General features: G+C 40.7%; 4 protein-coding genes and 1 pseudogene across 10 annotated transcripts; 3 read left to right on the forward strand and 2 right to left on the reverse strand.

Annotated features, from left to right (window-relative positions):
* Window positions 1-22,980: 22,980 nt before the first annotated feature.
* Window positions 22,981-49,772, forward strand: foxn2.S (forkhead box N2 S homeolog). 3 transcript variants are annotated; one of them, XM_041564039.1, is made up of 7 exons: window positions 22,981-23,919; window positions 35,476-35,785; window positions 42,110-42,648; window positions 44,063-44,187; window positions 44,502-44,566; window positions 46,018-46,086; window positions 47,537-49,130. In XM_041564039.1, the coding sequence occupies exons 3-7, from the start codon at window positions 42,124-42,126 to the stop codon at window positions 48,043-48,045; spliced, it is 1,293 nt and encodes a 430-aa protein (XP_041419973.1). In that variant the 5' UTR covers window positions 22,981-23,919; window positions 35,476-35,785; window positions 42,110-42,123; the 3' UTR covers window positions 48,046-49,130.
* An 11,277-nt stretch (window positions 49,773-61,049) lies between these two features.
* Window positions 61,050-99,096, forward strand: LOC108717743 (protein phosphatase 1 regulatory subunit 21-like). Of its 5 annotated transcripts, none has more exons than XM_018265048.2 (22): window positions 61,050-61,140; window positions 62,100-62,168; window positions 64,111-64,257; window positions 65,399-65,497; window positions 67,517-67,681; window positions 69,456-69,514; window positions 70,398-70,498; window positions 75,222-75,274; window positions 75,802-75,951; window positions 76,985-77,086; window positions 77,174-77,262; window positions 78,489-78,625; window positions 79,149-79,241; window positions 81,074-81,201; window positions 83,289-83,441; window positions 85,623-85,715; window positions 87,180-87,410; window positions 89,819-89,854; window positions 91,860-91,976; window positions 93,119-93,217; window positions 96,558-96,686; window positions 98,438-99,096. In XM_018265048.2, exons 3-22 carry the CDS (start codon window positions 64,123-64,125, stop codon window positions 98,465-98,467), a joined length of 2,199 nt encoding a protein of 732 aa, XP_018120537.1. In that variant the 5' UTR covers window positions 61,050-61,140; window positions 62,100-62,168; window positions 64,111-64,122; the 3' UTR covers window positions 98,468-99,096. The 5 variants fall into 5 exon arrangements, with proteins under 5 accessions (XP_018120537.1, XP_041420222.1, XP_041420223.1 ...); XM_041564288.1 differs by lacking the exon at window positions 61,050-61,140 and adding an exon at window positions 61,364-61,542; XM_041564289.1 differs by lacking the exon at window positions 61,050-61,140 and adding an exon at window positions 61,369-61,523.
* LOC121394382 lies at window positions 73,578-73,733 on the reverse strand (annotated as a pseudogene).
* A 9,467-nt stretch (window positions 99,097-108,563) lies between the features above and the next one.
* On the forward strand, window positions 108,564-138,120 carry ston1.S (stonin 1 S homeolog). Its single transcript, XM_018265050.2, has 4 exons — window positions 108,564-109,011; window positions 126,859-128,747; window positions 133,383-133,585; window positions 137,916-138,120. Exons 2-4 carry the CDS (start codon window positions 126,893-126,895, stop codon window positions 137,988-137,990), a joined length of 2,133 nt encoding a protein of 710 aa, XP_018120539.1. The 5' UTR covers window positions 108,564-109,011; window positions 126,859-126,892; the 3' UTR covers window positions 137,991-138,120.
* A 26,851-nt stretch (window positions 138,121-164,971) lies between these two features.
* lhcgr.S (luteinizing hormone/choriogonadotropin receptor S homeolog) lies at window positions 164,972-234,089 on the reverse strand. The gene is made up of 11 exons (XM_018265051.2): window positions 233,429-234,089; window positions 220,694-220,768; window positions 195,901-195,975; window positions 193,925-193,999; window positions 186,594-186,668; window positions 186,260-186,337; window positions 183,837-183,905; window positions 182,492-182,566; window positions 180,460-180,645; window positions 167,744-167,815; window positions 164,972-166,204 (listed from the first exon to the last, which is right to left on the reverse strand). The coding sequence occupies exons 1-11, from the start codon at window positions 233,584-233,586 to the stop codon at window positions 165,004-165,006; spliced, it is 2,139 nt and encodes a 712-aa protein (XP_018120540.1). The 5' UTR covers window positions 233,587-234,089; the 3' UTR covers window positions 164,972-165,003.
* Window positions 234,090-288,358: the final 54,269 nt, after the last annotated feature.

Below are 288,358 nucleotides of genomic sequence, written 5' to 3' on the forward strand. Positions count from 1 at the left end.
TGAAGAAGGGTTCATTAGCAGCTGTAAAAGAGAGAAGATAATTAGTGTTTGGGCTACACACACAACACAAAGGAAACTACTGATGTGAATGCTTCTTCTATTCCAAAGAAAAAGTCACAAACTGAAATCAGTAAGGTCACCGTAGCACCCAGTCACTCTCTTTATATCATTTAAGTATTTCCTTGTACGTATTCGTTAAATTTGGAAAGTTCTATTTGTAATATTTAAATCTGGAAAGTTTGTTATATTAGAAAACATATAGTGTAACAATATCAGTTGCGGTAAAGTCAAGATTCTGATATATTAAAATGAAATATATATAATATAATATATATATATATCACATGAGTTAGTTACATTAAAATAAGGTTCAAGTGATCAAGTGAAGGTTTCAGTTACGGATCTTTCCCCCAACGTGATTCTGAGTAGGACAGACCTACATAGGCTCCTAGTGATAATCACCCCCCGCATGTTACTAGTAACGCTGGTGAAAGCTGTATTTAAAGCTGATGATTAGTGCACACTTTGAAGGATTTAAGATCAACATAAGCTGGTTAAATGCTTTTAAGCTCTTCTTATAAATTAATGGGAATATTCACTGAAATTACCGACTCACAGCCGACAGCATCAAAAGAGCTTGAGGTCTGACCTACACCTCATTATTATGTTTCTTCTTTTGGTTCAAGCCCCCCAGGTATGGGATCTGTTATCCAGAAAGCTCAGAATTATGGAATGGCCATTTCCCATAGACTTCATTATAATGAAATAATAACATTATTAAAAATGATTTCCTAACCTGATTTAATAAAACAGTAGCTTGTACTTGATCCCAACTAAGATATAATTAATCCTTATTGGAAGCAAAACCAGTTTATTTAACGATTTTCTAGTAGACTTAAAGTATGAAGAGCCAAATTACAGAAAGATCCATTATATGTAAAACCCTAGGTCCTGAGCATTCTGGATAACAGGTCCCATAGCTGTATCTCATAAAAAGGTAACAGATATAGGAAAACATCATGGTGTACACACATTTCAAGAATATCTAGTACATCACAGTTTAAACCCAAATCTTGCCCAAAATTATCTACTGTGTATCCTGTGCTTGAATGGCTGCCCCCATGGCTACAAAGCAGCTTGTTTATATAAACTATAGTAGTACTTATCTGTTATCTACTGTGTATCCTGTGCTTGAATGGCTGCCCCATGGCTACACATCAGCTTGTTTATATAAACTATAGTAGTACTTATCTGTAATCTACTGTGTATCCTGTGCTTGAATGGCTGCCCCATGGCTACACATCAGCTTGTTTATATAAACTATAGTAGTACTTATCTGTTATCTACTGTGTATCCTGTGCTTGAATGGCTGCCCCCATGGCTACACAGCAGCTTGTTTATATAAACTATAGTAGTACTTATCTGTTATCTACTGTGTATTGTGTGCTTGAATGGCTGCCCCCATGGCTACACAGCAGCTTGTTTATATAAACTATAGTAGTACTTATCTGTTATCTACTGTGTATCATGTGCTTTGAATGGCTGATCCCATGGCTACACAGCAGCTTTTTTATATAAACTATAGTAGTACTTATCTGTTATCTGCTGTGTATCCTGTGTTTGAATGGCTGCCCCCATGGCTACACAGCAGCTTTTTTATATAAACTATAGTAGTACTTATCTGTTATCTGCTGTGTATCCTGTGTTTGAATGGCTGCCCCCATGGCTACACAGCAGCTTGTTTATATAAACTATAGTAGTACTTATCTGTTATGTACTGTGTATCCTGTGCTTGAATGGCTGCCTCCGTGGCTACACAGCAGCTTGTTTATATAAACTATAGTAGTACATATCTGTTATCTACTGTGTATCCTGTGCTTGAATGGCTGCCCCCATGGCTACACAGCTTGTTTATATAAACTATAGTAGTACTTATCTGTTATCTACTGTATATCCTGTGCTTGAATGGCTGCCCCCATGGCTACACAGCAGCTTGTTTATATAAACTATAGTAGTACTTATCTGTTATCTACTGTGTATCCTGTGCTTGAATGACTGTCCCCATAGCTACACAGCAGCTTATTTATATAAACTATAGTAGAGTTTCTGAAGCAAACACACCAGTTGTACCAGTGCAGGGCAACACTAAATTATACTGTTATTCCTTTAACCCACTTTACATTTTTTTTGTGTTACTGTTCCTTTAACATCCAATTGTAGGTCAGAAGGCCAGATGATCAGATCAGCCCAATATTGCCCCAACACAAGGTGGGCATATGAAGAGAAGACCAGCTCTTTTGGCGACCTCTCCAGGCAAAAGGATATTTAGACTCCTCCCCCCCAACTTGAACTACAGGTAGGGTGTGGGACAGCCTCACAATTTAGGAAGCACTGTACTTAGCCAAAGGGGATACCCCAAGCTTCACATATTAAATCGTGGTGGTACCTGTGTAGTAGACAATTCAACATGAAGCCATAGGTGGTGGTAGAGCTGAGTCAGGTTGGAGAGACACACAGATAAATAGAAAGATATAAACATTACAGAAAAGAACGATTCAAATCTCCAAGCCGGTTAATTGGCTTCTCATGATATTAATGCGTGGGAGTGTGAATCCCTGCCTGCATTGTGTAATACTCTTACATAAAGTCTAATAATACATAAATAATAATTATCCTTGCTACACACAGTTTCCAGCTAAACCATGGCTGATACATGTGACCCGTCCTCCGACTCAGCACCAGTTAAATAACTTCATTATCCACAGATTTTGCCCCTAAATTTGTTGTCAAGAGAATGAGAACCATGTGGAATAATCAGGCAGGTTGCCGCTTGTCCACCATTTGCACGTTTGCTTAAAATATACATAATAGTCGGCTTTGGAAACACCTCGTATCCCCCATGGAACCGGCGCCTCCCCTGCGGCCAGAATGAGATTTAAGCAGATGTAACAGACGTTTCTCTTATGAGGATATTAAATAAGTGCATTGGGCTGTAATAGAAAAGCCTGGCTGATATGTCGCAGGTATAGCGCCATCTTTATGGGGGGTGGATTTGGGCTACTTTTTGGGCCTTTGGCTGGTTTGTACTTTGGAAACCAGCCAAAGTTTTTTCTTGCCCTAATGTACTGAGCCTGCACGTTGGGTAATGTAGTTTTTATTTAACAGTTTACCAACTGCCAAGATTAATGTAAGACTACAATACCCAGCATGCAATGGGACTGACTTGTGTAGAAGTCGGGAGTTACCAGATTTTGGGCTCTGTACCCCAGTCTCCCGTCCCTCTTAAGCGTTCTCACATTTTCTGGTGATTTTCCTCATTTTTAAGACAATTTTGGGACAAACATCCGCTGGCCCCCAAAATGTCTAGAGTTTGACCTGTTTTTTTTTTTACCAATATTTATTGAAATGGTATAAGTATTAGGGACCTTCTGGGCCACCTCTGTAGATATGCCCCTGCTTCATGAAGAAAGATTTGCGAAACAGTGAAAATTTGCATATTTTCGTATACAGTATATTCATATATTTTTTAGACTTTTTTTTACTGCACACATTGTGCTGATTTGGGGCTACTTTTGTATTTCCTTTTGGCTAGTCTTGGGCTGGTTCTGTAGCCTTCTTTGGCTGGTTTTGTACATTAAACCTGGCTACCTTGGCACTTACACAAACAGTTCAGCAAGAAGGTAGAGATGTCATTGAGAAAATGGCGGTAAAGCCCAGCGCCATATGTTTTCCACATTTCAACTGCCTCTTCTAAACGCTGAATGCAAGTGGCAGTTAGGAGCTGCAGAAGGATCAATAGCAATGCTTTGCCCCCTCGTCCCTAACTGTCAGTCTTGGCAGCAGGTGCACTTGAGAGACCCCCAGGGAATTTGCTTTGGAAAAGACGTAACCAAGTAGGAAACTGGTTTATTAAACACTTCACAGCTCTTCGCCAAACACATCTCAACATGGAGTCTGCTCCCCTTGAGCTGCTGCTGGACTTCAGCAATTTATATTTCTGTTATATATACAGGTATGGGATCCAATATCTGAAAACCCATTGTCCAGAAAGCTCCAAATTACAGAAAGGCCATATCCCATATTTTATTCAAATAATCCAAATCTTTAAAAATGATTTCCTTTTCCTCTGTAGTAATAAAACATTAGTTTGTACTTGATCCCAACTAAGTTATAATTAATCCTTAACTGCGATGTTTTTTTGCCATATACGGTTTCACTGTGTCGCAGAATGGTGCCAAAGATTTGCCACACGGTAAGTTTAGTGTGCAACAAAAATGTTGCAATAGACGCTGATATCTTTTCCTACAACAAGTCGCTGTGACTTTTTCTCGTTTTTTCACATTTTCTCATGAATAGTTTCATGAATTTTTCAGCAAAACGGGACAGATTCGCTCATCACTAATATTGAATCCTTACTGGAAACAGACAGGCATTGAATTGGCCCCTGATTAAACTGGGGGAGGGGGGAGATGCGAATGATGTACCAGCGTTTTTTTTGGCGGAGACTCTACTGTATCTATAGAGCGTTCAGACCATAGTGGTCAAGAATCCAATCAATGATCAGAGTGTCCGAGATAAGAAAGCTTAGCAAGTCAATGAGTAAATGACTCCAAGTCAGCTTTTAATGACTTGATAGGACAGTAGCAGCAATAACTCGATTCAATAGGCTCATGGCTTTGTTTTGGGTTTTTTTTTGGTTTTTTTAAGGAGCCCCGGCATTTACTCACTGAGCAGACAGTAAGTACAGGGCTAGGCTATCGGCATCACTATGACTGCATTTTGTAGATAGATAAACTCTAGTGGCACACTGAATTTTGAAAAAGTGCAAGGTTTATTCTCCCCAAAAACATACAGAAAAAGGCAACGTTTTGGGCCACCTGGGCCCGAAAGCTGTATTTTGAGCTTGTAAAATTGCTCACAGTTGTAGGGCTTGTCATTAAAAAAAAAGGGGGGGGGGTATATTTTGGCAATGTAGCATCCCTTGCTAGTGATATCATTTTTCAATAAATATAAATGGTGCAAAGTGTGCCCTGTACAAACTCGGGCAAGTGTTCAGGTTGCTAAGCTATCACTGCTCTCATTGTATAGAGCCAAAGGGGTCGCATTCTAAGGGCAAGTGTGGAAAGGCTTTTGCTTGTCTTCAGGCCACACATTGTGATAGGCGGCAGTTAGACAATTAACCGTACACCTTCCCTGGTTGGCACGTGGGGCCGGCGTGGCTTGGCTGTGCTTCTGTAACGGCAAGCGGCAGATGGCTAATTACCATTAACAGGATCGAGGCTTCTGAATATGACTTGGTCTCCCTAAGAAGAGTGCAGCTGTGTCTTGAATAGGCCATTGCTCTAACAGTACAACACAAACTGTCAGCCCAGACAGATGGCCCAGAGTGATGCCGACACTGGATGTCAGGAGATTAAATCCCATCAAATGCCTTGGCAACAACCGACAGAGCCGCCAGGGGAATGTAGGACCTTGTATCCCAAGAATTACAATTTCTTTTTATTTCTGCTGTATTCTAGAACGAAGCAGGGGCAATGGTTCACTTGATAAGGGGCCCCTTGAGACCAAACAAACTTCTCCCCCAGTTGGTGCTTAACTACAGTTCCCAGCAGCCTCTAGCAAGCAACAGCCTCTCTGTTTGTGGCAATACAGCGTGGTAGCGTTGCACCCCTTACCTTGTTGATATGGACACTACTAATCACATGAATGCAGCTTAAAGGAAAACTATACCCCCAATGTAGGTCGCTATAAAAAGATAGACATGTAAAACCCTGCTTCATGTAAATAAACCATTTTCATAGTAATATAATTTTTTTGTAGTATGTGCCATTGGGTGATCATAAATAGAAAACTGCCATTTTAAAAAGTAAGGGCCGCCCCCTGGGATCGTACGATTTACTGTGCTCAAAAAATATAACAAACAAACCATACATGTTAGGTCACATGAGCCAATTAACAGAGAGAGTTCTGTCTTCTGCTTCCACACTTCTTCTTGTTACAGTTAGAGCTGCAGTATTTCTGGTCAGGTGATCTCTGAGGCAGCACACAGACCATCACAAAATGGTGGTTCAAGGCAAGAGATGTAAAAGGGCAAGATTTACTTAAATATATATTCCAGTTTGGTAAGATTCTTTAATATGCCAATTAATATGATATAAACTATCTGTTACTTAAGTAATAATTTTGGGGTACAATTTTAAGCTGGCCATTGATATGCAGATTTACCTTCCTATCGGACAAACAATCATCCGTTGCCATCTCCCGACCTGCCACTAGCCATTCAGATGAAATAAAGTAGTAAAAAAACAAATCAGACGATGTTCTGCCCTTGACAGCAATCGTATGAAAGTTATATCTGACAAATAGAAGTGACAGTCTCCCACTGATATCGTCAGATCCGCAATACATGCAGAGATGTTATTGGTAGCCGACAGAAATTTTCGAACCTGTCCGATCGAACACAAAGCTAAGTCGTTAAAACAAGGCAAAAATAGAAAATGAAGACCAACTGCAAAATGTCTCAGAATTTACATCCTGTGGGAAGTATTGGGGAGTACCGAGGCTTAAACGGGCACCCAAATACTGATTTGTTTTCTATAAATAAGTGTCTTGTTCAATAATGTTCCATTTGGACAGTGTTAGGCTTGAGCAGGTGTGGCATTTACGCTGTGTATGTCTCTAGATAAAGGGCACAATAATAAATCACTTTCAGGATAAAGCAAGAGGCAACATCTGTGTGGGTCACCCTTCTACAAACAATCATCCGCTTGTGAACTGATGAATTCTCACTGCTGATTTTATTTTTATACATGTACAGAGGGTAGAGGCCATACATCTATCAGCCCTCAGGTCATTAGCGCGGGTAATTTTGACCTGGGCAGTATCCCATAGCAACCTTTTCCTTTAAATGAATATGTTTAAAAAACGAATCTGAATTTAGGGTAGATCCCATTAAATTTACCTTTTAGAATGGCTAAATATAAGTTTCAGTTAGCATTCATTTTTTTCTTTTTTTATAGTTTTTGAATTATTTGCCTTCTTCTTCTTTCTAGCTTTCAAATGGGGGTCAGTGACCCAATTAAAAAACAAATTCTCTGTAAGTCTACAACTTTCATTATGTTATAGAAAGACTGATACTTAGCAACTTTTCATTTGTCTTCATTATTTATTTATTTTTTTAATTATTAGCCTTCTTCTGCCTCTTTCCAGCTTTCAGTTGGGGTCACTGACCCCCATCTACAAAACAAATGCTCTGTAAGGCTACACATTTATTTCTAATCCTACGTTTTATTCCTCCTTTTTCTATTTAGGCCTCTCCTATTCATATTGCAGTCTCTTATTCAAATCAATGCATGGTTGCTAGGGTAATTTGTACCCTAGCAACCAGACTGCAGAAAGTGAAACTTGTGTGCTGCTGAATTAATAAACCAAAAGCCACAAATGAAAAAAAAAATTGAAAACCAATTGAAAATTGTCTCAGAATACAACCCCTTTAAAAATCTTGGTTTCAAATGGGATCAATCAGGCTTTATGACTGTAGCAAGTTATGCAGCTTTGCATTTATTTATAATAAAATACAGGGGTCTTACAGAAATGTAACAAACAAGGATTAAAATGAGATCAAAAGGCCCTGCCCATGAGAGCTTACAATCTACAAAAGTTGAATGAACACATGAAACATAAGGAAGATGAAATTAAATTAATGATTCAAGCCCCGAATATACTGTACTTCTCATATGGTGGGTCTTTAGGGAATGTTTAGATGGAAGGGAAGAGTCCCATATGTTGTGGTAGGAAGTTCCAGAAAGGAGAAGTTGGGAATGGGATGAAGAGGATGAGCAGAGAAGAGCGGAGAATGGAGAAGCAAAGCATAGGATGGGTGAAGGAATTTATTTTGAGATTAAAGCTGATATATAAGCAGGGCTTTAAAGGAAAATTCAACCCAAACCTTAAAAACCCCCTCAACCCTACCGCTCTATCTCTACCCTTCCCTCCTCCCCCCAGCCTACCTGGTACCCGGGGCAAATGCCCCTAACTTTTTACTTACGCCTCTGTGCAGATTCTGTCCTCGGGAGTTTGCGGCAGCCATCTTCTTTTCTTCGTTAAACTTCGGAAGCAGATCGGAGTTTTGACGCATGCACAGTTGGAGTAATCTTCCGGTCCCGAACAACTGCGCATTCGCCGAAAGTCATGAAAATTTACAAAAATATTTCCTAAATGAGTGTTAAGGTGGCCATAGACGTCAAGATTGTTCTCTTCCTAATGACCGATTTTAGTGTGTCCATCAAATTTTCGTGAGGTTAGTGGGCCCTGAGTAATGGTGCATCAAATGTTCTCTTTGCTTTGTAGAAAGCGTCTACATTTGAGCTTATTGGGTGGAATTGTACATTTTTTTGCTATCTGTATATGTTGCATCATTACAGTGTAAGTAAGGTATAACACACAGTCAGAACACCAGATTGATATGGCATTGGAGGAAGTGACCAAGCGCATAACTATAGAGGAAACGGACCCTTCATCTGCCCTCTAGGGTCCTAGAATGATTTTGCTGAAGGAGTGTCTTGTAGTGACACAACTGGAAATTACGTAAAATGACATGAAATGATGTAAATATGAATGGATTTACCTTTCTTGTCTCCTGGGCCCTAGCAAAGGTGCACCCAGAGGTAGTCACAGTATTGGGGAGGTCTTGGTCCCCAGCAACTTACAGACCTTTTTGCCCTTTCCACACATCCAGGCCTGTAGGTAAGACCAGTCATCAGGTGTTTAATGCAAATCCAACCACTGAATTGAGTATCGACAGAAACAAGGCCAAGAAACAGACACACAAGGCCTCCGACACCAATTTACTACCATATACCTACTACCCTGTGCCAGTACCACCCTCAACCTAGATCAGTGGATGGGAAATGTGCAAAATATTGTGGAATTGCTCCCCCCCCCATATAGTTTGGCCCAAAGCTCCTGTGTACCCCTAGTTCCGGCTCCCAGTCTTATGCTTGGAAAGCAGAGGAGCAGGTCCGGACTGAGAATTAAAATAGGCCCTGGCATTTCAGGTACACAGAGGCCCAATCAGCCCACATAGAGGCCCAATCAGCCCCCACCAGCCCACTAAATAGTGACTTTCATTGGCACCTTATAGCAGCCCCTCTGGCATTTGCCAGAACCCACAGATTGCCAGTCCGGGCCTGCAGAGGAGTCTGTGCATCTCACATTAGAACAGAGATACTATACAAGACTGAATAGAGGGTTTATCAAGCTCACATGGGCTGTGCAAACCTGTAGCTGAGTGAGCTTTTATATATTACAAGCACCGGCAATTTGCACTTGACGACTGAAAAGCTGGTAGAGGCTCAATGAATGGATGGGACTTTAAACCAGGACTTAACCCATTTTCATTATGTCTAAATTTCCTCTTTAGCTGATCAGTGCACTCAATTAAGTACACGATTAGAATATATTAAAGGGCAATTTGAAGTATTTACTCCTTATATATCTATAGCGACGGCATTTCAGTTGTTCTTGAGCTATACTAGTGCCTCGTGGATGGGAAGACATGGCTATGGCAATATCTGAGGCACTTGAGCAAATGGATTTGATATTTCAATGAAAGTTCTGAATTCTCATGTGCGTTTGCAGCAGCAGCAGCCGTTTCTATGTTCCAGGGGCCCATTTGTCTGGATAGAAACCAGGTGTCCAGGCTAATCACCATGAATAAATTAATTACCCCTTCTGAGACTGAGCTGTCAAGGATGACTAATTATCAATCTCTCGTGTATACTCACTGCTGAGTTTCAGGCCCTGAGTAAGGAACTTCCTAAATTGGTTTGAGGTGCAGATGTTATAAAATATGGTTGAGAAATGACAAGGAGCATTGTAGTTGATGGGGAACACCTGCAAAAATTAATATTTTTATCAATAGGATGCAATAAACGACTCCGGACAGCTGCCTCGGTTTGTTTATCCCTTTCTGTTCTGAAGGGCTTGCAAGAATGTAGCAGAAGTCAGTCCTCCTCCAGGGCTAGTTATCAGCCTGTCTCTTTTTTTTTTGGAGTCAGAACCAGCAGTGTAGAGAATATAAACAGCTTTTCAATACCAAATAACTCTAAAAGTAATAATCGTTCATGGAAAACAAAAGGTGGATTCACTGGGTGTGGCAATATGTAAATTCAGTCTTGAATTATTTTCCATGCATGGTAGAGTATCATTTCTAAAGGTATACGCTAATGCGCTTGCCAAGCACAGAGTATCTGAGCCCAATTTCCCCACCCATGTTGGACCAATCCAATCGTTGACCCTGGGGCCTGCAGAAAACTATCAGACAAAGACCACATCAATGTGCCAGTGTGCTCCTCTTCCAACAATTTTCTCAGACCAGTCCGATTGATCCGCAAGCCAGATATCAGTGTATGAGCCCACACATGGGCAGACAAGCTAGTGCCTTGGTCTGACAGGCGACCTTAAGTCTGCATTAGAAGATAGCACTGTGACACTAAGCCACTTTTCTTTCCCAAGCTGGTGCATTTTATTCTTAAAAAGAGCAGCAAACCATAGCAATTGAATTCACTGGGCAGTGGCTAAAATATTGACACCCCCATTGAATTCACCTTTTTTGTTCCTCTAATTATGCAAAACTCAGTTTTTTGGGTGGAGATGCCCCTTTAAAGCCTACCTGATTAGTTTTTTTCTTGAAGGGTTCACACACATAGGATTATGTAAACTCATTATCACCAGTAACCTAGAGTGGGGGAGATGGATGTCCTTACTATATGAGACAGAGAGGTTACAACACAGCAAAAAGTGGAATCAGCAATGGAAGCCATGGTTGCACAGGGAGGTACATTTCACTTCTCCCATATATAAATCTCTTGTCTGGCAATCAGATGTCCCTATCATGATAAAGCTCACTGAAATTCCGATGCAACTGCTGGGGCGTCTTGGAAAATTTACATTCAGAATAGTCTTTAAAGTGCTGAGCTCTGCAGAAATGCCTTTGGGCTGTCTCCTCCCATATAGTCTCTGCTGGAGATACTGGTTTGAGCACTAAGGTTTGGACTCTGTGTGATACTAAAAAGCAGGGTATTTGCACATGTGGCTCATCACTGAGATTCCATAAACTCTTTCTGTGAGCCTAATTCTGTAACTGGAAAGTTTGGTTTTATGGCTTTTACACACAGCAGTTAAGTGTGCTTTAAAAACTGACATGTCACACAGCTGGTTTGGATGATGGTGGGTACTATAATCATCTGCAAATCTCCAAACCTGCATCTCAAACGCATCAAATGCGTGAAAACTCTCATGTGTTAGAGCCCTTAGTAAGGCCCCAGAATTCAAACAAAGTTCCATAGTGTGCATAGAGCTTCACACGCTCATGTTTATATCTTCCTGTGTCACTTTTTCATTGGAGAGGAACGTTACACCCACGTCATGGTAAGCAACGGTAGTCAGAAATATTACACTGTATAGGACACCTGCCTGCCATGCATCTCATTCCAAAACCGAGAGTATTAAAGGGAAATTGGAAGCAAACACTGGAGCTACCATCACCTCGAGTATCTTCGCCCTTATTCAGAAGGGCCATGTGACGTCATGGCGCATTGGTGTGAAGTTTAAATGGCTCTTAGCCTAATGTGTTTTACCCATCATAAAGGATCCTTTCATAGTTCCTGGGTTATTGCTATTCTGATATTTGGTTTTTTGATCCTTGCCTGTCCCTGACCTTGCCAATCTGCTGCCTGGACTGTGTTGACTATTCTTTGGATTCAGACTTGGTACTTCACTTCTGATCTGTTTATGACCTTGGCCTGTGACCTCGACCTCGTCTCGGCTCCCTGTTTTGATACCACTTTGCCCGACTGGTTTGACCCGGCCTATTCTTGTCTACTATGCCTGCTTCCCCGTCCCTTTCGTACACGTTCGGTTCCCATGCTCGCCCAGAACTTTCTCCCTGGTTCTGCCACAATAAGACCTGGCAGCATCTGAGTAGCGGAGGGCTCCACCCGAAGCCAAAGGTGGCTGCTATAGGCAGAAGAGTGGGCCAGAACCTTGGAGTCTGTTCTGGGGTTGGGATACCCTACGTTACAGATTTGCTTCCATTAATACGTAAGAGCTTGGGAGCTGGTGTTGGGGATAAGTCCTGGCTCGGAGTCAGTGTTCCAAATAACCACAGGGGTTCAGTTGGATTGAGAGGGCTCAGTGCAGGCTAGTCAAGTTCTTCCTCTTCTTTCTCTGCAAACCCATTGTGCATGGACCTTACTTGGTGCTTGGCATTATTATTTTGCTGAAACAGGAAAGGACCTTCCCAAAACTTCAATACAGTAGGAAGTACAGAACCGCCATTGAATGTTGTGGTGGCGCCTGTGTCTGTAATGATGGGCGTTGCTTAAAAAGCCAGTTGTAGGAATTAGAAACGGAGTCCACATACTTTTGACCATATAGTGTACCCAAAAAACATCCTATAGTAATTAGATGTCACCGGGCCCGCTCCATAGTCAAGAACTACCATGAAGACATCCGTTCAGGATTCTTCCTTTCTGCAGTCAGTTGCTTATTTCGATAAATGAAATGTCAGATAATGTGCTGGAACTAACCACAAATCATTTCAGCTGCTCTTTTATTACAGCACATAGTCATGACTTTATTGCTGGGAGAATATAGCCTGGAAACAAACAGAAAGTGTCATTAATAGAGTGCTTGATGGCATAGCATAGAGTTTAATAGAGGCTGCTGTTGTGCTCAGGCTCTTATCTGAGGCCAGGCAGTGTGCACACGCTGTAAAATTAGCCCTTTCATTTTCTGCCTGAAAAGATCATTGTAAAAAAAATGTGTCATGGGGCGGAGGTCATGCTGATTTATTGGCAATTAAAGCTACAGGTTTCTGTGCTCACTACAAAATGGCAGAATGAGAGATATTCTACTTGATATATTGCACAGCGGCCTATCTGAAATGCAGGTATCTTTGTGTTGTTTAAAAGACTATGGACTTCCCTGCACTTCGTGGTTTTCTGTATGGATCTGAGTGTACACTGTGCCCAACTGTGCCTGACGTTCCTTATTTTTGTTTGTTTTAATCAGTATTTAATATACTATAACAAAAATAGTCAGTGGTGTATCAACCAGAGAGCAGGCCAGTAACAGAACTATGATCACTTGGGCCCAGGTAGAGCAACTGGGTGGCCCCAAAGGGGTTCGGGCCTGGGTGCGATCGCATCCCCCGCAGTTCCGCCACTGAAGCAGACCTCACAACCACAGTGAGACCCATTGCAAGAGGGTGGTTGTGGGTAAGGTGGTGGATTCCACAGGGTGGGTTGCAAGTTGTGTTCCCAAGCGCATGCCTCTGGGGGCGGGAGTCCCAGATTGTGTATTTGCTGTGGGACCTTGGACCATGAAGTTGCATTAGAATGTTTATATTTTAAATGTACATTTAACCACCAAATTATGGATTATGAAATATTTAACTGTTATAGAGCTTTCCACTAGCAATATGCAATTTGACAAAAATATGACCTGCGCGCCACCCAAACCCAGCAGCATTTCCATTTATAGACCTGCGCCTGACCCACCCATTTCTTATGTTACAAAAGGGGACAGGGCAGGAGTGCTGGCTAATGGGTAACATTAGAAATATTTGGATTCGATCAATTACCAGCGTTGGGACATCACAAAGCCTGTGGAGCAATGGAGACATTTACTAATGCTTGCTGGAGCCTGGAGGGAATGAATCACAAGATGCAAGTGTTGCAGACCATCCTCTTGTGGTCTCATTTCCACTGAAGAAGGCAATAATCTATGTTATGGCATTCACTGAAATCAGCAATAAACTATATAGATCTGCATTCAACATTAATATTAACTGTGTCTAAAAGCCCAGACATCCTACCACTCACTACAAGAGTCTGTGCTGCTTAGGCTCTCAGGCATGAGAGGAATCTCCATTATACCAAAGGCAACTCACTATAGATTCTTATTACTATAAGAAGTTCACGTAATAAAAAGAAGACCCGTTTACATTTACAACGATGCAATGAACCTGCTGTATACAGACTAGGATTAGAGCATTGCTGACCTGCTTTTAGTAGCAATATATTATAATCATCTTACCAGGCCTGGACTGGGAGTCAAAATAGGCGATGCCATTCCGAGTACAAAGAGGCCCAAACAGCCCCCTACCAGCCCACTATATGGTAACTTTCTATGGAACATACAGCAGTCCCTCTGGCATTTGCCAGAACTCACAGATTGCCAGTCCGGGCCTGCATCTTACCCATAAAAAGATTATTAATCAGACGCACCCATTTGATTGACTCAACCTATTTTCTCTGTTCTGTATATCTATGTCTATCAGCTTTCTAAATGTAACACTCTTCCTTTTTCTCTTTGAGTCACCGTGACTGTTGATATTCGTCAGGCCGGAGCGGTGGATAGAGATGGTGATTAAGGAAGGGAGGAGGTCCCTGTCTATAGCTGGACATGTCTAGTTGTGGTCAGGCACTAGACAGCTACTAGGGACCAACTTGGAAAAAGGAACAGCTTTTCCCTAAAACTGGGGTCCCCATCTTTCTATACCCGTGATCCAAGCTCCAATGTAATATGTGTTGAGGAGCCACACAAGCATAAAAAAACATTCCTGGGGTTTGGCCAATAAGGGCTATTATTGGCTATGTGGGAGAGCTGTGTAGTATGCCAGCCTGCAGGAGATGTTTTAGAGTAAACCTGGGTCATATGCCTCCAAAACCTCCATTCAAACCAGAAATTTAACAATGTGAACCTTCTTTGAGGCCACTGGGGGCAACATTAAAGAAGAGAAATATGTTGCTTGTGAGCCTTTGGTTTGGGGACAGTGTCGGACTGGCCCACCGGGATACCAAGTAAAACTCACAGTGGGACCAGGTGTCAGTGGCCCTTCGTGCTGCTAAACATTTGGCCTGTTTCATGGCCATTCCCTATTTCTATGAGAACAAAGAGGCTAAATAGATGGAATAATAGGTTTAATCAGATGAATGGGGAGAGTACCTGCTACAATGACAATGATATTGTAGCAGGTACTCTGCTGTTTGGATTGCTCTCCTCATTCATCTGATTGAACCATTTATGTTGAAGACTTGTGGTGAAGTCTTTTGAGGAATAAGCACAAGTCTATCTCAAAGTTTGGCAGTGCGCTGCAGTAATTTCACGAATAGTTAGATGGAATAATAGATTATAGTATGTAAAGAAAGGAGACTAGGAGAATAGAGGTTGAGTGAGGAGAGGAAGAATAATAGTATTGAGATTGGGCCCCTGGTCTAAGGTTTTTAGGTGGGCCTCCAGTATCCGAGTCTGACACTGTTTGGGGATCATTGCTCTAGAGCAAGGGTCCCCAACCTTTTTTTTACTTGTGAGCTACATTCAAATGTAAAGAGTTGGGGAGCAACACAAACATGAAAAAAGTTCCTGGGGTTGCCAAATAAGGGTATTTGATAGCCCTATGTGGACTAGCAGCATATAGGAGGATTTGTTTGGCAGAATGCCTTGATTTTATGCAACCAAAACTTGCCTCCATGCCAGGAATTAAAAAATAAGCACCTGCTTCGAGGCAACTGGGAGCAACATCTAAGGGGTTGGTGAGTAACATGTTGCTTTTGAGACATTGGTTGGGGATCACTGCTCTAGAGGAATAGCCTATCAGCTGCTGTCACATGACCAGGGGCAGCTGGGAAATTGACAAAATGTCTAGCCCCATGTCAGATTTCAAAATTGAATATAAAAAAATCTGTTTGCTCTTTTTAGAAATGGATTTCAGTGCAGAATTCTGCTGGAGTAGCACTATTAACTGATGCGTTTTGAAAAAAACATGTTTTCCGATGACAGTATCCCTTTAAGGTGGTCAGGGCTCTCCCTCATAAAAGTAAAAAAATCCATTGGTGGCCAGGATCAACCATTAAAGTAATAAAAAAAACATTGGTGGCCAGGGCTCTCCCCTCATAAAAGAAAAAAAATGGTGGTCAGTGCTTTCACCCTATAAAAGTTTAAAAAAACAGGTTTTCAGTAATTTGTTCTTCCTCCTAGTTGACAGCAACGTCAGCAGCTTCCGCTTTTGCCCCCATTCGGCTTCTGTTCCCGTTCAACTTTGGCTCCTCTTCAACTCCACTTCTCCGGGACATAAATGGAGCGGCCCACCGGGCATTTGCCTGAACAGCCTGATGGCTAGTCCAGGACCTGTATGAGAATATACGCCAAAAACGTTGGAACAGCTTGATAAAAGGCCGCACGGCCTGAAACGTTGCTGTAATGCCCTAAGCACAAATAAGTGCAAATAATTTATGGTGCTGTTCCAATGTTCCTGCTTGTGGTATCAGTGGAAAGTGGCCATTGAAGAATGTGCATCAACTTAAGAAGAAGTGATAAATGTCGTGCTTGTTTTCAACAATGACAATATACGCCAAACACTGATATCAAACTGTAAAGTGAACAGACACCTCATCAAAAGAAAATGCACAGGAAAATTTTTCTAACCACGTTTCCTTTTTATACAATTAAACATGTGCTGCACCTTAAACTCTGTACGTAAAGTGACGTGTCCAAAAACGTATACAATAGCAGTTATCTGCCGACTTGTTTGGCAGTTTCTTATGTTTTTCTTAAATTTTTTTCCATTTTCATGGAAATTATATGAATTTGTGGAAAGCTAAAAAGCTGCCACCAAGCACTTAGCAGGGAAACACACTGTACAGTCAATGAGAAAGTAAAAGATATGTCTCTTTTTAATAAGATACTAATTACATACGATCTGGCTTTTTGGAGCAAAAATCGATTTTTTTTAAACTCAAATTTTTCCAATGCTGCAAAAAGTGCAAATCTGCAAATCTGGAATTTCAGACCTGCTGAGGTTGTATATAAGTCAATGAGAGAGGTCCCTATCCAATTTGGAAGTTTCTGTGGTGGAGTTAGTCTGAAAATCGGGCTATTTCAGGCAAAAATTCGGGTTTTTCGCGGAAAAGATTGAAAAAACAACCAATTTGGGAAAAACCTCCAAAAAAGTCCCCCAGTCAGATTAAATTGTGCTTTTTTTATTGACTATTTCCGCAAAAATCTGAAAAATTCGGGTTTTAAGGGAAAAAAGCCAGAAAAAAAACTAGCAATTTGGTAAAAATCTCCGAAAAAAACGTTCGAGTTTTCTCCCAGTCCGATTAAATTGTGCTTTTTTTTTTTTTATAACAGATAAGGTCAAATCGTGAATTCTAGTTTGGTCAGACTCTTTTTATTTAAATAATCAGAAAAATTCGGATTTTAGTAAATAACCCTCTTGATATGTTTCATCATTATTTGATGGAAGAAAAAAAAGGTTTCAGATCATGCTGTGAATTTTCTACAAAATTCTGAGATGTTACCTAAAACGGGGATAAAATGGCACCAGTGCAGTTGCCCCTATCAAACAATTGTTTTTCTCTTTCAATTTACTGGATTTCATGTTTTTTTTGGCCACGGACATGGCGGATCTGCACCAACCTCTGCCCATCGGCTTACGGTTGAAGGCACTGGTGTCAATGGGAATCACCAGCAGCAAAACATATGAATTGGACATAACCTGTCGGCACTAAATAAATAAGAGATAATAATAATAGAGTTCAATCACAGTCAGTTTATGGCAGGCCTGGACTGGCAATCTGTGGGTTCTGGCAAATGCCAGAGGGGCTGCTGTATGGTTCCATAGAAAGTTACTATATAGTGGGCTGGTAGGGGGCTTTTTGGGCCTCTGTGTACTTGAAATGGCAGGGCCTATTTTGACTCCCAGTCCAGGCCTGGTTTATGGTTGTCGTGCAAATGAAAAATTATGAATGAGGGCAGTTGTGAAGCTGCTGGGTAATGTGGTGAATGTAATGGTAATGTGGTGAATTATGGCACGGCCATGCACAATACACAGATAACTGTATGTTTGCTTAAATTCTAATTTTCCATGCAGGTTAAAACAATTTTCATAATGAGCTGAACATTTGACTAGTGAAATAAAAGTGTTTGTATTGCCCCACTGTCTGCCCTCTTTGTTCCTCTGCTGTCATTTAATTCCACCCCACTAATTACCAGTGTCTAACCATGCTCAGCATTCAGCTCCTCTCAGGGTGGACATGGCATGTTGTGGGACCCTTCAACTTCACATCTTTACCCCGTTCAATTGTGTTCACTCTGTTGCGTTACGGCAGTGATCCCCAACCAGTAGATCGTGAGCAACGTGTTGCTCTCCAACCCCTTGGATGTTGCTCTTAGTGTACTCAAAGCAGGTGCTTATTTTTGAATTCCAGGCTTGGAATCGAGTTTTAATTGCATAAAAGTACTAAGTGTACTAAGTATAGTGCCAAGTAGAGCCTCTTGTAGGCTGCCAGTCCACATACGAGCCAATCACAGCCCTTATTTGGCACCCAAAGGACTTTCTCATCCCAACTCTTTTTACATTTGAATGTGGCTCACGGGTAAAAAAAGGGTCGGGGACCCCTGCGTTATGGCTTGGGAACCTTCAACTACAGAACTGACTTGATCCTTTTATGTAACACTTGCAGAACGGGAAGTGCCGACTTGTTTGGCAGTTTCTTATGTTTTTCTTACATTTTTTTCCATTTTCATGGAAATGATATGAATTTGTGGAAAGCTATATGGGTAGGACTCCACGAGCGATTTTGTTGTGATCCAAAGCTATCCGACTGTCGGATGCAGAAGCTGCAACACCATGCGACAATTCTATCTCTTGCCTTAATTTTGTCGCAGCGCGTCGTATTGCGACAAAATCGCTCGTGGAGTCCTACCCTAAAGTTGCCACCGAGCACAGCCTTAGCAGGGAAACACACTGTACAGTCAATGAGAAAGTAAAAGATATGTCTCTTTTTAATTAGATACTAATTACATACAATCTGGCTTTTTGGAGCAAAACTCGAATTTTTTTTTTTTTTTTTAAACTCAAAAAATTGGACTCAAAGTCCAATGCTGCTAAAAGCGCAAATCTGAAAATCTGGCATTTCAGACCTGCTGAGGTTGTATATAAGTCAATGGGAGAGGTCCCTATCCTATTTGGAAGTTTCTGTGGTGGAATTAGTCTGAAAATCCGACTATTTCTGGGAAAAAAGCCTGAAAAAATTGTGCTAGTTTTTTCCCCCAATCCGATTAAATTGTGTTTTTTTTTTAAAAATATAAATAAGGTCAAATCATGGATTCTAGTTTGGACTGACTCAGAAAAATTTGGATTTTAGTAAATAACCCTCTTGATATGTTTCATTATTATTTGATGGAAGAAAAAAAAGTTTCAGGTGCATTATAAACATGAAATAAACCCAATAGGCTGGTTTTGCCTCCAATAAGGATTAATTATATCTTAGTTGGGATCAAGTACAAGCTACTGTTTTATTATTACACAGAAAAAGGAAATCATTTTTTAAAATTTGGATTATTTGGATAAAATTGAGTTTATGGGAGAAGGCCTTTCCATAATTCGAGCTTTCTGGATAACGGGTTTCCAGATAATGGATCCCATACCTGTACTATATGCACCTTGTGCATTGATCACTGACAACTACTACTTCCATCAGCGCATCAGCATCGTTAACTCAAAAGTCAGTGTCTTATATTTTGTTTAAAATGACAAACAGAAAAACTTTCAGGGGCAGATTTATCAAGGGTCGAAATCAAATTTGAAAAACTTTGAAAATCGAATTCAAACAGACCCATCAAATTTTTTTTGGCCGAATAGGTCCGTTTTCGATGAAATAGGTCCATTTTACATCAAATACGAATCATACGAATCGAAGTAACAGTGCATTCGATCAAATTCGATTCAAGGTTTTTCCAAAAAAAAAAAAAACTAACATTTTTCAAAGTCCACCAATTGACTCCAAATGGGTCCTAGGAGGTCCCCCATAGGCTAAAACAGCAATTCGGCAGGTTTTAGATGGTGAATGGTCAAAGTTGAGTTTTTAAAGAGACAGTACGTGATAAATTTCGAAATTCGAATTGTCTTCAAATTCGAATCGAATTTGGAATATTCCCTAGTCACTTCAACCTTTGATAAACCTGCCCCTAACTGTAGCTTTAATTAATAAATGCATCACATGGAGTAAATTAGGATCCATAAATCTCCCATTTTACATCCCCTGATTTATAGTTTTCCCTCATTGTTGTTTTGTGGTCCCAAGTATATATCATGCATAATACATTTCCCTGATTTTACATTTTCCTGGATATTACAACATCTTTTTCTGGTCCCCTGAAAAACATAAAATAGGGGTTCTACTGTAATACAGGTATGGAATCTGTTATACGGAAACCAGTTATCCAGAAAGCTCTGTATTATGGAAAGGCTGTCTCCCATGGACTCCATTATAAGCAAATAAGCTAAGTTTTTAAAAATCATTTCCCTTTTTCTCTATAATAATAAAACCGTAGCTTGTACATGATCCCAACTAAGATATAATTAATCCTTATTGGAAGCAAAACCAGCTTATTGGGTTTATTTAGGGGCATATTTATCAAGGGTCGAATTGAAAAATCTTCGAAATTTGAATTCAAAAAGACCAATTGATATTAAGTCGAAGTTTTTTTTTCGGTCAAATAGGTCAGTTTTCGATCAAACAGGTCTGAATTCAAATCGTACGAATTGAAGGAATATCGCATTCGATCGAATTCGATCTTTGATTTTTCAAAGTCCATCAATTGACTCCATAGGCTAAGACAGCAATTCGGCAGGTTTTAGATGGCGAACGGTCGAAGTCGAATTTTTAAAGAGACAGTGCATGATAAATTTCGATATTCAAATTTTTTTCAAATTCGAATCGAATTTACAGAAAAACAAGCTTGAAATTCTAATTCTTTTCATTCGAAAATTCACCTCGACCTTTGATAAATCTGCCCCATAATATTTACATGATTTTCTAGTAGATCCAAATGAAGATCCAAATTACGGAAAGGTCTGGAATGCGGAAAACCCCCAGGTCCCGAGCATTCATTCTGGATAACAGGATCAATACCTGAACATTTAAACAGTGGGTATTTCCAAGCCACCAATTAGCAGAGGGTAAACTGCGCTAACAGGATCACATGCTTCAGTTTATGAATCATTGTACCTTTACTGTAGCTCTTTAGAATTACTCATGCTAGACAATCACAAGGATTCGCATATACTGGTGACTTTGTTTTTGGGAGCGCACTAGTGATGTGCGGGTTGAGAAAAACTCGACCCACACCTGACCTAAACCTGCCTGACTTGCACCCTCCCGTGACTTCCATCTATAGACCCCGAACCCGCACCTGCCCAACCCGCTCCCGACTTCCACCTTCTTCCATTTACAGACCTGCGCCCGCCGATGACATCACAAAAGGGGCGGGGCAGGCCTGCGCCTATAAAACCGGAAATCAGAAGCCGTCAGTGTAAGGTCATGGGCGGAAGCGCAGGCACATGTGTAACCTGTGTATATACGGATTAAACCTATTACTGTTAGAGGCACAGTTATCAACGGTCGAATTTAAAATTTGTCTGAGTTTTTTTTCAACTCGAATGAATTCGAAATTCGACTTAGGGAAATGTATTAAAAAAAAATCGAATTTTTAAAACTCGGATGAATAGATACAACCTGAAAACTCAAATCGAATTTGATTTGAGTTTTTTTCTCCGAAAAAGACGGCTGCAAACATCTGCAAATTGATCCCTGGATCTCTCCCATTGACTAAAACAGTAATTCGGCAGGTTTTAGGTGGCGAATAGTCAAATTTGAATTCTTAAAGGGCCAGCGTATGTTAAATCTCAAAAATCAGCAGCTAGTAGGACCTGATAGGGAACTGAAGCCTGTCTGTGCTTGTGTGACTGCAGGGCTGTGATTGGCTGTCCCCCTTCTACTGTGCTTCTGGCAGGGACTGTTAGGACACACCCACTCCTCATTTGAAACACAGACAGGGACCAGAGAACATCTATAGGGAACTCCAATAGAGGGACTAATTTTAAAGATAATATTAATTTTTAGCATCATGTAAAAGTTACACCATCTATTACTTATAATTGTCTACAAAATTAGGTTTTATTTTCATTTATCCTATACGTCTCCATTAATTAGCTTTTGACAGAGAGCCCAGAATACGTGGCAGGTGCACTTATAGATACTTTTGTAACAATTTAAGATAAACAAAGAAACAATTGTAACAATTTAAGATAAGCAGGTCTCTCGGGGTAACTGTGACTGGCATCTTAAAGGGTAATTCGCCTTCATTAGCAAAACTGTAACAACACATAAAAACCGCAGAAATGGGTTTAAACTTTCCTAACCTGCCAAATTTTATAAAATGGACATGATAATTAGGGGTGTGTGGTCACAAAATGGGCGTGGCCAAAATAATTTCACAAATCTTTTTGTCCCTCTATTTCCAAAACGTTGGGAGGTAGGGACAGTCTGTACAAAGTGGGATGTGCAATGCCCTGTGTATATGCGTCAGCTCTAGAGAAATAATAGTGAATACACGAATGAAACACTATGGGGCAGATTTACATAGGGTTGAATATCGAGGGTTAATTAACCCTCGATATTCGACTGCCGAATGTAAATCCTTCGACTTCGAATATCGAAGGGTTTACCGCAAATAGTTCGATCGAACGATTAAATCCTTCTAATCGTTCGATTCGAAGGATTTTAATCCATCAATCGAAGGATTTTTCTTCAACCAAAAAAACATTAGAAAGCCTATGGGGACCTTCCCCATAGGCTAACATTGCACCTCGGTAGGCTTTAGGTGTGAAGTAGGGGGTCAAAGTTTTTTTTAAAGAGACAGTACTTAGATTATCGGATGGTCGAATATTCGAACGATTTTTAGTTCGAATCATTTGATTCGAAGTCATAGTCGAAGTAGTCAATTCGATGGTCAAAGTAGCCAAAAAAACAATTCGAAATTCTAAGTATTTTATTATTCTATTCCTTCACTTGAGCTAAGTAAATGGGCCCCTATGACTGATTCTCAGTATGAAATGGAAGTTGAGCAACATTTTGGCCAGTCCGGTCTCCTCAGAGATGACACGTGAGGCCTTGCGGGAAGCAAAGCCCTGACTAGAGTACAGCAGAGTAGTTTGCTGTGAGGGAAGAGAAAGTGCTTTCAGACAGGGATTCCATTTATTAATCATTCGTGTAAAATGACGTATTTGTGAGGCCATGGAATTTTCTACACGTAGGAGACTTGAAACACCCGCACAACAACACTCATGAGCGAAATCTCGTCAGAACTCAGCGTAGGAAAACCTTCCAACCCGCTGTCACTTGACAAAATCTGGCGCCAACAGCGCCACGTGACCAGCTCTCCTTTCTCCGGCGAGAGGGCCTCGTTGACAGATCGATCAGCGGCGGCGCGCTCACGCTGTCGTCTCCATGGAAACCCATCCACATGCGCCTTTCCCGCTTCACATGGGCTTCTCCTTTCACCCCCTTCAACATTTGCTATTATTACCACTGCGAGCGTCGCGGACCCCTCCCTCCCGGCGGCGAACGAGTTAACAGTCACATGGTTAGAAATGGCTCCTGCAGCAAATTATATCCTCTGCGTCATAGCTACAGCTCCGCCCCCAGTCTCGCTCCTCTTCCGCACAAAGGGAAGCCACACAAACCGGGATTCTCATTGTGGAGTTTTTTGTTTTTTTGTTGGACTATACGCTGTAAAGCTGTATTTGCTTTGAGGAAAAAAAGGGAATCGCGTTGGGGCGGGGCTATTGTCTGAGTGGGCGTGGAGGTGCGCGCGTGTCTCAAGCAGAGAGCTGGAGGCGGTTCCATTTGGCGCCGCGTTCCCATGGCAACTTGGCGGAGGGGGCGGAACTGGTGGCGTTGCTCGTACGCGGATGGAGGGAGCTGCAACAGCTGCTGATCTCTGACATCTTCTTGCCCGTTGTTACAGCCGCCGCTGCCATATTGTACCGGGACGCGGTTCATGCCGGTGAGTAGGCCTCGTGTTTCTCTGGGGGAGGGGCACGCGTTTCGAGGTGCATGCTGGGAGTGGTAGTATTGTCCTGTCTGTTCCCTGTGCGCAACGTGCTCTCTCTCTCTATTCCCCAGTAACTGAGCGCTGCTCGGACACGGCAGCTTTGTCCTTCCCTTAACCCTCGGGCTGCCGGCTCGCACTTACATAGCGCCCGAAGGGCTGCGGCTCCAGAAACAAATACTCTCGTTTGTCGAGGGAGGGGTTTCCCTTCTAGGAACTTTTTGTGTCCCCCAATACCTTCCCTACTTGCATATTGAGAAGTGGGGAGCTGCCATGTAGTTTGCCTCCCACACACCGTCTCATTAGAACTGTGCAGTCAGTAAGTATGGCTTCTCCCCGTCTCTCTCGCACATGGGAATGGGAGCTGCCATGTTGGTTCTCTGCAGGGGCCCCAGGGGGATTATAGACTTGGGCTTTGCAGTGAAGCCAGTCAGTAAGATGCCATAGACACTAAGTATTGAGCTGCTGGGGGACAGTTTGGGTTTCTGTGTAATGGAAATGCCAGGGCCTGTTTAGACTCTCAGACCTGGCAGCAGCAGTCACTGATAAGACATTCAGATGTTCTGGGCGCTCTCTCACTTCCTGCTTAGTTGGAATGCTCTGGGTCACGAGGGGTGGGGACAGGTAGATTTTTGCTCAGGGATTTCCCTATCACTGCACCTTGTACAGCAGCCATGGTTGGAAACGTTGAACCGTCATTTTAGGCACTTCACACCCTTTAGTGTGGTCTTCTTCCAAAAATGCATTGACCCGAGTACTTTGCTTATTAGGGCCACACTGCCATACTCTCCCAGTGCCCCAGCACCCTCTACTCCTGAAATCCTTCCCCCATTCCTATACTGTGCATGCTCAAGCCTGGAGGGTGCTGTTTGGCAGCGAATAAGAAAAGTCCCCCTGGACGGTGCTATTTTGGAAGGATAGCGTCGGCCTGGGGGTCTGAGTAAGTGACTAGAATCACTGGGATTCCATTCCATTACCCCCCAGTGATCCTGCCTTTGCTTGTCCTTTAATAATATTAGCAGCAGAGACACGAGGACAGTGGCAGTTTGTCTGCTGCTGCTTGGAAAGCCATGATCAGGGGCAATGAAATTGGGCTATTAGCCTACAAGCTGGCACATGGGCCAGAGATATAGAAGTGACTTTTTATCTCAAGGTCACATGGACCCAAACATGTTTCCTCAATCAGAGCCCATGTCCTGATAACTGAGCAGTTCATGCACACCAGCAGTTCCATGATTTTAAGTTGTGGACAAGAAACGAATAGTGACCAGGTTCCCTTTAAGCCACATGGGGCCAGTGATGGGCCTGGGTCCTTTGGAAACATTTGTAATTTACCCCCACCAAAATATCAGCCTAACATATTCATTTCAGCTCTCTGGTTGAGCCCTTTCAACTGTGCTGTTAACATAAGCAGACTTAGAGGAGGACTGATGTTAACATCAGGAGTCAGAACCAGCAGTGCAGAGTATATAAGCGGCTGAGAGGGCAGTTAGTTACATTACTTTACTATCACTGAAAGTGTTTAGTGAATGTATAATGGAAATCTACTTAGAATTATGTTTTCTTTTGTTATGTAAAACAGGATTTGGGTGGAGTTCCCCTTTAAAGACTTCCTCTTTCAGTACGTAAAGTTTATGTCCCCGGATGGGTTTCATCTGTCTGGTGCTTAGGGAAAAGTAGAGACTGCCCTGCTGTTCATTGGTCAGTTCTGTTTATGTGAAGGCCCAGAATGCACTGTTTTTGCTAATGTTCTGCAGCAGGTTTAATCAATTTTGTTCACCTAGCCATTAACTTTATGTATGGTTTTCTTCTTTAATTCTTAGCTTGGGAATTGTAGCTGCTGCCTGGTTGCTAGGGCTTCATTGTCATAGAAACGAGGCAGAATGGCTGTAAATAGGAAGAATAGACTTTTCTTTCCATTGCTGTATTGTGCCTATTGCTATGGACTAAACATATATTTTAATAAATGTTGGGTGGGGGGGAGGGGCTTAGAGCTTAACCATTAAGTCGCTGTGCCCTTTTGTTCTTGCAGTTCCCGTGCATTGCAAGCAAGCCAACCAAGACGTACAGGCAAATCAGGCAATAGATGTTGGCATGCTGTATTGGTATTTTTTTAATTCCAGTGTTTCCTATGGCAGTAGGGATCAGATGGCAATTCATGTCACAGTCCAAACTGCATTATGCGCCCACTCATTGCCTTCAGCAAACTGATCTCTCCTGCTCCATCACGGCTGGAAATATTGCATTTTATATAGTGAACTAACTGTACCTGCCCGGAGGTTCAGCAGCCCTATGGCTATAATATCCAGGCCTTAAATTTGCCCAAAGGATCTCGCCATCTTGTGCCTTCTGTGTGTCAGTGGCACTTCACATGCTCAATGTGATGTACGCAACCGTTGAGACGCTAAACTTGAGGTGGCCATACACGGGCAGATTAAAGCCGACGGTATTGGCCCTTTACACCGATTTGGCATATTATCTGCCTGTGTGTGGGGTGGTCCAACGGCAAAAATTGGGCTTATATTCATAGGCATTTTTGATTTTTCCTGTGATCAAGGACCACGCCGTCTAGTTGATTAGATCCTACATCCCATTCGCACCCCATTTCCGTCATAATCCGATCATTTGGCTTGACTGATTGTTCTGTAACTGATTGTTCGGATTAACCCAATATCATCATCCTGCCGTTGCTGGGCATATCGGGGAAAGATCTGCTAGTTTGTAAAGGTTGTCGCAGATGATCAAACAGAAAACAAGGTTTGGCTGCCACTGAAGCCGATGCTACAGGGCTCCTGCAGACTGCATTGGTTTCTGAGCTGCCATGTCATGTGAATTTGAATAATAACTAGTTACACATTATGACTATTGTATATACTCTGTATATTGTGAGTGACTCCCTAGGCTCAGGCTTAGAATGTTATTGGAAGACGCATTAATAAGCACACATGAAGTAAGTGGCCTCAGCTGGGGTGGTGCATGGGGTTGTGCTCCCAACCCAATCTCTCAGCTTTGCCTCTATGCTATCTGAGCCATCAGCTTGAATAAAGCTACAAGGGGCCATACACAGTGTGAAAGCCTTTCCATGTGTTTGAGGTGACCGTTGGAAATTAATGCCATTTCTATTTCTGCTGCTGGTGGCGCTGTTATATTATATATATCATGATTTTTGGGAGTGCATCACGGTGCAATGACTGCAGGTTCTCTGGCAGCACCGGACACTTCCAGCTCCACTCCGACCATCTGCTCTGTGCCACACTAATGTCTCGGGAAGTGCAATTTCTCCTGCTTTTTTTCTTTTCTTGAACTGAAGGTCAAAAATGAGAATTGAATATGTCCTTGGAGCATAGGCTTCTATGTTACCCGGGAATGGGACATGTGACAGGGAGAAAGCTGAGCCAGCAGTGATGTGCCTCCTGCCCGGCTATTGTCTTTCCTTTTATTGCCTGTGTCAACATTCCCAAGTCTCCACCAACTTGTGTGTCTTCTCTGTTTGCTTTTATATTTCCTTTCATCCAATCCCACAATCTGCGCTACTGCACATGTTGGACTACTGATTCTCTGTTAATGGTGGCCTTAATAGAGGCCTTGCCAAATGACCAGATCTTTTCCCGTTATGTCCACCTAAGGTGTCAGATATTGAGCTTTAAAGGGCTTGTTCACCATTGAGTTAACTGTTAGTAAGATGTAAAGAGTGAAATTCTGAGCATAAGTGAAATTAGTCTTAATTTTTTATTATCCCCTTGGTATTTGAGTTATTTAGCTTTTTATTCAGCACCTCTCCAGTTTGCAATAAAGCCATCTGGTTGCTAGGGGCCAAATTACTAGGGCATGCACAGATTTCACTATTTTGAGATTTGACTAATTCTTAATGAAAGATTAGGACAAATGCCGAATATGAACCCTAATTTGCCATCAACAAGGGCTCATGAGAAGCATGCATGATTTTAAAGGGGACCTGTCACCCTAAGAAATAATTTCAAATTCTTTTCTATCATGTTAGTTGAGCAAAATAAACTTTACTTACACTGTATTTATTATTTAAATTTTGTTTCCTTCTGTCTTGGAATTATACAATCACAGCAAGCAGGCAGCTGCCATTTTGTGGACACGGTTATTAAGGGAAATTGTGTATCGCCCCAAAATCTTGTGTATGAACCAGAATGGGGGACCTAATGTCCATGTGTAGTGCCCTACACAATTATAGAGCCTGAGGAGGGAAGGGGGAATGTGGGGAGAGCAGTGACATGTAGGAAGTGCTGAATGGAAAGTGAAAGTAATTGACTGCCCCTCCTCTATGCCACGGGCATAGAGGCGGGGCAGGTAATATTTGATTGACAGTTTAGATATTTAAACACCTTTATAACAGGTACGGATGTTTTAATGAAAAAAAATTTTGGGGTTCCATATTTAATTTGGAAAGGACTTTCATTATGCAGTTTTTTATGTGTAGGTGACAGGTCCACTTTAAGGGTTTGGTAAGGCAATTGAATTTAACTGAATCCTGCTGAAAAAGGCAGAATCCTGGATTTGGTGCATACCTACAAATTACCCTAGCAACCATGCACCGATCTGAATAAGAGACTGGAATATGAATAGGAGAGACCTGAATAGAAAGATGAGTAATAAAAAGTGCCAATAACAATACATTTGATTTTTAGATTGAGTCAGCGACCCCTATTTGAAAGCTGGAAAGGGTCAGAAGAAAAAGTATATATAAAAAAATATAAATTATAAAATAATGATCAACTGAGAAGTTGCTTCTGTAACTTTCTAAAAGCTAACTTAAAAATTACTGCCTACTGCCATTCTAAACTAGAAGAAACAAGAAAATGTTCGTTCTGTTAACTGACTGTGATATATGTCTATAGTCTTATATGTAATGTTAGGGATTCTCCCCTAGTCTTATAACATCTAGGTAAGGTTCATATAGGTTGTATATTTGTAAATCCTCAAAATTCCCAAATTGCCCAAGTTTTCAAATGTTGCTATCCTATATTCAAACTCCCTATTATAATTAGTTTGTTGAAGCACTTCTATAATAGTTGGAGAGATAGAAGATTTCCAATTCTTAGCGATTGACAACTTGGCTGAAGTGAGTACATAGTTCACTAATTTTTGGGACTGTTTGGTTAAGTTTGGAATAGGTTGTCCTAGCAAAAAAGTTTTAATATCCTTTTGAACTGGAGCTGGATGAGTTTGTTTATTCGCTCATATTTATTTTTTAATCAGAAGCAATAAACTGTGCTCTTAAAACAACACGGCATGCATGGGAGACATTTACTGTATATCAGTAGAGAAATTAGGTCTATATGTGTTTAACAATCTGCAGAGTATCCTCACTCTGATGTCAAAAAACTTTGTCCACTTTGGGGTGCACAGTTACACCTTACATTTACACAAATCTTCATACCGGCACAACCTTAAAATATTTGCGTTTTTATTTCTAGTGCATCGTGTAAAATTCCCAACGTTTTGGTGCTGTCTCTAGGATGAGAGAAAGTCCTAACCCAGGCGTGCCCAAACTTTATGCAACGAGGGCCAGATTTGGTGAGGTGAAAATGTGTGGGGGCCGACCATTCAGCCTGACATTTTTTGAACCATTAACATTAAATTACAGGAATCGAGTAGCCGTAGTAGTAATATTTGGGCACATTAGTGAAATGATCTGCCACTTGGTCTATACTGCTGCCTGTGTGCTGAAGGTGTTACTAATAGACACGTACTGGAACGTAGTGACGCCATACTTCTTTAGTTTACTGCACTGGCACGTCAGTACGTCTATTGACACCTTCAGCCCTAAAGAAGTATGCGAAAACAGCACGTCACTACCTGCCAGTACGTGTCTATTACTAACACCTTCAGCACACAGGCAGCAGTATAGACCAAGTGGCAGATCATTTCACTGATGTGCCTTAATATTACCGCTATGGGATTCCTGTTCGCACTGGGCTGGGGGGCCTCATTATTATTAATTTCATGACGGACGGAGTCTGAGGGCCAGTGTAAATTTGAAAACGGGCCGCACTTTGGACATGCCTGTCTTAACCGAAATGTGTGTGTTTGTGTGTGTGTATAAAATTCCCAATCCGGTGCACTCCCAACCCAATGGCATCAGCCTGGGTGCTGGTCAAAAAACATGTAATAGGTTCAAAAAGCCACACTTCTAGGTCTTATTTAGTGAAAAAAATCAAATAAAGTTTTATTCAATAATATATATATTTAATATATATATAATTTGCGATCGATTACTCTCTTCTCTCCCCTGCTGAATATTTCATGTTTTCCACATTTTCCAGGTTTACATTGCTATAAGTCAAGTAGGGTGGGAGAATAGGAAACGATCCTTCTGGGCTTGTAAAAATATTCCTTTGTCAAGCCATTTGGTGTGGCGGCTGAATTCGGTAGCTATTCAGATTCAGATGAGAGGATTTGCATAAGTGTTGCCGGCACTCGAGGAGGATAAAGAAGCTCTGCCTCTGATTCAATTCACAATTCCTGTCTAGTGTTGGATACTTTGTAGCAGGGGCACAAGCCACACAGTCGATACAGTTACATTGTAACATCTTTTCCTACTTGACTATTTATTTTCTGATTGTGTCTATATGAGACCTGCTGCCCCTTCTGACCCCACGCATTGCTGTATAATTAAAATGTTTTCAATTTGCATGTTCGTTTGATCGCTTAATCGGGGGCTTATTGTATATTAATGCTGGTGTTGTGTTTGATGCCATGGAACCTGCTTTCCTATAGCCTCAGATCCCCATGCATTCCACTGATTTATATTTGTAAGCCTGTAATCTCTTCTCTGTATTGAACTACAACTCCCACTAGGCAGGATAGTGTCCTGCTACCAGAGGGTGTGGAGGATCTCACCTCATCCCTATAATATAATGTTATTCTGAGCAGCTTTATGTCTCATGTCAGAGATTTCCGTACGAGTAAACTTCGGGTGACTTCAGAAATCGAAGCGTAGCAAGTGCATTGGCGCAGGCGTTTTTTCATTTAAGCAGGCGGAAGACACGGGGAAGCAGATTAGTCGCCCCACAGAACAGGCGATTAGTTGCTGGGCGACTAAATCTCCCAGAATCTCCAGGTGTGCCCTTACCCTAAGTGTTTATTTATGAAGTGGTGCAAGTGCAGTAATCCCACGCAAACCAAATTTTTTTTTTTTAAATTCCAATGACAATGCAGTTTCCCCATAATTCCAGCATAATTGAACATGGTCTCACAAGTAGCAGTGCTTATAGTGGATGTCCGTAATTCCCCTTCAGTTCCCTTGGCACAAGCCAGTCAGTAGTAATCTACTAGGGTAACTATGGAATTGGTGCCAGGCCCATGCATTGTGAACCCTACAGACAATACTGTTGTATTAAAGGGATGGTTCACCTTTAAGTTAACTTTTAGTATGTTCTAAAATGACTAATTATAAGCTACTTTTCAATTGGCCTTTATTTTTTTAAAGTAGTTTTTAAATGTTTTGCTTTATTCTGACTCTTTCCAGCTTTCAAAGTGGCCCCATCTGAAAACAAATGCTCTGGAAGGCTACAAATGTATTGCTATTGCTACTTTTTATTACTCATCTGTATATTCAGGCCTCTCCTATTCATATTACAGTTTCTTATTCAAATCAGGGCATTGTTGCTAGGTTAATTAGACCCTAACAACTAGATTGCTAAAATTTCCAATTGGAGAGCTGCTAAATACTGTAACAAAAACCTTAAATATTAATAAATGAAAAAAATGGAGACTGGCTTAACAGCCTTTTTTTTCCCCCCTCAAGCACAATAATAATCACAAGACTAACCCCATTATAAAACCCAAACTTCTATGGCTGACTCCCCAACATGCGGTGGGAGCCTGATTTCTGGCAAATTGTGATGTGCATATGGGCTCCTATCCAAGGTAATGCAGCAGTCAGCTCTCTCTTAAAGTGGCAATACACTATAAGATCTGCTTGTTTGGTCATAGATGCAAAGATCCGATCGTGCGAATCAACATACAATCGGACTTTCCCATCTCCCGACCCTCCACTAACCATTCAGATCAAAATCTTACCATTCTGATCAAATAAGAACAGATCAGCCGATGTTCTGCCCCTGACAGCAATCGTACGATAGTTATGTCCGACAAAGCTGGTGACAGTCTCCCTCTGAAAATCGTACGATCGGCAATACATGCAGAGATATTATCGGCAGCCGACAGAAATTTTCTAACCTGTCCGATCGACCAAACGACCGATCTCCGGCGGACGAAAAATGTCGGTACTCTCCACACACGGTCCGAAAATCATACGAATCCACGATTCGTACAATCGGATCATTGCGTCTATGGCCAGCTTTAGTGGCAGGTCAGAAGATTGCAACATCCTATCGTTTGTCAGATATAAGCGTAAAATCTGCTTGTCTATGGTGTGCTTTAGTCTGTCCCGTGCTACATAAGCAGAAATCGTTCATTCAGTGCCTCCCTAATTAATGAGGGGAAGATCAAACGTCATTTCCCTGAAGTTTCCTGGTATTCTGTTCCATTACTGAATCTTTTATAGCTTTTCCCTCTGCTCCACCTATAGACCCAAAGGATTATATTAAAATTATGTTGTCATATAAAGAAGTCTATGGGCAGGGTAAAGGCCATAAGTGTCTCAATGAGATCTGCATTTGGCCCTTATTATATTAGCCCGCTGGGCAACTGGAGGCCCTGTGTGCCCTGACAGTTGGAAACTGCCACAGAGTGCAGTAACTTAAACTCTCTCCTTTCCCTTCTGAACATAATGAGTAAACCATGTGGCAGCCGCCAGTCATCTGGAAATACGCAAAAAGCTTTGATCCGTGCACACGGTTAGCCACACGTTTGTATTGTCACAGTCTGTTTCATGGAAAATATACCAGGAAATCTAAAAAAAAAAATTCTGCTTCAAGCTGAAGTGATTTGGGTGCAGTCCCCATAGATATGTGCATTGAAGATGAGAGATTTAGTGATTAAAGTGCATGCTCTTGGGCACAGCACAGTTTCTTTTCCATTGATCTGAGCCCACAGGTCAACTCTTTCCAGGTGCTGAGAATTTTTACTAATGTTCATTTGCACTGGTGCAGTAACCATAGCAATGGGCTGGGCTGCCCTGTTATGTCTGTATTCCTGTTACAATTGTACCACATTTTTAGGGTTTGTCAAGAGTTTCTTTTATATCGGTAATCCTTTTCTTCTCTATTTCCTTTGGCATTGAATAAATGCCACTAATGGGAACGTCAAAGGGCTTTGTCCAGGATCAATACCCAGGGACATTTAGGGAATAGAAGAGAAGAGCATATGAGAGTATATTTAATACTGCAGCCCTGGGGTGAAACCGTAACAGTTGTAATTGGGGGGGGGGGGGCCTGCAGATTTCGGATCTCCTGGACAGTTTGTTATAACTGTTATAAGTGCTGTGTCCCTTTGGCTTGGGATGTCCATCCAAGTGAAGGGTGTGGCAGGATGTATCCAGTGCGTTGTTATGGGAAGTGGTGAGGGGCATTATAGCCATAGCCCTAAGCCTAGTGGATCTTAACCTTATCCCAAGGGAGCTCAATTAATTCTGGAAATGAACTTTGTGACCCAGGAATGGATCAAGAATGAAGTATGTGACTCCTTTCTATTTCTTCTGGCAGCTGTAAGAAGAAGCGGCTTAAACACTCTCCCCAATAACCCATTTTTGGGTCTCAACCCCAATGCTGATGATCTGTGCCTTTACCCTGCAACTTTTCACTAGTGAGTGCAGCTCCAAATAAGGGGGCACACTTCTACATTAGCTTACTATAACTGACTGTCCAGGGGCCAGAAACATATACTCTCACTATTTGCATTTCAACTGGCACAATGCAGTGCTGGGTCACATTGGCGGTCAAAAGCACCTATAGTCTAAAGGTGGCCATACACGGGCCGATAAAAGCTACCGACAGGCCAAGTCGGCAGCTTATTGTCCCGTGTATGGGGCCTCCCGAAAGTCGGCCAGATCTCGATCGGATGGGACAAAAAATCCCGTCGGATCCCGCATCTGTTCGTTGAAGTGGTCCCGCGATCCGACCTGGCGTTCCCACCTCAAGGTGGGCATATCGGAGAGAAATCCACTCGTTTGGTGACATCACCAAACGAGCTGATCTCTCTGTGTATGGCCACCTTAAGGGTAAGGGCACACCTGGAGATTCGGGGAGATTTAGTCGCCCGGCTACTTATGGCCTCTTCTTTGGGTCGACTAATCTCCCCGAACTGCTTCCCTATGTCTTTCGTCTGCTTCAATAAAAAAACGCACCAATGCACTTGCGTCGCTTCGATTTCCGAAGTCGCCCCCAGCAGTTCAGGTGCTTTTATCTAGGCGAGTCTTTGTAAACAAACAGAATGACGTGTCTCCCTCGAGTATCTGTTTTTTTAAGTAGAAGAAATTGCATGCGGCTTGTAGCCTTAATGGAAGTATGTCAAGTCCTTATTGGAGAATGCTGAGCACTTGAATCTAATCATCTCCGCAATGTCTGACTCGGCTAATTCCAGCAATATTGTGTCAGGGATTTGCACACAACCCAGCACCTCTTGCTTCCCCCATGCCCGCACTTAGTGGTGATCTTGCGTAGGCTCCTGACTGTGCAGTGTCACCCCCTCCATATTGGGACATTCCACCCACTGAAATGCGCTATTCATGGATATCTTTACCTATCCAGATAAATGGATCTAGTCTTGATCTCTCTAAAGATTTTATCAACCCACCACCAACATGGTTATTTGCTGATTTTAAGGTTTTTAAATGGACACATTGGGGATAATCATGCTATTTGGAATGACTGGCACAAATCCTGCATGTAGAGAGACAAGATCTCAAATTTTAGATTAGCCTGATTATTTCAGAAATGAGAAAATTTTGTATGTTTAGTTACTAGGCTGCTGTTTGTGAATTTGAGAGTTTAAACTGCTGATCAGGACCCCCTGTTAGTAAAATATTGTGAAACTATAGCGTTCGGTCTATGGCACTTCTAGAAAAAAGTAGTTGCTTCTTGTAGCCGGCTAGAACCAGGGTCATTGTTTCTTTGTGGGCATAATAGGCTACTTGCAATGTAGCAAACAATCTAGTCCAGTATTTGTGGCTAGCTGCAGATACCTGTTATTCGTTTTCCTGTGGGAGAGGAAGGCATTCAGTCATGTTAACTCCAGAAAAAAAATGTTTTTAAAAGCTTAATTAAATTGAAACACCTTGAAGTCTATGAGGCTGGTCACACTCGTATAGAATTGCAGCTTACTTCACATTTGGCTTGATAACTGTTGCAAATAAAATGGGAACCTTGCTTGAAATTTGTGGAAGTGGGTTTCATATATTTAACTGGATCAGTTGGTTACTCTGTGGGATGAATCTAGTTCTAAAGTAGAACTATTTGCACATCAATAACCTCTCTCTTTATGCTTATATGCCCAATTTCGACCCTTTCTTTCTTCCTCGCTGGATGCCGAGTGCATGTTCTCCTTTGTTTTCCCTCAATCTCCTTTTGTCTGCAGGCGGCAGCTTTTCTGTGGTGCAGCCCCAAGTCCTAAGTGCAACGGCCTGATCACGCAAGAGCATTAATGCTTCAGTTGTCTTGGATACAGACATCAGCACTGCATTGTAATCAAATCCAGCCTTGTGCCGTGTGTTTTGGGATTCAAATCTGAGCACCAATCCCGGCAGCTGCTCACTGGAGATGGACAATGGCTCCGCCAAAGACAAAGGAAGAGACAGTTCTGCGTGCGACAAAGGGAGATGAATTATCTGTTTCCTCTTCACTAACTGCCAGTGCATCTGTCTTTCAGAGTAAAACTGCCATTTGCGGTCAGTGTATGTTTGTAGTAAGGTTTATTTCTTTGGACTCGGATATTTGTTCATCATCATGTGTCCACCTTTAGGCTGATGGCCTATTTATTATTTATTTCCCTTGGCCTCCAAAGCCTCCCCGTAGACTTGAATGAGAAATGCCCAAAAACCTGGAAAACCGAGAGAACACTATAAATGATTGTATTTATATAGTGTTAAGGTATTCTGCCCCATCTAAGCTTGCAATCCAATTTTCCCTCGACAGCTGCCTAAGTGCATATGTACATACTAGTGGGTTTTGGGAAACCTGGAAATTCCAGCCAATAATCTCATTAGACCATTTCTGGCTCCCCGTGATCATTCCGAAAGGGCATATATATCCGTTTAGCAATCAATAGGTTACCCACAGCACCCACTCTGCTTTTATTTTCTAAAACAAATGGCAAGGGTCTGTTTTAAAGGGGAACTATCGGGAAAAGGAAAATGAAATATGAGTTTCATCATACTGAAATAAGAAACTTTTTAAATACAATCAATTAAATATTCTGCATTGTTTCTGAAATAATCAAGTTTATGTTCACTATTCCTCTCTCCGCATCTGTTTCTCTTCATTCTGTCTTCATGCAGGAGTTGGGTGTCCGATGTCATTAACTGTCATTGACAGTTTGATCCAATATATCTTATAGGAAGGCTCCCTTTCCTGGCAGATGTATTAGAGCTCACTCAAATAACTGATTACAGTACAAACAAAATCTAACAAAATAACTGCCTTCTGCTTAAATTCTGCATGTAGAGAGACATGGGGGGGAATTCACAAAAGTGTCGGTAAAAAAAGTAACCCAGAAGTGGCGGTCGACAAATTTGTAAAATGTCGTATGAACGGCAAATTCACAAAGGCAGATGTTACCATCTCAGAATGTCTCGTAAGTCTGACAATTTTCTAAAATGTCGTATATCTTTTCATTGTACAAACGACATTTACCAAGACTTTTTAAACGACAATTTGTCTGACATTTTCATTTTGGAGAGCCTAAAGTGTCTGAAAAATTGTCGGTAAAAAAATTGAGTTTACGAGTAATTCATAAAAATGGCGGGAAAAGTGGCGCCGAAAAAACCACGCCCACTTTTAACGACACTAATTCAAAAGTGTCGCACATGTCGGAAAATTGGCGGAGAAATGCTCTGTGAATTTGTCGGCTGTTGCTACGACACTTTCTACGACATTTTAAAGACATTTTTTCGTTCCCGACACTTTTGTGAATTCCCCCCATGATGTCTGGTGATTTTAATAGCGTGAGCTCTAATACATCTTCTAGGCAAAAGGAGCCCCCCTATAATATATATTGGATCTGACACCCGACTGCTGCATGAAGAGAGAATGAAGAGAAACCAATGCTGAGGAATAGTGAATATAAACTTGATTATTTCAGAAACCGTACAGAATTTTTAATTGATTGAATTTAGAAAGTTTCTTTTTCCAGTATGATGAAGCTTATATTTCATTTTCACAATAGTTCCCCTTCCTTTAAAGTGGTGGGTCACCTTCAAACAACTAGTTGTTTTTAGATAGATCACCAGAAATAAGGACTTTTTCCAATGATTTTCTATATGTGACCGTTTTTCTAATATTGAAGTGTCAACAGTCTTTTTTCACCTTCTGTAGCAGCCCTGGGATGGGTGGTCGCCGACCCTGTAAACTGTTCTCAATGGATACATTTAGTTGATACATTTCTTATTTTTGTCCCTCCTGAGCAGAACCTCTGGGTTTTATTACAGGCAGCTGTTAGAACTGGTACAATAGCTGCTAATACTCCAGAGATGCTCCTGGGAAATGTATCCACTAAATGTTGCAAAATTGTAACAGCTCAGAGTCTGCACCTGAATTACTGATCTGCCAGATTCAAACACCAGAGACAGGAACATTCAACTTTAAACTTAGATTTTGGAAAAACAGTAAAAAATAAGTAATTGGAAAAAGTCGTTATTTCTGGCAAACAATCTAAAAACAACTGAATTGAAAAAAGTGTTTGCCCCTTTAAGGAGGCTGTGTAGCTGTTTCTCGCTACAGTATCAAACACTGGAAACTCCTTTTTTTTTTTTTTTTTTTTTTTTTTTTACTAAGGTGGAATGCGGTCGAATGGATTTGTGTCCAGGGGACTCGGCCTTCGCTGCTTTTCTTTTCTATCTAACGAGGACAGTCCGACTCATCTAATGTAAAGAATAGGAGATCCCCCCCCCCTCCAGTGCTTGGGGGGTAATCCCAAAGGATTAAATCATCATCTGCTTCTACTACTGCCCTAATGAGTGTCTCATCTGAAAGCTTGACCTTTACCCCTTTACCATAAGGAAGCTTGTGCTCTGCAGAGGAGCAAGACTATGGGAACAGAGGGGGCTGTAGCAATGGCATTAGGTTTCCTGGGTCCTCTCATTGGTAAAAGCAGACAGGCCTGAGAATATGCAACATAAGTGAATGTGTTGCCTTAAGGGATTAACCCTTTCCTCTGCCCTCCCTCTAAAGCATTGTTACAAAACAGGAAGTGCCGTGAGTGCAACAATTACAGTAAAAGTTTCCACCCGTTGACTAATCTCTCCTGAAAACATCTTGTTTGTTGTCCTTTCCTGAGTCAGATCCCGTCCGTATTTGCACATCTAACAACGAGTGTGTTACACTTCTGACATGTCTTCACTCCACTCTTTTATAATCGCTTGCTAAGCTCTCTGAGAATAACGTTTTGTTCTCGATCAAGGGATTTCTGTAAAATATCATGACTTTCTGCAATTTGACGCATGCCTGCAACTTTAGCAGCAGTGAATATATTCCTCTGTAGCAAAACATGTATGGGATCCATTATCCGGAAACCCGTTATCCTTAAAGATCGAAATTATGTATGGCAAGGCCATAGACTCCGGTTTAATCAGATGATTCTAATTTTTATAAATGATTTCCTTTTCTCTGTAATAATAAAACAGTAGCTTATACTTGATCCCAACTAAGATATTATTAATCCTTATTGGAAGCAAAACAAGCCTATAGGGGGTTATTTACTAAAATCCAAATTCATCTTGTATTTTATGTAAAAAATAAAAAAAAACGCCCATGCCAGATTTTAGCCTATTATTAATTATTATTAATAAAATATAATTATAATATATATATAATTTATAAATATAAGTATAATATTAATAAAATATAATCAGATCTCAGAAAAACTAGGTAAAATTGAGTGAAAAACATGAATTGTTCAAATTTTTGGGCTTTGTTCCGAATTGTTCAATTTTTTGGGGCTTTTTCCCGAATTGCTTGAATTTTTTTTTTCAAGTTTTTGCCCGAAAACAACGAAAAAGTTGGATTTTCTAAGGAAAACTCCCAAAGGTCCCAATAACTTCAATTTGAGATAAGTGCCTCTCCCATTGACTTAAGGTGCCCATACACTGAGAGATCCGCTCGTTTGGCAATGTCGCCAAACGAGCGGATCTCCCTCCGATATGCCCACCTTGAGGTGGGGAATATAGGGCCCAACGATCAGATCCTAACGATGCATAAACGGGCGGTCGGATTGCGGGACCGCATCAACGAATAGATGCGGCCGCGATCCGACGGGATTTTTTGTCCCATCTGATCGAGATCTGGCCGAAAGTCGGCCAGATCTCGATCGGTGAAGCCCGTCGGGGGGCCCCATACACGGGCCAATAAGCTGCCGACACGGTCTGTCTGCAGCTTTTATCGGCCCGTTTATGGCCACCTTCATACAGGGCCTGGACAGGTCTGAGATGGCAGATCTTCGGATTCAAGCTTTTTGTAGCATCGGGGGAGAATACATCTACAAAATAGATCTACTGAAAAAACTAAAATCTTTTTGAGTTTTTACCATTTACCATACCATTACCATAAATAACCCCTCAAGGTATTGAATTCCAAATTATTAAAAGATCCCTTATCCACAAAACCCCAGATCCCAAGCATTCTGGATAACAGCTCCCACTCAGGGCTGGACTGGGATTCAAAATAGGCCCTGGCATTCCTAATACACAGAGGCCCAAACAGCCACCACCAGCCCACTTAATAGTCACTTTCTATGGCATCCTACAGCAGCCCCTCTGGCATGTGCCAGAACCCACAGATTGCCAGTCTGGGCCTGGTCCCACTGAAGAAACGTAAACTTAATGCAATTGGACCAGAGTCATTGGTAATTTGCACCGGTGCAATGAGAACCTTTATGTTATTGCTGTCCTAGTGCACAGGAGTGTGTGGAATAAAGGATTATACAATGGGCCTATTGAGTGCAGCACACCAGTAGCTAGGTTATCATATTTCCCCTGTGGGACTGATGGCGTCTGTGCATCAATCTGTGCCAATCAAGCCCAGCAGCTCATACTCACACATTGAGGCTTTCAGTGGGTCATTTTGTCATCATGAAAACAATTCCCACATACTAAAAGCAATTGCACTAAGGTTAAATACCAATTCTGTAGATAAAGGGACCTCCACCAAAAACATTTATTTATTTTTTGCCTAATAAAAGAGAGTGTCAGTCTAAGCAACGTTACATTCACCTAGAAATTGACGTTTGTAAATGTAATTTTTATTTAAAGTTGAATTTGTTTCTCCCTTTTCGTTCTCCAGATTCAACTGTTGAAACAATCAGTTTGAAGAATTTTGTTTTCCAGGTCTGTTAATGAACTGGCTACATTGTTTCAGGAGTCAGGAGCATTGATACTATAAACAGGCAGACACGGCTTTGATTAGGAAATATACAGGGGTGTTTTGGGGGTCCTTGTTGTCCTGAGGTGGACATTCTCATGCCACCTTGCATCCCGCGTGTACAATTTTGAACTCTGAATCAGGTGTGTGTGGGGTTGGGTGAATAGCTAGTGCTTTTTTTGTGCCCCAGGTAATTTACAGGCTGCTGCCGCCTGGAAATAGAGTTCCAAATCACATCCCTGTTAATCCCCCTGCCCACTCTTCAGCAACATTCTTTTACTAAGCAAACTGTTGCTGACTGGAAGAAGTAACCATATAAAACTGAGCATGGCCTACTAAACTCCGTTTCATGTACAGGTTTACTATCCTGTGAGCTTAAATTCCAGCCATAAAGCAAGGCAGCACTGCTGTGTTTTAACTGGAAGGCCTTGGTTCCAGTCGCAACACTTCCCAAAAAATATACCGTTCAATATCTCTATTTTTATGCAAGGGCCTTTTGAGACCATTTGCAGTTGGACTTTTATATTGTATTTCTTTTATTTCTTTTTTTTTTTTTTTTACATTTAGTTTTTGTTCAGGAGCGGTCTGGTTGCTGGCATCTGCATTAACCTAGCAACCAGGCAGTGGTTTGAATGAGAGACTGGGATACAAATCAGATTAATCATAAAAAGTAACAATTGAATTGCAGCCTTGCATAGAATAAGTCTTATTTGTTGGCTGCCATTATTTATGACCCCCTTTTTTGTAGGAATGCACTGAATCCAGGGTTCGGGATTCGGCTTTTTCAGCAGGATCCGGATTCTGCTTTCTGCCTGGCCGAACCGAATCTGCAAATTAGGAGTGGGAAGGGAAATCTTGTGACTTTTTGTCACAAAATGAAGTAAAAAATGTTTTCCCACTCCTAATTTGTTGCATCCCTACTTATTTGTGACTCCCATTTGGAACTGGAAAACTCTAAAAATATGCTAAAAATGTATTTAAAGCTGAACTGCCTTTTACCTTAGAGCTAACTGTTAGAATATACCTCACTGCATCATACTGAGACAATTTACAATTGGTTTTCATTATTTGTGGTTTTTGAGTTATTTAGCTATTTATTCAGCAGCTCTCCAGTTTGCAATTTCAGCCATCTGGTTGCTAGGATCCAAATTCCCCCAACAACCATGCAATGGTTTAAATAAGAGACTGGAATATCAATAGGAGAGGCCTGAATAGAAAGACGAGAAATAAAAAGTATCAATAAAAATAAATGTGTAGCCTTACAATGCATTTGTTTTTAGATGGGGTCAGTGACCCCCATTTGAAAGCTGAAAAGAGTCAGAAGAAGGCAAATCATTCAAAAACTATAAAAAAGAAATAGTGAAGACCAATTGAATTAGCCATTCTATAACATACTAAAAGTTAACGTAACGTAAAGGATACTAAATAACCTGTCACAGAACAATTTTCATATGATGACAACCAATCAAATTGCTGCATTCATTGTTTTACTTGCAGCGGGCTTTAAAAAGCTAATCAAAAAAATCAAAAATGAGCCCCAAAGTCTTATTGATGTAAATTACTCTAATGCTTGAGAAACTTTGTTATTACACTCATCTTTTGCCTGTTTATGTTTTAACTGAAAATGTATTTTCTTGCAGAGTATTAGAATTATATGGGTCCAGTAACTGGAATGACTCCAGACAAGAATATAGAAAGCCCAACAGCGGAGAAAGTCCCGGGATTAAGTCAAACAGAGAACATGGGCAGCTTGCCGGAGGAGGTGGGCGCAGCCAGGCCCAAGGCCTCCATGGTGGATAATGGTGCTACGGATGAAGAGTTGACCAACTTGAACTGGCTGCACGAGAGCACAAACTTGCTGAATAACTTCAGTCTGGGGAGTGAGGGGGTCTCGGCGGGGAGCCCACTGTATGACATTGAAGGTGATCTTTCCCCATCGGGCTGCCAGACTCCAGAAAAACTGTCTGCCTCTTCCAAGCCTCCGTACTCATTCAGCCTCCTCATTTACATGGCCATCGAGCACTCCCCTAACAAATGCCTGCCCGTTAAAGACATATACAGCTGGATACTGGACAGATTCCCCTATTTCTCCACTGCGCCCACTGGATGGAAGAATTCCGTCAGGCACAACCTCTCTCTCAATAAATATTTTCAGAAGGTTGAGAGAAGTCACGGAAAGGTAGGTGCCTGAATCCGCTGGCAGTGTATTGAGCCCCATTGAAGTGCATATTATGGTCTGTTTACACAGTGAGAAATGCATGCCATTATATTGCACCCGTGTGCTGTCAGACTCAGAATAGCAAGGAACACTCAAAGAAAAGGCATTCCTTGTGTATTTGCCATTCAGATTTTCTGCTGCTCTGACTCATACGGCTCAATGATAATGGGCATCTCGTCTCTCATTGTCTGCAGTCGCTGTTTTGGGGTCATTCCATTAGGAAAAGGCATTCGGTCTGACCAAGGCAGCCTGCACACAAGTAGAACATTTGCTCCTGGCTTTTTTTCCACGCTGCATTCTGTTGCTACAATAGAGCTGGCATTGAGCTTCGGGGGATAAAGATGAGATGGATTCAGCGCCATCCATTCTTGAGCAAGCTGCGACTCCCACAGCATCTAAATAGTTACTGTAGACTTGCAAGTCTAGCCATGGTCTCCGATAGCAGTCGGGTTTGGGTTGCCATGGCAGCACTTCCTGCTGGAGCTTTTAGTAACGTGAGAGCAGCTTGTGTTCTATATCTCCACCGTAGGAGTGTGTCCACCCCCCCCCCCCGTGCCCTAAATCAAAGAGCTGCTGATCTGTACGTTCCAAATGATAATGTAACTCTTATTTAGTGATCATGCTCAATACAAGAAGGGCTGCTTGTACAGTCACAGCTTTCTGGTTTCTTAGTAGGTCTGTCTGTATTTATGTATTTCTGTGTTAAAAGCCCCCCTAAATAGCAGGTTTGTCTCTATAACCGGTCAGGCTTTCCTTAAATACCAGCACCCCTTATCTGTTTATAGAACACCCCTAAACAGTAGGTTTGTCACTATATACCTGTCCAACAACAACAGCTCCATTCAGTTCAAATTTAAAAAGAGTTGGGGAGCAACACCAGCAGAAAACAGTCTCTGGCGTTGTTAAATAAGGTCTATGATTGGCTATTTGTAGGACTGGCAGCTACAGGAGGCTCTTTGGCAGTTTTTATGCACCCAAACTTGCCTCCAAACCAGGAATTCAAAAATGAGCAACTGCTTTGAGGCTTGCAAAGGACTGACCTACATTGCCACGTTCAAGGCAACGCCTGCCTGATTATTTTATTAACCTGCCGGTAGTATTTGGAGGGGTGGGAGAAAACTAGAAGAAATATTTGGGAAAAACAAGCCAAGCCAAAGGTTTGCAGAATCATATATGGTCCAATAAAAGATGCTGCATGAGCTGCTGGTTGTAGTGGGTTTCTCCCCACGGCCTGCATTGGCCAAACATTGAGATCCCCCTGATATCATCAGTTGATGGTGGTCATATCGCTCATTTGGTGAACTTGCCGAATCATTTGCTGTATTCCCGTTTCTATAAATTCAGATTGCTAACTATATACTACAATTTATTACAGGTGAATGGAAAAGGTTCCCTGTGGTGTGTTGATCCAGAGTATAAACCAAGTCTTATTCAAGCGTTGAAGAAACAGCCATTTTCTTCAGCACTTGCCTTATACACCCCTCCCACTTCCCCGACAAGGTAGGTTTATTTCCGTTACTGCTTGGGTTAACATGTCACTATCACATTCATTTTACTAGTATAGGGGTTAGTGATGTCTGGCTCAATAGCAAAGTTAACCCCTGCTCCCAACCCACAAATTTGCCCTGAGCCCCAGTAGTGGGTGAGGTTGTGAGCAGCTCTGCTCATAATAATAATAATAATAATAATAATAATATTAATAATAATAATAGTCCTTTATTCATTTATTTGCATAAGGATAGAGTGACTGAATAAAGACTTTCACATGAGCTCTCCATTCCTTTATACAAAACTGATCTTGTGTTTTCTTTCAGTGTATCATCCCGCCCGTATGTTTTAACTTCTGCATCGAGACGGAAGCAGATCCATTATGTAAAAGGTATATTTACAAATAATTCAGTTTGTTGACATTGAAAAAAAAACCTTTATCTTATGATAGGTTACTGACTGCTAAAATGTCATGCATTCGGATCTTCAAGCCCATTATCAAATGACTCTGTTTATTATTTGGCCGCACGTAGATGGCCAGAGTTACTAAGAATTGCTTGATAATCATTGCCCCTTCTTTCTGCAGATCTGTTGATTATCCCATAGACACAGATGGGCATTATGAGCCAATTGGAGAAAAAAAAAGGGGGGGCTTGCCCTCCTGCTAGGAGTGGGGTGGAAGGTCCTATTACCTGTGCTCAGTCTGGACAGGGATAGCTGAAAGGTGCTGTTGATAGGTCCCCCCCAACAGTCGATGTTTGGACTTCTCTTGCCCACTGGAATATGTGCAGGACAATTCTCTTTGCCCACTGGACAATTCCCACCGCAGTCAATGGACTAGTGATGTGTAGGTCAAGAAAAACTCAACCTGTGCCCTCCCTCCCTTGTGCTCACCCGCATCTGGCTTCCCTCATCCGTTTATAGACCCGTGCCGACCCGCACCGGGGTGGGGCAGGCACGCATCTATAAAACTGGAAGTCGGAAGCTGGCAGTGTAAGGTGGTGGGCCTAGGTCGCCCGACCCCACAGGTATCAGGCTGGCCCACACGTCACTATTATTATTATTAACATTTATTTATATAGCGCCAGCATATTTTGCAACACTGTAAAGTAGGGATGCACCGAATCCAGGATTCGGTTCTGGATTCGATGAATCCTTCTGCCTGGCCGAACCGAATCCTAATTTGCATATGCAAGGTAGGGATATCTTGTGACTTTTTGTTCCAAAACAAGGAAGTAAAAAATGTTTACTCCTTTCCTCCCCTAATTTGCAATGGATTGTGGGGTTCGGCCGAATCCAAAGTAGTGGATTCGGTGCATCCCTACTGTAAAGTAAATGTGTTCTATACAACTAAATCACATTAATTACATGCATAGAACATATGGAGTTACATACATCACAACCAATACTGGTACAAAAGGTGAGGAAGGCCCTGTGCAAAGGAGTTTACAATCTAAAGGGAAGAGAATAAGACACAGGGTGTGGGCAGGATCAGAATTAAGTGAGTGAGAGATGTAGTACTATAAGGGACCCTTTTGGATGACTGCTTCTTATGGTCCTAATCAACAATATATGTTCTATTTCTGCATAATGTAAATGGCATTTAAAGTGGAACTGAAACCGTAATATAAGCTTCATCTCGTGTAAATAAGAAACTTATCTCCTCCATGCAGGAGTAGTCAGAATTGTCAGACACCGCTTGCTGAGAGGAGGATACTGAACATTAACTTGATTATTATAGAACTGAACGTTTAATTGAAAGTTTAATTTTTGTGACCGTTTTAAGGACTGTCCTGATCATCCACCTTAAATCTTGCTAAACAAAATCTTTCTTTCTTTTAGACTCTGACATTGATGCTGCTACAGCAATGATGTTATTGAACAGCTCTATCAAGGAAGAAGCTTTAGATCGTAAGTGTAGTTTGTCGTAATTGTGAACCATGAACAGGGTTATTTGCTTAACCATAATGCCCTGTCTGTAGGCACAAATGTTGTCTGTTGGTGCTACTGTGCATGTGGCTCCCCTACCTGAGGAGGGAGCAATTTTGAGGTCAATTACAGAGGTGTAACGTTGTTGTTGTAAAAAGTTATATCAATAACAAGTAGACCTTTTTACTTATAGCGCCATTTATATAGTGAACTATTCCTTGTGTGTTTCTTTTGATCATGGGAGACCATTTAGGTGTCAGCTCTGGGGTCAAGTTCTACACTATTTTATTATACAGATGCCAGGAGTTGGGATCGTTTGTAAAAACTAAAATCCGTTGACCAGGTAGAAACCAGTTATCCAGATAGCTCTGAATTATTGGAAGGATATCTCACATAGACTCAATTTAAAAAAACGTAATTCACATTTTAAAAATATCCTTTTTCTGTGTAATAATAAAACAGTAGCTCGTAATTGATCCCAACTAAGATATAATTAATCCTTATTGGAGGCAAAACCAGCCTATTGGGTTTATTTAATGTTTACATGATTTTCTAGTAGATTTGAGGTATGAAGATCCAAATTACAGAAAGAGCTCTTATCCAAAAAACCCCAGGTCCCACAGCATTCTGGTTAACGGGTCCCATACCTGTATATAATTTCCCCCTTTAAAAGAGCAATAAAAGGCTGAGTACGTTTTAAGGTACATGAGGGTTTCTATATTATACCTAAAGGGTTATATAAAATACAATATGTTTAGACGGGAAGTCTGGCCATTTCACGTAAAGATTCATAGATTTTGTCAGATTGGCTAATTTCAGTCACGAATCATTCCTTTCTGCCAAGCGTTAACTTGATTTGTGGCTGAAATTCGTTCTATAGATAAAGGGGTGGTTCACCATCAAGTTAACTTTTAGTGTGTTATAGAGTGGCTCATTTTAAGCAGCTTTTCAATTGGCCTTCATTGTTTATTTTTTATAGTTTTTAAATTATTTGCCTTCTTCTTCTGATTCTTTCCAGCTTTCAAATGGGGTCACTGACCCCATCTAAAAACAAATGCTCTGTAAGGCTACAAATGTATTTTTATTGCTACTTTCTATTTAGGCCTCTCCTATTCATATTCCAGTCTCTCATTCAAATCAATGCATGGCTGCTAGGAAAACGTAGACCCTAGCAACTGGATAGCGGAAAGTGCAAACTGGAGAGCTGCTGAATAAAAAGCCACAAATAATAAAAAAATTATAACCAATTGCAATAATTGTCGCAGAATATCACTCTACATCATACTAAAAGATCATGAAAAGGTGAACAACCCCTTTAATGTTCATTCTAATGATCTTTCTCTTTTGTTATCATGATGATGGATGTTTTTGGTAAATCTCATTTAAGTACTTGGCCTGTACTGAATTGACCCTGTGTTTTCCCTTTTTCCAGGCCAGAAACCTCAGCCTCTGAAGGTGGTGTTACCCAAGAAACGCAGCTATGCCAGTGCTTTCAAGCATTGCCCTCCTCTCAGCCTACAGGAAAATGATGGTGAAGTGATTAACATTGACCCCAAGGAGGATCACAACTACAGCGCCAGCGGCGGCGACTCTCAGCGATGTGAATCCCGCTCCAGCGTGTCTTCCTTGTCATCCGTTGAAGAAGTGTACGAGTTCATCCCGAAGAACAGCCGGACGGGAAGTGACGGCAGCGAGGGCTTTCACAGCGAGGACGATACGGATATTGACTATGAAGAGGACACGCTCGGGGATAATGGCTACGTACCCCAGCCCTCCGGCAATGATTTGCATGGCAGCAAGCTGCGCAAAGAAGCAAGCCAAGATATCGATGAGGAGCTGAAAGAAGCCGCTGGCTCCCTGCTCCATCTGGCCGGAATACGCACCTGTCTAGATTCCCTTTTAAAAACTGCAAAGGCACAATCTCACAAGCACAGAAAATAGTGCAATGGCCAGCATTTTTGTTTTCTTCTCCTATCCATCCCCTCCTTTTCCAGAAGCGTGGCAATACTCTACAACTGTTTATCCCCACTTAGGAGATCAGAGCCATAAAGGACTAAAGGCTTGTTACTTTCTGCTCGCTTGCTCTGCTTTTATTTTTCTATTCTAAGATCGCTGCCTTAGAATAATCCAGTTTTCAGTACAGCCCCAATGCATGACAGGATAATGCCCCAACTTAAGCTACTAAGGATCTTCAAACGTGATAAGGGAAGACCCAACGTTTGCTGACATCTGCTTCCCTCTATTATTATTGGATACTGCCGTGATGCAACATGGACTGTTGTGTTTGTGTGTATATCGGGGTGCCACTGTCCAGTGGAATGAGAAAATAGCAGTATTACCCATACATTTGCCAACTGTTTCTTGACAAATTAAGTGAGAAAAATTGCAAACTGCACCTGAAAATTTCATGAAACGTCGCCCTTCATGTGTAGAATTGAAAGGATGGTCGTTCAGACTGCCATGTAATGTCTCCAGTTGATTCCACTTAGAATAATGGACATTCAGGGTTTCCTATTGCCAGAGTTCCCCTGCTACAGAATAAGGGGAAATATTGGTCAGATGTTGCCTTCCATTGGGGTCGAGGCTTGTCTTTCCTTTGACCCCTATTTCTAATCCTCAATCAGCCAGAGATTCGGATTCTGTGATTTCATTTTGGGTTACGTTCGCTCATGTGATTATGTTGAATGTCTTGCGTTTTTGCCTCAACGTGAGGCATGTTTTCCTGCGCTGCCTCCGGTTTGGTGTCATTGCCGTGAATTCCGGTAATGTATCACAAGAACAAATGTGTGTCTGTGTCATATTCATCTTGATATTGTTTGTGGATTTTTTAAAGCACCGTTATTTTCCTTATCACTGCCAGAGATTTACATTTGCCTGGAAATAATCCCCCCATGTTTTTAGACAATATTGTTAGACAAATCTACACATCAGATCCACTGCGACCACAACAGCGCTTTCCTGTACCTGCTGTGAATGTGTAGCTGCACGAGAACCAGTTTCCTTATGTCGTATAGTGTGTATGATTTGTAAAGCACTTTTCAGTTTAGTGATATGTAGTTTGACCCAAGTAAGAGGAACACATTGTACCTGTATCTAAAAGGGGAAATCCCTTCACTTGGGGCATTTTTGCAACAGGAATTTAATACAAAATATAGGTGGCCATACGATCTTTCCCTGATATGCCCACCAACGGCAGGGTGATATCCGGGTAAATCCGAACGTTGGGCCCTAGGGCCAAATGATCGGATTATACTAAGGAAATGGGCGCCGACTGATCGTAGGACCGCTTCAACTATCTGCAGCAGTCCTTGATCGCAGGAAAAGATCAAACCTGCCCAATCAATATCTGGTCAATTATTGCCCAGATATCGATCGTGGAGACCCGTTGGATTCCCCCGTGCATGGGCAGATAAGCTGCCGAATCAGTCTAAAGGACCAATATTGGCAGCTTTAATTTGCCCAAGTATGGGCACCTTTAATCAACTGTAGCCAACCTTTAAAGGAAAACTATACCCCATGTAGGTCTCTATAAACGGATATTGCATAAAACAGCTAATATGTGAAACCCTGCTTCATGTAAATAAACCATTTTCATAATTATATATATTTTTTTAGTAGTATGTGCCATTGGGTAATCATAAATAGAAAATTGAAAATTTAAAAAAAAATAAAAATAAATAAGGGCCGCCCCCTGGGATCGTATGATTCACACACAAACATACCAAACAAACTATACTTGTTAGGTCACATGAGCCAATTAACAGACAGAGATCTGTCTTTTGCTTCCACATTTCTTCCTGTTACAGTTAGAGTTGTAGTATTTCTGGTCAGGTGATCTCTGAGGCAGCACACAGACCATCACAAAATGGGGGTTCAAGGCAAGAGATGTAAAAGGACAATATTTACTTAAGTATATATACCAGTTTGGTAAGATTCTTTAATATGTCGCTTAATATAATATAAACGATCTGTTGCTCAAGTGTTCATTTTGGGGGTATAGTTTTCCTTTAATCACCCATTTCAAGGCAAAGTCATTCAGTAACCAGAACTGCAACAAATAATGTGTCAATGGTGGTTCATTTCTCCACTTCAAGCACTTAAGAAATAAATACAAGACTGAGGCTTCTGGGTCCTACACCAAAACTAACCAGATCGCTCTCCTATAGGTCTCTGACGTTCTTCTGCCATACATATAAATGAAAAGCATCTGCCACCGCTCAAGACAGGAGGCTTTATTTTTTTTTTTTTGGTATGTTTTTGCCGAAACCTGCTTGTCACCGGCGGCAACAAGGACTTTTCATTCGTATACATGAGAAGGGAGAAGGTGGGGGGCACATATTAAGCATATTTCAGCTGTTGTGGAAGTACTGTGTGTGCCATTACTTTACACTTCATGTCATTGTACAACTCTTCTACAGGTTCATTGTAACCAGTCTTGTATAATATAGGACACGGATAAAAAAAAAACAAGCTAGAGGCAGCATTTTGCCCTATAGGAAACCATGGAAACCTTTTTGTAGCAGCTACAAATTGCCATGTGTTAATCATAGTGGTGGACTATATTTAAAGGGCAGTGTATCCTTCACTAACAAACGTTTTGCTTGTTGTTTTCATTAGGAAATATCAGGGTTTTTTTGCTTGTTCATGTAAAGAGTAAAAACTGAAAGTACTTCTATTATCCAAGTTCCTGGTTCATCAGAGCAGTTTAAATCCACTTTGAGAAGCTCGATATGCAGATTTCATTATCTTTATGTCCATTCTTCTAATTGCAGGTGATGGGGGTGGTACTAAAACAAAAAAAATCAAAGTTTTGCAGCAGTTCATGTTATGACGGACATTTTTGTTAATTTTTGAACGTCTTCTTTAAAGGACACCTGTTGGCCAAAAACATTTTTTTTCTCCTGATAGAGCCCACACCCTGGTTGGCGGTAGCAGTAGTTTTATATTTTAAATCGCATGGATTATGCTTATGTCATTAGATGCTCATTATGCACATTCCCTCTGCATGGCCACTCACAACCTACTGTAACCCCCAACCGGTATTCAGGATCTATAAGGATATTTTGGGCCAACAGGTGCCCTTTAATACACTTGTGCCTATTACAATCCCTTGTGCTTCCTCCATGTGACCGATTTCATTGCTTTTCCCCTGCACCCTAAAAAGAGTCAGCTGTTTGTATAGTGCAAGCGATAATTAAAGGGGTTATTTATTAGTCTGAATGCTAAAAACTTAAAAATATTTGTTTTTTTTTAACTATAAGATCCAAATTTTTAGGGGGGGGGGCTCGAATTTTTTGAGATTTATTATACCCCGAGGCTGCAAAAAGTCTGAATCGGAAAATCCTCCCATCTTCAACCTGTCGAGGTTCTGTAGAATTCAATGGCAGAGGTCCTATTTGCTATTTGAAGATATTATGGTCTGTGCTGGGTTTAATATGATAATCCAAACATTTCGGAGTTCTCCGCAGATTTCATGACAAAAATTCTGACTTTTCAGGTGTCAGGTTTTGTCCTGACGATCTGAAAAAGTCAAGGTTTTCGTGCGACAATCTGCGGTTTTTGTAAATTTTTTTCCTTTTTTTTTTTTTGATCGTAGATTCTAGTTTGGTCGGACTTTTTTTTTTTTTTTAAATTAGAATAATTTTAATTTTGATAAATAACCCCCTAAATGAAAGGATTCTCTTTTGGCGGCACTGTTCTCATGCAGAGCACTTTGTCACATGCCCCGCACACACCTGATCCACTATTGGCCACTATGTACATGTTTCGTTATTCATGTGATGCCAATGGAGTATTATTTATTGACCACAGAATTTCTCATCATTTCCTCAACATTTATTCCTTTATTTTTATTCATAGTATTGTCAAATTCCTGCCAGAATTCCCATTTGGAAATCCATAGTACTTCCCTCCAACCCCGCCTACTTTCCCACAGTACTACCCCCACATTGCTTGTGTCCTAATGGGAAGTGCAAATAACAGCACTGCCGCTGTCTCTTTCTGGGCAATGTCAAAATCGGGGGGCAGTATGATTATTATATATGTTTGGGGGTAACGCCTTCCTCTGTTGCTCTCCCCCCTATGAGAAATGGATGCACCCTGAAACGGGGACCCCAAGAGATTGTAGTCATTATAAAAGGCTGATCTATAATTGTTGGTGCTCAATTGCACAAGAGCAGCTCCAGACTTTTCTTTCAATTTCCAACTTGAAGTAAACCAGTGGGTTTTAGATTTTTAGGCAGTTTTTTTGGGATGCAGGCCCCCCCCCCCTTTAGCTTTTAATGACCCATGTAAACATCGATGTATCCACCCCACGTTCTGATAACATCGGTGACCGCAAATAGGGTATTTAAAGGTGGTTCACTTTTTAAGTTGGCTTCTAAGATGTGCTAGATTGGCCAACTCTAAGCAACTTGGTCTTCATTATTTTTTATAGTTGTTTTTTGTTTTGTTTTTTTGTTTTTTTATAATTATTTGTTTTTTTTTCTTCTGACTCTTTCCAGCTTTCTAATGGGGTTCACTGACCCCATCTAAAAAAACAAATGCTCTGTAAGGCTACAAATGTATTGTTGTTGCTACTTTTCTTACTCCTCTTTCTATTCAGGCCTCTTTTATTCATATTCCAGTCTCTTATTCAAATCAGCGAATGGTTGCTAGGGGAATTGAGACCCTAGCAACCAGATGGCTGAAACCGGAGAGCGGCTGAATAAAAAGCTACAGTAAATAACTCAGAAACCAGAAATAATGAAAACCAATTGGAAATTGTCTCAGAATACCCTCTCGACATCATACTCACAAATAATTTAAAGGTGAACAACCCCTTTAACTACTTCAAAACACACCTCTGCTTGATGTAAGGGGCAAACTTTAGACTTTTATTACCCCAATACTGTCCTGAGTATTCCTGGAACTGGAGGACTAATGTTTTATATATGTGTATGATTGTTGTGAGATATGGGGTTGCTGGTTCTTTATTGCGTTATTCAATAAACAGAACAGATCCTGCTTTATGGCTGTACAGTGGGTTCAGAAGTAGATTCAGGAGTTACCGTATCCCTTTAAGCACAGGGCTGAGTGTCGGGAGCATTAATATGTTTGTGCAACGGGGAACAATCCAAATGGATCATGTGAAAGGGGCCAGCAATCCATAATGAATAACTAATATGGGGGAGGAGTCATGAGATTTCTCCCCAGCTTTGGCGTTTCTCTGGGTGTTATACAAACAGGTGCAGGTGTCTTGGCCACATCGGGGCAACGTAACAAATCTTTCAGTGATAAATATAATCGACTGACTCATGACATTTATCCCGTGATTATTTCAGGAAGTCCTTTACGTATCTTTTGTTCAGCTTTAATTTACATGAAAGACAGCGAGGAAGCAAACAGGGAAAAAAGACTAGATACTAAATATTTATTTCAATTCTGTGTTTGATTCTTTTTTTTTTTTTTATTGGAATCTAAAGGTACAGGTATGGGATCGGTAATCCGGAAACTCGTTATCCAAAAAGCTCTGAATTTACAGCCTCCCAAAGACGCCATTATAATCGAATAATGCAAATTTTTAAAAATGATTTTGTTTTTCTCTGTAATAATAAAACCGTAGCTTGTGCCCTTTAAACCCCAGGTCCTGAGCATTCTGGATCACAGGTCCCATACCTGTAATAATAAAACAGTAGCTTGTACTTGATCTCAACTAAGATATAATTAATCCTTATTGGAGGCAAAACCAGCCTATTGGGTTTCTTTCATGTTTGCATGGGTTTTTTTTTTTAGTAGACGATGAAGATCCAAATTACAGAAATATCCATTATCCGGAAAACCCCAGGTCCACAGTGGGTGTTGCTGTGCCGTTGCCGGGTAATTGTGTCATCAGTGGGACAATTACATGGCAATTACTCGGTCAGTATAGGGGAATCCATACCAGGCAGTTGAGACATGAGCAGCCCTCCTGCCAACCAGACGGGTGGCAACCCGAGCTTCCCCCTGATTGGCCCCATAAATCCTTATTATTTACTGCCAGTGCCATTATTTCTTTTATTTTATCTATTTCTTTTTCTATCTATTTCTTTTTCTTTATGTAAAGTATTAAGTTGCCATCCTATAGTGATATAAATCCATTTGTGATTTGCCAATTCCTTCTACCGACTTATTTATTTTAAAAGTGTAAAAAAACAAATTGTGATCCATGTGAAACTGTTAATATTCCTTTTATTTAGTGTCAGGGTTATTATTTAGCTGAACTGCCAGGAGGTTAAACAAGGACAAACCCCACAAATTTAGTTTTCTGCCCCTTTTGTTGAACCGGTCCCCCCCCTCCCCCAAACATAAATCTAGTTTACAGATGTTTAGTTTTTGTATGCTAACCTCTGCTAATGGAAATGTTTATAAAGTTTATTTTTACCAAAGATATGCAATTCCTTCTGATAAAAGTATTGCAAAATAAACTTTTGTTTTATAACATTCTGGAGTTGGTGCTTTCTGTGTGTCTCTATTACTTGTATGAGATGGACTCATTCTCATTGGCTTCCCAACAGCAGCCCAGGGCTTACTGAGCATGTGCAGTGCCGCTGACTCAAATGGCTCAAGATCCAAGATGGAGACAACAATAAAGGGGATGTTCGGCTTCATGTTAACTTTTAATATGTTATATAGTATGGTCAATTCTAAGAAACTTTTCTATTGGTCTTTCGGTTTATTTTATAGTTTTAAAATATTTGCTTTCTTCCTTTCCGGTTTTCAAATGGGGGTCACCGACCCCATTTAAAGGGGACTCGTCACCCCAAAAGAATATTCAAAATCCTATTTATCACATTAGTCAAGCAGAATGAACTTTAATTACACAATATAAATTATTTGAATCTTGTTTCCTTCAGTCTGGGAACTCATAATTAAAGCAAGCAGGCAGGAGCCATTTTGTGGACACTTATCAAGACAAGCCTTGTATCATCTCAAAATCTTGTTTGTGCACCAGAATGGAGGACCTGATGTCCACAATGGTAAAGAGAACGGGGGAATGTGTGGAGAGCAGTGACATGTAGGAAGTGCTGAATGAAAAGTGAAAGTAATTGCTTGCCCCGCCTCTATGCCCACGGTACAGAGGAGGGGCAGACAATATTTGATTGACAGCTGAGATGTTTAAATGAGTTTACAACAGCTATGAATGCTTTAATAAAAAATAGAAATTGGAGATTTTTATGTCTGGGTGACAGGTCCACTTTCAGCTGCTGAATAAAAAACAAAATAAGTGAAAAACCACAAATAATAAAAAATGAAAACCAATTGCAAATTGTCTCAGTATGATTTATAGAGTGATATTCTAACAGTTAATTTAAAGGAGAACATTCCCTTACTATATAAAATACAGCATTACAGTGAAACCTCAATTTCGCCTCCCCCTGTGTTTTTTTTCTTCTCTCTCATTGTAGACTAATATTGAAAATATATTGCATTTCCCAGATTTTACATTTTTTTTCTGCCCCCTGGACAATGTAAATTGGGGGTTCCACTAATATTTTTTTGAAGGTTTGTTAACAGAGATTTCTGACGATGTGACTTCTTATGGCCTTAAAGGGAATCTGCACCTAAAAAAACTTGAATTGATGCAAACTTGCTCACGCTGCTCCTCTGAGTTAACATTTTGTAATAAATTGTCAGTGACGCTACAATTTTTTTTTTTTTTCCATTCAATCCCTCTTCTATTCATATTCTAATCGCTAACTCAAACCACTGCCTGGTTGCTAGCGTAAATAATACCCTAGCAACCAAATAGCTGCTGAAATACTAGACTAAAGTGCTGCTGAAGAAAAATCGAAATAACCGCAGAACCACAAAACCATAAAGACCAACTGTAAACGGTCTCAAAATATCTACATCATGCTAAAAGCCAATTTGAAGGTGAACTACCTCTTTAAATCTCTTTTCAATTTTAAAACAGGAGCACTCTGTATAAGTTTACGCCAGCATATTTGGGGGAGGTTGGATCCCCTTTAAAGCTTCTAAGGGTAAGGCAACTTCGGGCGAATATAGAAAACGCATTGCCGCGTGTGCATTAGCGCAGGCGACTTTGCCTATGGGGAAAAACGCTGAGGCAGTTCGGGGAGATAGTCGCGCAAAAGACGTGGCGATTAGTCGCCAGGCGACAAAATCTCTCCGAATCTCCTCGTGTGGCCTTACCTAAAAGGGCTCCAGATTGCTTCTCTTACTCCTGATTGACAAGTGGAGCCGCTACAAAGGAAGACTAAGACCTAATAGTGGAGCCGACGATCCCCCCGCTGAAACAATTTCTTACCCTTCTATATTGCAACTTGCTCAGGTTTTATTGATGATAAAATTGTACAGTTTGGGGGGGACATGACACTGGGGAAGATATGAAATGGGGAGCATTAATGCACATCAATCACTAAAGCCCCAACTGCTTCTGCATTTTTGCCTAGCGCACTGCCTGTTCTTTTCCCACACACAGAAGCCATTTATAAGGCAGAAGTGGGGGGCAGTTAAGGAAATGAGTAATGGCAGCATCCCCCCCCCGCATGATACGGTCGCTAGGCAACGGAAAGGCAGCTCTCGCCATCTGACTTGGTACCATTCATGCTGGAGCCATAGAGATGCTATTTTTACCAGTGACACATCAGCAGTCTAAATTTAGACTCTCCGTTATGTAGGAAAACCTGTTAGCAACTAATTCATCCAATTAAAATTGACTTTTATACCTTTTGTGCTGTATCTGGTGCCACACTGAGTCTTATTTGTCTTTCCTCCTATGCACCCGGGCCCTCCACCTGTTCCTTGGCTCAGCATTCCTGTGCTCTCACCTACCTGCTATGGCCAGGCTATTCGCCTGTATGGAAATATATATATATATATATATATATATATATATATATATATATATATATATATATATATATATATATATATATATATATATATATAAATATATATATATATATATATATATATATATATATATATATATATATATATATATATAGGGCTCCAGTAGCACAATGAACTGGAGTGACCTTTCCATAAGAGATGGAGGAGATAACTAGATAACCCAGCTAGTAGAAGAAGGGGGCCCGGTGGGGCCCATGCTAAGTTATACAGGGAAATATGAGTATCATAAGGGATAATGTACCCCCTACTGTAAATACTAAGGATATTATGAGGGGTTCTGTGACCATATAAAGGCACAAGGCTGCAGACTGAGTTATACAGGGAACTCTGAGTATCACTCATGTATTATAAGGGATAATGTACCCCCTACTGTAAATAATAAAGATATTAGAAGTCACTGAGGGGTTGTTCTGTGATCATATAAAGGCACAAGACTGCAGGCTGAGTTATACAGGGAACTCTGAGTATCACTCATGTATTATAAGGGATAATGTACCCCCTACTGTAAATAATAAAGATATTAGAAGTCACTGAGGGGTTGTTCTGTGACCATATAAAGGCACAAGGCTGCAGCCTGAGTTATACAGGGCACTCTGAGTATCACTCATGTATTATAAGGGATAATGTACCCCCTACTGTAAATAATAAAGATATTAGAAGTCACTGAGGGGTTGTTCTGTGATCATATAAAGGCACAAGACTGCAGGCTGAGTTATACAGGGAACTCTGAGTATCACTCATGTATTATAAGGGATAATGTACCCCCTACTGTAAATAATAAAGATATTAGAAGTCACTGAGGGGTTGTTCTGTGACCATATAAAGGCACAAGGCTGCAGGCTGAGTTATACAGGGAACTCTGAGTATCACTCATGTATTATAAGGGATAATGTACCCCCTACTGTAAATGATACGGATATTAGAAGTCACTGAGGGGTTATTCTGTGACCATATAAAGGCACAAGGCTGCAGACTGAGTTATACAGGGAACTCTGAGTATCACTCATGTATTATAAGGGATAATGTACCCCCTACTGTAAAATATAAGAATATTAGAAGTCACTGAGGAGTTCTGTGACCATATAAAGGCACAAGACTGCAGGCTGAGTTATACAGGGAGCTCTGAGTATCGCTCAGGATTAAAGAGACATTTAGGAATGATTGTGTTAGACATTTAGGAATGAAGATCATATAGATGGGCATTGGGGCTGTGATCATTGTGGCAGCTGCATCTAACGTTTTCACTGTATTTCCTTATGAGATTGTGCAGGGTTAAACCTCAATGATACAATGCTGACACCTAATGGACATTTCATAAACTGCAACGAGCCACAGGGAAGCCTTTATTTCACTGTTTATTTTACAATAATTACTACAAATATCATTGGGCAAGGGATGAAGTACTTACTGTACTATATTATCCTACTGACAGGTCCACTGGTGGCACTAGCAACATACAGCCTGTGCTTCTCAGTATATTTTATTTATTTTGCAAATATTATATCATTGGAAGGACTTCACTTAAGGTTCACTTTCCCTTGAAACACCTTCCTACACTTTGTTAAACACCACAAGTTCAGGCAGACAATGATGGCACTGTGGAATAAGGGGTTAAATGTGCCAAGACTGTCAGGAGTATATAAAATGAGGGGATCATTGGGGCGCCAGTGTATCAGCTTCAGTGCATTCAATGACAGCATCACATGCAGAGAATAGCCCGATACATATAGGAAGGTAGGTGCATATTAATGGAGTGGTTCACCTTTAACTTAACATTTAGTATATTGGCCAATTCTAAGCATCTTTTCAATTGGACCTCATTATTTATTTTTTATCACAGCCCTTAGAGAGGTAAATGCTGCTGAGGAAATAATTCTATCCGCACATCCTCTCTACCTGAATGCAAACAAGGGGGGAGAACAATGCAGGCTAAAAAATCTCCATGAAGAGAACAACTAACCAAGATTTTAGCGCGCAAGTGAATGTCGCCACATTGTCCTTTCTGAAACACAGTAGTGGCATTTTTATTGCATTATCTATTTGTTAACTTTGTCCAGGATAGAAGTGTTATTTGAGAGGGGGTTTTCCCTTATACATTTTTAGTGTTACTGTCCCTTTAACCTGTTGAATATCATTTCTAAGAATAATAGATGGAGAGCCTCTTTCTATCAGCTTAGATTCCATTTTACCTAGATCTTGAGATTAAAAAAAAAGTAGGGTCATTGGTGATCCGACATGCCCTTGGAAACTGGCTTATTGGTATTGATTGTTTCACTGCTGAGCAGAGATGGGCCAAGCCGGTTGGGAGCCCTAAGGAACCCTGGCCGCCCGCTCTCTGCTCCTGCCCTGTGCAAACAACATGCAGCGCAACACAGCGGAACCAGAGAACAGGAGATAGGCCAGTGTGTTTGCTGCCTGCACCCTCACATCCATCTTTTAATGCCACCCCTGTATCCCCAATGTGGTTTTCTGTCTTTAGTGGGAAAGTGGCTTCATGCACACTAGACTCCAGTGTCGGACTGGAACACTAAGGGCCCACCCAAAAACCTTAGACCAGGGGCCCACCAAGAAAATATAGACCAGGGGCCACTCTCAGTAATATTATTCTCCCTCTCCTCACTCAACCCCTATTTTCCTAGTCTCTTTTCTTGACATACTATAAACTATTAATCCATCTATTTAGCCTCTTTGTTCTCATAGAAATAGGGAATGGCCATGAAATAGGCTAAATGTTTAGCAGCATGAGGGGCCACTGACACCTGGGCCCACCGGGAGTTTTCCTGGTATCCCAGTGGGCCAGTCCGACACTGAGACTCTCATTTTGACTTGCATTGCTCAGAGATCCCTGAGATTACAGCCTTATTTTGGTCGGATCAATGGAACTGCCTTGTCCAGTCTGTTGGAAGCAGCAGTGTCATGTCTGTATGAGGTGTGAGAGGCAACGTTGGAAGAACAAAATGGGGCAACTCTATAGAAGCAGCGCTGATTCGTATAAACTGAAATGGAACTGTAACGTGGGCTATACAGGGGTCCAGCTAGTGATAGGAGCATGGGGTTACATTGTGACTCAACACTTCCGGTTAGGGCCTTGGGTAAGCGGAAGATTCCAATAAGGGTGTCCCTAATTTGTGTTTATTTTGTTAAATCTTTGTTGGCCTTTATGACTTGCCTTGTACCTGCAGCCCAGACATGGCCGCTCCTAACGAAACAAATTATAGGCAGTTCACTACTAACAAGTGGAATCTTCTCCAGCTGTTGGGCTAATTATCCTTTAAGATGAACTTTTAGTTTGTTATAGAATGTTCATTTATATTTGCCTTCCTCTACTGCTTCCTTTCAGCTTTCAAACGGGGGTCACTGAGACTAATTGTAATGTTTTCTTTTTATTGCTTCTTGTCTTCTTTCTCACACCCTCTGCTGTTCACCTTGCAGTCACCAATCAAACCACTGCCTGGTTGCTAGGGTAAACTGGACCTCAGCAACCAGTTAACTGTTGAAAGAGTAGCTAAATAATTTAAAAAAAATGTAAAAATAAAAAGGAGGACCCCATGCAAATTATCTCAGAATAACACTGTCTGCATCATGCTACAAATTAAATGGATAATGAAAGGGAATATGACATCTGTACCATTTTTTCTGCGCTCCAGTCCCTCCTTCTCTCCACTTGCACAGACTTCAGGCTGAATTCCTTAATCCCGGCTGACCAGCCAGTGGCCGCTTTACTTTAAAACAATCTCTCCTGCTGCGAGTTCCAAAGTGCAACCCAAAGGTCCTTTCTGGCAGTCACCGGGGGCCCCCTCCTGACTTTTAAAGGAGAACTAAACCCACTTTCTAATAAAAACCCCTACCCTCCATAGTCGCTGCTCCCCCCGCACAGGTGTTCACACAAGCAAATGGCCCTAAACTGGTAATTCCCCTCATTGCAGAGTCAGCGCAGCGGAGTTTATGGGGGCCATATTCAACGCTTTGGGAAACTTAAGGAAGTAAGCGCCGTATCAGCGCATGTGCAGTTGTAGCAATATTCCAGTCCTGAACAAATGCGCATGCGCCGAAAGCCACGGAAATTGCTGAAGAGTCGCAATTCGCGAAGCGACGCAAGATGGCGCCTTGAGCTCTGCTGCCCTAACTCTGCAATGAGGGGTAATTATCAGCTTAGGGGCATTTACTTGTGTGAACACCTGTGCGGGGGGGACTATGGAGGGTAGGGGTTTTTATTAGAAAGGTTTAGTTCTCCTTTAAACTAAGCCCTGAGCACATGCGCGAACATCAGCATCACACCGCACACATGTGCAAACAGTGCAGCACTGATCAGGGGAGCGTGTCTGGGCCGGCGGGGGTCCATGAGGGTCGGTACCCACTGGGTTTTTTCCCAGCCCAGTCCAACCCTTGCAGTGTCTGGTGTTGTATGTCACAGACTTTAGCTTTAGTCCGTAATGAACAATATAATTAACCCGATATCCCGCTGTGCTGATCTTTCATTTTGAAGTAAAGCGGCCGCCGGCCGGGTCGAGGCGGGAGTCCGTGTGAGTGGAGAGAAAGGGGGTGAAGATGACTTTTTTTTTTTTTAATCAAAACTATACAGATTTTTTTTAATGCATATTGAAGATAGGTTTATTTTTTAGGCAGCGTACCAGTTACGTGTTTTACTTTTTTTTTGACTTTACATAACCTTTAAATTTAAATGTGAACTGCCACTTTAAGAAAACGGCCTCCTTACTTTTTCCAGACTTTGACCATCCCAAGACACTGCAGGTTAATGTTTCTCTCTTAAGGCATCTCTGGCTGAGTGCAGCTCATGAGTTAGTCATTTGCACGGTCGCTCTGATTGTCCAGTCTGTAGCTTGGTCTTTAGTCAGCTCCAAAGCCCAGACTGGCACATATCGCCTCCTTTTAGTTACCTGAGTTGAGATTTTTTTTTTTTTGCCAACACCTAATTGCAGTGCCTGTGGAAGAAACAATGAATGCATTGGTATGTACCTCTCCTAATGATGTACCTTTAGCAAATGATTTAGCTGTAGGTAGGACATGAATGTGATTATTGTATAAACTGATACAGTCCCTGTTGTTGAAGTGTAATAAGCGCCTTTGCTTTATTTTAGCTGCGAGCCCAGAATCAGGCGCTGAAGAGGGCAGTTGTGGATGAGCAGGCCAACGGCACAGCACTAAAGGTATTCCTGGAGCTTTCAGCATTCCATTGAACGGGGCCCCTGAGTTGTATCTGATGCTATAGTTACAGTATCTCTATACACCCCATTTCTTTTGTTGACTGGCCAGTATCTAGAAATGGGTAACCCTCCACCCTGGTGCAATAAAAGCCTTTGAATTCAGCGCTCAGTGATCACAGTGTTCTTTTATCTGCCAGGGAGCTGTTATCTGGTTACCTTCCCATTGTTCTGCTGCTGGGGGGGGGGGGTGATATCACTCCAGCTTGCAGTAAAGAGTGACTGAAGTTTATCAGAGCACAGTCACATGACTGGGGACACCTGGGAAACTGACAATATGTCTAGCCCCATGTCAGATTTTAAAAATATAAATATAAAAGAATCAGTTTGCTCTTTTGAAAACCAGATTTCAGTGGAGAATTCTGCTGGAGCAGCCCTATTAACTCGTGCATTTTGAAATTTTTGAAAAAACATGTTTTCCCATGACAGTATCCCTTTAAAAAATCTCCTCCAAAACCTTGCTACCACCAACTTTCCATTACCCAAGCTGTACACTACTCAACAGTGCAAATTAACCAAGTCTTGTTTAGAAGCTAGGCAGACCTGACAGGGAACTGCAGAGCTGTGATTAGCTGCCGCGTCCTATTGTGCTACTTGGGATTGAGTCTTTGCACATGGTCACCACTCATTTTTAACCCGGACACAGGTCTATGAGGAGCTCAGGTTTCAGCCATGTTTTATTTATCAGTTATCACCACCCCATGTCACTGCTCCTATCAGCAGAAAGCTGCACCTCCCCGGGGTATTTCTTTAAAAGCTCATTGTCTTCTCTTCTTTCCTACAAGGGCAGGTGCTTGCAAAATATAGTGAAAAGACAAATTTTGATGCTAAAAGCCCACGTTTTCACTACTTCTCAAGCACCTGCCCTGTCTGAAATGAGCTGCCGAAAATCACAGCAAATGAGCAGTTTTAAGAGAACAGGAGCATCAGTCCAGGGTATTAGGTAGGCAGTTATAATCACTACCTAACATTTTGGCACCCCCTGTGATTATACCTTTAGTTCTCCTTTAAATAACATAATATTCATTTATTTTTTAATTACATTCTCTAATCAGGAAGGCAAAAGATAAATACAACATAGTTCTTTTTTGAAAGTGTGATTACTCCTGTCCTTCATCTTTAAACTGAGATGTTCTTGAGGGCCATCAACTTTACTTTACATTTATAGTGGAAAGCCAACAAAATATTAAAGGGATCCTGTCATCAGAAAACATGTTTTTTTCAAAACGCATTTAATAGTGCTACTCCAGCAGAATTCTGCACTGAAATCCATTTCTCAAAAGAGCAAACAGATTTTTTTTATATTCAATTTTGAAATCTGACATGGGGCTAGACATTTTGTCAATTTCCCAGCTGCCCCTGGTCATGTGACTTGTGCCTGCACTTTAGGAGAGAAATGCTTTCTGGCAGGCTGCTGTTTTTCCTTCTCAATGTAACTGAATGTGTCTCAGTGAGACATGGGTTTTTACTATTGAGTGTTGTTCTTAGATCTACCAGGCAGCTGTTATCTTGTGTTAGGGAGCTGTTATCTGGTTACCTTCTCATTGTTCTTTTGTTTGGCTGCTGGGGGGAAAAAGGGAGGGGGGTGATATAACTCCAACTTGCAGTACAGCAGTAAAGAGTGATTAAAGTTTATCAGAGCACAAGTCACATGACTCGGGGCAGCTGGGAAATTGACAATATGTCTAGCCCCATGTCAGATTTCAAAATTGAATATAAAAAAATCTGTTTGCTCTTTTGAGAAATGGATTTCAATGCAGAATTCTGCTGGAGCAGCACTATTAACTAATTCATTTTGAAAACATTTTTTTTTCCCCATGACAGTATCCCTTTAAACATTTTACATTTTTCTTGGTCGTCTCACTTCTTTTCTTTCTTCCAACTTCAGGAGCAGCTGAAAATGAAGGATCAGTCCCTGAGGAAACAGCAGCAAGAGATGAACAGTCTGACGTTTAGAAACCAACAACTGGCCAAGAGGGTGGAGTTGCTGCAGGAGGAGCTCTCGCTAATGGATGTTAAGGGCAAGAAAACCAAGGCAAGGCATCATTAATCTGTCTGTGGAAGAATGCAAGTGCTTCCATTATGCCGCAATAGTTAGACGTGTGCCTCTTTAGCTGTTGGAACCATCACTTTTGTTCCAACAGTTTGTTCCAGGTCTTGGTTGTCTCAAGCCGTAGAACATTGATCTTTTTTTTTTTGCAATTGATTAAGTTACTTTTGCATGTTTGAGGGCATGGTGCCCTTTTATTAATCCCCACCACCGGGCACCAGCTCTATGTTACTGTTTATAGCTGTACCACCACTAATTACCTCTTGGGTACTAACACTCCTGCTCATCTAATTGGTGATTTTATGCAAATACTTGAATTGGTGTGTGTGTGTGTCTACCATATTCTGTGGCATGTGTGTAATCCAAGGTCAAGGTCTGGAGCGTGTGTGTACAGGTATGGGATCCATTATCTGGAAACCCGTTTTCCAGAAAGCTACAAATTATGGGATGGCTCCCATAGACTCCATTATTGTGAAATAATCTTCCTTGATTTAAGACTTGATTAAGATATAATTATTGGAAGCAAAACCAGCTTACTGGGGGTTTATTTAGTGTGTACATGATTTTCTAGTAGACTTAAGATATGAAGATCCAAATTACATAAAGGTCAGTTATCCGGGAAACCCCAGGTCCCGAGCATTCCGGATAAAACCTCTATCTGCATCTGCATTTAGCTGCATAAAGTCGCTGTCTATGTCTCCATAATAATATATAGATTTATATGGGAAATAATGTACCCCCTACTTTAAAATATAATAGAGGTCATAGGGGAGTTCTGTGACCATATAGTGCTTTTATACAGGTCATGGATTTCAAAGATCACTTCTAATATCTTCCTTGTACATTCTTTTTTATAATACACAAGTTTCAGTGGGTCAGGTAACACAAATGACATCACTAAGAACTGATCATAACTAATGACATCATTAAAGACCGTTTATATAAAGAAATCAGTTTTACTGCATCCTAGTCACACCTTAAAACACAAAGGGGAATGTGCATTGATGCCATCAAGCCTGTGTTTGGTATCAGCCCGACAACTGGTGTGTATGTAGGAGTCCCACTGAGCTCACTGTCTCAGCCTTTGTGAGAAACATGAGTTTATTGCGGATTTTTTGCTTTACAGAAGAACATGGATGCCTCGCAGCAGAGCCAGGAACAGAAAAGTGGGTTTGATGAAGACCTTCAGAAGAAGATAGAGGAGAACGAGCGCTTGCACATACAAGTAAGTGCAATCCCTTTAATGGATAAGTAAACCTGTAAAATATTGGAATGTAAAATTGATGAGAGTGTTATTCTAAGATATTAAGGGAAATATGTACTGTTAATATGAATGAATTTTGTTACAACACCGCCACCTGCTGGTCATTTTCCCACCAGTCTGACCACCAAGTAGTCAAGGAAGTTGTCAGGAGAAAGAAAGAGGCTGCTCTGAAGAACATTAGAGCAGCCTCTTTCTTTCTCCAGACAACTTCCTTGACTACTTGGTGGTCAGACTGGTGGGAAAATGACCAGCAGGTGGTGCTGTTGTAACTAAATTCATTCATATTAACAGTACATATTTCCCTTAATATCTTGGGGGGAAAAAAGTAAATAAATAATGAATGTAAATTGCAAAATTTCTTAGAATGGCACTCTCATCAATTTTACATTCACTTGTTTTAAAGGTTTACTTTAAACAAGACTTTGATCCTAATGTTTGAAACCACCTGGGATTTTTAACACAGATGAAGGCCTGGAGGTTGGCCAAGATGTAAACCAGGTGGTTTTGGGCTGACGTCCACAAGAGTTTTCCAGGTTCGTGGGAGGATTCATGTTAAGCTCTTTCCTCTGCTCTCCCCACCCCTGACCTTAAGCTGCTGGCTTCTGCCTCCGGCATGCTCTACCTTTAGGACTTGCACCTTCCTCACCCCTTTTTTGATGTCAGAGCTGGGCGTGTCAGGTCTATAAATAGAGGGAACTTGCAATGACTGGTTTGGTTTAGGTTGTGAGTGGGTGGTTAGGGTCAGGTGCAGTTGATGTTGTGTCACTATTTACAATGCCTTTAAATCTGCACACAGGAGCTTACCAATTTTTTTTTATCTTGACTGGTCTGTCAGTAACATTGCACATGCTCTGGGTGGCTGTTGAGAAGCTAAGCTTAAGGTGGCCATACACGGGATGATAAAAGCTGCCGACAGACCGTGTCGACAGCTTATTGGCCCGTGTATGGGGCCCCCCGACGGGCTTCCCCGATCGAGATCTGGCCAAAAGTCGGCCAGATCTCTATCGGATGGGACTAAAAATCCCGTCGGATCGTGGCCGCATCTGTTCGTTGATGTGGTCCCGCGATCCGACCGCCCGTTCCCATTCGTTAGGATCCGATCGTTGGGCCCTAGGGCCCACGATCGGATCAGCCCGATATTGCCCACCTCAAGGTGGGCATATCGGAGAGAGATCCGCTCGTTTGGCGACATCGCCAAACGAGCGGATCTCTCCATGTATGGCCACCTTTAGGGATCTCTGGAAATCATCAAAACATCAGCAGCCAGTAGGGCTACATGTCATAGTAGCTGGTGCCACAGGGCTAATTACAAATTCAATCTGGTGCAGGATACACTGGTTTCTATGCCGCCATGTTATAAGAATCTTTATTGTATGTATATCGTACAAAAGCACTGGTAAGTGATAGCAGCCCAGAGAATTAGCTGTGATTCAGAAAAAAAAGTTGTGGCCTTGGGCTGGTACAAAAAGACATGTGGGGGCAAATGTATCAAGGGTCGAATATCAAGGGTTAATTAACCCTCGATATTCGACTGGGGAATTAAAATCCTTCAACTTCGAATATCGAAGTCGAAGGATTTTGCGCAAATAGTTCGATTGAAGGAATAATCGTTCGATGGAACGATTAAATCCTTCGGTAGCTTTTAGGTGGCAAACTAGGGGGTTGAAGTTTTTTCTTAAAGAGACAGTACTTCGACTATCGAATGGTCGAATAGTTGAACGATTTTTAGTTTGAATCATTCGATTCGAAGTCGTAGTCGAAGGTCGAAGTAGCCCATTCGATGGTCGAAGTAGCTAAAAAAACACTTCGAAATTCGAAGTATTTTTTCTTCTATTCCTTCACTCGAACTTAATGAATGGGCCCCGTGGTGTAGCATGTGTGATGTGTATACATTTATATCAGTCTTTTCTTGTGTTTTGTTAAAAAGATGACATTTAAGTAAACTGATTACATGTATTCCTTTTGTATTTCACTATATAGTTTTATGAGGCCAGCGAGAAGCACAGGCTGGTGGAGTCTGAGCTGAGAAGCAGGTTGCGAGAGCTGGAGATGAACACAGAACAACATCAGGCCGTGGTGGATGGGCTGACCCAGAAATACATGGAAACAATTGAAAAACTGCAGGGTGACAAAGCAAAGATGGAGGTAAGCAAAAACCAAGCTTGTCTCTCTTCATCGCTGCTCTGCCAGAAACCCATTCAATAGATATGACAACACTTCCTTCCTGAAACGTGTGGACTTGATACAAAATGTTGCTGAGTTTGTGTTACACAGAGTCAATTGTGCCGACACATCTCGTTGCTACACAGCACCCTCTACTGGTAACTACAGAAATGATTGTGATGTTTGTGTTCATACACACATTGACAATACTAATATAATGCTTCATTGTTGATAAACATTTTAGAAATAATAGTGAGTAGTGAGAAGACCCCTTGGTCTCAGTATTCAATCTTATTTACTTATTCTATATAAGTTTCTTTTTACCTTCACATTAACCACTCCTGAGCCCTTCGCAATGCCCCTCATTAGAAGGCTGGATATCTCTCAGGGCTGTAGGAATCTCATATTGTATAAAAACCCAGCTTCATATCAATAAACCATTTTCATAATAACACACTTTTTAGTAGTATGTGTCCATACAGTACATGCCTGGATATGGTTGACTATATGGACTGTATGTCCAGACTGTGTGGACATGTATGTGCAGTTTTGGGCCCTGTTTCAAACTGTCATCTGCAGGTTTCTGTAGGTATGTTGGCAGATGAAGAGGTGGGTTTGCTTTTCCTTTCTTCCTGCAGTTTCAAATTGTTTGGGGTGTTGACTCCAGTGAGCAGAAATATGGAAGGTAGCCATACATTCTTGGCTGCTCGAAGGGTGTCCATCCATTTGACCCATAGGCTGACTTGTAGGATACTGTGCATAATAGGACAGTATATGGCCACTTTAAAGAAGAAGGAAAGTTAGAAAGTTAAAAATGTTAGGTCCTAGGTCCTTGCTTATTTCATCCTTCCTAATCTGAAACACAATGACAGTACTCTTGATTCTGAAAGAGATTCTCATGTCAGCAGATCCCCACCATATATACACGTCCAGATATAAGTAAAAAAAATTAATACATATATATATATATATATATATATATATATATATATATATATATATATATATACACACAGCCGCCATCAAGGGGGGACAGGGGGTACGAGTGTATGAAGGGGCGCCCAGCAGTGCTGCACTTTTGAAAGAGCCGGGCCCCCATTGAGAGAGCCGAAGCTTTGTAGCCATTTTTTAAGTCCCGAACAGCCGAAATGCAGAAGTGCCGAAAAGCCGAAGTCCCGAAGCGACGAAAAACCCCGAAGTCACGAAAGGAGGCGAAGTTGAAGTCCTGAAGCCATGAGTTCAATTCTACTGAACACCAATTTGTGTGTGTGTGTTTTTTTTTAATCACCTGGCCACCAATGTATTATTTTAATATTCCCCTGCCACCAATGTTTTTTTTTTTTTAAATATTTTTCAGGGCCCCAATTTTTTTTAACTTGTAAGGAGGGCCCTGGCACCAATGTTTTTTTAAAAAATATTTTTTGGGGCCCCAATTTTTTTTACTTGTATGGGGGGCCCTGGCACCAATGCTTTTTTTAAAAAAAAACTTATATGGGGGGCCCTGGCGCCAATTTTTTTTCTTTTAACTTATAAAGGGGCCCTGACCATTGTGGTCTTTTAACTGTGACATGGAGTAGGCGGAATTTGGGGTGGGGCTTGGGCGCCAGGGTGGGGAAAATTTTGTTGTATGGGGCACCGTGATTTCTAATGTCGGCCCTGTATATATATATATATATATATATATATATACATACACAGTTCAGAAAAATGGATATTGGGATATTTGTACTAATTTGTTTACTTGTATATTATCCAGGTGAAGTGTCAGGCTCTTGAGAGGGAAAGCAAGGAGTGCAAGCAGAGGACAGAAGACTGGTGAGAGCACAATTCTATATCTGACGGAGCAGGGAAAGAAATGCTTTCTGCTTTTTCAGGTTGTTGACATTTCAAATGTCACCGGCATTTCACAAACAGAACAGAAGGACTGAATGACTGAATGTTTGTGTGATTTGCCTGAGATATTCAAGTGCTCTTAAGCTGCTTTCATGGCCATAGTGACTTTTAATGATCGCTCGGTGGCCCTTTATTAACATTCTGTTTGGAACAAGCTGTTCACATCCGCAGTCTCTTCACTGAAATGTAAAATGTTATTAAGAGGGTGTCTCACGAGGCCGAGATATGATTCTGAATCAGTCCAGGATCCCACTGTAATGGATAAGAAGCACTTCTCCCCCCAGAATTCTGGATAAGAAGGGATGATTTTCCCTCCATCACTTCCTTTTGATGCATCTCAAGGCATCTACCTCATTGGCCATTTATTGTAATGGATCCATAGAGCGCCACTCCCCCACCCCTGGCACGTCTCTAATAGAAAGCTCTTTGTCCTTTCTTATGTGACTTGATCCTTCCCAAATGTAGATTTCAAACTGAGCTGAGCTTGTTACTCCTGTAGCTCAACCACCCGATTTATTTTTAAATGTATTTGTAGAAATGCACTGAATCATTGTTTATTATTAGAATTATTATTACTTATAACATTTATTTAAAGTCCCAGCTTATTCCTCAGAGCTGTACAATAAATGGCTGTATACACTGATGATAAAGAATTCATACTGAAATATGACCTATAACCGATAGATAAAGGCGTCCTTGCTCAAAAGAACTTACACTCTTAAACTTGGATTTGCACAGAATTGTTGCACAGTTTTCTGTCTCTTTGGATGATAGAAGAGTTCATTTCCAATGTTTTCTTTCTCAGCCAGAACCAGCTGAAGACACTTCATATAGATCTGAGCAGCCGATTGGACGTCTCCTTAGGCAATGGCATCATCAATGAAAAAGTGCCCTTTAATGATACAAGTAAGTATATTGAGTGAATACTTATGTGACGGTACTTTATTGTGGCTGGAACCCGCTGGAGGCACAGAATTTGTATTTTCAGTAGACTGACTGACTCCTTGGGCATCATCACTATGAAAATGTATGATCTGCTTTTGAATTGCCCATCAAGTTCAGTAGTTTCTTTAGAAACCGTAATTCTTTTATGTAGTATTTTTGCATTACATTTGTTACTGAAAGGAAAACTATACCCCCCGAACAATGTAGGTCTCTATAAAAATATAATGCATCAAACAGCTCATATGTAAAACCCAGCTTCATGTAAATAAACCATTTTTATAATAATTTACTTTTCTAGTAGTATGTGCCATTGGATAATACTAAATAGAAATTTGGCATTTTAAAAAATAAGGGCCGCCCCCCTGGGATTGTACGATTCACTGTGCACACAAACAAACCATACATGTTAGGTCACATGAGCCAATTAACAGACAGAGTTGTGTCTTTTGCTTCCACACTTCTTCCTGTTACAGTTAGAGTTGCAGTATTTCTGGTCAGGTGATCTCTGAGGCAGCACACAGACCATCACAAAATGGGGGTTCAAGGCAAGAGATGTAAAAGGTCAATATTTACTTAATTATATATACTAGTTGTTTGGTAAGATTCTTTAATATGCCACTTAATTTGAATTTAAACTATCTGTTGCTTAAGAATTCATTTTTTGGGCTATAGTTTTCCTTTAAAATCCCTGTCTGAAGACACAACAGAGCTTCCCCTGAGAGCATTCTGTTAAAATATATTTTCAGTACAACGTTGTACATATGTCACATTCGGCATATTTACTAATAAACAGACATACCTACAATTATGAAATGGAGAGAAAGTTATTTTTTAATAACAAAGCAAATCAAGGGGTACAAGGAAACCATTAACCCAACATGCAAATAAAGCAAGAATTTGTTAGGCTCACTGCGAGTCATTCTAATTGGCGTGAGTGGTACGTAAAGCATTTGTGTAGCATTTGGCACCTGATGTAGCATGGCCCTTGTGTTCATGAAAGGATGGCCACTGTTTATGTGCTACATTAGTAGGTAGGTAATCAGGATTAGACAATGCTTAGTGTTATGCTAGTGTTCCTTGTAAGGTAAGACAAGACAAGTTTTTTTGCAAAGAGACCTGGCACCATGTAGTTACACCACCGAGGCCAAGCATTCACCCCCATCAGCTTGAGCGAGGGAGTAGCAAGCGACTGCATGTCCCTCATATTTCCATGCATTTAGGTTCTTCAGTTGACTGCATGTTTTCTGGACAACGTCGTCCCCGTGATCCAAAAAGCAAACAAGCCTTCTCCCCAAATCCTAACCTAACTGGCCTTCAGGCTGAGCCCCCACTGCCGTTGATTTTTGGTCAAACCGCTGTATCCATTGTGCAGTGGTCTCACCATTGTAACTCGATTTATATTTAAGCTGGCCAACTACGTCAAAGTCATCGCTGGTATGGTCAGTCCTACACTCAGCTTGCATCCGATTCATTAAGAATTCTATTGCTTCATTATACATTTTACACAGGGACTAAGTTTTACCTGCAACTCACTTGCTGCTTTCAAGATTAAAACTCCCAAACATGGCTGTCCTTGTATTAGACACCAGTGGGATCACCTGACTATAGCTGGGAAGGGTGGGAGCTACAACATGGAGCTGGTCACAGTGATCCCAGTGGTGGCCAATAAAATGTTTAGGAGTTTTAACCTTGAAAGCAGCAAATAATTTGCAGGTAAAATGTACTCCCTGTTTAAAATGTATAATGAAGCAATAGAATTCTTAATGAATCAGAATCTCAGCAGTGTGTTATTTTAGTGTATGTTCCCCTTTAAGCTTCCCTTTCTCCAGAGATACTTTTCAAGAATTCCCATCTGGGTGGTGACTCCATCTGTTTCATATAAGCAATGCAAGTGCGATCAGCCTCCTGCCATCCATAATGTTGTTAACCTCATGGCATCAGACGGGCATTCAGCCATGATAAAATATATTTACTCTCTTAAAGCTGAGAAAATCGAAGAATCTGTACTGGCAGAAATTGAATGTCAATTATTCAGTAGGTGAAAGAACAAGCGTTTCTCGGGTACTTCGCTCTCGCTCTTTATTAATTTATATACATTTTTGTACTCGCAGCGAACGTACGAAAGACTGAGCTGCGCAATAAAAAGAAAATGATAGCAAGGATAAAACTGTTCTTTATTAGCACTCAATATATTTGATATATATATAGGTAAAGAATCCAAATTAAGAGTGCTTGGAAGACACAAAATAGACAAGTTGCAAGTGGTTTGTAACTATGGCAACGATGGAAAACTGTCAGACCTTCAAATGTATCTGCTGGAGATTCTTCGAGATAACAAGCACCTCTTGTATACGGGTATAATTGACCTTGTAATCCTAGAATCCTTTCCCAGAGCAACAAACTATTGTCTCATCGCATTTTATGGCTTGTTTCTGATACAGCTGGACGTCAGTAGGCTTTAGTGTTGCGCTTGCTGTAGTTTTTTTAGTTTAAGTCCCCCTTAATTGAAAGTCCGGGATTGCGCTTTCATTACACCCAAAGTGCACAGTGCAAAGAGCAGGTGTCCTCAGTGACTACCGAAGAGCCCCAGGCCAAAGGCACTGATGGCATCTTAAGTCTATGGGCTCACCTTCACCAAAGCTAAGGTAAGCCCCACCGTTCCTGGCCACCCCCCCCCAGCACAAACGCCACGGACAGGGGCAAGGGTCTTCGGACTCTCCTTTGCTTCATGGTTAGGGAAAGTCCCGTTTCCCGGGTTCCACCGAAACTTTCCTCAGGACACCAAATCCTTGGCCAGGAGGCAGAGCCCAAAAGGACTTGAGTGCACACCAAGACCCGTGAGAAACAAGCAAAACACATAAAAAACATATAAGAATGAGTGGTCAAATAAATAAGTGCTAAAATTGCTTTAAGGTGACATAAGGCTCCGGCCTGTGGCCGAATAAAAAAAAAGTTCTCGCTGGCCAAAAGGCCAAATCGAAGAAATAAAAGCCTTAAAGTGCAATGTGCGTATGTGCTAGACCCAGCGTGATTCGGGCACCCACCATAGGGGGCACAATGCCCCAGGCTTTCATAATGCTTAGGCCCCCTGGCCAGAGGATCAAATGTTTCTCTGCCTCACCAGAAGGAGCTTTGACACCTCTCCTGATAAGAACAGATACTACACTTGATCTTAGCCAAAAGGCTGAGACCTGACCCATACCCACAACCTGCAATTTTGACCCGCTACCCGACCTGCAATAGGCCAACTAACCAGAAGTGACATCACATCTGACCGGAATTGATGTCATTCTGCTGCTAAATGTTCGCAAAAATAATTAAAAACCTGGAAGAAGAGGGGATCAAGCCCACACATTTTATGGGTACCCAGCTGGGTTACCCGCTGACTGTCCGCACGGCCAAGCAATCAGGGACTTTTTGTCCAAAACCCCTTTGCGGGTATTCCACAGGTACCCAACCCGATGCAGGACTCTGGTTCAGGAAACCCTTCAGTCAGTAACAATTAGGGATGCACCAAATCCAGGATTCAGTTAGGGATTCGGCCAGGATTCGGCCTTTTTCAGTAGGATTCGGATTCGGCCAAATACTTCTGCCTGGCCGAACCGAATCCGCATATGCAAATTAGGGGCGGGAGGGAAATCACATGACTTTTTGCCACAAAACAAGGAAGTATATGCAAATTAGGATTCGGATTCGGTTCGGTATTCAGCCAAATCTTTTGCGAAGGATTTGGGGGTTCAGCTGAATCCAAAATAGTGGATTCGCTGCATCCCTAGTAACAATGTTATAGATATTGGGGAACATGGTCACCTAAAGTGTTCATCCTAAATCTCACCTTCAAGCTGGGCTTTCTAGGAAAGAAAATAGGTCTTCTCCCCAAACCAGCCTCCTCATCAGGGCATCCCCACAGTTTTGGAACTTCTGACTTTAGTCTTCGGCTTATCTTTCAAGGGCTGTGACACGTGACGTTTGCACCACCATTCATGGGAGAAGTGCAGCAGTCAAAACTCCTTCCCACTGCTGCTCCCAATGATGAGAATGAGAAAAGTTCTGCCTGGAGACAGATGACAGTGGTGATATTAATGCGCAGTGGTAGTGCCAAAGCTAGTGGACCCAAGCCTGGCTGTAATCATCGGCACATGCCATAGACTATGTTGTCCACTCTTTTGACCATTCCAAGAAGGAAGCAGTTTGAAGCTGGTGGTCAAAACACCAAAGGGATCATTTAGAAAAGACCAAAGGAAGAGATGCAGGATTCTAAGAAGCGCAAGAGACCTGTGGCAATTCTGCAAGGCAGGTGGCAGTGTGAAAAAGGGGCACATTATCTACAAAGTCAGGGATGACCCCTCAAGTCTTCCATAGCGCTAATATATTTCATTCAGGTGCCAGATTTTTATTTAGAATTTTTAAGATCTTCATACTTCAGGTAACCGCTGACCATCTGTTATACATGGGAGCAACCCAAGCAAAGGGCTTGAATATTTGGCCCCTGGGCCAACAGCCAAATGACAGAGAAAACGTTTGGTGTGACGTACCCTTTAGTCACTGGTGGGACCCTGTCTGGTTGAGCTTGAATATTTATCTCCATAGTTTTAGCTCTTGTCAGTCCCTCTAGCAAGGAGAAAATGCATCATTGCGTAATATTTTTGTTCTTAATAACATATAATTGACTTTTTTTTTTTAGGAACAAGCCAGTTGAATGCCCTGAATGTACCCTTGCATAACAAAAGACATCAGGTATGTGTTAAATCTGGCTGAGGGTTTCTTGAGAAAGGTCCGCGAGAGGACCAAAATGTCACATTGGCTGCACTCATAAGTACAACGTTTTGCTTTTTTCACTGAAATCCTGGTGTTGCTGGTATTTTTGAATGCTGCATGTTATTTCACCATGCACCTGGGTACTAAACAGATAAGCGGTGTGCCACCCCCTGGACTATATATATATATATATATATATATATATATATATATATATATATATATATATATATATATATATATATATATATATATATATATATATATATATATATATATAAAAAATATATAAATTCAATTACATATAAAGTACAATCTTTCTTATAGTTGCTTATATGGTTACTGCAGAGAGCTTATATATATATATATATATACAAGCTCTCTGCAGTAACCATATAAGCAATTATAAGAGAGAGTATATGTGTAAGTGAATTCATTTGTGCATGAAACCTACAAACGATTAACCTGTTGCAGTGCTTTTGTGTGTCCATCGATTTCTTTTACAGCTGAAAGCACGGGAATTCGCAAATCAGGGTCTGTCTTTTGTCCGAGATCTGGTTACTTCTCTACTGAACTTTCACACATTCACAGAACAGAGGGTCCAGATCTTTCCTGTAGACTCTGCCATTGATGTCATCTCCTCATTGAATAAGAAGGTATTGCGTGCTTTCTCTAAAAGTCTGCTGCTTGATTTTTGGAATTGGGTTTTAACCAGTCAGGCTGATATTGGACTGATTTGGGCCAAATGATTGTATGAGAACGACTATAAATGCAGGCCACCAGGGGGAGAACCACATCAGTGATCTGATGCAGTTCTTGTCCCAACGGGATTTTTAAACCTGCCCAATTTCAGATAAATATCAGTCGGGCACAGGGCCGGAAACGGGTAAGCAGAAGAGGCACCTGCCTAGGGCGCAACAATGTGGGGGCGCTGGGCAGGTACCTGTTCAAAGGTTTTCTGCCTACCCCTAGTCCATGTTCGCTCCCCTGCTGCTCTCATTTCTCTCCTCTCCTCCCCTCTATCACTCTCCCCTGCCTAACTCTGTCACCTCTGAAAACTTCTCTGCTATTATGGCACATTCGCACACACACAGACGCATCCACGGGACGGGGATAGCTGACTTTGGTGCCTAGGGCGCCTTGTCGGCTTGGCCCGGCCCTGGTCGGGCAGGTTCATTAATTAGAAAAGATCCGGAACTGTCATTTAACATCTAATTAACTTCTTATAAGTATTTACAAGTCATTTATTTATATTTAAGCACATGCATTAGAATAATAAATTCATCGATTAATTGATTGGTTCATGGTATATTATATAAACTTTACACAATGAATTCATATTTTTAATTGATTTCATTAGAGAGTGTGGGGGTTTAGTATCTTTCTCTCTTTTTCTCTCTTTTTCTCCAATAAGTGTACTGGAGCTGCTTTCTGTTCAGTTGTAACAGTAACAGACTGTAGAGGGAGCCAAATCCTTACAGAACATTTAGCTCTTTGTCAAATGAATTGTGTTGGTTTAGGCACAGAGCATCAGTGTATATCTCTGCATTGCTGCTGTAATTCTACACAGGGGGCTTATCCACTCTTTACCTAAAGGGAACACAGAATTCTTATATATGTCAAGCAAGGCGACATTGTAATAAACTGACATGTTAGACTGGCTGAAATGTTTCTCTTTCTATTGGTTAGTTTTCCGAATACCTTCACGAAAATGCCTCTTATGTGCGTCCTCTTGAGGAAGGAATGTTGCAGTTGTTTGAGAGCATCACTGAGGATACGGTTACAGTGCTGGTAGTCATAATCATCATTTTATTGCCTCTCTTTCCATCCTGACTGGGAAGACATTTCTCTAATTTACATTTTTTTTTTTTTTAAAAGGAAACTGCAGTTAAACTGAAAATATTGTCAGAGCATTTTGCAGCTTATGTCTGTTTCCTGCAAAAGATTCTCCCCTATCAGTTAAAAAGGTACATTTTTATTTTGTTGTATCTTGAAAGCATCCGACAACTTATGTTATCTTGTCCCTGGTTCATTCCCATATGTTGCATTTTTAACTAAAACTGGCTTTTCTAGTGAATGTCAGCATTGTGGATAATCTGCACTTTGGCATGGACTAGTGATGTGGGGTCGACATAAATTTGACCCGCTCCCAAATTGCACCTGACCCAAACCTCACCCAGCCAGCACCTCCATTTATAGACCTGTGCCCATCTCTGATGTCATAAAAGGGGTCAGGGCTGGGGTGCGCCAATAAATGGAGACTGCTGGAGTCACAAGCCAGCAGAGTAGGGGTCGCAGGCGGGTTTGGGTTGAGCTTTTCTACCGCTCTACACACCTGTGACCCCATTAAATTTGCGTGGAATTCAGCCTGAATCCACCCGTGGGTGGCACAGTGTCTGACTGGGGGGTCTTGGCCCACCAGAGCTGCCACTTCAGGGCCTCTGCCCCCACCCTGGACCCCCACCCCAGCCAAAAATCACCTGCCCCAGACATAAAGCTTCCACGTTCCCCTTCCCACCCCCCGCCAATGGGAACTTACGCGGGACGTCAGGAAGCACAAAAGCTACTGGCTGTGGGTATCGGGTCTGGCCCAGCGGGTTTTTTCCCGGTGTCCCGTTGGCTCAGTCTGACCCTGGGGTGGCACATTGCTAGAATTGACTCCCAGCTTCTGAACTTTGTCTTCTGAATGCTGCTTATCTTGGGACAGTCAGGGTGCTCATGCATATTAAACATGGCACATCAGTAATCAGAAAATGGTAGGGTTGGAATAGTAGGTTATATAGGAATTATACAAGGTATTATATGATAATGATTTAGGTATTATTGCCTATATAGCCTACTATTATTGGGGCAGTGATGTGGATCAATAGTTAGCTTTGCTGCCTTGTAGTGCTGGGTCCTGAGTTGATTCTGATCTTTTTGAATATATACATGCAAGGCATTTTTTGTTTGTTCTCCGTTTGAGGGTTTCCTCTGGGTGCTCTGGTTTCCTCCCAACCTCCAAACACATATAGGCAGGATAATGTCCTGGCTGGGACTGAACCTGGCACCCCAGCGTTGTAAGGCAACCGTGCTATCCATTGCATCACCATTCTGCTTTATTTAGCCCCAATATAAAGAGCATATTGTTTGTTCTTGGCTTTTTAGAGTACAACCCTGCCAACTGTATGATAATGTGCTTTTACATTTGAAGTTTGGAAGAGGAATCCGAGTTTTCCAGTGGCACGACGGCTTTGTGGGCAAGAAATCAAGAAGTGCACAAGGACATGCAGAGAATAACAGCAGTGTTTGGGAAGCTGAAGACCTATATTACTCTGCTTGCCTTACCAAGTACGTTGCCCTCTCTTGTAAATAATATAATTGCCTGTGAATTTTTCTTCTTTATGTGTTATATGCACACAACTTGCAAGGAAAGTGACCTTTCATGAGGCTTACATTACAGGCCTGTTTTGCCAAGGTAAGGAAAGTGCATAAGTGGAGCAGGGGGTGCTGCTTCCCATTCCTTTCCAGGTGCAGCTGCTTTTTACTGTCAGAATTACCTTCCCAACATAAAAGCCCACTTTTACTTTCCCTCCCAAGTGAGACACAACAAGCTGTTGAACATTAAATCTCAGTAATTTCCCAGTCATGCTCATCTCTTCACAGGACTATTAAGCGCGGCTCCAGAGCGGAGTATTTACGGCAGAGCACAGGGAAGGCTGCATTTTTAAATGCACAGTTGTCACTGTTCAGCTGGTGCCCTGCTTTACACTAGAACAATCTTGGCTTTGCCTGTGTTAAATCTCTTCTGGGGTCTGCCTGCAATATTAATGACCTGAATCTCATTTTAATAACGATGTTCCTAATTACTTAGGCACCAAACCAGGAGGGCTGCTGAGAACCAACTACGGGACCATACTGACACAGATATCCGAGGCTCTCCATAGACTTCATGATATTACAAAAGGTGATGTATAAAAGTATTTTCTGCAAACTGCTAAGCACAACTGTTGTTAATTCCACTATATGGTACATTTATTCTGAATTGTCTCCATAATTAAAGGGCATGTAAAGGCAAAAAAATTAAATCCCACTTTTACTTTCTTTAATGAAAAAGAAACTTATCTCCAATATACTTCGATTAAAAAATGTGTACCGTTTTTATAAGAAACCTGACTGTATGCAGTGAAATTCTCCCTTCATTTACTGCTGTGGATAAGAATTGTCAGATGGTCCCTAACTGCAGAGCAGGGAAACAATCATACTTATGAACAGCAGGGGAGCCCCCGCCTTACTTCCCAGCCATGCAGAACTCAAGCTTTGTTTATGACGATCCCTAAGCAGCCCAGACCCCACTGAGCATGTGCTCAGTCTTAGACTTGCAAAGATGTTTAACAAGGTTACAAGATGGTGACCCCCTGTAGCCAACTTTGAAAGCATAAATTATTTGTTTGATTAGGCTTGTGGTGCAGTAAGTTCATGTTTATATTTAGTTTACAAAATACAGCATTTCTAGCCTCATTCTGTTTTAGACTCTACATGCCCTTTAAATGACCTTGTTACATAACATAACGCCACTGCCTTTTCAGTTGGGCAACTTCGGGCAACTATTGAAAACTCATCGCCGCGTGTGCATTAGCGCAGGAGACTTTTCATTCTAGCCTATGGGGAAAAACGCTGAGGCAATTTCTCCCCGAATCTCCTCGTGTGGCCTTACCCTAAAGTTGAAAGAAAGAGGCTGCTCTGATGCTCTTCTGCTTAGGAAAGATTTGAAAAAGGTTTCTAATTTTATTCCTACGCAGAAGAACATCAGAGCAGCCTCTTTCTTTCTCCTGACAACTTCCTTGACTACTTGGTGGTCAGACTGGTGGGAAACTGACCAGCAGGTGGCGCTGTTGTAACAAAATCCATTCATATTAACAGTACATATTTCTCTTAATATCTTGGGAAAAAAAGAAAATAAACAATGAATGTAAACTGCATACGTTCTTAGAATAGCACTCTCATCAATTTTACATTCACTTATAATAAAGGTTTACTTATCCTTTAAAGGTGAAGAACCCTTTAAAACCGTTAACCTGTAGTGATGGGCGAATTTGCGCCGTTTCGCTTCACCGAAAAATTATCTGATTTTCTGGGGAAATCGTGAAACAGCCGGCGAATTTTCGCACCCGTTTCATGAATTTAGTCGCCGGCAGCAAATTTCGCTAATTCGCCGTGAATTTGCTCCTGGCGAATAAATTCACCCATCACTACTGACCTGTACAAGTATATATTGTTTCTCGGGACTCCGTAAGAGATCGGTCGGAACTTCCATCAAACAGGAAACATGGGGGTCCAATTCAGGCCTCAGACTTAATAGGAGAGAACCATATAAATACAAGCAGAAAAGAGCAAATAATAATAATAAATACAACTTCCACAGCATTGTCCAACTGTATCGGCTGGGATTTTGCTCTTTGTGGATGTATTTCTTAATTGCAAAGGGACATTGTCAAGTGCAGAGTCTGAATCTGTTACAATTTTCATACCCACAATAAAACCAAGGAGAACACTAATTTCCTACTGAATGTAACGATCGGCGTGCCAACTCGAAGTATAAAAAAAAAAAAATCACCTTCATGCAAAACGATTCTCCCGATGAAGGAGATTTTGCCCTAAAACATCCAAGGCACCCGCCCGGCTCTCATTAAGCCGAATCCATGCATTTTTCATGTTTCCGTATTTTACTCTGAGGACAATTTAGTTTTTATTTCTCAGGAGAAACGGGGCTATTATCATTTGCATATTTAATTTTAGAGCTCTCTAAACACTATAATAATAAAGCTGCTCTGGAACAGGAGTTGCCAGCAGCCACCGATAAGCTGAAAACCACGAATGATTGCATCTTGTCTTCTCTGGCGGCTTTATCCAATGTGACAAACAAGGTAAATGGAAACATTTTTCTTCACGTTTCAGTGTTGTTTTGTGTGGTCAATGAGTAGCAGCTCAGTTGTTTATATCAATGCGGCTAATGGAAATAGATGTAGTGGCTTCTGCCAATACTAGATCCGACTCCACATGAAAATCACAAATATTATTCCTAGTAAGTTAGGTTGAAAAAATACACAGGTTCATTAAATTCAACATTTTAAGTCTATATATAACCTGTCTAACTGGCAGTTGATCCAGAGGAAGGCAAAAAAACCCCATTTGAAGCCTCTCCAATTTGCCTCAGAGGGGGAAAAATTCCTTCCTGACTCCAAAATGGAAATCGGACTAGTCCCTGGATCAACTTGAACTATCTCCCATAACCCTGTATTAAATCTATCTAATGTATCAGCCTGTACCACTGATTCAGGGAGAGAATTCCACATCTTCACATCTTTCACTAAAAAACCCCTTCCGAATATTTAGGTGAAACCTTTCTTCTAATCGGAATGGGTGACCTCGTGTCAGCTGGAAAGACCTACTGGTAAATAAATCATTAGAGAGATTATTATATGATCCCCTTATATATTTATACATAGTTATCATATTGCCCCTTAAAGGAGAAGGAAACCCCCTGGGCGCAAAACCCCTCCCCCTCCCCTGTGTTGCCCCCCTTCCCTCCTCCCCCCTGGCCTACCTGTCCCCCTGGGCAAATGTCCCTAACTTGTTACTCACCCCTCTGCGAAGGTCCTGTCCACGGAGTTCACAGTCGCCATCTTCTCCCACACGCATCTTCTTCCTGCTTTGAACGGCGTTTTGGCGCATGCGCAGTAGGAGCATTTACCGGTATGGATCTACTGCGCATGTGCCAAAAGTCACAAAGTTTTCCGATTTCACTTTGTGACTTTTGGCGCATGCGCAGTAGATCCATACCGGTAAATGCTCCTAGCAGGAAAAGCAGGAAGAAGACGCGCGTGGGAGAAGATGGCGACTGTGAACTCCGTGGACAGGACCTGCGCAGAGGGGTGAGTAACAAGTTAGGGACATTTGCCCAGGGGGACAGGTAGGCCGGGGGGAGGAGGGAAGGGGGGCAACACAGGGGAGGGGGGAGGGGTTTTGAGCCCAGGGGGTTTCCTTCTCCTTTAAACGCATCTTCTCCAGCGTGAACATCCCCAATTTGGCCAGTCTTTCCTCATAGCTAAGATTTCCCATACCTTTTACCAGCTTAGTTGCCCTTCTCTGTACCCTCTCTAATACAATAATGTCCTGTTTGAGTGATGGAGACCAAAACTGTACGGCATATTCTAGATGGGCCTTACAAGTGCTCTATACAGTAGAAGAATGACCCCCTCCTCCCGTAAATTAATTCCCCTTTTAATACAGCTCAAGACCTTATTTGCCCTTGATGCTGCTGACTGGCATTGCTTGCTACAGCCAAGTTTATTATCTACAAGGACTTCAAGCATTGTTGCATTAAAGAAAGACTGAGTGTGCCTGTCTTTCTGATTCCCCTTCACCCTCCTGGTCCTGATCATTCGTTCCCCATTTCTGTGACCCCTGGCACACGCAGTGATAGGCGTTTAAATTCAGCGGGCGCAAATTTCTGTGTTTCGCCGTCGGCGAATAAATTTGCGAAGCTACCGTGAAAATTCGCCTGCGTCATAAAAGTCGCTCGCGTCAAAACAGACGCACGTAAACACTATTCGGACACCCATTGACTTTAACGCCAACTAATAGTGCCCAACCGGATGCATGCACAAGGGTGCCAGTAAAACCCGCAAATGAAAATGCCGTAAACTCAATGACATATATAATGTTCACTCGCAGATGGAGCACTGGCTACCCCAAAGGATCTCCTGATGTATAACAAATAGATCTAAGCAGGATTCCCAGAAGTCAATTTGATTAAAAAGCTTGACCTATGATTAAACTTTTAAGGGCTACGTATCTTAGAAGAGTTCATATGATCCAGAACCTTTGGAATCCAGCTTTGAAAATCTAGAATATTTGGGATATCCCTTGAAACATCTGGAATAGTCAACACTATCTGTTGTCTTTCAAAATACCGGTTGTATTTCTTATGCGTCTGGCATATATCTTTCAGATTGCAACCTTCTTCAGCAACAACCTGGACTTCTTCATTTCCTCACTGAGTTATGGACCAAAAGGGGGCCTGGGGTTCACAAACCCTCTATCAGCTGAAATGATGCTTGCATATAAAAAGAAAGCGTCCCAGTACATAAACAGTTTAAAGAAGGTTTGTATATGTATTAGAATTGTGTTGCACCTCTTCACCATAGTTCTTTCTAATTGCTAGGAACTTACAAGCTCCACTGGGACACAAACCATCGCCACTCTAACCAGTCTCAGTTGCTGTGCAATATGGCCGCTCTCCATAAATAAATAAAGCTCTCAAAGGAACATGCATGAAATTAATCATGGCTTTGGGCTCCTTGTTATTTGTGGCCATGGATATAAAGAACAAAGACTAATAATGTGTATAAAAAATCTGTTAGCTAGGAATTGACCATTTATGCATGGCAAAAAAAAAAGAATGCTCTGATGTTCTTTTGCTTAGGAAAAATTCGAGAAAGGTTTCTAATTATTTTCCTAGGCAGAAGAACATCAGAGCAGCCTCTTCCTTTCTCCAGACAACTTCCTTGACTACTTGGTGGTCAGACTGGTGGGAAACTGACCAGCAGGTGGTGCTGTTGTAACAAAATTCATTAATATTAACCGTACATATTTCCCTTAATATCTCGGGGGGAAAAGAAAATAAATAATGAATGTAAATTGGAAAAGTTCTTAGAATAGCACTCTCATCAATTTTACATTCACTTATTTTAAAGTTTTACATATCCTTTAAAAGTAATATAGTAGTTGAGGGTGAGTTAAAAAAAATAAAAAAAGGAATGTGTTCATCAGGTTCAGCTCTTTGGTCAGTTAGCTGCTGCCTCCATTCTAGTTCACTTGGCCAGTGAGCGTTCCTACTGTCCCCACCCAGAATTTATTTGCCCCCAACATGCCGTCCTCTGTGAGTTCCAAACATTGGTAGACACAAACAGAGCCGGTAGCAGCTGCAGTACCGAGCCATTTCGGTGTCCTTTTCCCCGTCTCTTCCCTGTGTGTTTCACCTTTATTGTCTGTTTTTGGAATGGTTTTCCCTACTGCATACTGGGAGTTATTGTCTTGATTCGGAGGTACCACGAGGGTGCAAGGTGGGCGCTATTTAATGACATTTCCAATTAAAGAGACAACAAAAAAATGCAACGACCTCCCCACTTTCTGGCTCATCAGCCATTTTAATAAATTTATTTTAATAAATTAGCTGATATAGCGCTGATTTTAAATTCAGGTTTATTAAGGGGCCGATTCATCAATAGTCGAATATCGAGGGTTAATTAACCCTCGATATTCGACTGGGAACTAAAATCGTTCGACTTCGAATATCGAAGTCGAACGATTTTGCGCAAATCCTGCGATCGATCGATCGAAGGATTTTTCGTTCGATCGAACGATTAAATCCTTCGAATCGAACGATTCGAAGGATTTTAATCCAACGATCGAAGGAAAATCCTTCGATCAAAAAATCACAGGCAAGCCTATGGGGACCTTCCCCATAGGCTAACATTGACTTCAGTAGGTTTTATCTACCGAAGTAGGTGGTCGAAGTATTTTTTAAAGAGACAGTACTTCGATTATCGAATGGTCGAATAGTCGAACGATTTTTACTTCGAATCGTTCGAATTCGAACGAATTTAACCAATTCGATGGTCGAAGTACCCAAAAAATACTTCGAAATTCGAAGTCTTTTACATTCGAATTCTTCACTCGAATTTTGTAAATCTGCCCCTAGATGTCTGAGCTATTTTCATTTTAGACATGTACAGTAAGCAACATACCACCTGCACTGAAAATTAGGGATGCACACTATTTTGGATTCGGTCAAACCCCCGAATCCTTTGCTAAAGATTCGGCCAAATACCGAACCGAATCCGAACCCTAATTTGCATATGCAAATTAGGGGTGGGAAGGGGAAAACAGTTATATGCAAATTACGATTTGGATTCGGTTCGGCTGGGCAGAAGGATTCGGCCGAATCCGAATCCTGCTGAAAAAGGCCGAATCCTGGCCCAATCCCGATCCGAATCCTGGATTCGGTGCATCCCTACTGAAAATGATTGAAAAATCCCGGATAACAGATTCTATACCCGCTCTACATTTTTGATGAAAGTCAAAGATAGATATTTGCAATCTGAACTTGTGATGACCAGAAGAACCCCTTTACAATAATTTGAACTTGGGGGCTTGAGTTCAAATGGATGAAGACAAATCTTTTCCTTTTCTTTCTGTACCCACTTGCTCATTGGTGTCCTGGTTAATAATAGGTATAGGTTTGCCTTCCCAATGATCTCCCAAACACCATTGTCTATTACAGCCCTGCCCAGCTTCAGTGCCTTATGGAGAGGCTCTAGTGAATCGCAGCGTCCTTCTGAGTTCTACAGAAAGCAGGGAAGGTCTAGCACAACAGGTAAGGCTTTTTATACTAAGTTAACATTGTAAAGTCAATTTGTTTCAGGACTCTAAGGGAGTTATTTACTAAACTCCGAATGCAAAAATCCCGAAAAATTTGTGATTTTTTTTAATAAAATCGGACTTTTGAAAAATCACAAATTTTTCGGAATTTATTAAACCCCAAGGATGGAAAAGTCCGAATCTGAAAATCCAGCATGTCAGACCTGTCGAGGGAGACGTCCCAATGATTTTTTGATGTGCGCTGGGTTACGTGCAATACCCCGAAGTTTCCGGGCAAAAAAGCATAAGAAATCTGAGGTTTCGGACGAAAAATCCCAAAAAATCTTGAAAAACTATTTTTTTCCCCCGCAAAGCTAATTTTTGGGAAAATGTAATAATAAATAAGAATAAAAACCTGAGTGGATTTGATCAGAGTTTGTAGCAGAAAAAGTTGAGATAAATCGGACTTTGATAAATAACCCCCTAACACATTGCAGCCAATGGGTTAGTGTCTTGGGGACACTAACACGTTGTGGTTACTGAAGGTAAATAACTAATTGCAATAGGGTTGATTGGCCGGGGAGATTTGCAACATTCTGCTACCCAAACATAGTGAATAAAAAGTTTTTCCTTTGTGTATAAAATCAGAAGATAATCTTTTGCACCAGTTTTGCAGAGCATGATGGGGCTTTGCATTGAGTAAACTTTGGTGACTGTACCATAACCCCAGCTTGCTGCCCCATTCGTGTATTCATTCATTCATGCACCCACTCTAACCTTGAGTCCTATATTCCACTAGCTTCACCACACATGGCAGATGGACTAGAGAAGCAAGGAAAGACTTTTTGGATTCAGGCATCCCCTTTGGTGTCAAAAACCCTTTTGCTCCTGACAATGTTACAGATAGATGAAAACTTTCAATACATACAGTTATATAAAAAATAAAATAAAGATTAACTCTTTCCATGAGTAGTAGGCTTCAGGAGGCCACTGTGACCTTTAGCTGCTTCTATAGAGGGTAAAACAGGGAATACATTGTGTTGAAGAATAAAGGCACCTTTGCAGCAGTATTCCCTGCGCCTCATGGTATCATTACCCACTTTCAGATTGATTATATGATTGCTTTGGATGGAGCAAGGGTTCCTGATACCTGATTAAAGAATTAAGGGTAAATATACAAGTTCTACTTGATTGTACTGCCTCTATAGAGGCCAGCTCCATGATTTGAGAGCCATTAAGCTATAAATAAGAACTCAAAGGCAGGGCCCGGCACAATAGAATGTGCAGACAAACTTGTAACATTAACCTTAGACAGTACATCTAAAAAAAAGTTATTTAAAAAAGGTTTTGTGGTCCTTTAATTATCAACAATTGCAAGTGCAGAAAGTCATTTATTTCGTGGGCCCTTTCCCCAGGTTTTGTTAGTTCATCCTTTGTTTTAGGCTTTTGTAGTCACGGCTGCTTTGTGATGTGTTGGCAGGTGCAGCAAAGCCTGGAGAAGATGGGCGAGCTGGAGCAGGAGAAAGAGCACTGGATGCTGGAGGCGCAACTGTCCAAGGTTAAACTGGAGAAAGAGACTCGCAGAATCGCTGCTCTCATAAAGAATACAGAGAATGGGCAGCTGCCGGAGGTGCCACATGATGATGCCTTCTTATTAAATGCAGGGGAGCTTGGGAAGGGAAACTCAACAGAGACCACAAGCAACAGCTTGGTAAGGAACTCTTTTCCATTTATCTTGCTTATAAACACAAGCCAACTCCGTATGTTCCAAATCTAGCAAAGGGCAGTGAGGGATTTTAATTAACATGGTTCTCTCAGAGCCTGGTACAGGTATGGGATCCGGAAACCCGTTATCCAGAAAGCTCCAAATTATGGAATGGCCACCTTCCATAGACTCCATTTTATTCAAATAATCCAAATTTTTAAAAAATTTCCATTTTCTCTGTAATAATAAAACAGTAGCTTGTACGTGATCCCAACTAAGATATAATTGATCCTTAGTGGAAGCAAAACCAGCCTATTGGGTTTAGTTAATGTTTACATGATTTTCTAGTAGACTTAAGGTATGAAGATCCAAATAATGGAAAGATCCGTTATCCGGAAAACCCCAGGTCCCGAGCATTCTGGATAACAGGTCCCATACTTGTAGTACTCGCATTGAATGGGGATGTAGGGGGCCACTAACCCTGCCACTTAGGGTTGCCACCTTTTTTGAAAAAATATACAGGTATCGGACCTGTTATCCAGAATTCTCGGGACCTGGGCTTTTCCGGATAACGGATCTTTCTGTAATTTGGCTCTTCATGCCTTAAGTCTACTAAAATTCATTCAAACATTAAATAAACCCAATAGGCTGGTTTTGCTTCCAATAAGGATTAATTATATCTTAGCTGGGATCAAGTACAAGCTACTGTTTTATTATTACAGAGAAAAAAGAAATATTTTTTAAAAATTTGGATTATTTGGATAAAATGGAGTCTATGGGAGACAGTCATTCCATAATTTGGAGCTTTCTGGATATCGGGTTTCCGGATAAAGGATCCTATACCTGTACCAGCCTTCCTGTATATTTAGATTTATTCCCTACTAATTACATTGGGGTTAAGCATTATTTTAACTGGTCAGGCCGGTATAATACTGGTCAGGTGGCAACCCTACTGCCACTTGGCTGGACTTTGTAAAAGGTGAGGATCCCCTTTAATAATTAACTGCAGTGTAATGAGCCACTTTACAGTGTAGCTTGCCTTTCTAAACGTCTGAACTAATGGTTCCCTTGGCATGGCCACACATATCTTAAAGGGGTGTTTCACCTTTAAGTTAACATTTACCCCCATATGTAATAAAAGGCACTAAGTTTGCCCAGGAGCAGTAACCCATAGCAACCAATAAGACGTTTCCTTTTAAACGGGTGACCAGCAAATGCTACCTGCTGATTGGTTGCTATGGGTTACTGCTCCTGGGCAAATTTAGCGCATTTTATTATAATACCCTCTTAGTATGCTATAAAGTGACCAATTATAAGCAACTTTTCAATTATTCTTAATTATTATTTTTTTTATAGTTTTGGATCCATTTGCCTTCTTCTTCTGACTCTTTCCGGCTTTCAAATAACATCTTAAATAAGGCGACACATTTATTATTACTGCTATTTTTTATTCTTCGTCTTTCTATTCAGGCTCCAGTCTCTTATTCAAATCAATGCATGGTTGCTGGGGTATTTTGCACCCTAGCAACCAGATGGCTGAAATTGCCATCTAGAGAGCTGCAGAATAAAAAGCTAAATAACTCAAAAACCACATAAATAATAAAAAATGAAAACCAATTGCAAATTGTCTCAAAATATCCCTCTCTACATCATACTAACAATTAATTTAAGCAGAAGCCAAGCTATTTAGGCAGGCCCTAGGGCTCTACTATGAGTGGGCCTGCCATGTACATGAAGAATAGAGCATTAGAGCGAGGCAGTAGTTAGAGGGTTTCTGCTGGAACATCACTGACACTGAACTCCTTGTTGGTCTGCAGCCATGTAGCAGCTTTGCACATTGATGCCTTGGTAATAAACAAGACCACTGGAGATTAGAGAGAATTTCAGCAGCCTGAGCTTTAAGTATTCTCCTTGGCCTGTTGTGCATATTCCAGCTCCACTTCTACATTTAATGACAGTTTGAGGCCTGATAACTGAACCCCAGAGAGACGCTCTTGCCCTTCAATGGAAACGCTTCCAGCCATCCATTCACTTTGTCTTCCATTAGTCTATTATCACTAAATGACAGTGTCTGGGTCCGTGCTCTCCATCAAATGATCCTCCTGGCGGAGGCCTGGACGTGTTTGGCAGCGAGCGCAAGATGATTGCAATAAATTAAATATGATAAGCTGCATAAAATGATTTTGTCGGTTGAAAAACATAGCAGTGCGTTTGAAGATTCGAACAGGAGTGGAGCTTTGAAACTGCCATCTGTTGCTGACCTAATTTGTTAGATGTGCTCCAGTCGATAACCGCAGCGCACTTCCCCAGACTTAACCCCTTTGTCTCCTTTGCCTTGAAGGGAAGTGGAAGAAATTGGGCGAAAAGCCGCTGAATTCTATTTTCTAAGTTTATGTTCTCTGTTTCCTTTTTAGATTGGAATGCTAACTGTCACTACAGAAGATCTACAGGTATGTGTGTATACAGTAGAACCTTCATTTTACATCCCCTGATTTAAAGTTTTCCCTTATTTTACATTGTTGTTTTGTGGTCCCACCTATATATTATGCACAATGCATTTACCTAATTTTACACCATTTTTTTCTGTTCCCCTGAAAAACGTAAAATAGGGGTTCTATTGTATATGTATATAATGTGTAAAGTGATGTCACTCACTGGACAAAAAATGTCAAAAAAGATTTCCTTGATAAAGGTTCCTGTGTGCGACTGAAACGTCGGATTAATAAACCTTTTTTTCTTTTTTGACATTTTTTGTCTGTTGTTTAAATCCTGTGAGTGCCATCACTTTACACATTGCATCTACTATTTGCATGAGCACCCAGGTCTCGACTATCTATAGGATGTGCGGCTCATACACACTGCCTTATATATATATATATATATATATATATATATATATATATATATATATATATATATATATAAATTGTAGAAAGGACCAGCACTCCGTTTTCCAAAAAATTCTGTAATTTATTGTAATGTCACAGTGTCTGAATTTTTTGGAAAACGGAGTGCTGGTCCTTTCTACAATTTTTTATATACCATTTTGACCAAGCACCCGGTAAAACGACATGTTGTGAAGGAGTGTGGGTATCATCTGCATTTTCGTTATATATATATATATATATATATATATATATATATATATATATATATATATATATATATATATATATATATATATATATATAAAATAAGCCAAAAAACGCACTCACAGGTCTTTCTTAATGGTGAAAAAAGAAAGGTGTATTCAATGTTTCGGTCCCTACTTTCGGCCTTCTTCAGGAATCAACAACTGCTGTACAAACAGAGTGCTCTATTTGAATGTGAAATGGCGCCACACCTCACCCACTATAATCAGCCTGGGGTCTTGTGTCTTCGCAGCCTATCTGGTCCTCAACTCACCCACTGTAGTCCCTGCTCTAGTGGTTTAAATACCACGGGGTCCTGACCTCACTACTTCTCCTTGTTGGAGCGGAAACTGCTCACTATATACCCTGAGCCTCTCTATTGCTCCTACAGCAACTATGACACAATCTGTCTATCGCTAAATATCTCTATCTATCCTTAACACTGGCAGCCCTGGACCTGTAATACCTCTCAAAGAGGCAAGGTCCCATGAAAGACCCTGAACACATGGTGCTAAACCACTTTATACTGCTGCCACCTAGTGGACAAACACTCTAATTGCTGTTGACCCAGGAAAAGGGACATAGCTGCCTGAATTAAACTAAAGGACCATTAGGTGTCCTTTTACCAAGGGGAGACTGCCTGAGTTAAAAGTACCCAAACCTCAGGGTCCCTACAAAAACATTCCAGCATCAGGACAAGTAACCTTTAGGATGCAGAGGTGTTGCCTCCCGCATGCTAGAATGCCATTAAAAAAAAAAAAAGAAGCCACAGGACAACATTCTGCCACACATCCAGCACTTTGTTGGCAGAATGAAGAAAGCAAATCTCTGGTTGGTTGCTTTAGGTTAATTAAAAGATGCCCTCTTTTTTCTGCATTGCACCAATCCAAATGTAGCTTGCATTTTAGCAGTTACATGTAACTAAATAATCTTTATAATACTCTGTGGTGAACATAGTTAATTATGTCTCCTTAGATAACAAGGAAACCTTACACAAGGCAGATACTATTTGCTTTAATCTTGAAGTTAAACATAAGCCTAATGGGATGAGGTTTATATTCTGGGGAATGCGCACATCTTCCATAACGGAACAAACGGCACCCTGATGCCACTGCACCTGCACACAATGCAGCCATCATTATCCTGCCTAGACCTAGTATTGATAATTATTTAATCTCGTTGCCATATTAAAGCAGTTGTTCATCAGTCTTTAAAATTGTTACATGCGCATCTCTTCTTGAACCAAGTTCTCGAGGGAAGAATTCCGGGAGCTGCAATGCTTTTTGCCTGCTTGTTCTGACTGCAGTCTGTTCTGTATTCACAGGCTCCAGATCAGGACTCCAGAGAAGAACTGATCAAAAATCATTACATGACCAGAATAGCAGAGCTCACAACACGCTTACAACAGGCAGACAGCAAAGCAGTTCATTTGTATGCGGAGGTATGTTCCCATGAGCAGGTACATACGTGTGATTGTGACACTATACATAGCTTATGCCTTTAAAACAGAGATACAGCACTGCTGGGTCTGCAAGAGAAATCTTCTACACTAGGGGTCCCCAACCTTTTTTGGCCCGGGGACCAAAAAATAGCCAATTTTTTTTCCAAGGACCGGGGAGGGGGTCGAAGGGGGCCGTGAGGGGGTCGGGGAAGGGGGTCAGAAGAGTTTGGGGAGGTTGTCGGAGGAGTCAGCGTCCAATTTGGGCATGCTGGCGTCCTATTATTGAGCACCGGCGTCAAATTTGGCGCACCGCGTTCAATTTTCGGCGGCCCAGGACTATACATGGCCCGGTGATTGGGGACCCCTGTTCTACACAACTAACTTGCTTATATGTGAATTATTATTTATTTGTAACTGTTTATGATTTATAAGATCAGTGGAGTAATTAGATACCACAGTGCCCCACAGCAAATAAATTTTTAGACCCCCAAAATGTTTGAAGGTTGATTTGTTTTATTAGGAATGCACTGAATCCAGAATTCGGTTCGGGAATCGGCCAGGATTCGCCCTTTTTCATTTTCGGCTGAATCCTACTGCCCTGCCGAACTGAATCCTAATTTGTTTATGCAAATTAGGGGCGGGGAGGGAAATCGTGTAACTTTTTATCACAGAACAAGGAAGTAAAAAATGTTTCCCCCTTCCCCCCCTAATTTGCATATGCAATTTAGGATTCGCTTGGTATTGGCCAAATCTTTCGCAAAGGATTCGGGGGTTCGGCCAAATCTAAAATAGTCGATTAGGTGCATCCCTAATATTATTGACACTGTATATGAATTAGGGCCTCATGGGGCCCCTATACTTCCTGGGCTGCCCTGCAGCTGCAGGGTCTGTAGGTACGACCCTGTATTAGATCTTGTTTGCAGACTTGAAAATGGCTTTGTCTTACCAGAAAGGGGGTTGGAGTCCAAGTGGGTCACACAGGTTTGTGGTGCATAGAGCAATGCTTCTCGGACACACATGCTGGGTAAAGAACAATCTCAATATGATATTGTAAATTGCTTTTCCAAGTATCAGAAGGAATTATATATTAATTTCAACTTGCACCTCTGTAATAACATCCCTCTATATATTTAAATATACAGTGTCGGGCGCTTGCTAAGCGGTTAGCATTGGCAGACAAATCCAATAGGAGCCTAACGGAAGAGACCATATCTTCAGTTCAGAGCATCAGCAAGTTACAGGTATTTTTCTCCTTCAACCCATCCTTCCAAGCCAATAATATATATTTCAGTTACTTATCCAAATACCAGTGGTTTAGAGAAGACCCAGCCATTAAAGGCCCTTGAGCGCATACATTACCGTACCCTAAATAAATAAGGCTCTGATTTAGGTTCTACTGGCTTTTTGTGATTCCTGTAGGAGTTATTCAAAAAATACAGAAATTAAATTCCACCCAACTATTCACGTGCAAGCTGTATGAACATGTGACTTCATAAATCTACATGACTGCATCGGATCAGCCAGGTCACATGATTTGCACAAAGTCTCGATACAGAGGAAAGGAATATGTTTGGAAAGCGATGAAGGCTGAGAAGCAAGAGGAAGGAAGACACTTAGAAGGGATTAAAGGATACGTAAAACTTTAAAATAAGTGAATATAAAATTGATGAGAGTGCTATTCTAAGAACTTTGCAATTTACATTCATTATTTATTTTCTTCCCCCCCCCCAAGATATTAAGGGAAATATGTACTGTTAATGTGAATGAATTTTGTTCCAACAGCGCCACCTGCTGGTCAGTTTCCCACCGGTCTGACCACCAAGTAGTCAAAGAAGTTGTCGGGAGAAAGAATGAGGCTGCTCTGATGTTCTTCTGCTTAGGAAAAAGATTAGAAACCTTTCTCACATCTTTTCTAAGCAGAAGAACATCAGAGCAGCCTCTTTCTTTCTCCTGACAACTTCCTTGACTATTTGGAGGTCAGAATGGTTGGAAACTGTATAGCAGGTGGCGCTTTTGTAACAACATTCATTCATATTAACATATTTCCCTTGAAGGAGATGGAAAGGTTAAAATTAAGTAAACTTTATCAGAAAGGTCTAAATAAATACACTAGTAAAACCTCAATGTAATGCTGCTCTGAGTCCTCAGTCCTGTCAAAAGAAACACTGCATTTCTTCCCTACTATTGTGTACACATGGGCTTCTGTATCAGACTTCCTGGTTTCAGCTTAAACCTCCAGGGCTAGGGCTTGAGCATGCTCAGTTTGCTCCTCTCTCCATCTCCCTTCCCCCCTCCCTCCTCCCCTCCCTGCTGTAATCTGAGCCCAGAGCTATGAGTGAGCAGGGAGAGACTCAGGCAGGAAGTGATGTTACACCAAGCTAATATGGCAGCTGCTATCCTAAACAAACAGAGAGAGTTGTTTACTCAGGTATGGTAAAGCATTTTGCAGAATAAATGTAGTGTTATAGCTTGCACTAATCTATTGGCAATAAATTGCTTTGTTAGCTTTCCTTCTCCTTTAATATCTAGGGGGGAAAAAGAAAATAAATAATGAATGTACATTGCAAAAGTTCTTAGAATAGCACTCATCAATTTTTCATTCACTTATTTTGAAGGTTTACTTATACTTTAAAGCTGAAGCTCAGTCCGCTGAGTTTGTAGACAGAACAAGAGAGCAGGGCGTTTGCCACATTGTTGCTGTAACTTGTGTTCGTTCTTATTAACATCAATGTGACTTCCCTCGGCTTTCATCTCCCACCCTTAATATCTACTTATCTGTAATTCCCACTCTGGGGACACAGCTGTGCAAAGACAACTTTCTCTTAGATTCGCACTTCTGTCCCGTGACCCTGCTGCTCCCGCCAAATGGTCGGACAGCTGGGCAGGACTGATGCAAATCGCCAAGCAGGACCTGAAACAAAACCGTGAGATCCAACACTTCCAGTCGCTTTTGGGGATCATTTAACAAGGTTCTCTTTCTTCTTTTAACAAGGTTCTCTTTTCTTGCTCAGCCACATATCATGCTAATTTTGACACCATTCTAAAAAGAATCCAATTCTCTTGCTCGGTTACATCAGACTCTGTGACTTGGAAATGTTTTCTAAATAGCATTTAATTTATCCTCTGTGTATTAATGCACATTCTCTCCTCTCCTTTTATCTCTTCTCCTTCCCTGGGCTTTGGATTCCTTGATGACCTTTATGTTGAAGAATACTGATTGCCGTCAGCATTGCTTTCTTTTTTTTCAGCTTTGGACATGAATAATGTAGTGTCTTATTCGTGTGCACTGTCAGAAAGATACATGGGCATTTTAATAAGAGCAGAGCCTGCTGCCTCTTTCTTTCCCCCTCCCCTCCTGTTATGCTTAAAGGAAAACTTTCATCAGTAGACTGGATATATTCTTCATTATACTGAAAGGGCTTCAAAATTGATACAGGTGTTTCAGCCATATAGCTGGGTGGGTGTTCATTTATTATAAATATACTGCTAAGCACCCCTGCCAGCAAAGTTTGGTTCTAACCCACCACCCACACACCTCCCTCAAGGGTCGCCTACTTCCACATCCATTGGTGCTGTCCAGTGGAGGGAAGTCACTTGAACCTCACTAAAAGCCCTGTCAGCTATGGAGTCTGCCCTCCTGTAATTACTGGAACCCTTTCATCTATGGAGTCTGTCCTCCTGTAGTAAATTTAACCCCTGTCAGCTATGGAGTGTGTCCTCCTGTAGTTACTGGAATCCCTGTCAGCTATGGAATCTGTCCTCCTGTAGCCACTGGAACCTCTTTCATCGAAGGAGTCTTTCCTCCTGTAGTTACTGGAACTCTTGTCCGCTATGGAGTCTGTCTACCTGTAGCCCCTGGAACCCCTTTCACCGAAGGAGTCTTTCCTCCTGTAGTTCCTGGAAGCCCTGTCAGCTATGGAGTCTGTCCTCCCGTAGTTGCTGGAACCCCTTTCCTCAAAGGAGTCTTTCCTCCTGTAGTTACTGGAACACCTTTCATCTGTGGAGTCTGTCCTCCTGTAGTTACTGCAATGCCTTTCATCTATGGAGTCTGTCCTCCTGTAGTTACTGGAACTCTTGTCCGCTATGGAATCTGTCCTCCTATAGGTGCTAGAACCCCTTCCAGCTGTGGATTCTATCCTCTTGTAGTTGCTGGAACCCATGTCAGATATGGAGTCTGTCCTTCTGTAGTTACTGGAACCCCTTTCAGCTATGGAGTCTGTCCTCCTGTTGTCATGCCACTAGTTTCTCATGGTGCAGAAAGATCTGGCCTTTCATGCACCAGTTACCCCAGCTTTGTAGAACAATATAATACTATGGTACTAATACTTGGTTTCCACCAAGGTGCCTAGGCACTGAGCTGTTGCCTATTTTGCTTCATAATACTTGTAGTGTCCAGACTGGACTTTCACCTTATCAAGGCCTAGTAGAAATATTGAATAGGTGCAATTAGCTTTGAATTCACAGAGTACAAAGCTAACAATCCATATCTGTAATGTCCAGTTGACCTTGAGGAAATGGAACGAGCCTAGCATTTTAAACTTAAAAATAAAACTTTCAGTGCAATGTGTTACTGTTCTTCAGGATGAATTAATTACAACTAAGAGGAGCTACGGAGATCAGCTGAGCATGATGAGTGACCACCTCTGTATTATGAATGAAACATTGTCAAAGCAACGAGAAGAGATCGACACTTTAAAGATGGCTAACAAGGTGGGTATTTGGAATCAACTCTCATAGTTAAAATTACTTGCTGAAGGGCATTCTGGTAACACTTGAAATAATAGCTCATTGAGGACGTTTGGGGCTGTAATATCTCTGGTAAAACTATGGTGTATTTTTGTTTTTTTTACCACTAATCTTTGATTGTTTTAAGTATTGATTGTTTCAACACTTATTTCTTTATTTGGAGACTCCCCAGCCTTCTGGTCTGAACCTAGTTAGAGTTTGGGTTACGGCAGGGCCGCCATCAGGGGGGGACAGAGGGGACAAGTGTCACGGGACCGGGCATGAAGTGGGGCCCGGCAGTGCTGCACTTTTGAAAGAGCCAGGCCCCCCTTCCGAGCGCCGAAGATTTGCAGCCATTTTTGATTCCGCACAGCTGAAAATGTCCTGAAAAGCCAAAGTCCCAAAGTGGCGAAAAGACCCGAAGTTACGAAAATAGCCGAAGCCAAAGTCCCGAAGTGGTGAAAAGACCCGAAGTCATGAAAACAGTTGAAATTGAAGTCCTGACGTGGCGAAAAGACCTAAAGTCGCGAAAGATGAAAGTTGAAGTCCTGAAGCCATGAGTTCAATTCTAAAATTAAAATAATTCTACACCAATTTGAGTTTTTTTTTTTAATCCCCTGGCCACAAATGTATTATTTCAATATTCTATAGGCCCCTGCAACCAATGTTTTTTAAAAATATTTTTTTGGGGCCCCAATTTTTTTTAACTTGTAAGGGGGGTCCTAGCACCAATGTTTTTTTTTTTTTATAAAAAAATTGTTGGGGCCCCAATTTTTTTTAACATGTAAGAGGGGTCCTGGCACCAATATTTTTTTAAAAAAAATTTTTTGGGGCCCAATTTTTTTTACTTGTAAGGGGGGCCTGACCATCAATAGCTTTTTATAACTTGTGTGTGGGGGGTACTTTTTTAGCGCTGATGTGTGGTCTTTTAACTGTGATGTGGCGGGGTCTAGGTGGGGCCTGGTTCCAGGGTGGGCGGGGCCCAGGGACCCCCAAAAATGTTGTATGGGGCCCCTTGATTTCTAATGGCGGCCCTGGGTTACGGTAAAACCATTTTTACACAGGAATGGTCCTCACAGATATTGGTGAAGGAAGGTGTATTATGTTATGCAGTGGCATGCTTTACAGCAATGAAATACATGTATAACTCCAATGGTTATGAATTAATTACAGACAGAACAGGCTTTGTACAGTATATGCACTGTTTCAAGCAATAGCAGGAGGATTTCAATCTGAAGGCCAGTCAGGATGAGATGTATGGAGAATGACTTTTGCACTTGAAATCCCAGCTTTAAGGACATTTTGAGGGATACTTGGGGTGAAATTGTGTTTTCTTTCCAAGATGTTGAACTATGATTGAAGTCCTGTATCCACAAACATATGTGAGCTAAGGGGGGACCCTGACCAAAGGCTGGACCTTCAAAAGGAGCTTGAGCTAAAAATGTCCAACAACCTCTGCACCAAGGGAACAGTCATGTGTGTTTTCCATGGGATATAGACACTCTTGGTTCTCCACTGCTTGCTCAGTAAAGCTTTGTAGCTAGTAACATGTTGGGTCTCTATCAGGTAGTGGAATCTTTTTTATGTAACCCCAACATTTATGAAGGAAGTTGCACTTAGTCTGAGCAGTTACCCAGAAGAGCAGAGGTTATTGACTAATGGATGGAAACACATACAATTGCTATAAATTGTGTATGTATGCATAGTCTAATCTTTTTTGCTATTTGTTCCCATAGGGAAATTCTAAGAAGAACAAGATGCGATAGTTGAGACAAGTGGCTGCGCTTTAGAAGAATTTGCTGCTGTACAGGTTGCAGGGCGGCCTTTGCTAGTCTCTACGAGAATGTTTGGTGTCAGTTTAGCTTTGTGAAAGTGACTACAGAGTATCTGCCTTTCTAGGTAGGGCAAAGGGTATAACTCTTTTTGTTGCTAATTCAAAGCAATCCCTGAAGGCACCTGTCAGTGACGTCCATTTGAAAGTTGGAAAGAGAAGAAAAAGGCAAATATTTATAAAAAAAAATACAAAATAAATAATGAAAACCAATGTAAAGGTTGATTAGAATTGGTCATTCTATTACATATTAAAAGTTTACTTAAAGGTGAGAACTACCCCTTTCATTTTACCGTAATTTGTTTCTACATATATAGCTTTAAAGGAGTGGTTCACCTTGAAGGTAACTTTTAGTATGTTATAGAACGGTCAATTCTAAGCAACTACTTTTTATAGTTTTTTAATTGTTTGCGTTTTTCATATGACTCTTGGCAGCTTTTAAAATGGGCGTCGCTGACCCCTTCTAAAAATCAAATGCTCTCTAAGGCTACAAATTTATTGTTATTGCTAATTTTTATTACTCTTTCCAGTGCATGGTTGCTAGGGTAATTTGGACCCTAGCTACCAGATTGCTTAAAATGCAAACCAGAGAGTTGCTGAATAAAAAGCTATAATAAAATAAACTCAAAAACCTTAAATAATAAAAAATGAAAACAAACTGCAAATTATCTCAAAATATCACTCTCTACATTATACTAAAAGTTATCTCAAAGGTGAACAACCCCTTTAAGGTTTTTGTACACTTCCATGTCATGTATGTTATAGATGTAACCATTGGTTTTCTTGGCAAAACTCATATATTATGTTATAACCAGTGTCTCTATGTCTGAAAGGGAACCACTTCCATGCAATTCACTGTCTGTTTACGCAAAATTTCAAATAATGCCTCCGCCTAAATCATCTTTTTCTTCAAAGTCAAAAAAGAAAAATCACAACTTTGCCAATAAATTCTTATGAAATTATACTTTGTGTGTCTAGTACTTATCTTTTCAGGATTTGGATTTGCCTTGATCAGTATTCGTGAAAGAACGCCCCCTTCCTTCTGATTGGCTCGCTATGAAAAGCAGATATGTACAAAAGAGCGGGGATTAAGCAATTCCTGGTTTCTTTTTTCATTAGTAATTTGGAAACGGTGCCAGTGCATATATTATCAGAAGCAGGAGCTTTTAGTTGCAAGGTTATGATCATACAATTTGCAAGCCATAGCACCATGTCCAGGTAAATGCCATATTCATCTATTTCCCTCTTTTCATATGTTGACACCTCCCAGTTGGTTCCACTTCTTGGGAAAATTCTCCTGCCCAAAGCATCCCTGGATAGCTGTTAATCACTTATTGAAAATATTTTAGCATATTCCTTTTACTGCGGTAGCTCAGTGGACAAATGGTGGGTCAAACATGGACTAAGTCTTCCCTTCTGACTTCTGCTTCCACGTCGTTTTTGTCCGTACAACAACCAAGAAATTTCTGCTAACACAAACATATATCATAAATATGTTGACTGCGTCAGGCAAAACAATTGGTTGAGCTTGCACATTAATACAGTTTTAAATATCTCAATAATAATTTTATATAATATATACACACAGGATCTGGCCAAAAGAATGTAGACACCTGCCTGTTCGACATCACATTCCAATAACCAATGGTATTAATAGAAAGTTTATCCTCTCTTTGCTGCTAAACCAGCCTTTGTCCATTACTCTTCTCTGAAGACTTTCCAGTAGATGTTGAAACACTGTTGTTGGCATTTGCTTCCATTCATACGTGTATGACTGATGTTGGCAGCTGAGGCCTGACTTGCATTTTTGTTCCGGTTCAGTTGGGTTGAGGTCAGGGCTCTGTGCAGGATGGTCAAGTTCTTCCTCTCAGATCTCTACAAACCCATTCTGTATGGACCTGGATTTGCCATTTCTTGCTGCTAAAATAGCCTTTACCTTCTACTTTTCTGGCAAGGCTTCCACTAGATGTTGGAACATTATTGGTGGGCTTTGCTTCCACTGATGCATTAGAGGTTAGACACGGTTGTTGGGGGATCAAATCTAGCTCACCGTTGAAGTTCCAATTCATTGCATAACCGTTCATTTGGGTTGAGATCAGGACTCCTGGCAAAACAGTTAGTCTGTCCTGTTCTGTATGGACCTTTGTGCTTGGGGTTATTATCCTCAGGGTCGGACTGGACCAGTTGGACAACGGGGAATAAAACCCGATGGCCCCTGCCAGCCCAGACCAGCTTCCTGCACTAAGCTGCAGACCTTCTCGCACATGCAGCTGGGGAGGTGGGGGGCTCTAAAGCTGCGGCATGGGGCCCGAAGGCAGGCCCTGAGACAGCAGCCCCGGTGGGCCCCGGGCCCCCCAGTCGGACCCTGATTATCCTGCTCAAACTGGAAAGGACCTTCACCAAATCGTTGCCACAAAGTGGAAACCTGTGTTAGCATTGGTGGGTGTGGCTTAAATAGCCAATTGCCGTAACTTGAAGGGATGTCCGCATACTTTTGCTTTTCTTTTGATACTATTTTTACAATAGTTCTTCAATTTTAGAAAGGATCCCCTGAATCTCCATGTAAAACTCCATAATCTGTTTACCTAAAAATACAATTATTCTCAAGAATATCATGAAACAGATAAAAATGTTCCAGTTGTAAATCTTCTCTCCTAAATGGATCGGCTGCCAGTAAATCTTTTTTTTATTTATTGCTTTGCGTTTCATTATGCCTGAGTCAAATGCCAAACTGTTGTTTTGGGAGCAGGGCGGAAAGAAACACATTACTTACATGTCAGAAATTCCTGAAATTAATTATTGGGGGAATGTTTCCATCTTCAGTCTGCAGCCAATATTTTTGTCCATCAAACTTCTTATAGCTCATCTATTATGTGTATAAAATCATTTCAGTGGATCATACTGTATGGTCACCACTCCAAATTTCTACAGGTCTCTCTATTCATTTGGAATGAATGTAGTTTTGTTACCCATACTTAGGATCTGACAGGTCCACTGGTAGGATAGCGGATAGACCCCACAACATGGTGATGAGGAGAATCCTTGACTATATATATGTACAGTAGAAGAAATATTTCTTACCCTATGAAATAAGCCCTTTTGTTTAGACATTTCGTCTAAACAAAAGAGATTATAGAAAAGATGAACCTTGCTTTACTTTCCCTTTAACGAAATACTACATCAGAGGATGTTTTTGGTTACAAGATGAGTTATAGATTTGCAAAAAGGTTTTGACATGTCCCACATTTCATTTATTCCCCAGAATTATCTCTGACACCGTTCGATTGCTTCATAAAACCTGAAGCCTTTGTTTTAGCGATGGACGGGAATAATCTTGCGGTATCAACTTCCCTATTTGTCTTGCTGACGACTTTTCTCCGCATTCATATTAAGGAGGTTTCATTATTCAGCGAGATTAATCCTAAATTAACAACAAGAATTGTGTTCCTGGCATGTTCAATTTTGCTTTATGGGTCGTATCTCTGTTATTTGCGGTAGCAAAGCCCTGGAATACTGGAGATCTTTAAGGTGATTAGATTAGGAAACTCTATAAATACTATTTCAGCGGAAGGCATTTTGCTGGTTCAGCACAGTTGACGGTTTCAAGGGCATTATTTGTCCAGAGACGCACACACACATACACAAGCTTCAGTAAAAGTACTGTATATTGTGCCATTGGGCTTCAAATTTAACGATTTTGCAAGTTGATTTACAGGCACCAAAAAATTTAAATTTGTTTAGGTTTGTGTGGGTCTATACAGAGGTCACGGGGGGATAATTCCTGGCAGTGAAATGGGCTCTTTATTGTAGCCTTCTGTTTGAAGCAGACCAGGGTTCTTACTATCATTAAAAATAATTTCTCTAGGGGACAGAGTTCTGACTCTCCTTTGAAGTCCAAGTTCAACAGATTCTGGGCTACCAGCTCAGCTTTGCAGAGAAACTTCTTCTTGTTCTCTTCCTGATGAGTCTCTCTGCAGAGTCCATTCCCAGGGTTTTTTTTTCTTCTTGTTGGTGGTTTCCATATTCATGAATTAAAACTGAATTGCTATGGGAAGCCCTACATGACCAAAAAGTAATTTGGCCAAAAAGCCCTGCCTGTTGAACATCTCATTCCCAAACCATGAGTATGAATATGAAGTTGTTCCTCCTTTTGCTGCCATAATGTCCTCTGTTCTTCTAGGAAGGCTGTCTACTAAATGTTGGTGGGATTTGCTTCCATTCATATGGAAGAGGTTGGAAACTGATGTTGGGGATCAGGCCTGGCTCGCATCAACATTCCTGTTCATCACACAGATGGGTTAAGTTCTTCCTCTTCTGTCTCCGCAATCCCATTCTGTATGGACCTCTTGGGGTTATGATCTTGCTGAAACAGGAAAGGGTCTTCCCCAAATTGTTTCTACAGGGTATAAAATACAGAATTTTTAAGTATGTTGTATGATGTAGAGCAGCCTGTGTCGGCAATGTTAATTTAGGCTTCAATAGTCAATTCCGATAATAAAAATGGGTGTATCTGTATCTAAGTGCACATTGCTTGCCGCAGTACGGCTCTTTCATATATTCCCTATTGGCAAATTACTCTGAATTGGAGCCTGAGATCCCCTTAATGCTATGACTGCGTCAAAGTCAGAAGAACGCCATCTCGCAACTTCTCCGCCGTCCTTTGCTTTAATTTCCCTTTCATTTAAATAATGCATGGCCTTCAAATTTATTAAAGCCATTTTTCACCAATCCTACGAATTGTGCAAAGATTAGCGACATAACGGCGAGGATGACAACGACGGAAACGGCTGGCAAATTATGAACATTTCTTCTCTTTAAATCCTCTTCTGAGACGTGTAATGCTTTGCTAACAAAGTTCTTTTTTTCCTAGACAGTAACTCGCCGGGGATGTTTTGTTTCGGCGCTCTGCAGACAAGGGGAGAACATTTTTCATCCCTTGCGAAGTGTAATAAAAAGCCTTTTATTGTCACCAAAAAAAATAAATGAAAAAGGATAACAAAGAGGCGCCCTGAATCATTTCCACTGCAGCAGATAAGAGAGGGGCTCAATGCTTTTGCTCTAATGTTTGGTCACATCATGGAAAGAACTGAACAATCTGCCATTTTGGGTTTGTTAGCCCCAATACGGTTGTCACTCTTTCCCAGATCGATTTACTGGAGCAATGGTCATGTATGAACCTTCTTCCCACAGCAAATCTCTTGTAAAGTTTCTATTCCCAACACCCCCACGTGTTATTTAACAAGGACATTTGTAGAGCTAATATATTACATCCAGTGTCATCGAATTGTCTTCAAATTGTCCTCAAACCTCCAACGACTTCAAGTTCTGTCATCTGTCTTTCCCTGGACAAAACATATGCTCTTTGCTCCTCTACAAAGAACAGTAAAAGGGAAGATGTTTCCATTCATTCTGATGGCACGTGGGCTCCTCTGGGACGTGGGACCCATGTTATATCCGTCTTTTCATGGCACGTGTCATATTCTGGAGCAGCAATCGATCCATTCATGAGATGTTGAAATGTCAGCTTTATATACAGTACTAGACATTAAGCCCGTTAAATTAACGGGCGCTAGAACATATGTAGTCAAACATTTATAAAAACAGACGGACACAGGGACTGGACGAATTCGCCAGAGAGAGTCCGTGGGGCACATGCGCAGTAGCGCAATCCCACGGACACAGGGACTGGACGCAGAGACACTTCAACTTTATTATATAGGATGTTGAACTACATCCTACAAACACCTATATATGATTAAAGCTGTTGACTAATATATATTATATGTGAAAGTCCCCTCAGGCTATAAACTATGGCATTATAAGGTCAGCACTTTGGGCCCATATAGTGTATTCCTGATAATGCTGCTAGTAATTGGCTCCAATGCTGCCTTCAAGCCATACACCCAAGGGGGGGAGAGAGAGACCACTGGAAAATAGACTAAATAAGAGAGGAATGATGGAAGTTATGCAGAAGTCAAGCATCTGCTGTTGGTAACAGTGCGTATATTCAGCTTATTACTGTTTCCAAATAAGCTGCAGCAAAGAAAAGAACACAAGCCAGAGCCACAGTCAGGAGTTCCAAAGCCTCAGCTAGGGGTGCCAGAGCCACAGTCAGAATACCAGAAGCAAAGCCAGGGGTGCCAGAGCTACAGCCAGGGGTGCCAGAGCCATAGTCAGGGGCGCCAGAGGCAACGCCAGGGGTGTCAGAGCCATAGTCAGGGTACCAGAGGCAAAGCCAGGGGTGCCAGAGCTACAGCCAGGGGTGCCAGAGCCACAGTCAGGGGCGCCAGAGGCAACGCCAGGGGTGCCAGAGCCACAGTCGGGGTAACAGAGGCAACGCCAGGGGTGCCAGAGCCACAGTCGGGGTAACAGAGGCAAAGCCAGGGGTGCCAGAGCCACATTCAGGGGTGCCAGAGCCACAGTCGGGGTACCAGAGGCAAAGCCAGGGCTGCCGGTGCCACAGTCGGGGTACCAGAGGCAAAGCCAGGGGTGCCAGAGCCTCAGCTAAGTGTGCCAGAGCCACAGTCAGGGGTACCAGATGCAAAGCCAGGGGTGCCAGTGCATACTTACAGTATGACCCGGGGTTAATGTATGAGGCCTGGAAAAACAAAGCTGAAGTCTGAGCTTTAACCCCCCCCTCCCTGCCTATCGCAAATAAAGGAAGACAAGCAATTTAGCAGATGTCACATTCCGATCATGGAAACCTCACAAGCCTCTGGAATTCAACCTTTTGAGCTACAATAAATTTAAGCCAGTTTGTGCACTGACACAGCCAATGGGAAACATTTCCTAAAGTTTAACCCTTCCTTCATCTGATCCTGATGGAAAGACAAGGGGAGCACAGAGAGGCAATGCATTCATACTGCAATATCATATTGGGCACCTCCCCCCCCCCACCAGATTCCTGTTTTTAAGGACTAGCAGGGGTAATGGCTTGTGGGCTGTGCATGCATGTACCCCCAAAGAGGGCCCAATTTCCTTCTGCTGGGTGAACCATTACCATGAAGTGACTTATCCTCCTCAACATGAGTGGCAACCCCCACTGGGAGTAAGTGGAATTAACACTCCATTATCAGCTGCTGCAAAGGAACCCTTGTTCCACTGCCCAGATCATGCCCAACCCTACGGTGCCATTCTGAAATCCAGTAATTAGGGAATAAACCATCCCATAATTGTGTTTTTTGGCATGTGTGTGTGTGATGCACAAGCACCTCCATGTGCTCTGGGTGGAAAGAATGTTTCTCCAGATCTGTTTTGTGTTAAAGGGACAGAATTGATTGGAGCCCAGACACAGGATCATTAGTCTCAGTGAAGAGACTCCCAGTCACATGGAATCAACTACCAGAAATCTGGGTAAAAAAAACTTTTACTGTTAAAACTCAAACTGACCTTTATATTATCATTATATTATCTCTATAAAAAAAAAAAAAAATATATATATATATATTTATATCTGATAAACAGGCCTCCTATGGCACCAAAACTCCCAGCATCCCCGAACAGCCTTGTAGGCCCCAAAACATCTGCAGGAGTTGCAGTTGCTCATGTTCTGCCTGAAGCCAAATCTGAAAGGATTGGGGGGGTAAAATATATTAAACCAGCTCTGTTTCCTGATACTTAATGCAAAACCATCTCAATGTGAAGAGAAATTTGCAGATATTTTCATTTTTGATAAAAACAGGAGGGTTTGCCTTTTATTTGGATAACTTTGTGCCCAGAACATTTGCAGTTGTGTCAGCGGAACATCACGAGGATTTGTCACTTGTCCAAGAGAAATGTCTGACGCTTCCCTGGCTGCGCTGAGAAGTTCAAGGCACTGCTGGGAATGAGAGGATTTTGGGAAGGGGCCAAGGAGAGGCAAAGGCATCTCCACCAGCTGATTCAACACAAACATTGACATTCTTCTGCAAGGATTTGTTCTAGGGATCTCATTGCTGAACTCATGCCTGAGCCCCATTATAAATGTGCATTCAGCACAACAGAACCAACCACATACTGCTCCTCAAATTTAATCTAAGCAGTAAATTAGGGGGAACCGGACTTAGTAGGCCCTATAACAGTAATGATCCAGGACTTCAAAGCTGTCCATAGCAGCTCCCCAAATTGGATCTTGTCCTCAACTTTTGTCATCCTTTGAGTGTCAGTGGCACTGCACATGCTCAGTGTGCTCTAGGATGGGGATGGGAGTGCGCTGGACCCCCTTTTTTAGTTACACCGCTGCTACCATAACATGGATATTGTTTATATATTGTAAGACGGTCCCTAAGCTCATTTAATTGACAGCAGCCCAGAGCATGTGCTGGAAATCAGCAGGAAAAAAGATGGGGGGCTGGTGGGGGGCATCTTCAGAGTGGGTTGCTGTGGTGGTTTGGGAATCATACAGGAACCCAAAATATAAAGTGTAGCATTTCTAACCCAATTCTTTGTTTAGCCTAAAGAACCCACAGAGTACAGGCAGAGAGGCAGTATGGTAAGTTACACTACACTGCAGTAGGTTTCCGTGCAAGTCACTATTTCCACAGCATTTGTTAAAAACAGAACTGAAATTTCATATGTTTATACTGTGCCAACCCCATGGCCAGCTCAGCTCTGCCTTGTGGTCTCCTCCTTCTCTTTCTGTCCCCACCTGACCTTGCACTGGTTTCCTGTGCAATTCCATGGCAGATATTCATGGGACTTCTGGTGAGACGTTGAATAGAGAAACTCAGCTGCCCCAGCCGACCTCTCCATTAATGGTTGGCAGCACATAGGAGTGCAGTTTGGTTTCTTTGCCTTGATGCAAAAGCACCTTGTACCTTAATTACCCCTGAGCTACAGGTAAAAAAATTCAGTGTCCTTAAAATTGCCAGAGAGCAAGGCCATAGGGCCAAGATGTTGTATCCCAAGTGCCACTTATCTGTTACATGTTCAGCACAACACGGATTATGAATGACACAAGGTCTGTATCACGGTGTAGGTTCAACTGGCAGTATCTGCATTCTGCAGTGATGGGTTCAGTTCAATACTCTTGGGCTTTTACCCCAGTGTGGAACCTGAAACTGACCATAGGGCCAAGTTGCTGCAGTACCTGCCCCTATACCGACACAAAGCACAAGGTGGCGCCCGGCTGGCAGTTGAGCTCAGAGCTGGTTGTGGCCTGAAAAGCAGAGAAGTGACCCCCCGCTGCTGGCTGGCAGTTGAGCTCAGAGCTGGCAGTGACCTGAGAAGCAGAGTGACCCCTGGCTGGCAGTTGAGCTCAGAGCTGGCAGTGGCCTTAGAAGCAGAGTGACCCCCCGGCTGGCAGTTGAGCTCAGAGCTGGCAGTTGTCTTAGAAGCAGAGTGACCACTGGCTGCGGTTGAGCTCAGAGCTGGCAGTGGCCTTAGAAGCAGAGTGACCACTGGCTGGCAGTTGAGCTCAGAGCTGGCAGTGGCCTTAGAAGCAGAGTGACTCCCGGCTGGCAGTTGAGCTTAGAGCTGGCAGTGGCCTTAGAAGCAGAGAAGTGACCCCAGGCTGGCAGTTGAGCTCAGAGCTGGCAGTAGACTTAGACACAGAGAAGTGACCCCGGCTGGCAGTTGAGCTCAGAGCTGGCAGTGGCCTTAGAAGCAGAGAAGTGACCCGGGCTGGCAGTTGAGATCAGAGCTGACAGTGGCCTGAGAAGCAGAGAAGTGACCCCAGGCTGGCAGTTGAGCTCAGAGCTGGCAGTGGCCTGAGAAGCAGAAAAGTGACCCCAGCTGGCAGTTGAGCTCAGAGTTGGCAGTGGCCTGAGAAGCAGAGAAGTGACCCCAGGCTGGCAGTTGAGCTCAGATCTGGCAGTGGCCTAAGAAGCAGAGAAGTGACCCCAGCTGGCAGTTGAACTCAGAGCTGGCAGTGGCCTGAGAAGCAGAGAAGTGACCCCAGGCTGGCAGTTGAGCTCAGAGCTGGCAGTGGCCTGAGAAGCAGAGAAGTGACCCCAGGCTGGCAGTGGCCTGAGAAGCAGAGAAGTGACCCCAGCTGGCAGTTGAGCTCAGAGCTGGCAGTGGCCTGAAAAGCAGAGAAGTGACCCCAGCTGGCAGGCAGCAGTACTGTAGGCTGAAGTGTGAGGAGGAGAGAGACTGAGGTGCAGCGGCCAAACAGAGGATTTGAGCAAATCTACATCATTCTATGAATTTTTAGACCAAAGGAGGCAGAAGTGAGAACCAGACGTTGGGGGGATGTTGAGTCGCTAGTTCCCAGCACACAGGGTCGCCCCCCACCGGGCAGGAAAGAACAGTGGAATGAGCGGCCGGTGCCAGGGGAGCGGACCCAAGTGAAACGCTTTGGAATAAACTGGCAGTCGGCCAGGCCTTGCCCCGGATCAGGCGCTTCGGTTCCGAACTCCCCGGCAGCCGCGCAGCAAAGTTTCCTCCGTCTCCGCCCGCCGAGCAAAGCGACTCTGAGTCTGAGCTCCCAAACTGCCGCCTGAAACTGCCGGGGAACTTGAAACAGCTGCACAGCCGGGACAGCGTCACCCCCCCCAACCAGTAAGTGCGAGAGATTCTAATGGGGCGCCACGGGGGTTCCTCTTAATCATTTAACTCTCTCCCTCAGTTCGGTCGCTGGGAGTTGGACAGGGGTGTCTGTTTCACCGGCTCTTCGTAGGGTCGCTGGGAGTAGTAGGGGGACGGGGCATCCAGAGAGGAAAGTGGGTCGTTTTATGCTTCCCGGCTATATCCTAGGATTTATTTACCTCTTCTTTCCATGAACTTGGATCGATATATATATATATATATATATATATATATATATATATATATATATATATATAATACACACAGATATAATGGTCTATAAGGGCTGCACATGGCTTTACTCATTCCTGTACACACAATGCAGATTAAATACAGTCACAGGGGGCACAAAGTACAAACCATAAAACAAACACCTGTGGATAATTGTGTTGCCTTCAGAAGTCCAGAAATATCCCTGATCTTAGAATTCCTTAAAAACAGCATCAGTTCCCGTCATTCTTTTCATCTTTCTGCTATTCACTGGCGGGTTTCTCTTTAGTATTGCCTGTGCCCATGTGACTACAACTCCCAGCAGCCCCCATGAATGTCAGGGAAAGGCCTAGGACTGTTTGAGTGTCCTGACTCCTGCCCAAGCCACAGACATAGGGAATGTAATGTAAAGGGGTTGTTGTAGGATGACGTATGATGTAGAGACGGGTATTCTCACACAATTTGCAACTGGTTTTCATTGTTATTTGTGTTTTTTGAGTTATTTAGCTTTTTTTTCAGCAGCTCTCCAGTTTGCGATTTCAAGAAGGGCTGGAGTGGGGGGGGGATCCAAATAGGTAAAAACCTTGTATTCGCGCGGGTGCCTTCTAATCAGGGTTTACAAGTGGGTTACAGGCTGGCACCTTTAATATGTCACTGATACCCTGTCTGTCTGTGTGTCTGTCTGTGTGTCTGTCTGTGTGCGTATGTGCCTGTGTGTGTTTCTATGTCTGTGTGTGTGTGTATGTGTGTGTATGTGTGTGTGTGTATGTGCCTGTGTGTCTGTGTCTGTCTGTGTGTGTGCGCCTGTGTGTGTGTCTGTGTGTGTATGTGCCTGTGTGTGTGTCTGTCTGTGTATGTGCCTGTGTGTGTGTCTGTCTGTCTGTCTGGGTGTGCTTGGGGCTGTACTACAGAAGTATATTGCCGTTGTGCTGTCAGTAAGGTGGGTGTTGTGCAGTATGGCAGCAGCCCCAGTGCACTCTGGGTAAGAGGGGTCCCAGCTGCACATGTGCATTTCATTGGGTGCGTGTCAGCGGTGCTGCTCATTGCTGTGTTTCCAGCTCAGTGACTTTTAGAAAGAGACTTTTATGTTTTTCTTTCATTGGCCAATTACATGGAATTGTGATATTGTCAGTCAGCATGTAAAGTCCAGGCACGGGGGAGTCATGGGAGTTTATATGAGGCCCAGTAGTTGGTGTTTTTGTTGTTTGTTTGGAGGGAGAGGGGTTGGATGCTCAGAAGACACAATAATAAAATAATATTGTAATTTTCTAGTGGACACCTTGTATCTCTGTTTATATTGAGCTCTCCCTCTGGGAACTCAAAAAGAGTTTGTAGCATGTGCACCCAGTTCTGTGACTGGACACAAGGGCACCCCGGGAGTGAGAGCACCCATAACACACCAGTAATTTCACGGCTGGGGTTGTTCATCTTCCAACATTTTTTTTAAACGGGACACTGTCCTTTATTTTTATGGTGTAGTTTTTCTAAATGACACTGATTACACTGCAACAAACCACTCTACCATGTAAAATGTCATTCCTAACGCAACAAGTGTATTTTTTAGTTATAATATTGGTATGTAGGGGCATCTCAGGTCATTTTGCCTGGTCATGTGCTTTCAGAAAGAGCCAGTGCTGCACTATGGAACTGCTTTCTGGCAGGCTATTGTTTCTCCTACACAATGTAAACTGAATGTGTCACAGTGGGACCTGGATTGTTACTATTGAGTTCTTATATCTACCAGGGAGCTGTTATCTGGTTACCTTCCCATTTTTCAGCTAATGGGCAGCTGGGGGGGGGTGATTTTACTCCAATTTGCAGTGCAGCAGTAAAAAGTGACTGAAGTTTTTCAGAGCACAAGTCACATGCCTGGGGGCAGCTGTGAAATTGAAAATATGTCTAGCCCCATGTCAGATTTCAAAATGAAATATAAATAAATCTGTTTGCTCTTTTGAAAAATGGATTTCAGTGCAGACGTCTGCTGGAGCAGCACTATTAACTGATGTGTTTTGAAAAAAAACACGTTTTCCCGTGACAGTATCCCTATTACATTCAATTGTTTTCAGATTGTTCAGCAGAAATAAGGACCTTTTTTTTCAGTTACTTCCTGTTTTCTATTTGTGACCGTTTTTCTAATATTGAAGCCTACAGTTTCATTTTCCCCCCCTTCTTAAGAGTTTGTGAATCAGCTTGGGGAGGGGGGTCAGCGACCCTGTAACTAAATAGATCTGTTAGTTGATCCATTTCTTGTGTTTGTCCCTGCTGAGCAGAAACCCTGAGTTTCATTAAAGTAAAAAATAAAAAATATGGAAAGCGATTTATATCTAGTGAACAATCGGAAAAAAAACGGATGGTTTCAGTGAAGAACACAGAGAAGACAGATGGGCAGGTGCAGGCAATAACGTGGGGATATGATCCACGTACAGAGGGGGATCAGCCTTCCTGCTTATTATTAGCACAGCTATAGGCACTGACACTTTGTCCATATGACAGTTGCACTGATTCAAAACAGATCCCGTGTGTAATTCCCGCCCCCCTGTGTCTTTTATAGACCCCCGGGCGATGGCTGCTCTCATTCTGCTTCAGCTTTGCATCAAGCCAGTTGAACCAATAATCAGAGTTATATAATAGCGCTGCACTCTGCACTCTCTCTGTACAAAGCTGCAATTCAGCTCTCTCTCTGCTGTGTGTTGTGTGTGTGTGATGTGCGTTTATATACACACCTGTAAGCTGCTTGTTTGGCAGGAGTCAGTCGTCTAACGCATGGGGCAAGGCTGTGGCATTAAGGCAGTGGTTCCCAAACAGGGGGGGCTGGAGCCATGGCAAGGGTGGGGCTCAGTCTAAATGCTGGTTACTGATAGATCGGGGGTTAGTGCTTCTTTCCTACCCTGAAAGCTCAGCTTGAATGACAGTTAGGGGGAGATTTGGGGTAAAACCTTATTTGTTGTCATAGATATTTATGGATCTGTTGTTGGATCTCTGTTGGATCCTTCTTATGAGCTGGGGGGGGGTCTAAACAAATGTTGCACCTCCTTTTTAAACTGAAAAAGTCTTAAATCAGCATTAGACTGGGGGGGGGGGGGGTACAGCGCCTACTGGAGCTGCCAAACTCTTCACTCCGCTACCTTGTCTCTTCTACTTGTTTCAGGCTGTGATAAAGGGAAGGCCCCCGGGGGCAGGGCACAAGGTGTCAGGTGGGGAGCGGGTCTAGGGAGTTGGGTTTTTTTCCCGGTGTTCCAGCCCGCCCCGTCTGACACCGACAGCTTTCCAGTAGTTCTAACTTCTTCCATAGTTACTTTTCACCTCTTTATAACAAATTCTGCACTTTGCTTTACTCCAAAAGTGACCCAGTTACAGGCTCATAGCAATAGGGAGGGGAAGAGAGGGGATGGCTGAGGAGTGAGGAACGAGGACCCAGGTCGGATGGCTGAGGAGGGAGGAGCAGGACTTGACCGCTGAGAAGGGAGGAGCGAGGTGTGACGTGTGCTTTGAGGAGGGGTGAGTGGAAAAGCAGGCAACGTTGCATTCCTCTAGCATAGGAGATCGCATACAGGAATTGCATTTCCCCTGACAATGTCCTTATATGCGTTCCATACAGGTAATAACTCCGGTTGCCCCCACAGGGGTGTCAGACTCGGGTGCAGTGGTATCACTGGAAGTTACAAGACTAGGGCACACACAGAAGGAGTGCCTCCTGCTCATTCTGCACATGTGACATTGGTGCTTATTAGTGATGTGTGGGCCAGTCCGAAGCCCGTGGGACCCACAGTTTTACCCACTGGTTTGGACTGACTTCAGAAGTACATCCTCGGGCTGGTTTGGTTCTGAACTTTAGCCTCAATTCTCCCCACCTGCAGCCTTCTTTTGCCCCACTGTGCACACCTTCTTATATACTTGTGCAGGCCCCGCCCCTTTCTTGATGTCATACGGGGTGAGGTGGGCACAGCTATATGAAGAGGGGAGCGTGCCGTGTTAGAGTCGGGTGCAGGCTGGGGTTCAGCAGGTTAGGGTCCAGCAGGTTAGGGTCGCGTGTGGGCCGAGTTTTTCTGGACTGCGCATAACTAGTGCTTATCTATTATTTGCTAAACTTTTGGCACAGCTTCCCCTTTAAACCAGCAGAAATGGTCCTGCAGCACAAACACAGGTGCAACGTGTCTGACATTCTCATGGGGGGAACTCGCTGTTACAAACACATTCCCTAAACTTCCGAATGGAGAAAGTGGAAAAAGTTTGGCTGCTGTGTGAGCCGGGGAAACAAATACGTTAACGTAAATCATTGGATTTCTCCCATTTTCACGGGTGATTATCGCTAATGCTGTTCTTGGAAACGGACCCAGAATGGGAGGCCTGGGGGCCACTTGTGCTCTTTCCACTTCATTTGTCTCCCTTCAAACAAACAGAGAGAGAGAGAGAGAGAGAGCGGCGGCTGTTAAACGACTGGGGGATAATGAAAACCGCTGCGTCCGCACGGCATATGGGTTTCACTGTAACAAAGATTCCCAGGATATTCCCCCGGAATAACGAGGGTCAGACGAGTGCAGATTGGAAGTGACGAGGGGGGGGGCAGATGGAAAATGCGTGGCATTTGCACCCCAATATCCCGGCTCAGATCCTGCGCCGATTAATGTCTCAGTTTCGCTTATAAACAACTTTCTGCTGAAAGAGGAAACACGGTTTTATTCATAAACATATTTACCCTTGGGTGGGCATGGTATATATATATATATATATATAAATGGTATATACATTTCTTTTGCTCTGGAACCTGTATAGGCTATAAGGGCTCATGAAACACTCTCGTTACAATACTGACTGCTGAACTGTAACAAGACACCAGCGCTACATTATAGTCACAGGGGACCTTCTGTGTGTTCATTTGAACACAAGGATTTCTCATTAGGATTTGGTTTGGTTGTTGCACCTGGGCTCCCGGGACCAGAGGGGCCACTTAGGGGGAAAAAGGTAAATAAAATGACAAAAGGACATTTATATTAGGGATGTCCAACCTGCGGTATTTGACTTGCAACTCCTAGAATTTCACTACTTCATTTCTCTTTGTTATATACACATACCTCCTCATATCACAAGCATTTCTCCTCGTTACACGGGCACTACTCCATGTTATACAGGTGCTACTCCATGTTACACAGGCGCTACTCCATGTTATACTGTCACTACTCCTTATTATACAGGCACTACTCCATGTTACACAGGCACTACTCCTTGTTATACTGTCACTACTCCTTATTAAACAGGCACTACTCCATGTTACACAGGCACTACTCCTTGTTATACTGTCACTACTCCTTATTATACAGGCACTACTCCATGTTATACTGTCCCTACTCCATGTTACACAGGCGCTACTCCATGTTATACAGTCGCTACTCCATGTTTTACTGTCGCTACTCCTTTTTTATACAGGCGCTACTCCAAGTTACATGGGTGCTACTCTATGTTGCACGGGTGCTACTCCTTTTTTATACAGTCGCTACTCCATGTTACATGGGTGATGCTCCATGTTACACAGGTGCTTCTCCATGTTACACAGGTGCTAATCCATGTTACACAGTCGCTACTCCATGTTACATGGTCGTTAGTGCATGTTACATGGGCGCTAGTCCATGTTCCACGGGCGCTAGTCCATGTTAAACGGGCGCTATTCCATGTTACATGGGTGCTGCTCCATGTTGTATGGAAATTCTTTGTTATACAGATGGTAATCTCAGTTATACAGGTGCTACTCCATGTTATACAAGTGTTACTACTCCTAATTGTACAGGTTGAACTAATCCTTGTTAAACAGGTGCACTTTCTTGTTGTACAGATGTTGCTCCATGTTAGACAGTGCTACTCCATGTGATACAATCATGTGTATATACAGCAGGGAGAATAAGTATTGAACACGTCAGTAAATCTATTTCTAATGGGGCTATTGACATGAAATTTATACCAGATGTCGGTAACAAGCCAAGGAACCCACACATACAAATACCTCACAACTAACAAATCTATAAATGAAGTTCTGTGTAGTAAATTGGAATGACACAGGGAATAAGTATTGAACACGAGAAGGAAAGGAGGAGCAAAAAGGACGGAAAGCCAAGAAACTATACGGGACTCTCAGCCATTATGTGCAGCTGTTGCTAGAGAGGAAATATTCACATTAATGTCACAAAAATAAAACTTTCCATGTCAGCAGTATAAAAGTTTTCCAGAACTCAAGTTCAACATTTCTTGGCCCAAAATGACACTTCCTTAAAAATAGCCTCACATGCTGCTTCCAGGCCAAATTAATCTCTTCAGTCTCCCTTTCATGCACCGCTGACTAGAGATGCTGTAGGGCGATTCTATAATATATAATTATTGCATGCAGTAATAAATGGAGCTAGCACTTGATCTTTTCTCTCTCTGATAACGAACTACATCTCCCAGAGTTCCCTGCGGGACACTAAAATCTTTCGGTCCAAGGGCAAGTTAATTTGCAGTTATGAAGGGGAATTATTTCCAGAGCAGAACACACTTACAGCACTAGGGATGGCGGGATATCGAGTGAATTGTTTCGAGTTGCAGGGAGTTGCCACAGGGATCCAACCCAAGGTCTCCAGTATGTGATATAGCTTCAAAGGCAGAAGTGGAGCCTCCAGGCCAAACTCCTCCTCCCTGTTATTGGGATATTAGTTTTCCTCACACATTATCCATATGGGAATGCGCTGCAGATGTTGCAGATGAAGTTGCAGATAATCTTTTCCATATATTTGGATTATTCAAAGTTAAAAAGGAAAATATTGTAGCAGGACTCCGATGCTTAGGTTGGACTTCATTGGCTAAAGCTGCCCACAGCGACAGCCTATTGGTCCAGGAATGGGACCCTGAGCAATAACTGATTGGGGCTCAGTCAGAGATTATCTGGAAAGTTCAGGGAATCCTATTGGGAAGGACTGTGTTGGGTCAGGAATCTGGAACTCTTCCAGCTGGTCTGCAGGAGATCCCTATGTCATTCAGTTCTTGGGTTGGGGCTGTTTGATTAGACCAGTCTTATTGGGGCCATCATTGGGAACAAACTGGTCACTTACAAAAACACAGGGAAGTATTGGGATTTTATTTCCCAGAAATCTGGGACCTGCATGTTGGGCTTTAGCTCATTGAAAGAGACAATCACCAGTTGCATCCATGGGTTGCCACCAGGGGGCATGCTGATCATACATGGGTTGCCACCGGGGGCATGCTGATGTATCCAAAGACGATCCTTGCCCTGCTTTATAGTTGCGCTCAGCGCAAAGCCTGCCCTTATAGCTAAAAGGAATATATACACACCGCCATGTTGGTTGTGCAAGAGGTACCACTGACTTCTGGGTCTGCTGACACTTGAGACAGCAGATCCAAGTACTAGGGTACCTAGCTGAATTTATGATAAAAACATAAATATCTGGTTCCTAAAGTCAGACTGGTCCTGGGGGTGAGTAGTCTAGCGTGCCCCTGTACCCCAGTAAAAAACTGGCTAAAGTTACGGAAAAAGGCTTTTGCTGCTCTTAGTAAAGTGTCATCATGGCAGAAATGGCGCCTGTTGTTGCCAAAGGGTTGCCTCCACTCACAAAAAGAGAAAAACAAACTTTTACTAATAAATCTGCCCCTTAGTTGAACGGCCGGTGGTTTGGAGAGTTCAGTCTATTCCTTTTGTCTCTCCAGTTTCTCCTTTTGCTGAAGGTTCGTGCCGACGACGTTCCCTGATTCTGCTCTTGGCACTGGGCCCAGTCCCTGCTTGGCATGCAAGATTTTCCTAACTGTAGATTTATTTAGGGATTTTCATTTTTTTCTCACTTTTTATGTTTATACTCAAGAAAAACCTTATGTAAACAGAGGCCATTGTTCTGGGAACAACGTTATTTTCCGAGCAAATTCCTTAACTTCTTTTTTTTTTTAATCCAATTGGTATTTCCTGCCACATTTTTGGGTTAAAAAGCACACGTTTGTGATTAGCTGTTTGAGACGAGCACATACAATCCTTTGCCCAATTATCTGCCAGAGAGTGAGAGCTCAATACCTTAAATTCATTTCCAAATTGTCTGGGAACGTGTGCCCTGCAGATGTTTGTTGAACTGCAAGTCCCACCGTCAACAACTGCTAGGAATCGACAGCAGATCCCTAATGTATGTGAAAACACACTGAAACAATTAATCTTCAAGGAAAAATGTGTATTTTTTAAACGGTGGAGCCCGGGTCAGTTTACATTTGACAGTCAGTTGGAGGAAAATAAATTCAATGTATATCTGAGTTATTCTCGGTTTGTATGTACATGACATGCCTGCCCTTTGGGTGACTCAGGCGGCTGCAACAAATCTTTTCACTTTTTAATTTTGTGTTTTTGGTCTGTGGTTGCAGAAAAAACATTCTCTGGTTAAACTGACGTCAGTGCGTCATTTTAGAAAATAATGAGGGAAGAAAATATGCCTTTTGTGCTTTGTAAACTAACCAGAGATGGGAAATAGCAGGGGGAGATGGATTATACCAGACTGGAAACAAGGAGCAAAAGCCTAAAGTGTGATGGGTCTGCTGGGCCAAAAGCATAAACAGGGGTCCTATCTGGACTGGAAGAAGAGGGTTTCCTCTTGGACCACTGGAATAAATGCAAGAAAACGTCTGATCTTGGATCAGGGCCATATTTATTTATATAGCTTTATATATATAGGCGTCCAAGGGCCTGTGTCTAGAGCGACAGCTTGTGGGGGTGACCCTTGGGCGCCTATATAATTGAACACATTTTTAAAAGAAAAAGTAGTAACTGCCCTCAACCTAATGCAGGATGCTTATTGCATATATCCTCCAACTGAGTGAGGGGCGCAGGGCTTGTATTGAAAGCTGGAAATGACCAGCTGGAAGTGATGTCACACACCCGCCATGCTTGTGATGTCACTTCTGGGGGCACTGTAAGGTCTGGTGCCTGGGGTGGCATTGGCCTTCAATACAGCCTTGTCTTGGACTGCTGGACTAAATACAGAAAGCAGTTTCCAGTTGAACAGTTAGGCTTAATGCAACTACAAGGTTTCCACTTGGACCACTGCACTAAACGCAGGAAGGTTTCTACATGAACTGCTGGACTAAATGCAGGATGAAGGTTTCTACTGGGACTGCTGGACTAAATGCAGGAAAAAAGATTTGCTCTTGGACTGTTGGACTAAACTAAGTAAGAGAGTTTCTTCTCTAATTGTTGGACTAAATGCATTTAGAGGGGCTCTACTTGGACAGTTGGACTAAATGCAGGAAGAAAATGCTCTTGGACTGCTGGAGTGTACAAAAAGGGTGTATTCTCTTGGACTGTTGGAATAAATGCAAAAAGATCATTTCTTCTTACACTGTTGGACTAAATGCAGGTAGAGGGTTTCTACTTGGGCAGTTGGACTAAATGCAGATGGCGGGTTTCCATGTGGACCATTAGACTAATGCTGAATGGCATCTACATGACTGCTGGACTAAACGGAGGAACATATTTGCCAGTTAGTGGGTTTCTACTTCGACCACTGGACTAAATGCAGGGAAAAGATTTGCTTTTGGGCAGCTGGACTAAAACAAAAAGAGAGTTTCCTCTTGGACAGTTGAAGTAAATGCAGGAGGGTTTCCACTTAGACCACTGAACCAAATGCAGAAATGTTTTTACTTGGACCACTGGGCTAAATGCAGAAAAATATATGCTCTTGGATCGCAGGACTAAAGAAGAGCTTCTACCGAGTTGATATATGTTAGATGTGATGCACTCCAGTGGCCTCAAAACAGATGATTGTTTTTGAATTCCAGGCTTGGAGGAAAATTTTGGTTTCATAAATACCAGGTGCACTGGCAAGCAGAGCCTCAATGTAGGTTGACAATCCACATAGGGGCTACCAAATGGCCAATCACAGCACTTATTTGGCACACCAGGAACATTGTTCATGCTAGTGTTTCTCCCCAACTCCTTTTTGCTCAAGGTTTCTAAAGGTTGGGGATCTCTGATGGAGCAATAGATGGAGCTGTTGATTTAATTTCTTTGGAGAATCCTGTAGGCAAGGCAGGAATGGTGATTCTGAGATGGAATATTCTGCACTCTGCTCTCACACTGCACAGATAAATATTTTCCCTCTAAATTGAATTATACGGTGAGTGCTTTTGTAATTTAAATCTTTATGTCTCCCTTAAAATGAAGTGCCGTATGAGAGAGAGACAGAACCACCGTGTGGTGCATGCCGGCTGAGAGAGATGACAATGTTGCAGTTTATGCATCAGGCGCAGTAGAATGCACTTATAGACATTGATTGTTGAACAAATGTAGCAGGTTTATTAAATGAAGATGTTCCAGAGAGGTTGGGATGGAGACGGTTGTATTGCAGCCAAATGGAAGGGCTTTATTGGACAATGAATCTTCACTTTGCAGTTTATACTGTACGTCTTGAGATTTGTCAGGAGGAAATGTTCCATTACTTTATATGAGATCATGTACATTTGGATAATGTTACTCATATGCCTTTTTTTTGCTGGTCTGCTAGAAATAATGGCTCCTTTTTTTCAGTCCGTTACATTCACACAACCTGGAGCTGGCCCGTTTAGTATTGGGACACTTCTGTAGATTTGGGGAAGGCAGTTCGGAGGCAATGAGGCACATAAAGCTGCCAATGATAAAGACCTTCAGTGTCTTCATGGGCTGACATCCCACCAGCATTGAGAACAAAGGACATCCTTAATAACTGTATCTCACTTTCTCCAGGGAGCAGAAAGTAATATTCCCATATACCAGCTCCAAATATTGACTAGATGTTCTATCAATCATTTAATTAGCAAAGAGTGCACCTCGCTTGCCTTTAATAGCTTCTGATACTTGTACTGTGCAAAGTTTTGTCGGAAATAAAATCTTTGCTAGAGGAGGTATGACTCTTGCTAGACTTAGGAGCATGCTCATTGGATTTCAGGAACAGACTGGGTCCCAGTGCTCATACTCCTGGTCAACAGTCACCACCACAGATGGGCAGAAAGAGCAGGGCCAAACATGGCAGCCATCAACGTCAATACACAGCTCTGCCTTTTCTGGTCAGGTAAAGAGTAGCAGAACCAATTGAGGCTTTAATGCAATTGGAGAAGGGGACCCTATACTTAGAAGATGGGTTCAGTTCTCATCTAACTATAAAGTCCAATTGCATAGCTGTTTTTTTAAGATGCTGCTAGCTAAGGCTTAGGTTGAGTCTCCCATTAATTCAATTACTTAATGAAGACACCAATAAATGAAGGAACCAGTAGCAGAATGGTACTGCCCATCCCTGATCTTAGATGATTACAGTGCTACGCAATATGTTGGTGCTATATAAATACATGTTAATAATATTTGTGTGCCGTTCATCAAAGGGAGCAGTTTTTGGCCTTTAATCGAGCAATGAACACACCTTGTGATTCACTTGGCTTTGACTTGGTTGGCTGGCCTTTTGTTCCTTTCCAGAGTGATGCAGGTTATGAGTCTAGATTGTATATTGTACCCTTCCAATAACTGGCTAATGCCCCCCTATACACAGGAAAACAAGCTTAGGTGGATTCATTAATGTTAAGTACCACATATGCCTATGTAAAGCAATAATTAATAACTCACACATGAAAGCTCCTGACAATGCAGGTATAATGCAAGATGCACCATATAAGCCCAGGATGTCTATTGTTTTTGAACTACAACATCCAACGTTCTCAGCCTTTGGCTGAAGTCACAGCCCTAATGTCCTGTACAATTAATTTTTAACATACTGTACCTGTGTTTAAAGCGATGTTCAGGTAACTGGAAAGTAAATAGGGTGCACCAGGGTACTAGTTTGGGGAGCACTGTGCCAACAAATGTCCTTTTATGGGCTTGGCCTGGACTCGTGCAGAATAGTAATTCTCATACGTCTGGCTGGCAGCTTTGAAGCTCAAGGTACGATGAGCCCCAGAACTAATAACCCAGTGGTGCCTGAAATTCATGTGGGGGTGAGGGTCCCAATGTGATAATTATGGCATTGGCACAGTCATTGCAATACAATGCTGCACACGCTCCTTTGCCCTGGTGATCTGGCTAGGCAGGAACAGTCTTATAATCCTGGCCCAAAGGCTGGGGCAGTATCAAGGTACATTTTGACTTTTTAATATCCATTTTTTTTTTTTAATCACCTCTTTGTTTGTCGCCCTGCACTTTAAGGCCTTGTGTTTGGAGGGTGGGGGAGAAAGGGACCCCTTCTTGCCTTTCCAGCCAGGTGTTCAGAGGCTGGTGGGGGGGGGGGTTGTGGATCAGGAACAGAGGGGCCCTTCATGGTCTTTTTGGCACCTTTATACACATTTATTTTGCACATTTCACTGGATGATTAGAAGCACGTACTTTGGGCTTCAAATAATAAAAAAGATCTGATACTATGCATGTGCCCACCCCTAGTCTGTGCAAAGATATCTGGGTGCTAATGAAACATAACAGCACTGTGCCCCCCCCAACCAAGTGCCATGGGCTGATACCTGTGTTGGCCATGACCTGGAGCAAATGTTATTGAGCACTATGTTTATTGAGTCATTATTATTAATAACGTGTATTTTTAGAGCGCCAACATATTTCGCAGCACTGTCGTTAGTTAAGTCAGGACATAGGAGGGGAGGGGGGCCGGCGGCACACAGCACACTGCACTTTAGGATAGGAACCAATCAGCAGCTAGGCTAAACTGATGGGAACTGAAGCCTCTCTTTGCTTGTGTGACTGCAGGGCTGTGATTGGCTGTCCCCCTTCTACTGTGCTACTGGCAGGGACCGTTAGGACACGCCCATCGCTCATTTGTAACACAGACAGGGACCAGAAAGCTTCTAAGGGGAACTCTAATAAAGGGGCTATTTTTAAAGATAATATTACTTTATGCACAATGTGACACCAACACCACATATTATTCATAATTGCCTACAAAATTAAGGTTTTTTCGTTTATCTTATTAATCTCCTTTAAGACTCAGTGTCAAAACCAGCTCTTTGCCGGATGGTTTTTTTTGTGATTTCCGTGCCACTAGCTGGCAGTAGCGAGCTTTACACGGCTGCCTCCAATTGAGCCTTTTTCAAAAGACGAGTCTGCAAAAATCCCAGAGAAGTGAGTAATTGAGACGTAATAGAACATTATGGCAGGTCAGATAGGAGCAACATGCAAAAGCACTGATTTTCCTGACAGTACAAAGAGAACTCTGTCAACTCAGGGAATGAAGTCGGTGTCAATGAGGGGGTTGAAGTCAGTGCAGCGGGAGAGCAGGAGTCAAGTAAAGGCATGGGCTCTCACCTTGAGGGATGTGCAGCGATGCAGCCGTACACTGTGTGCCAATAAGTCTTTTTACTGTTTTGCGGCAAATTTGGTGCTGGAATCAAAAATGAACGTTCTGTAGTTCTCAGTAGACTATGATTGCTGCATAGGAGGCATAAGGCTGCTGTACAGCTTCTCAGATGCAACCCTCCCCGTTAGAATGGAGTGTCCGGGACCCACCCAAGTTGCAAAACTTTCTGACCCTCTTCTTCCTAAGTGCAGCTTACAGCTCTAGTGCTCCCCATCTCTGAGGCTTTTGCGATGTGCACTGCATAGGGGCAGCAGGCAACTGGTCCAGTCGATTCCAACCAGGGCTCTGTACCCAAGTGGCAGGACCGCCATCAGAAATCACAGGGCCCCATACGACAAAATTTCCTGGGCCCCCTGGGCTGCACCCACCGCAAGCCCCACCTACAGGTCCGCCCACCCCACAGGTCTGCCCCCCACCACACAGTAAAAAAACAAAAAAAATATTGGTGGCTAGGGTTCCCACATGTTAATAAAAAAAGATATTGGTGGTCAGGGCCCCCATAAAAAAACAGTTGTGGCCAGCCCCCCCTCATTAAAAAATATTGGTGGCTAGGACCCCACATGAGAAAAAAAAATTGGTGGCCGAAATTGGTGGCCAGGGTCCCCACCCCACATTATAAGAAAATTGGTGGCCAGGGCCCCTCAAACGTCCATACCTTCCCGAAGTCAGCAGCTCTCAGAAACATGGGGGGCCAGCTAATCAAGTAATCAACTGGCCCCTGATAAAAAAACTGACCCTACTGTGTGTGAATATGGTAGGACCCTTAGAGTGTAAGCTCCACTGGGGCAGGGTTGGCATTATATAAATGAAGATTTTGATCCAGTCTCAGTTCTAGCACTCGCTACAGGCCACACAGGCTGCAGATCTTTGCCCATAAATGAGGTAATGACTTGTCCCTAATTCTCGCAGCTTCGTGTTCCGACACTGGGAACCATTAAAGTCCCTCCCGTGCAGGGCCCACGTGTGACTGATGTGGCGCTGGTTAATCATTGGAAAACAACCAAGTGTGTTGTTGTGTTAAAAGCATGTGTGATGTGACATTGGTGATGTAACTGGGCTTGTGCCTAATTACTAGACTGACGCGCGCCGCGGACTCCCACAGCGCAACCCAATCTATTACATACCTGCCAACAGTGACATAGTCAGGAAATTGGGCCACAATTGCTTTTTGTTTAGCAGAATGAAGTCACTGGCTGGGACTGAGTGCTGATATTGTGTAGATGTAAGGGTACAAAACACATTTTAACTGAACCTACAGTGTAAAATCTTATAGGAAAATAAAATATTCTATAAGCAAGTAAACACCTGGGATACAAACATTCTACCTGATATCCCTCTGTGTATCTTCAGATCCTCTTCTTTCCCAATTTACAGAGCTTTCTGGCGCAGGTGCAGTTGGCGCTAATACCAGACTGGATCCAATTGCACATGCTCCAAGCTCAGTGTTGGTGGCCCCTTAAAGGATAAGTAAACCTTGTGAATGTAAAATTGACGAGAGTGCTATTCTAAGAACTTTTGCAATTTACATTTGTTTATTTATTCTCTTTTCCCCCCCAAGATATTAAGGGAAATATGTACTGTTAAAATGAATGAATTTTGTTACAAATGCGACGCCCGCTGGTCAGTTTCCCACCAGTCTGACCACCAAGTAGTCAAGGAAGTTGTCAGGAGAAAGAAAGAGGCTGCTCTGATGTTCTTCTGCTTAGGAAAGATTTGAGAAAGGTTTCTAGGGAATAGGGGTTTTCTATTAAGGGGGGGTTTAGTTCTCCTTTAAAACCATTAGAAAATGACTTGTCTGTGAATCTTTATGCCTGGAGCAAACAAAAATGTATTTCTAAGACAAATTTCCTTTTTAATTGACGACTTGTAATAATTATCCTCTTTATTCCACATACCAGAGTGTGCTCTGCTTTTCCAGTTTACACAATATTCTGTATTTTATACATAACTGTCCGTCTTCACATCAGTTGTGCATAGGGTTAGTGTTTCAGGTCCAGCTTGTCGTCTTGTGGAAGAACAAGTTCAAAGTTCGGCAGCCTGAGGCTCTGGGTAAATAATTGCATTTTGTTCTAGAAGGTTGGAGATGTTTCATTGATCAATGTCGTCCAACGTTTCCCACGTGGTGGCCATATATTTGAAAACAGCACGGTCAGTATTTGTGCGCAGATTATACGAAAGTCCTACAAGGAAGCCTGTGGAGATCCTGGTTAGGCCGGAGACTATAAAGCTCCTATTGAGGGTCATATTCAGCCTCTAAACTTCTAGATGGACAGCCCTATCCCTTTTGCTCTGACTCTGTACAATGATGGTCATTTCTTTTCTGTTCATAAAGCTTTGCCACTCGGATGCTTTGAAGATTACTCAGCAAGTTGAGTTACTTTAAACTTTTCAATGCTCGATACTGTAGAAAAGATCATGGCCTCATAGACATTTCTCTTGGACCCACCAAACACTGATGCTGCTTTTTGTCACGTCAGTCGGACTGTGAATCCAGTGAGGATATAAAGGCTAATAGCACATAAGCTGGAGAAAAGCACCACCCATGCAGTCTACCATAGACTTATTGTCAACTGTTTGACAGTAACAACTGTGTCTCTGCCAGCAGAGGTAACGCCAGCGTGCCATTGGCCTTAGGGGTCTTAGAGTCTTGTTATTGTTTCCAGCATCTCATTGCATTATCCCACCTAATATATTCAGTCTTGGAAATGTTTTGTTTGTAACTGGTTAAATATCCTTTGATGGTAAAATATTCTTTTCACGTCAAAATGTGGCATAGCATCAAATGCAGACAGGGAGAAGGCAGAGGTAAATCCAGGTAGCGCTCATCGGCTCTTGGATCTATATTCCTAGCAATCTTTACTGTCAGTTGGTTTCCACGTCCTATTGACTTGTGTAGGCTTGGAAATATTGGCTAAAGTCATTTAGAGAAAATGTTGAGTCTCTGGCAGCCATGCATGATCCATAGGATGAATAGTCTGTTTGCTAGGAACTCACTGGTTTCAAACCAGGGACCTGTTGCACTACTCCTCCTGCCTGAGCCACAGGAGCCAGTGCGGCAACTGCCTGCAATATAATATAGTCTATGACACTGCCTCCATCTTCCAGGAATCCGTGCCCTCTACCCAGCTGTGAGCAATTGCTCGTTTAGGGGCTATTTAAGCCTGCATGCCAGACTCCTCAGTGCTGGAATATTGGCCTTCAGCTGACTCCAATTTTTAAAATGAAACCAGCCTGTTGGGTTTATTTCATATTATATGGTTTCCTAGTAGACTTCATGTATGAAAATCAAAATTATGGAAAGATCCATTATACAGAAAACACTGGTTCCCGAGCAATCTGTATAACATACCTGCATTAATATCCCTCAGTCATGAAAGACCCCACTCCTGAATTAATGAGACTAGACTGAAGACAAGGTGAGATGACTTGAAAGGGATTATTGTAACTGGACTGTTTTTGTCCATCAACTTTTCTTAAGTGACTTGGCAAAGTTTGCAGATCTAATGGGCTCCTAGACCCTGGCAGAGAACCTGATATCTAGGGCCCCTCTCGCACAAATTAAAGGTAGACATTCTAGGGGGCATTTATTGATATTGCAGAAGAAAAACCCACTATACGCACAATAAAAAAATTACCTTTACCATTTGACACTTTGGTAAGTTTTTTGTCATGAAAAACTTTTCAAAATCACATCAGCTTTGCATTTGTAGCCTTTAAATTTAGATTTAATTATTCTTCTTATTATGACTTCAGACTTATGCGGCACTGATGGCTTACAATTAAAAGCAACAGGCTTGGCATACAAATGATGCTTACAGAGAAGCTCTGACATTTGTTCAGCAAGAACTCAATTTTCTGTCTAAAAATATATCCCACTGTATAAATTTGGGCTTGAGTCACACTTGTGTATGTCTCAGAATACAGAATCTGAATTCTGTTTGATCTGAAAGAGAGTAGGTGGATATCAGGTAGAAGGAATGTTTCTGTGTGTTTATATAATATGTGAGGCCAGGGGACAACTACCCAGGAGGTCAACTCTACCTGGGACCTGAGTGCGTGTTTTGGCCAAAAACATATCTGATCTGCATGAGTTAAGAACATTGCAGTAATAAAGCAGTAATTATTCTATTTCACTGAAATATATAGCTGGAAAAACTTACCAGATGTTAGGAAATCTGCCTCTTACTCTGTAATAGTTTAAGATATCTGTATCTTTGTGTTTCTTAAGATAACCATTAAAAGAACTGATTGGTTTTATTTTGCTTATTATTAGGTACTTCCGGCAATAATTAATCGAGTCAAAGAAAATGTTCTCAGCAAAACCAGAAAACTGGGTGACGTTCGATGATGAAAATCTGTTCCAACCGACCCCAAAGTCTTCGCATTTCCCCCAGGGGAATCATTACATGCCTAAAGCCAGTGGGCTTAAACTGAATCTGTACAATAAGTCCTACGAAAGTGCTTCAGCTTCTAACCCCACCACTCCCAATACATCGCCAGTAATTGATTTCTTTATGAGTCCAAGTCCTCCAGGGAACACACCTCTTTGTACACCTAATAGAGATAATTCAGGCACCCCCTCCACACCAACATCAGGGTCTTTTATACTGTACCCTAATGCTGACGTTTCAAGGATTTCCTCTTATTCGTACATGGACTCACCAATAGTATCAACCAACATTCCACTGTTGACAAATTCTGCTTTACCAATATTACCCAGCCCAATCAAGGCAAGTACTCCCAAATACCCATGTAATAATTATTTAGCAAGTCAGTCTGGACCTGCTCATACCGAATGCCCTCAAATCAGATGTGCCTTTTCAAGCCAATTTTGGAATAACGAGGCCCCCATTGGGGTTTCTACATCTGACAATGAGATAAATAGAAAGGAAACGTGCAACAATCATCAGAAAAGTCTAAATCAGCTTTCTTTTAGTTACGTCTGTGAAAAACTTCAACACTTAAAGACGGAAGATCCACCTGATGATCCGAAACATCCAACTGCTTGTTTAAAGACTGATAGCCCCTCATTTATTCCGAACAGTCTTTTCAGAAATGAAAGAAAAGATGGGTGGCAATTCATGTTAAGAATTCCTGAAAAAAAGAACATGATGTCTTCTAGGCAGTGGGGACCCATATATTTAACGGTTCTACCTGGGGGGATTTTGCAAATGTATTATGAGAAGGGCCTTGACAAACCATTCAAAGAATTCCAGCTTGGGCAGTTTTGCAGGCTGTCGGAGCCAAAGGTGGAGAACTTCAGTGTTTCAGACAAAATCCACACTGTTAAAATAGAGCATGTTACTTACACTGAGAAAAGGAAATATCACCCAAAACTTGAAGTCTTTCATGAAGCAGAAGTTGAGCAGATGCTAAAACTGGGAACAACCGATTACCTGGACCTGAAAGATTTCATTACAGCAGTAGAAGAGGAGCTAATGAACCTCCCACCGACGACAAAGCAGAAGAAGACTTACGAAGAACCAGAAATGATTGTTGAACTGGTGGACAATTTTTGGGGCAGGATCAACAAAGAAGGAAAAACTACAGAAACCTCTGTTATTTGCCGCTTGCACTGCCTTTGCTTCATTAACAACAGTACAGAGTGCTTCTTAACACTGAATGATGCTGAACTTCAGAATGTCTGTAGGGATTATTTTGATAAGGACAGTGATAAAAGGCTAATAGCCATAACGAACTATCATTTCCACAAGTGTGTTAAAGCACATGAATTCCAGACATCGAGGGTCCTTAAATTTATCCCAGTTGACGCCTGCCGTTTTGAGCTCATGCGCTTTAAGACTTCTTTCAGTGGGGAAGAACTTCCATTTTCAGTGAAGACCTCAGCGGTAGTACAGGGAGCCTATGTGGAGCTCCAGGCTTTCCTGAACATGTCTCCAAGTTTTACCGACAGTTCAGTCAAATATTGTGAGAACATTGCAATACACTTTCCAGTTCCTGCAACATGGATGAAAGCACTTTGGACGGTTAGTCTACAGAGGCAGCGGTCCTTAAAAACCAAGATGAACAGAAGGACTTGCCTTGGATCAACCTACGAAATAGAATCCGAGCCAGTAATACAAGTAACTGTTGGAACAGCAAAGTATGAAAAATCCTTCAAGGCTGTTGTGTGGAAGATTGACCGACTTCCAGATAAAAACAGTAAATATACATTTGTTCTATCTAGTTTAACAATCTTTGCTATGTATAGAGTACAGTAAGTCTGTTACTTTTAAAGTGTTAATGACCAGAATAGTCAATTAGAACCTGTCAAGCCTTTTTCTTTCCTTAAAGGAGAACTAAACCCCCCAATAAGAAAAGCCCCATCTATTACCATAGATAGTCCCGGCTCCCGCCCCCACATAGGGCATTATTCCAGAAAGTGTCCCTGAATATCATGCTCACTTATATATGCAAAGCAGCGCAGCAGAGCTAATGGGCGCCATCTTCGGATCCTCTTTCCTTCGGCAATATAAGGAACTTTTGTGCCAAATACCCCCATGTTGGCGATCCCTTACAGAAGAAGACCAAAGATCAGGAATATGGCGCCCATGAGCTCCACTGTGCTACTGCGTAAATAAGTGAGCATAATATTCAGGGATACTTTTTGGAATAAGGGAGAAAGCAGGGACTATGTAAGGTAGTGGATGGGGTTTTTCTTATTGGGGGGTTTAGTTCTTGTTTAACCCAACCCACTTACAGTAGTTACCACTTAATTTCAGGGCAGCAAATTAGGACTGTCTGACCTGTATAAGGGCTCTTACACATGAGCGTTTATTTCTGCCCTCCCCTGCATTGCGCTTTCTTCTGTTCAGCCGCAGGGGAGCGCAGGAGTAGACGCACTCAATTATAGTGAAGGGGGCTGTACTCACACAGACGCATGTAAGCGCCAAACGCAGGTGGGACGCAGCATTTTGCATTTACACCTGCGTTCATCGCATACATGTGTCTGTGTGAGTACAGCCCCCTTCACAATAATTGAGTGCGTCTACTCCTGCGCTCCCCTGCGGCTGTACAGAAGAAAGCGCAATGCAGGGGAGCGCAGACAAAACCGCCCGTTTAAGAGCCCTAAGGACATTAAGAGGGTGTATATTCCCATGCTTAGACTATATATGCCTCTAGACTAGAGGTACAAGTATTTACTCTGGTTATTAAATAGGTATATTTGCACCTGAAAGATAAATGGCAGCATGGGGGTATCCAATTACACAGCCTTCAATTGCACTTCATCCAAGAGCTGCAACATTATGTGCTCAGTAACGGGTGTTAAGCAGAGGCCTCTCTTGTAACTGAGCAGGCTCTGCCTCGCACCTCATAATTAAAGATAATTGACAGATTGGCACATGGCACTCACATACATGTAACTGATGCGTTAAAGGTGCTCCTGTAAAGGTACAGTGAATATATTTGCCCTGTACCTGGTTATATTTATAAAGCTAAATAAGAGTGTGCAATCAGATTTGCAAATTTTTTTCACACTGCGAATGTCTATAAGAGCTTCTTAGATATGGCAAAAAACGCAAATTGTGAATATTTATGCGCACACTCTGCGTTTGAATTACGCCACAACTTAGGTAGAGAAAACATTCCCAAAACAGTTTTGCAAATTGCAAATTTAAGTTGCTGTCAACGCTATTTTCGTGCACAACTTCCTCGCACAATGCGAATTCGCAAAAACCGGAAAGATGGGCACAGCAGTGCAATATTTTAGTGTTCAGGAATACGCTTGGGCAAAACAACCATTTGCGAATAAATATGCACTGCGCAAACTTTATAAATGACCCCATTGTGTTTTGCGTTGCTATTCAACTGTATGTTGTGTTTTAGCACACAATGCTTATTATTTCTTGCCTTGCTGTTTCCAAAATGTTTAATAGTCAGTGCTAGACTTTTTAGAAAACACCAAAGCTCTGTAGCCGCACACATTAGCCACGTGCCGCTGATTTATCCATCCCATTACACAGCAAGACAAGTGTTAATTGATTTCATTCTTCCCTGTGGGAGCGGACGCCTGACCCGAAGGCAGAACAAATGCTCTTGATCAGTCCTTAGTGCATTCAGCTTTGATGTTGGCTCCTGTGGGTAGTGAGCGCAATGCATACACCTTTAAAAAAATGTAAGCCGTGTCTGTTGGCTGGAATCTTTGCTGCTGCCCGCCCCCATCAGATGTTTTGTGTTACTGTAGGCTAAATGGGAATGTTTGTGGGAACACACCTGATGAGGGACTGTAGGGAGTTCCGCACACTCTATGCCCCTAATGGTGGCCATTTTAACTCACCAGCTTTTGTTCAATTACATGTTCCAGCACGGTTGACCCTGCTTGTTAGTGATGGAAGCACACAGGGTCCAGAATTACCTTTAAAGTAGAAACAAAGTGTAAATCAATGGGTTTGCCACATTGTTAGGTGTCCCCATTCATTTTAATAACTTACCTAATACCCCAGCCAGAGTTCCTTTTGCTGAAAACTGCACCAGCCCAGGGTACAACTGTAGGAGCACCATGCCGCCATCTTTTCTTCTTTCTAAAGGTGGCCATACATGGGCAGATTTAAGCTGCTGGTTTTGGGTGTTTTAGACGGAGTGAATGGGGCCTTCCAACCGATATCTGCCCAAAAATCGATGCCAAGGTAGGCGTTAACTAGCCTCGATCACAGGTTCGGCGCCTATTCCAATCATTGTCATCCTGATATTGCCTTGTCTTTGGTGGGCACATCGGGGGAAAGAGCCACTCGTTTGGCGAGATCTTATATGGCCACCTTAACACTTTGCATCATAATTCCTTTTGTTCTACTTTAAATAGGAATGCAAATGAAATTGCAATGTGCAGAGCTGGGAGGCAGGCGTGAACCCCCTTTCGGTTTATTGGAAGCCCTATATGGGCACATACTGTATCATGCACAACATATCTGGCCAGTACCAAAACAAATCTGAACCATAACCAGAATCAAAAAGTGATTTCTTTAAGAATGGATAAAATTTGCACTTCAACCTTTTTATGAAATCTACGTAAATCCTTCAAAACAATAGCTGGATTGGGTGCAACACCTTGGGGCACATCATACCAACATTATCATTTTAAGGGTTTGTGAAACCACGGTTAAACTCTGTTTCTCAAAAAATCACAAATGCCATAAAAATTATTAAAAGATCCAATTATAAAAAGTACGACTAACAACCTAAAAAACACGAAAACCTCTGAAAATGTGAGTTTTTCGGACAATTACTAGTGAAAAAAAATCAGAAAACCTCTAAAAGTCCAATAATAAGATGAGTGCAGCTCCCACTGACTTCTATAGGACCCTGACAGCTTTTACCTGGTGAATTACAGTTTTTTTTAGTTTTTACACTTAATGAGGTCCAAATTTTCGCTTCAGAAAGATTCGCCATACTTTGCGCAACTTCGTCAGATGTTAATTTGCTATAACGACGCATATTCATCAAAACGCAAAAATTCGTATAGGCAAAGGAACGCTGGCGAAAATTCATCAGTGTAAAAGTTTCTTATCAAATTTTCTCTAGCGTTACTTTCTTCCTAGCAAAACTTTGTTGACATACTTACGCTTACATCAGTATAATATGGTGCTACTTAAAGGTCATATGTTTATATTTATTTGTAATTGTTGGTGCAAATGCTTGAAGTCACCACTTATTATTACAAATGTCCAAGGAAGCAAAATAAAGACAAAAGAGATTCTCGAATGCCCTAGACATGAGCCCACCCTAAAACAAGTGTGGCATGCCCCAAAAATGGTTAAAAAAGTGTAAATAACAGATATTTACCAGTTACAAGTTTTAAACATAATCCCACATTAAAAACACCAGCGTTTTTTTCTGACTATTTTTAAATACAGGATATGATGTCACAAAATAATGCTGAGCATTAGTGATGGGCGAATTTGGGGCGTTTCCCAAAACAGCGAAAAATTTGCGAAACGGCTGGCGAAAATGCACCGGCGTGCATTTTTTTTTGACGCGACACTAGAAATGTACCTGACCCAGTTAAAGGAGAACTAAAGCTTAACTAAAGAAGTGGCTAGAAATGTTGTACATGATGTTTGGGGTTTCTGTACCAGCCCAAGGCAACCACTTTAGCAGGGAAGATCTGTGTCTCCAAAGATGCCCCAGTAGTTCCCCATCTTCTTTTCTGCTGATTCACTGCACATGCTCTGTGCTGCTGTCACTTACTGAACTTAGGGATTCACTCACAATATACAGTACATATAGAATAGAAATGTCACAGTATATATATAAGGCTAATTAGTAATTAATACAGATAATTACTACATGGCAGCACAGAAACCAGTGCAATTAGCATCAGAATTTAATTATCAGCCTTGTAGCATCAGCTTATATTACAGACAAACCTCATTTTCTGCTGGATAATTAGTAACGACCCCTAAGCTTAACTTCTCAACAGCTGCTCAGAGCCCACTGAGCATGTGAGTGTCACAGACACTTTCCAAGATGGTGACCCCCCTGTGATAAGTGTTAAGTCCTGGATCATTGCTGCTATTGACACGCTGAAACTTTAGGTTGGTGCAATAAGTTCAGTATTTTAAATATGGCATTTTAACTACAGTCAATTTTAAGGTTTAGTTCTCCTTTAAGAAGCGTTAGTCAGGTGGGACCCTGTAACAGGGAGCTCTGGGGATGGGGGTAAGTTGGGATGTGTCATGCAAACATTGCTGTGATCTCCTGAATGACTCTGTTAAAGTTAATTGTAATATGAACACCCCCTTTAATGTATAGTCAAGGCTTTCTCTATAGCCCTGTGACACTTCAAGTGTTTTCTTAAAGGTCACGATCAGCCGCACAGTCTGTCTTGTAAACTGGAGCTGGGGTCAGACCAGGAGATCCCTCACGACTGGAAACCATACGCAGAGGTGCGTTTTGTCATGCCTGCTGCGACCGCCTCCGGGGCCGAGGTGAAATCCGTGGGAATAGAGAGCGACGTGCAGCCGCACAAACACATCATGCGGAAAGCTTGCTACAACTTGCAGGTAGGAATTTCTTTTGGCATGTTGTGTGCTGTAATATTTGCCAATAACACGGACACTGGTTCACTGGCGGCCACTCCAATGAATTTGCGGCACGTCCATCATACTGGAAACGATATCATTTAACGAAGTCATTTATCACGTTAGAGATTCTTTTTCCATCAATGTTTCAGTAATATGTGAGAAACAGGTATGTCCTTCAAAACTCTTAACACGGTATAGTTCTTTATCATTCAGTTGTCAAGAGAAAGAAAGAGGCTGCTGATGTTCTTCTGCTTAGGAAAGATGTGAGAAAGGTTTCTAATTTTTTTCCTAAGCAGAATAACATCAGCCTCTTTCTTTCTCATGACAACTTCCTTGACTACTTGGTGGTCAGACTGGTCAGAAACTGACCAGCAGGTGGCACTGTTGTAACAAAATTCATTCATATTAACAGTACATATTTCCCTTAATATCTTGGAATAAAAAGAAAATAAATAATGAATGTAAATTGCAAAAGTTCTTAGAATAGCACTCTCATCAATTTTACATTCACTTATTTTAAAGGTTTACTTATCCTTTAAGGGTTGGGTTTCATGAGATACTACGTGACCTGACTGAATCCAGACCCTTGACTATGGCATAAACATATAGACAAGTATAGCCCAGGTACCTTTATCCCAACTTGTTTACAGTTTAAAACAATTAAATGTTTACTTTGTATTATTGAACTGCGTTAGATGAATAAAATGAATTGAAAGTGTTGTGATTAGCTATTTGGTAGCCCCTATGTGGACTTCAAGTCTACAGTCTACTCCCTTTGGCAGTACACCTGGTTTTTATGTCTAAAACTTGTCTTCAAACAAGGTAGTCAAAAATAAGCAACTTCTTTGAGTCCACTGGGAGCAACATCCAAGGGGTCGGAGAGCAGCAACATGTTGCTCATGAGCCACTGGTTGGGGATCACTGACCTAAAGAATTGGTTCCAAAATCATTGGCTGTTCCCCCTGGGAGGTGAATAAAACAGTGATAAGTGAGGCTCAGCCTAAAGGCCAGTTAAAGGGCATGTAAAGTCTTAAATAGAATAAGGCTAGAAATGCTGTATTTTGTATACTAAATATAAACATGAACTTACTGCACCACAAGCCTAATCAAACAAATCATTTATGCTTTCAAAGTCGGCCACAGTGGGTCACCATCTTGTAACTTTGTTAAACATCTTTGCAAGACCAAGACTGTGCACATGCTCAGTGTGGTCTGGGCTGCTTAGGGATCGTCATAAACAAAGCTGCTTGAGTTCTGCATGGCTGGGAAGTAAGGCGAGGGCTCCCCTGCTGTTCATAAGTATGATTGTTTCCCTGCTCTGCAGTTAGGGACCATCTGACAATTCCTATCCACAGCAGTAAATGAAGGGAGAATTCCACTGCATACAGTCAGGTTTCTTATAAAAATGGTACACATTTTTTAATTAAAGTATATTGGAGATAGGTTTCTTTTTCATTAAAAAAAGTATAAATGGGATTTTATTTTTTTGCCTTTACATGCCCTTTAAGGTGCTTACGTCCTCTCCAAGATACACCTGAAAGCTTAGCTAGAAGGACAGTTGTGATTTGGGTTGTAAGGGTATTTGCTGCCCCGGATATTTTTGGAACTATGGCTGATGTATTCCTATATCTATAACCCTGTATTTACTAAAGGGAGCCGTGATTAAAGGAAGAACCTCAAAGTGGAGCTTGAACTGAAAGAAAACCCAACAGCTGCTGATCTAAGGGTAAATAAACATCTGGAAGAAGCAGCTTTTCTAAGAATACATTTATCAATTATTTGATTAATAGTGTAAAGAAAATTGGGGGAGAAATAAAGCTGAGGGAGCTCAGGCAGAAACGCAGGGGATAAAAATACTCTTGCAGGACACAAAAAAATAATGAAGACAACAGCCTGGTAAAATAAAAAGTAACTGTGGGAGAGCAGGAGAAACACTGCTCCGTTTATACTGCGCCAGCAATAAACTTGCTTCAGTCATCGTATTTTTTTTGAACGATGATATTCTACAAAAGTGCTTACGCCTGACTCTCTGCAAACTGTTTATCTGCTTCCTGAAAAGACATTTAACGGTTTAGGTTCATTGAAATTTTCTTCCTCGTTATCTTGGTGGGTCTCTGGGGAACTTGCGGCTTGCTAGCTCTTGTTAAAGGGATTCTGTCATGATTTTATGGTGGCGTTTTTATTTCTAAATGACACTGTTTCCATTGCAAATAATTCACTCGACCATTTAAAATGTTATTCTGCTTGGGTGCTATTCTCATGTTTACCACTAGATGGGGAACCTTAAGCAATGCCAACAATTCCTTCAGCAGAGGTATAGCTGTAGAAATCAAGAAATCAGTTGGATGACTGGTGAAACGCCTTCAAGAAAAACACAGCAAGTCCAGTTGATTTGACTTATTTCTACAGATATACCATGACCTGGGTGAATGTGAATCTTCACAAACCTTCAGCAGAGGGTGTCAGGTTAGCTTCTATCTGGTTAGCTGCCCATTGTTCTGTTGATCGGCTGCAGAGGGGGGTAGTTCAGCAGTAAAGAGTGACTGAAGTTTATCAGAGCACAAGCCATATGACTGGGGGCAGCTTGTGTGTATGCGGATCCGTTTACTCTTATTTGCTCAAATAATACACACCCATTTTCTATCCTTTTAACTTTTCCTTCACATCTGTCTTTTCTCTTGTTGGCACGTGTCTTCTGTATAACTGGCTATCATCATGCATGTCTGTATCTTATGTATATCTTATGTATCTTATGTATACTTCATTTGTGCATGTCCCATAGCTTCTGTACTCCAGCCCCTTTTCCTGCATGCCCATATCTTGTCTTTTCGCCTGAAAGCCTACATCTTCTGTATATCTGTGCCATCCCTTACATGCCCATATCTTCACTATACCAGTCTCTGTTCCTGCCCAAATCTTCTCTATTCCAGTCTCTGATCTACATGCCCATATTTTCTCTATACACGTCTTTGATCCTACATACCATATCTTCTCTACCAGTCTCTGATCCTACATGCTCATATCTTCTCTATATCAGTCTTTGATCCTACATGACCATATCTTCTCTATACCAGCATCTGATCCTACATTCCCATATCATCTGTATTCCAGTCTCTCATCATACATGCCCATATCTTCTCTATACCAGTCTTTTATCCTACATGCCCATATCATTTATATCCCTGTCTCTGATCCTACATGCCCATATCTTCTCTATACCAGTCTTTGATCCTGGATGCCCATATATTCTCTATATCAGTCTTTGATCCTACATGCCCATATCTTCTCTATATCAGTCTTTGATCCTACATGACTATATCTTCTCTACCAGTATCTGATCCAACATGCCCATACTTTCTCTATACCAATCATTGATCCTACATGCCCCATATCTTCTCTATACCAGCATCTGATCCTACATGCCCATATCATCTGTATTCCAGTCTGTCATCATACATGCCCATATCTTCAATATTCCTGTCTCTGATCCTACTTGTCCATATCTTCTCTATACCAGTCTTTGATCCTGGATGCTCATATCTTCAGCTATACACTCATCTCTTCTTTTACACCCGTCTCCACTTCAATTTCTTTCCTGACTGCAGACTGCCAAAGTAAACCATTCATTTCACTATTTGTAATGTTTCTTTGACTGCGTCTTTCACATAGAATCATATGCCTCTACTAGTCATTGTGTTTCCAAACCGACTAGGAACACGCTCGTAGCTTGCCTGCTTGACTACTTTATGATATATATGTAGGGTTTTTACACTTTCTGGAAATACCACCCTTTTCATCTTTACTATCTTTTTTTCAGTATTAATAACAACACCAGGTGTAATTTTCATGGGCTGGACCTGTTAGCAACCCTGCTTTGGTTTGGTGTCACCCCCAAAGAAGGTAACCACACCCCATCAACACTAAGCTAAGCATCCCTAATATGTATCTTTTGGAGCAAATACGGGAAAAGGGGTCAGCTTTCGTTTCCTATAAAAACAGAAACACCTTTCGGAGGATAAAGCAGGGCAAAATAATGGAATTATGCATTCATTTGTCAGTAGTATTTAGTATTAGTATTTACAAAAATAATTAACGCCATGTCAAAGCAAGTGAGACTGTTTTTCCTCACAAAACTTGTGGCATATTGGCCAAAACAGCCAAGTGTGAGATGAAAATTAAACAGCGGCAGTGCAAAAAAGTTCTGAAAGGCCAAACTGCAAGCTAGTTACATATTTCAAATACATTTCACAAGAAATGTTACTGTTTGCTTGAAAGACTTTCTTTTTTCTCCTTTTTTTCCTCACCGCAGGTGGAGATCGAAAGAAAACGGATAAAAACGGAAGGAGAAGATCCGAGCAGGCCTGGAGATTGCATAACGCAATAAAGCAGGGACAATTATGCAAATGAATCCCTTCAACCAACTCACAGGGAATGGAAGTGACTGACTACAATGCAGGTACAAGAGGGGGGTTGTGGGTGCACTCCTAAGGCCATATAAAAAATATTTAAATACAATAATCCCCTGTCTAAAAAGAGAAAAACAGGATTTTTTGTTACAAAGTTATGATCATAAAATTGGTAAGCCGCCATACCACGTCAAGGTAAACCCCATACGGCCTGAAATGTAGCCGGAAGCTGTGGCTGAGCTTCATGTGGTTAGTGCACCCTCATACCCACCCCATTAAATTAACGGTGGCCCTATGTCCTTGTTGTTTTTGATTAATCCTTGGTTTGGGCAATTTTTCTCCCTTAAAAGCCACAAATGCTAGCGGCTGGGGAGGCTTTGGCCTTTTTATTACCAACGCCTGTGAGACTCTCATTATATTTGCTGCACTTATCACTAGGTAACACTTGCACAGACCCACACACATTACACCTATCACACTCCACATTTAGCTTTTCCTTTTTCATCTCCCTCTAAATCTATACTCACACCTGTACTTATACTTCTACTCACACACATACACACACAAGTGTGCACTTATATATACAACTTTACTTTTCCTTCATTATAGTCTCTTCACAATCACATTTTTTTTTTTTTTTAAATGGGCGTTGGTCTGGGCAGTCTCCCCTTCAAAAGCCGCATATGCAGGTGGCGGGGGAGGATCTAGTCCAGATTGAAACCAAGGTTTTAAATTTTGATCACAGGTAAACAGGTTAGGGACCACCGTATGGGGTTTACCTTGACGTGGTATGGCGGCTTACCAATTTTATGATCATAACTTTTTAGACAGGGGATTATTGTATTTAAATATTTTTTATATGGCCTTAGGAGTGCACCCACAACCCCCCTCTTGTGACTGACTACAATGCACTACAGAATCGTTTGATGGGACAGTGTAGTCTGCTCCATCGCATCCCCATTAACCAGACCTGTAAAAAAAGATGTGAATTGAGGAATGGTTGCTGAAGATTGATTTTAAGTCAATATATGTACAGGTATGGGACCTGTTATCTTCAGTCTAGTCTCATTAACTCAGGAGTGGCTTCTTTAATGACTGAGGGATATTAATACAGATATGAGACCTGTTATCCAAAATGCTTGGGACCTGGGGTTGTCCGGATAATGAATCTATCTATAATGTGGATTTCATTTAAGTCTAGTACAAAATCATGTAAACATTAAATAAAACCCATTAGGCTGGTTTTGCTTCCAATAAGGATTAATTATATCTTAGTTTGGATCAAGTACAAGGGACTGTTTTATTATTGCAGAGAAAAAGGAAATTATTTTAAAAAATCTTGATAAAATTGAGTCTATGGGAGACGGCCTTTCGATAAATCGGAGCTTTCTGGATAATGGGTTTCTGGATAACGGGTCCCATACCTGTATATCTTCTTATTTATAATTGCCTCCTTATAGACGTCTTATGGACATATTAATACATGAATTTATAATGGGTTACTCTTTTCATGAAAAGGATCCTGGCTTATCAAAGATCTCATTGTCTAAGGGGCCGATTCACTAAATTCGAGTGAAGGATTCGAAGTAAAAAAACTTCGAATTTCGAAGTATTTGTTGGGCTACTTTGACCATCGAATGGGCTACTTCGACCTTCGACTACGACTTCGAATCGAAGGATTCGAACTAAAAATCGTTCGACTATTCGACCATTCGATAGTCGAAGTACTGTCTCTTTAAAAAAAACTTCGACCCCCTACTTCGGCAGCTAAAAGCTACCGAAGTCAATGTTAGCCTATGGGGAAGGTCCCCATAGGCTTGCCTAACTTTTTTTGATCGAAGGATATTCCTTCGATCGTTGGATTTAAATCCTTCGAATCGTTCGTTTCGAAGGATTTAATCGTTCGATCGAAGGAATAATCCTTCGATTGTACGATCGCAGTATTTGCGCTAAATCCTTCGACTTCGATATTCGAAGTCGAAGGATTTTTATTACTAGTCGATTATCGAGGGTTAATTAACCCTCAATATTCGACCCTTAGTGAATCAGCCCCTAACTGTTCCAACCTTCCTTTTCACCTCTTATTGCCCCCTGTTGCGCTGTAATACTTTAGCAAGAAACCGCAGTTGGCGTAGCTTTGCAGGAGAGGGGTGTGGTCAACCAAACATGGCTGTAATGGCTCTCTCCATAGCAGAGCGTTTGGGTTTCTCACAGCCTGTACAGAGATGTGTAGAGATATTACTCAACACCAAAACAATTCTGTATAAACATTTAAGGGTATTGTGGCTCTTAGAAATGTATTTATTTATTGCCTTTCGCCAAAGCAAAACTTATAATGTCAGCCAATTGATGTGGTTAATAACTTTACCAAGAAGAGTGCAAGTGGATATTGGGGTTAGATTATTATTATTGATTAAACTCTCTTCTGGCTATTAATTATTCCAAACAAAGTTTCTAAGGCAAATTAGGTTCTAGGCCAACTTTCTAAGGGCCCAGTATCTGTAGCAAGTGTACCTCCTGACCACCTTAGATATCACCTTCAGTTACAGGTATGGGACCTGTTATCCAGAATGCTTTGGACCTGGGGTAGTCCGGGTTATCGATCTTGCTGTAATTTGGATCGTCATGCCTTACGTCTACTAGAAAACCATGTAGACATTAACTAAACCCAATAGGCTGGTTTTGCTTCCAATAAGGATTAATTATATCTTAGTTGGGATCAAGTACAAGCTGCTGTTTTATTATTACAGAGAAAAAGGAAATCATTTAAAAAAAATTTGGATTAATTAATTATGATGGCGTCTATGGGAGACAACCTTTTTCTGGATAACAGATCCCATACCTGTAACCCATAACTACCCTGCCTGTGTATTTTGTACAGGATAACATTATAGATATCTGGACACTTCTGTGTTACAATGTTGCATTTTCCTCAAGATTGATGTTATTGAAGTAAAACTCCCAGCATCCTCTGTCAGCCTAAGGCTGTTAGGAAATGTTGGCAGCATTTGAAGAGTTGCAGATTGGGCTCAATGGCTCCAGCCGTGGCTGTATGGATATGTGTCAGGCTATGTAAATGGGCTAGCAGTCACAATATAGTATTCAAATGTATAATGAAAGTGTGTACTTATATAAAACAGAAAATAGTCTTTATTAAAAACCCAAATACGGTGCCAAACAAGTTACCCTGTGCTTGTACATGTGATCCTATATATTTTATAAAGTGCTAAAGCCTTTGTCTGATGACTCTTTTTAACCATTAACGTTAGAAAGGTGAATAATTGATACTTGTGTATTCAGGTCCTTGGAGCAGCACCTTTATTTATAAAACATGAGCTGAGATGGTATCTCCCGGTTGCTGACGCAAGTGAAGTTATTTTGGAGTAGCAGTCAAGGTTTTCCCTAGATATTCCCTAGATATAACAGCTGTCTCATCACAATGGCGCCTGCACTGATGTGCTACAATAACATAGGGGGGAACAAATTAGGCCAAGCAATTCAGGGGAAACCAGCATATGGGGGTGGATTTTGTGGGGTTATCAGAAATGGCACAGACTACTTACACGCTGTGGATCAACATCAACTTATTCTTACCAGGTAGGTTACTGAATGCTGAAGTAGGGTGGCACCTCTACTGCTTGTTCTTTAGGATGTGCTTGATATAAATGAAGCACTAAACATTCAAAGGCTATCAATAATCATATTGGAGATGATGACGGAAAATAAGCAGCTCCACAATAGCTCACCTAGGCAATAGCATATGTAAAAGTGGGTTAGGAAGGAACAAAACCCTAAAACAGAATCGTGATTTACTGTATTTTACTTACTGTACCGGGCAGCCCTCTTAAAGGGTTGTTTACCTTTAAATTAACTTTTAGTATAATGTAGATAAATCTGTAGTCTTACAGCACTTGTTTTTAGATGGGGTCAGTGAAAAAGGCAATTAAAATAATAATGAAGACCAATTGCAAAGTAGCTAGGAATTGGACATTCTATAACATAGTGAAAGTTACCTCAAAGGTGACACCAAAAAAAATGAAAGTGTCCTAAAGTAATGAAAATATAATTTACTGTTACCCTGCACTGGCAAAATGGACATGTTTGCTTCAGAAACTATAGTTTATATAAACAAGCTGCTGTCTAGTCATGGGGGCAGCCATTCAAGCACAGGATACACAGTAGATAACAGATAAGTACTACTATAGTTTATATAAACAAGCTGCTGTGTAGCCACAGGGGCAGCCATTCAAGCACAGGATACACAGTAGATAACAGATAAGTACTACTATAGTTTATATAAACAAGTTGCTGTGTAGCCATGGGGGCAGCCATTCAAGCACAGGATACACAGTAGATAACAGATAAGTACTACTATAGTTTATATAAACAAGCTGCTGTGTAGCCATGGGGGCAGCCATTCAAGCACAGGATACACAGTAGATAACATCTAGGGGTAAATTTATCAAAGAGTGAAGTTCTGCCACTAGGGGATTTTGAATGGCGTATTTATCAATGGGTGAAAGTGAAAGTTCACCCTTTGATAAATATGCTTATAAAAATCCCATAGAAATGAATGGAGAGTGGCGGAATTTCACTCTAGTGGCAGAACTTCACTATTAACTTCACTCTTTGATAAATATACCCCCTAAGCTCTGTAGTATACAACAGGATTCTCCAGAACTTATCTGTTTTCTTCTATGTGTCCTGTGCTTGAATGGCTGCCCCCATGGTTAAACAGCAGCTTGTTTATATAAACTATAGTAGTACTTATCTGTTATCTACTGTGTATCCTGTGCTTGAATGGCTGCCCCCATGATTACACAGCAGCTTGTTTAGAGTAGAATTTCTAAAGCAACCATGTGCAGGGCAACACTACATTATATTTTCTTTCCTTTAACTCACTTTCATTTATTGGTGCTACTGTTCCTTCAACAATAATGAGGCAGCCCTTCCAATTCCCAATCTTGGCTCTTGTTAGGCCATCTTCTGAGTGTCAGTGACTCACATGCTCAATGTGTTCTGGGCTGCTGGGCTTGGAGGTTACATCTGTCACTTACATCTGTCACTTAAACTGATGCAACATGATGCAATTTTCATGCAGAATGCATTGGTTTCTATGCTGCCACAAAATGGCATGTATTAATTCCTAAACTTCTTTATGTATGTTAATATATATAATTTGGGTAGTGAACAACAGCTTGTGCAGTGAATCAACAAAAAGAAGATGGGGAGTTACTTGGGGCATCTTTAGAGGCACAGATCTTCATTAGATAGAAAAAGCTTGTAGCAAGGATAAAATCATCTTCATAATAAGCTCCTTGTTAACTTTGTGTACGGACACATCCGATGGTATTTGTGTCATGAAAAGAAATGGAAAAAATAAATCGCACACGTACCTCTGGGACAGAATGCAAGAGATAGAAATCTGTTATAAAATCCATTCCATCATCTTTATGTCCCATCCTCGATGGGAAAACCTCGCTCATTTCCGACACTGACTGTGCTGGATGCGGCAAAAATATTTCTTCTCCATGTTTGGACTGTTAGGGTGATACAGGACTTTATAAACACAATATACGTTCTGAAGTTGTGCAGTGTCGGACTGGCCCACAGGGAAACTCCCGGGGGGGGGGGGCCCAGGTATCAGTGGCTCTTACTTCTAATCATTTGGCCTATTTCATGGTCATTCCTTATTTCATGGGAAAAATATGCTTAAAAATGGAAGAATATCATAAGTAGATATAAAAGACCAGGAGAATTAAGAGGTTGGGTGAGAAGAAGAGGAATAATATTTTGGAAAGTGGTCCCACAGTCTAAGGTTTTCTATCGGGCCCTGGCATCCAAGTCCGACACTGCAGTTGTGTTGTAGTTCAGGAATGGGCTACAAGGAGGAAGGCAGGTCTGGGACCCACCAACATAAGCAAACTGGCAGTTGCAACTGCTGCCACCATCCCACACAGCTTACACTGCGCTCCCCTATGCACTGAATCTACATAGTTTTAGATGAGAATAGGGTGTCACGTTCTCTGGTGGGCTACGAGACACTCACTTTGACATTATTTTTACATTGAAGCTATCTCCACCTACAGTGACCAAAACTGTCACCCCCTCCGCCACCAATTCACATTCTGGAAACTGGCCAGCATGCTGCCCTAGAACATATTGCTTTTCCATTAAGCAACACTCACTTTTGTTGAGTTGTAGAATAAATGATCGAACTTTTGCTAAAATAACTCTTTTTGGGGTCCTGTATATAGAGGGGCCTCACAGAGCAGCAGCTGGAGGTAGAAAGGGTGAAGAACAGCAGAAAGAAGGGTATAATAGGGTTAGCTGAGGGGCCACAGGATGGTGAATTCTGTACATTTTACATAAAGTGGCCCCACATCAAGTAACAATCTACTGGTTTTAGATATTGGGATTTAAGAAATAAAAAATCTGGTACTGAAGACGCGGACATTTCAACCGATCCATATGAAAATCACAAAGAGATATAGTTTCTCCTGTAGCTTTGCCCTGATGTTTCTTATCTGTATTGTTTCCTAATTTTCACAGTAAGACTGCAGATCCTTGCAGGGAACTTCTGTTTCCATGTCAACAGGCAAAGAAATTCACTTTCCTGCAATACTTTTCAGGGGGGTACGTCCTTATGTACTGTGACGAGGATGTGTAATATTGTATCGTCTGTCTCTTGCTTGCCTTGGGTTCAGGGTATAATACTATTTAATGATTTTTTAAATCTCTACATCAGTATCTCATTTTTGCAGTATCTGCGGCCATGTCTACTAAGCGCCATTTTTATGACAACTTGGAAACTCTAGCTGTTCGTTAAATCATTTTAAAGATTGGAAATACGTGGGGCCTGGTGCCAGTATGCGGTTTCAGTTTGCACAACCATCAGTAATTATGGGGTCTTCCCCTGTGGCCCCAATTATTAACCCTCTGGTCAGCCCCAAGCCTTCAAGTAAGTATGCCAAAACCTTGCCTCTTCATCTTGGAGCACCCCTATATGACATGGCCCCTGATTGCTGTAACTCTAGTACCCCCCTGATTGATGCCCTTCAAGAGAGTACAATTCAATTTGGAGCCAGTATGCAGTTTCAGCTTGAACCACCATCAGTAATTATAGGGCCTTCCTCTGGGGCCCTAATTATTAAACCACTGGTCACCAGAGCCCTTGGGTGGTGGGCCCTTCCAACAAGTAAAATGGGCCCCTCTTATGCACAGTCAGACCCAAGACCCACTCTGGCCTCAAGCATGCCACAACCTTGCCTTTTCATCTTGGAGTGCCCCATCCTTAGGGTTGCCACCTAAGCAGTATTTTACTGGCCTGACCGGTAAAAATGATGGCCGATCCCAATGTTATTAATAGGGAAAAAAGAGAAATATATAGGAAAGCCAGTATTTTTTTTCCAGAAAAGGCGGCAACCCTATCCATACCACAGGACCCCTCACTACTGTATCCCCAGTTCCCCTCTGTTGGTGACCCTTCACATAAGTAAGTTCTATGCCAATTTTCCAAATGTCACAATGTACTGTACTTCAGTTCATTGATGCCAATTAAGACGGCAGGGCAAATGCGGCCATTTTTTTTCCTTTCCAACATGTATCAAAAATTCAGGACAGGTTTGAGGTATTTTTTTTGGCCCACCAGTATCAGAAAAACCCCTTGGGACATATAGTAACAATTATCTTTAGTATATTGGGTAGTACAACAGGAGCTGCTGTTATTTCTGAACCCACCCTAGTCTTTTTTGCACTCCCTGAGCCCCCTGACCTTGGAAGGCTGTAAAAAACCCTACCAATATATTTATAGCCTACGGAATCAGGCATTCATTTGGGCCAATATGGCGAATATACGATGTGTGTAAAGATGGGGCAGTTAAGGACAATGTGATTTTTCAATTCTCATCGTTATGTATCTGTCTTGAGAAATAAATGAAGTTAACGCAGGGAACTGCTACACTGCATTAAGTCTCCATTAACCCAATTAAAAACGATGGACATCGCAGCTCCTCTGTGACGGAATTCGATGCAAGATTTATGATTTCATTAATTAACTGAAAAGGCCGCTTGCAATTACACCGACTGACAAACCCACAGCCTAACCATGGACTGACAAACATATTGTATATGCATCCTACAAAAACAACAAAGAACAAGTGTGGGTAGAGGTATCTGTGCTACAGCATTGCTATTACTAAGGATCTCCTTACACCAGGGGCATTTTAATGAAATAAACCTCTAAAGCAGGGTATAAAGAGTCAATGGTCCAATTACTTTTGAGCCCCTGAAATGAAGTGATTGTGTTAAAAAAAAGGCTTTAGTTTGTCGCATTTTTATGCAATCTTTTTGTTCAACCCATTGAATTAAAGCTGAAAGTCTGCAGTTCAACTGCATCTGAGTTGTTTCATTTAAAATTCATTGTGGTAATGTACCGAACCAAAATTAGAAAAAAGTTGTCTCTGTCCAAAGATTTATGGGCCTAACTATAGGTCTTAATGACCTCCATTATTCCCTTCCGTGTGGGGTAAAGGGGTTGACTGAACATTGAGCCACTTCCTTTAAATTAAATGTGTTGCAGAGGCATACTATACACTACAACAGAGCTGCCTTGTTGCTTAAGGGTAAGGCTAGACGAGGAGATTCGGGGAGGTTTTGTCGCCTAGCGATTAATCGCCACGTCTTTTGCGCGACTATCTCCCCGAACTGCCTCAGACTCAAACTTTGGACTACTATTGAAAATGCATCGCCGCGTGTGCATTAGCGCAGGCGATTTTGCGCTGTAGCCTATGGGGAAAAAATGCTGAGGCAGTTCGGAGAGATAGTCGCGCAAAAGACGTGGCGATTAGTCGCCAGGCGACAAAACCTCCCCGAATCTCCTCGTCTGGCCTTACCCTAAACGTTTCTGCTGAGTGTGCCCCTTTAGTCACCAAGCTGCACCTCCTGCATTCTCCTAAGGGGATTTAAAGGGTTACTGTCCAAAACACATCAGTTAATAGTGCTCCTCTAGCAGACTTCTGCACTGAAATTTGTTTTTCAAAAGAGCAAACTGATTTTTTTATATTTAATTTTGAAATCTTACATGGGTTTCCCAGGTGCCCCAGTCATGTGACTTTGATAAACTTCAGTTACTCTTTACTGCTGTAATGTAAGTTGGAGTGATATCACCCGCCTCCCATCCCCCAGCAGCCCATCAGCAGAACAATGGGAAGGTAACCAGATACAAGATAACAGCTCCCTGGTAGATCTAAGAACATCACTCAATAGTAAAAATCCATTTCCCACTGCGACTCCTTCAGTTACATTGAGTAGGAGAAACAATAGCCTGTCAGAAAGCAGTTCCATAGTGCAGCACTGGCTCTTTCTGAAAGCACATGACCAGGCAAAATGACCTGAGATGCACCTACACACCAATATTACAACTAAAAAATATACTTGTTGGGTTAGGAATGACATTTTACATGGTAGAGTGAATTATGTGCAGTGTAAACAGTGTAATTTAGAAATAAAAATGACACCATAAAAATTGTCCAAATAGCACCAAACGAGGGTTATGGGCGCTAAAGAAGTTTGTAGACAGGTAGCCAGTAGTCAAGGGGGGCCCAGCTGTGCTGCATTTTTCAAATTAGCTGGGTCCCCCTTGACAGCACCAAACTCCCGAAGAGCCAAAGACCCGAAGCGTTAAAGACCCGAATGGCCGAAGACCTGAAGAGCCAAAGACCCAAAGCTGCACTACTCTGCTTTCCAGAACCAGTTTAGGGGGTCTGCAGTCATGCAGTTCAGGAGGGGGTCAATGTCTGCATTTATTCTTTAAAATTACGCTTTAGAGTAACCAACAGAAGGGGTAACAGACAAAACACTCTCCGTTTGGGTACATCTTGTGCAAAGAGATACTGTACCCCAAAACTGTTCCAGCACAGGTAATCCAATGGCTTAGTAGAAATATGGGGCCCTTTAATTATAACTAGAGAATCAATTGGTGGTTGCTACTGACTTGACTACATATTGCTAGGATACATTAGCACTGTTTTTATATGGGGTTTCCTTTTTGTTGTGCTAAAGATGTAAATCATAGTTGGCATCACAAAGAACACTCGGGTTGAATTGCCTACAATTAGCTGGAGCATACCCGGCTCAGTGTCTGGACCAGTAAATAAATACTTTCCCTCCAGCATCCCTTTGCCTAGAGACCAGTGCACTCTGGGAATAGGCTTTATACATTTAGAATAGCCGTGCATTCCTTATCAAGGGGGTGTTCGCTTGTTAGTGAGAAAAGCCATCAACTGTTGAATGGCGGCGGTATAAAGCTGCGCATGAATGATTGGTATTAACATAATAAAGCTTTGTTATAATATAAGATCAGCCTGGTTGTAGCTCCGAAGACAATTAAATAAGTACAATTTAATTTCCTCTCTTTTAGAAAGGGAAGTGCATGTCTGTGCATTGATATTAACGCACTGCTTCCCCCTATTCATTCAAAGGATAAATTAACCGTTAAAATAAGTGAATGTGAAATTAATGAAAGTGCTATTCTAAGAACTTTTGCAATTTGCAATTTACATTCATATTAACAGTACATATTTCCCTTAATATCTTGGGAAAAAAAGAAAATAAACGATGAATGTAAAATGCAAAAGTTCTAAGAATAGCACTCTCAAATTGCATTTTGCTTAATGGCTTCGCTATGGGCAGAAATATCCCTCCTGCAGCAAAATATTCAGGTGAAAGTTATTTCTACATACCACTGTTATTGCTATCAGTATCTGTCTATGGTTCTAACTCCTGCAGCAATATAGCTCATTCACACACTGTTTCAAGAGTCAGAACCAAAAAACAGAAAGAACTTATACTGTTCTCAGCCTAGCCAGTAAAACACCTGCCAGGGCCGGGGCCGCCGGTAGAGTCCTGCGCTGGTCCATTTTTTGGAAACCATACCCACAACCTGCAATCCACAACCCAGACCTGCAACCAGCATTCTTACCCGCTTGGACCCGCTACCCGACCCGCAAGTACCTTATCAGAAACCCTCTGATAACCATCAAGAATCAGGAAGTGCTGTCATTGTAAACTGGAAGTGACATCATTGGAAGAAGGCTTGATCAGAAAAAAAGGAGTAAAACAGGAAGTGCTGTCATTGTAAACCGGAAGTGACATCATCGGACGTAGGCGTGATCAGAAAAAAGGAGTAAAAATCGCTATTGAGAAGACCCGTGGCCCGACCCGCAAACCTGCAGAACCGCCGACCTGCGTCTATACCCGCACCCAGAACCTCTACCCGCAACCGGCAGGTTTTTGCGGGTACCCGACCTGCTGCAGGACTCTAGGGGCCGGCATTACAAATTTACCGGCACTGTAGTTACCGGTAATTTGTAATACCCTTAACAAAAGCCCTTGCCCTTGCATTTCTTCGTCTTCTGGCTTCTGACAAAGTGGCTGGCCCCCTTTTGCGGCACGACCCCCGCAGCTCCACCGCTTTTTGCTTCACGCCCCGCCCCTTTAGTTCCCGTCCCCTCCACTGGACGGTAATTTTTTTTTATAAGATGGCAACCCTTGTTCTCAGGAACAATTAGATCTACAAATAACGTTTAAAACACTGGTGAATTTTTTTAATGTATTTTGGAAAGTTGCTTAAAATCCCAATTTATGGGTCTGTGCAGACAGGCATTTTAACCTGTGTTCCCATGCGTTGGCTTTTCCGGCGTCCTAGTACATGGGAACACAGGAGTTAATTTAATTTTAATCTTCGTCTTACTGAAATGAGAAACTTTCTAAATATTGTCAATTAAAAATTCCGTAGCGTTTCAGGTTTGGCCAAGATTTCAGCAGGATTTGTATTCGGGCGAATACTCGTGCCTGGCCAAATTGAATCGGAATCCTTAAAGTCACATGACTTTTCATCACACAAACAAGGAATAAAAAAATGGTTCTCTTTTCCTGCCCCTGATTTGTAGGGATGTAGCGAACTGTTCTGCTGCGAACTAGTTCGCGCGAACTTCGACCGTTCGCGTCCGCCGAATGTTCGCGAACGTTTGGGAACGTTCGCATTTTGAGTTCGCGTTCGATCGTTCGACCATTCGACCATTCGAATTCCTTCGACCGCTAAAAATCGAACGATTTCCATTCGTTCGAACGATTGTAAGCATTTGATCGAATGAAAAGCATTCGATCGAATGGCTTCGATCGTTCGATTCGAATGAAAATCCTTCGATCGAATGATTAAAATCCTTCGATCGTTCGAATCAAACGATTTTAGCGGGTGTTCGAAGTTCGCGAACTGTCCGCGAACGTTCGCATTTTTTGCCGGTGTTCGCGAACGGCGTTCGCGAACACCAAATCGGCAGTTCGCTACATCCCTACTGATTTGCATAACAAACGAGGATTTGCGTCGGGATACGGTCAAATCTTTCACAAAGGATTCTTCCCGATCCCAAAATAGTGGGTTGGGGGCATCCCTAGAAATCATCTAGTTATTCTTCTCTCTCTCCCTCTCTCAGCATTTGTCTCTTTCATTCTCTCAATGAAGGACTCGGGTGTCATATTTTGATACAAAATATTGATTATATTTTGAAAAATTCTTATTTCAGTATGACCAAGCTTATATGAAATTTTAGTGATGATTCCCCTTTCACTCACCCAAGTCATCTCTATTGTTGGTACAGTCCCCATAGAGATTGAACTGATGCATGTTCATACACCCTTCTGCTACTTGAATTGCCAGCTTTTTGGGCGATTCTCTGCCAGTATGAGTCTTACAGGAAATAACAGAAGGGTGTTTGCCCCCAACTTGTGACCTGGATCCTCCTAGATGAAATGAAATGTACAAATGTCATTGCATATCATATTATCAATACATACATCAGGAATAACCAACCTACAGGCATTCAGTTGTTGTTGAACTGCAACTCTCAGCATAACACTGCCAAGCGAGGGCTTCCTGTATGGTTTTCTTTCACATGCATCTACTTATATATCAGTTTGGAGTTCATTCATCACAGCTGTATATACGGGTTTAGTTTCACTCCGCTAAAGTAGATGTTCAGTTAAGAATCTCATCCATCTGCGGCTTAAGAAATAGAGAGGCAGAATATTTTTCGGCACAAGCTGACCATTTTCTGTTTACTTAAGCAGATTACGGAAAGAGATTTATTCGTCTACGCTACCATTATGGCAAACTGCAAAGTGGGCAATTTCTTCATTCCAAAATGTAAGGTAATGTACTCACCTTATTGCATGTATTTCTACGCAGTTGAAGGGGGATTCATTCCTTCCTTGCGCTCTTGCACAGTGTAACTCATTTTCAGGTTAAAAAATATATATTTTCCGTGTTAAGTGGATTTAACCCGTTTCAAATAAAAATGGCACTAGCTGATACGTCCTATGCAATTACAGTAGGAAGGAAATATAGAACCCAACATAAAAAAGGCAAATGAGGTAGATTGTAATAATTTCTAGAATCCACGGAGTGTGTTCGCACCAGAGTCTATACAGGCTTCCTGGTGAAAAACAAGAAAGAAGATACTGGGGGGGCACGAGGCCCTAATTAATGAGCAATTTCAACGTACACTGGTAAAACAGGACAACCTCTGGATATGTTTGGCGCCCTAAAATCAATTTGCTTTAGGGCCCAGTAACATCTAGTTATGCCACTGATCACGGGGCCCAGTCGATCCAATTCTAGAGTTGTCATTAGTGCTATTGAACCTCTGGGACCATACAGTAAGGGGCAAATTCATCAAGGGTCGAATATCGAGGGTTAATTAACCCTCGATATTCGACTGGGAATGAAAATCCTTCGACTTCGAATATCAAAGTCAAAGGATTTTGCGCAAATACTTCGATCAAACGATCAAAGGAATAATGACGATTAAATCCTTCGAATCGAACGATTCGAAGGATTTTAATCCAACGATCGAAGGATAATCCTTCCACCAAAAAAATTTAGCCAAACATTGGGTTCGGTAGCTTTTAGGTGGCGAACTAGGGGGTCAAAGTTTTTTCTTAAAGAGACAGTAATTCGACTATAGAATGGTCGAATAGTCAAACGATTTTTAGTTCGAATCTTTCTATTCGAAGGTCGAAGTAGCCCATTCGATGGTCGAAGTAGCCAAAAAAACACTTCGAAATTCGAAGTTTTTTTTCTTCTATTCCTTCACTCGAAGTTAATGAATTGGCCCCTAAGTTTAATATAAAAAATAAAAAAGTAAATTTTTAAGCTTTAGTTCTCTGTTAAAAGTGTGTGTAACAAAATCACAACTACACCGATGCTGCTTTTCCCATTTTTGCTTTGTAACTCAAGGCTGCCATATTTATAGAGAACTTATTATACTTCCCTCAACCAGCCGCTCACTATTCTACACTCTCCCTACCGCAGTCCTTTCATGTCCCTATGAGAGGTTTATACATACCATTGGATCAACGTCATATATTAAACCATAATGAAATCTGCTGTCGGCTTAATTTTAAAACTAGGTGCTCTGAAAATGGAGGAGCTTTTTTTTCGTCCCCCCTTCTCCCAATTGCCTATAACTACATTCTGAGTAGCTGCCATTGAATTAAAATGAGCAATTGACTTGTTTTTCTTGATATGTAGATATTATCCCCAGCCATTGGAATAAGTTCAGAAAATGAGGCATTGAAATATCCATTATGACAATAACACTATAGCAGGCCCATTTATCAATTACAATATGCATTCTCACTGACAGCTTGCCATTAACATGAATATTAAAGGAGAGTCAGCGGCGGAGCAGATGCTGAGAGCGTCAATCATTACTATCAGTCAGGGAAATGCTTTCTGCTCACTGGAGACTCTGTATTTTTCATTACTTGTATTCACATTTATTTTAGTGAAAGTCTGACCTTTGCCATTAGTAATAGAAGTTTATTATAGTATGTAAGTGAACATAATCTCTCCATGTATATGTATTATTAATTGAATCACTATACAGCTTTATAAACAAACCATAGGGAATTCCAAGACTGGCATGAATATATGTTATATTGTTATACAGACAATGAGAAAGCCTAGGAAATAGTCCCTGCTATAGAGAGGGCTGAGCAGCGAGGGCGGAAGGAAGAGGACTAAAAGCAAGAGGACTGAGGGCGGAGGATTGAGGGCAGAAGGCTGAAGGCAGAAGTATGAGGGCGGAGTTCGCATGACTGACGGCTGAGAAGGGAGGGTAGAGGACGGAGATTTGGACGACGAGTGACGGCAAAAGCAACCGATGCGCCATTCCGAAGGCATTGGACATCGCATGCAAGACAGGTATTTCGCTGCAGGATGTCCTAAAATGCTTTCCATAAGAGAGACTGCTATTAACCTGCAAGGGGAGAATACTGCAGTGTGCAGCCTGCTTGAAGCTGTGTGCTGCTGTTCCCTGGAGGAAGTTTTGTTGTCAGCACCCATTGGGATCCAGGGGGCAAATTCACTAAGATGCGACGTTGCGCCAGGCGCAACTTCGCCGCACTTTGCCGCACTTCGCCGCACTTCGCCAGGCGTAGTTTCGCCAGGGCTCCGCAAATTCACTAAAATCCGAAGTTGCGCACAGTGGTAGCGTAAGGTTGCGAAGTTGCGCTAGCGTTGATTCGCTATATAAAGCGAAGTTACGCTAGCGAAGGCTAATTTGCATACGGCGCGAAATTCAAATTTCAATGGAGGAACACGTATCTGCACTACAAATGCCTAGAAAACCTTCAAATCTGCAAATAAAATTTTTATTTTGCCCTACACATGTGCCCACTGTCTAGGTAAGTTGCCATGAGTCAGGAAATGTAGGGGGGAGGAAGGGGAGCCCCAAAAAATTTTCGATCTTTTTCAGCCTATCACCCATCATCTAGAAAACACGCCAGCGTTTTTTGGGACTTAGAAAAAAAATTTACTTTTTTAAAAAAAATCCCTATCTACTCTATTGCGCTTCGCCAGGTCTGAGGTGGCGAAGGAAGTCTAGCGTAAAAGGTAGCGTTCAGTACACTGCGCAAGTTAGTGAATTTGTGTAGTTTCGTCACTAGCGAAGATTCGCATGGCGTAAGGGTGCGAAGTAACACTAGCGAAACTACGCCAGCGTTCGTTAGTGAATTTGCGCAGTAACGAAAATGCCAAACGCTAGCGAATTAACGCTAGCGTTCGGCACTTCGTGGCTTAGTGAATTTGCCCCCAGGAGTACAACAGTCAGCCATCTTGATAAGGTGAAAGCTACAGAGTGGAGAGAAGCAAGGTTCCTTGTCAACAGTAAGTTATTAACCCATGTGCTACCAGTTTAAGGAACATTGGGAGTTATAAAACAGACATTAACCTGCTAATCTATTGGAGGGTGAGACCTATTGTGCAAGGAGAGCTGACAGCATTGCTGCACACTCCCAACAGCACCAGAGGGAGCACCATCTATACCATTACCAAGGGACACATCACCAGTTATTTTATTGTGGTTACATCCAGGGAGATAATCCAGTGGCACAGTTCAGCAGCAACCTAAAGTGGAATTTGCCATTCATTTAGACTGCTGTGCTAATTGCAGCCCATCCAGTTCTTTCAACCCAGTAAGGTGGCCCCCCATCAGTACACAACAGATTCGGGACTTAGGTGTGCACACCGGAGTTTGAAGGGTTTTACAGGTGCTGTCATAGTTACTGCAGTGTTAGCAGAATACTAATTGTCATAATATTTTTCAATTTCTAACCAATCCTCTCTTACAGCTGCAGCTGTTTAATAAAGTCAGGTTGTGCCTGTTGCACTGCCATCTTGTGTGCCTGGTTACTGGGGCCTTGGGGTGTCACCTGGTTAAGGAAAGCAGACTCATATAGACTACTGCCAACACCTACGGGTGCACTACAGTACATTACAAGACTACAAATTCCTATAAAATTCATTATTCATTGTGATTTATTTGGAGTCACGTTGGTCGCATACTTCATTATTGCATACCTTCTGTCACACAGACTTGGCTGTCTGCATAACTCGCACAAGGGATAGAAAGCCAAGTTAAACTACAGCCCCCGTTCTATTTCTAAGTTAAGTATGTACATACAACATTCATTTGCTAAGCCTCATTAGTACTGTCCCCTTAGGCACCACTTACACCCCACGCTCCCCTCCATAACACCAGAGGAAATGCAGAACAATCACCGCTACTTACACTGGGCAACCAATTTGCAAATACAGCCAATCTGAAGGCATTTTTATTGCACATGCTGACTATGACATTTAATACAAAAATAGAATTTAAAGGGCATGTAAAGGCAAAAAAATAAAATCCCACTTTTACTTTCTTTAATGAAGAACAAACCTATCTCCAATATACTTTGATTAAAAAAATGTGTACCGTTTTTAAAAGAAACCTGACTGTATGCAGTGAAATTCTCCCTTCATTTACTGCTGTGGATAGGAATTGTCAGATGGTCCCTAACTGCAGAGCAGGGAAACAATCATACTTATGAACAGCAGGGGGAGCCCCCGCCTTACTTCCCAGCCATGCAAAACTCAAGCAGCTTTGTTTATGACGATCCCTAAGCAGCCCAGACCACACTGAGCATGTGCACAGTCTTAGTCTTGCAAAGATGTTTAACAAAGTATTCAGAATCCCCTTGACAAAGGCCTTGGTGCCGAAACGTTGGGGCCATTCTCATTTTTCTGGTAGGTGTATCCGCTCCCTTGCTGATTTCTTGCTTGCTACATGAGACTAATGGGTGATTGATTTTCTATGCTACTTTTTAACATTGTATAAATTGCGCCATGTATTGTATGGCATTATCTATGTAAAATGTTTTCTTGAATAATAGTAAAAATTATTTTTTCAAATCACCCTTATGTCCAATTGTTTTTTTGTTTTGAGTGTGCAAACATTTTGACTTATATTTAGTATACAAAATACAGCATTTCTAGCCTTATTCTATTTTAGACTTTACATGCCCTTTAAGGTGTCAGTTATCACCAAAATTCTCATAAAAACTGAGTAAATCCATTTTTCTTCAACAGTGAGCCATACCCACACCATCCATGGAAGGAATGAAATGACTTTATTGGAGGCGGAAAGAAGGATGGAAATAGAGGAAGGTGGGTAGGGGGAATAGTAAGAAAAGGGACAGGCAGTATAAAGTAGAGAAGGGAGCAGAAAGAAAAAAAAGATAACGGTGAAGAAATAATGGGGAGAAACAAAGAACATGGGTAAATACCAAAAGCGTGAAGAAAGATGACATTATAGGAGAGATGTTTGGGAAAAACATATTGAATTGGGCTAAAAATTATTTCAATTAGAGAAAGAGAACAATAAAGAAAGAATGGGAGTGTAGAAGCAGGCATGTGGTTGTCATGAGCATAGCACCAAGTAACTCTATGCTGGGGTCAGTAGTGACCATCTCTAGCCCAAGGCAGGACAGATACAGAGCAAGAAGTAGGCTTCCAAATGCTTCCCTAACACAGAGAGTAAGCTAGATCTATTACATAAGGGACATAGAGACTTCCAATTTTCAAAGAAACTAGGGTTAGGGACCACAGCAGGGTGTAGCCAAACATCTTTACAGACCAACAAAAGATGCACTGAAAGCATCCTGGAAGGACGCACATAAGCATCGGGATCAGTGTACACGTAAGGACACAGCCCTATGCTGGTGTGGATATTCCTTGTTGCTCGCAGACACATTCGTGCACACAATTATGTGCCAATCAGGGTTGCCAGGTTGGCGGGTTTCCAGCCAAATTGGGCTACTAATTGAAAGCCTAGGTGGGTTTTGAAAGTATGAACTAGCAAAGGTACGGATTTGAGCTACTTTTTGGGAACAAGCATCTCTGGCCAGGTAAGGAGCTGGCCAGGTAAGGAGCTGGCCAGGTAAGGAGTTGGCTAGGAAAATCTAATCAATGATTGGTCGCTTTGTGGGAGTGATTGTCCAATTAAAGAGGTAAATGAGCCTCCATAAACAATAAGATCTCCTCTTCTGCTGATCACATTTTTTGCCAAGGAAACCAGTTGGATATCGTAGGCAACTATCAACTAAAAACTGTGGACATGAGCTCTTATCATGTGATTTCCATAGGTATATGGTTGGAATACATCAGTTACTGTGTTTTTATGATACAAAGATACATAGCCCTGTGTGTGGGCTGTGCAGGAAATATCCTAGAGGCCTTGATAAATGAATTAGCATGCAGACCTGTAGGGCTTTGGTTGGCATTGATGCTTTGCAGTACTGGGTTACTGGGGTCAGGTCTGATCTATCTTCATGGAGTCTGTTGTACTCAATTGCCAGTACAGGTAAGGGGCCTGCTATCCAGAATGCTCGGGACCTGGGGTCTTCCGGATAATGGATCTTTCTGTAATTTGGATCTTCAGACTACTAGCAAATCCTTTAAACGTTAAATAAACCCAAAGGGCTGGTTTTGCTTCCAATAAGGATTAATTATATCTTAGTTGGGATCAAGTACAAGTTACTGTTTTATTATTACACAGAAAAAGGAAATCATTTTTAAAAATTTGGATTATTTGGATAAAATGGAGTCTATGGGAGATGGCTATTCCATAATTCGGCGCTTACCCATACCTGTACCTATGTTTTAAAGAGTTTGAAATTCTGCAAGTTTTTCACACTTTGCATGTTCTTAAATGAGTCCCTTATGTGCTTAGATTCCCTCCCAAAAAATAATTTTCTCTATCTAAACCCCCTTTGTACCCAATTTTAATATTGTACTTTTTTTCTACTGCCCTTTTCATCTCCTATCAGTTACATTCTTTCATTTCTGTACTTCCATTTTTCCCCATCTTGGACTGATCTCCCAATTACCTCTCCCCTCGACTTGTCCTTCATCCGTATGTTTCCTCTTCCCTCTACTTCTCTACTGTGCCAATTATTTCAGATATTCCCATATTGCGTTTTTATCCTCGCACCACCCATGCTTTCTTTCTGTTTTCCTCTTTTCTCAAAATCTCTCCCCTTCCTGGAGGCATCTTTGTGTACTTTTAATCCCTCTGAATATTCAGGCTCCTCTACACCATAACAAGGTCTCCATGGAACATAGGGCCCAAGAATGCAATTCATTAAATCACACTGGGGAAACCCTAACGTCAAATAAATATAGTAGATGAATTAGTTCATGGAGTAAATATATTCATGGCTACACACCCGTTCAAACTTGATGAATTCAAGTAACAGTAAAAATATATCCTCACTAAGCGAGTTAAAGGGACAAGTGTGAGGGAAGCTCCTACTGGGGATTTAGCCACTGAACTGAAATTATTGTGCATCAAATGGATAAGTTACTCTTCATGGAGTGTTTGAATTTTAGATTGAAGGAGAAACTTTTGAAATATCTTTTGTTTTCTCATTCCCATACTTGGATACAGTCACTGGCACCTGACTTTAATGAATATTGTACAATACAATGCAATAGATATACATAGCATATGTAATAAATATGGGTTTATGTATTGTGACAATGCTGTTATAAATTCCATTAAGGGTGGAGTAAATTTCCATGAATTACTGCCTTTTGATCATCATGCATTTCATGAATTTATCTGTTAAGATTGAGAGTCTGAAGTAGTCAAATGTATTCACGCCATCAACCCTTTGTGTTTGCATATCATGAATTTCACATGTAATTCATTCATCTATTTATCATATTTTTTACTTGATGTTAGGGTTTTACTGGTTTGATTTAATAAATTTAAATATTGGATATGGGATAAATTTGTAATCCCTATTGTTCCGCCCCTGGCCCGCCCCTCTCCCCCGCTCTACTACTCACCTATTTCAAGAGCTAAAGTCCCTTCATGGTGAAACTTTGTGACTCCACCCCTGAAATGGCATAATCCCGCCCCTGAAATGTCATGGCTCTGCCTCCATAAACAATAAGATCTCCTCTTCTGCCGATCACATTTTTTGCCAAGGAAACCAGTTGGATATCGTAGGCAACTATCAACTAAAAACTGTGGACACTTATTGCCATCCCAGTTATCCGGAAGCAATTGGTCACTCTCAGAACATACACTGTGTTTTATCTTCCTCTTTCCAGACTTAAGCTCGAGGATTCGTACGATTTTCGAACCATGTGTGGAGAGTCCCGACATTTTTCGTCCGGCGGAGATCGGTCGTTTGGTCGATCGGACAGGTTAGAAAATTTCTGTCGGCTGCTGATAATATCTCTGCATGTATTGCCGATCGTATGATTTTCAGTGGGAGACTGTCACTAGCTTTGGTTGGACATAGATATCGTACGATTTCTGTCAGGGGCAGAACATTGCTGATCTGTTCTTTAACTAATCTGACTGGTAAGACTTTGATCTGAATGGTTAGTGGCGGTTCGGGAGATGGGAAAGTCCGATCGTACGATGATTCGTACGATCGGATCTTTGCATCTATGGCCAGCTTTATCCATCTGCAAGAGAAACAATCAGTATGGGAACAATACCCCACTTACATAACCTGATTGAGGAAGTAGGCTAGCTACAGGCCCATAGCTTAGCAGCCAAACAATGAGACTAGAGACCAGCAGCATGCCTACATGTAAGCAAAGAGGATCTTTAAATACATGCATGTCACCATTCAATTTGCTATTCTCACAGACAGAAGCCTGATGCTGTGCTCCTTCCTGGCCTTGCATCAATCTGTGTTCTCTCCCTGACTGCACCAGAGAGATGCTGGAAAAAAGACAGAAGCAGCACTGCACCCACAACAATTTTCTCCCTGCTGAGCATCTCCTGCAGAGTGTGAGCCACCTTTCCTTTGCTTAGGGTACATTCTTTCCCCCCTGACCAACCACTCTCAAGCGGTTAGCCAACGGCAATCAGACTCTTTAGGGTCTTGCCACACGAGCAGATTCGAGGAGATTAGTCGTCCCAATGACAAATCTCCTCTTCTTCGGGGGGACAATCTCCCCGAACTGCCTTCCCCCTGCCCTCCTCTGGCTAAAATGAAAATCGCCTGCGGCAATGCACATGCGGCGCTATTCGTTTTCCGAAGTCGCCCCGAAGAAGAGGAGAATTGTCGCTGGGGCGACTAATCTCCCCGAATCTGCTCATGTGGCCTAACCCTTAGAGTCTCAATCTTCAGCCATATATAACCACCGTGGCTCCTGGCTACCTTGGGAGGACAAAAAAAAAAACACTGAGGGTTTGGGGGGAATTGAGAAGTATTTGTACATTTTTGACTGGTTATTCTATTCTCCTGTCCTACAAGGGGGAGGGTGAGACTATTAACCCTTCATTTGGTGCTGCCTGTAGGACGAAAAGAAAAAACGAATCCCAACCTGGGTGTGCAAAGGTGTAAAAAACCCCAGAAATTTCCGTCTTCTGCATCATCTCAAGTAATCACCCATGTAAGCTCCTGTAACCCAAATTTAAAAAAATGAAGTACACTGCTAAATGTCACTGTTATAAGTCAGTTGTGGCCAAAAAACTTAAAGTTGACCTCCGTAACCTAACCCCCCATTGGATGGGATCTTTATGGCCTATTGCCTTCTCAAGTGCTCAATAGATTTGTTATATGAGATGATCATTTGAATATAATGCAAACCACTACCACGGATTATGACATATAATCATGGGCCGGACTGGGGGGCCTGGGGCTCATTGGGACTGCTGACCAAGGCCTCTCTCCTGTGACCCGCCGTGCATTAATGTTCCATGCATATGCAAACAGCGCCCCCTCGGCATGCATGCGCACATGGGCTGCGTGTCACCAAAAATACTTTTTTTCCCCTTGATTTTAAAAAATGAGCATCAGGAGAGGGGGTCTGGCCCCGCAGTGGGCCCATGAGGGTCGGGGCCACTGGGTTTTTTCCCGGTGTCCAGTCCAGCCGGACCAGTCCAACACTGCATATAATGGTCCTGAAATATCTAAAAGCCATACAGCCCTGAGTTTGGGGGTCACCCTGTGCAAAAATGGACCTGGAATAATGAAGCCAGATAAATTTGCCATTACATAAACAACAATAAGCGGTATGGCATCACTTTTAACTCTGATTACACTTCTTTCATGTAGGTAAAATTAACTGTGCATGTCACACATTCAAAGGGGCAAATTTACTAGAGGGAGCAGTGGGCATCGCTAGCGAAAATTCACCAGCATTCATTTGCCATACCCAAACTTAGCATTTTGATAAATAAGCGCATTCACTGTGAATTAAAACGTTAGCGAAGTTGCACAAAGTGTGGCAAAGCCTTCCAAGACGAAAATTCGCCCTTTAATAAATTTTTCCCAAAATATTTAACCCAAGATGATTCTACTTTTATAGATCTAAGCCATTTAAAATATATCATTTTTTTTTCTCTACAAAGCAAATTGAGCTTATACAGTAGATGCTGTTTCAGAAGGACCGTTCCAAGTGGAATTATTATAATCTTGAACGCAAGAGGGCACTGTATCCTTAAATTCAATATATTTTCTACAGGTTTCTTCTAAATTATTCTAAGAATTGACCTAAAAATGCCATCATGGGATGTGAAACGTATGATTATCTGTAATTACACCTTTATACTTGTTGTTGTAACAAGAAGTGTATATAATTCCTTTATTTGTGTAATTGTCTATAACACCAGCAATGACATTTTTTCCCCATAAAGGATCACACTTATATTTCACATAACGAACCTTGGCTGTGCTTTGCCTTTGTGTATATTTTAGGACATATATTAATAACAGGAGCGGTGCTCATAAATAACAAGTGCGCATATCCCTCCAGCTGTTGTTTGGCCTTTGGTTGGTAGTGGGATGCTGGGAGCCAGTGTTGGACTGGGACACCAGGAGCCCCACCCAAAAACATTAGACCAGGTGCCGACCATAAAACCTTAGACCAGGGGCCTACACTCAGTACTATTATTCTTCCTCTCCTCACTCAACCTCTATTTTCCTTTATTTTACATACTATAATCTATTATTCCATCTATTTAGCCTCTTTATTCTCATAGAAATAGGGAATGGCCATTAAATATACCAAATGTTTAGCAGCATGAGGGCCCCCTGACACCTGGGCCCACCAGGAGTTTTCCCGGCACATATTAAGAGTCCTGGAGGGCACGAAATGCGTAGGGCCGATGGAGATACTGTTCCTTTTTTAATCCACTCCCTAAACTGAGGGTCTGGTGCACCTGGACCACCAGTTCCACGTGGTGAATGCTCTATTAAGCCCTCTTTAGGTGGCTTAATATCCTGGTGGGCCAGTCTGCAAACTGTTGGTTCACCACGTTGGACATCCCTGCTGTATATAATAAGAATATCTAACATATAATAAGTGTTTTCTGCCATATCGTAAAGCCTATCCTGCTTGGTTAGGTTATACATACCTCCCAACTGTCCTGTTTTTAGAGGGTCAGTCCCTCTTTTGACAGCTCAACCTGCAGTCCCTCATTTGTTCTGGAAAGTCCTGTTTTTCTCTGCACTGAACAGCCAGAGAAAGAAACAAAGTTTCTAACTTAATTGGCTTTTAGCAGAGAGCCCAAGATAAGATAAGGAAATAAGTAATTGTAACAATATAGGGTAACAGGTCCCTTGGGTAATGTTAGACTCACAGCTTAAAGGGCAATTCACCTTCATTAGCAAAACTGTAATAACACAGAAATATGTTCAAACTTTCATAAACTGCCAAAGTTTGTAAAATGATCATTGTAATTAGGGGGTGTGGCCACAAAATCGGGCATGGTCAAAAACTTTTCGCCGCGCTACGCGCACCAACTTTTTGTCAGTCTTTTTATTTCCAAAATGTTGGGAGGTATGGATGGAGTGGGCAGAATCTGCTCAGACAGAATCAGATGCAGCTTTGAAACGTTCATTTACAGCCACATAAGAACCACTAATAGAATGTTTTGTAACTCTTATTTGTATCATTACATTCCAAGGGTTGGAGAAAAGGGCAAATCAGTTCAGTAATTAGCATTGAATGATAACATCTAGTTTTCCCAATGCTGCCTAAGTAGCCCCTGATTTGTAGGACCCCTTCACCCACAAATGCATCAATCTGTCAGATAATAAGAGACTCCTTGACAGTTATCACAGGCAAGAAATGGCTCATCTTTGACTTTTTAACTTTGTGTGAAAGAGTGTAGAGGAAAGTAGGCAATATCACACATAATTGGATGATATGGTCTTCCAACTACTGTCACTTTTGAATCTCCAATCTTGCCTATTTTTATCTGCTAGTGAATAGGCGAATCCAAGTGTAAAACCAATACAGACACGGTTACCTGTGACTAAGAAGATTCATCTAAAAACTGCCTACAAAATATCTTCAAATAATAAAATTATCTCTTCGTCCATAGGCTCTGGGAGTAGGGATGGGCGAATTTATTCGGCAGGCGCAAATTCGCAGAGAATTTCCTCATTTCGCCGCCGGCGAATAAATTTGCGAATTTGCCGCAAACATTCAGCGACGAAAATTCACCAGCGTCAGAGATTAATTTCCGGAAATTCGTGGTGAAGCAAAACGGGACAAATTCGCCCATCACTATCTATGAGCAAAATGGAAGTACAAAGCCCACCCATAAACTGCTTAACAACGGCACCAATTGTTTTATAAATACATTTACATTTGAATTAGAAAATGATATAAAAAATATATATTTTCCACATGATTCACTTGATTTAGCAGCATGTGAACTCTGAATCGATGCAACTTTCACTTACTGTGATATTGCTGAACGCTCAGTACTCAGATCGAAGCCGGTGAAATGAATCTTTCCTTTCTTTTTTATAAATGTAGGTGCTCCCGCAAGAGAAGCAAAGTGTCAAATAAGCTCTTGCCATCCACTGGATGTAATATCATCGGAGTTGAGAACTTCAATTTCAGATGTGCTGAAACACATATCCACTATTTCTATTGTCTGAGGGATTGAAATAAGCACTTTGTGGCTGAACCAGGGAATTCTCGGCAGAGTCAATGCAGAGATGGGAAGTTTAGATCAAATAACGAGGAATATAAATCCAAGATTATTCACAGGGACCAGATCTCTAAATGGCCAAATTGCTTCCCAGGGTGGATGCAACTAAGTGGCACCTTGTGTTTAGCATGGAATACATTTATATTATGTTCTAAATGTTTTGTGTCGCACAGGAGGCAGCTTTAACCTCAGGGTTACGGACTTAAAGGGATCCTGTCATCAGTTAATAGTGCTACTCCAGCAGACTTCTGCACTGAAATCCATTTCTCAAAAGAGCAAACAGATTTTTTTATATTCAATTTTGAAATCTGACATGGGGCTAGACATTTTGTCAATTTCCCAGCTGCCCCTGGTCATGTGACTTGTGCCTGCACTTTAGGAGAGAAATGCTTTCTGGCAGGCTGCTGTTTTTCCTTCTCAATGTAACTGAATGTGTCTCAGTGGGACATGGGTTTTTACTATTGAGTGTTGTTCTTAGATCTACCAGGCAGCTGTTATCTTGTGTTAGGGATCTGGTTACCTTCCGATTGTTCTTTTGTTTGGCTGCTGGGGGGAAAAGGGGAGGGGGGGATATCACATGACTTGGGGCAGCTGGGAAATTAGCAATATGTCTAGCCCCATGTCAGATTTCAAAATTGAATATAAAAAAATCTGTTTGCTCTTTTGAGAAATGGATTTCAATGCAGAATTCTGCTGGAGCAGCACTATTAACTGATTCATTTTGAAAAAATGTTTTTTTCCCATGGCAGTATCCCTTTAAGGCCTGGCCGAGGCAGCTGTTCTCTGCAGCCATTGCATTCTCCTTATTCATTGAACAGATTTTTCATACTGGGCTTTTAAACAACGATATCGCCCTCGTTATTGAGTTGAATCTACAAATGAACACCCGTGCCGTAAGTATTTTACACAAATACAGTCATGCTCAAGCCATCAGTCACAGTTCCACACTTCGCTTCTGTTTCTTCAAAATATTTAATAAAAAAATACTTTACAGGCATCAAAATTTCCAGTCCCTAATACGACGTCTTATATACAACCGCGCATTTACAAATGTACACACAAAGCTGTCGATGAAGCTCAGACTCCCTGGGATGAAAGATGTGCAAAGTAATTTGTAAGGAAAGAAAGGTCATCAACTGCCCGTGCTTGTGGGTTTTTCGTGTACGTTTAGCTGCTGACAGTCCGACGCCGTCAAATGTAACTCGGTGCGGGATGTTTTCTTCGGGCCTGTGTATAAACTGTCCATTTTCATGTTCGAGGTATAGGCGGTGAAGTTGTTCACTCGGTAAAGTTCCGCCTGCCTCTTGCAACACCCTAACCTGCTCATAAGTAAAAAGAAGTCCCTCCTGAAGGCCTTGGTGAAGATGGCGTACAGAAATGGATTTGCACACGAGTTGACAGGATAAAATAAGACCAACAGTATCTTTGAATTCGTCACAGTGATAAGAGGGACTTTAAAGGCAGCCGAGATGGCAAAGAATGATATCGGCGCCATACACGTGAAGTCGGTGAAGATGAGCACTGCCATTTTTTTGGCCAACTTTGTATCTTTGTTTGTAGGTGTAAGCTCTGGATTTTGCACCGCTATGTAAATTTTAATATAACAGGCACAAATGATGATAAAGGCAATGACGTTGAGTACTAGAATGAATATAATGTAGGCTTGCGAGAGGGGGGTCTCTATGTCCATGGGCAAGCATATGCTGACCTTAATGTAATTGCTAACCCCCACAAGAGGCAGCATTGCTATCACAAGGGAAAATATCCAGCCCCCCAGCATGATCAGAATGGCATGACGTAGACGTAGCTTTCGGTCGAGTTGCATTGCGTAGGTTATTGTGTGCCATCTCTCTAGGGTGATAACAGTCAGGGTGTAAACTGAAAGCTCACTGGAGAATACAGTAAAGAAGCCGGCCGCACTGCATCCACTCCCGGTCTGCCAGTCAATGGCATGGTTATAATACTGGCTCTTAGTCTGAGAATCTACGGAGGCGATGAGCAGCAGATAAATCCCCATGCAAAAATCAGCAAAAGACAGATTGCACATCAGAAAACGAGGGACCGTGAGCTTGCAGTGACTTGTGAGCAGAATAAAGAGAACCACCGCATTGCCCGCGATGGCAAGGACGCTAATAAACCATATCAGCACTCGCAGGAAGTCGTATCCCACGATGTCTTCGCAAGGGTTGAACGCATCTGGTTCTGGGCTGCATTTCAGGGTCTTGGGCTGGCACAGGTACTCGTAGTCTGCGATTAGATCTTCGTCGTGGTCAAAAAACATGGCCGTTAGGTTCTTATGCTCGGAAGGCAGATTGGAAGGTATTTCGTTTAAACTGGTGGGGTGGAGAAAAGAAAAATAGTCAAAAAAATGTAGATTTATAAAAGTTTTTTTAATAAAATATTTATTGTATTCCAAGAGACAATGGCCTCACATACTCAGTTGTCTATTGGAAATACCATTTTGCCTCCTTTCCAGTAGCTTGAATTTTTTTATTAATAAAATAAAGTCCATTTATTAACTATTACAAGTCTGGTATTGCTTGACTACAAACCTTGACATATTAGTATAGTTATGTGTTGGGGGGGGTGCTTGTAGTTGTAGTCCTGAAACATCTCCAGGGTTTAAAGGATAAGTAAACCTTTAAAATTAGTGAATGTAAAATTGATGAGAGTGCTATTCTAAGAACTTTTGCAATTTACATTCATTATTTATTTTCTTTTATCCCACCAAGGTATTAAAGTGATACTGACACTGAAAAACTACTTTTCAAAAATATTAGTTACCTATAGGTCATGTTGATCTATTTTCGCTGATAGTTCTGCTTTTGTAAGCAATTGTTAATTGAAGTTCCTAAACCTGACTGTTTGCCAACTTGACTGTCCCTTCTGAGCCTGTCAGTTTTTAATGCTAACGGCCTAATGCTACACAGATATGGCGGCCCCCTAATAGAGGAACAAGGGGGATCGGGTAGGTAATGTAAAAGCATCGTGCCAATGATTTTCGGGCCAAATTAGAAATAGCATGAAAAGACAATGTTATGATAGATGTAAAAAAAAGTTTAATTTCTGGTGTCAGTATCCCTTTAAGGGAAAGAGGCTGCTCTGATGTTCTTCTGCTTAGGAAAGATTTGAGAAAGATTCTAATTTTATTCCTAAGCAGAAGAACATCAGAGCAGCCTCTTTCTTTCTCCTGACAACTTCCTTGACTACTTGGTGGTCAGACTGGTGGGAAACTGACCAGTAGGTGGCGCTGTTGTAACTAAATTCATTCATATTAACAGTACATGTATCCCTTAATATCTTGGGAAAAAAGAAAATAATGAATGTAAATTGCAAAAGTTCTTAGAATAGCACTCTCATCAATTTTACTTTCACTTATTTTAAAGGTTTACTTATCCTTTAAGGCACTGTTTCAAACCTAGGAACTGCATCTCAAACATTCCCCTTTTGAAGGCCTCATCTGCCAAGTACCACACTCCCTCCTATTTTACCGACACATTTTTACAATAGATCCAACCAGTTACTGGCTGAGTGATGGCAGTAGGACATACAGGTATGGGACCTGTTATCCAGAATGCTTGGGACCTGGGGTTTTTCTGGACTTACGGATCTTCATACCATAAGTCTACTAGAAAATCATGTAAACATTAAATAAACACAATAGGCTGGTTTTGTTTCCAATAAGGATTAATTATATCTTAGTTGGGATCAAGTACAAGTTACTGTTCAATATTACAGAAAACAGGAAATATTTGGATTATTTGGATAAAATGGAGTCTATGGGAGACGGCCTTTCCGTAATTCGGAGCTTCTTGGCTACCGGGTTTCCGGATAACAGGTCCCATATCAATAATATGAAGTTCACTACTTACTTTGTGCCATTGAACTGTTTCTGTGTTATGGATTCACATTGTTTTGTTAAGTTTTCAAGTAAAGCATTTTGCCTAAGAGGAAGAAAAACAGGAGAAAAGATACGAGGAATTAGTTTTTACAAGCGCATTGTTCATTCATAGTACTGAGAAATACACATACTGACTGAATGTCCTAAAGCTTTGATGGATAGAGGGTGCTGCTTATACAGGTAGGACTGTGAATAGTGATAGTGAAAAATTCTTGAATTTCCAGCAAAATCCGCGAAACGGCAAAAAATTTGCGAGACAAAAAACGAGACACCAGCGTCCGTTTTTTTGACGCCCAGGATTCTTCCAGCGAGCATTACAGAGTGATTGTCTTCCGGCTTCTTCGTTCTTCAAATTTCCAGGCGCAGACTCTTTCGCAGTAGAATGAAATATCAGCTTTTTCATTAAAGTTCGGCTCTTCGCTTTATTGCACATGTGCAGCCGAAAGAAAAAAGAAGTAACCAGAAGAGGATCGCTCGGTGGTGCTCGCTGGAAGAATCCTGGTCCGTTGCAGCTTTCTCCTGATAGTTGCACCAGCCCGGGGGTTCGGGTAAGTACATGCGATCACTTGGGGGTGCCTAACTTTTGGCACTCCCAAGTTAAAAGACCTTTTCTCCTTTCAAGGACCAGTAACAAAATTTAAAAAAAAAAAAAAATGTGTTTGTACATAACGAAACAACCCCACCAAGACACATTTAACTTTAACTTTGCAAAGTCGTGCGGCGCTTGATTTCTCCTCCCTGCCTTCTATAGGAGATTGCCAGCGAGGAGAAATTGAGCGCTGCACGATGTATCGTCACCCTGTCGCCTTTTCTGAAGAGAAGCGCAAGTGGAGTATCGGTAAGTTATTTCTTAATAAAGACTTTGCGAATTTTAAGTTAAATGTGTCTTGGTGTTCTTTTTCCATTATGTAAAAACTAATTTTTTAATTTTTTTTTAATGTTACTGGTCCTTTAAAGATCTGACAAATCCATCAAATTATCATGAGGTTAGTGGAGACCAAACATCATTCACAGTGAAATTATCCATTGTCCAATTGTTTGCAGGGCCAAGCAGACAGCTACACACAGTTTTCCTGACTTCAACTAGGCAATGTCACTTGAAATGGTCTTTTTTTAGCTGATGGACAAATCGTACATTTAAACGATTGTTTCAAGATAAGCTTGGTCTTTACCATAACGAAAAGATCTTTTAAACATCATAAAATCTATGGCCACCTTTATTTAGAGCATGAAAATGTCTGTGAATCAGACCATGGTTTTACGACCCCAGGGATTTTCTACTAATAGGGGAACATTTGCAATGGTAAATTCGGCTAAATGGTTGACGTTTTAGAATGATCTAGAAACTGATACAGTAAAACCTCAATTTTACTTTCCTGATTTGAAGTTTTCCCTCATTTTCCATGTTTTGTGGTCCCACCTATATATTATGCATAATTAATTTCCCTGATTTTACAGTTTTTCCTGAATTTTACAATTTTTTTCCCCTTAAAAACGTAAAATGGGGGTTCTACTGTATATAGAAGTTGGCGTCTTTTCTCTGCTTTCTTTTCCTAATCATTTGCCTTTAACTCGGCCACTCTGTAACCTGAAATGCTGTGATTCTCAGCAACCACAAAGGACATCCATTCTATATTGGTGTAACTTTGTATTACTTTTATTTCTAGTTAAGGTCCTATTCTACTTATCTTTCATTGTGTCATTCAAGCCACTGCGTGGTTCCTCAGACAAACTGATTACTTTCATACATGAAAGCCACTAGGCTAGAATTTAGTTCAAGGGTTGAAAGTAGGGATGCACCGAATCCAGGATTCGGTTTGGGATTCGGCCTTTTTCAGCAGGATTCGGAATTCGGCTGAATCCTTCTGCCTGGCCGAACCGAATCCTAATTTGCATATCCAAATTAGGGGTGGGGAGGGAAATTGCGTGACTTTTGGACACTAAGGGCTAGTCCACAGAGGAGATTCGGGGAGATTTTGTCGCCTGGCGACTAATCGCCTCGTCTTTTGAGCGACTATCTCCCCGAACTGCCTCAGCGTTTTTCCCCATAGGTTGCTATGAAAAGTCGCCTGCGCTAATGCACACGCGGAGATGCGTTTTCAATAGTCGCCCAAAGTTGCCTCAGTGAGGCAACTTCGGGCGACTATAGAAAACGCATCGGCGCATGTGCATTAGCGCAGGCGACTTTTCATAGCAACCTATGGGGAAAAACACTGAGGCAGTTCGGGGCCTTGCTGAGGGGCGATGCGTTTTCAATAGTCTCCCAAAAGTTGCCTCAGCGAGGCAACTTCGGGCGACTATAGAAAACGCATCGGCGCGTGTGCATTAGCGCAGGCGACTTTTCATAGCAACCTATGGGGAAAAACGCTGAGGCAGTTTGGGGAAATAGTCGCTCAAAAGACGAGGCGATTAGTCGCCAGGCGACAAAATCTCCCCGAATCTCCTCGTGTGGCCTTACCCTAAACAAGGAAGTAAAATGTTTTTCGCCTTCCCACCCCTAATTTGCATATGCAAATTAGGGTTCGGATTTGGTTTGGTATTCGGCTGAATCTTTCACAAAGGATGGGTTCGGCCGAATCCAAAATAGTGGATTCGGTGCATCCCTAGTTGAAAGTACTGTCCTCGAATAGTTTCCTCTTTTATTATAAGGTTAACAACCCCTTTAAATATTTTTGTTGGCAGGTATTGGACCTGTTATCCAGAATGCTTGGAACCTGGGGTTTCTGGATAAGGGATCTTACTATAATTTGGATCATACCTTAAGTCTACTAGAAAATCATGTAAACATGAAATAAACCCAAATAGGCTGGTTTTGCTTCCAATAAGGATTAATTATATCTTAGTTGGGATCAAGTACAATCTACTGTTTTATTATTACACAGAAAAAGGAAATCATTTTTAAAAATGTGAATTAAGTTAACGTGGAATCTATAGGAGACAGCCTTGCTGAGCGAAGCCCGACTTTTTCAGATTTTTGCCCGAAAAGGCTGAATTTTTTGGCTAATTCCAGCACAGACTACAGAAACTTCAAAATAGGATAGGAACATCTGCCACTGACTTATACACAACCTCAGCAGGTCTCAAATGGTGGAATTTCAAATTCGGCTTTTTGTAGCATCGGGCTTTAATAAATCCCAAAATAATTGAGTTCGGAAACCCCCCCAGAGTTTTGCCCCAAAACACCTGACCGTAGTTTATTAAATAACCCCCTTAATCTCATGTGATGATCTGCACTCACATGGCTTATGATATATACAGTGACTTTTGAAGGAGACTAACATTTTTTCTTGCAGTCTGGCCTTTGTCAAAGAGAATATTGTGCACAACAACAGCCCATAAAATCAATGCTCACAATGATATTCTTTCTTTATTCCAAAAACTGGTTTTGGGTGGAAGACCATATACACAGTGGCACCGACTATAAAATACACACAATCTACTATTATATGAAGTTTGTTAGAATTAGATAATAAATAATGGATAAATAACTTGTTTGGCTTCAGGTAGAATGAATCTCTCAGCCCAGTCCTGGGAGGTCCCAGTCGGATATATTATTTGTATGTTTGGAAGGATTGTGCTTAGTCCATGTGTTGCAGTGAGATTGCAGGGCATAGCTATCAAAGAGTGAAAATAAAGTTCAGCACATCAGCTCCTCAGCTCTCTACTCATTTATATGGTATATTTCTCAAAGTTCGAAAACATTTAAGTCCTATACACGTTAATGGTGATGATCTCTATTTCCACCCTGTAATTATGCCCTCACGCAATTAACGTTTTATTCGAGGAAAATTCCATATTGAATTGAACCTTGATGTAGGCGTTGGTCCTTTCCAAATGATTTGCAACTAATCTTTATTTTAATTGTTTTTGAATTAACCTTTCTATTCAGCCTCTGTAATTTGCTAAATGCTAAAATCAAATTCATTCTAAGGATCGGCTTTTGTGATATAAATAGTTCCAGTAATGGAAATGTTACTGCCCTGTTATACAATTCAACTCTGGCCAATAGTGATGGGAGAATTTATTCGCCAGGCGCGAATTCGCGGAACGCCGGCCAAAATTGGTCGGTGTAAAAAAAAAATTGTCGTAGGCGTCGAAAAAAACGGACGCCGGCGTAAAAAACGGACGCCGGCGTAAAAAACGGCCGCCGGCGTCAAAAATGAGACGCCAGTGCCGTTTCGCGAATTTTTCGCCGTTTCGTGAATTTCACGGGAAATTCTGGAATTTTTCGGCGAAACGCTGCAAATTCGCTCATCACTACTGGCCAAGGAATAAAGGTTTGATAAGGAAGAAATGTCACAAGGCAGTAGAGAGACCAATTTCCAAATCAGAACCAAGTAGTGCCACACCCTTCAACTTTTATTTGGACAAAATATTGGAAAGATTTAAAAAGTTAAAAGAATATTATTTTTATTAGCACATATTTATGAAGCACCAACTGTAATTGGCAGGGGCATGTGTTGGGCACCCTTTCCATTTGGCCTGTGTGTGGGGTACACTAAGGGGCTTATTTATGAAAATCCGAGTATTTAAATATAAAAAGTCCGACCAAACTAGAATCCACAATTGGACCTTATTTATTATTAAAAAAGCACAATTTAATATCAGATTTTTGCCCGAAAAGTCCGAAATAGCATGATTTTTGGGCAAATTGCAGCACAGACCACAGAAACTTCCAAATATGATAGGGACCTCTCCCATTGACTTATATACAACCTTGGCAGGTCTGAGATAACAGATTTTCGCATTCGGACTTTTTGCAGCATCCCAAAAAATTTTAGTTTTTTTTCCCACTAAGAAAATCGGATTTTATCATAAAAAAACTAAAATTATTTGAGTTTTCAACATTCGCAATCGTCAGCACAAGTGGCACGGTTTCGTTGAAAGAACAGGACACAAGTCACTCACCAACCAAACACCAGAAATGATACCAGCGAACACCGGAAATTACATCTAATTGCTAAAATATTTGGTGTAACTGCGCCCAATTTGCAACAAAATTCATGTGCTGTTGTGCGAATCGGACACGTTTGCTTCAGGCAAAGTGCAATATCATCAAGAGCACTGCCCCTTTGTGCTGGAATTCTGGGACAGGTGAACGCTGCATTGTGGGAAATAAAATTGTAAGGACTTGCATGTACTTTCTAAGGACTTGCATGTACTTTCTCTAAATCTAAGGACTTGCATGTACTTTCTCATCCGAAACATTTATTTATCATACAAAAATAGTATATAGAATCCTTGGGTACAAAAAAATTCCATTTGGGTTCCCTAATGCTCCTTTTATGAAATTCACGTATGTGCAACCATGCATTATTAAAATAAACTGTAAAACGCACATAAAATGCATCAATAATTTGTGATTTTGCTTCCGGCAAGTTATAGCATTTCACCATAGGAAGTGACTGAAACAAATATGAAAGTTAAACATGACATAGGTTTTTTTTTAAAGTTTGCTTGTACTTAAACCTGGGTGTTGCATTACCTGTAAAATTGAGTTTTCATTGTAATATCATTTAGGGGCATATTTATCCAGAATCAAATTTCTGAGTTGTGTGAGGGTTTTTCTACCTCGGATAAACTTCAATTTCAAATGTTTGCATATTTTTGAAAAAAATCCGAATGTCAAAAACTTCAATGAAAAACGACAGGGGAAAAAAAACTCTAATGATTGTATTGTTCTGCGTTTAATGCGATTTTAATGCATTTGGACAAAATAGGCGCACATATAAAAATTGTCACGGACGTTGAAATTGACGTACGTCAAAATAATTTTGATGCCCATTGACTTCAATGTGTTTAGCTAATTTTTTGCGAATTTCGCAGGAATCACTAATAATACGTTTGGTGAAATTCTTGGAAGATAGTGAAATGTATTAGGCATCTTGACCCAGGTGCAAATGGAAAAAAGTTTTGTTTCTGTTTATAGTTGGTGCAGTTCCATGGAAAGCTTACCCAGAGATAGGATCAGAGTCACTTAGGGGGTTATTTATCAAGTTCCGAATTTATCTCAATGTCGGCTGCTACAAACTCCGATATAACCCGCTCAGGTTTTTAACGCTTATTTATAATTACATTTTCCCGAAAAATGAACTTTGCAGGAAAAGCTCCGATTATCACGATTTTATCGTGAATTTTCACCCGAAAACTCAGAAAACATTGTGAAATTGCCAGAAACCCCCGACACAAACAAAAATCAATGGGACTATTCCCATTGACTTTTATGCAACCTCGACAGGTTTGAGATGCCGTGTTTTGATATTCGAGCTTTTTAGCCCTCGGGGTTTAATAAATTCTGAAAAATTCGTGATTTTTTAAAAAGCCTATTATAACACAAAAAATCATGAATTTTGCAGATTTCGGGTATTTTCGGGTATTCGGAGCTTAGCAAATAACCCCCTAAGTGAATGTGTATATTTGAGCCTTTGTTGAGCCCAAAAGCCATTAAAAACAGAAGTAAGGTAGGTCGGATCAAACTAACAAAAAAAATCAAAAGCAGAGTTCTGAAGGGGCAGATTTAACATCATATTTCTGAAAATGAGTAATGTTTTACAGAAAAAGTGTAATAGTTGAACAAGTATAGTTTTTCCCACAAAGGAAGCCATAATATGAGCAAAAAGGTGAGACATAGAAAAGTATTAAACTATTTGGCTGCTTAAATTTACATTACTTACAGTTTACTGTTGAATATTATATTGTACATGTTAATAGAAAGGGTAGTGCCTATGCCTCATACCTTAAAGAGGAACGCCACACAAACATAACTTAAGCTTTTTGAAAAGTAAACATAATTCCAAGTAACTTTTCAATATACATCAATTAAAAAATATCCAGACTTTTCATGATTTTTAATGGTTTGGAACCGTTCCCTAAGCCTAGCCCCCTGCTCTCTTGCTGATCTGTCTGACTACTTTGCTGAGCTGACTGACTACTGTTACTTTGTATCAGTAGCCATCTGTCCTCAGCCTGCTTCCTCCAAACCCCACAATTCCCTGCATATGTGATTTCAATAAGGAACAGAACATCATAGTGCAATGCATTGTGGGGTTATGTAGTTCCTGCATGCTGTCTGTAAGCTGTTTGTAACATCAGTACTTAGCCCCTCCTTTCCTGCCAGGATTTCAAATGATGCAGAAAGACAAGAACTGTTAAACAGCTGGATTTCAGCATAGAAAATGGCATTTATTCATACTTTTTGAAGAAACTTATAAGTGTGATGGGTATATTAGGGGTTTCTGTGTTATCAAATTTTGGTTTGGAACCCGGAGTTCCCCTTTAAGGGCCTTATTTATCAAAGTAAGAATTTATCTGACTTTTTTAATAAAAAAAAGTCCGACCAAACTAGACTCCATGATTGGAGCTTATTTATTATTAAAAAATCAAGATTTAATTGAATCAATTTTTCCCCAAATCACTCAATTTTTCCTGAAAGGGAATTTTTGCTGAAAAGCCCAAAATAATCAGATTTTCAGGCTAATTCCAGCGCAGAACAATGAAGTATGGATAAATGGATCAAAGGTCCCAAATAAATAATAACTCACCACATTAAGGAAGAGGCCCAGGTGCACCGCCCTGAGACCTCAGCAAAGGGAGCGGATCAAACTGAAAAATTTATGGAGCAGGCACTCAAAATACAGGCATTCTTTCACCAGGCAAATAAAAGCTTAATTTGAATATTAATAGTAAAAGTTTATTACTGTATGTTCAAATATACAGCCTTTTTCTCAGAAAAAAAACGTTGAATGTCAGGAAGGATGCAAACATCTCCAAATTGATCCCTGGACCTCTCCCATCGCTTTAAACAGTAATTTAGGAAGGTTTTAGGTGGTGAATAGTCAAATTTGAATTCTTAAAGGGCCAGAGTATGATAAATTTCGAAAATTTTATTCGAATTTTTATAAAAACTCGAATTGAGTTTGGATAACCCCCTACTCGAATTTGACAGTTTTGACCATAAAAAAAAATAGGATAGGGACCTCTACCATTGCCTTATATACAACCTTGGTAGATCTGAGATGCCGGATTTTTGGATTCTGACATTTTCCATCTTCAAAGTATAATAAATCTTGAAAAATTCGATTTTTTGTTCACTAAACATTAGATTTTTATAGTAAAAAAACAAGAATTTTTTTTAGTTTTTTGGCATTGGGAGTTTAAAAAAAAACCTACATGTCAACATCCAGGCGTGGTTGGAAATAGGACTAGGCCGGATAGACTGCACTTCAAACTTCAAAAGTGAGCTACTGATGTGGATGGCATGAGCAAGTATCAGCTAGGATGATGGGGATAGGATGGACTGGTTGGGGAGTTTTGAGCTATTGCAGGAAGAGTGGGCTGGCCAGGCCAAGTAGTATTGCCAGGCCAAGTAGTATTGCCTTGGGCACCAGTACAACCTGGCCCTGCTCTGCATCTAGGCAGTGGCAGAACTACCGGGGGAGCAGGGGGTGCGAGCGGGCCAGGGCCTGCACCCCCTCAGGGCCCCCCGGCAGCCCGTGCGCCACTGAAAATACGGCCGTACGGAGGGGGCGGGGCCTGGCACACACCAGGGCCCGCCCCCCTCTAGTTACTCTAGCCCCCTCTAGGATCCGCTGCATCTAGGACAAAGGAACCACTGAACTCGTTCTTGGATTTGTGTTTTACAAGTTATTGTCCAGCTAATCCTTCTAGTGTATGAAGCAAACTTGATTATATTTCTTTCAGGCAGAACTTGTTCCACTATTTAGTACTCTGTGTGCCACCAGCCGCTCCATTATAATTTATAATCGAAACATATAATTCCGTCTGGTTCTGCAACTTGTTTTGCCCTTCTCTATCACTTCTAGGTTATTTGCTGCTTTGTTGAATATTCTGACATTCGTAAAAAGAACAGATGTTCTTTTCAACCAATTTTATTACTTAGTATTAAGGTCAAAGCAGTTTTTCTCTAATGACACTCTGGTGCTAGGATTTAAATAATGGACAAAATGTGGCATCATAAAAACAGAGAAACAAGGCAATGTTCTGTATAGGGCTGCACAGCTGCCGGTCATTTGATAAAACTTTTCTATTCCACAGTGACGGTAATGGTTACCTAGATATCATTTTCTCAGAAACTCATTAAGGGCAGATATGATTTTCTAAGAAATTAGGAATACTCTGAATCATTTTTGTATAAAAAAATTGTTTTAATAAAATACATTGTGCAGGACTAGTGATGGGTGAATTTATTCGCCAGGCACAAATTGCAGCGAATTCCCGTGATTCACCGCCGGCGAATAAATTTGCGAAAACATTGCGAAAATCCTCCAGTGAAAATTCACCAGCATCAAAAAAAAAATGGACACCAGCGTCAGTTTTTGGCAAAATTGCGATGGCGTCCAAAAAACAGACGCCGGCGTCCATTTTTTTTGGCGCTGACGAATTTTTGCAAATTTATTCGCCGGCATCAAAAACAATGGAAGCCGGCGTTAAAAACGTCCGCCGGCACAGTTTCGCAAATTTTTCATCGTTTTGCGAATTTCACGGGAAATTCTCAAATTTTACGGCGAAGCGAAACGCCTCAAATTCACCCATCGCTTTGCAGGACCTAAAATCGTAAACCAGTTCATTTTTATAAAAGTATTTTGGCAAGGCAGTAAGTAATAGGGATGCACCAAATCCAGGATTCGGTTCGGGCCTTTTTCAGCAGGATTCGGATTCGGCCAAATCCTTCTTCCCGGCTGAACCAGATCCAAATCCTAATTTGCATATGCAAATTAGGGGCAGGGAGGGAAATCGTGTGACTTTTTGTGACAAAACAAGGAAGTAAAAACGGTTTTCCCTTTCTCACCATGCAAATTAGGATTCGATCGAATCTTACGGAAAGGATTCGGGGGTTCGGCCGAATCCTAAATAGTGGATTCGGTGTATCCCTAGTAAGTACGTTTGATTTATTTTATAAATTGCTTTCATGGGTTCATGCAATTTGCATGCCAGTGCCTACACATGAATAACAAGAAGCTTAATATGCGATGTGAAAAAGCATTTAACAGCTTCATTATATCCTCAGTTGCCTTTTGTTACCCTTTATGCTTTTACAATGCATTTTTTCTGTAAATCACATAATTCCAAAAAACCAGCAGAACACTTCTCTGCCGAGCCTAAGTACTGTCAGGTGCAATTGACAATTGCATTAATCTCTGTCAAAAGCTTTTCAGGCCAGGCAGTTTAAAACAAATGCAAAACCATTTTCCATTCACAGTAGTGTTTAATATACAATATTCATTTCATCTCCCCTCCTTCACTGACCTGTAACCTTCTGTTCATTTCAGTGTTCATTTTGTTCTTAAGTATGGATGTTCAATATTTTGCCCTGTTAAAATAGTTGAAACTAGTGACGGACTGGGATGCCATGGGCCCACTTTCCAAACTATTATTATTACCTCCTCACTCAAGCTATTTGTGCTCCTAGTCTTTTATATCTACTTACTATATACTTCCATTATTAAGCATTTTTCCCCATTAAGAAATATGGGATAACCATGAAAAAGGATAAATGATTAGAAGCAAGAGAACTGACTGTCGCCTGGGCCCACCGGGAGTTTTCCTGGTACCCGGTGGGCCAGTCCGACACTAGTTCAATGTTCAACATTTGGTCTACATCAGGCCAAAGTGCAAAGTGCGGCCCGGGGGCCAATTGCGGCCTGTACACCGGCCCTCAGCCTCCGTCATGAAATTAATAATAATGAGGCCCCCCAGCACAGTGCGATCAGGAATACCATAGCGGTAATATTTGGGCACATTAGTGAAATGATCTGACACTTGTTCTATACTGCTGTTCTATAGAGACGTGCTGTTTTCACATACTTCTTTAGGGCTGAAGGTGTCAATAGACGTACTGACGTGCCAGTGCAGTAAACTAAAGAAGTATGGCATCACTACGTTCCACTACGTGTCTATTACTAACACCTTCAGCACACAGGCAGCAGTATAGACCAAGTGGCAGATCATTCACTAATGTGCCCAAATTTACTGCTACGATTACTCGATTCCTGTAATTTAATGTTAATGGTTCAAAGAATGTCAGATGAATGGTTGGCTCCCACACATTTTCACCTCACCAAATATGGCCCTCGTTTCAAAAAGTTTGGGCACCACTGGAGACCCTTCATAGCTCATAATAATGTTATTAGTGATGTGTGGGTCTGCCCGGTACCCGCGAGTTGGGTGGGTTCAGGTGGCGAGCGGGTCTAGGTTGAGCTCTTCTTCCAGCTCTACCTGCCGCCACCTTGCACTGACGGCTTCCGTCTTCCGGCTTCCTTTTTTATAGATGCGTGCCTGCTCGCCCCGCACCTTTTGGGAGATCATCGGTGTGCGCAGGTTGGGGCGGAAATTGGGTGCAGGTGGGAGCGGGCTGAGGGAGGGCGGGTTAGGGTCAGATGCGGGTTGGATTTTACCCGACCTGCACATCACTACTCTTAATATATAACAAGCAATGGGCATACCTTATATGGTGAGCTTTATGTTGGAGCTTTGACAAAATGCAGGAATAGGAAACCCAAAGGACCCACCTTATAACACCACTGTATAAAGCTTAGGAAGTGGTGAGCACAGCAGTTCTCTTGTTATACAGTATTACGACAACCATCTTTGAACAAGTTGCCAGCTAGAGTTTCACAAGATGAAGAATTCTTTCAGAAGGCTGCCTGTATTTCTATAAACAAGACCATCTAATTTGAGGTCCCTTCGATGGATTTGGTCTTCAAAGATATTTTTGTCTCCTGACTTGCCCAAAGACTCTGTAAACATCCTTTTATTAGAATGTAGCCCACAAATATGTTCTACAGTGGCTAATTGTGACACCAGGCAGCACTGATATAATTTTTTTTTTTGGGCAGAATATACGGGATTTCACATACTTTTACCATCTTGTTGACCCTAAAATTGTCAACATGCAGAACAAAGCATTTTAGCATGGACTTTGGGGATTCTATGCCCAGTCTACCCCTAAATCACTGTCAATATAATGAGCAAAGGAAATGAGTAGGTGAATTTGTCACGTAAAGACTGTTTTTAGCCCCTTCCCTGCATGTGTATAAATAGTTTTAGTTTTAATCTTGTAGTAGGTTTGGTAAGGATAGCTGGCCTCCATCTCAACCACTTAACAACTATTTACTGGGATTTCATTGCCATTTGTATTATCTAAGCTTAGTCTGTGTAAGCAAGACGCATTGTTTCGAATTTACCAATATCAGACACATTCATCAAACTGCCCAATGGTCAAGTACAAGTCCTCATTCACTGAGAATCCATATCTACTGCTCCAGAGTCCCGTCAATGATTTACACCACTCAAGCTAATGTTGCCATTGCAAATCATAAGCTGTGAGCAGCTGTTGGTCCCACAAAAAAACATACTATTTTTGAAGGAGATTCTGGATACTTTTACTAAAAACAAAGGGGACAACCAATGTACCATACACACCACAAATCCACTGACCCCCCAGGGAACAAACACTAGATTAGTAGCAATCAAACAAAAAAAGTTGTGTGATAAAATACCATTATGTCATATGAGCTCAACAGGCATATTGTCACATGTCTTATAAAATCTGGATACTTTTGGCAGTGTAGTTGGGCCAAGTGCTTTTGGCCATATACTGTAGTATAGTTTAGGTAAGTTACATATTTGGCATATTTGCAAATTACATTAAGACAGGCACATACTCACTCTTTCAGCCTCATGTTCCTAAAAGCGCAGCAGTGACTTGGATACGTTAAGCGAGCATCGATTAAACTGTCGAGTTTGTCCAGGGCTGGCAGCTGCTTCAGGTAGTAGGAATGTTCTGCAACTAAGACTTGAATAAACTCCAGTCCGTAGCTAGGTAGATATTCTAATGCCGTTGAAGTTATATCTCTATAAAACAACAATAGTATGTTATCCAAGACAGGGGCCTACACACTGTGGGGGTCATTTATCAACACTGGGCAAATTTGCCCATGGGCAGTGACCCATGGTAACCAATCAAATTGCTGCATTCATTGTTCTACTTCCAGCTGGCTTTAAAAAGCTACTCACTGATTGGTTGCTATAGGTAACTGCCCATGGGCAAATTTGCCCAGTGTTGATAAATGAGCCCCAGTATGTGTTTATAGCTTATATGGAGGAATATATGAGGTTATATGGCAAATATATGGCATTTTATCAAGCTGCTTTACTCTCTCTGTTACTGTAATATATGGAGAGTAACCTTTAATATAGTAGAAATATTTTTTTTTTGAGTAGAGCATAAACAACAGCTGTGTCTGGGAGTAGCTTAGTACAATTTATACTTAGATCTGTAGTCCAGTATATTTCTACTGCATTATATATACCCTATATACCATATACCCTGTGACTGGCACAGTCTATAGCAGTGGTCCACAACCAGTGGCTCATGAGCAACATGTTGCTCTCCGCTCCATTGGATGTTGCTCCCAGTGGCCTCCAAGCAGGTGCTTCTTTTTGAATGCCTGGTTTGAATCAAGCTTTAGTTGCACCATGTGTGCTGCCTCCTTTGGCTGCACGTTCACACAGGGGCTACCTTTTGTCAATTGCAGCCCATATGTTGCACCCCTAGGAACTTTTTTAATGACTATGTTGCTCTCTAACTTTTTTTTACTTTTTCTACTGTGGCTCACAGGTTAAAAAAGTTGAGAACCATGGTCTATATGTTGCTTTCCATGCAGTGGCGTAACTAAGGCCCCTCTGCAAATTTTTTGTTAGGCAACTACTGGATATTGCGGGTCACCCCCAGTGTGATTTCCGGTGCATTGCAGGTCACCCTCTGGCCCCTCTACAGAGGGAGGAGACTCAGGGCCACAGGATGTGCTTCCTCTGTAGTTACAAAATTGATTCCATAATAAACTCCTTTACCCTTCTGACTAGAGCAGTGTATTTGTGAAATTTCATGGCAATCTCCACTACTCCAAACAGAGACCATAATAAAGTCATGAGCACACTCATGACACGGCCTTAAACCTGCATTTTTACCCATTTACACCTGCAAGCAACCCAACCCAATATCCACTGATCATCATTATACTAGAAGTGCTGTATTTTGCAAACCATAAGTGGCATCATCATCAAAGGTGGGTGGGAGTGTACTACACTATGTCACCTTTACAGCCACGTTCTTCAGACTTCCCTTGTAGATATACTGTATGAAAATATAGTAATAACTATCCTCTATTTGTGGGATATCTAAAGTAGTAAACCTACAGCCCCTTTATATTTTACCCTATATTGACTTTGAAGTTTGACTGCCCTCCTTTCCAAGGCTTTGGAATTCGGCAATTTGGGAATCACTGCTCTGAAACATGTAGCGATATAAAATAGTACAGTAACTTTCCAACAGTACCAGCAGCATAGAACTGTGTTATCACCTATAGATAAAATGCAGACATAGCAATTTAATCAACGGGAATGACCCTACAATAAAAAGAAAAGCTAGTAGCTACTTCTCCTTTAATGGGAAGAAAGTATCAAGGGAGTTCCCCAGTATTATAGTCCTTTAATGTTCCTCTGAAATATGAGCAAGAACAAAATAATTTTAACATAAATTGAAACTAAGGGAAATTCACATGTAACTTAAATACATTTCCGATGAAGTTATTCTGAAATGAATTGGATGCTTGTTCCTAAAATGCATGATTAGGCAGAAGAAAGCTTTGCTCTAAGAGAAAGACAAAATAATGAGAATATATGTTATCTCTGTACTTACAAGCGATTTGGTCCACTGGCTCCCTTTAAGGCATCATTATGAATGTGTTGGAGGTTGTTGTTGTTATTAAGAAACCTGCATAAATTAGAATAACAAATGGAATGACTCCAGTTTTACAGATACAGAAGTTTTCAATTCCGTAGGCAATTATTTGTCATTGATACTGTAACCTACTGTAAAATTGCACCTGGGCTCTGCCCTCAGGGCAGTTGGCTTCTCGGTGCTACTGCGCTTCTTCCCATTGTTCCTTGAATATTTTTGATTAGTGTATTTGCATATTAATGGATAAACTCTAAAATATCAATGAAAAAACATTTAAAGATATTATTTATAAAATACCACATATGAATCCATATCTTCTCCTGGGAAAACTTATTTGTAATAAATGATCCTTCTCTGGTGTTACTAAACCTAGATCTCTGCAATTAAGGAATCACTATACCATCATTATTATTTTTTTTTTTTCTTGCTTGTTTCCCCCAGGCTCCTGTGCCGGGGTTACTGACTCCTGGTGCAATAAAGACTGGTGAATTGAGTTGTTTCATAAATGAAACTGTATAGCTGGAATAACTCCTTCAGGACAAAGTGTAATATAGATGATCACTTAAAACAGGTTTCATTACTAGCAAACTAGGCACAAAAGCAGGAGTAAAATTCAGAAGCCACCAAGTATAGTCAATTGTATTTACTTTCAAGCATATTATATTCAGGGTAGGACTGGGCCAGTAGGACGCTGGGAGGCAGGCGGGGAGTTGCAAGTAGATTGGGGGCCTCAGCAATTGGGGTTGTGGGACCTTTGGGAGCTGCTTGTTGGCTTCTGAACTTGCAGCAACTGGCAAAATCAAGAATAGGCATTTGTGGTGGTGGACCCTAGGGGTGAGAGCCCCCGGTTGACCCAACACCAGTTCAATACGAGGATCTTTTTCTAATGTGTTTATGGTTAATGGAGTGAAATCAACCAAGTATAGTCAATTGTGTTTTACTTTTAGGCATAGTATATTATGGGTAGGACTGGGTCTAATGGGACACTGGGAAGAGGCAAGTGCAAAGTTGCAAGTTGAGGGCCTCAGCGGCTGGGGTTGTGGGACCTTTGGGAGGTGCTTGTTAGCTTCTGAACTTTGCAGCAACTGGCAGAATTCAGAATAGGCATTTGTGGTGGTGGACCCTAGGGACGAGAGCCCCTGGTGGACCCAACATCAGTGCTTCCATTGTTCTTCTTGGGACACATTGATCCATTCTTTTGCACTGAACTTCCTTGGCAAAATCATATTGGGTTTGTGCTCACAGCTCAAATCAAGTGTCAACCAACCATCAACTAAATTCATCAATAAATGGCAATTCTTACAGTTGGTCCAACTTTGTTCCGTTAAATGCATAGCTTTGGATATCTTCAAATCCATTCCTGTAAAGTTTCCTAAAACATAAACAAATAGCAATGACTTGTCATCATTCTACTGGCAACAAAGACCTTGCAAGCCTATCATATTTGTGTTTTAAATTCTTTTCATTTCTTAATGTTCTTTCTAATTGCGCTATAAATGTAAAAGTTAAACTGCAGTCCAGGGCAAAGTTATATTTACTGAAAATTACTTGTAAATAAAAAAGCCATAAACATGATATCAGTGTATACACACAATATACAGCACTTGGGGGGGGTTGTTGAAAAAAGAAGAAAAAAATAATGAAGACCCTTTAGACAATTAGATAATATGCTGCCAGGGATTTCTTTGTGTTTTGGGCACTTTAGGATGTGAAGAGAAACATGGCTTGTGTTTAGCAGGAGATATTTGCCGTTCTTTGTGTAAAAACTCATTAAAACTGAGACACAGGGTTCTTTCTAGTAGTTGAGTTTTATTTGGTAATGTGATCATGCAAAGAAGCTTTATGGACAAAGTCCTCCTGCTGAGAAAGGGCAAGAAGCCTCTATTTGTACAGCTGACCAAAATGAATTCTGTCCATGCACGGAAAGATATCATTTGATTTTTTTTTCCATGAAGAAACAATATTGTGCAGTTATACAGTTGTTCCATTGAGCAGTTCCTTGTATTCTGCAAAAAAGACCATTCTCTGGACGAAATTTAGAGGGTATCTCATGTCAGATGTACATGGATAAGATAACTAGAGTTAAATCTGTCCTTAGTCTGTGTTCTCCCATTGTAAAAAGTAGTGAATATTTTACGAGTTGTCTTAAAAAGGCTCATCACAATCCCAGGTTCTGCATAGGAGATGAACTGTACAGTTTGGTCAATGTCTAAAGGCAATGCAGGGAGCATTCACACGTCCACATGGTGTCCTATCTCAATAATTGCTACTTCTTTTTGCTTTAAAGTGGAATGATATCCCCATGTTCAACATGAGCGCAGTGAATAGGGCTTGAACTGAACATACAGTACTTTTTGCCTATCGGCTTGAAGCTACTCCATGTTTGGTCTTTGCACTGTAGATAATTAGTGCATATATAATCCTTCTACGTAATGGACCTCTGCTAACAAAACGGTCATAACAAATGGTGAAACTATAAAATATTTCTCATTGGTCAATAGAGATTGGTTTTCTGTTACTTTTGGGTATAAATGCTACTCCTACTTTTCTGGGGTTTTTTTAAAAGGAAGTTGAAAAACTCCAGTGTAGAACAGAAGCACAGAATATCATAATTCACCCAAAATTTGACACTCATTTGATACGGTAATCATAAATATTCAGTCGCGACAAGTCACATTTATGACATGCTTATTTTCAAATGCAAGTACGATGTGAAAAGTGCAATTTTGTACGATTTTTTTTTTACTCTTTTTCCCTGCACTTTCATTATTATTGCAGTTCAATTGCATCAAGATGTGTCAAAAGAAGCGTAATTGCACGAGTGCATTTGTGAACTGGGTGCAATTGTGTCTCCAATTTTTCTAGTGGATTGCGGCATTAACCTACTGAGCGAACCCTAAAGATCACACCATGTCCAGGTTGGAGGTAGTTTCACGGTTGCCAACTGTCAAGAGGCACAATTGTACGGGGCAGGACAAATAAATGGGCATTTAGCACAACTATTCAGAAGTCCTAGGAGGATGTTTGGTCCAGAAGTGTAACTTTGAAGGTCCTGGCAAACAGTAGAAAAAGGATGGGGCCTCCTGTCCAATCCTAAAACATACACAAAACCTCAGGATTACCTGTGACCCACCCATCACTGGCCCCCTGTTTTCCCCAGGCCTCGCCACAGGATCTGCCCCCATCTATAGTTACACCACTGGCTTGAACACAAGTACCTTAAATAGTAATAGTAAATAGTATCAATGTAGTATCAATCAGTTTTGGTGCACCTACACGTTATACATTTATAAAAGAGCCCCTTACATGTTGCCCCAGTCTATAGGTTGAAAAAAGGGATGCACCGAATCCAGGATTCTGTTCGGGATTTGGCCAGGATTCGGCCTTTTTCAGCAGGATTTGGATTTGGCCGAATCCTTGTGCTTGGACGAACCGAATCTGAATCCTAATTTGCATATGTAAGTTAGGGGCAGGAAGGGAACTCATGTGACTTTTCGCCAGAAAACAAGGAAGTAAAAAAATGTTTCCCCAATTTTTCCTTTACAGGCTCTAATTTGCATATGCAAATAAGGATTTGGATTCGGTTCGGTATTTGGCCAAATCTTTCACAGAGGATTCAGGGATTTGGCCGAATCCCAAATAGAGGATTCGGTGCATCCCTAGTTGAAAATTAAAAAAGCCTATTAATAATGATGTTCTTATTATACATAAAAAGATTTTACTTACAATATTAAAGGCTCATTATTCATTTCCTGAAATGCGTTTGCTGGTATCGTGGTTATGTGCAAGTTGTCGTAAATTTCCCTGGGAAAAGAAATCGGAGTTATCCTGCTGATAAAGCAAACTAGGGATGTCCAAGGACATGAGACTCTTTGCAAGACTTAACATGGAAAAGTCACTGAAGCTCTGTGTCCTATAAAGCACCTCAGAGACATGTTATCAAATATTTAGGAACATATTAGGGAATGTTCAAAGGACAGAACCTGACGCATATAAAATATACAAGCAATAAGCGAAGGCACGAAAAGGAAAATACCTGAGGGGCAACGGTTTTACTTACAGAATAAACTGCAACTGTGACGAGAAGATTTTGGTGACATCTGGAAATTTTCTAATTCCTGTATTGCCGATGCTTCTGTAAGGAGAAACAATTGTTATTTTACAATTATTTTATATAGGAGAGTAATGAGTGCTGCTCAGTCACATCTTCATTAGGTGAAAAACAATTCAACATTCCCTTAGTATTCATTCTCATTTTGTTGCCAGATCATTCTAGACTTCGCTATATATTCTTTATTTAAGGGGAAATACAGAACACAACAAATGGGAGAGAGAAGGAAAAAGGCATTATTACTTCCTAAGCCCCAGAGCCACCTCTGCTAGTATTACTTTTATAAATGCCATGGGATCAGTCAGCTCCTAATGCCAATTGGGCACAGAACTGGAGCATTACATGGCACAACCAACATTCATAGTGACCAGAAATCATTGATGACCTATTCATGAGAGCATGACTTCAACATGTGTTCACAGTTGTGTTGCCTCAGTATCTAGTCATATCTTTGCTCACCTAACCTATCAGCATCAAGGACCCACTGCACAGTGTGCCAATACTGCCGCCTAGAATATCAGGTTTGCCATGCAGATCATGTGACTCTGAACCCACCATATTGATAATAATTTTACAGCTAGATAGAAATATACCCGATTTGGGAAACAAACTAGCCCATCTTAATATACTCTGGCTCTATAAGAAGCAAAGTGTCTATGAATTTGGGTGCTTTTGTACTTTGGAACGTGTGCCATATTGTTTTTTGTTCTTATTTCTATCGGCTTACCTCCTGATGTGGTTTCTTTTCTCACCCAGATTTGGTCCTCCCCGACCCTTTATGTGCTCTGCTTCTTCACTTGATTTTTCTGTTGTGCAAACTGGTGACTTTAGAAAACATCCTTGCCCATCAACTCATCTGCCTAAACACAACTTATTTCTTTCTATTTCCCTTTCTATTTTTTTTAAAGTTAATGTATAATCATGTATTATTGTATCCCCGTGTATCTATAATTTATTTTCTAGATTCTGTCTTGACTGCTGAGATCATAGTGCTTTCACCCTTAAGACATCCTCCTTATAGCCTTCCATATTCCTCCTGTTAGTAGTGGTCTTGTGTGTGCTAGTTTAGAATCAAATAATTTAGAGGAGGGGTCTGTAGGGGGGTGCATATATTGACAGCACTAGGGCACCATAAATAGCATCAGAAGAAAGAGCACAGCATAGAAAAAAAAGACAAATTCACCAAGATTCTCATTACCTGTGCAAACAACATAGCATTGTGTCTAGCACATAGACAATTAAGAGTGCCTTTAACAAAGACAACCCAGACATGAAGGACACCTGATGTTTGTAGAATAGTTTGGAAAGGTTAATGTTACTGTGTTTTAGCAAATGTGCTTAGACATATACTAAATGTCTAACCTAAAACGACTAAGCAGAACATTTCTTATATACTAAGTATAGATTGGCATAGTAAAACCGTATGACACGTTAAGCTCTTCCTAGCAGCAAAGAAAAGCAATAGAACAAACTAAAGATCTGAACAGAAAGCAACCTAGCTTTACTGTACGATGGGAACTAAAAAACCCTGACCTGTCACTGCAAAAAAAACCCTTTCCTCCCGTTATGCCTTTGACTAGTCAATACTGGAAACAGGTGTGTGTGTCAAACTAAACAAAGTCCCTGTCCCTTCTACTATAGACATTCTTACCTCTTGTAGAAGTTACCAGCTTCTGTAAGAAAGGGATCAAGTGAAGTGACCTCAGAGCAAAGGGCAGGGCCAGGAATTCAAACCTGGGTGGAAGAAAAGGGGGAAGCGTTGGAAGACGGAGGATATTTAGTATAGCACAGGATCACGCCTCAAAGAGAATTAACTGGAGTCAAGAGCTCAAAAAAAAACACCTACAGGCCATGAGGTGATTCATCTTAAGGCCTTGTCTATAAGGGTAGTATTTGCAAATACCTTCTCATTGTTACAGGTAGTGGCTCCAATTAGACAACTGGCAAATTGCCATGTCAAAACCTTTCCCCAATATGGGCACACCAACCAGCACACCACCTGATGTCAACCGTCCACCTTCAATGCCAAAAGGCCCCTCCGGATGCCACCACCCTATCAGCAGAAAGTGGCAGCCCCAGTGGCCATACACGTTACAATTATGACATTGGTTGCTGGGAAAATCATTTTTGCTACTGATGGTAAGAGCTGAATTGTCAGATATGCAGGTAGAAACCAAAACTTCTACCTCTAACTGATGATTCAGCATTAAGTTTTGCTGATGTTAAATTTTCCATCCTTTCCGATCAGCAAGATGACCAATATCCAAGGCTTTTGCCGATCTCGTTTTCCCCCATACACACACACCGAATATTTTACAAAACCTCATCTCGTACGATAATTATGGTACGTGTATGGGCACCTTAATGACTTTCCGTAAGGGACTAGAGCAGATAAACGTTGGTATGAAAATGATGTCTACGTTACAACAACCACAACAGTAATGGTGAACGTGCAAACAAGAAATGAATGTGATTTTGTCACTGTACACCGAAACCATCTGCTTCTCCACCGGTCTGTTGCAAGTTCCCTTTTATTTCAAACCACCATTTAGAAAATATTTATTGCTGAAGCTACAGCTTGAATACTCTCACTTGAAGACGGTCTAACAGATCAGGAAACATTGAGCATGTCATAACGATGGCTTTATATATATAGAACCTGCCTTGACCAAGGTCTTACCCTCTGGTCAGCTCTACTGGGACATTACTTATACATTAATATCATGCAATTAAGATGATTCATTTATTAACCATGGGCTTTTTTATTTATTTATTTATTTTTACAGTTCAGCTAAACCAGCGAGCAGATGTCTAATTAAGGCGACCTAATGGCCAAGCTTTTTTTATTTATTTATTTTTGGAAGTCTTGTAAAAATCCAACCGTTAATGTGAAATATCCTAATTAGCCAAGATAAGGTCTCTGGGTTCAATTTCATGCCTGAGTCTCAGTAGGGCAAGACTAGTGCAAAGGTCAGTGAAGACCTTGTACCTCCGCTATATTATCATGAAAGTAATGGAAGAGCAGGGGAATTGATTGCTATTTTATAATGCCATAGGCACAGATGTTTATCCTTTTATAGATCGACATTATTTGCACATTTACCCTTTGCTGTCAAATTACACTATTTGTTGTCTAATAACTTACAAATGTATAATTAGCTTGCGGTTCTGCTCCTATATCCACCTGTTTATCCTTTAACGCGAATCATGCCTTAATTTAATTACGGGGGGAAGAAAAAGGGGTTTTCTGTACAGCAGAACGTTCTAATTTAATTGGGCTTAGAATGTAAATGTAGATTTTTAATGAGTGAATATGAATACTCTAGTATTTTAAATATTTGAATTTGCCAGGATCCTGTGGCTAAAAGAATTCAGTTCAGCATGGACTTATTTATCAACTATAATGAACAGGCAGAGCAAATAATCATCCATTTCAGGGTGCTTCTAATTACATTTAAAACTACTCAACCTCGCTGCTTTAGGGCTCAAACACTTGGACGCAAGATTCATGTGTTTGAGTTGTCAATGCATAAGAACTCTGCAGTATCAAGTAAATTGAACAATTTATCTAAGACTTTTTAATCTGTTGTGCTTTTAAGCTTTTCTCTAAATATAAAAAAAGCTGGCCTTTTTCCTAAAGTCCAAGTTTTAACTCTAATGTGCATGCACGCTCACGCGAAGAAAGAAGAAAGGAAGAGGATCGCCTGTAGCTCTGGCTGGTGCAGTTTTCTAACAGGAGTACCAGCCAGGGGTATCAGGTACTCATTACAATTCTTGGGAGTGTCCTACAATTTGGCAACCCCCATGGATTGGACATTTCCTTCTCCTTTAAATATCTGATATCTAAACTAGTGAAATCCATTGAAATTCATCAAACTCAATAATTTTGTTGATATGCACTTACAGTATACCTGGTGATAGGAGGAGCAGCTGGCCTAGAGGTTACGTGATCAGCCTTTGATGTGGGATCTCATGCTAGCAACCCTGGTTCAATTCCCTGTGGCAGCTCCTTGTGACCCTGGACAAGTCACTTAAACTCCTGGTGTCCCTGCTACCTAGTACACCAAATATGGCTACCTATCTTGCTGTCAAAGCACTTTGAGTCCCATGATTCTATAAAAAGAACTAGGCAGGTATAGGGATAAGTGATGGGCGAATAAATTCGCAGCAAATTTACCCATTTCGCCTCAAGCAAATTAATTCTCTAAACTATTGTGTCAATTTATATATCTATAGACTTGTGCATAACAAAATCAGCTTAGATGTTATTTTGATGATGAATGCTGGAAATTATGCAACACCAACTCAAATTTTAGCCGATTCAGGTCAAAACATAAACAAAAAAAAAAGCCTTTTTACACATTGGGTGAAGTTGCATCAGAGCCCACCATGTCCCTGCACTTACACTGACAATGTTGGGAGAAACCACTATATTCCAGATAAAAAAACATGGCAAATTGCATCTGCTTTGGCCTACTGGGATACCAAGAAAATGCCGGGTTGGGCTCATATGTGAGTGGGCCCTCTTGTTTCTAACCATTTGATCTATTTATTGTACATTCCATATTTCTATATTGGGAACAAAGAGGCTTAAAAAATGGAGGCACAGATTACAGTATGTAAAGAAAAGAGACTGGGAGAATAATGAGGTTAAGAAAAATAGTTTGGAGAGTGGACCCATAGTCTAAGGCAGGGAATCCCCTATTTTACTCGTGGGCCACATTCAAATGTAAAAAGAAGTTGGAGAGCAACACAAGCACGAATAAAGTTCATGGGGATGACAAATTGGGGCTACAGTTGACTATTAGTAGCCCCTTTTTGGACTGGAAACCTGTAGAATCTACCGTGCTGGTACTTTTATGGCTAAATAATTCATTTCCAGCACAAGTCCTGTTTATTGGACTTCTGAGGTATATTGTGCCTGCTACTGGTCCATAATGGGAAAAGATGGGAAAAAGAATGAACATAGTATTACAGGTAGATTCCCTGAAACTTTTCCTTTGTAGCCAGACTATAACAGGAGGGATGGGATATTTAGAAGAGTCTTCTATATGTTGCTATAGATAATCCATACAATTTTTATGTGTTTTCCCATATGTTGTGCTGGCTGTTTTACATCCATAATAAAGGAAGTGTTAGAACTTAGCGAGTAGAAGTTGTACATTCGTTAATTTGCTGGGCACACACTTTGTTATGAAATCTATTAATAACTTGTTTCTACTTTATAATACATTGTTGAAATATTACTTTCTGGTTTGAAAAAACTAAAGATTTCTCCTCTGAAAAATAAAGAAACTTATTAACTCTACTATTAAAATGCATTGTGGATTTGATTTCCCAAAGGCCAAATTACTGCAGCGTGGAAACGGAAAACCCTGTGATTGTTTTCTTGACTTTATGCACAGTAATTCACTTATAGATTTCCTTCTATTTGACTCTTAATTTGAACCAGTTATTGATTAAAGAGCCGGCTTGGGATATTTCATGTCAATTCTTATCCATGATCATCTGTTTTACTCGCTACAAGTTGTGTGTATGGTTGTCGTGCTCTTTAATCTTAGGGGCCCATTCACTTAGCTCCAGTGAAGGAATAGAGGAAAAATACTTCGAATTTCGAAGTGTTTTTTTGGCTACTTCAACCATCGAATGGGCTACTTCGACCTTCGACTTTGACCTTCGAATCGAACGATTCAAACTAAAAATCGTTCGACTATTCGACCATTCGATAGTGGAAGTACTGTTTCTTTAAAAAAAATCCGACCCCCTAGTTTGCCACCTAAAACCTACCGAGGCCAATGTTAGCCTATGGGAAAGGTCCCCATAGGCTTCCTATCAAAAACATGTGTTTTCCAAGTATTGGTTTAATCATTTAAAATACAGAGATTGTTCAGAGCAACACTCATTTTAAAGGTATATACCACCATGAAATGGACAGGTATGAAGAATAACTGCTAAAGTACAGAAATGCACAAGGGGGTGTTGTAGGAACGCTAAGAAAAGTGCAAGTGATTTGGCCAATTGTATGATCAATCCCCTCTCATATCTATGCTTATAGATAATTTGCCAGATCAGTTGAGCTTCCATTGTTCTGTACAGCAGTTCTTTTAAGGCTTTACCTCTCTTCAAAACACACAACAAATGATATTGAGGTGATTTCTGTCCAACAGACATGACAGTCCAAGCACATATAGGGAGACACATTGTGACCCATGTATTTATATAACACATTTGTTTATTTAGTCTATTGAAACTGTTCGAGCAAGGGATGGCTCCAAACACTCGTTGAGGTTCACATGCTAGAATTCATGACAACCTGACCTTGTGTAATTTTAGCTAAATGTAATAGTCGTACAGTACAAATAGTTTTTATGACTAGTTCAATTTTACACAACCAAATAGGCATGCAGTGTTCTGCACTAATTATAGCCTGAAGGGCTTCTAGAAATAACTGAGTGTTAAGGGGGCAGTGGTGGATGTTTATAATGGGTTATTGAAAAATAATCAAGTTTATTTATTAAAGCCAAAACAAGCCACAGGGTGTTTGGACTGCATTCTCATGCAAAATCAGTTCAGAACATTCATTTCTGTTGGCTTCTTTTTAATCTCCATTTAACTTGAATGAAATCTATACCCATTCTGAAATACAATTATGTTGGAGGGCACTACACGCAGACACATCCAGTAGGGTTTCTGAGCTATAGTGTAACTTGCTAACTCTAATTATAATATGAACACATTTAGGGGCAGATTTATTAAGGTTTGAATGGTAAATTCAAATTTGAAAACTCACAAATTCAAATTTAAAAGCTCCAACTCGAATTTGAATTCAAATGTGAGATTTATCACATCTCAACCATGGAAACAGTTCTAATTCGAATATTCGCCACCTAAAACCTAGTCAATGGCCGTTGAAACATTTGAAGATGCTAATAGCTTTTCTGACATTGAAATTTTTTCTTAGAAAACAAATCGAAATCCATTTGAATTCAATTCAAGTTTTCGGGTCAGTAACATTTGTTAAAATTTTAGACATTTCTATTTTTTTCTGAAATAAGATAACATTCGAGTTTTGAGTACGTTGGAATTTTACATTCACATTCGAAATTCGACCTTTGATAAATCTACCCCTTAGAATCCAGAAGATGTGCAACCTTTGCATGGACAGACGTTCATCATCTTTACACACCAGAGTTATTTTCACATAAACATACAGTAAATTAGGATCATTTCATTTAGAAAAGGGACGAAAGAATGGGAAAAAATAGAAATACAAATCTTACAGGTATTTTAAATTTGGTAGGTTTCCAAAAGCCCCTTCTCCAATATGGATCAGATTTTTAGTGTTCTGGATGGTTCTGAAACAGAGATGAAACGAGATGTTCCAAATATTTTTTAAAACATTGAAAATACATGGCAGTCATGGTTTTTTGAAGTGGCGGCTCACATGTTGGTGCTCACTTCTCCAGTACAGAACATTTTAGCAGCACATATATTTAGGATAATGTAAAGATCACATGCTGAATAGTAAATGGTATTTAGTGGCATATTTGCGCTATTGTCAAAGGGGGAAATAAAGCCATTATTAAAGCATGCATCTGGTATAGGGGACAGCTGATCCCAGAAGGCCAGAATGGGATGAAGTAACTTTGGGATGTTCTACAGGACTCTACCTAAATAGATAACTGCTTCATTGTTGCCTGTTTGACCTTTGAATCCAATCCCATGGTTTGTAAATGAGGCCCTTTACACAACCCAGCCTCTGTAGATGTTACCAGTAGCTCCCCATAGGACAGATGTTACCTCTGCTAATGTTTTGCTGATTTCCGACAATCAGTAAGCTTAGAAACTCAACAGCACACTAAGCATTTGCAGTGCTACTGTCTCCCTAATGATAGCCTGACAAGGTCCATGATGGGGAGATGCTGTAGACAACATGGAAGGAATGAACCATTACTGTTGATGGCACTGGATCTTTTAATGGCAGCTTAGCTCTGAGCCAGGTCCAGGAGGACACATTGTCCTCTGCATTTGAGCCACATCTACAAAGCTATTTGTGTATAACTTATTCATTAGTCTTGGTCCATTCTATTGAGCTGTACCCACTTTAAAGGAGATAAAAGGCCCATGTGAATGTACACTTAGGTTAATGTCATTTTTTTTCCTATGGTGGAGAAACAATATATATTATTGTGCCCCCTTTTAACTAAAAAGTTGCCTTAAAGGGATACTGTCATGGGAAAAAATGTTTTTTTCAAAATGAATCAGTTAATAGTGCTGCTCCAGCAGAATTCTGCACTAAAATCCATTTCTCAAAAGAGCAAACAGATTTTTTTATATTCAATTTTGAAATCTGACATGGAGCTAGACATATTGTCAATTTCCCAGCTGCCCCAAGTCATGTGACTTGTGTGCTGATAAACTTCAATCACTCTTTACTGCTGTACTGCAAGTTAGAGTGATATCACCCCCCTCCCTTTCCCCCCCAGCAGCCTAACAACAGAACAATGGGAAGGTAACCAGATAACAGCTCCCTAACACAAGATAACACCTGCCTGTCAGATCTAAGAACAGCTCTCAATAGTTAAAACCCATGTCCACTGAGACACATTCAGTTACATTGAGAACAAAAAACAGCAGCCTGCCAGAAAGCAATTCTCTCCTAAAGTGCAGGCACAAGTCACATGACTGGGGGCAGCTGGGAAATTGAAAATGTCTAGCCCAATGTCAGATTTTAAAATTGAATATAACAAAATCTGTTTGCTCTTTTGAGAAATGGATTTCAGTGCAGAATTCTGCTGGAGCAGCACTATTAACTGATTCATTTTGAAATGTTTTTTTTTCCCATAACAGTATCCCTTTAAAGAACTAACTCAATAACATGTTTAGAGGTAACTTAAAGGTGAATGCTCCCTTTAAGATAGCTAGAATCTATTTTTAAGAACCTTTTTTAACAACTTTTTTTACAATTCAAGTTCATTCATCCCAAAACAACTCAGCTTTGCTGGACACAGTGCACACTTTTAGGCAGATATAAAAATGTTATTTTCCGATAATTGCGGATCTTTAACCCGCATCTTTTGTTGCTGTTACGTCTGTAGTCTGTCAGTAAAAGGTGACTTCATGTTTAACCTTGTTTTAAATCAAGTTAGTACATGCTTTTAGTATGTAGTACACACTTTGCCTTTCCCTACATTTGAATTACATCCAGAAAAGCAGCGGCAATAAAATAAGGAGAGTCAGGGAAATAGTTACGTACAATTCAGTCAGGCTGGAGAGATTGGAAAAGGCGTAACTTTCTATTCTTTCCAGAGAATCACTTTCTGAGATTGTTCTGAAAGATAAAATATGATTGGACAATATTAAGGTGGGAACAGTGGTATCAAACAATAATTATGAATAAAATGTAGAAATTGTAAAATTGTAGAAAAGTTTTAAACAAGCAAAGTTTTCCTTGCTACAGCATCCCATAGCAACCAATCAGCAGATATCTTTTACTGGTTTAGAAATGGTAAAATGATAAAAAAAAAAATATTTGATTGGTTGCTAGGCCCTCTGCCCATATTCATTTTTCAAACCGATTGTCTTTTTGATAGTTTGATAGGGCTCATTTAGGACGTTTTTGCAAGTGTGCTCTTACAAAAAGAGCATAGGGCACTAAAACACATCTTATAGTTAAAAAACTCACCAATACATTGGAGTGGTTCAGGTGCTCCAGCACCAGCTCAAGGGACAAACCATTGAGAAAAAGTAGGTGTTTTGCAAAAACAGGTCATCCAAAGGGTAGTAAAAAATTTACCAATAATTCTTTATTTATACCATCATATTTTTACAGCCTTATGTATTTCATGCCCATGTGGCACCTAATCATAGGCTCAGATGTATTTGCGCTAAACATCATTGCTCTCACCCAGATGCCTGATGAAAAGCATCAAGTGAGCCCAGCACTGTCATCAGGGCATACAGGGGCCTGGTCAAATTTGGACTCGAGGGGAGCCCCTATAATTCCCGAGCCCCCCAGCAGTTGCAGGGTCTTGTTTCCTTTATTGGTACACCCCTGCTTTTCAGTAAAAATTATGCAGCCTTGCACACTGCACTTGTGTACATAAGCTCTATAATTGTGAGCCAAAAAATGATACCGCCTTGAATCAGGTTTCTATGCAAATAACATTTGCATCATACTAATGAACAATTTTTCATTGCCTAATGTGAAATTAAAATGGTTTGGATTCTTGGTTCTGCTCCAAGCCACAGTTAATACCTTGCATGTTTTTATATTATCTTGGCTGAATTATTCTTCAAAATGCCACCTGTTTTGCAAGATCTTTCTCTTGGCGTTGAATCATTCATTGCATCCCGTGTAACAAAGTCGCATAATAGAGGAGGTTGAAAAAAGATATATGTACATCAAGTTCAGCTTTTTTTGCCAAAGTGAACCCTGCCTAACTGCAAGTTGATATAGAGGAAACCATCCTTAATTTTCTTCAGATGGGGGGAAAATCCTTCCAAACGCCAAGATTGCAGTCTTTCTAGTCCCTGGAAAATCTTTGCGTTATCTTTGTAGCCGTGTATTTTCTCACTTTCTAAAAAGGCATCCAACATTTTCCTGAAGCTAATGTATTGGCCTGTATAACATAACCCTGGACAGAGAGAGAATGCCCCAAATTCACAGCTCTCACCACAAAAAATTTTTTGAAGGTGGAACTTCCTTTGTTCACAAAGGCATCTCACTGGATGCCTTTGTGTCCCTTGAGGTATTACTGATGAATAAAGCATCAGCGAGTTTGAAGTATGGTCCCCAAATATATTTATATATATAGCCTCTTCTCCAGTGAAAAAATCCCAGTTTGGCCAGTCTTTTTTCATAACTGAGACTTTTCACTCCGTTTAGATGCACTTCCTCTCAACTAATCTCTAGGGATCTGGAGAGATCTACTGGTGATATCATTAGAGAGATTATCAAATTTATACACATTTGTGAAAAAGTTATTATAGTCTCACCACAAGTGTCTCCATGACCAACAAACTCAACATGTCTAGGCTCTCTTTGTAACTTAGACCTTCTATACACTTTGTCAACTTAGTAGCACTAAATAGAACCTTAGCACCTCAGTGATAAGATCCTAACAATATTCTTCAGAACAAAATCATAATTACCTTTAACAATCCTTCAAATAACTTTCCCTCTACAGACATTAAACTAAAACAATCTGTGATGGGAAATTGTCATGCAGCAAATATCGTATAACCTTTTGTCTACTGAACGTCAAACCAGTTGGCTTTTCTTAACCTCTACAGTTGTGCCTAGGTATAGGAGGTCCATTTTCAAACATACTCTGCTATCCATTTGTATTTATCCGGGCAGCTTATATAGGAAGCAAAACCTTTTTATAGTATTTATACAATGCGTTGCATAAGTATTCACAAGCCTCCCTTGAACTTTTACACATTTTGTTGTGCTACAACTTGGAATTTATATGGATTTAATTGGTGTTTTTCCCATTCGACTTGGTAGAACCATCTGCATGAATAGTAATTTGTACAAAAAAGTGATATGAGCTTCTCCTCCAAGCAGATTTTCTTCATGGTTTCAGGTTTGTTATGTAACACTTATGTGGCTCCAGTCTTGCTGTGGGTTTTTAGATAGATTGGGACTGAGGGCTTTGGCTGGAGATTGCAGGACACTGATCTTTAACTTTCTTTCAAAATCCAGGTTTTTGTAGAAGAACAGGTTCTTAAGGAGTTTTTTTAAATTGTATATTTCACCATCCAGTCTCCCTTTAATTAAAAGATCCAGTCAAAATTCTACAACAACCATGCTTAACCATAGGTTTGGTGTTTTTGAGGTGTGAACATTTACACCACACATATTGCTTTTGTCTTCCACATTGCAATTGAGTTGCTCCCATACTTTCAGGCAAATTCCAGATATGCATTGACATACAGTAGTTCTTTATGAGTAATGGCTTCTTTTGTGCCACCCTACTTTACAGGTCTCTGTTGCAGAGCTCTTGATATAGATGACTCCTACATGCAGAGAAGTAATGTGGTGTTGGCATTACATTCTTTGTTTACTTTTAGACAAGGATCTTAAGAAACTGCTTCCCTATTTAGGAATGTCCACCAGCCCAACTTTTAACACCCATAGTGAGTCGGGCTAGGAATTTCAGGCTGCTATAGCACTGCAGATAGGGTAGGAATTTTTAGTATCCAAAATTTTTAAAGGGAAACCAGTGCTCAAAGCACGAGGTCAGGCTCACAGAGAAGAGAATAAAAAAGAATAAAAAAGAAAAGAGAGATTTTTGCCAATATGGTGCAGTATTTTCCAAATGTGTTTGCACACCTTTTGTGATTATCTTATATAATAAATAAAGTGTCTCTTATATCCACTCCAGCGTATTTTTGTGATTTATTAACCACTATCTCCAGCCTTGTACCGTGAGAATTTGTATAGGGGGGTACTCACAGACGTTTAAGGAATGATGCACATTAAGAAAGCGTGGATATCAGCAGCAGGTTTTGCATGCGGCTCTAAAACTTCATCCCACTATAAGAATTCGTTGACATAGTGTAAAATTGTAAACATTTTTAATAAACAATTAAATATTACACTCACAATATTCCAGTGATAAGTTTGCATATAATACTATGTTTCCCACAGTCACTGCTTTCGCGTTCCCAAGAGTCTCCAAGCTGTTGGTATATGTGCGAAAAGTCTTTTCCCACCGCGTGTAGACTGCAGGCGCTTAGCAATGGCGAAATAGCCTTGACGCGTTTCGCCCTTCGACTTTTTCAAAAGGAAGCCTTTTGAAATAGTGGAAGGACGAAACACGTCAAGGCTCTTTTCTTTTTTATTCCTTTTTATTCTCTTCTCTGTGAGCCTGACCTCATGCTGTAAGCGCTGGTTTCCCTTTAAAATTTTTGGATCCTTATTTTGAGTCTGAAGGAGAACAGACATACGACATACCGGCAGAGGAAGCGGACAGCCAGAAATCCTTGATATCCTTTTACTTTTTACTGTAGGGAATTTTTAGTGCCTATCACTTTTAGGTGGATGCAAAAGGGCTTCTTTTATGTTATTCCATCCCTTGTCCTATGGCTGACAAATACAATTGCAGGCTTGGTGGGCCTTTGTCAAGACTCTGATGAGAAAATCCTGCTGCATCTACCTCTGTGACTATCTTATGAGCTTATGAGGATAATTTCCTGATGCAATGTGACAAGCACTTTTAATTTATTACTGCCTAAAGCAAACAAGCAAGTACAACCTATTCCTTCAGTAGATCAGTATCTGAATTGGACAATGCATACAGTTGAAACAACTAAAGGGGAAGGTTTCTTACATTAAACATGTAGTTTGATGGAGGCAGTGACATTCTTAGAAGATTTTGCCTTAGATCTTAATGTTTATTTATTGAACTTTTTTGTGTTTTGACTTGCTAGCTTGAAATTTATCGCTGACAGCAAATAGTGGCCTCCCATTGACTTGAATGTGAAATGCCTGATGCTCTCTGATGATCTCAGGCACTTCTCAGCCTGCTGAAGAGCACCACATGTGCTAGCAGCTTCGATTAATATCACTTTGCTATGTTCAAAGACCCTAACAACAGGACATGTGTTTATATTGTTATATTATAAATCAATAATAGAATGCATAAAGGGAAATTAAAGTAATACAATAGCAATTAGGGATGTCGCGGACTGTTCGGCGGCGAACTTGTTCGCGCGAACATCGGCTGTTCGCGTCCGCCGCAAGTTCGCGAACGTCGCGCGACGTTCGCCAATAGGCGTTCGCGTCAAAATCGTTCGACCATTCGACCATTCGATCGCTAAAATCGAACGATTTTCGTTCGATTCGAACGAAAATCGTTCGATCGAACGATTAAAATCCTTCGATCGTTCGAATCGAACGATTTTCGGATGTTCGAAGTTCGCGAACTGTTCGCGAACTGTTCGCATTTTTTGCCGGTGTTCGCGAACGGCGTTCGCGAACACATTATCGGCGGTTCGCTACATCCCTAATAGCAATATCATTTTCTGAAATCACTGGCTTTTGCAAACAGAGATCATTTTAAATTCCTGAACATGGAGGAAAATTGTTAGAATGTCCAGTGGCAAGCAGTATCTAGTAGAATTCATTCAAAGGTAACTGGACATTTACACAGCTCATCTGAGTGGCTTCTTTAGTTCAGCTGAAGTGGTAGGGAATTCCCCGGAATATAAAATCTTGAGGGTAGTGATGGGCGAATAAATTTGCCAGGCACGAATTCGCTTAGAATTTCCATGTTTCACCGCCAGCGAATACATTTGCAAAACTGCAGCAAAAATTTGCCAGCCAAAAATCCGCAACATCAAAAAAATATTGGCGTGCGTTAGAATAGTCATGTGCATAAAAATTGTGTTGTGTCAAAATTATTAACGCCCATTGACTTTAATGCATTGGACAAAATAGGCCCACGTATATTGTCAAAATAATTTTGATGCCCATTGACTTTAATGTGTTTCACACAGTTTTGCGACAAATTCGCCCACCACTACTTAAGGGTGGAAAAGTCATCAATATCCAATCACAATGGTTCCATTGAACTTTAGAAAGGTGTTGGCTGAAATTCACAGATGTGTGAAAGTGAGATCCAGTCACAATAGTACCATGATTTACATAATGTACATGACTGAAAATGCGAATTGTTGTGAAGCTGCCGGGGTAAGGATGTCAACAGACATTAAACGTTTTTTTTCATAAACTGTTTTATTTGCACAAACTAGTGATGGGCGAATTTATTCGCCAGGCGCGAATTCTCTGCGAATTTGTGCGATTAGCTGGCAGCGAAAATATTCGCGAAACGCCTGCAAAAATCCGCTGGTGAAAATTCCCCGGCGTCAAAAAAATTTCGGGAAAAACGGACAGCGGCGTTGAAAAAACGCCCGCTTTTGCAAATTCGCCCATTACTAGCACAAACAGTAGCATATTTATTTGTATACAAAAAATGGCAATTCACATATGTAAATTCAACAGGTTATACGTTAGAGCATAATTGTCATGTCTTTAGAGTACAAGTGCCCAGAGCCAGACTCCATCTTCCCCGTCGCTTTGTGTGAAGTTTATAGTTGTGTCCTTTTTAAGCCCGTGCTTTGAAATGATCAAGATAAGTAGTGCCTGTATGTTGATTATACATATAAAGGAGAAGGAAAGCATTTTATTGGCAATAGCTTAGCCGCAATCGTGCAAGCTAGAATGCTATATTTATTCTGTAGAATGTTTTACCATACCTGAGTAAAAAGCTCTAGAAACTCTCTGTTTGTTTAGGATAGGAGCTGCAGTATTAACGTGGTGTGACATCACTTCCTGCCTGAGTCTCTCCCTGCTCTGGGCTCAGATTACAGTAGAGAATGGAGGGAAGGGGGAAGAGGAGCAAACTGAGCATGCTCTTGCCCAGGGCAATGAGATTTAAGCTGAAGGCAGGAAGTCTGATACAGAAGCCCATGTGTACACAATAGAAGGAAAGAAATGCTGTGTTTCTTTTGACAGGGGACTCAGAGCAGCACTATTTTGGGGGTTTACTGGTAAATTTAGATGGACCTTTCTGATAAGGCTTACTTAGTTTTAACCTTTCCTTCTCCTATGAGTTGATCAAACTATGTTGTTAGATGTTGAAAGAGACCATGATTAAGATTGATACTGTCTCTGCAGAGTTTATAGAGCCAGTGTTAGGCCAGGGCAATCTAAGCATACTTGTAGTTTTTCTGGTACTGTTACTGTGTTGGTTAGAGGCAAGTCCATTATTGCATATTGGTAATATTTGGGGCCTATTATCATCTTGTAGCAAGTTGTAATGCATCATTAATGTATTGATCTGTGTGCAATTTTTAAACTAACATAGAACAGGAAGTTAATGTCAAAATACTTTCTTACAGAACTTGGGACTTGTAGTTAATCACTAGCTGGATAAATGTTATGTGGAGAGGGATAATATATGACAAAGGTAAGTGTTTCTTAGAGCTCACAGCTTGCGTAGATATAGCAATGTCCCATTAGTTATTAACAAATAAAACAAATTATACAACAGTTTAACAGCATAGGCACACCTTAGAAACTTTGTATTAATTGAGGCACTTAAAAGATCAGACTTCCGTCATGTATTCTGTAATATTTATGACGAAGCAGTGCAGAGTACAGTTTAGAATTGCAGTGTCAGAATCATTTTTATGTTGGATTGGTTTTCGAAGCAGACCTGGTTAATTAGATATGGGTTTGGGCAGTTCGGAGGGTTTCTTCTATTAGTGTTCCATGCCATTCTACTAGTAGTTCCCCCTTCTCCATCAAAGGGATATCCAGCCTGTTTATTTAGTGGCAGTGATTTGTTTAGAAGTGCTGATATATATGGTAGTTCTGTGGGAGAACCTTGTATTGCAGAAGGGTTGCAGTCCTGTGTTGGAAAAGATAATAATGGTCTATAAGAAATGTAGTCAGTGGGTAGTCATACATCTGTTTTGTTTTCCCAGTTACCCCAGTTCTCCAGCTTGAGCAGGCCAATTTGGGTATTACTTAAAGTCATGTCCCACTTTAAGGGGTGGTAGTCCCATTCAGCATTAAAGTTGTCGGCAGTTGATGCTATCTGTGAAATTGATTTTTGGTTTATTGTTATAGATTAACGCCTTCTCATGTGACGATTGCTGAGATCCCACTTATCTATGAATCTATACAGCATCCAGCTGTAGTTTGTCTGTATTATGTCCCTGCACATTTGGTAATCTATCTGCTCAGACCATATATATGGGCAGGGGTGCTTCGCTAATGAGGCGAGTTGAGGCTGTCGCCTCAGGCGGCAGCGCCCCACTAGGTACCATGGGCAGCAAAAATGCTGCTCCTGGTACTATAAGAGCAAATTTCTGGGGGAGGGGGGGCAGCAGCAACTGCTGCTGCCTCAGGCGGCGGAGGGGCCAGGATCGCCCCTGTATATGGGGCCTCAGTGGCTGCTGCTTGCAGGTCGGTGGTGGCGTTTGAATTGTTGCAATAAAGTCTTGTGGTTGTTTAATTCCAGACAAGGAGGCAGATATTCTCTTTGTGCAATTTGTAAGGTTGAGCCAAAGAGATGTTAAAAAGTCATTCAAATAAGAATCCAGCAGGTTTGCTATTTGCCTTGAAGGGAGGAAAGGGTTAAGAGATGTTCCCTCTGCAGTCATGCCGAAAGCGCTAGGAATGTAGGCCTCTGACGCCATCTCGTGAGGCTGCATTGCGGCCCATTATTTACTTCTATCTGGCATTCTGGGGTGATAAGAAGACTGTGTAGTAGGAGAGTTTACTCTTCTTCCCTTTAGGGTCACAGTCAGACCCCTAACAGGTCGCGATAAGGCGCAGGGTAGTACATTGATCACCAAATCCCCCTGGAGCTCTGTGCAGCACATCTTCCCCTGATGGCTGCTCAAACTGGAATCACAGACATTGTACATTGATGGCAAGAAAAACTGTAACTGTCCAGTTGCCTTTGAATTAATTCTACTAGATACTGTATATCATGACCTGGATAAATGAGAAGATGTCCACTTGCAAACTTTCTCACAATACTTCCACTTGAAATGCAGTAAAACTCTATTTAAAGGTTGCCTTCCCCTTGTCCCCATGGGTAATTATGTGGGTTCCCTCTTTCTGAAGCACAGACTCAAAACTAAAGCTCAGTTCTTATGAAACTACAGGATCTCCAAGACTTTGCTTAAAAGAACAAACATTTTCATATCAACATTTTACTTTCCAGCTCTAGTCAAGCAGAACAGCATTCCATCCTGAGGGATAGTTAACAATAGACGACTTGATTTATTTAGGAAAGATTTGTTTGTCCAGGAGCGTTTGTGTGGGGCTGAACCTTTGACAGCATCATTAATTGTGAGAGAGAGGGTTTTAAGTCAGATCCATAGTGAGAAAACTTTATTTTGGGAGACTGGGATCTGAGAGGGATGTGGGACAGGTGAAAATCCAAGATTGAGATAATAAAGTCAGCCAAAGAGCAAAGTGTAGGAGAGCAAGAACTGGGTTATTCATAATAAGTTGAAAATACAAAGATGTAATTGAAAAGAATTCATTTTTAGCTGTGATAACTAAAAATAGGATTATATATAACCTTCTAACCATCATCGATAATATGGACAAGGTCCAATAGCAACATAGTTGAGATTGTCCATTCAAAACTTTATTTACAGATTGGTACATAAAACATACAGCAAGCAAAAACTGTAGTATGAATTTATGTGTATAACAGGGTGTAAAATTCTAGTGTAAGCAGAAGAAATATTTTGAAAAAAGCTGTGTTGGACAGCAAAGCTTTTCCCACCACTTTTTCCAAAAGAAATCTCCTTCATTTACTGAATTCAATAAGATACGTCAGGTTAGAATTGATGTAGCCCAACCATCAAAGTCTTAACCTGTTTTTATGGTACTGCAAAATACTGTACTATTCCATAAACAGCTTTGCTGGTCTGCTAGGGGCCCCATTGACAGTGGAGCTGATGCTCAAAGCAATGGTCCATCAACCTTTCATCAGGAGGAACTCATTCCAGTTTTGCCAGCAGACAGTTGCAGCCTAAAATTCTGTTTTTATGCCACCACTGACCCAAATGGCATTTGAAAAGTTGCTAACAATAGATCCATCTAAACCATACTAAACTACAATTATTATGCCATGAAGAGAGGAATATACATCTTAATGTTTACATAATACCTTGTTCTTGTATTTAATCAATCTTTTTTGATGTTTGACTAAATGGTCCAAAAAATGTAACAAAAACAATATGCGTATAAAATATGAAGATTTTAGGTCAGTAAAATGCCTGCAAAAAATAGCTTTCAGCCTCAAAAGTCTAATGTGCCAAAACTGATCACAATGCTACCCACCACCACGACGATGATGAAATTTTGGGATAAAGAATGAGCTAAAACAGATGATAACAAGTCTCTCTACCTTAGAACACCACTACAGAGCCTCCAATATTTCCTACAGGAAATACAATCTTGGACAGTAGTGATGGGCAAATTTCCCGCAAAATACGCAAAATGGTGAAAAAATTCCATAACGGCGCCGGATTCTCGTTCTTGATGCCGGCTTCCATTTTTTTGGACGCCGGCGTCCGTTTTTGTCGAAATTGCGCCGGCATCCATTTTTTTACGCTGACGAATTTTCTAGGTGGTTTTGTGAATCGCGGGAATTCACCGTGGATTCGGGCCTGGCGAATAAATTCGCCCATCACTATTGGACAGCTAAAAGCGTGCAAGTGATCTTGGACTTAAATGGAATATGTACATATTTGACATTCTTGGAACTACAAGACAAATACCAACTTAATGAACCAGACAGATACATGCAGATAACAGCATAATGCATTTGCTCAGGGAGCATCTGCCAAATTATAAAACTCACCTTAAGCAATCCAATTTAGAACAGTTAACTGCCTCGGGTTGGTCCATGAGACGGACACTCTCAAGATGCTACAAATTTCTCATTATGGACCCTCCAGAATACAAATATTCGTGTATGATCAAGTGGGACAGAGATTTATGTACAACCTTAAGTCCAGAACAATGGCAAAACATTATCAGGGACAACGAGGTACACAAACCAGATCGAAACTCACAAAAAATTTGCATACAGATGGCACCTCACACATGTAAAATTGCACAAGACATTCACCACTCTTTTGGAGAAATTGTGTACATGTGTTGGGAATGCCCGCCTTCAAAACAAATATGGAGACAGATGTTTCACATAATAAATGTGTAATGCTCTGGCACTTCAGAGAGGTACTTCGGAGGTAATAGGTAAGGTGGGAAGCCTGGGGTATACCCGTAGATTGCAGCACAGAGTCTTGAAGCCATGATAAACACAGTTTAATAAAGATTAATTTACAGAACAGTGCACTAGAATACAGGCAGCAGGAATTGATGTCATAAACAGGTTAGAACCGTCGAATCCGCAGCAGTACAAAATCAAGAGGCGATAGAATAGTTGAGATCACAGGACGAGTTCAAACAGCGAAATGCAGTACAAAAGCAGGATCCAAAGAATAGTCAATACACCCGCAAAGGTCAATACCGGGAAATCCACAAAGGTAGGGATCAGGACACAGGAACACTAGAATCAGGAACAAGGAACTTGGAACACAGGAGCTTAGAATAAGGAACTTAGAACAAGGACGGCAAGTCTTGTAGGGAAATACGCAATGACCAAGGGTCAGGGCTCAGCTTATAAAGGGGACATAAATGGAAATGGTAAACACACAAGGGTAACAAGATGGGAGGAGACCAGGGATGAGAAATACTGGGAACAGGCAGAGTCAGGAACATAGATGAAGAGTTTGGGACCAGCCCCAAGAGCCTCCAGTGCCTCAAAAGGTAAGTGCAAGTGTCCCAGAACAGCACACACAAGAGTCCAGGCTGATCCTAACAAAATGAGAACATCAACTAGATGAACCACAAGTGGCCATGATATAAACAAAAAACTTTTTAACTCAACCACGATCACCAAATATTGGAAACCATTTAAGGGCAAATAATTACATCTATAGATACCAGACCAGCAATGGAGCTAATGGCAGCTCACAATAGAGGTTATATATTATATATGTTATTATTATATCATTACTTTTCTTTTCACTGTTTTAGTTAATGTTTCTATATTTTCTTGTGGTTTTCTTCTTATTTTTTTTTTTACCTAAGCAGACTAATAGAATAATATACATAACTACAATGGTGACCTTGCTTTTGATGTGTCAACGGTACAATGTGTGAACAATATTTTATTCTGTTTAACTGATCAGAATCAATAAAAGAAGGTACAAATAGCCACTTCTGGGGCACATTTATCTGCAATGACTCCTGCTTCATCTGGGCGTTGATGCATTCTGGCTGGTGGTGACAACTCACCATCTTCAAGTACAGCATGTTCAATTTCTCCCAATTTCTTACACAAATGTGCAGAGAAGCAATTTACATGCAAATATCTGACAAAGATATGAGCAATTTCATGCTTCATAATTAACATTAGGATGGAGGGGGACACATGAATTCCTTGGCTGCCGAGCTCAGAGTAATTTTGATGCGATATGTGGCTGAAGACAATGGCTCGAGTGTTGGTGACCATTCATGTAGAAAGTGCTGGCATAACTTCACAGGAGCATTGTATGAGGAAGAGGCCAATATAACAGCAACAGAATAATATTTAGTCATGTCATCTATATTCTTAATGCAAAATTGTTTCCTAATCTTGTTAAAAAATGGTTGTACTGTATATACAAATTCACTTCAGTTTCTTTTCCATGGGACGGCACAGGTCACCCAAAGTAATTTGTAAGCAGGTGTGTGTCTTTGTTTCATGACTTTCCACAAACATGGAGTTTTTTAATTCACACAACATAGCAAAATAAACAAAGCTCATTCTTTCAACACAGAATGGCACACTGATGTCCTAAGTACCTTAGAAACTTCCTTTTTTCTGACTGTGCCTCAACCACTATAAGGGCAACTTAATCCGTAAACTCCAACTCCAAACATTTATTTCAGAGTCTTGTAGATGTGCACTTAAGCTCTCTCTCTTTCTAATTCCTGGACAGAGAAGTGATTCACAGTCCCTTCTTTTTCCCCCTTTTTGACAGGTGATGACTCATCAATCCTAATATCTGCACTGACTTTTCCAGCCTCCGTGAACACTGCCCCTGTTATTCTCCACATTTGTTTGTCTTATAGAACATTATACAGCATGCAATTCACAGGAACCCTCTCAAATAAGTACCCCTATATACACCTTAGCGATCTTTTTGTGCATAACCTGTGTACATTGAGAAGGCCTATTATAGAGTAAATTAGATAAATATAAAATACACCATTTCGAGCCTCGTTCTTTTTTGACTTTAGTCTTCCAGTAAAGCAGTAACGAGGTTCACAAAGATTTTCAGTTCCGGTTTCTTAAAATAGATTATGTTATACTTGTATTCCATTCAACATTTCTGGTTTTTGTTCCAAGTCTGGATGGCGTTTAGTTGTAGACAACACATTTCTCCTTGTCTATATACAGTGTTTTGGTCAATGTGGCGTTCGATAGGTTATGCATTATTTGGACCATTCCCCCACGGTCACAAATACGAGTATAAATATCAGTTATTAAAATGTTGGGGAATTCCGTCTTTTGGAACAGTTTTCCTGTTGTGTTCTGTAAGATTTTATCCTAGTCGTTTAGTTTGTCAGTGCTATTCAACACAGCGAACACAATATTTCAGAAAAGAAGTTCTGGGATTAGGCACTAAATCATAAAAACATACCTGTCACTCTACTTCAGCTTCCTGTTTTTATTCATATTCATAAAAATCATTTTTTGTTATGCTGTCACTGCATAAGATGTGCTTTGTGTTTCATTATGAGTCTTTACAAATTCCTGATGATTTTTCCAACTTGAGAGGATATCATTTTCATGACCAAAAACAATTATCATGTAAAAATTGCTGCAACAAGTTGAGATGTAGCTGCTTCTTATGAACTAGAAAAATTTACTTTTTTACTTGACTTTATAATGACATTTCTATGAATGTTAGACTGAGGACCCTACATAATTATGTCCCTGTATTCTTTCCATGAATCATTCATGCCTTCTTCCTCATGTATCCACACAATTAGTTTTCTCATTGCAGATAGAACAGAAATGTCTGCCAAGAGGTTCTGAATAAAGTGTATTCTCGTGTATGACCCTTAGGGGGGTATTTATTAAAGTCCAAATCGGAAAAAATAGAGAAAAAAAAAAACTTTTCGGGATTTATTGAAGACCGATACTGCAAAAAATCAGAAATCTCAGAGATTTCGAGGTCAATGGGAGTGGTCCCTATCCTATTTGAAAGTTTCTGTGGTCTGCGCTGGAATTTGCCCAAAAATCAGACTATTTTTGACTTTTCAGGGAAAAATCTGAAAAATTCAGTTTTTTTGGGAAAAAGCCAGAAATTATCATACGATTTGGGGAAACACACCAAAAAATTGTACAATTTGAGTTTTTGCTTGATTTTATCAAGTTTGTCCCCGATCTTTGCTTGATTTTATCAAGTTTGTCCCCGATCTTATTAAATCATGCTTTTTTAATAATAATTAAGGTTACGTGGTGGATTCCAGTTTGGTCTGACTTTTTTATTTTAAAAAATCAGAAAAAAACAGATTTTGATAAATAACCCCCTTACTATCTACAGTATGACTAGCAAATTTTGCAGACACAGAAAGCATGATTGACATTTCTTAATCCTGACATGCTTAATCATTTTATTATTTGGCACCGATGCAGTCCCAATCTACATATAATGCAAAATAATTGCAGACTTTCACAATGTAAGAGTGGGGTTAGTAATTACCAAGCTGCTCCTGTCAGATATTTATCTTGAATTTTGAAAGTGTGCACCTTCTGGAGTAGGTGGACATCTCTTTCTGAAGCTTCTTACCAGTCTGTTTAGTTCCCTCTTCATCTGCTCTAATTACGGGTTTCCAAGTTCCAAAAAAGTTGGAAAGCAACATAAGAATGCAAAAAGTTACTGGGGTGCCAAACAACTTAAATAAGGGGTGTGATTTGCTTTTAGTTGCACCAATGTGGACTGTAAGCCTACAGGATGATCTGTTTGGCAGTACACTTGGTTTTTATGCAACCAAACCAGCCTCCAATCATGGAGTTTAAAAATAAGCACCTGCTTTGTGGGCAACATCCAATGGATTGGTGAGCAACATGTTCTTCAGGTGCCACTGGTTGGGGATCTCTGGTTTAGGGTAAACAACTAAGGCAAAACATAATTGGGATCAATAAATACACACTGGGAAAAATACTGGAAGGTGTAATGTATTGTCTTCTCTTTTCAATTCATATTTTTTTTAAACATTATGGTTTTATACTACAGGAAAAACCTAATTTTGGATGTTCACTTGAAATTGTACTTTCATATAATCAATGACTCTGGCAAGCCTATTCTTGACACAAACCAGTCAATGAAAAATTATTGACATCATAACTAATTCAAGTAGTTTAATATCACCATCTCCAAACAAATCTCTGTACGGTAGGGCAAAATAAATACTATGGTAAGTATCCTTAATTAATTATAATAAAGTGCCAAGTGCAACTCACTGTGCTGAGTTAAAGGGATTCTGTCATGATTTTTATGGTATTGTTTATATTACAGGTATAAGATCCCTTATCTGGAAACCCGATATCCAGAAAGCTCCAAATTTGGATCAAAAGACTCCATTTGATCCAAATAATCCAAATTTTTTCTTTTTATTCCTTTTTCTCTGTAATAATAAAACAGTAGCTTGTACTTGATCCCAACTAAGATATAATTAATCCTTATTGGAAGCAAAACCAGCCTATTGTGTTTATTTAATGTTTAAATGAATTTCTAGTAGACTTAAGGCATGAAGACCCAAATTACAGAAAGATCCGTTATCCGGAAAACCCCAGGTCCCAAGCATTCTGGATAACAGGTCTGTACTAAATTACACTGTTTACACTGAAAATCATTTATTCTATCATTTAAATTTTTGTTCTTGAACCAATAAAATGTATTTAATAGAAAAGACCAAAAAGGGACTTTAACTCCACAATACATCCAAAAGATCTAGTAATAATATAAGTGATCAAACATCAAAATAAATAAAAAGCAATTTTTATTCACCACCATGCCATATTATTCAAACTAAAACAATTTAAAAACAAGCAGGTCTGGCTTTACTATGAAAAATAATATTTGAGTTTTTATTATACCCAGGGCATGCCACATTATTGTATTTTATGGAAAAACCACTTATTTGAAACTTAAGTCATCCTACGATGGGGTTAAAAAACAGGGCAATAAATGACAGCCTATGGTGTATTTGCTATTGCGGAATTAGGCATGGAACATATGTTTAACTGTCTTGAAGGATCATGCTGGTTGATAATTAAATGCAATATAGCATCAGAAAAGTAGATTGCTGTCAAAATAGAGATGCTTAATTGTGAAACACACACACCAGACTGCAAATATACAAATTAGATAATTCTGTCTAGGGAGAATGTTGAATGAGGAGTCATATAAACATAATGTATCACAAAGTCAAAGAGCAAAAGCACCAAATGTTCCCAAACGCTACAGCAAAATATTAGGCAACAAGTATATCAAGAAATGAAATCAGTTCCATTTGATCTGACCAACACACATAAATAGCAATCAAAAACAGAAATACTGAAGACAGACATCAGCAAAGCAGGAGAAAGACAGTCCCTTCAAATTCTTCGTTTAAAATGACGACATTCCAACATTCCCCAAGACATCCCAAGATTTTCATTGCAGTTGTACCCATTTGCATCAAAGCACGCATGCAATAAATTATTAGGTTTATGGCTCCCAGGTTTGGAACTTTACTCATGCACATAATGAGGAGTGTCCCAGCTCATTAGGCGTATGCATGTGACATAGGTTTGGTCAGCTCATTCACTGATCTTACGCCACATGCACCTGCATAAGGGCCAGGATTGTGACCACACATGGCTGCTAGGGTCATTGTCTCACTGCACCTCTGTTGGGGATAATAATTTTGCTATGATTTTATGTGTATCTGGCTTCTACTTCAGGGTAAAATTTTGATATGCAAGGGTACCTTAATAGGAGAGATATTACTCCATACCCTGCCCCAAAGAAAGAGTCTCAAAGGCAACAGGTCTCTCGCCAACCCCTTGGATTTTTCTCAGTGTTCTCAAAGCAGGTGCTTATTTTTGAATTCCAGGCTTGGAGGCAAGTTTTGGTTGCATAGAAACCAGGTCTATAACCAGACAGAGCCTCTTGTTGGCTGTCCACCTAAGGGCTACAAAATAACCAATCGCAGACCTTATTTGGCACCCCAGGAACTTGTGGCATGCTTGTGTTGCTCCTCAACTCTTTATATATTTGAATGTGATGGATAAAAAAGGTTGGTTCTACAGGCAAGGTAATCATCTAAAAACCTCAGGCAGCAGCAATAATGCTGGAATTGTGGGTGAAAATGTTGAACTGGGGGTAAAATATGGCCAAATGCATTTCCTTAGTAAAGGTGTCTTATAAAATGTCAATATTAATAGGATGCTTACATTTTTTTACTGCATCATGGGTTTATTGACATAAAAATATCCCTCCTGTTTTTTTGCAGTTAGCATTTCTTAAAACATAATTATAGGGACATGGTCATGGGAAAACATTTCAAACGCATCAGTTAATAATGCTGCTCCAGCAGACTTCTGCACAGAAATCTGTTTTTGAAAAGAGCAAACGGATCTTTTTATATTTAATTTTGAAATCTGACATTGGGGCTAGACATATGGTCAGTTTCCCAGGTGCCCCCAGTCATGTGACTAGTGCCCTGATATACTTCAGTCACTCATTACTGCTGCATTGCAAGTTGGATTGATATCACCCCCCTCCCAGCAGCCCATCAGCAGAACAATGGGAAGGGAACCAGATAACAGCCACCTGGTAGGTATTAGAACAGCCCAATAGTAGAAGTCCATGTCCTACTGCGACTTCTTCAGCTACATTGAGTAGGAGAAACAATAGCCTGACAGAAAGCAGTTCCATAGTGCAGCACTGGCTCTTTCTGAAAGCACATGACCAGGCAAAATGACCTAAGATGTACCTACACACCAATATTACAATTAAAAAAATACACTCAGTTCGGGAATTAAATTTTACATGGAAGAGTGAATTATCTACAGTGTAAACAGCATCATTTAGATATAAAAACTACACCATAAAAATCGGAATCCCTTTAAAGTTCACCATGGGTGTGACACCATCCCATGCACAGTACGCTTTCTGTTGTCACCTGTATAGTGTCCACCGTGACTGTACTACTAAAACTCTTGTTTTTATAGGTTTGTTGTGGTAAACTATAATCCCATTCTTTACTCTGTAACCCTTATTTGTTAAATTATTGTCGTAATAATTTATTGTAAAGCGCTGTGTAACTTGCTGGCGTTATATCAATAAATGATGAACTATTATACATTTTTTATTCTTGTTATTGAAAAATGGTATTTGTCCAGCAGTGCAATACTTATATTAATCCTTGATGGTGCCAAAGCCCTTTATTGGACCAGATCAGCCTATATTTGTAGAGTATTGCTGAACAGGCAATGGTTCACTATCTCTAATATCTTTCTTTTTGCAAGGTAACCAAGCAATAAAAATATTTGTACAATGAGAAGTTATTATGCCTCTGCCATTAAAATATTTTAGAATTGCTCCCACGGAGAGAAAATAGACATTATTTACATTTTCCAGATGGCGTTCCTGAGTGGTTTTAGTGTTCCACTGTGATTCTAATGTGAACAGGTTACAATAGCTTACCTATGCTATGTAATAATATGTCCACCCTATATACTTGACACAGGAATTGTAAGTTCTTTATCCTAATTAAAATAAAATCTAAGGCTCAACTAATGTTCTGAGGTTGTTTGATATATGTAAATCAATAAAAATATTTTGTTAAAAAAAAAAAAAAATCTAAGGCTGGTAAAGAAATAAAATCGAAGGTGATTGGCTGGAAGGTGCTCTGATGCTTAGATATTAGAATATCAGATATTAGCAGAAAAAAGTGAGTTATAATAAAACTACTAGGCTCTGGCGAATTTGACCGGTTTCGCTTCAGCAAAAACTCGCCACTGGCGAAATGTCGCCGACGCCCATTACAGCCTATGGGCGTCAAATTTTTTTGACGCATGGCGAATTTCTTTTGATGTGCAACATTTTTTTTGACGCACAACGCCATACAAGACTATGGGCATCATTTCCGCGGCAAAACAAGGCAAAAAAATCTGCCCATCCCTAAAAACTACAACAGGTATTTAGAATGCAAATTAATTGCCTTGGCTTTGTAGAAAGCCTCTTACGGGATAATTTACAATACAGAGCTGTTTTTAATTTTTAAAAGGAACCTTTCCAAAGAAAACGATTCCAATGCCTGCAGAAACTGGTAGCTTCCCATTATAATTTATGTGACTTGAAAAAGTCCTTAGCTCTGCATTTTTATATCTCTATATTATATATATATCAGTGTATTTTTTTTTACAAAAAAAAACACAAAACAAGTAACAAAGACTATGCTCATTACTAACATCTAATTTATTTAATTTAGTGAAAGGGGTAATAATTCACTGCAAATCACAATACAATGTTTTTATGCATAATAGATCTTGCCAGACTAATCTAATTGCTTTCTTTGAGAAGTATGGCTATGAAGATTTTCATTCATCCAGGTCATGGTATATCTAGTACAAGTAATTCTAAAACAACTGGACTCGCTGAATAATCATTGAAGATGTTTCACTACTCATCCTAGCTGCTCCTTTAGTTTAACTGACTGGTGTGGGAAGTCCTCGGCATATAAACTCTTCCACTAATCCAATCACAACGGCACAGTGTAACTCTTCAGAGAGGCGACATCTGAAACTCACAGAGGTGTGTGGTTCTGTGAGGTTACTGTGATAAGATTACCAAGGTATCATGCAACTCCTAGAAACAGATGTTACTTGTGAGAGTTGCATGAATGGAGTTGTGAAGTGTTCTGAAACATCTAGGTTTGTGGATGTGATCTTCTTTATGTCAAAGAATTTGATACAGTGCCATGCAGAAGGTTATTGGTTGGACCAGTGTTGTTAGTGGAGTACCACAGGGCTCTGTCCCTGGACATTTGCTTTTTAACTTATTTATAGGAATGCACCTAATCCACTATTTGAGATTCAGCCAAATCCCTGAATTCTCTGTGAAAGATTCAGCCAAATACCGATCTGAATCCAAATCCTAATTTGCATATGCAAATTAGAGTAAGGAAATGAAAAAGTGGGAAAATAATGTTTTACTTCCTTGTTTTGAGATGAAAAGCCTTGTGATTTCCCTTCCCACACCTAATTTACATATGCAAATTAGGATTCGTTTCGGCCACACACAAGGATTCAGCAGAATCTGAATCCTGTTGAAACAGTCCGAATCCCGAACCGAATCCTGTATTCGGTGCAGCCCTACTTATTTATCAATGGCCTGGAGGTGGGCATTGAAAGTAACATTTCTGTTTTTGCTGATGATACTAAATTGTGCAGAACGCTAAGTTCCATGCAAGATGATGCCACTTTGCAGAGTGATTTGACTAAACTGGAGAACTGGGCAGCAAACTGACAAATGCGGTTCAATGTTGATAAATCCAAGGTTATGCACTTTGGTAGAAATAATGTAAATGCAAGTTTTACACTAAATGGCAGTAGGTTCTTTAATCTTCAATCAAGCAGCAACTGTGGATTTTTGTGAATAACAGACCATATGCATTAAAATTGTCAGTGTGTGTGTATGTGTGTGTGTGTGTGTGTGTGTGCAGACAAGCATAACGTTTTGATTGTAGAAGGTTTAAGGTTATATGTAATATACATCTTTGTCAAGATCAGTTCATTGAAATGATAAACATTCTCTTTTCTCTCTTTTCTCTTTTACATGGTGAGACTAATCTACAAAGCAATCTTAGCTACAACGCAGGCAATTAACCAAATAAGCATGTTAAGCAAAACGCAGCTGTGGGGGGTTCATTCGAACAATGTGGGGTACTTTGCAAACACTTGTTAAAGTGGAAGTTTATGAACGGAAACAAAGTCAACATACATTAATTTGTTGGGTTGAAATTCTTTCTGCAATTTGTGTCAAAAAAACATTAAACCTGCAAAGGAGAAATTGTTGTTCTCTTCCAACTTGAAGTGTGTTGTAGTCACTGGCAATGTTCACAAAAAAGATATTGCGTATATATATATATATATATATATATATATATATATATATATATATATATATATATATAAATCCTTGGTAGTCCGCACTCCACTAGAATCAGCAAGGCACCCAGGTGCCACTCATATAACAAAAAGCATAACTAATCCAGAAAGCATGAGTGCACACTGGGATTTTGATTAAAAATCTAATATTTATTAAATTACATTAAAACTGGTCAACGTTTCGGTCCACCTCTAGGACCATTATCAGGATAATGGTCCTAGAGGTGGACCGAAATGTTGACCAGTTTTAATGTAATTGAATAAATATTAGATTTTTATATATATATATATATATATATATATATATATACAGTATAAACTAGTCCCAAAAGCTGTACACCGTTTACTGTGGAACTGCCCGGGTGCCCACAATAGAGGAATAGATACTTGTGCGAGAAATAGCGACACTCACAGGACTTTGTATAGGGCAAGATAGTTAAATCCTTTCTTTGAACTCAACATTTCAACCCAATACTTGGATCTTCATCAGGAGAATACAGGACAAACAAGCAGATATCCCATAATACCCCACATTTAAACCCTGCGGGGGTCATTTATAAAGTCCGCGCAGCGCATATTTTTCGCAAATGGTTGTATTGCGCATGTTTTTTCCTGAACGCTAATATATTTCACTGCTCTGCCTGTCTTCCCCGTTTTTGCGAATTCGCAGTGTGAATAAATTTTCACAAATGGAGCGCAAATGAGATGGAAGTTTGCGCGAGCGCACCCAACGAGCGAGGTTCTTGTGCGCGAAAATAGCATTGACAGTAACTTAAATTCTCAGTTTGAGAAACTGTTTTGCGAATATTTTATCCGTTGTGGCGTAATTGAGTCTCAGAATGTGCGCATAAATATTTGCAATTTGCGAATTGTGACATATTTAAAAAGCTGCTATAGACATTCGCATAGTGAAAGAAAATTCACAATTCCGTTTTCCCCCTTTTATTCAGCTTTATAAATATAACCATGCGCAGGGTAAATATATTCACTTTGCGAACCAATCTGCCCTGCGCAAAGTTAATAAATGACCCCCTGTGTGTTTCTTTTGCCACCAAGTGTGTTGCTTAGCAACCAGTGTTTACACTAGTCCTGTGGAGCAGGAAGTGGAAAGATAAAAATAGAATTGAGGGGATAAAGAGCAGACCAAAGAGAGTGAAATTGTTTAGATCCCGGCATAGGAACTGGTTAGAGAAAGATTTGCCATTTATGTGTATCTATATATATATATATATATATATATATATATATACACATTGTATAAGGCAGAGGCAACCCAGCACACGCCCACTGGTGACCGGACCAGACTGATGACCAGTGCAGATAATTACTGGCAAGTAATGAGGGGACAAGGGCCAGAACAGGGTTAGGCAGCAGAAGAGGTATGTGCCTGGAGACCCTCTGCTGCCCTAGGCATGTGCCTCTTCTGCCTACCCCTAGTTCCAGCCCTGATATTCACTATGTACAGTACATCAAAAATTTTGTTTAATCCTGGACCTATGATGTTTGCAGACTGTGTTGAGTTAAGGCAGGGTCCTGGGTCATGATAGCCAATAAAAATAGCCTAGGGTTGTATAAACTTTTAATCAAGCCCAGTTCTCCTGCGTTTCACTAATTTTAACAATAGTGTAGAACCAATCCAATCACATGTAGAGTTTAATGATGGTTTTAGGCTCACTGAGAACAACAGTCTCAAATGCTTTTGGTTAACCCCAGTGATTTGTTTGCTCATGAAAAATGGGGTAAATAGAAAAATAAAACAAGAAAGGACCATTTTTATTGGGGTAAATAGAAAAACAAAATAAGAAGAGGCAATTTTACATCAGAGTGAAGCAGAAAAACAAATCAAAATGTTCTACATATTGTGATTGTATCTCATTACCTTTTGTCTCTACCCATCAAGCAAGGAGTACATATCAATGAAAGGGCTCAAAATCTAGCTAGAGGGACAGTTTGTAGGTTTATCTTACTCTTGAAATGAGAGTTAGGGTTAGAGCAGCTAGTAAGTAGCTAGTAGAGCAGTCTGAGGCTCCACCGAGGATTCTAAAAGGCTATAGACTCAAGGAAAATCTTTTAATTGTTACCACCTGTGAGTTATATCTGTTGTGAGATTAAGTCCCAGTCAGTAACGTAACTAGAGGGGGGCTGGCCCTGGTGCTGGAAACGCAGCCGGGCCCCCCGCCCCCCCCCCCAGCCTGTATTTCAGTAGCGCGCGAGCTGCCGGGGGGCCCTGAGGGGGTGCGGGCCGAAATTGTCGCCAGCATCAGAATTGACAAAATTTGCAATTTGCAATTTTTTCGCTTTTCACAAATTTTGCGGGAAGAAATTCGGGAGAAATTTGCCCATCACTAGCAAGAATCTTTGTACCAAGTCTTGCAGAGAAAGTAAGCACAGACAGCAAGGATTAACAGCAAGAATCTTTATACCAAGTCTTACAGAGAGAAAGAGCACAGACAGCGAGGGTTAACAGCGAGAGTCTTTGTACCAAGTATTGCAGAGAGAATGAGCACAGACAGGGAGGGTTAACAGCAATAGTCTTTGTACCAAGTCTTGCAGGAAAAAGTGATTACAGCCAGCAAAGGTTAATAGTCTTTGCAGGTAAACAACCAGCACTAATAACTTTTATTGCAGAAACAAGCCAGGCAGATAATCTTGAATTCATCTGAAGTAAAGACTAACAGATACACACGAGAAGCCAGGTCTTTGGCGGGAGATCAGGTCAGAAAATTGCCGACAAGGAGCAAGAAGAAATCTTAGTCCAGGAGCTGAGCTGAAATCCAGCCATAATCAATCCACACAAGTGAAGTACAGGAGGCGAAAACCGAGAACCGAAGACCCAGGTGTATTACAACAGTTCAAAGCCGAAATTCAAGCTGAAAACTTCTTCTGGGAATGCCAACAATGACTGTGCACCGCACTGCGCATGCGCGTCCCTTTAAAAAGCCGAAGAGACAAACTGCAAGCTTCATCCTCACAGGAATTAATGGAAGTGACAAGTTGCCCCATTCCTCTGGGGCTGAAGATTGGAGAATCTAATGGTGCCAAGGGGCTGGTGATAATAAAATCCAACACCATCTTGCTAGTTAGATTAGCCAGGAATAAGAATTCTTAGGGATAGACCAGCAGGTTGAGCAGTTGGGCTCCATCAATTTGGGGGTCAGTGCATTGTTGGGTCTCCACCAGTACAGAGAAACAGTTACAGGGTCCAAGATGGCAAGGCCATCTACCTGTGAGTGCCAACTTGGGCCAGACCACTATTCCCACTAGCAGTAGTGGTGACAAAGTCTCAGAGACACGTTTATTCCTAGTGTCAGGGGGCCTAATTATCATGTTGTCTAAAATGATTTACACAGAAAACTGGTATAAGAAACAGTGTTAAATAAACTGGATACTTAAATAGCTGTGCAGTTTCTATTGGGCCTCCAGATAGTTGAATGTAATGCCCTTATTTTACTCCATTATTTTTATAGTGTAACCCAGTAAAGTCAATGAGAAAAAACAGATAGCAAGTCAATTTCAATACACCGGCAATGGATGATTTTTTAAGCAATTTTTTTCAACAGGCATGGATTTGCTGCAAAACTATGGCAAAAATAACCACGAAAACAAAAAAAGCAACAAAAAAGTCACCAACAAAACATTGTTGTCGAGACAAAAAGTCTCCATTAAAAAAATGGCCATTGTCTTTAATGCCTTTGGACAGAAAAGACAAGACAAAAAAGTCACCACAAAAAAATGTCCATTGACTTTAATGCATTTGGAGCGAGAAAAAAAAAATTGTCATGCGCAAAGAAAATTTTGATGCTTCAATGTCAACTTTGACGCCAGCGAATTGTCGCCAGAGTCAAAATCACAGCTTTGCAAATTTTTCGCCAGTTTTGCGAATTTTGCTGGAAATTCGCAATATTCGTGGCGAAGCGAAACGGGACAAAAGCGCCCATCGCTTCACATAACAGGTCTCTACATTGCTCGTACCTTGGTATTTGTGCAAGAGTAATAAATCTGTTTACGACAAACCCAAAACCCAAAACAACACACATCTTCAGTTGTCTAAATGCAGCATTACTGTCTCTACTGATCTCCACTGAATGTGGAATGTGAAATCATCAAATCATCTTTGTGTGTCCCCTGGAACACAATCTTCCAATATGCAATAAGTAAACAAATGTTATAGAAGAGGACAAGCATATACAGTACAATAATGCAGACATGGACAAACAGACTTACATCCTTGTGATGTCTTGCTGGTAATGCTGAAACACATCTGATGGGATCATTTTAAAACAGAAATGACTAAAAAGCCTGAAAGGGAAAAAAAGAAAGAAATCAGAATTCTCCGACATTTGTACAATGGATAAACCTTGTTCAGACCTAAGAGATTAATGGCAGAAAAGCAGACATTGTCCTACACACTGTCCCTGGTTGAATTTTTGTCAATTATATATTTGAGGAAACAGGGTGGGCAGAAAGGAAGTGATAGCTGTAATGGACGCTAAGGGGCAGATTTACTAAGGTTCGAATGGTAAATTAGAATTTTCGAATTAAATTTTTTTTTTGGTCAAAACTCACAAAGTCGAATTTAAAACCACCAACTTTAATTTGAACTTGACCCTGGAGACGAATTCAACTATTTCCACCTAAAACATGCTGAGTTCATGTAGAAGTCAATGGCAGAGGTTCCTTGAACTATTTGAAGATGTTTATAGTTTGTATACTTATATAGTAGTATAGTTATAGTATGTTATAATCATAATTCACTTCGAAAATGACGCCCATTGACTCCAATGAGAGAAAAAAAATGTTGTGCGTCAAAAAAAAATTGAAGAGGGGGTAAACACTTTTCCGAATTCGATACGAGTTTTCGCGTCGGGACTATTTGATCAAATTTTGGACATTCAAATTTTTTCATGAATAACATTTGAATTGTGAATAAAATCGTAATTTATTCACATGACTCTAAAATTCGACCTTTGATAAATAACCCTCTTAGGGGCAGATTTATTAAGGGGCGAATAGTACATTCTAATTCGAATAGAATTTTCACATTGTTTTTGGTGTCAAAATTCACACATTCTATTTTGAATCCCCCAATATGATTGTAAATTTGAATGTAAGATTTATCACAACTCGGAAACAGTTGTAATTCAAATATTCGCCACCTAAAACCTGCCAAGTTAATTTGCAAGTCAAAGGAATCATTTGAATATGTTAATTTCCTTCCTGACATTCGAGTTTTATTTAGAGGGAAAACTCGATTTGAATGAAATTCGAATCTTCAGGTCGGGACTATTCAATCGAATATTAGACTTTCAAAAATTTTCGTAAATAACCTGCCATTCGAGTAGTAAATATATTCCAATTTCACAATTAAAAAAAATCCACATAAATTTGAAATTCGACCTTTGATAAATCTGCCGATTAATGTTTATGTATCTTAGTTACATTTGTACATCTTTCGATTTGACGTAAAAATCTGACATAATAAAAATATTACAAGCATAGAAATGGCAATTAGGTCACTGTTAGGCTCACCACGAGACTGCTTCTCAAGCTTCCAGAACCTCTGCAGCTGACCATGTTCTCCAGGCATTTGTAAATGTTTTAAAAAGCTCATATTTACATTGGAAAAGGGATTGTGTCTATTTTACATCAGTTCTGGAATGTAGTCCTTAGGACAGATTTTTTTTATATTTCATTTTGAAATCTGACATGGGGCTAGACATATTGTTAGTTTCCCATGTGCCCTCAGTCATGTGACTTGTGCTCTGAGACACTTCAATCACTCTTTATTGCAGCGCTGCAAGTTGGAGTGATATCATTCCCCTCCCTTCCCTCCCCAGCAGCCAGTCAACAGAAGAGTGGACAGCTAACCAGATAGCAGCTACTTGACACCTCTGCTGAAGGCTTTGTTTGCATTGCTAAAAGTGCTCCATGCACCTAGTGGTAGACATGAGAATAGCACCCAAACAAAAAACACCTATGACTTGGGTCATTGAGAAATACAATGGGAAGGGGAGAAACAATAGCTGTGTGAGTGAATTATTTGCAATGTAAACAGTGTCATTTAGCAATAAAAAGTAAAAAAGTAAATCATAAAAATCCCTTTAAGGGGGTAGTTCACATTTAAGTTAATTTTAAGCAAATTTTTCCATTTCTCTTCATTCTTAGATAGGTTTTGAATTGTTTGCCTTCCTCCCTTGCCTTTTCCAGTTGTCAAATGGTGTTATCTGCCCCTGAAAGAACCAAAAGCTTTTTGCTCTTACATTAACCATTCAACTAATGCAATCATCTTTGTGCTTTTGCAATGGAATGGAGCTCTGATTACATGGAATGGAGCTCTGATGACATAATTATATTATAGTGGGTAATGTGCAAATGCACAAAGAGTTGTAGGGTTGTAGGGTTGCAGTGCAGGTTGGATGTGGGTGAAAGTTAGGTTTCCTACGAAATGTCCTTTCCAGTAGGCCAGTGGCAGAACTACCAGGAGGTGCGACTGCTCCAAGACACACTAACGGTTCTCGAGCACGGAAACCGCAGCTACAATCGGCTCGGTAGGGAGGTGGGGACCTGGAGGGCACAACCTGCACCCGGGCCCCACATGGTATAGTTATGTTACTGCAGCAGGCTCAATTCGTTAAATACAGGTCTCCCTGGCAGCTTCTGCAGACTGCCAAATAAGTGCTGAGTTTGGCTATTTGGTAGTCCCATGTGCAAACTGAAGGCTCTTTTTGACAGTAAACATGCATTTTTAACTTTTAAAACTTGCCTTCAAGCCAGACATTTAAATATGAGCACCTACTTTGAGGTCACTGGGAGCAACATCAATGGGCAGGGTGAGCAATCTGTTGTTGGTCTCTTCTGGTTGGGGATCATGGATCTAGAGCAGTGATCCCCAACCAGTAGCTCATGAGCAACATGTTGCTCTCCAATCCTTGGATGTTGCTCCCAGTGGCATCAAAGCAGGGGCTTATTATAAAAACTCCAGGTCTGAAGGCAAGTTTTAGTTGTATAAAAACCAGGTGCACTGCCAGCCAAACAGAGCCTCAATGTAGGTTTACAATCCACATAGGGGCTACCAAATGGCCAATCACAGCTCTTATTTAGCACCCCAAGAAGATTTTTTATGCTAGTGTTGCTCCCCAACTCCTTTTATTTCACAATGTTGCTCACTGTTCAAAAGGTTGGGGATCCCTGATCTAGAGCATGCTCAGATTGCTCCCCACGTAGCAACTGTATTTAAATAGATTATTTTCATGATTATTTTTCCTTTCAAAGTTAATAAAGTGACATGCAATTAAGTGGTCCACAATGTAACCTTTGTGATGCCAAAACAAAGTTTGCTCCATCTGTACATTCACATTCACAGCAGTCAAAAAAAGAAAACCCTCCCTGCAAAGTAAAATCCAACAACAGGGTTAATTTGGTTTAATCATTGCTTTTGCTTCTACCTTTGTGTTAAAGAGGTAAACGAGAGGAAACCCATTACAGGCAGCGCTGGCTGGAAGGTACGAAGCATTACGTTCTGTTTAATGACCATTTATCATTAAAAAGATTTCGCTGCAAATGTGACATTGCGTTAGACAAAACATTAGGAACATGATAATACAATTTTCCGAGAACATTAGTTTCTCATGAATTGACTCTGTAGCAGCGGCAGCTCCTCGCCTTGTTTATTTTGTACCCTGCACTGGAGAGTGGAAGGTCAGGGCACGCATGTTTAAATGCGAGAGAGGAGTAATTTGCTTGCTAAGTACAAAGAGGTATCTGGTCACAAAATGACAGCAGCACTTATATAATGAGATGCATTGGCCACCACCTAATACATTTGCCCGGCACTAACTCAACGCTAAAATGGGCAATAAATTGTGTTGTGTTTGCAACCGCATGCAAAGGACTACCTGCCTTTCTTCTTATTTTTGTGCCTCATCAAATCTGAGCTGAGACTTAACTAATTCTTTTTAGTGTTCCTTAACTTTTCAGTGTCATTAGTTTCTGAACCTCCTGCTAATGTAGCACTGAATGGATTATTCTCTAAGAGCCATTAACTTGCTTGATAACTGTCCTCTCCAAAGTTGTGAAGCCAGACACACTGACAATTTAAATATAGCGCAAGGTGCCCAAGTGCCATTATGGCCCATGCATGGGCAGGACATGGGTATATATATATATATATATATATATATATATATATATATATATATATATATATATATATATATATTTGCAATGGCTTCCATTACATATGATTTTGCATGTGTCCTGGACTGGCAAATAGGTTCACTTGTTATTGTTTAGCCCCAAAACTTTGGCCACTGCGAGGCCTCTCAGTTTATGACGGAGTAAGGCTCCTCTTCCTCTGTCAGCTTATGACCTAGAGTTCCCTAGTTTAGCCACAAGGCTGCAGTATGTAAATATGCTGAGGGGATTCAAGAGTGAAACCCCAGATCAGTCAGGATTTAGTGAGTATGAGTTATATCCTTTGATAGGTCCCTCTAGGAGAGACAGTTATGCTCAGGGCTATTTATCTGAGCTGCTTTAGCTCCACCGGAGAGTGTTAGAGAAACTATTTTTCCGGTGGCATTGCTGCTTAGAAAGGGAATCACTGTGTAGGCCTAGAGACTAGATAGTTCTACCCAGGCCTGGACTGGGAGTCAAAATAGGCCCTGCCATTCCAAGTACACAGAGGCCCAAACAGCCCCCTACCAGCCCACTATATGGTAACTTTATATGGAACCATACAGCAGCCCATCTGGCATTTGCCAGAACCCACAGATTGCCAGTCCGGGCCTGGTTCTACCTGGGTTCCAAGAGAAGAGGAGATAACTCTTATTGCATTGGTGGGTTCCTCTGTAGAGGTTCTATAGAGGTGATTGATTATGTTTTGTGCTTCTCTACCAGCCCAATGCAACCACAACCCTTTAACAGTAAACATCTGTGTCTCCAAAGATGCCCCAGTAGCTCTCCATCTTCTTTTATGCTGATTTACTGCACATGCTCTGTGCTGCTGTCACTTTCTGAGCTTAGGGACTGACTCACAATATACAGTACACATAGAATAGAAATGTCACAATATAAGGCTGATTAGTAATTAATACAGATAATTACTTCTGAGGGGCATTTCAGGGGCTGCTGCTGCCCCTCCCACTCCGCTTCTAGTTTTTTAGCATCAGAGTGGGTCGAGGGGGGCTGCATCGCTAGTGCAGTGAGTGCTATTGCGCTCGCTGCACTAGCAGAGCAAATTTTCTTTAAAAAAATGGAAATTCAGTCACCAGAGTCTGATTTTTGGCGCCCTGGTAACTGGCCACTCCATGCCGCCTGAGGCAAGATTCTCACCTTGCCTCATGGCAGGAGCCATGGCAGCACAGAAACCAGGGCAACTAACATGAGAATTTAATAATCAGCCCTGTAGCATCAGCTTATATTACAGACAAACCTCATTTTCTGCTTGATAATTTGCGACCCCTAAGCTCAGTTTCTCAACAGCTGCTCAGAGCCACTGAGCATGTGAGTGTCACAGACACTTTCTAAGATGGTGACCCCTTGTGACAAGTTTGACGTCTTTATTTATTGCTGCTATTTAGAAGCTGAATTTTTAGTCTGGTGCAGTATATAAAATATGGCTTTTTTGGCCATATTTATTTTTAGGGGTTAGTTCTCCTTTAAACACTGGGCACATTTGCACCTGGGCGGTAAACCATGGCTACCTATCCAATTCTTGCATTCATCATTTAACCTGCAGCTGCCTGAAAAAAAAAAAACTCACTCACTGAACGGTTGTTATAGATTACAGTCCATGGGAAATTTGCTCAGGCTTTACAATTGAGCCCCAATGTGTGAAATATGTAGAAGAGGGATTACATCACACTGTTTATTCCCAGTTGACTTCCCTATCTGTAAATTTTGGGGCATATTTATTGACATTGGAGTCTAAGATCAGAGATGATGTTGTCCATAGCAACCAATCAGCATTTAGATTTGAACAGTTACCTACAAGTTGATGTTTGTCTCCAGTGTTAATGAATATGTCCCACTAAGTACCAGTGGTTGTTCTGGAGGAATCACTTTATGAGTAAACACCTAGGAGCCCTGTACAGGTGGTAGCCAGCGATACACCTTATTTGACTGATTTGGGTATCTCATTCACTAGCTTTATGGGTCACAGAATTTCAACTGCTTTGGTAAAACTTCACTTAGCCTTTGGATACACCTCAACAACCTTACTGCATGGGATAATGGAAACCAAATTAAACCAATCCCCTGCTTTTATATCCTGGGAGTGGGCAATCACCTGATTATAGGGCTCATTTATTAACACTGGGCATATCTGCACCTGGGAAGCAACCCATGGCAACCAACAACTTTTTCCTTTCATTGTTCTGCCTGCATCAGAATGAATAAAAATAGTTACTGATTGGTTGCTTTGGAGTATGACCAGGCACATGTGGCCCCATGTTGATTAATGAACCCCATTATCTGTATCATGTAATTTAACCTACTCATGTTGGATCTGAAATCTCTGTAATTGGGAGAACCTTAATTCACTTCACTCAAGGCATGAACTAAATATGCTGTAATTTGCATTTATGGCATTAGCTCACGTGCCCACCAAGTGTCCAGAGAAAGACTATCTTAGCTTGTTATTGTCTCACACATTGCCAAAAATTCTCCAATGGACAGTAATTGTTGATGGCAGTGCAAAAAAAACAACCCAGAACATTCATAATGACTTGGATATGTCCCGTTATAGTTCACTAAGGACACAATAGCACTGAACACAGAGTGGTTCTCTATAATTACCCAATAAAAGAATTCCATGAGTATAACGAATCCCACGATTTGTTGATATTCTAAATAAAATGAAGGCCAAATTTTATGTCTCTCAGAGGATAATGATGTTTTTGGAAATGTTTTCTGTAAGTTAGATACGTATTTAGAACTTTAGGATCAAAAAAAATCTCAATTTTTTTAATTACTGAAAGGAAACATGATATTCTTCTATTATCAAAATAATCCCAAGAGTCAACTAAGCCAATGTTGTCCATTTCCAATAAATCAATCTACACACTGCACAAATGACAAGGAAAACAAATTACAAGGACATTTGCTATGCATCTAACAGCACTCAACAGTCCAACACATCAGTTCCTCGTGATTTCTTCAGGCTGTATGTCCCTTATAATGCTTTGTAAACTTTTGTCAGTACCTTTTTGTGCACGATTGAGAAGGATCTAGGGGTTTTTGTAGATAACAAGTTGTCTAATTCCAGACAGGTTCATTCTGTAGCCACTAAAGCAAATAAAGTTCTGTCTTGTATAAAAAAAAGGGCATTAACTCAAGGGATTAAAACATAATTTTGTCTCTTCATAGGTCCCTGGTGAGGCCTCATCTGGAGTATGCAGTGCAGTTTTGGACTCCAGTCCTTAAGAGGGATATAAATGAGCTGGAGAGAGTGCAGAAACTAAGTGCAACTAAACTGGTTAAGGTGATGGAAAATTTAAATTATGAGGGATGACTGTCAAGGTTGGGGTTGTTTTCTCTGGAGAAAGGACACTTGCGAAGGGGACTTGTTTACTCTTTTTAAGTACAGTAGAGGGCATTATAGACTGCTAGCAGTAGATCTATTTTTCCATAAAATGGATCATCGGACCAGACTTCCCCCTTTTAGACTTCATTGCAGCAATTTGGGTGGTTCTTCACTGTGAGGACAGTGAGGTTGTGGAATGCACTGCTGGATGTAGTTGTGATGGTTGATTCTGTTAATGCCTTTAAGAGGGGCTTGGATGATTTCTTGGACAAGCATAACATCCAAGGCTATTGTGATACTAAAATCTACAATAAATACAGATGTTGATATATATATATATATATATATATATATATATATATATATATATATATATATATATATATATATATAGTTTTAGTGGGTGTGTGTAGATATGTGCATTGGGTTTCATCTGGAGGGGTTGAATTTTATGGATTTTAGTATTTTTTCAACCCAATGTAACTAACTGTGTAAATAATATCAAACTTGATAACTTGAACTTGATAGCAGACAATGGCAACAGATCTTTACAAACTCTGTAACATTTTGGCTGGTGGAAAGATGGAGGATGGACTAGTGGGGGAGGAATACTATGGGAACCATGCTTTGGTGGGTGGTGGAAGATGATTAAAGAAGACAGTAGAGATATAACTAGGGTACACTGAAACACAGCAAGAGAAACACACTACAGTAAGTCTAATGTACCTTACACATTCCTCTTTGTACTGGTGCACTGAAATTTTGGATTCACAGTGTGCAGAGCATTCACAGAGGTTTGGAATCTCCTGGCAACACAGTATTAATGGGTGTAAGACGTAGCCATAATTATACTCATAATTAACCTCATTTTCCAGTTTGCTGCCCAGTTTTCCAGTTTAGACAAATCACTCTGCAAAGTGGCAGCATCCTGCATGGAACCTATAGTTCTGCACAATTTAGTATCATCTGCAAAAATAGAAACAGTACTTTCAATGCCAACCTCCAGGTCATTAATAAACAAGTTGAAAAGCAAGGGACCTAGTACAGAGCCCTGCGGTACTCCACTAACAACACTGGTCCAATTAGAAAATGTTCCATTTACCACCACTCTTTGTAGTCTATCTTTTAGCCAGTTTTCTATCCAGGTACAAATACTATGTTAAAGGCCAATATTCCTTAATTTAACCAGTAACCTTTTGTGTGGCACTGTATCAAATGCTTTAGCAAAGTCTAAGTAAATCACATCCACTGCCATCCCAGAATCGAGGTCCCTGCTTACCTTCTCATATAAAGAAATTAAGTTAGTCTGGCAAGATCTATTACGCATAAAACCATTCTGGCATACACTCATAGTATTATGATTTGCTATGAAGTCCAGTATCTTATCCTTTATTAACCCTTTGAAAAGCTTTCCTACCACTGACGTCAGACTAACTGGCCTATAGTTTAGCACCAAGCATATGGGACAATAAAGTAATAGGTGCTCCCGTCTATTGAACCATAATTACTCTCACAATTTATCATTGGTGCTATTCAAAAACAAATCAGGAGCTCAAAGCTATGGATATCTATTAAAACCAACAGACATTTCAATGGAAATATTTCTATGATTTCACTTGAAGATCCTTGAGTTGCTCCACCTTGAGAAACAATTTGCTGTGAATGGAAAACACAATGAATGTTCAGTGACTTTTCTCATGGAAGAGATCCAAATGAGATTGAGAAGAATTTGAAATTCTGATGAATCTGCCCTTGTGCCTTTTGTGATAAATGCTGTTCTAACAAAGGCAGTAAACTGCTCTTTGACAGTTACTGGACCTGAAAAACCTGCACCTGTTACTTCTCGCTGCCCATAAATTGTAAGCTCTGTAGGGCTAATTGCACAGCAGCACAGCCTGGCCAGGAATAATTCTTAGAATTCTTAGAGTATCAGCCACTTGATGTCAGTTCAGTTTTAGCTCTGCAGTTACCAGTTCTGGTGAGGCAATCATTACTCAGAAATGCCAGATTATATTCAGAGGAATCTCGGGCGGATCCGGCCACCAGTTGGGAAATGGCTTGGCAAGCTACACTGTACTGTAACTGCACCAAATCATCTCTATGAATTCAGCAGAACAACAGCCAATGTGACTCATCATTGCATGGAATTAGATCTACAGGTACAGTATTACCTTTACAGAGCTGCTCATAGACATAATGAATTGCTTTAAGAGTAGTTTCCCTATTTAACACTCAGTACAAGATGGAGTAGGGTTATACACTTTTATTTATGCCCCATACCCAAGTGCAAAAGCCTTAAAGGAATTGTTCAGTGTAAAAATAAAAACTGGGTAAATAGACTGTGCAAAATAAAAAATGTTTCTAATATAGTTAGTTAGCCAAAAATGTAATGAATAAAGGCTGGAGTGATTTGATGTATAACATGTCAGTCAGAACACTACTTCCTGCTTTTCAGCTCTCTTGGTTTACACTGACTGGTTACCCTGGCTACCAGGCAGTAACCAATCAGATACATGAGGGGGGGCCACATGGGTCATATCTGTTGCTTTTGAATCTGAGCTGAATGCTGAGGATCAATTACAAACTCACTGAACAGAAATGTACCAAGTGGCCCCCCTTCAAGTCGCTGACTAACTCAGAGTTATAGAGCTGAAAAGCAGGAAGTAGAGTTCTGCCTGTTTTATTAGACATCTGTTCACTCCAGCCTTTATACATTGAATTTTTGGCTAACTAACTATATTAGAAACATTTTTTTATTTTGCACAGCCTATCTATTATACCCAGTTTTTATTTTCACACTGAACTGTTCCTTTAATAGATTGATGCAAGAGACACAATAAAGATTGATCCATTCAATATCCCTCTAAATGGCTCCAGACTGGCAATATATGCCTATATGGTTGGGCAGAATAATCTAGACGGGAATACTTCCCATATCGGGCACATTTGCCTAGCTTAAGGTATGAAGGAGGCTGCCACTATACTTTTTTATGTCTACAATATATTTTCCCTGAACTGAATTTCTAAAGGCAGATTTATCAAGGGTCGAAGTGAAAACTAGATTTTTTTTAGTAGAATTCAACTAGGGAATAGTTAAAATTTGATTCGAGTTTTTAAAAAAATTCTAATTTGATTTTTGAAATTTATCATGTACTGGCTCTTTATTCGACTTCACCACCTTAAACCTGCCGAATTGCTGTTTTAGCCTATGGGGGACATCCTGGGATCAATTTGGAGTTGTTTGCAGCCTTCCTGAAAATAAAGTTTTTTTCGTAGAAATTTGTGAATTTGATTTGAATACGAATCGAGTTTGCGGGTCGATCCCATTCACCCAAGTTTGAAAAATGTGATAAATTTTGATAAAGCCCTATTGCTCGTATTTTAGTCGAATTTGAGTTCATGGGAGTTTATGGGAGTTTTTACAAACTCCCATGAACTGTAAATTCGACCCTTGATAAATATCCCCCCAAATGTCACATTTCAGATCTGCCAGCAATGCGTTTCTACCTGAAATACACCTTACATAGTTACATGGTTACATAGTCAAGTTGGGTTTAAAAAAGACCATTAAGTATTTCAAGTTCAACCCCTCCAAACAAAACCCTTGTAATAAAAAATGCAAAGTTTGCTACTGGACAGATAACTGGACAGACACAGGTATTTACTACTCATCATTTCCAAACACACTTGATTGGATGCTATGAATTGCTACATTAACAAGCAGAAACTTTATTGGGTTTATGAATAAAAAGATATAGATAAAAAATAAAAACCTATAGCAACCAATAAGGTGTTTGCTTTTCAACTGGTGACCAGTAAATGCTTCCCACTGATTGGTTTCTATGGGTGTCTGCTCCTGGGCAAACATTGTGCCTTTTATTATGTAGGGCAAGGTAGAATTAGTAGAAGCAAAGAAGTTCTACAGTATATACAAGATCCATTGATGGGGGTGTTACAGAGAGGTTAAAAAAAGCAATTCATACATGTAAGAAATACATTCCATTGTCTTTTTTCGGTCAAGCTTTAATAAATACAAAGTTGAAAAAAAAAAAAAAAAAAGCAATTCATATTTAGTGAAGGGCCCCAAGTTCAAAGGAGCTGCCTGCATGTATTTTTTTTATTAATACAGGTATGGGACCTGTTATCCAGAATCAGTGCCCGGCCAAGCCAGCCAGGCGCCTTGGTAACCCGGCCGGTTACGTCTCCCCCTTATCAAGCGTATGCATGCGCGCCCATGCACAAAGGTGCACACGCACACTGAGGATACCATAGTTGCTGCGGGCGAGTCCTAGCACAAGCGCATGTGCGTATGCGCGGAAGAGCGCAGGCACTCACTGAAGAGACAGGAGGAGCTCACAGAGATGAGAGACACAAGGTTCTGAGCTAGGGGAAAGCAGCAGCAGTACCTGCCTGGTGCCCCTCCACTTTTGCGCCACAGACACGTGCCTCTTCTGCCTAGCCCTAGTTCCAGCCCTGTCCAGATTGCTCAGGACCTGGGGCTTTCCGAATAGTGGATCTTTCTGTAATTTGGAGCATCGTAGCTTAAGTCTATTAGAAAATCATGTAAACATTAAATAAACCCAATAGGCTTGTATTTGATCCCAACTAAGATATAATTAATCTTTATTGGAAACAAAACCAGCCTATTGGGTTTATTTATTATTTACATGATTTTATAATAGACTTAGGGGCAGATTTATCAAGGGTCGAATTTCGAAGTAACAGGAGTTTTTTTGAACTCCCATAACTTCGAAATCCAAATTAAAAAAAAAGTATCTGGCTGAATAGGTCCATTTTCGATCAAATTTGAATCATACAAATCGAAGTAATAGCGCATTCGAATTGTATGATTCAAAGCTTTTCAATAAAAGTCCACCAATTGACTCCAAATTTTCACTTCGACCCTTGATAAATCTGGCCCTTAAAGTATGAAGATCCAAATTAAAGAAATACCCCAGGTCCCACATCTGTATTTATATATTTAGGAACATATTTGTGAAGAGTAGAAAGACAATGTTCTCTTTCATTCTCTGGGCAATACTCAAACTCTCCCAATACACTTGCACAGGTTTCTCGAATAATTTAAGGTTGACTTGGAGAATTTCTTTTCACTTTTTTGCCTAGGTCCCCTATCTATGGGTCGTTTGAAAGCTGCTACAATTACCTGTGAACGTCTCAAACAATAGCAGAAAGGTCTGGGGGATGTTTTTTTCTTGCTTGAAATTTAGATCTTGAATCAATTTTGTCATATTATGGAAAAGAGTCTGTTAAAATTCAGATTTATGTGGGATAAATGAAACATTGAAGGAACATCTAGTGGGTGAGATAAATTAGTCATAGATAAACAGGCAATCAAACACACGCATGTGTGTAGATATATATATATATATATATATACAGTAAGTAGTGTACAGTATGGGTTGCTGGTTCGTACTTACAGTTCTAGAGCAGGTGTTCTGATGGCTGTAGTTTGCTGTGGGCACAGGAGCTCAACTCCACTGCAGTCACAGAGCTTGCAGGCATCAGTCTGTAATGAGCTGGCAGGGTCCAGGTAAATGAAATGAAGAAACAGGTAGAAGAGATTTAGAGGCAGCATGATCAGCTTGTTCTGTAAGTCCTGGTGTTAGTTATGTGTCAGTTCCATTTTGCCTCTGTCCTTAACTTTGGTCACAAGTGAATTTCAGCTGGAAGCCGGATCGCTTTGAGATTCATGCAGGCAGCGTGTGTATTTTTAGCCTCCCTTCTGGCTGACTAACCATTCCTGTAAGAGCTCCTCCTGTCTTTAACTTGGCAAAACTCTCTTTTTCAGCCAAAATGAGAAATAATTAAGCATAGACCTTTATTTTGGTGAGTGTGCGTGTTCTCTGTCTGTAGGCTCTTACTGGCTTGCTCTATATTTTCTGTTTTGAGTCGAGAGAGGGAGCATGAATGGACATGTAGAAATATTGTGTCTTTCAAAGCAAAGGAATAATGGGTGCAAATAAAATCTCATTTGGCTTTTGAGAGAGGGTGGCACATCGCACATTGCTGAGAAAGCATAGGGCGGATGTTTAGCATTTCATCACTTATAATGATGAAGGCATCGTTAATCCAAGAAAGCCTATCAATATCATCTACGTAGCTGGATACACTCTGTTCCTTGAGCTCTGGCTATAGCTGCCAAAAGTGACTGTGCTGACGTGACTTGTGCTTCTAGGGCACTGGCCTTCATTCCGCAGCCATCAGCCCGAATTATGTTTCCTATGTTTATGTTTTACATGATCATAAATGCTTCCTTTGGTGAGTGAATACCCCTATTCTCTGGAGTGTTACACAGAATCCAACAGTGGTGGGAAAACACGACACTCACTACTCTTGTCAAATAGAATATACAATAGGTGCAGTGTATGGTTTCCCTCAATTTATTTGTACAATTGGTCACATTTTCTTAAGCTTATTATGAAAAAATGAACTTTTTGGTGTCGGGGAAATGGGTACTATATAGAGTTATTTGCATTCATTTATCCTAAAACTGGAACTTGTAAATATAAATATTTATGAATAGATTCTGCATTTGGCCACTAGATGGAGCCTTCATAGAAAAGGCACACCAGAGACACATTTCAAGTAACATTTTCAAAAATGGCATTGCTGCAAAGACTTCAGACATCACTAAATCCAGCTGTCTTAGCACTGTAGCTGAATTATTTTCTATAAGCTTTAATAGACTTCCGAAGGTCTGAATAAGTGGAACCAATTTATATTAATCAAGCTCATTAAAAAGGCTTCTGTTGGTCTTCTTCTTTAATCAAGCTTTAATCATGGGCAACAGTGAGATAGCATTATGGCACCTGGTGGTCTAGCGGGGCAGTGTGGATGCCCACGAATGTGATGATACGTTTTGGCACTGTGACATCATCAGACAAGGCACACATTTGAATATTTAAAGGTTACATGGCCTAATTGCCATTGCCTAACGTAACTCTATCTTGTATAATTCCAGGGTGCGTTTTCAGTTCGTTCCCTAGTCTGACCTTGAATACCTTTGTATTTCTGCCTGGACTGACCAATTTGCCTGTTTTTGACTACACTCTTGGATTTGATTCTGCACTGCCTGTTAGGTTTTGACTCTGGTCTGTTTTTACTGTTTCCACTTCACCTCAATATTTTTGTATATGTCTTGGTTCCCTTTTTTGCCCATAACACCTGCCCCAATTCTCTTAAAATAAGACCTGGTGGCATCCGAGTTGTGGAGGGCATCTCCCAAAGTGAAAGGTGGCAGTTATAGACAGAAAAGTGAGCCTAAACAGGTAGAGTATATTAGACTGTACCCACAAGTCTTTTTGGCTTGTCCCACTGAGTATACTGTGCCGATATCCAAATTAATTATTCTAGGAATAGCAAAAAGTGTAGGATAACTCCAAGGCAGTAAACTTGACTGATGAGACAGGTATTACCCACCTCCTCAATAAAATATTTTGCAGTCAAGTTTACTGTGGAGGTGTCCTACACTTTTTGCTATTCCTTGAATAAGAAGAGTGAGCCTAGACTGGAATCTCTACATTTGTTCTGGATTTGGGAGTCCGTATGTAACAGTCACAGGTGGTCACTAATGATAATATATCTTCCATTACCTGTCTAAGACCAAACATTACTAATGTGTATGTAGGGACCCATAGGGTTAATTCCCCTACGGTCTGAACCACATGGTGGAAATTCCCTTTCTGTGCAGATACATGGTCTACCTAGAGCTTTGGAAGGGGCTGGAGCCTTGTCCCATTGCAGCGTGTCTGGCAGATACCGGAGGGTATAACACGGTGTCACTGCTGCACAACCTTTCAATATAGAGGAGATGCCATGTGCTCACAGCCATTCCTGCTTTCCCTTTCGCTGAGAGAGGGTGGACAAAGATTTGCTGATTTTACTTCACTGAGGAGAGTGGAATAAGAATCTGGCTGCAAAGATGTAGGGGCAGTAGCCATAGGGGCAGGAGCCCAGGAGGCTGGGGGTCGGCAGCCCCAAGCCTGGGAGCTAGACCAGGAGGGTCTGAAGCTCCTAAATCCAGAAACCTTTACTTTGTATGCTCGCCCTATGGACAGTGCTGGGAGCTATAGTTCAGCTTTGGATCAAGCAAGTGTGTGCTCAGCTAGGAGAGCTTGGAGCCTTTAAGGATGCCATCACATGAATGCCTGTTTCAGCTCTGGTTGAGCCCCCGGGTGAAGAAAAGGAAGGGTGGAGAAAAGGAAAAAAATGTTGTCCCTCTTTTTACTGCCCAAATGTTGGGAGGTAAGGTAATACAATCCTATTTGGTTTATTTCACGTTTAAATTATTTTTAGCAAATTTAAGGCATGGTGATCCAAATTATGGAAAGATGACTTATCTAGAAAAGCCCAGGTCCCAAGCATTCAGGATAATAGTTCCTATATTGGAATTATGTCTTCTTCAGAACTCAACCAAAGTATCTGACATATAACTTTGCTCCATTAAAACAAGAAACACCCAGAAAAACCTATATAGTTGTACAATTATTCTTTGACTATCTCTGTTGAGGGGTAAGAACATATTTCTCCAACTGATATGGGATATAGACAAAGGTTTGGGATCCCTTATACTGAAACACACTATTCAGAGAGGTTCTAGTTATTGGAAGGAAATCTCAGTAGAGTCCAGATTCAGCAAATAATTGTAATTTTGCAGTTTCTTGAAAAAAATTGTATATGGCGAAATGCAGAGTTTTGCCGTGAATCCATGGCAGGCGAAAAAATTCACCCCCATCACTAGTATGAACCAATGTCTTCTTCAACATCTATATCTGAAAACAAAAACAAAAAACCTTAAATGATTTTAGGTAAATGAAGTATCCCAGGCAAAACACAACCTGTTTCAGTGTTGTCAGGGGAACAAAGACATGAAAAGAAATGAAAACATGAAAATGATAAGACGTCTATTGTCTTGGGGAGAATATTTTAGCAAATAAATAAAGTCGCTAAAGCAATAATCTTGATGAATTTATTAGATAAATTGGTTTAAATGTGACAGCGAATGACAATGGCGAATGTGCATTTGAAATGAAAGAAACAACAGAATTATTTTGAAATGTCAACTCAAACGAAGCAGCTCTATGGAAAGTTGACTCTACGGCAGAGGCTAATTAGACAGTCCAGTCTTTTTTCGCTACAAATGCTCCTTGTTATTGGACACGTCTTACTATTAATGGCTCTAAGTGCTTTCCTTCTAATCTCATAACCATCTTGTCTATCTAGATATTTTTAAATTATTTAATTAAAAATTTGTAAAAATTATTTCCTTTTTTTCTGTAATAATAAAAAGTACCTTGTAATTGATCCAAACTAAGATATAATTAATCCTTATTGAAGCCAAAACAATCCTACTGGATTTAATTATGTTTAAATTATTTTTCAATAGACAAATATCCGCAAAATATAATATAAAGATCACATAATATATTTTTAACACTTACTATAAATATTTGCTGTAGCTTGCTTGGGAGGCATTGTGGCACACGTAGACTTGCACCCCTTTAAAGACTCTTTCTATAAATTATGCATAACTAGTGCAGTCATACACAGCGTAAAATTGTCTGAGCTGCTCCCTCAATGGGATGAGCCTTGCCTATAATGAGAATAAAAAAGCATTACACAGGCCTGAAAGATAATTTAGTGGATTTGTAATATACCCAATGCCTACATCAGCAATTCCAGGATTTTAAAGGCCTATTCGGTTTAACTGGGCAATGTATAACATTATACAGTTGACAAAGATTTGTATAAAGTAGACTTTAAAATAGATCTAACACTTCAAATTTTGCTTTGAAATGTGAAGTATATTTTTATAGTTGTCCCTCCACCCTACTTGTTGGTGGATCAGAAGCTTCTCCTGCTAATCTGGTCTAGTTCTGTGCTCTGACTGAAGCTGCTACCCACTGCCTTTACCTTGTTTACTTGGTTCATGCTACCCAAAAACACTTTGGTCTTGGTCACCGTAGGACTCAAAGTTTGATACTGGGGCCTGATGCTCCGATCCTCAGCACATCCAGCACTAGGTGGAGACCAAAGAGGAAGAACCATATGCTCCCTCCCATTATATAACCTAATCAGGAACTGTTCACTAGGCCCCTGGGCCTACTGGAAAACATCCATCCAACAAGTTTCTCCTGCTAAGCTGGCCCGGTTCAGAAGCTGCTATCCACTCCTTTAGCTAGTTCACTGGGTCCACACTTCCCAAATTCACTTGGGCGTTGATCACCATAGGACTCAAAGCTTGATACTGGGGCCTTATGCTCCAATCTGGAGCACATCCAGAACTAGGTAGAGACCAAAGAGGAAGAGCCATGTGCTTCCTCCCATAATATTACCTATGGGCAGGAACTGGTCACTAGACGACTGGGAAACATCCATTCAACATAGGCTACATACCCAAGACTTCATGAGTAAGATATTACGTAACATATGCTTAAGCGTGGATGCAATTAACTAAGTAGAGACACAGAACCAATCCAATATGGCACAAACTGCTACTCTAGTTTGCCATACTGGGAACCACAAGGCTCTTCTCTCTTTTTTGCATCTGCATTAGACTCTATTCTTCTTCTTCATTGTCAAACTTTATGATGTGAAAACACATTTCTGAGTTTCCTCATATGCATCATTACAAATGGAATTCCAAGGCTAATGGTGCTAACTCTTATGGAATGAATTGTAAGAGCTGATGTATGTAATTGTACAGTTTTAATAGCAGAGCAATTCTAAAATAGCATATGAAAATGTAGCCATGACACCTTCAAACAATACGCCTTGTAAAAGAATGCATTAGTGGACTCTCTGGATAATAATACAGAATGAGCTGTGCCCAGCTTGTTATGTACCAGACAGCTAGTGGAATATTAAAGCCCATCATCAAGAAGATAAATGACCTTACAATGTTAATAAGTATATATTTGTGATTTTCTGCTGCTACTCTTAAAAAGGTTAAAATAATGATATACCATATCACAGAGTCATACAAGTATTAATGCAGAGAGGGATGCACACATACACATAAGTGCATCAATACTGATTGGAGATTATCTTTACTCTGGACATGAATACAGGGCCCGGATTTACATAGCGGGCACCCCTAGGCCTGCTGACATTAATTCCCCCCCCTTCCCCTCCCTTTTATTTGGGAAAATAGAGATTGGTGCACTTGAAATTTAATCTTCTGCGCATCCCTAGTGTTTCTGAACCAATGTGGGTGTGGTTGGACAGCATGCCGCCCCCTAAAATTCTGCCACCCTAGGCCCGGGCCTTGGTGGCCTTTTCACAAATCCGGGCCTGCCTTAATATGGACATGTATAATGTTGGGTTTTTCCTGCCATCTCCAATGCTTAAGGCTCATTAAGGTCAACATTCGTCTTGGCCAGATTAGTGTGAACGCATAGGGCCTAATTTTAAATGATATTATGGATCAGTAAAGGATCAGCACACCTATTTTTTTTTATTCTTCAATATCTGGAATTGGTCCACCATGATTCCTATCACTGTCCAGATCACTATTCATAGATCATAAAAGTAGCGCCCACAAGGTATGGTGTCAAGGTTAAAACCGCAATCATAGTTTTTGGGCTATGCCCTTGTCTGGGGCAAACAAAAGCCCTCTTCTTGTACCTTAAGAAGGCTGTAGACCTGAACATTGTGCACTGGCAAAACAAGTGACTCCATGCCTTGCATCTTGCTCATTGTTGTAGTCTAGTGTTCTTTACATTTTCTATGGATTTACACATTACATACTAACTTACTAATTATGAAAACACACTTTTTGTACCTAATTACATGTTGTAATATTCCATCATTAATAGTGGAACATCTTGACATTTGGGGGCAAATTCACCAAGGGTCGAATATCGAGGGTTAATTATCGAAGTAGAAGGATTTTAGCGCAAATAGTTCGATTGAATGATCAAAGGAATAATCCTTCGAACGAACGATTAAATCCTTCGACTCGAAGGATTATCCTTCGACAAAAAAACTTAGGCAAGCCTATGGGGACCATCCCCATAGGCTAACATTGGGTTCGGTAGGTTTTAGATGGCGAACTAGGGGGTCGAAGTTTTTTCTTAAAGAGACAGTACTTCGACTATCGAATGGTCGAATAGTCGAACGATTTTTAGTTTGAATCCTTCAATTCAAAGTCGAAGTCGTAGTCGAAGTAGCCCATTCAATGGTCGAAGTAGCCAAAAAAACACTTCAAAATTCGAAGTTTTTTTACTTCGAATCCTTCACTCGAGCTTGGTGAATTGGCCCCTTGGTGTGGGATGGTAAGCAGTGACCCTGCTGCCTAGTTAGTTCTGCCTGCTGTTCATCGTTTGGCTGATGTATTGTGCAGAAGGCTTTGATATCCCTCTTATGACAAAATGACCATTTGCTGTAAAGCGATTACAGACTTTACATAGGATTACATGGCTTTTAAGTTTTTGCCTAGTAAATCTGTCTGATGGCAGCACGCATCCCATTCTGCTATTTAGCAGAAATAACAGGTGTTCCATCTGCACAAAGGTAAAAAGTTTTCCAAAACGAACTAATTAGACAATGAGTGGCTTAGTACAGTATCTTAGCAGAGATCTGTCCTGGGATTTGCTCAGTCTTTTAAATATGGTACATTTGGCCTGTGTATAAAGCCTGCTGGGGCAGCAAATTTAATTATTCATATGTGGTATAAGGCAGGCTAATGAGAAGCACTTTTAAAAAGTGTGTACATTACATAATGTTTCTGTAATGTGAGTAGCATAAAAAAGCCCCAGTTGCAGTAACAATGAATAGTCAGAAGCTTATAAAGAGATACTGGAGTCATAGCACAAATGTACATTTTCCGTCCTACCTGCTGAAAATGCACCAAAGTCTATGGAGCAGCATTGGGGAAAGTACATAAAAACTAAAAAACACACTAAAACATAAAATATTTTTGCCACTTTTTTAATGTATATTTTTGCCACTTTTATAGTGGTAACCCATACTCTTTTGCAGTTTTTGCCAGAATTATCCAGCTGAAGCCCCTCCCCACCAAGTCTGTGGTTAAATATTGCTCTACGAGCTCTTTAGCCATAGTTCCAAGAAAATAAAATTAGCTCTATGAGCCCTTTAGCCATAGTACCAAGAAAATCTAGGACATCAAAGTGTTTCCACTGTATCTTGCTCTAACTAACCTCCAAGCTTGGCTTCGAGGAGCATCTAGGAAATCAAATATACATTCTCCCTGAATCTGTACCTAATAGGCCTCCAGGCTGGTCCCCATTCCACAACCAAGGTTCTGAGGCACCACAGTGGTGGTATCAAGTGGGCTTTGGATCCATCAGCTAGATATTGATCTGGATGGATGATACTCTTCATTGGCATTCTAATTATTAAATGCTTACTGTCTTTTTCTTCTACTTCTCAATGTTGCTTTAGAATTTTTTGAGTGTCTTACTACTTGGTTTTAGATGAGACCCGATTCTCCAGTTTTAGGATTGGTTTAGAATGTATACTCCAGCAGCTCCACGGTCTCCTGTCTCTTCTGATAGGAATTTGATTTTTTCCATGGTTTTTGGAGCTGAAAATGGCAAAACTCCATCCATTTCTTCCAAATGACTGACTAGGCATTTTGCCCAGTGTTTTTACAAGATCCCCAATATGTTTACTGAACAGAAAAAAGTATAAGGTCTTTTTGAAAGGAAACCCTTCTTTAAAAAGGTATGTAATGATTAAAACATGGGTTGTTGTATATACAAGTCTATTCAGATGGGATCTAGTGAAAGACAAAAGAAAGCAGAGATATACTGCAGGAACAAGTTGAAAGGAAGAGATTTTCTTTAGGGGGCTGACAGTTGTTCTGCATCGAGATAAAGTCAAAGCTATGATTCAACAGCTTTGCTGAACCAGAACGGCAGTGTCCTCCAATAACAGGCAGATGATTGTGGAATGAGGATGCTCTAATTTTGCTCTGGCTGTAGACTCAACAATATTCCATCCCAGGAAATGTCAGGGGAACGTAATTAATGTGGGGTTGCAAAGAATCTGGTTTCATAGGAACCTACAGCTACACACCGCTATTTTCCTCATGCCATACATGATCACAGTATTGTAAGATTTCCAAGATTTCAAGTGACTATGGTAGTTATATTAAACCTAGTGGTAAGTGTTGGTTGAAATGCACCCAAAACCCCACCAGCAAGTTGCCATTTTACCTTTTGCACTCAGCACAGCCCAGTGAGAGGCAACTCCGAGCAATGTGTTAAATGCAACTTTTTGGCTCATGTGAGTCCTCCCCAACTTGTGGGGTAGGAGTGTAGTTGCAAACTGGGACTCTCATATACAGCAACAGTACTTTTACAGAAGATATTGGGCACAAATAGTTACTTCAATGATCACTCAAACTTATAACGAGGTCCTCATTTAAAGTACTTTAGCTACCAATGTTAACATGACATACTCACTCCCATGGAGCTTAATAGGACATCAAAAGATGGTGGAGTCTCACCCACAGGTCATGACGTTGGATGGTAAGAAGCACACTATGAATGGCATCCAAGGTAGAGAGAGTGAACAGGGGTCCCTTTCCATTGTGCTCCCTACACTATGCCAGTATTGTTTGTGGAGTGATGGATGGAGGTTTGATGGGGCTCAGAACTGCCCTTACTCATGGACAGGGTCTAACTATCAATCACTAATCCTTGTTTGCAGGGCACTGGTGCCTCCTATTTTTTTAGTTGCAAAAAAAAGTACTTCCTAAAATATCCCTGGTCCAATAGGAACCACCAACCTCCACAGGGCATATTTTAACTTTAATTATGGCTAAGCTCCTGCTTACAACCTTAGTATCAACAACTTAGCTATCCTACTGTACTGTCATTTATTTTACAATGAGATACCAGGGGCTTTGGCCTAGTGGTCCACTGGCTGTATCTCATGAGGCCACTGGTGGTGTAACCAGATATATAATCATAATAAATCCATGGCAGGAGTCACCCCCTAAATGTATTAATAGTGTCTAAAGAAAGATACCACTAAAATATACCAGAATAGGTATTTCTATACTGAACATAATTTAGAAGTAAACATTCAAGGGATAGTATCCCTGTAGTTCAGTATTATTAGCATCTCACAATGAATTTTAGATATTTTGGTGGTAGGATACTTTTACAAACTGTATATGTTTGTGCATTTCCTCATATATTTTGCATATATTAAAGGAAACATAAACCCTCAAAACAAATTAATGTAAAATTGCTCACTTTTGGAAATTACATTTTATTTGTAGTTTTCAACATATTAGCAGTTTTTAAAGTGAAGAAAAATGAATTCGAAACAAGGGGTGGGTGTTTTTTTTAGTAATTGAGGGAATACATGGTAATGGAAGATAACTTATAGGACAAGTTGATCCAGGGGCTGGTCCCATTGCATCTTGGAATCAGGAAGAAATTTTATCCCCCACTGAGGCAAATTGGAGAGACTTGAAATGGGTTTTTTTGCCTTCCTCTTGATCAGCTAGCAGTTGGGCAGGTCATATACAGACTTAAGGTTGAACTTGATGGACATGTGTCTTTTTTCAACCTAACTTACTATATTACTATATGTTACAGCGCAACCTGCTGATCTTTTCTTCTAAATGGCTACAGTTGGCTGAAAACCAATATCCTAAGAAAAGAAACCCCTTGTGATGTTGATCTGCATAGAATTCACAAGACAACATCAGATGACTCTTCTCTGCTCGCTAAATCGATTTTCTAAATAGAGCAACATCACAAGATTTTATGGTCACAAGGTTTCTTTTCTTGGGAAATTTATTTTCAGGTGATTCTAATGTCCAGCAGGTCATTGTCAAGTCATTATATTAGTGCTTTATAAAGTACTAAGATCTTGAAAAGGAAGAACAATTATTATAAATGGTAAAAGTGCTTAGAAAAACTCTCTGAGCAATTTTACATTATTTATTTGAAGGTTTGCATTTTTAGGTAATTTTAAGCAAAAATCCATATTAATTTTTCTAGTGTGACTAGACACCTAAATATTCATGATATTTTTTTCATGATATAAAACATCATATTAGAAATGACTTAATGAGACAGTTGCTTATTTGATCAAACCTTTTTGTCTCTTGGCACAAAGCGCTGACAGATCTGCTAGAAAACATAAACAATGGTAATTTCATAGCTCATAACCCCAAAACTTGCCTTCTCTTTCTTTTCCATTTTCTTTCTTCAACAGATTGATTTATAGTAATAGGCTGAGATTATGCTGATGGGGAAACAAGATGAATGTCTGCTTCACTACATCTAATGAAAAATATGTTTTATGGTCTCCACCTGCTCCACCCCATTGGCGGTGATGCAATAAAAGTCAGCTTTTTTACCTTTCACCTTCTGCTGGATCCATCTTAATGTGCTGAGTAGCTGCTGACAGAAATCAAAATCCAGAATAGCCCCTTTTATTAATTAACCAAAGTTTGCGGCGCTCTTTTTATGTTCATTTCTTTTTTATCGGACAATCGATCATCGTTTTGTTGAGCAGGTTGTTCTCTTGTTTTTTATTATGATTACTCTGTCTGTCTTTTATTCCTTTTATAATTTAATCAGATGTTTTGGAATGAGTGTGAAACTTTAAGGGACTATGGAAAGAAAGAGTCATAGAAAAACGTCTGTACCAGATCTGAGTTTGCCTTCAAACGTGGGTCCAGTAAATGTTTCCTGGTGCAGGAGGAAGGGTGTTGTAGTAAACTAGTAGTATTGCAGAAAAGATTGGGCTCTAGAGTCAGGGAAATTCAGCTGCCAGAGAACACTTGAGGTCAAAGTGAACATTTACTTTAGTTTATTTAGTTTATTTTAGCTCCATGGATTCTGAACTCACAAAGAGTCAGAACAGCAAACAAAGCGATCACAGGGTTTTTACAATTTTTTAAAAAGGGTATTATCGGGGGAGAGCAGAGAGATATTGCTCCGCACCACAGAAAAACAAACAACTGCTCTTACAGCCAAACAGGTGGCTCTGTCCTCAAGATCAGGGTACTAGTGACCAAGGCTAGCTTCAGAACAGAATCCATCCGAGTCAGGCGGTTTCATGGGGGAATCTGCATACAAAGAATTTTATTCTTTATCACTATGTTATCCTTTAAAGTCATATGCAGCTGATCATGTTATACTTCAGAAATTACATAGCTACGTAGTTAATTTAGGTTGTAAAAAAACCAAAGTCCATCAGGTTTAACCCCTCTAAATGGACCTCAGTGCACATATATACACTCACTTATACCAACTTATCTATACACTCACATATATAAGCTATATATACTATCATATTGATCCTCATTTGTCAGTTTGCTGCCCTTTTCTCCAATATAAAAGTAATATGATCCCTACCATGGTGCTCAGTGAGGTAGAGCACCCAAAGAGGGTCTTACCCACTGTGAACCCTCTGTGAATGGCATCCAGGAAGGAGCGAATTAATTTGAGTCCCTTTCCACTGTGCACCCTACACCAATGTGACTGGGGTGATACTAAACCCACTACTACTGTTAGGCTTCTGCTAGACAACCCTGGGGTACACTGTAATGAGTTTAATTATCAGCAATCACAGCTGACTGCTCCAATTTCGGATTAGACCGAACCCTGAATCCTTCGCAAAAGATTTGGCCGATACCAAAGCGAATCCGAATCTATATGCAAATTAGGGGTGGTAAGGGGAAAATATTTTTTTACTTCCTTGTTTTTTGACAAAAAGCAGCTCGATTTCCCTCCACGCCCCTAATTTGCATATGCAAATTAGGATTTGGATTTGGTTCAGTCCGGGCAGAAGGATTCAACCAAATCTGAATCCTGACGAAAAAGGCAGGATCCGAACCAAATCCTGGATTCGGTGCATCCCTACCGATTTTGTAGCATACTAAAATTGGTAGGGATGCACGAATCCAGGATTTGGTTCGGATCCTGCCTTTTTGTTTGTTTCCCTTAAAATGTGACTTCCACAAACAAGGAAGTAAAAAGATTTTTAGTTGCGCGATGTGCGCATGTTTATCATTTCCCCTTCCTGCATATGCAAAGCAGGATTTGGTTCAGTATTCGGCTGAATCTTTGACAAAGGAAAGCCCTAATATATACTTTTTCACTGAAGTGCTACATTATATATCCCAGATTACCAATAATTAGTGTATGAACCAGTTTCTATTAGATATAATAATAATAATTTTGATTGAAACAATCCATTGTAAATGCTCAAAGAATAAATAAAAAAACCTTATCAAACCACAATCCTATTAGTAATACAAAGAACTAGTTTCCCATCCTTTGTTACGGCTTTGAGTCCAGCCATTCCTGGAAGAAGATTTACTGCCAGTGATACTGTGGTTCCATTGGGGGGATTATTTTTTCGCTCAGTTCTGCAGTACACAAAGTTACACCGACAGCTTGGATTTGATATCCTCTTGGCACACTTGATTTTTTTTGCTGATTTACTTGGCAATTTTCCGTTAAATTTGTTTCTTGTGGAGAACGTAACTGACAGAGTAATGTTCTTCACACGCTGAAGTGTCTGTGCAGAATAATGAGCAATTAAATGTGATAAACCTGGTGCATATGAAATGGAAATGCTGAAGTTTATAAAAGGGGCGAGGGTGAAGTAAAGAATTTGTATCTGGGTCATTTTGTTCTTCCATCTACTGCAAAACATATTTAAGTTCTACTCACAGTGCAAGTGATAAATGAGTCATGGGGTTACTTTTTGGATTTTAAAGTAGGGGAAAAAAATGAAATGAAGTGGAAACGGCATCTGAGATGTGGTGGATTAAAATAGATGGCACATATTGCAGAACAAATTTAGATAAGCGCTGAAGCTTGAATAAAGAGATAGTGGACCGGACACTCTGCAATGTGTGCGCACTTGTGTGTTATTAGGCCATCATTTACTAAATCATTTACTATTTTGCTTGTCATAAAAATAAAAGCCCTGCAGTGCATAAACCTTCAAGCAAAACAGCCCAACCAAAAATAAAATCCTATAAATCACACTAAAAGGAGCAAGAACAGCCAACAAAATGCAAGATTAGTTAAACAATATGGAGTCATAAACAACATCAATTTGTGTGTTCAGCAGCCCGGCTTCACACTGGGTAATGGAAAGGGTAGAAATGTAAAACACGACCCCAGTTCAATTGTGGATATTAAATATTTCCAAATCTCCAGGAAGTACGTTTGGAACGTTGTTTACATTTCTACAAAAAATGTAGGTGCAGGGAGCATGTAATTAAAATGTAATTATTCCGCAGTCTCTGTAATTCTGTGAAATTATTTTAGGTTTTGAAAACGCATATCTGGATTAATCGAATGTCCCTTGTATTTTATGTAAGGATTAATCTCAGGTATTGATTTTGATTATCTAAAAGGTTGCTTTTCCCCCTACTTTTTCTGCAAGGAAACAGTGCCTCCTATAAAGACAGTGGAAGCTTGTAGGGTTGGACTGGGCTGACGGGACATTGGGAAAAAACCTGGTGGGCCCCACTGGCCCAGACCCACTGTTGCTGCTGCTTCTGATCTCTTTCTTGGCCTCTGGTCATGGCCACGAGCAGTTAAAAAAAGCAACATGCGGGGGTGGGGGGCCTGAGGTGTCATTGCTGCTGAGGTGGGGGCAGGCCCGGATTTGTGGCGAGGCCACATAGGCCCGGGCCTAGGGCGGCAAATATTAGGGGCGGAATGCCGCCCAGCCGCATTGTGGGGACGTGTGCGTCCCCATTCAATGACACCAGCTGCGCCAGCGCTTTTTCGCGCTGGGAAGGGGTAGTGTAGGCGGGCGCTAGGACCGCACGGCCGACTGGTCGGACCGCGTGGCCTAGGGGCGGCCAGGAAACAAATCTGGCGCTGGGTGGGGGGTGTGGGGGCCCCTGAAGGAGCAGCTCCAGTGTGGGCTCCCAGTCCAAACCTGGAAACTTCAGTACTGCTTTTCTAGAAAGTTTATTATTGAACTGTGCTTCATAATGAATTTGTGATTAAACCTCCACATTGTATCGAGGTAGGAACTCACTAATTCAATTATATTTAAATTGGTTAAGATCAAATGTCAAGAGCAAAAGAGAAATGCCCAAAAGACCATGAGTGACCTCCACTATCAAAAAGCACGTTTTGAAGTTATTTAGCCAGCAGACCCATCTGTTCTGGGTTCAGAAGAAATAACTTTAACGTTCAACTGGATATGCTGGGGCAGATTTACTAAGCTCGAGTGAAGGATTGGAATGAAAAAAAATTTGAATTTCAAAGTATTTTTTTGGGTACTTCAACCATCGAATGGGTCAAATTCAATCAAATTCGATTGAATTCGATCGAATCGAATGATTCTAACGATTCAAAGTAAAAATCGTTCGACTATTCTACCGTTCAATAGTCGAAGTACTGTCTCTTAAAAAAATACTTTGACTACATACTTCGCCACTTTAAACCTACCGAGGTGTAATATTAGCCTATGGGGACCTTCCCCAGCACTTTTAACATTTTTTTGATCGAATAAAAATCCTTCCTTCGATATTCGAATTCGAAGGATTTAACTTCGAGGGTCGAGATGGTTTATTAACCCTCAAAATTTGACCCTTGATAAATGTGCCCCACTGTGTAAAACTGAATAGTGACCTGGGAAAACCCTGCTGTGAATAAAACACAGACGGGTACCTGTTTGCAGTTCCATTGGGTGTCACTGCCCCTTCCTATGAATAGGTTATCGCTTCCTCTGCGATTTGACGTTCACGGGGGAGACTAGTGATGTTACTGAGACTGCTATTGCATTTAAGCAATGTGTAATCAATTTGTAGGATTACTTAATTTTTTTTCAGAACATGTCACTTGAAACTTTGAACAATTCAAAAATATAGGTTATTTGTGTATGTATACCCAGTAGCAAGCAATACGATCAATAAAAGCTATTTTCTGTGTACTTGGACTAGGGAATAGTCCAAATTCGATTCGAATTTGAAAAAAAATTAAATTAAAATTTATCATGTACTGTCTTTTTAAAAATTTTACTTCAGCCATTCGCCATCTAAAATCTTCCAAATTGTTGTTTTAGCCTATGGGGGACCTCCTAGAATCTTTTTGATGTCAATTGGTGGACTTTGAAAAATCAAAGGTTTTTTTTGGAAAAACTTAGAATCAAATTCGATCAAATGTGCTATTCCGTCGATTCGTATGATTCGAATTCGGCCGAATACAGACCTATTCGAAAACTGACCTATTTGACCTAAAAAAAATTTGACTTAATTTCGGTTGGTATTTTTTAATTCGATATTCGACCCTTGATAAATATGCCCCTAAGTGTTAATTAGTGATGGGCGAATTTGCGAATTTCGCGTGAAATTAGCCTGGGTGAAAAATTCATGAAACGGCGCTGGCGTCTCATTTTTTTTTACGCCGGCGCCCGTTTTTTTTTCCGCAAATTTTTGTGGGCGTTTCGCGAATTTATTCACTGGTGGCAAATTCGCGCCTGGCGAATAAATTCGCCCATCACTAGTGTTAATGTCAGCATAAACAGATGCCTGTAGGTTATTAGTGAGTGATGATACTCACTTGGAAGTGAAAGGAAGCCTTCCATCCATCATTTTAAACAGCATTTTAAAATTACAGAAAGACCAATTTGATGGCAGCTAACTCGTGCTTTTAGTCTGGTTAACTGAATACTATTACGCTAATATGAGCACAGTTGCAATGTCAGGTGATTACTGTCTTAGGGGCAGATTCACTAAAGGGCGAATTGTCTCCAGCGACCGATTCGCACTCATCGCACCACTTTGCCAGGCGCAAATTTTCTACCACAACGCTAATTCACTAATATCCGTAGTTGCGCCCTGGGCGCCGACTGATGCCGACTTTTCATTTGCGTTACTTCAGCAGTAGGAGCATTTCATAGCGAAGATGCGCTAGTGATCTTGCACTTAGGTCAATTTGCATAGGGCGGGTAATTTATAGTTGTGTGACAGTCTTTATTATAAATGTTGGTGCAAATGCTTAAAGATTCCACTTTTTATTAAAAATGTCTACGGAACCTTAATAAAGACAAGAGAGTTAATATAAGGCCCTACACATGAGCCCTAAAATTAAGGTTCCATATGTAATAAAATGTGTGGAGAAAACGGTTACCCAAAAAAGTAAGTTAGGACTTTTGCAGTCAATCCCGCTTAAAAAACAGGAAAAGTAGCCAGCGTTTTTGGAACTTTGATGCAAGTGATGTAAGTGACAGAAGATTGAGGAAGATCTAGCTGCTTTATAGCACTTTGCCTGGTCTGAGGGGGCGAAGTCAACTCTGGTGAAAGCAAATCTGCACTTTGCGGAGTAATGATGGTTCGCCAGACCGAGAATCTGCCTGCAGAAAGAGTGCGAATGAACGCTAGTGACGGTCCCGTTTTGTCGCCTGTGCCTGTTAGTGAATTGGCGATGACCCTGCAGGTGGCAACACTGGCGAAAAGGTGTAATGCGGCTTAGTACTTGATAGCCATATCTGTGATTGAAGTCGAACATATTGCTTGACTCCCGCGTCGTAGTGTTTGGATGGCTGTCGTGTGTTGCGTGTACCACAAGGTGACGTGGTAGGTGCGCAGTCCAGCACTTTATCGCCCATTACTTAGAGCGGCGTGGAGGTAGTTGTATTGGATAGATGATGCGATGGAGTGTCGCGAGGGCATTACCGGATCAGCAATGAGCGTTTTTCAGCGGCAGGATTTGCTGAGCGGAATACGATGGTATCAGTTTAAGCTTTTACACTCTAGTCCTTTAGATCACTTATGGGCCGTTAAGTAAAGTTAGAGGATCATTCGATTTAAGACTCGTGATGGATGAGGTGATACAAGGGAAAGAGAGACATCTTGGAGCGTGTGGGATAATTTGTAGTGACGGAACGAGCACTGCTATACTCATAAGATACACTTGAAAACCTGCTAGACTTGAGTGTGTAGATCTAGTTTAGCGAAAGAATCAATTAACATCATGAAATGTAACTGGTATTGCTAAGCTTTTCCCCACATATATGAACATATGGCGGATCTTTTTAAACCAGAGAGCTTTTACTTGTCCGAATTATGACCTAATTAGAGGAGAGAAAACACTTCGGTGTTCTGAAGAGCATTCTGACCTTGACAAACAGATAAGTGCTCTTATGTATTTCTGCAACTACTGAACATTATTTTCACTTATTTAACGTCTCCGTCTTCCATGGTTCAGAATTCACATGCTTTACTCTTGACTGGGTTACATATTTATTCTACATTATAAAAGTAAAGTGTGTGTGCTTATTATCAGACGTTTACAAGAACACAGTGTGACTAGATATGTGCAGCCTTCCTCGCTACAGTTTCTTCTTGTGTCTAAACCTGTATTTCCCTTATCCAGAAACCTATTATCCAGACAGCTCCGAATTATAGAGAGGTTGTCTCCCATAGACTCCATTGTATCCAAATAATCCAAATTTTTAAAACTGATTTCCTTTTTCTCTGTAATAACAAAACAGCACCTTGTACTTGATCCCAACTTAGCTGAATAAACACATATCGGTGGCAAACAATCCTATTTAATGTTAAAGGAAAGATCCCTTATCTCGAAAACCCCTGGTCCCAAGATTTCCATATAATAGGTCCTATACTTTTATTCTGTTTCACAATGTAATTATTGTAGCTGGAGAAGTCTATCCTTCCTCTCTCACTTCTTCTCTGGCTTTCAGGCAAAAAAAAAAAGTTTTTCTTCATTTTTTATAATGGTGATGAAACATTGGCAAGGGTTCCTTGTTTTCCAAGATCTCCATGTTCTGAAAGGACCACTACGGTCAGTATCTTTTTACTCTGCATAGCGGTCTGCTACTAAGCGGTGGGATGAATATGACCATATAGCAATTGCTATACCACCCAAACACCGTGATCCGGATATCCATTGGATATACTCAGGGGATATATCTCCCTCCAGTGCCCTTATCCTTACCATTCGGACTGAATTACTCTGGGCATCAAAGAATTAACCCCACACCGGCTCCGCCTTCACATGCCGTTTCACATTTTGACATTCTATTAGTCACAATCAGAATTGGAGCAATTACTTTCTTTACCATCAAATTGAGTACCCAATTAGCGACTTATATTACAGCCGTGAGGACTCATCGCTCTCTTCATCCCACGAATACCTAATTACGGATTTATCCAGTTTGACACTCTTGATTAAGAGTTGGTTGCAACTATAACACATTGGAGGTTTCCTTTTGCGTGCACGCAGCCCCCTTTCATTGTACCGTAATATATACTAAATAGGGTTATGGGATCCCCACCCCCCAAGCAGCGCTGCTTATTTTAAATGGTTTTAGTATTTTTGGCATGGTGATAATAAATATTGCTTTTTAACTCAACCTGAATGGCCCTGGCTATCTAGTATTGTTCATTTTGCAATTAGAGGCTAAGTCCCATACTGGTGTGGGTAAATATGTCTATATGAAACAAATGTGGACACCTCTTTTATGCAGGTTACAATTGGTTACCATTAATTGCATGCACCTTGCTTCGCTTATAGGGAAATTAAGTAAGTAAGTTTACTTACAATTTGAGAATGAGCAATTCTTCTGAAGTGGATTTCAAGAGTGCGCCGCCATAACGATTGGTGTGTACAGCGAAAACGTTCCCCTTAGTGACGGACTCAGGGCGGCAGCACCTGAGTCATAGCAAAGTCTGGGTAAGATCCTCTAAGAGATATATATCCTATGTGTTTGTGTAGTTTGAACTGTTTCAGTGTATTAGAGAGAGGTCCGGGGCTGGATGCACCCGGGCCATAGAATTTGAACGGTGAGCGGAAAAATGAAAGTGTATATTAATTGACTATGTATCAGGATTGGTTACTACGGACTTGAGATTGATAAAAGGAACCCCTGGTGTAGCGCTGGATACTTTGGCACAATCTGCTTAGGCCTGACTCTGCTCTCCTCCCCACCACTACTAAAGAAATTGGTCTCCCGACTGTTAGAGAGATCAGGCCCATCTAGAATTGCCAATCCAGAGTTTACACTCGCTTCTTCTTCACACAATCTGGCGAATCTGTTGGGGTGTATAAACCCCGGAGCAGTCTCCATTTTCCTTTTGCTCACATACTGTCACCCAGCTAGCTGCCTCAACATCCTGCTGCTGCTCTTTACCCCCCAAACTATCTGACCCAGCTAGGTCCTGCTCAGTGAGCAAGAGAGTAAATCAGGTTGTGACAAACTTGCTGTAGGCACAATATAACACCAAACTTTGCTGTTTATTTACTGTATGTTTAAATAAAGAAACCTCCGTGACACTTGTGTAACGTACTCATCAATCAGAAACCTTGAAGGCAGCGGGTACACTCAGATGCACAAGGGAAAACTCTGTGGATTCCGGTGTCCACCAACGCCCTTTTGGGGCCCCGAGATTTCTGCTGCGGAACCAACAAGGAATTGGTGTGTTTGGTAGTAACAAGTCTGTAAAGAGGTACCGGCAAGGATTAGGCATAAACATAGTCACAAACAGGCAAAAGGATCAAGGCAGGTGGCAGGAATCAAAGTAAAAAAACAGGCAGAAGTCAAAAAACAGAAATTTCCAATAGAATATAACGCTTCAGCAGGGTCTGTAAACAGAGGCCAGCTTGGGGCACTCGTGTTAGAGAAGTAGATAGTGAGGTTTTAGGCAAGTCAACCGCGCAGAATTATACGATATTATATTCAACTCCGAGAAAAATTCAATAGATCTTCGAGTCGCTGGAGAAAGAGTGTATAGGTGTCGATAGTCCGATAGTGCTCACTGTGGCACGGCGCCGCGTCAAATCACAGCGAGCAGTACTGAGATTGATTCGAGTCACAGAATGTCACGTGCAGCGGTTGGCGCGAAGGCGTATAGCAGATCACCACGTCATTGAGATCATGTTGACACTTGAGTGCTCGTCAGTAGACGGTGGCGCAGAGCAACGCTTCACGGAGAAGGATGTGATTATATGACCTGGATGAAGAATACTCCCACTCTGTTGTGTGCGAGTCTACACAAACCTGAGAATGTATATGTGAAGTGACAGTGTATATTGACATACAGACTTCGCTTTAGATCAGAACAGATACTGACCTTCACTCAATGGCCCTTGGCTTGCCTGATCCGTAATTGGAATGATGTGCTGGTGCACCCGACTCTAACCTGCGTGACCCATACCCGCACGCATTTGGCTTCCCCCCTGTATTTATAGACTCATGTTGCCCTGCCGATGACATCACAAAAAGGGGTGGGGGAGATGCGTGGGGAGGGTAGACAGAAAAGCTCAACCAGAACCTGCATGCGACCCGCAAGTGGTGTGCCAAGGTCAGCCCGAACCTGTCCAGTAAACCTGCACATGACTATTCTGGACACATACATACATACATATATATATAATATATATATATATATATATATATTATATATATATATATATATATATATATATATAAACAAGAAAAGTATTGATAAATAAGGGGGAAAAAATCCTCATAAAATTTTTTGGGATTTTGATAAATAACCCCCCTATACTCTAAACTGGGAAAGTATTTTTATTACAATAAAAAATCATTGGGACTGTGTAATTTACTGGAAGGATTTACATGATGAAACCGTATTTAAGAAACAGTCAAGAATTAGGCAACTCGGTAATTAATCTAGTATTTAAGTCTAATGTTGCACCAAGCTTGTTCCACTGGTTCATGTAACACCCAGGGACTCCTGTCAATGGCATGAATGGGAGTATGTTTGAGTTTTGGGTGAAACTTCATGTTTCCTGTTTGGACTGTGCTATGCATTTCATTATCTTCCTGCTAACCAAACAATACATTCTGTGAAATAATACGTATATACATCCAGATCTGCTAATGGTACGGCATGTGCTTTCAGATAAGAGTGACGTCTTTTCATGTTGGTTTCAGTTACTTAACAGTGGAGGCAACGGTCATGTTAGGTATAACCAAGAATACCAAGTATGTTTCAAAATGCTACTTATGATAAGTAACTCACTGAAATACATTTATTTTTCAGAAGACCTGGTGGGAAATTCCACATGCATTGTGCGTATGTATGTGTTCCCTAGAGAATGGTTAAGAGAAATAGAATTTATCGAGATGACATTGGGCAGCGGCGCGGGCACATAGTCATGTATACTAGTCTAGGTAAGGCAGTGTCCTGAAGATAGTTAATGAGGCACTGAAACTTTGGCGGGAAGAATGTTGCGGAAAAATTAGAGCAGCTGAGGCGTTCTCATATTTTATGATGTCCAGGGGTGTCACCGTTGTTTGTGATGCCGAGCGTCCCATATATGTTGTTATGCAGACGTGAATTTCTGCAGGGGGTTTCGTGATTTTTTTTCGATCGATGGGACTACGAGACGGTCTATATCCTCAACGGTCGGAGAATATATGTCTGATCGTTACGTGGGGTCGTGATGTGAAGTGGTGAGACAGCTATGGCGACGAATAAGATTATGCGCATACCGGATGTACATAAGAGAGCTCGAGATTGCTGAAAAGTATGCATGTTCTTAACCTGCTGTAGACTATTCATATCTGTTCAAGCCATGTCGATTGTTTACATACCGCAAACGCGTTACATCTGCGACTCAGGACAGCGTATACTCGCGGAAAGAATTGGTGTGCTGATCGCTGGTTTGTGCTGTAAGAGGAGAGGACTGTTATGATGCTGGCTAAGGGGAGGTGATGGCGTTTAACATGCGTATTGGAGACTCTTCGATCTAGGACGGTAAGTAGTAGAGGATGTTGCGGAAGCCTTCATCGATGAATATGGACCTGATTGTATATTTCATTATGGAAATGATGGGTAAGTTATATACTAGTGTGATTTGTATGACCGCTAGTGAACAGGCAATATAAGGTAAGTATAGGTCAGCAATGGATAGTAATTATTGGTGTTGTGATAACCTATTAGGTGGTATGGTAGCGTCCACGTAGTGACGAGGAGCGGAGTGTCGATGACGATTGTCACAGGGGTTAACCATAGATTCATTATAAGAGTTTTAGAGAGAGGCGTCATGCCAACGCGTGTTGTCGTGGGCAACATCTTAACGGAAAACTAAACCCTAAAAATTAATATGGTTAAAAATGCCATATTTTATATACTGAACTTTTTGCACCATAACAAACAAGGGAAAGTTGTGTTCACCGGTAATTTTTAAATCATTACGCAGGGGTGCAATGAGGCTGAGACCACAAAATTCATATGACAAATACAAGAGGTCCTCTGCACTCAACCCATTATCAATATATTTAACATTGAGACATTTTGTGTATACAGCTACTAAAAAATGCCTTACCCTTACCCAAAAAAGGGATTGTTTGTCCATATATTGAAATATATTTAAGCTGGCCAACTATGTCAAAGTCATCCCATATCTGGTATGAACTTTTTGCACCAGCCTAAAGTTTCAGGTAATGCCTATGAATAAGTGCCTGTGGGTGCGAAACAAGTAAGGCGGAGCATCAATTGGTCTGTATGCCTACTTTTTAATATTTATGATAAATAAAGAGTGACTTTTTAACTTTGAGAGTATTGACTGGGAATATATATTTTTGAATTTTTGATTTGGGTGCCCTTTGGAGTTGGGGGCTATATTCCAGCACTTTTGGCCCCTTTTTTTGACAGGCCTGTATAGACTGCAGCAGCTGAGTAGCAAGTGTTTTTTTTTAAAGTTTCAGCTTGTCAATAGCAGCAATGATCCAGGACTTCAAACTTGTCACAGGGGGTCACCATCTTGGAAAGTGTCTGTGAGACAGTGGGCAGCTGTTGAGAAGCTAAGCTTAGGGTTTGTCACTAATTATCCAGCAGAAAATGAGGTTAGTCTGTAATATAAGCTGATGCTACAGGGCTGATAATTAAATTCTGATGCTAATTGCACTGGTTTCTGTGCTGCCATGTAGTGATTATCTGTATTAATTACTAATCAGCCTTATATTGTGACATTTCTATTCTATGAGTACTGTATATTGTGAGTGGGTCCCTAAGGTCAGTAAGTGACAGCAGCACAGAGCATGTGCAGTGAATCAGCAGAAAAGAAGATGGGGAGCTACTGGGGCATCTTTGGATATACATATCTTTACTGCTAAAGGGCTGTGGGTGCCTTGGGCTGATACAGAAACCTAAAACATAATGTACAGTGTACAACATTTCTAGCTAATTCTTTAGCTAAGCTTTAGTTCTCCTTTAACAACAGTCCTGGCTGCCAAGGATTCTGGCAGATAAAATAATCATTTATATCATTGGGGGTTTGTGGGGCTTATCTGAAGGACAAATGCAGTTAATGCAAATTCTAAAATCCTTACTAAAACATTGACTGACTGTGGGATTCTGGGAGTTCACCAACAACTGGAGCACCACTGGTTCAAGATTTGTCAGAAAGCCACTAGTAGAAATCATAGGAAACCAATCTGATGGACTTTTGAAGGGCACAGAATGTACTAAAATGGCCCTGTAAATTACCTTTAAATAACTGGATAGCTTCTACTTTGTAACTACTGCCAATATTTCTTCCTCACCCCTCCCCCAAGCCCTCATCATGCCATTCTTTAAATAATTCCATGCTTCTTAGGAATATGGAACAACATGATGTTCATGACCTTGAAGGGAGTGTGACTTTATTGCAATCTGTTGACGGCTCACTAATAAAACTTAATGAAAGGATGACATGTAGCTTTCGTTTTGACTAATATTACACAATTCTGTACTCAGGCTGTTGCACAGTGCCATAAAGAATACAACCTAAGCCCTACGGCACTTACTTCTCCCATTCATACAAACAGATATGCATGAAAGTGTCATTTTTATTTTCCATTGACTTGGAAGTATATGTTGCATTGTCCGGAGCTTCTCCACTACCTGAAAAACACAATTGGAGTCAATTTTTATGTGTGAATGTGATAGGGATCTTGGATAGTGATGGGCGAATTTATTCGCCAGGCGCGAATTCGAGGCGAATTTGCGCAATTTGCCACCAGCGAATAAATTCGCGAAACGCCCTCAAAAATGGCCGCCGTTTCGCAAATTTTTTGCCGTTTCGCAAATTTTGTGCAAATTCTCGCATTTTTGGCGAAGCAAAAAGGCGCAAATTCGCCCATCACTAATCTTGGAGCGTAAATGATGTACGTACTGCAGAATATGCCGGTGCTATATGGAATAATAGTGTCCTGGCCAATTGACTTGACTTAAGGCAAGAAGAAGATGTTGACATGGCTTATGTGAAGGGGGGGGTTCAACTTCCAAAATCCTAATAAAAGTCTGTCTGTGGGATTCTGGGAGATGTGGTACAGCAACAGCTGGGGAACCACAGGTTGAGGATTGCTGCTACTGATAAAAACAGAAAATACAATATTAAAATTAAAGGACATCCATCTGATAGGCTACAAAGACCATGAAAATAATATTTCATGAACTGGATGGTTTTTCCATTGTACCTTCTGCCAATTTCTCTGCCACTTCCCCTGGTCATGCCATTCTTTAAATACTGTAGTTCCCTACATCTTCTTTACAACCTTGTTATATGTTAAATGAAGTTACTCTGTGTTCTTGGAACGAGTTTGAATTTGCTTACACAAAGAGGTCGATTGCAATCTGTTGATAACTAATATAACCTGTAATACATGGGTGGATGACATGTAGCTTTCATCTTTACTAATATTACACACGGGACATTGTTGTCCATTGCTGACATGGCAACTCCCACTCCCACGCAGTTTGGATACATTATGACATAAGCAAATGCTGACTGTGTCATAATATTAGTGGCAAAACAGTCAAGGGGCATCCAGGCATTTCCTTCCCCCAGGGCACTTAATCACAGGTTATGTCTGGATGCCCCTTATCTGTTTTGCCACTGGTTTATCCCTAAAATGAGGGTCTGGGGCTGATGAACCTGGACCTGGGCTATGTGGTGAGTGACTTACATATTGTGTCCTGTGCCCCTATTTTGCTGTTTCATTGCCATGATTCATAATATTACCCATGGAGCTTTGTATCATTATGAAAGGATCAAAATCTAGTGATTATTCCAATGAACCACAATTCTCACTGCTGCATTTATAAGAAAAGAGAGATCATTTATAATGCAAGAGCCGTGGGAAGCAAAATTTTGGATGTTGATCACCAGGGATGTAACTACAGAGGAAGCAGATTCTGCAGCTGCAGAGGGGCCCAGTAGTGTAGACAGCCCAGTAAGACACTAATTAAGGAGCAATTTCAATTTATTTTGGTAAAAACGTCAACTTACCAATGTTTTGTAGCCCTAAATTGAATCTGCTGTGGGGCCATGTTCCCCAGTGTCAGTAGTAGCAGTAGGGCACCATTTATCCCAAGGGACAGGATTGGGTTACACTGGCACCAAGTGTAGGAGCATGTTTGGATGCAAGAATCACCTTTGCTGATTCAAATGAAGGTTGGGTTTCACCTGTTTAGACTTTTTTGCTAAAAACATCCTGAAGAGCTAAATTAAAAGCAAGTCAAATGCAATGCACTAATGAATAACTTTTTTTTTCCAAGACCGATATTCTATTTTTTAACTTCAGTCACATTGATGTGTTTCACCCAGTGTTCACAGTTTGGAATTTACACTAGCAACATGTAGAGACAAATGCCACATGGGCAGTGTTACCCACTGGTTCTTTCTTGCATAAAAAAAAGAGATAAACTCAAGGGATGAAAACATAATTTTGCCTCTTTTATAGGTCCCTGTAAGGCCTCACCTGGAGTATGCAGTGCAGTTTTGGGCTTCAGCCCTTATAAACTGTAGAGAGTGCAGGGATTTGCAACTAAACTGGTTAGAGGGATGAAAGATTTGGTTACATATGTACATAGTTAGCATAGTTAAAAAAAGACCAACGTCCATCAAGTTCAACCCCTCCAAATGAAACCCAGCATCCAACACACATACACTGACAGGACGCAATGGTGCACCCACTCACACGCTTACCTGTCCAGAGTGGGAGGCTGCAACACTAGTGCAGAGAGTGCAATTGTGCTCTGTCGCACTACTACAGCAAAATTTCCAGTTTAAAAAATGAAAATTCGTCTCTTAAACAGTGTCGGACTGGGAAACCAGGGGCCCACCCAAAAAACTTAGACCAGGGGCCCACTCTCAGTTCTATTATTCTTCCTTTCCTCACTCAAACTCTATTGTCCTAGTCTCTTTTCTTTACATACTATAATCTATTATTCCATCTATTTAGCCTCTTTTTCTCATAGAAATAGGGAATGGCCATGAAATAGGCCAAATATTTAGCAGCATGAGGGCCACTGACACCTGGGCCCACCGGGAGTTTTCCTGGTATCCCGGTGGGCCAGTCCGACACTGCTCTTAAAGGTACCAGGAGTGGCTTTTTGCCGCCTCTGGTAACCAATCCGGTGCTGCCACCTGAGGCGAGTTTTTCAAGTCACCTCATTGGCAGAGCATCCCAGTACTGTCCTCATTGGGAAGAACCACCTACTCTGCTTCAAATAAAAGTTATTTTCTAGTCTGAGGGGGAGGGCTCTGGTGAGGTGATCCTCTTTATGGGTAAAAAGGTCCCCTTTGTGTACATTTAAGTCTCTGTCACAAATATATTAATAATGGGTTGAGTGCAGAGGACTCTTGTATTTGACTGTATGTATTTAGTGGCCACAGCCTCATTGCACCCCCGCCTAATGGTTTTAAAAATTAGTGGTGAGCACAACTTTCCCTTGTTTCTTATAGTTATACAGGAGCAGTGACCAGCTCCATGTTGTAGCTCCCACCCTTCCCAGCTATAGTCAGGTGATCCCACTGGTGTCTAATAAAAGGGCAGCCAAGTTTGGGAGTTTTACTTTGAAAGCAGCTAGTAAGTTGCAGGTAAAACTTAGTCCCTTTGTAAAATGTATAATGAAGCAATAGAATTCTTAATGAATCAGATGAAAATTGAGCATAGGACTGGCCAGATATGGGATGACTTTGACGTAGTTGGCCAGCTTAAATATATTGCAATATATGGACAAACAATCCCTGTTTTGTTTAAAGGTTAAGGCATGTCTATGTCTTAAATATATTGATAATGGGTGAGTGCAGTGGACCTCTTGTATTTGTCTATATATATATATATATATATATATATATTTTTTTTTTTTTTTATATATGTCTAAAAATGAAGAAAAGAATGCTCGAGTCACCAGATTCCTGGCACTGCAAAACTTGAAGTTTACACTGGAATATAGATCTGGAGCACTGCAAGGGAATGTGGATGCCAACAGTCTCACATAGAAGTTTTCAATGGGTATTGTACCCCTATACTCTTATACTGCATCCGCTATTTGACACCTTAAGATGTCATGGACATCAACCCTCCCCAAATGTTATTAAAGACTGAGTTTACCTCTCCTTGAGTAATTTCCAAACCCCATTCATAGCCTCAGTCCAGGCCTCATGGGAAGGTGCTTTTTCCGATTTCCAGTTCTACGGGCCTAGAACAAAGATTTTGGTTAGGAAAACTAAGGACAGATCGCCTAGGTCTTTATCCTAGTACATATATCTTTTTATATGTGTGAGTATATTGATAAGTCTGTACAGGTATGAGACCTGTTATCCACAATGCTTGGGACCTGGGGTTTTCTGAATAACGGATCTTTCCATAATTCAGAGCTTACCTTAAGTCTACTAGAAACTCATTTAAACATAAAATGAACCCAATAGGCTGGTTTTGCCTCCAAGAAGGATTAATTATATCTTAGTTGGGATCAAGTACAAGCTACTGTTTTATTATTACACAGAAAAAGGAAATCATTTTAAAAAATTTGGATTATTTTGATAAAATGGAGTCCATGGGAGATGGCCATTCCGGAGCTTTTAGAATAACGGGTTTCTGGATAACGGATTCCATACCTGTATATGTACAATATGTGTATATTTGCAGTGGGATTCATTTGGAAGGGTTGTTTTTACCACCAATAATCTTGGAAAAAACATGTACAATCTACCCCGCGTCTGAATTCACAAATTCTTCTGCATGCAAAGCATGGGTAGGGTTCATGTCATGTTTAACGGGCACCTGCCACCCTTGGAAATGATTCAGTGTCCTCTCCTACCCTGTTTATCAAGCAAAATACGCTTTACTTGTACAGGTGTGGGATCCATTATCGAGAAACCCACTCTACAGAATGAAGGTCATTGACTCCATTTTAATCAAATCATTTACAATTTTAAAACATATTTTCTTTCTCTCTGTAATAAAAAAAACAGTACCTTGTACTTGATCCCAAACTAAGATATAATTAATCCTTATTGGAGGCAAAACCAGCCTGTTGAGTTTATTTCATTTTTAAATGATTTTTTTTTAGCAGGCTTAGGGTATGGAGAGGCAAATTATAGATAAGATCCCTCATCCGAAAAACCTCCCCTCCATATTCTGGATATGGATATTTTATGGATGCTGTCTGTGCTGCCCCAGCAGTTAGTTGTATTATGTTTACAATTAATATGTTTTATTGCATATGTTAATATGCATACACATTGTTATGTTGTCCCCTACTGCCAAGGTCGTATTGCAAGATTGTTATTGTAAAACCATCCTATTCCCATTCCTTATGTGTGATGTCAGTTCTTCCCATCATCCTTTGTGTTCCTGCTTTCCATGTATGTGGAGCTGTTCCAGAGGTCAGGAAGGGAAATATTCCTTTTGACGTCCAACATTTATCCATCCACTCCAAATGAAGAACCTTTGTGGAATCCAAGTGTCTGGTGTAGGGTTGCCACCCTCCTAGTTTTGACCCGGACAGTAGAGTCTTGCAGTGGGTCGGGTACTAGAGTTGCCACCCAGCCGGTATTTTACCGGCCTAGCTGGTAAAACACTTGCCAAGGCCAGGGCCGGTATTACAAATTTACCGGCAATGCAATTGCCGGTAATTTGTGATACCCTTTAAAAAAAGCCCTTGGCCTGCCCCCAATTCGCAAAGAACTTACATTTTTTCCAGCGCTGTGGACTCTGCGATGTTGCTCCACTTAGCTCCGCCCCTTTTAACGTCATGGTCCGCCCCCTTTTGGTGCCCGCCCCCCACTGGCCGGTAACATTTTTTAATAAAGGTGGCAACCCTATCGGGTACCCACGGTTTACTAGCAAAAAAAAAGTGGGTACATTGCAGGATGAGGGGAGGATTTTTGGGTGTGGGTATAGATGCGTGTTTGCGGATCTAGGGTAGGTGGTTTGCGGGTCGGGTTGCGGGTCTCATCTATATTTCTTATCTTATGATATATTGTCTATATTTCACTCCTTTTCAAATTTTACAAAACATCTGTCTCCGCCCACTTCTGATGATGTCACTTCTGGTTCACAGCAGCACTGTTTAATGGTGGTTGGTGGGTTGCGGATAAGGCTGTTGTGAACCAGGTCGGGTAGCAGATCCAAGCTGGGTAAGTGTGTAGGTTGGGGTTCGGGTTGCAGGTTTCCGGGTCTGAAGGATGTATTCTGTGCAGGACTATACTGGACAGCCCAGTTTTCAGAAGGGCTGCTTGGGTCAAAAGTACCTCCCCAGTTTTCCAAATGAGGAAATCTGGACAGGATCCTCCTAGATTGACGTGTCAGACCCCCATGTTATAGCTCTGGCCTGTGACATCACTGGCTTCACTGCTCCACCCAATGTCACTGGCCTTCCTAGATTTTGCTGCCCCGAAAGGTAGCAACCCTAGTCTGGTGAGTTCGGTTATCTGGCAAAAATCTGGAAAAAAATCCTTCCTAACTCCAAAATGGCAATGGGACCAGTCCCTGGATCAACTTGAAATATGAACTATCTTCCATAACCCTGTTTTCCCTCATCTGCTAAACACCATCCAACATACAATGCACTTTTATATTATAACACATGCAGCTGTCCCTGTCTTATTGTTAACTGCCCATAAACAATAACAATACTGTAACTAGTTCTTGAAACTCTTCACTAGTTCTGCCTTTGCGGAGAAAGTGAGATAAAATATTATTTGCGCACAACAAGGAGTCGCCATTCGAAGACCGAGATCCATCAGAGAGGAGAGAAGCCGGCAAACTCTCCATAATCTAAAACTTTGGAATTAACTAGCCTTGAAGCCAGCCTAAAATCAAAATGACATTGAATATAATGAAATAACATTAAGTCTGGGGAAGTTGGATCTCACTGTAAACAGCTCTCCATTTATCTCGGTGGAATGCATCTGTCCTTGTGCGTCTCAACCACATTCAATAGCATCTCTGTCTTTCACTGTTTCATAGGTTGCTTTTATTCCAATCTCTATCTCCCATAATGATCCACTAGAAAATACAACCCCCCCCTTTTTTTCAATCCACAAAATAAATAAAATAAATAATAAATAAAATAAGTCTTTGGAGTTTAACAGGACTGGTAACTGTTTTTCAAGGGCTGTGTGCATCAGAGTCTCTGTCGTTCTGAATCAGTTTCCCCTTTATTTAGTACAGGTATGGGAGCCATTATCCAGAAAGCTCCAAATTATGGAAAGGCCATCTCCTATAGGCTCCTTTTTATCTGTAATAATAAAACAGTAGCTTGCACTTGATCCCAACTAAGATATAATTAATCCTTATTGGAAGCAAAACCAGCCTATTTGGGTTTATTAATGTTTACATGGTTTTCTAGTAGATGTAAGGTGCGAAGATCCAAATTACGGAATTATCTGGTATCCGGAAAACTCAGGGAAAAGGGAAAGAGAGAGGTTTTAGATCAGAGTATACCTTTATTTCTTTATGAATACAGGCCTGGGCTCATATCTACAGCCTAGATATAGGCTAGTCTAGTATACTTATACCAGCCCAGGTTTTTCAGTGTATGACAATTCCAAATATCAAGAAAACAATTTGCATTCCAAGCAACGGAAGAAGCCTTCAATTCCTCAGTAACATGAGTTGGAACCCAAAAACACTTACTATTAAAGGAGGACTAAAGCTTATCTAAAGAAGTAGGCTAGAAATGTTATACATTATAGGGGTTATTTACTAAAACCCACATTTTTCTGGCCGGGGTTTTAAAGGGAAAAACATGGAAGAAGAAATACTTTATTTGTTTATTAAATGCAAAAAGCAAAGGTTGTGGGAGCACTCCATGGCTTAAAAAAAATGTACTGAAATACAATGGAAGTGCTACTGATCTGGCCAAATTAACTACAAACATAGAGAAAAAGAAAAAAAATTGATCAATGCACATTCCCTGGTCCCCTGTCATCTATGCAGATGCATGTATTTACAAAGACAGGGGTTTTTTAGTTACAAAATTATGATCATAAGTTTGATAAGCCACCATACCACGTCAAGGTAAAACCCACATGGCGGCCCCTAACTATTTACCTCTGGTCATTTGTTTATTAAACCCTGATGCTGGCCAATTAAAAAGTGCTCCATCTCATACCTGCCAAGGTCATGTAGAAGTCAATAGCAGGTGTCCCTTTTACAATTGGAAGATATCATGATCTGTGCTGGGTTTTGTACAATAATCCAAATAATTATTGAGTTTTTGGGCATCAAATCTGAAAAATTTGTGCAATATGATTTTTTTCAAAATTTTAGTCTTTTCCCGCACTAAATTCTTAAAGTTATTTTATTGATAAATAAGTTAAAATTATGGGTGGAAGTTTGGTCAAACTTGTTTTAATAAAATAATGAGACAAATTCAAGTTTTAGTAAATATCCCTTTAGCAGGGAAGATCTGTGCCCCCAAAGATGCCCCAGTTGCTCCCCATCTTCTTTTCTGCTGATACACTGCACATGCTCTGTGCTATTGTCACTTATTTTTTTCAAGATGGTGACCCCCCGTGACAATTTTGAATTCCGAAGCTGAAACTTTAGGCTGTTGCGATAAGTTCAGTATCTTAAATATGGAATTTTTAGCCATATTTATTTTAAGGGTTTAGTTCTCCTTTAAATCATAACCCCTACACACTAGGGGGCAAATTCACTAAGCGCCGAAGTGCCGAACGCTAGCGTTAATTCTCTAGCATTTGGCATTTTCGTTACTGCGCAAATTCACTAACGAACGCTGGCGTAGTTTCGCTAGTGTTACTTCGCACCCTTACGCCTGGTGAATTTTCACTAGAGATGTAACTACGCAAATTCACTAACTTGCGCAGTGTACTGAACGCTACCTTTTACGCTAGACTTCCTTCGCCACTTCAGACCTGGCGAAGCGCAATAGAGTAGAGAGGGATTGTTTCAAAAAAAGTCAAAATTTTTTCTAAGTCCCAAAAAACGCTGGCGTGTTTTCTCCATGATGGGTGATAGGCTGAAAAAGATCGAAAATTTTTTTGGGGCTCCCCTCCTTCCCCCCTACATTTCCTGACTCATGGCAACTTTCCTAGACAGTGGGCACATGTGTAGGGCAAAATAAAATTTTTATTTGATGATTTGAAGGTTTTCTTGGCATTTGTAGTGCTGATACGTGTTCCTCCATTGAAATTTGAATTTGGCGCCGTATGCAAATTAGCCTTCGCTAGCGTAACTTCGCTTTACATAGCGAATAAACGCTAGCGCAACTTCGCAACCTTACGCTACCCCTGAGCGCAACTTCGGATTTTAGTGAATTTGCAGAGCGCTGGCGAAACTACACCTGGCGAAGTGCGGCGAAGCGCAACTTCGCATCTTAGTGAATTTGCCCCTAGGAGAGCATTGACCCTTTTAAAATTATATATCCTCAGTATCCTGTCCTAAGTATCCCAAGTCAGTAGTCTTTCCGAAACTTCCCAAACCGAATACAATGTACAACAGTACCTCCAAATATCCAAACAGCATAATCTAACTAGGGTTCCGCTTAAGAGAGCCTTTTTTTCTAATATTATGAGGTTAACTGAATATTATCAGAAAAATGTCCTGTGCCACCCCAATATTATAAGTCCCACTGTTGGCAATAGCCAGATGAATGACTTTGACAAGATAGGTCTCAAACTATTGGCCTGGAAAGTTCTGAAGTTATTTAAAGATCTTCCATCATTAGGTTTATAATGAGAATAAAGCAGAACCTCCAAGGTTGTGGATAATTCACTTATGTCTGTTATGGTCAAAAGCATTCAGACTTGTAATGCATTTAACCATGTACACATGGGGCATCTTTTAAGACACAGTCCAAAGGCAATTTCAAAGAGAATTTTTGTATTAAAAAACACACAATGAATAAAGATTGCCTGTGATACCTTATCTCAATACCCCAAGCACAGACAGGACTAGTTCCTCCTTGTAGTTTTGTGGTTCCCTTAGTTTTTCTTTTTACTTTTTGTTGAACACCACTTTTTGTTTTCTAGTTTGTCCCTCTATATTATGCATTATACTGTATACTGTTGTTTTACTGGAAGGCACTGAACCCAAGGCATTTTGTTTCAATAACAGCATGCCGGTATCAGCACCACCTGGCCTTGTCCATTGGTTTCGTTGTGGGACTTGGATCACTTATCGTCTCATTTTCATCCCAAGGAACCTGAACTCATGAATTCATGGTTGCCTTGGTGGTGTTTCTCAAGGACTTTCCATTCTCCTTTGATTATCTTAAAGTTAAATGAGTTGTGTTTAGTACTTGGGGATATCTATTCTACATAAAGTTTTATGATATCTGTAAGATAATAATAATAATAATAATCCCCCTCTTACCAGGGAGTATGGATCTTTTGAGCAAGCAGACAAAGAATCCACACTATGGTTGCCACCTATCCAGTTTTGACCTGGACAGCCCTTTTGAATTGATTGAATTGAATTGATTGACATGGTGACTGGCTAAACACAGATTGCCTCGTCATAGCCCCGCCCCTTCATGCATCGGCCTGCCCCAACACACAATTGACCCACCCCTCCACATCATCAGTCCACCCTCTTTACGTCACAGCCCCATCCGGAGTTCCCCACAGGAAAAGGTGGTAACCCTACTCCACGTCATTAAGTGTACTGGAAAGTGATTATATATTGAGTAATGAATCAATGGATTGTTACACTAAAACAATTACACCAATACAATATTTACAATATTTACATTTACAGATCGCCTGCTCGCTCAAAAGAAACATAATCTTTGTTAAGAGGGGGAACATTATCATCAATAATATATCATAATCATGCAGATATCATACAACTATGTGTAGATTAGATACTCCCAAGTGTTCATTTCACTTTAAGATAATAAAATTAGGAAAGACCTTGAGCAATACCACCAATTTACCAGACCCTTATTGAATCTCTCCCTTGGTAATCTGCTGGCTCCAGCTCCCATTTTGCTCCCAGACTGCTCCGTCATCTGTTCCAGGCTGTTCTGTCACATCTCTCCCTCTGGTTTCCACCAGTTTTCTTTTTATCCCAGTCCTAAAACCCCCCTACAACTTGCCCACATTCTGTCGAGTGGGTTTCCTCGCATATAGTAAATGATTTATGGTCCCTGTGGCAGACATAGGACTTACTAGTTATAGGAAAAACGTTGTTACTATAATTTGAGTTTCAGTGTAGCTTAAAATGTAAATTTCCTGGACAACTGCTTTCCTGTTAGGTACACATTACTATTTACTCTGGGTAAAAAGCAATTGCCATGACCACATATATATTTATATACAAGAAAATAATATCAAAACCAAAACTGCATTTTCTTTCATATCTCTCAGTAGAGGCTATTTAAAAACATAAGGAGTTGTTGCCAACCCCATTTTCAGCTGATGCTGGCTTGTCATTTCCACCATGTTCCCCCCAAGCCTTACTATAAGACTTTCCCACATGACGGATAGAAGCAAGGGCCTTGGGTGAAGCTGAGGATAATTATGAAAACAAGCAAAGGATAGACAAAACAAGGCAAAATCCATTTTAAAGAAACTTTTATACAAGTTGGAAACATGAGTATCATTGAACTTTCATCTCCTATTATTTTCATGCAGGAAATAAACAGAAATTAATTTTTTCATTTTTTTTTAAATGGGCACAGCAAACCATGTAACTCGTGCAATAGAATTTATAGGAGTTATTTACATTGACCCAGAGCAGAATTGCAAGAGAACTAAGGGGTGCAAGAGTTTGCTCCATAGTGCTCGTGCACAGAGGACTTCTGCCCTGGGCCTGGCTGTGCTTATGAGACTATGATTTATGACCACAAGTAGTGATGGGTGAGTTTATTCGCCAGGCGCAAATTTCCGGCGAATTTGCCGGAAATTAGTGTGAGTTGGCAAGTCAACCTGCAAGTGATTGGTGCTCCTGACATCCTCTTGTACACCTCCTTCCAGACTGGAGAAACTTTGCTATACTTATTTGTTGATATAAAGTGCACAGAGATCCACTTAGTCAACCCACAGCATGAGAAAGCAAATCCCAAGGAACTAGAACTAAACTAGACACCTAAATTTGTTCACCACTAGAAAGGCATAATTTTGGTTCTACTGCGCAGCACTGAAAGGGAATATTTGCATTTTGCTGACAATAGTAATTTTTGTTATTTTATCTTTGTCCTCTGTTTTTTTCAACTGCTTTTTGGTTGTGAGGGCCCTGTGTACCCTAGCAACAAGGCAGGGGCCTGGATTCTAGAGTAAAAAGGGTATGGTTAGAAAGTAACGCTAATCACAATATTGCTAATACAATATCAAGCTAGAAATTTAACAGACCTGTATTCATTGTGATCAGTATTACTTTCTATTATTGTGGCTGACAGTCAAGGAAACTTGATTGATGTCCAAAAGCCTTAATTATTAAAAGAATTCTAATATGGGAAAACATATTGCATCAGTTAATAGTGCTGCTCCAGCAGAATTCTACACCTAAATGTTTTACAAAAGAGCAAATGGATTTTTTATTTTTAAATTTTGGGGGCGGGCCAGGGGCATCAGAAGGGTGGGGCTGATGAGATTGGAGGAGGATCTGATGACATCAGGGGTGGGACTGATTATATCGGCAGATCGCAATTTCATTAATTTCAATGTCCTGTCCGGATTTCCTAATTTGGAAAGTTTTCCAAAAACTGAACATGTGGCAACCCTACTGTGTATAAATAAAAATGGCATATAATCTAGGAATATTTTTTTAAATTAAGGGATGTAAAAAATGTTTAGTATTTTTTTAAAAGGGAACAAATATATATGTACAACTTCTACACACAAATGAAAAGTAAAGTTTGTCCTCAGCCTAGTAATATTCGGAGCAGAAAGAGGTATGGCATTGGTAATACAATTAAAAAAAAAAAAACAACTCTCATACCAAGAAAGGAAATGCATTATCAGGTCATTTTGCCCTTTCTTAAGTGACTGTAGAAAATAAAGTTATCTGTGTTGACTGATGTGTGTGAAGTACTAAAGGGCTGCAGAAGAAGAAGCTCTCCTTCCCCCCCTCCACTAACATGTGCACATTCTGTTTGTCTTGTTCCTTGTGAGCTTACTCAATTCTAACCCCAGCACCAAGGAGAAACCTCACTGAACCATGGGAAGCGTGTTGACAAATAAGGGAATTTGGCAATTTTTAAGATTGTTGTCATTTCGTCTGTGAAGCCCAGCAAACTACCTGCTCAGTCAACAGGGATAGGATTGTGGAGAACAGTGATGCCCGTTCGCTGTAGAATAATTTTAATATATATATATAATATTTAATCATTAATGGTTGTTAGACTTTACAGTGCCAGGAATATCCAGATACCTGCCAGATCAATATCTCATTCCCATAACAAAGTTAATTTGAAATTGGTCCTCTCTTTACTGCTGTAACAGCTTCTACTCTTCAGTGAAAACATTTTTGGCGGGATTTGCTTCCATTTCATTCAGCATTAGCACTGGTTTTGGGGTTCTGGAGTCAGGCCTGGCTCACAGTTGTGTTCCAGTTCATCCAAGGATCAGAGCTCTGTGCAGGTCAAGTTCTTACACTTCCATCTCAACAAACCCATTCTGCTTGAACAAGAATGGGCCTTCTAGACACAAAATGATAAATGTTAACACATTATTATAAAACAGGACAGATTTGTAGCTGTTGATAAGATGCTCTTTAGAATCTCATTAATAATCGGTGACAGTCTGTGATGCCGGAAAAAGTGAGAAGAGTCATATATCAATTTTAAATTTCAAAAATCATATTTGTGAGATTTTTTCTACTTTGAATAAGCTCACAATTTTATAAACTTTGGAGACATGATAGAGCAATAAAAGGGAAATGATAGAGAGATGTGAAAGCAATGGTAAAGAGATGACTGAGAGATGACAGGGAGATGATAGAGAGACGATGTCCAGAAAAAAAATGTTTAGTGGGAGCACTTACCGGACACCAGATTCAAACGTGCTGCACAGCCAGCCGCCATCCCATGCGGTCAAAGGGATCCCAAGGATAAGAAGAAAAAACAGCGGAGCACCGTGAGAGTCCAGTAAAAGTATTAAAAAATGGAAAATTTTATTCAATAAGCATGTAAAAACAGGTTACAGCAGCAGTTCACCCTGCATGCCCGCTTAACGCGTTTCGTGGCGTCCTGCCACTTCATCAGAAGCTTCTGATGAAGTTGCAGGACGCCACGAAACGCGTTAAGCGGGCAGCCAGGGTGAACTGCTGCTGTAACCTGTTTTTACATGCTTATTGAATAAAATTTTCCATATTTAATACTTTTACTGGACTCTCACGGTGCTCCGCTGTTTTTTCTTCTTATCCAGATGATAGAGAGACGCCAGAGCAATGATAAAGAGAAGACAGAGAAATGATGGAGAGATGACAGAGTAATGATAAAGAAATGGCAGAGAGAGATGATGGAGAGATGACAGCAATGATAAAGATATGACAGAAAGATGACAGAAAGATAATAGAGACATGACAGAGCAATGATAAAGATATGACAGAGAGATGACCGATGGAGAGAGAAACCAAAATGAATTGTCAGTGATTCTAAACCTATAAATGGTCCCTATTTTGATTAGGGTAAATCTCTTTGACCCCTCCTTTACTGTAGGTCAGAAAGTTCACTTCCAGTCTAAAGTTGGGTCCTTGAGAAAAAGGTTAAGAAACCCTGGATTAGGTAGACTGATGGTAGACAGACAGATAGATAGACATTAATGGATTAATAATAATATTAATAATAATAATAATAATCATAATTATCATCATTGTCATCATCATCATCCAAAATCAACTATTTGAGGAAATCCTAATAGTGAAATGAATAAAAGCATGCAATATAGATTTCAGCTATCATTATATGATAATAGAGAATTTTAAACTAAATTATTCATTAAGTGCAGAACAATTTAAATTTAGAATCAGACAGGCGCGTTAATAGTAGAGCCTTTCCAGGCATGGTTCATTTTTCACTAATTCCAAAGCATGAATTCCAGAACGCAAATTAATTTGGAAGGCATCCAAAGTTTTGTTGTAAGTCATTCTACTGTGCAGCGAGACTGAAACATGAAAAGCACAAGGCAGGGTTCAATGGAAGCACTTTGCTTTGCTTTTGCTCCGCTTTCAGTTTCTAATGACATGGGAATGCATTCAAGTTAATTTTACAGCTTTATCCTTAATTTCTGGAACCATGGGCTACGTTTCCTACTTTGAAAGTGCTCACTGTGACCCTGTCTCGCTTAAATAGAGAAACTGTGAGTTTCATTACTGACTGACTGATAAAAAACAATTCCGATTTGAAATACTGGAGAGGTGTAGAAATGGTATAGCTTTGGGGCAGGCAGTAGAAGAATGTTTCTGCAAGCGCTTAAAATCAGGCACTGATTGTTTCACAAAATATTTTTACTTTGTTGAGCACATAAAACACAAAGGCAACAACAAATGTAAAATATATCATTAGAAGATAGAGAGATCTCAATTGTACTTACAGTAATTAATTTAAATAATTGTAAAGTAATGCAACTTTGCTGTTGTACAATTGGAGCCTTATTTTTCAAAATATGGCAGCCTCGGCAGGTCTGAGATGCCGAATTTTCCAATTAAGACTTTTTCCATCCTCTGGGTATAATAAATCTCTAAAAATGTGATGGTTTTTTTTTACAAAAAAAATCGGATTTTATAGTATAAAAAAACTTGAGTAGTTTGAGTTTTTGACATCTGACTTTAATAAATAAGCCCCTTGATGTCAAATTGCATCGTGTGGTCTTCTGGATGCTTTTGCAAATTAAACAAATATTTTTTTCTAGTTTTCAAGATATTATCAGTTATTTCAACAAATATAATGAATTTGACCCAACAGTGCCATCTGCTGGTCACTTCTGCCAATTCTCCTGACAGATGGGAGACAATTATAGTAGAAAAAGTCTTATAATTTTACTCTGTATAGAAAAAAAGAGATTAACATCAGTTGACTCCTCTAGACCAATGCTAGCAGGCACTCCTTCACGAAACCTTCGCTCTGCTTCTGATCTTCGCCTCACTTCTCCTCTAATCACTTCTGCCCATTCTTGTCTACAAGACTTCTCTCTCTGCTTTTCTCTGGAACTCTCTGCCACAAGCTGTTAGACTTTCTCCGTCTTTCCAAACTTTCAAGCGCTCCTTAAAGACCCATCTGTTTAAAGAGGCTTATTCGATGTACCTTAATTAATCATTGCTGTACCAAAATGACAAAGTGTTTATATAATCCTAATGTCTCAATTGTACCCTAACCTTTAGTTTGTAAACTCTAGGTCCTTCTAACCCTATTGTATTCTGTAATCCTTGTTTGTTATCCACCATTTATTCCCTGATTGCTATAACTGCAGTAATGCACTGCGTATCTTGACAGCGCTAAATAAATAAATGATGATGATGATGATATACATGGCAAAAGCAAGATGAACGAAAGATTGAACTAAAACCTTAAGAATCATGGATATCAGACAAATGAATACATCTTCTCCTTTGGTAGATACGTAGGTGTAGCTGTAGACAGAATTTCAGGGCAAACAGACCACCAAACCAATCTCATCACCCATGAATAACCCCCAGGTATAACACGTTCTACTTTGCAACAATGCTCTTCTAATAGTTCTGTAAATCTATTGTCATTTAGTAGATGGGCAGGCCTGTGATTTTGGGATAAACTGATCCAAGATGGCAGCTTAGCACTTTTGAAAAACCTAGTTTTTTTTGCCACAGAGTAGAAAAGTAGGTCAGATAGATAGATAGGCATATTGCAGGAGGTACCTGAACTTTGTTGCTTTTCCTTACTCTCAGGTAGATTCGTAATATTGGTTCCTGTATTTCTGATAATTCTCCGGAAATCATTATAAAGACTGGGTTTTACCATTTAAGGTGACCCCTGCCAGTCCGTTGTTGAGCACCTTTACATGGATTTGGGTGCTGACCCATAGGGCTAAACTCGCATTCCATAAAAAGTAAACCCCCTCCTCTTGCCTGTCAACCTCAATATCAGTTTAAGGTGTAAGAAACCTCTGTCAAACAAATTGCAATTGTTGAGTCTTTTTTACAAAAAGAATTTCCCCCAGATGTTTAGAGAAAAAAAAGGATCGCACTTCCTTGTAATTCCACAACTGGAAATCATTACTATTACTATAATCAAAAATCTAGCAAAGAACCACTAAGCATAATATTAAACAGATTGTACGAGGGCAAAGAGGAGCGGCTTTCAAACAAACACTGGATTCAGTTCCAGATGACCTTGCACTTAACAGATTCAAATGCTGGGTATAAAAGGCGCAAGTATATCGTTTCTCTAAGATCCACGCTGTCAACATTTATTGCATCCAAGTCATTCAGATGTTGGTTTTTGCTGTGAATCAGGTTTGATTTTTCTTTCAATAAAGGTGGGAATCATCATCAATATACAGTATGTATATTATGAACTTTCTACATTGTACTAATGATATGGTTATGGTCACTGTCCATTTACTTTCTATTTATCTCATTTACCCATCATGAAAAACTGAGGGGGTCGATAACATGGCAGCCCTCTGCAAAGTGATAATGGTTCAACGTTGACCTTTATAACTGTATTTTTTAACCTGTCTTTTCCCTCTGACACATGGGAAGTGGATGGGTCCTTAGGATCTGCTCATTGTGCATTAAACTCACCCAGTAAAGAGGGTAAGAAGGAGATCTCAAGAGATCTTCTGTTCTGGTTTATTTACTGCCTTTGGCTGTACACATTGTAAAGAAATAATGTAAGGGCATGAACCTTCGCTAATTAGAGATGATGGAGCTAAATGTGATACATTTTCGTATTGCCTTGTTTTAAACTTTGTATTGCCAAAAGCTTTATAAAGATTTGAGTGATCAGACTGGGCAGTAAAATCAATCAGAGTCCAGGAAGGATCCAGAAGGCAATCTAGTATCTAATATCAGACAGACACTTAAAAGAGGTCAAGGTCAAGAACAGGCAAAGATTATATATAAGTATATATATATATATATATATATATATATATATATATATATATATATATATATATATATGGAAATGTTAGAGATTGCACTCACAGGTCTTAAGAGTAATAATATATATATATATATATTGTATATAATATAATATATAATTATATATATAAAGAAACTCTTTATATAATACATAAATAATATATATATTATATATATATATATATATATATATATATATATATATACAGGTATGGGACCGTTTATCCAGAATGCTTGGGACCTGGGATTTTCCGGATAACGGATATTTCTGTAATTTGGGTCTTCATACCTTAAGTCTACTAGAAATTCATTTAAACATTAAATAAACCCAATAGGCTGGTTTTGCTTCTAATAAGGATTAATTATATCTTAGTTGGGATCAAGTACAAGCTACTGTTTTATTATTACAGAGAAAAAGGAAATAATTTTAAAAATTTGGATTATTTGGATAAAATGGAGTCTATTGGAGACAGCCATTCCGTAATTCGGAGCTTTCTGGATATCGGGTTTCCGGATAAGGGATCCTATACCTGTATGTATATATATATATATATATATATATATATATATATATATATATATATATAAAGAAACTCTTTAGATCTCGATAACAGAGACATATAAGCAGGAAAGGAATAAAGAACCTTTTATATCTGTGTGCCACGTTCAAATGTAAAAAGAGTTGAGGAGCAACACAAGTATCCAAAACGTTCCTGGGGGTATAAAATAAAGGATATGATTGATCTGTACTTTGGATCTTCATACCATACCTACTAGAATATCATGTACTCAATAACTAAACCCAATAGGCTGGTTTTGCTTTCAATAAGGATTAATTATATCTTAGATGGGATCAAGTACAAGGTACTGTTTTCTTATTACAGATAAAAACAATTTTTTTTAAAACAAATGTGTGTTTTTTTTGGATGAAATGGAGACAGCCTTTCTGTAATTTGAAGCTTTCTGGATGGGTTTCTGGAAAATGGATCCAATACCTTTATGCCGTAACATACTAAAAAGCATTTAGGGCAAGAAAAAAAAAAAAAATGACGCATTTGAAGAGAGAAAAAAAAGAGGCGAAGAAACACCTGCCGACACCATTGCATTCAAGAACATTTTTGCCATTTTGGAGTTTCTGAAGCCTCTACACATGGAGGCCTAGTTATCAAAACATTGAATTTGTGAGGTATTGGAGGCTTATTTCTACCACAAATTAACTCACATTATAAAGAAGCACGAAAGTCTTCCTCTTTGTTAAAAAATATGAATATAAAAGGCATGTATGCATAAACACGCGAAAAAAATGCAAATGCTACAATGAAAGACAGATATTCGTTTTTACTAATGTAGGGCCCTATAGGGTTAATAGGCCCTATAGAGAGTTAATCTTTTCATTCTTTCTTTGGGTTATTGGGTAAGAGACCCTGTAGTAGAATAACCTTTAGCATTATTGGCTGAGAGGTGTAATGACACTCCCCTCCTACACTGCTATATAGTGTGTGTAGGGAGTGGCCTCTTTCACCTCTGGATGGTGATCCAGCTGGGTGTGCTCAGAGGGACTGGGTACAGTTAGGCCAAGAAGAAGGCATGTGTCCAAGTCGGGGACCAGGCAACCCCGTGGCAGGTGTAGCTCCCAGTACTAGTACACTCTAGGAGTGTAAGATAGTCAGGGTTGAGCTAAAAAGAGCACTTCTGAGCTCCAACATAGGAGTGATAGTTTGGAGGCATCTCTCCCAGGCCATATTGCCTGTAGTATGAGCCTATGAGTAAGTGCCCGAAGGGCACAAAACGCATTAGGTTTTTATGTCCTAATAAATTTTCTAATTTTTTAATTCATTGCTTCTCTATTATTGGAGGTCTTCGCATCTTTTTTGCAATAGTGTTTTGGACTTGCACCCTGGGACTGGGGTGAACTGTGAGTAAATCCTCCATAACTAACTCAACAAATTTCAATTTTGTATTTTTTTGACTTATCGATTATTATTTCTTTGAGTAGAACCGTATATATACTTTTTTTGTGTGGCATTACCGCAAACCTTGTTATTATATACATATGTAGTATAGGGATCCCAGCAGATAGGGAATCAGGAGAGGTGATTGCCCTGAGGTTGATCCAGAGACCACTACCGGAATATGTTGCAGAGGTGAAGTTGGATACCTGCCAAGTCTGTCCTAAGGGAGTGTCAGCACGTGTAAACTGCATAAGATGTGCCTGCACACTTTTCCTCTGATTCACTGTGATGTGAGTAAACATGGGGACATTTTCAATTGACTAATAAACCGTTCCTGTTTGTACCATAAGAACCTCCTGGCGCCCATTCTTTTCCTGTTTGATTGCACAGTAGCCTTTAATCTTCTATATAGCGAAGGCCCTAGCCTGAAGTGTTAGAGTCACGTGTAACCCATGCTCTAGTGCACTAGCTGGTGAATTGACCCCGTATGGTCCAAATAGGTGTTACACTCCCAACATGTGACCTAAAACAGTGCCTTGTGGGAGCTAGGACTCCATTTTACAGTCCATGCTGTGGAAGAAGCACTTTGTTTTGTATTCTCCTTATCGTAACATTGCTGGTAAGCAAAAGGACTTACAACTGCACTAAATCACCACTGTAGATGACAGCACATAAAATACATTGCTATTTTATTCCAGCATTTATGTGTTTCAGTTATTTATCAATGCTGTGTTTTGTGTTATTGTTTATTGTTTTTTACTTGTATTGCAGTTTCACCTCTTTATCGAATCCACCGGCCTATCCGGTAAATAGGGATGTAGCGAACTGCCGATTTGGTGTTCGCGAACGCCGTTCGCGAACACCGGCAAAAAATGCGAATGTTCGTGAACAGTTCGCGAACTTCGAACACCCGCTAAAATCGTTCGATTCGAACGATCGAAGGATTTTAATCGTTCGATCGAACGATTTTCATTCGAATCGAACGATCGAAACATTCGATCGAATGCTTTTCATTCGATCGAATGCTTACAATCGTTCGAACGAATGGAAATCGTTCGATTCTTAGCGGTCGAAGGAATTCGAATGGTCGAATGGTCGAACGATTTGTATTCGAATCGAACGCGAACGCAAAATGCGGACGTCGCGCGACGTTCGCGAACATTCGGCGGACGCGAACGGTCGAAGTTCGCGCGAACAAGTTCGCCGGCGAACAGTTCGCTACATCCCTACCGGTAAAATCTACAGACTCCAAGCTCAGTCTCTTTATTGGATTGTCGGGAGGTTTAGCTGCATGTTGAACTACACACTGCCCCAGGGTAATAGGGTAATACGTAGGGAGGACAGAAAACGTCTCCTTAAAAATAAATCATGTTCTGTTATACTAACTCTCTGACGATCGGAATTTCCTTGTTCTCCAGCAATTCCCAGACAGTGGGTGCTGAATCGGCAATGATTTCCCTGCTCACTGATACACTTGCTGGAGGAGATTAAAAGATTAGCTGAAGCTTTCAATAATTTGTGAAGAAGTGCAAATTCATACACGCTGATCCATTGAAAGGCATGATATTTAATTGATTTGATGAAAGGGAATGCTGCCTCCAGGCACCGCTGTGATTACAAAGCTGCTGATTGAGCAGAAGAGATATAAAATAGAAACAAGAGACCCCATTCACGAAAGTAAGTACAAGTGCAAAGCGGAAAAGCATGTGCAAATGTTATTAAACAAAGTACTCGTAGCTATTAATTTTCCTTGCTATTCCTTATAGCACCAATTCTTGGGTTTGGCTTGCTTTGATATGGCAGAGAGCAAGCAAGTCAATCACCCACTAAATGTTCTTTGCCAGCACAGAGGCAGAAGAGAGGCTGATCAAATCAGGGAATAATAAGTCTAGGGCTGGTCTGGTGGACAATCCAGTAAAATGCAGCACAGAAGGTGCAGATGAGAAGCTAAATCCAAAAACTAGGAACAAGGGTCAAAAACATAGTCAAGGAACCCAGGATACATCAGGTCACGGGAGCTGAGGCCAACTCAGTAATCATTGAGGTACATGGGGGCAAATTCACTAACCTCCGGAAATTCGCCAGCGTCGGCTTTGCTTACATCGTCCCACAATTCGCCAGGCTAAAATTCGCCAGGAGAACGCTAATTCACTAAAATGCGAAGTTGTGTCCAGGGAGCCGAAGTTTCGCTAGCGTTAATTCGGCAAGCAAAGCAAAGTTGCGCTAGCGTTGGCTAATTTGAATATGGCGGAAAGTTAAATTTCAATGGACGTATATGTTGCAGCAAATACATTACACTACACAAGCCCAGGGAACCTTAATAAAAGAAAATAGAGTTGTTATAATGCCCTACACATGTGCCCAGTGTATAGATTATGTGCTAAGGAAATGTAGGGGGGAAGCTGGGTACCCTTAAAAAAAATTTACGATCTTTTTGCAGCCGATCATCCTGAAAAACTAAAAGTCACCAAGCGTTTTTTGGAACTTAGAAAAATTTTCAATTTTTTTTCAAGAACTCCTATCTTCTCTATTGCACTTTGCCTGGTCTGAGGTGGTGAAGGCAAGTCTGGCGCAAGAGGTAGCGTTCATTAAAATCCGCATTTCTAAAAATTTGAAATGGTGAAAAATAATTGGAAGTAACAAAAACATGAAAACCTTTAATAGCAAACTTCACCAAGTAAAAGTTGTTGAGGTGCTATAGAAGTCAGTGGAAACTGCGCTTCTCTTATTGGACAGATTTTAATCAAATCAGACTTTAAGGGGATTTCTGATTTTTTATTCACTAGGAATTGTCAGAAAAACTCAAATTTTTAGAGGTTTTCAAGGTATTTGTATATTTTAGTGCATAGTTCAGTGCTTTTTTTCTTTCTCACTTTTTATGTTCAGATCTTTTAATAAATCCAATCACATTTGTAGTTCTAGAGTTTGAGAGTTTAGTTTTGCTTTAATAAATAAACCTGTAAATTTTGTATTGGAGTTGATGAAGCTTTACTATCACACACTATCACAGTAGAGTTACCTTCTAGTTGCTTTTTAAATGTTTCATGGTGATTGAGTCTACAATTGTTTTTTTAAATGTTTCAGCTTGAATTCTGTGATTTTGTAAAATTGCTTTAAAAGCACAAAGTACAATAGTTTTTATTTATAGCTTGTTTCCTGTATAACATATGTTATCAAGCTAAAGAAAAAGAAATATGCTAATGAAAGTGAAAATGGTTTATGAAGTCAACATTTTTCAAGCGAATCCCCAGTGGACAATTATTTAGGCATTACAAAAAATGTGATCGCACCTTCTAAATTCTCGATTCATCATTATAATTTATTTTAAGCTCTGCTGAAGGCGCTAGCACTGATATACAGCCCGATTGCTGCTTCCATTTATTCCTGCAAAGCTATGTGTTATAGATTGTGCCATTCATGAAGTTGTAGGTGAAAATATACAACATCTATATTTAGAAGAGAACATTAAAACTGCTCATTCATGATATTGAAATTATTATAATGCATTATCAGTAGGATTAAACACGCAGGGGTTCGCCCTGCTACACTTGCCTTTGTGTGTTTGGTAATTCTTCTCTTTGAGTACATTGGAGAGGTGCCGACCTCGTTTTCCAAACACCGGGCATACATCCTGGAGAAGCCGGGGAAAATAGGAATCGTGGTTGCAGAATTACTTGCTAAAAGATAGGCCAAGTTGGGGTTGTTTGCACTGGAAAAGAGGTACTTAAGGGGGACTATGATGAACTGCGACTTTTTAGGTCTTGCTTTTTGATGCCAAAAATGCAGAAAGTTGCATAAAAAACAGCCTATTCGAAGATTTATGTGAGAAAATATTACATTATGCAACAAAACTGTGACAGTTCTGAATATGAAAATACTCCAGCTAAAGTATGAAAATCTCGTAGAAGTCAATGGCAGATTTCCCTTTTACTGCTAAAAGATCTTTCTTTGATTGTGCTTGTTATTTCAGAGGTTTTCGTTGTTTTTGACATTGGCTTTTGTGCGACAATATGAAAAAGTTGTAGTTGTTGTGGACTTTTCTACAACTTTTCCCATTTGTACAAATACATGGTTTTAGAGAAAGTGAGTTTAGTCGGGGTTTCAAAAACCTTTAAAACCACTAAAATGAGACAGTTGATAAACAGGCCTCCCCATATAAATATATACAATAATAAACCCTCTGATTCATTATTCACCAGTAGGTCTTTCCAGCAGACACACCGGCATCCATTAATATTAGACGAAAGGCGGTTCCATTATGTTGAGAGTTTCGAAGTTGTGGTTGTTGGTAGATAAATTAGTTAGTTGGGTGGCTTTTTAGTAGGAGAAAAGACAGGGTCATAGACATTACCTCTTAGCACAAAGTGGACTCAACAAATTGCCCTTTTGGAGTCAGAAAGGATTTTCATTCCTTTAAGGCAAATTAAAAAGGTTTCATATGAGGTTTTTGGCATTCCAGTCTAGATCAACTACCAGGCAAGTTTTATTAATGCCAAAACGATGAACTTGATGGATGTCTTTTTTCAGCCGAAATTATTATGCCACAGTGTCATAATGTTCACTGTATTCTGATCATAAAGGTCAATAATCAGTACAATTGGGAAAGAGTCCCTGTGATTGGCTGTTTGCTGATGCATTTCTCCATTCAACTGAATGCCAAAGATACAACTTAATAGAACATTTTAGAAAACATTTGAACAGCATCTTAACCGGGGATTGTGTGCCCCCTAACCACATAAACTGCAGAAAACAATCATTCTACACCTATCCAGCAATTTCAATTTCACTAAATGTAATATGCAGCATTAAATTAAGGGGGTGACAGTAAATTTATAGCTAAAAGAAATGTTTGGTCAGGATAAACTGAGTTGCACTTATTTAAGTTAAAAGTTCTTGAGTCCAAACATGCTCCTTGGATTTCCGTACAGTTGCACCAAGCACATTCATGTCCATCTTGTTCTTCTGCAAAATAACTGGGGAAACCCAGAGTAGCCTTCAACCTGAACATGGTGTTAATTCCAAAGTATTCACGGTGGCTGGCATGGCATCAATAGGTGCATCAGACTCCCATGCAATGCAGAGTGATGGAAATAAGTCAAGTATGTTCGTTGTATCCCATTTGCTACTACAAATAGCACAGTTGTGTTCAGGGTCAGACTGTGCTGATGGAACACCAGGATAAAACCCAGTGGGCCCTGGCCCTTGTGTATGCCTCTGACCTAGATCCTCTCCCCACGTTGCTCCCATATTGCGTCAACAAGAAAAAAATGTATGCTTGAGGGAAGGTTGGTGAAGGGGGGAGTTGTGGCTGGGACGGGAGGTGTGGGGGCTCCTGACATGGCAACCGATGGGCCCCAGCCATAAAGCAGTCTGACTTTTGGCAGGGCCTGGGTGTGGGCCATGCAGCAGGCCCCCCCCAATCCCCGAGACAATTTTCACCAGTGGGCCAGAGGGGGTGCAGTCAATTCCCTGGTAGTTCTGCCACTGCATTAGGGACAATTGCAACTCCCCTTGTGCTAGAAATTATGCTGGAATTTGGGGACAAAATCAGTATTACGGATAAAAAAAAAACATGGCGATTGGCTCTTAAATTGTAATTTGGGTTCTAAACTTAGCAGGGACATAATAGTGCCACTTAAGGCAGGGTCACACCTGGTGTCATGGGAGATTCAGCACCACTATACCAACTACTAAATAGTATAATAATGAAATTCTTTTCTGCCAATGTATATTATACAGTGTGTGTAGCTTATGTTACTGGCTGCATGCTCATGTTTGTGTCGGTGCTCTGTACTGTAAATGTGTCCGCGTCTTTGCCAAAATAACTCCAGCGAGATTGCCTGAGGAAAAAAAGATCAGATTTAACGGTGTCTGTTGAATATTTTTACAAATGCACTCGGTAATTTGCAAGTGAAACAGCATTTAACTCCAAAGCAATCAGTATCACAGCCGACTTTCAATATATAAATCCCTGAGACTTAAGCTGTTTTTACCAGAATTAAAGATTGCTTTAGCCAGCACATTATTTTATGCAAAACGGCTAAGAATGTATAAATCACAAATCCATTACAGTTAAACAGTTGCACAAAAAGAACAGCTTGAATATCTGCTTATGAACGCTGCTTCAGCTTACAGTAGGCAAATGAATAGACGTTGCCATGGCTTGATGGATTAAAGTACAAATTCTGTAGGTGTTACAGGGGGTTGGAGGAGTTGCTCAATCTAGAACCAGGAACCTTGTATTAATGAACTGATGCTCCTCATGGCTGAGCCACAAGAGGCTTTGTGCATGTTGTCTTGTAAAGTGTTATTTTAGGCTCCTTCACCTCTGCCTTCTTTGCTCCCACCTGCACATCCAGCTGACAATCTAAAGGCAAGTCTTCAGTCAAGGGGCTAGTTAAAGCCGATATCTCCTTCTGTTATATGAGTTGAACCATTGAGTTAGTCTCTATGATTTAAGGTGGCCATACATGGGCAGATTTAATCTTCTGATTCTGGACAGTTTGGCAGTTTATCCGCATGTGTCTCGGGATCTCCAATGAGTCCACCCAAGCGATATCTGGCCAAAAATCAGCCAGATGTCAATCAGGCAGGTTTAATTTTCCCATGTGCTAGTTGGTGGTCCTCACTCCAATGCTCACATATTCGCCATGGTAATCTGATCTATTGGCCCTAGGGCCAACAATCCAGTTAAAGTCTGATATCAGGAAAAGATCTGTTCGTTTGACAACCTCACCAAAGTGTATGGCAACTTTAAGTCCTTTGTACTTGTGTCCAAAGTTCCTGAGCCCTGGATCCTGAGTTGCAGTGTGAGTGTGTTCCATTCCAAGTCCTCTCCTTCATCCACTGATTTTTTGTACCTGCCTTCCACATACCTGTGCCTTTCACCCAACCACCTTCCCTGACCTGTGGCCTGATTAATAGACTTCCTTGTCAGTCTATTGCACTCTCAGGCCTCTCTCCTGATTTACACAGGGCCATTTATAAAGTCTGCACAGAGCATATTTATTTGCAAATGGTTGTATTGTCCATGTTTTTTCCTAAACATTAACATATTGCACTGCCATTCCATTTTTTGCAAATTCACATTATGCACAAATTTTCCGAATGGCTCCCAAATGAGACTGGTGTTTGCGTGAGTTTGGCCTCTGTGTGAGGTTGTTGTGCATGAAAATAGCTAAATTCACATTTATTAAAGTTTGCTTTTTTTCCTTATGTAACCTCACCAAAGTTCACCTCAATTCACTTTTTCAAGGGAAATACAGTGAATTTTCTGCTGTAAATTCTCTGGTGAAAATTCACCATTATTTTTTACCACGCAAATGTAGTGTTAAAAATTCTTTAGAAGAAATCATGTATGAGAAAATTATCATTAGATTACCTTGGAGCTTACTGTACCTGTGCATCATTAAGTTGCTGGGAATACATGTTATACATATCTTCCTAATTCACAGCAATAAAGTTGAGCTCCTATTACTATACTACATATATGATGTTATTGTATCTGGATACAGTAACGTAACTAGAGGCGGGACGTGCAGCCGGGCCCAAGCCCCCCTCCGTACGCCCAGAACCATCCGGGAATCAGCCCGGAATTCATGCCGGGGGGCCCTGAGGGGGTGCGGGCCCTGGCCCAATTGCACCCCCTGCTCCCCTGGTAGTTACGCCACTGTCTGGATACAATATAATTAAATCTTTAGTGTGTGTGTGGGGGGATTGATAAATGTATTCCCCATTTAAAGTGCATTCCCCTAAAGTTTGGCCACAGAAGGGCTCCTTAGTTTATACAGGAGCTAGACTCCTTTTCCTGGGTCAAAGTATGACCCCTAGGTGTCCCAAGTTTAGTCACTAGTTGGCAGTGTTCAATAATATGTAAGCTGAGCACACATATGAGCAGGCAGCAAGAGTTTTCCCTTGGAACCTAGAAAGGTAAGACCTAGCAAGTGATAGACTACTCATTTTCATAGGTCACTCTAGGAGTGATGGATAATCAGGGCTATTAAGCCGAGCAGCAGAGGCTCAACCATCGGGTGTTGAGTGGGGTTATTTACCCCGAAGTAGGGAATAAGTGTTAGAGTTAGGGTGTACTTTCTGTAAAGGCAGAAAGTTTGGTACACAGTGAAACAAAACAACGTTCCTCTAGGACCATGGTGCTACACACAACATAGATGTACCGGACAACAGACAAAAAGTGCAAGTGCAAAAATATGCAACTCCTGCAAGCATATTACATGGACAGGACAAGACAGCACACACTCAGCAGATGTCATATGTTAAGTAAATAATGCTAAACGTCAGACATGATGGGTGTATCATTGTGATATGATAGTAGTGAGAACATGATTATGGTTATACCACGGCATCCCTTCTACCTGGCTTCACCAATAAAAAGGAAAGAGCACTTTCTTGGCAAAGGAAGAACTAATTGTGTAAAGGGACTGAGGGAGAACGTAAAGCAAATTAGCAAATGGGTGGAACAAAGAGAAAAAAAATAGTATTCAGAAGTGGAAAATTAAAGCAGACAACATTATTTGTATTGTTCAAGTCTGAGATGTCAAACCTGTAGTCCTGGAAATGCAACTGAGCTATGACAGCACTACTATGACAGCATGCCTCCAATAGCTGATTGAAAAGTTGTAACTTGTGGTTTACAGCCTAAGGGCCACAGCTTGTCTATCTCTCACTCCCTAGCCCTCAGCCACACATACTAAAGCAGCATGGCTTGAAGATTTCATAGACTTAGAACCTCCTAACAGATCTGCTGCCACATTTGCTGTGAGTAATGCGCCAAACAATTAAGATTTCCTCTCAGCAAAAGCTCATATTGCTTGACATATGGCCAATTACGCTCACACCTTTCCATATCTTGGAAATTGTTGAAATGTTCTATTTTTTTCCATAATGGTAAGAAATGTGTAAACCTGCAATGAACATTCTTTGCTGAAGTTAGCATAACAAGTAGCATAAATATAAAGCAGCAGATGGCCAAATATGTTTCTCTGTAAACGATTACAGGTCTGCAAAATTCTCATTATTTCCAGGCAAAATGTGCACAGGAAACAAACATTTGTGTCCTTAGCAAGGTTCCATATGAGTTTTAATGACACAATAATGATAACTTAAGATCTAAATCACCTTCAATATAAAATTTGCAAGTAAGGTGTCCCCGCACCAACCTAGATCTTAAGTGATCTGGGGGCATCGTGGATGCACCTGTAACAACCCCTGTCCTGCTCCGCCCCTCTTCTCCATCTTTCCTGGTAATTCTATGTATTTCAATGAAGTGGGTAAATTAGGTTTTGGGGGAGATTATTGAGAATGGGAGACAGACAGGCCTGTTACTGCGGGAGACTGGGGGAGAGGGGAAATTTCCTACAATTAAAGAGGACATGTCATGTACACTTTTACTCCAATACTTGCACATGATTTCACTGCACTCAAGCAATATAAACCCCTGTATTATGGGTTGATCATTGGAAGATGGAAGTTGAGGGCTCAATTGTGCCTCAATCACAGTGTTGGGTGCATTTATGTGTACCCCAATCGCCAGATCAAAAATCCAGTGGTTGGATGATGGCGCCATTTTTTTGCACTTTGAAAACTGCATCCTTCATTGTAAATGCCCCCCCCCCATTATTTTTTTGCTCCAAAAAAGCAGGTCTTAAAAAAAAGTGCTAATGTCCATTACAATTCCCAATTAGGGATGTAGCGAACGTCGGAAAAAAAGTTCGCGAACATATTCGCGAACTTGCGCAAAAACGCGAGCGGTTCGCGAACGGTTCGCGAACCCCATAGACTTCAATGGGAAGGCGAACTTTAACATCTAGAAAAGACATTTCTGGCCAGAAAAATGATTTTAAAGTTGTTTAAAGGGTGCAACGACCTGGACAGTGGCATGCCAGAGGGGGATCAAGGGCAAAAATGTATCTGAAAAATCTGCCTGTGTGTGCTTGGAAGAGATAGTGTAGGGGGAGAGCTGTTAGTGATTTCAGGGACAGATGATAGTAAGTTTGCTGGCTAGTAATCTGCTTGATACTGCTCTGTATTGGAGGGACAGAAGTCTGCAGGGATTTGAGGGACATTTTAGCTTAGGTAGCTTTGCTGGCTAGTAATCTACTGTTCTCTTTAAACAACTGCCATACGTTGACCTTGTAGGCATTGTTTGCCCAGTTTTTTTGGACGCAGCCACTGAAGCACAGTTGCCATAAAAAATATGCCATATAAATGCTGAAAATAGTAATTTTTCGCCATACGTTGACCTTGTAGACATTGTTTGCCCAGTTTTTTTGGTTGCAGCCACTGAAGCACAGTTGCCAGAAAAAATATGCCATATAAATGCTGAAAATAGTCATTTTTTGCCATACGTTGACCTTGTAGGCATTGTTTGCCCAGTTTTTTTGGTCGCAGCCACTGAAGCACAGTTGCCAGAAAAAATATGCCATATAAATGCTGAAAATAGTAATTTTTTGCCATATACGTTGAGTCAACGTATGGCAAAAAATGACTATTTTCAGCATTTATATGGCATATTTTTTCTGGCCTCTGTGCTTCAGTGGCTGCGGCCAAAAAAACTGGGCAAACAATGCCTACAAGGTCAACGTATACACTACTACAGCGGTGGATACGGATTACGTAAAATATATTATGGCTGCTTGAAAAAAGTCACTCCGGTGTTTTTTCTGGAGACGGTAATATTATGGATATTTAGACAGAATGTGAACAAGGTCACACAGCTAGATGGCGGGTTGAAGAAAACAGTGTGCAAATAATGCCTACAAGGTCAACGTATACACTACTACAGCGGTGGATACGGATTACGTAAAATATATGAATGCTGCTTGAAAAAAAGTAACTCAAGTGGTTTTTCTGGAGACGGTAATATTATGGATATTTAGACAGAATGTGAACAAGGTCACACAGCTAGATGGCGGGTTGAAGAAAACAGTGTGCAAATAATGCCTAAAAGGTCAACTTATACACTACTACAGCGGTAGTAAAATAAAAAAAAGTAAAATAAAAAAAAAATGAATATTAAAAAAAAAAATTAAAGTTGGTGCTGCTGAACTACTAGGAGCAGCAGATTAGCACACCAGTCCCACTCCCCAACACTGCTAGACTAATAGCACT

Source organism: Xenopus laevis, chromosome 5S (genome assembly GCF_017654675.1).
Source record: "Xenopus laevis strain J_2021 chromosome 5S, Xenopus_laevis_v10.1, whole genome shotgun sequence".
Classification (NCBI taxonomy): Eukaryota; Metazoa; Chordata; class Amphibia; order Anura; family Pipidae; genus Xenopus; species Xenopus laevis.

Excerpts from the sequence above, each read along its gene's own strand:
- foxn2.S (XM_041564039.1), top strand. The coding sequence starts at position 42,124 with ATGGGTCCAGTAACTGGAATGACTCCAGACAAGAATATAGAAAGCCCA. Across the intron at positions 42,649-44,062 it reads TTGAGAGAAGTCACGGAAAG|GTGAATGGAAAAGGTTCCCT; the intron begins GTAGGTGCCTGA and ends AATTTATTACAG. Across the intron at positions 44,188-44,501 it reads CCTCCCACTTCCCCGACAAG|TGTATCATCCCGCCCGTATG; the intron begins GTAGGTTTATTT and ends GTTTTCTTTCAG.
- LOC108717743 (XM_018265046.2), top strand. Across the intron at positions 89,855-91,859 it reads TCACTACAGAAGATCTACAG|GCTCCAGATCAGGACTCCAG; the intron begins GTATGTGTGTAT and ends CTGTATTCACAG. Across the intron at positions 91,977-93,118 it reads CAGTTCATTTGTATGCGGAG|TGTCGGGCGCTTGCTAAGCG; the intron begins GTATGTTCCCAT and ends TTAAATATACAG.
- ston1.S (XM_018265050.2), top strand. The coding sequence starts at position 126,893 with ATGTTCTCAGCAAAACCAGAAAACTGGGTGACGTTCGATGATGAAAAT. Across the intron at positions 128,748-133,382 it reads CCGACTTCCAGATAAAAACA|GTCACGATCAGCCGCACAGT; the intron begins GTAAATATACAT and ends GTTTTCTTAAAG. Across the intron at positions 133,586-137,915 it reads AAGCTTGCTACAACTTGCAG|GTGGAGATCGAAAGAAAACG; the intron begins GTAGGAATTTCT and ends TCCTCACCGCAG.
- lhcgr.S (XM_018265051.2), bottom strand. The coding sequence starts at position 233,586 with ATGCTGCCTCTAAATCTCTTCTACCTGTTTCTTCATTTCATTTACCTG. Across the intron at positions 183,906-186,259 it reads AATAATGAGCCTTTAATATT|GAAACTTTACAGGAATGGAT; the intron begins GTAAGTAAAATC and ends TTTATGTTTTAG. Across the intron at positions 182,567-183,836 it reads GGAACAAAGTTGGACCAACT|GTTTCTTAATAACAACAACA; the intron begins GTAAGAATTGCC and ends TAATTTATGCAG.